This window comes from Nelusetta ayraudi, unplaced genomic scaffold, assembly GCF_046127955.1.
Source record: "Nelusetta ayraudi isolate G7.1 ecotype Tasmania unplaced genomic scaffold, CSIRO-AGI_Nayr_v1 ptg000011l, whole genome shotgun sequence".
Lineage (NCBI taxonomy): Eukaryota > Metazoa > Chordata > Actinopteri > Tetraodontiformes > Monacanthidae > Nelusetta > Nelusetta ayraudi.
The window spans coordinates 5,458,884-5,704,073 of NW_027466061.1; the positions used below are offsets into that span (position 1 = coordinate 5,458,884).

At 43.8% G+C, this 245,190-nt stretch overlaps 9 protein-coding genes across 17 annotated transcripts; 5 read left to right on the top strand and 4 right to left on the bottom strand.

Annotated features, from left to right (window-relative positions):
* The first annotated feature begins 1,974 nt into the window (after nt 1–1,974).
* On the top strand, nt 1,975–49,417 carry gabrb4 (gamma-aminobutyric acid type A receptor subunit beta4). Of its 2 annotated transcripts, XM_076020246.1 has the most exons (10): nt 1,975–2,939; nt 4,881–4,975; nt 28,169–28,236; nt 30,045–30,265; nt 38,316–38,398; nt 40,986–41,123; nt 42,360–42,512; nt 43,849–44,102; nt 44,771–44,860; nt 45,183–49,417. In XM_076020246.1, the coding sequence occupies exons 1-10, from the start codon at nt 2,860–2,862 to the stop codon at nt 45,534–45,536; spliced, it is 1,536 nt and encodes a 511-aa protein (XP_075876361.1). In that variant the 5' UTR covers nt 1,975–2,859; the 3' UTR covers nt 45,537–49,417. The 2 variants fall into 2 exon arrangements, with proteins under 2 accessions (XP_075876361.1, XP_075876362.1); XM_076020247.1 differs by lacking the exon at nt 44,771–44,860.
* Nucleotides 49,418–60,714: 11,297 nt separating this feature from the next.
* On the top strand, nt 60,715–65,882 carry LOC142884558 (V-set and immunoglobulin domain-containing protein 1-like). Of its 3 annotated transcripts, none has more exons than XM_076020277.1 (7): nt 60,715–60,816; nt 62,037–62,134; nt 62,243–62,406; nt 63,374–63,581; nt 65,223–65,378; nt 65,459–65,575; nt 65,672–65,882. In XM_076020277.1, the coding sequence occupies exons 2-7, from the start codon at nt 62,092–62,094 to the stop codon at nt 65,845–65,847; spliced, it is 864 nt and encodes a 287-aa protein (XP_075876392.1). In that variant the 5' UTR covers nt 60,715–60,816; nt 62,037–62,091; the 3' UTR covers nt 65,848–65,882. The 3 variants fall into 3 exon arrangements, with proteins under 3 accessions (XP_075876392.1, XP_075876391.1, XP_075876390.1); XM_076020276.1 differs by having other exon boundaries at nt 60,720–60,816; nt 62,032–62,134; XM_076020275.1 differs by lacking the exon at nt 60,715–60,816 and having other exon boundaries at nt 61,991–62,134.
* Nucleotides 65,883–67,856: 1,974 nt separating this feature from the next.
* tmlhe (trimethyllysine hydroxylase, epsilon) lies at nt 67,857–75,472 on the bottom strand. The gene is made up of 7 exons (XM_076020272.1): nt 74,939–75,472; nt 73,046–73,216; nt 71,601–71,880; nt 71,347–71,466; nt 71,017–71,253; nt 69,677–69,815; nt 67,857–69,512 (listed from the first exon to the last, which is right to left on the bottom strand). Exons 1-7 carry the CDS (start codon nt 75,084–75,086, stop codon nt 69,381–69,383), a joined length of 1,227 nt encoding a protein of 408 aa, XP_075876387.1. The 5' UTR covers nt 75,087–75,472; the 3' UTR covers nt 67,857–69,380.
* A 3,920-nt stretch (nt 75,473–79,392) lies between these two features.
* On the top strand, nt 79,393–88,281 carry mpp1 (MAGUK p55 scaffold protein 1). Its single transcript, XM_076020271.1, has 12 exons — nt 79,393–79,737; nt 83,587–83,715; nt 83,794–83,872; nt 84,152–84,237; nt 84,617–84,685; nt 86,143–86,339; nt 86,441–86,544; nt 86,626–86,706; nt 86,848–86,928; nt 87,014–87,216; nt 87,353–87,427; nt 87,517–88,281. The coding sequence occupies exons 1-12, from the start codon at nt 79,615–79,617 to the stop codon at nt 87,691–87,693; spliced, it is 1,404 nt and encodes a 467-aa protein (XP_075876386.1). The 5' UTR covers nt 79,393–79,614; the 3' UTR covers nt 87,694–88,281.
* Nucleotides 88,282–90,409: 2,128 nt separating this feature from the next.
* On the top strand, nt 90,410–98,328 carry vamp2 (vesicle-associated membrane protein 2). The gene is made up of 5 exons (XM_076020248.1): nt 90,410–90,942; nt 96,021–96,123; nt 96,314–96,472; nt 97,273–97,324; nt 97,430–98,328. Coding segments are annotated over exons 1-5 (333 nt in total). The 5' UTR covers nt 90,410–90,940; the 3' UTR covers nt 97,447–98,328.
* A 7,551-nt stretch (nt 98,329–105,879) lies between these two features.
* Nucleotides 105,880–111,071, top strand: pcolcea (procollagen C-endopeptidase enhancer a). Its single transcript, XM_076020273.1, has 9 exons — nt 105,880–106,131; nt 107,681–107,789; nt 107,867–108,125; nt 108,786–108,910; nt 109,006–109,142; nt 109,220–109,569; nt 109,666–109,743; nt 110,475–110,645; nt 110,729–111,071. The coding sequence occupies exons 1-9, from the start codon at nt 106,043–106,045 to the stop codon at nt 110,857–110,859; spliced, it is 1,449 nt and encodes a 482-aa protein (XP_075876388.1). The 5' UTR covers nt 105,880–106,042; the 3' UTR covers nt 110,860–111,071.
* A 5,243-nt stretch (nt 111,072–116,314) lies between these two features.
* tmem88a (transmembrane protein 88 a) lies at nt 116,315–119,101 on the bottom strand. Of its 2 annotated transcripts, none has more exons than XM_076020250.1 (3): nt 118,600–119,101; nt 117,461–117,783; nt 116,315–116,845 (listed from the first exon to the last, which is right to left on the bottom strand). In XM_076020250.1, the coding sequence occupies exons 2-3, from the start codon at nt 117,767–117,769 to the stop codon at nt 116,558–116,560; spliced, it is 597 nt and encodes a 198-aa protein (XP_075876365.1). In that variant the 5' UTR covers nt 117,770–117,783; nt 118,600–119,101; the 3' UTR covers nt 116,315–116,557. The 2 variants fall into 2 exon arrangements, with proteins under 2 accessions (XP_075876365.1, XP_075876364.1); XM_076020249.1 differs by having other exon boundaries at nt 117,461–117,786; nt 118,600–119,100.
* Nucleotides 119,102–121,918: 2,817 nt separating this feature from the next.
* On the bottom strand, nt 121,919–145,875 carry LOC142884547 (uncharacterized). 3 transcript variants are annotated; one of them, XM_076020252.1, is made up of 22 exons: nt 145,704–145,875; nt 143,274–143,422; nt 140,945–141,002; nt 140,729–140,852; nt 139,421–139,474; nt 138,253–138,457; nt 137,903–138,148; nt 136,647–136,799; nt 136,270–136,563; nt 133,664–136,062; nt 133,447–133,573; nt 130,882–130,987; nt 130,243–130,448; nt 128,836–128,948; nt 128,681–128,749; nt 128,444–128,592; nt 128,243–128,357; nt 127,960–128,147; nt 127,118–127,259; nt 126,899–127,025; nt 125,814–125,984; nt 121,919–124,827 (listed from the first exon to the last, which is right to left on the bottom strand). In XM_076020252.1, exons 4-22 carry the CDS (start codon nt 140,845–140,847, stop codon nt 124,804–124,806), a joined length of 5,007 nt encoding a protein of 1,668 aa, XP_075876367.1. In that variant the 5' UTR covers nt 140,848–140,852; nt 140,945–141,002; nt 143,274–143,422; nt 145,704–145,875; the 3' UTR covers nt 121,919–124,803. The 3 variants fall into 3 exon arrangements, with proteins under 3 accessions (XP_075876367.1, XP_075876366.1, XP_075876369.1); XM_076020251.1 differs by lacking the exon at nt 143,274–143,422; XM_076020254.1 differs by lacking the exons at nt 121,919–124,827; nt 125,814–125,984; nt 126,899–127,025; ... (2 more) ...; nt 128,243–128,357; nt 143,274–143,422 and having other exon boundaries at nt 128,454–128,592; nt 128,836–128,959.
* Nucleotides 145,876–153,145: 7,270 nt separating this feature from the next.
* LOC142884552 (neuroligin-2-like) lies at nt 153,146–216,163 on the bottom strand. Of its 3 annotated transcripts, none has more exons than XM_076020265.1 (9): nt 215,613–216,163; nt 191,296–192,015; nt 180,649–180,702; nt 174,996–175,145; nt 163,171–163,356; nt 159,566–159,831; nt 159,267–159,420; nt 158,358–158,724; nt 153,146–157,977 (listed from the first exon to the last, which is right to left on the bottom strand). In XM_076020265.1, exons 2-9 carry the CDS (start codon nt 191,804–191,806, stop codon nt 157,050–157,052), a joined length of 2,616 nt encoding a protein of 871 aa, XP_075876380.1. In that variant the 5' UTR covers nt 191,807–192,015; nt 215,613–216,163; the 3' UTR covers nt 153,146–157,049. The 3 variants fall into 3 exon arrangements, with proteins under 3 accessions (XP_075876380.1, XP_075876382.1, XP_075876381.1); XM_076020267.1 differs by having other exon boundaries at nt 158,358–158,718; nt 215,613–216,160; XM_076020266.1 differs by lacking the exon at nt 215,613–216,163 and adding an exon at nt 195,298–195,582.
* Between the last annotated feature and the right edge of the window lie 29,027 nt (nt 216,164–245,190).

The following is a 245,190-nucleotide window of genomic DNA, read 5'->3' on the forward strand; positions in this document are numbered from 1 at the left end:
ATACCAAAAACAAACACATGCAGTGGAATGCAGATTGTCCTTTTTGGGAGGTAAAGCTCAAACTCTCTGCAGTCTGGCACTCCAAGAGTGGCCTCCACTTAGGTTCAATAGTTTAGTCTGTTTTATGATCACTTTTTAAACCGTTTTCATTTTTAGATGATAGAACTTTATTATGTCTTTTTTGGCACCAATTTGATTTACTTAAACAAAGTATTTATTTATTTATTTTTACATTGAAACATGATGTCTGTTTTTCTCAAAAGCAATGAAACCCATCAGAACTTTACTTCCTGGGGTGTCATTTCTCAATGTCAGACATTACAGTTAATGGTTTTCAAAGCAAACCATAAGGGTTTCCCATGTCCTCCTCTCTTTCAGTTTTGCGTCGACGTTTCAGCGAGTGTGGCACCCAGTGAAGAAAAACATCAGCAGGAAACAAAACAAAACAAAGGGGAACTGTCTATCTTCCCCCCACCTCTTTGCCAATCCAAATCCTCTTTCCATCCATCCTTTCTTGGTGAGATCTGTGATGCATGGGAGGGATGAAAATGACATCCTTTATTTGTTCATGTCTGGACACGGAGGAGAGAGAATATCATGTCTGTTGTGAATTAACATGTCAAAAACTGAAAAGCAAAGCTTGGGCTGCCGGCCGATTAAACCCGTCTGTATGTAGCCACCCTGACAATGATGGCAACGAGGCAGAGGATGATGATGGAGCAAAAGTGGCATGTCCGTGAACCCATCCCTGACACAACACTTTCCTGTTACATGTGTCATTGTTAATGGCACCTTTCCCCCCCTCCCCCCTCTTACCCCCACTCCGTATCTACCACAAAAGGCTCCATGCTCCATCAGTTGCTGTCTGCTTTTTGTCCCACTGACACCACGGCGCTGCCAGCGCTGGGTCTATTCCTTTAAATGAGCCTTTGCGCATAGCCTTCACCACAACTGCATCAGCGCTGGCTGGGGTTGCTTAGCAACTGGACAGCAGAAGAGATCCCTGAAGAAAACCTCCTCCTCTATAAAACACAAGCCCGTGTTATTCTTCAGCCGCGATGTGCGAGGAGGGTTTATGTTTCAAACCCAACAGACATCCTTGATAAGGAGTTGGAAGCAGAAGAAGGGAAAAGTCGGGTGCGACTCGGAGGGAAGGGGAAGTGGGGAGGTTGCGTGCGGAGACATCGCGCGCGTGCTCGCCGTTTGCCTTAAATTGCGTGTGGGTGGCGGCGTGTCTCCTCCCGTTTGTGCGCGGTGTGGGTTTATTTTCCAGAGGACGTAACAAAAAGAAAAGAAAAAAAAGTGTCACAAACGCGTGCGAAACGCACTACGCGCGCGCACGCGCCCGGGTACACGCGGCATCCCAACGCGTCGCGTGCACGTGAGAAACACGTAGGACAATTCGGCGCAAGAAACAGCGCGGCGTCGCCGAGGAATTCACCTTAACTGCCCCCCCCCTCTCTCTCTCTCTCTCACACACACACACACACACACACACACACACACACACACACACACACACGGCAAAAGATTAGCCTATAATTTATTGTGGGCTGAGAAGTGCACAGCTCAGAAAGACGGAGGGCAGATCTGCTGCTCACTGTGCCACTTTGCACTGTTGATCCTCTGTCAATTGTTGAGCGTTTACAAGGAGGTGACGAGCGCCGCCTTCACATACCCAACACTCCCCCCAAAAAAAAACAAAACAAAAAAACAAAACAAACAAAAACAAAAACAAAAAACAATAAAAAAGAAATTAAATTAAATAAATAAATAAATATTCCCCCAAAAAACAAACCAAACAAGGCATGCATCTTTGATATGAACCCCGGCGTTGTGATACATTGTGATACTGGCGTATTAAAGGGTGGCGGAGGGGGAGGGCAGGAGGGGGGGGGGGGGGGGGGGAGGTGGCATCCATATTTCTCGCCATCTAATTTTTTTCCTCTTTCCTCCACCAGAGGAGTGATATAGCCCGCTCTGACGTCTGCATCAGATATTACCCAGTGCTTTTTCAATGTGCATTTTCCCCTCAGTGACTTTGCGCTGATCTACATCATCATCAGCAACAGCAACAGCAGCAGCAGCAGCAGCAGCAACAGCAACAGCAACGGGGGAGAGAGGAGGAGGAGGAGAAGAAGAACAAGAACGAGAAGAAGAAGCAGCGTGGCGGGGGAGAGAAGAAAAAAGGGGGAATGAAGATTGCATTTTCCTTTTTTACCCCGAGCACGCCACCGCTCCCAGTCCGGCCAACCAGCGCTCCCAGCTCCAGCAAATATCTCTCAAGCGCGTCGCGTCTGCCGGAATAGTGTCTGGCGCCGCGCGGCACCGACCGCTGGAAGTGAACCATGCCTCTCCTGCAGATTTGGACTGGGAAATTTCATCCGCCGATTTGATCGTCTGAGAGAGTCTCGCCGCTTCAGTCATTCATGCCAGTGTTTGTGTTTTTGAGGGGAGGAACACTTGTCATCACTTTTAAAAGTATTGCCTCCGCCGTTTCTCTCATTTTTTCCTTCTTTTGAGCAAGATGTCTGATCTTCTGGTGCTGGTCGAGGGGATCTGTGACCTGCACGGATTTCCATAGCCGGGGAAAAAGAGAGGAAAAAAGCGGGAGCCTGTTTGCTTTTATTTGTTTATTTATTATGTGTGTGTTTTTGTAACCCAGAACCCCTGTTTTGTTTTGTTTTTAAAAACTCTTCGAATGCGTAGATGTAGGCAAGTTCCGTTGACATTTTCGCGTGGCAATTCTCTTTTGATTGCCCCCCCCCTTTTTTTTTTTTTTTTTACTTTGAACATCTTCCGGAGGACCACTGGAGCGGTTGGATTATAGAAACTATATAAAACGGATTTTGCGTGGAGATGTTGGGTCGTCAGGAAGATCAATTATGTGGAATTTTCTCAGCTCTGGCGGCTTTGTCCTTTTTATGCTTCGCTCAAAGGTAAGGCAGGGGATAGAGAAGAGAGAAGGAAGGGAGCGGGGTGGGTAGGGGTTAAAACGCGCGCGCGCGCGCGCGCACACACACACACACACACACACACACACACACACACACACACACACACACACACACACACAGCTTTCACACCAATAGAGATGATTACCGGTCAATAAAAGGCTGAGATGTGGCAAATCGCATTAGCGCCGTACCCGGGCCTCCTTATTAAGGGGCATCGCTGCCAATGTAAGCTATAATAGACGCCGCCGTGGCGCGCGCTTGTGTAAAAACATGCGCGTAACAACGCGTCGAACCCCCCCCCCTCCCCCCCTCCCCCATACGCACATTGTACACCCACCACGAAAAAAAGTGGTGGGGGGGTTGCAGCCCGCATTTCCCCTATCAGATATGGGGGCGTCCAAGAAAAGGAGAGCCCACTACCACTTCCCCTGTCAGTGAGAGAGGGGGGTGACTGTGGGGTGGGGTTGGGGTTGGGGGCGGGGGGCATAGTAGACTCCAGCCGTGATTAAATGATCCGATCAATCAGCCGCTGATCGATTGATTACTCCGCCGTGGCAAGCGGCCAAATGTATGAGTCTAAGTCTTCAGTCAGACACCCGGCCCTGCAGTCCATCCCCATTCTCCATCCTGTGAGTGAGATTCCAGTTTGTACGATCCATAGCATTGGCAGGTTTCATTGAGCGGAAACCCAAAATCAATGGATGATCTCAGCAGGGCCATCATCATCATCATCATCATCATGCTGTTGCTCCAGCAGGGTACATCTGAAGGCACGAAACCCCGGGCACCATCATCACAGTCACAATCTTATGACCACTTGATTGTTTCATGGTCAGAGCGTGTGCAGCTATTTGCCTATTTTCTTTTGGCCTCCTCTCTTTTTATTTATTTATTCATTCATTTATTTATTTATTTATTTTTCCTCCCCCTTCCTATTCTTCCCCTGCGGTTGTAGCCTCACGGCCTCACACACTTGTGAGATTTTAGGAGCTCGCCCAGAAGTGGGCTGCACTCGTCAGGTCCTGCCGTCTGCGTCCGCTCTCGTCTCGGATGTGGGAAGCCACAAGTCCGGAGAGCTTTGACGAACGGCTGCACGACCCACGAGCTAACTGAACGGCGCTGGCTCAGCTTAGCCGAGGGGGCTGGAGCTCCTGCCAGGGGAGCAATTTTAACCCACTTGCTCCCCAGCCCTTCCCTCGATGCTCCCCCTCCCCCTGCCTCCTCCAAAACAAGGAACCTGAAGCACGAGAGCCGTCCTCCTCGACCAGCGTTACAGATGTCAGTCACAGTGGCGGCTCAGCTTTCCCCCGGCTCGTGACAGCACGGCGGGGGAAAGCTTATTTCAACGCATTCCAAATAAATGAGAGCGAACTCCCCTTGATGGGCGAGTCAAATTGTTGCTTTTTTTTTAATGCCACCGTTCCCACTGAAGGACCCACATCAATAAAATGGCTTGACAAGTGTGTCATCAGCACATCCCCTCTGCTGATTAGATGAGTGTTGTGCGTGGAGGGGGGTGGGGGGGGGGGGGTCTTGGGGGGTTGGTGCACACACGCTGCAAAGCTTCTCCATGACAACAAGCGAGCCAGGAGGCTTCTGTATCATTGGAGATGTTAGTTAAGCGTGTTATCCCACCAGACAAACTACGACAACATATTTTTTTTTTATGAAAAAGTTTCTTGCTTTGTTTTCAAATCATCAAATTGGTTATGTGATAAAACCCAAAGGCATCCTCCTCTCCATCAGTCCCTCAACCATTCAGCATCAGGGCTTCCTATTTCTATCTGGAACACGTAATATTCATTTTATGGGAGAAAAAATTGCATTGTTCGACACAATTCACAATCTTTTGTGGTGTAGTTTTGTTTTGGGTTTTTTTTCCCCTTTCCATTCCTTAAATTGTCATGTGGTTTCTTCCTACAGCTCCTCCACTGGAAGCAGCGGAATGTCTGTGGCCAAGACTACCGTGGACAAGTTGCTGAAGGGATATGACATCCGTTTAAGGCCTGATTTTGGAGGTAAGTGTGTCGTGACTAGACAGGACTTTTAGAGGACGCAAGGCTCCCGTGGCCCCCCTAACAATGGCTCAAGGTGTGAACGCACAAGTCTCCAAGTCCATGTTATTTCGATTGTTTTTTGTATTTTTTTCCACCCTGTGACAAAAACTGGATCTTGCTTCAAAAGACTTGTACCCACGTCATTGCCACGCACCTCCTCATATGTCAGAGATGACTTCTGCTCGAGAAGAAAAGCAATTGAATGAAGAAGAAAGGGAAAGTACGTTAAATTTCTGACTCTCTCCTGATGGGGCGTTTCACCGGTCCTATCAACTTCACACTGTTGGCGGCCATTTGGTTTGAGATCAGGGAAATCCCTCCCGTGTTGAATTACATCGTTTTTATTATGTGCATATCTGCATTGTGATTCAAAACAACGTTGCTCTATTAATGTCATCACATGGAGGCATTTTGATATTAGCAAGTTTAATAAAATGAACAGTGTGAGATGACTCTGAGGTTGGAGCCCAAGATTAAAAGATTTTACAATAACTATGGAGTCAGTGTGTATGACAAAGAGTTTATAGAAACATTTCCCTTGTGGTATTTCCAACAGTAGTATTCAAGGCTCAGCCTGTGATGTCATCATCTCTTTGCGCTGATCAAGAGGCATTGGGAAGCTAATATGTTTGGAGGAAACAACAATAACGTACAGACTTCTGCACCTTTAGGTCCATTTGATTAGATTGTCCAGTACTTCTGGTTTGAACAGTTTGTCATATACAGAAGTATTGGACATGACTTTCAGTCTGTTGGAAAAGGTCTTGGCTCGCCAGACAATGGGGCTTGACTTATCTCCAAAAAATCTAAATACACAATTGCAACAAGGATATGTGAGGAGCAAGGTTGACTATGATGCCCAACTGTTTTATTCTATAAAGGGTTTTATAAATTCCATTTTTCATTTTCACTGTTTAACACAACAGGGTGTTTTAATCCAAACACAGTACAGTCTATTTTAAAAGGGAGCAGAAAGCAAATTGTCCATCATGTGACCGCATCTTGCTTTATGCGGAGTGACAAACATACAGCAGGTACACCTTCCCACGAAAGCCTCCTCGGGCTTGATGCTCAGCACAAAACCAATGCTCTGATGGAGGCCAATGTGCCAAATTGTGTTATCCATAGTATAAATATGTTATAGTTGGGGTCATTTCTTTATCCTGCACTTTGGAACGGTGCCAGTCTCTACCGTACTTTAATGGATTCAGTGGAAGTAAAATGAGAGCAACCGGCATCGAAAAGCCTGTTTCACTTTATTTCTGACTATGGTGCTCGTTGGTTGTTAAGGAGTTGTCCAACCTCTTTTCAGTAAATCAACAGGCACATGTAAAAAATGTCTTTATTGTAGCAAAGGTGTTGCTGGCAGTAACTCTATCCTAATGACCTTTCCGAGCTTCAGACTCATCTTTATTACTACTACCACCCCCACCACTGACAGCAGCAGGAGTAATTATTTTTTAACTTTTACCTGCAACAGTAGACATGTCTCATTTCTATATCATAAAAATGTTTGAATTTGACCAAACCGTATCCGGACACTAATTTTTGCCCCATCGGGGGGGAAAAAAAAAGGAAATTCTGCAATTGGTTGTATTCAGTTGGTAAGCAGTGGTTTTAGAAATTTATGACAAACAAATAAATTAGCACTAATCCCGTCATATCATTAAGTGCATTACTGTCTTTCACTTACATTCACTTTGTGGTTGCAAAATTAATGAGCAATTCCGATATCCGGTTGGAGACGGTTTGTATCATTCCCTTTTCCATTTAAATATTTAACAGTTTGAGTTACTCGAAGGCAGTGACAGCATGTCTTCCCTCGGTGTCGGCAGCTCAGATATTTGCCTGCTCCAGCAGTCTGTGAATGCGAGGGAGTGGGTGGCACAAGTTTTGAAATAGCGAGTATCCCAGCCGGAGAGTAGCTCTGCGTTTTACCCTCAGGCCAGGGAGCTGCGGTCCATCATGTCTTGATATTTCCAACATCAGTCAGCCACCACTGTCCTGACACAACTGCTGACGACCTCCAGCCCTGGAGATTCAACAGAGAGGATTTTAATTTGGCTTTTATGCGAGACACCAACTGCGGCTACTGACAGCTGAGCAAACAACAACACCTGAAATGAGAACTGGCTCATTTGAATGGGGACGCGCGTCGTTTGGAGTGGCCATAAAGAGAGTTGCGATCTTGGTAATTGTCTAAAGCATAACCCAACGAACTGTGAGATGTAGCGGAATTCAAGAAGAACTACACATATATCTTAGTAGAACTTCTCATGCAAATTTGTATGGCATATGATTTTGCACTTCTATATGTTGGACTGTTTTTAAATTCAAACTATTCAATTTCTATTTAAAGACATTTTATGACAATAGTTCTGTGATATTATTCTGTAAGACAGCCTTGTTAGTTTGTAAATGCTGTTGATTTCTCTTGTATTCTTTTCACTTTTGCCCCGGGGCGTTTAGCTTAGTTTCCTTTCTCAGTCTTAGTCGCCCTTTCTTTGCTTGCTTACTTGAAGGTTTGCTATAACATAAGCAATTTCCCATGGGAAATAATGTTATAATCGAGTAATTAGTATTCTGATTCTGTTTCATATAATTTTATTTTGCTTTTTCTGTTAGATTTGTTTGTCTTTCTTTTTGGTCTTTACCTTGATTATAGATTATGATCGCAATTTAAACAAATTTCTATTTACCCGCACTACAGACTACAGTGCTGGTAACCAGAATGCAGATTAAGAAAGCACAATGTTTCCTGAGCATTTCAGACCAAGTTGCCAACAAGGGGGAAAATGGCGATGTAGAAACGGCATATGACGTTTCAATTCCACCATCAATTTCACATTTGCTGCCAGTAAACCACCAAAATTTGTCATAAGAAAATCTAGTGCCAGGTGCCGGTGAGACAGTGAATCACTGACCACCCTGCCAGGGTGAAAAATGTCCCCAGATTCAAGCAACTCATACTAGTCCACCCATGTGGCAACATTCACACCTGATTGAGTGTCTTTTTACATGTCTGGCAAATGATGATTACACTATTTCAGCAATTAATCAGTGATTACATTTAGTTGCGAATGTAACCATATCTCCTATAGTTCAGATGGCATTCCCCTGCGTTTCAACTTCTTTGTCTATTTTTCCTTATATGGCTTTTTATTGGCCAACAACTCACGCTTTCAAGTTATATTACCACCTGTTTTTTTCTATCTATTTGACACTGACCCAAAGCCAATTTATGCTTTTGCATATGAAGCAGATTATAGAAAACACAGGAGGTTTCATAGCATCTAGAAAGTCTGCAAATATAATAGGACGTATGGATGCATTCATATTTGCTCCCCTTACATGTGAGACTGGCATTAGTGTATCTTTATCAGCCATCGGTGAAAATTTCCAAGAACTCCAAGACGTTCAGGCTGGCAGACACGTGCAAGCATATCCGCAATTAATTAGAACTCTTGTGTTATTTTGGACTGAAGTGTGGATCCTGGTCTTCTACGCAATTAGTGACTAATGAGTGATTGAACTGGGAAAAAAGTTTTTCTCATATTATAAGAGACATTGAATTTTAAGATATAACGAAGCGTGTGTATAGCTTAGGAAGCCACTTTAGCGAGCTTCATCCGAAAAATTCATCTTCTAGTTATAAAAACGGCCACTGAAATTTAGGTCCACTCATGTTGTTCTAGCTTCTCCAGGTGTGCATGTGTAACAAAGCTGCAGATGTTTTAAAATACTGGTATTTGCCTGAAAATAATTTATGTTCCAGAGACTAACCGCATGCAAATAAAAACCCTTGCACCAGGCCTGTAGCCAGGCGGAGATAAAAATCTGCCTCCAACAGCTCGCCAGCCCTAGCACTACCAGTAAACTATTGGTTATCTGATGCCTTCTCCTCAACCCTGCTGTACTATCCACTGTTCAAAGATGCAAAGTATAAACGGAGCTCTTCCCTGGAAGCTTATGTAGAAGTAATGCCCCTCCAGCCCTGTTTATCTTGATCCAGATGATGAGATAGTCCTGTCCCGTTCAGCCTCCACCTATGGCGTCGAACTAGGTTTCTTAGAGGACGCTACGGGAAACGCAGACTGCTAAGTGTTTCCACAGGCCTTTGCGATACGTCCTGACTGGAAACATGTCATGAGTCAGTTCTGCCGGTCCATTTCAATCCCTGAGATAGAGCATAGGTTCTCACAGGGACCACATACATCTGCTGCATTGCATTGCGTTATTTTCTTGGCCGACAATTTGTTTGAGATTATTTTCATATTTCACACACTGTCAGCCACCCAAAAAAGTATAAAGACTTCAAGAAAAGATTTGGATGAATATTTTTAATAGTCAATCAAACATAATGGATTGAAAGAAATTGTGTTTGGTCTCTACAATTTCAAGAGGTGGAAAAATCACATTTTTGTGAAATTAATTTTTCGCATTTTTCTTTTCTTGGAATTTTTTGTACATTTATTTGTATCATTTTTTTTTTTTTTTTACTTTTAGTAGGAGTCTGTATTTATGGTTCATTCACACAAAGTTGTGCATCACAGCAGATAAGACACAGAACATATACTGTACTTGTCTACATGTGTTGACATCATTAGGGTTTCTAAATCAATACCATTATAGAAATTAATCTGCTTGAGAACCATTAAATCAGTGAAATCACCTTGTCTCCGGCCTTTCAAAGATGGGTTCATAAGGGGAAGAATAAATTGCTTTAAGTCTGGTCCTAAATTTAAGTAGATAATTCTTGGATGTACGACTTGCCTGACATTTTCTTCTTCATTGACTAAAGTGTGATCGGAGTTGACGAACTGAGGATGCTGTCATGATTAACGTCGATTAACGAAATATTTTGATGATGGAGCTCTAACGCAGGGAAAAGTCTGAATATAATGTAAGGCGCCTCGCTCACGTCAACCCCTTGTAGATGTTTCTCATCTTTTCCTGGAATTGAGGTTGTTCTCGGACTAGATTGATGGTCCTCATCACTGCAAGGTGTCTGCAGTCCATGACCTTGTTCGAAAGCACCCTGACAGTCAATGAAACAACACTGACTCGTGACCTTTATTGTGGATTCATGAGACAAAATGACATTTGCGCTAGGGGTGCAGCATACATTTCACACTACTGCTTAGCCAAGAAGAGGATGGTTTACTGAAATAGTGGTGGACTATTCCTGAACTCGCTGCTTTTTCAACCAACATTCCATGACCATTACTGGCATAATAAGGCCAGTTAAATAAGAAAGAAAGAAAAGGCTACACAGGCCAATCAGATTTTTTTCAGTCAGCAGGGCTGGACTGAAAATCAAATACTGTCCAAAGGCACCTGAAAGTAGAGCACATCACCACTAAACCCTAATATCCCAGATGCTGATTGGTCTGGCTGTATTGTCCGTGAAGGTTCTCAGTCATTCAGGGCACCGCAGTACTTGGAGATTTAGTTGAGGCAACTGGACTGATTTTGCTGTCTTGAAGACATTTCATCCGAAAGCCTCCTTCAGTTCTGAACTGAATACTGATACTGAATTGAAGAGGACTTTTTTTTTTTTCACTAAATCTAACTGTCCTTTAAGATTGCAGGAAGGACTCCGGCTGCTGTCAGTTGTGATTTACTTTGTATAATCATATTGAATTGTATGTTGTATGTGTTTAGACATTCAAATGAGAACAATTCAGGACAATTGTGAATGGTATGTGTGTAAATCTTTAATGTAGCTTTATATGCCTTAACATTACTTCACAATCACCTTTCAACCCCTTTTTCACTCTTACCTCAGAAGAAAAAGTGCCAATGGCCCAGATCTCCCTCCTTACCCCAAACATGCCAACTCCCGAGCTTCTGAGTGTGGTAAATGCTGGCAGATAGTGTGTGATAGAAAGGTGGTGTCTATTGGCTCATTTACTACATATAGTATATACTGTATATTTTTCAAGGAAAATATAGGTTTCAATTGTGCACCTTTCCAAAACTAAAAAAAAGTCTAAATTATTCTCTTCAACTAATGTTTATACCACTTCAAACTTAATTACAATTGGCTTGTGGCAATCAAACCTCAGAAACTAACATCAGAAAAAAACAGTCTGGCCTGAAGAGTGTGCCCATGTTTCAGTAAATATTAGCTGAAGAGGTTGAATGCATTCGGTAGGAAAAGTTTGATACTTTAGGTAAGGGGGAATCAGAAAGAAAGACTCCTTTACTTTTTCTATTCCTTAGATGGCACATTTACCTACACTGTGTTTCTAGACAGCTCATATTTGTAGTAGATGTTTGCAAACTCGACTTTTTCACTCTATTCCACTCCCTCGCAGCCGTAGTTGATGATGTCAGCATTCACGTTGCCGCTTTCTCTTCCCCACACAGAACATGGTAAAATAATTGTGATTATCAGCACAAATACTGTTCTCTGATGCTTCCCTAAGCTACTGCGCTTCCTTACTTTGTCCTTGTCTGGTGTAATAAACTGTGATACTGGCCCAGTCTGTATTAAATAGTGTTCTGTCACTTATGCAGAGGCGAGGGAAAATGAATTTTGCCGAGCATATTGAGGATATGCATAAATAGGATGACAAAGAAAGTGGAGTGGCTGTAAATGTCTAACAGAAGGTGCTGTGCTGGGATAATTTATGAAGTGGTGTCAATTGGTGCAGAGAGCCCTGCAGGTTTTTAGAAATCCACGTGACAGCGCAAAAAAATGGCATTGGAGAGTTTGTTCTGTGATTACGGTGGGTAATAAATAGCCTCAGAGAGGCAAAGTGTTTTACATGAGAGATGTTTTTGTGAACGTTCGCCGACCTTTTTGGCTGAAAAGACAAAGTGCAAGTGTTTGAGGACAAGGCAGCAGCATAGATCAGCGACTGTTGAGCTCTTTGTTGTAGACCAGCCAAAATCTCAAGGCACACTGCGGTCCGGATTGTTTCGAATCACTTTGTGAAATTTGCACACAATGTACAGTAGAGGCAACTAGAAAAACTTCCATTTCACTTTCAATAGGTTGTCTGAATATTATGTTCATCACAGAGTCCAATGTCTGCTTTTAAAGTATCAACCACTTCTACCCTAATCTAAATTTCCAGCTGTTCTACACTGCATTTGATTTGTCAAAATAGCAACCATTAAAATACAAGCATTGTCGAGTAGCCCATTTTTTGTGCCGCCATTTTGCATGTTCAGCTGCGAATGGAAGAAAATAAATCTTAGAATTAAGGTCCATTTAGGAGCAGCCAAAAAGCTGAAAAGAAGCAGCTGGAATCTTTTTGACCTAAACAGAAGGAAACTTTACATGTAGTTTAGATTAATGAGAATGAAAAAAAATATTGCAGTTAACAGTAGCTTGAGTCATGAATTCCAGTGTCAAACTACATTCTGCGCTATTGAAGATACTTGGTGCAAAATGGCCACAGTCTTGCTTAGTTACTTACATTTTCAGTGCTTTTATGAAACTTGTAATATACATCTGTCTTTTCTCCTCCACTTTATGCGAATAAATCCCTTTGAAATGTTAGACACTATGACTATTTTCAGACAGAATGGGCCAAAAAAAGGCCTTTGTGATCTTTAAATGTGTATTAGTGGGGGAGGGGTGAGGGATGCTGACTTACACCATGGCAAAGTGAAAACCTGATATCATTAGCATTGGCATCATGTCAGCAATATTTATATGAATCTCTGTAAGCCCCACTGCTGCACACATTGTTAATTACCACTTATTTGCTACTTAGCAGCTAGATGTTACTTGGGCACTGCGAATCAGATTCACACTTTCTCTGAGTACTGTATGTACTGGCTCTCTCGGCTCATGTGCAAATGTATGCCCAGTCTCGCCTCCATAGCGGCTCACAGTGCCAGCATTATCCAGGCTGCATTTTAAGGGCTCTGTCTGCCTGGAACGAGCTGTCATCAAATGTGTCTCGTGTAGGAATCCGACTCAACCTTTAATGCTTTAAACTGAAGGCACATTAGCGTACATTCTGCAGTTTAACGATAACCGGCATAAAAAAGGCATCGATAGGTGCCAGCGTTGTAGGGATGCGGGGATCAAACTCTATCGCTATGGCAGCTTGTGGTCATAAACCTAAGCACCTGCATCCCTCTTCATTTCACCAGTCTGATGCAGCTCGCTGCCAGTTTAGCCTGCAGCCGTGTCATCAAGAGTATGGTCACCTGCCCCAGTCTGCCAGACGCAGGCATGGGTTTTACCGATCTTATTTCCCATTGACCCAAATGGGTCCCAGCTGCAGCTTGATGTTGTTTGTAATGGAAAAGCAGTAAATGTAGCTGTGAAACTGCAGATCAGCTGCAGTGGGGCAGGTGAGCAGAATAGAAACTTAATTGACCGAATATGAAAGGGAGAGTCCAGACACGGGAGTGGAAGCAAGAGGCTGCAGCACTCGGGAGTCCACTACCGTGTGCGTAATGGAAGCAGAACAGATACAGCATGAGGCTTCCCTTTGTGTCTGGGATGCATGTGACTAAACGCCTCAAACCTGCATGCAGCTATTTTCAGACTTCCACTTCCCACACTATGGATTTGCACGGACGTGGCCGCTGATGGATGCTTCGCAGGGCCTCTCTTTTGCAACCTGCTTTCAGGCAACATGCTGCTCTTAGGTGATTTATGGCAGCTGTTCTCCCCAGACCGGTGGACACTTTTGCAATACTGAGGACAATATCTTAGTCTTCAGGCTGCCACATGTCAAATGGTGGCCTGTTTTGCATGGTAGTCGATAGCTTGGCCCGCCGTAACTCTGTCTCCGAGTAATGCCAATTCAGCGCAAAACGGGGGAGCATGTTGTCAGAAGCCCAGAATGGATGTTGGGGCATGTACAAGTGATATCTATCCTGATGAAGAGAGAGCGGCCGGTGATTTATTTCAGAGGAAACACAGGGAAAACGCTCCAGCCAGGCACTTTTCCCCTTTCCCTCCACTTAGATTTTCTATTTGAATTAAATGAGGTGTGCATGTAGGCAGGCAGGGAGGGAGAGAGAGAGGGAGGAGGGAGGAGGGAGGAGTGCTGAGAGATAGCATGCAGGAGAAGAGACATACTTCATCTTCCCATTCAAAGTGTTGTTTTCAGCAACTTTGAAATGAAGGAGAAAAATGCTGATAGAATTGCAGCACAATGTATTGCAGTGGTCTGCAAAGCGCAAAAAAAAAAAAAGAAAGAAGGAAAAAAGGAAAAAGCCTGGGTCAGGTCTGGTGAGGCATCCTGCATCCTGCATGCAGGGCATTTTTATTTCCCCTTCCCACATCTCCTTGTTTGGACCACAGTGGCTTACTTGTTTTTCTTTCTTTTCTTTTTTTTCCCCAACCTGCTGAGATTGATGATAGTCGTACCCTTGACGCAGCCACCCCTGACTTACGAAGGGCACACTGCATCTCTCCGGTTGTTCCACGCAGATAAACAATGAGAGAAATGATGTTTGTTGCAGCATCTGCAGGCAGGTGTCGTCAATTCCGCTCCCTGGAAATACTGTTCAAGATTGATCCCCCAAATAACATACATACATAAAGTTTCCATGCAATATAAGAGAAGTGAGCCATGGTACTGGTGGTGCACCTAAAAACCCGGCACACAAGACCAACTTAAAGGTCAAACATCCTAATAACAATTGATTTTCACCTCCACCTCATTGTTTCAGAAAATCTATCCAGCTTGCTCTTGAAGTCAGAAAGGATGGTGGATCGTGGTGATAGATATGTGTTCATCCAGCAGAACATATTGGAATTTTGGGTGGATGAGTCCCTGATTTAAGAACAATCTAATTCAGGAGTTCCACAATAAATGCCGAACCTTGTTCTTGAAACTAAAATAATACTAATAATGCACAGGAGCAACTTGTAAAATGCTGTGATAAATCCCGCACAGCATTCTATGTTTGTATGCACAGATTAATTATTTTATGATCATTACCGACATTGATGTATAGTGCATGGCTACTGAATTGCAGATCCATCTTGGAAAAAGCCTCTATGTAGATCATTTTCAACTTGACAGAATATGACTTGACCAACGGGAAGAAGGACAGTCTGGTTGTGGTAGTAATTGAAAGCATTTCCTCATTATGTAGAAGCAGACAAGGGCGTTAAAGGGTTTTATCTACTCCTGACTGACTGTCTATTCAGCATCCAATCAGCTAGCCTCGGGGCTGCAATGCCTTTCACAACAGTGGGATGTACACTCAGCACCTGTGTCCACTGGTAATGCAGATACCTCACTGGCTTGTGCTGGATATTGCACACACCTCCAACGACTTTCCAAGGTTTACTTTGTTCTTTATTGTTGGGAGCCTCAACTTTCCTTTTCCACGAAGGACAAGTGATTTTTTTTTTTTTACAAGCACCAAAACCATTTAAAGGTAAGGTGTTAATTATGTCTTTGGGCTCTAATGTTGACGTGGTTTATGATCTATTCCCCTTAACGGCCGCAGCACTACCTGGCTTATGCATAGTAATGCACAACAAGGCTGAAGCAAAATATATGTATATGTTCACATTGAGCTTTGCTATCACAAGAACTCATTTAGCCAGCTGTTTGTCCGCACTGTTTTTCAACTGTGTGTTCTCAGAAGAAGATCCATTGGCATTGAGTGAGCACACTGTGGCTGAGTCACCAGGTGCAATCAAAGATGCAGACCTTCGGGAATAATGTTGCTTCAAGTTTTTTGCAACGCTGCAGTTGGTCCATAATCAGACTGCCTATGATCCTCGCAGCATCACAGTGTGTTGCTTTACTGAAAAGGTGGTTACTCACCAGTGGGTGCATTCAGACTGGTGGCTCTTCTGGAGTTTAATGGACAGTATGAATTCAATCCAATGGATTCCCAAATGGCCATCATGTCACATGCCGGTGTGTTTTCATGTCCCTGTGGCTTTACGGTTAGACTGCATGTCTTCTTAACATCAGTTGGTACTTCATGGAAAGATATTTGGGTATAACATAAGATGACCAGAACGGGCTCTCTGACTCTTTTCAGAAACATTTAAGATCAACATTAGGCAGTGCTACATATTTCACCAGTACGGCCAAGTTTTTAAAAGTTGACTTGACTTTCTTGATGAACTACTTTGCAACTTTGCATAAAGCAGAAGTCTATTTGCAATCCTACAACAACAGTTTGCCACATCCATCTTGCAGCCATGCAGCCAGCTCCCCTGTTTTGTTTGAGAAATGAATTACATTTCAACACAACTTTACACTTATTGTTAAATTTGGTGTGCCTGCTCCATGACACCATGTTTTTAGCCAAATCTCCGGCTCATAGATAAAGGCACCCAAGATCAGCCTGGGGCACCAAAGCAGCCTATATTTACATATGAGCTGCTTTTTTAGAATGGTGCTGAATATCCAGAGTGATTTGGTCAGAAAGTAAAACACCTCCAGACCCTGAATCCACAAGGTGGTGTGAGAAATAACTGCATAAAATCTCATTTTTGAATCAACACCAACAACTCCCCTCTTACCAGACCATCTCCTCTCATTGCTTCCATATGGCGTCTGTTGGTCTCCATTAAAACCATTTGAAACTGACCACCTCCTGTAATGCCCATAAGATCACATGACTCTGCAGCTGAAACACAGACGCACAGATCAAACTTCTGATGTGTGAAGGTGTTTTTCACTCAGCACGCTGTCTCGGTTTCTCTCCATCTTCCTCAGACGGGCCTTTGAAGCGCCTCGATACACATCGGCTCTCTTCCTTTTGATTCCACCTCTTCCTTTGGTCTGCGAGTCTATTTTGTTTCCCTGACTTTACATTCACATTTTTGATATGCTGTTATTCCCCCCTTGTTTTTTTTGAGTCTGTTATTTACGGTGGCGTTATCCACCTCTACTGACTTCAGTTTGTCACTATTTAAAATTATTTCTCTCATTTTGGCTAAGAAGTGTGTTGGTTTCTTTTGCTTAAATTTCCTTCAAAGTTTCTTTTTTTAATCCCGTCTATGCATTGTGTGACTTTCTTGGTCCCCTTTGTGTGCTTTTGTGAACTCTTCACTCTAGATGGCACAAAGGCTGCATTCACTTTGCAAGCAGAAGTGGCCCTAAAAAATAGTTTTTTGCCCATATGTGACCCTTATCAATTTTTTTTCTATTTTATTTCAAATTAGTTATTATAGTATTCATATGTGGTCCTAACAAGGATATATACATATCTGCAAATCAATACAAACTTAGTCTACATGGTCATTCGACTTCTACGTCATTGAAATACAACAATCAACAATTCTGTACCAAAGGAGAAGGGACCAGTCAAAGTCAAAAGATGCTACAGTATGAACAACAGTGGTGGAGCTAGTTGGTGGAACAGGAGTGAAATCTTAATGTTATTATGACTTAGTAATGCTTATATTGTCTGTTGTTAGTCTGATGGCAGTAACATTTAAGTTATAATGTAAATAGACCTTGCAAGATAATTGGCTTTTAATCCCCCCCTCTCCACATACAGAGTCAAATTCACATAGATAGATAGATGGTTTAGAACATGCCATTTATCCTCACTTGCACCTTTTTTTCAAAGCTGCTACCTTGATAGAATTATTTCTCCAGTCCGCAAGCCTTTGGGGCATCTCAGTGTGTCACGTTTATGGTCCATGTTTGTCTTTCTTCTCATTTTTCGCTCCCTGTAAATGTCATAACAACATAGACAAGAGTAAAAACAATCAGAGGTAATTTAAGTCATTTGTCAAAGTGACAGGCAACAACGCGGCCCTCCCCTGTTCCCTCACACATTTACAGGAGTGTGCCTTTAATGGCCACAAATTAATAAAGAAGGAATTCATGAATCTCACTCTCTTGGGAGATGTTAGGCGTGATCTTTGAGGAGGATCCGTAGGTAATTACAACGCGCTAATATAATTATGCAAACGGTCTCCAACATGCGAGTAAAGTGGGATTTTACTGGGCAGGGAAGGTTAAAGCTACGGGCATCATGACAGTCCAGATCAAATTCTTTCAGATCAAGCTGATGGCCCAAGAACAAGACAAAATATTTTGTTTCTCACTTGGTTCCAGAAATAATAATAATAATAATAATAATAATAATAATAATAATAATAATAATAATAATAATAATAATAATAATAATAAACAAATCATCAAACCATAAAAATCTCACTTTTCTCACATGCTTGCAGAACCACTTTTTAAGTTCTCATGCAAGTATCAGTGGCTGCGCTTGAAACAATGTGTAACTCCCTTTACAAATGAGGTCTATGAGTAAATTAATCATAGGTGTGATCATGGAGTACTGTTAAATGAGTAATGCCAGTAAGACTCCAAATTGCTCCAGGGTAAAAGCTGCCGAGAGCCCACTCTGTCCTCAAGTGCCCGGACTGTATGGTCTGATTTTGTATCTGATTGAAATAATATGTGAAAACAGTCTTTGGATCAGAACATACCCATCGTTTCCACTGGAATGGCGTATTAGTATATTGGAATTGTTGCACGTTTGAACTCTGAAGAATCAGAGTTGATCTCCATTCATGCATTGCCACGGATGCATCTTTCTTTTTCTGTTTTCAGATGTTTCTACTCACAAAGGGCATTGAACTTTTTCTACTCATTAAAGTCGTGTCTTTGTGAGTTCTGGTCGGGAAACGAAACCCAACCTTAACCTTCTTGTGATTCGCGCCTCCTCCTTTCGGAGCGTTCCGCACAGGGCCATAATTTATGAGTTAGCGAGGCGGCCAGTAATATGCGCCGTGTTTCATAATTCACTGACGGTGCGGCTGTGTGTAAGTGCGAAGCATTGTTCACATGCAGCTTTGTAGTGCGGGATCTAAGTAGGCTTCATATATCAGGTGCAAGGTTTGTGACAGGATAGGACGATAAGATGAGGCCACCTTTACTTATCCTCTGTCTCTCCGGCTTCCTGTGATGTACTGCCTCTGCTCCCCTGCTCTCCCTCATCATTTTCTTTTTTCGCCATCTCCGCCGTCCTCTCTTACTCCTCTCGAGAGCTGCTTTCATGCCGCCCCTTTATCCGGAAGCCGCGGCTAATGTCACACAGCGCTTTCCTGTTTCCTTGTTTTCCGCGGCGGCACGCTTAATGTTTACCTTTGGTTTGGTGGTGTTTGTGCAACCAACTACCTCTTGGGAGAAATGCCATGCTGCTTATTTTGTTCAGGCAATCCAGCTTTTCATTTGGAAGGAAGGGATGAGGTATTTTCGGGGCATTTCCTGCAAAGGGTTAATTCTGCCTGGCGTTCATGTATTCACTCAGTGGCTCCAGTTTCCTCCCACAGTCCAAAGACATGCAGATTATAGGTCAACTGGAAACTCCACAGCGCCCGTAGGTGTGAATGTGTTTGTCAGTCTACATGCATTTGCTGAGAACTGGCATGAGGCGGGCTCAGGAACGCTATGAACTATTCCATTTTATGTACTTCCATGCAATTCTCGAGAGCATGGCTTCCAAGCTGTCTCATGTTTGCCATTATGTTCTCATCAGAAAATTCCATTTCAATGTCAATTCCTGTTTCCTGATGTCCCACTGGCTGTCGCGTCTTTCTGATGTGAGCCTCGCATGCCAGATTGAAACCAGGAAACCTAAAGCAGATCCACCTTCTGGACTTCTGCAGACATATCAAATTAGTTCAGCAAAATCAGCATTTGGGTCGTGTTGTCTGTATTAAAGCTAATACAGACAATACAGTCTGCAGTCTACATCCACAGCAGTCAGCGTAGATACTGGTAGTACCCGCCCACCATTTTCATAGCGATGACATTCGATGTTTCCATCCTCCGACTTATTGATGTATGCCTGTGATCATGACTCAGTTTGTTATATCTCTTCAAATCACCAGCCATCAATCAGGGCGCAGTTATTTACGATTGTTCTCGAGCCCGTCCCTTGTACACGCCCCTCTAATGTGAATGCCCAAAGGGTGTTAAGTGTTATAAATATCGCGGTCGTCTGCATTGTTCACACGGCATGCAAGACACTTCCCGTTGACAAGGCACTGAAGAGAAATGATTCAAATCTCTAAATCACGAGGGAGAATTCGTCCTGAGAGTCTGCATTAATCATTTCAGTTAAATGTGACCTTGTTCCCTGCTGGCAACAGTTTATCGGCAATTAAAGGCCTACCTTACTGAGTTTTCGTTGCGTCATGAAAGAAAGCTTGTATCAGGCTTCTGCATTAAATCAGTTCTGCGTCATTAACATATCTTTTTTCATTTGATTTTTTAAGGGCTTTCTTGAGAGCAGCATTGCCATTGAAAACAAAAACAAACACAGACAACTGGATAAATCATCACGCTGCTCCTGCAACACTGTGGGGAAAATGCTGCACAGTTGCTATGGAATCCTCTGTTGCTAGGCAATGGGTTGATTATCATAGTTTTTATATAAGGGGCAGAGCAGTCTTTTCTTTGCTGTCTGCAATTCTTTCTGTTTTTTTTTTCCCCTCAGAATCTTTGGATTAACATGACAGAGCTCTCCTCAATTCACATCTAATTTTTCAAATTGAGTTTGTTGGTTGTTATAGTGAAGCTCTTATATTAAATGTAAAGATGTAAAGATGTACACTATGAAAAAACACTCCACAGGAGCTTCTTTATGGAGCTCCCGTCAGATTTCATCATACACTGCTATTGAAATAGAAGAAATGAGATGTATTCTTGACTGCGAGCTCCTCCTCCTTCTTGGCACAGTGTAGAGTCAACCCAGATATGCCAAAACTGTTAACCTGGCCCCTAATCTCACTTGCTTTCAAATGCAAATTTATGTTGCTCCATTTATTATATATCAAAGTATTACTAGTAGTCGTCATTATGTGTGTGGTTTGCTGTGTTAAATGTACCCCAAAAATTGCCATTTGTTGTAGGAAGTCCTCCTTTGTGAAAAAACGTTGATAGATTGTAGATTAAGATAGAACATTTTATATATTAAATATACATATATGACCCAAATAATTCATTAATTCATTCATCTTCTATACCCGCTTATTCCTATTCAGGGTCACGGGGGTCTGCTGGAGCCTATCCCAGCTGTCATAGGGTGAAGGCAGGGTGACACCCTGGACGAGTCACCAGTTCATCGCAGGGCCACATAGAAACAGACAACCATTCACACTCACATGCACACCTACGGACAATTTAGAATGTTCAATTGACCTCACATGCATGTTTTTGGAGTGTGGGAGGATCCATGCATACACAGGGAGAACATGCAAACTCCACACAGAAAGGTCCCAGGTCCGGGCCCCGGAATCAAACCCACGACCTTCTTGCTGTGAGGCAGCAGCGCTAACCACTGCGCCACCGTGTCACCCATAACCCAAATAATACATACAAAATAAATTAAATCCAACAAAAAATGTCTGTTAAATCCTACTTTAAATCAAAGTTACAACTGTGTGCTTCTTTGGGGGAAAAAAATAGGTTTGTCAAACAGTTGAATGATCAATGCAAAGTAGGATTAGGTACAAGATTGGTTTTCGTGTATGTATGTTTCGTGTATGTAACTCTACATATATGCATATGTATACATATGTGTGTGTATGTAGTTACAGTATGTAAGTCTACATATATACATACATACATACATAAATACATGCATACATACATACATGCATACATGCACATATATATATATCTATATATATATATATATATATATATATATATATATATATATATATATATATATATATATATATGTATATATATATATATATATATATATATATACACATATATAAAAATATGCATAATGTATGCAATTATAAGTGGACGGTAAAAAGTTTGGCTGACATTGACAGTCTTTAATGGATGCTGTGATTTTTGTTTATTTGGCAAGTCGCCACCTGCTCACACTCAGACATACAGAGAGATACTCCATAAACTATAAACTTCTACCCATTAAGGCTTTACACTGTACCCATGCAAATGTGGCCTGTAGACTCTATATCCGTTCAATTCTGATCTTGGGCCCAGAATGATTTGTTTGTTCAAACACTGTGGGCCTGGGATTGCCTGTTCATCCCCTCCCGGAATTCCAATGATGTGATCACTACTGTAAATGCAAAACTAAGCAAACCTCACAGTTGTTTGTTTTTGTTTTCTGCATGTCAGTTTGTGTGATGTTGCGGGAAGGGCGCTTCTTGGGATTGGTTTTGGTTGGTGCTTAATGAAAGTCCTGAAAGACTCGAAGACCAATGAACTCTGATCATTTCTCTTCGGAATCAGCATCTCAAAGCAAAACTGTTGCAAGATGATGAGGGATGATGAACCAAATGTTTCTCAAATTTTGGCTTCAAGAATGTTTAAAGATTGTGCATACCGTTATCAAAACGTTCAACAATACCCACAACTTTTACCTGTTTTACAGACCAAACAAGCCTGCAGGGATTTAAGGTATTTATGTGCCCCCAACTTATACCCCCAAGTTAAGAGGCTAAATGTGGAGCTGAACTAAACTTGTCTTATTAAAAGTTGGGGAAACATCTTTTAATCTAATGACCATTCTGTAGAACTGGCATGTCAACTTCTATTGTTTTGATGAGATCCACCACCACTGAGGAGAATGTTATATAGGGCAGCGTCACTGCTCACCACGTCAGCGCTAGTAGCTCGTCTGCCCTGTGGCTAGACAAGACTGTCAGACTGGAAACCAAAAGTGGCAACACATTGTTGGCGTTTCGAAGACAGCCTACATAGATAATGAGCAGAGTCTCAATTTACAAGAGTGTCATTGAGTCCTTAATATAGAATAAACACACTGAAATGCGTAGTGAGTGACTTTCGGTACTCCTGAAGTTACTCAAACAACAACCAACATCATGACCTAATTCTCAAACCACTCTGCCGCCTACGTAGATCTACTGTCCAGCAAACAAACAGTCTAAACATCGCAATGACGGTGCGGTCGCAGGCAATAATTACTGCTTCAAGGTCTAGTTTGTCAACTTTGCTTGCTATTTTGGACAAGTAATTGCACTGCACCTTTCTACCACTGGTGGCCACCATCATGATGCCAATGGACAATGGCGGTGGCCCTGCCCTGTAGCGAAACAGAGGTTTTAGTGCAAGTGTGGATGACCACATTTTTATTTTTTTTTAATCAGAACTGGACAATGATTCCTCAGTCAAAGAAGAACAAAGAACAGTGGCTGTTCCATTCCCCAGCCTGACTTTGGAAAGAGTTTAGTGACAAATGCCACTGTACCCACCAATAGGAAGCGTTGTGTTGTCAGGAAAAAACTCAACCGAAATAACTGAAATATATGATTCCCCTTACTGATTGAAAATGTACTGAATATAGTGAGGGGACATCCAATTGAATGGTGAATAATTGTAATGACAAATGGCAAAAGGTAAGTACTCTACATGGTTTGTCTTGGTAATATAGTGAAAACTGGAGTAAATAATCCATAAACTATGTATGATTGACTCATTTTAAGGTGAGATTCATTATCCATCCATCAACCATCCATCCTCTATTCCCGCTTACTTCTGCACTCAGGATTGCTGGGGTCTGCTGGAAACTATCCCAACTGTCATGGGGCAAAGCCCATGGTAAACCCTGGACAATTCGCCAGTTTGTCACAGGTCCACATCGAAAGACATACAGAAAAAGAAAAAAGACATACAACCATTCACACTCATGCACACCCTTCGACAATCAAGAGTTCGCAATTCGCCTCACATGCATGTTTTTGGAGTGTGGGAGGAAGCCGGAGAACCCGGACAGAATCCACGCAGACACAGGGAGAACATGCAAACTCCGCACAGAAATGACCCAGGCCCAGGATCAAGTCCACAACCTTGTTAAATTGTGAGATCAGCAGAGTGCAAGTCCAAAATTGTTGCAGTTCGATATCTTAAAGTCTCATAGGTTGAAAGATAACTTGTAGGTTTCAGTTTAATGACATAACCTGTTGCCTCTGTAAACTAGGCAAGTGACGTGCTAAAGTTGTTAATCAATTCACTTTACATTTGGATCTGGGGTTGATTCAGACAATGGCCGGCAGAGCGATTCTCAGCCCTGGTGTGGATTGGTGGGTTCCAGTACACACTGTTTCTCTGATATTGTACTGTGTCCAGTAGTCTCTCAGAGGTTGAGAGCTGTTTTATTGGCACATTGGCATGATATCACATTTAAAACCAGAACGGAATCAGAAATAGATTTAAAAGTTTTCCCTTTTTTGTCCCTGGTGATTTTACAATCTTTTCGCCTCACCCCATATCTGTCTATTGTGTGAACTGAGGATAGGCAGATAACAAATGACTCTTGTTATCACCGTTCTCGTCACTTCCTTGTATTTTTAAACCAACTTCCACGCAGGTGGGGAAAAAACATCTTTGACAGCATTTGAAACGCTTGTTGGTGAATAAAGGAGGGGAGATTATTTAAAGATGAAAAGGTGCGTTGCTTTTTTTTTTAAGGAAGAGTTGTTCTATCAACTTGTGAAGTGCAAGCGCAGGTAGCGGTTTTATTTTGAGCGAGCCTCGGTGACAAAGCGAGCTCCTCTTTCCCACTAAGGGAGGGTCAAAGTATGCAAGGAGAGCGGGAAGCTGACGGGGACAGAGATTGAGTCCTTTCTGTTTTTATCTCTGAACCAATGTACTTTGGCATCTCTGGGGGAAACTGTCACCGGTTGCCTTCACGACCGCCATGGAAGAAGCCCTACTTTTGCCTTTTTTAAAGAAACAGTTGAGGTCTGGGGATATGACAAAAATGTAGGGCATTTGGTGAAGTGTGAGGGGTGGGCGGCGGGGGAGAGAAAATAGGATTACGGAATATAAGTGAGAGGATAGATGGACCCTGTTCAGCCATGTGATTTGCTAGTTAATATTTCAGCACCAGTACTGGACATAGGAACATCATCATCGATTAATATCTCCGGGAAAGGGCCCCCAAAGGAAGCATTACCTATTATTTAGAGGAATCAGGGTTCACCTCAGGGGTGGTGACTGATTTGGTCCAGTTCCACACCAAGATTTTATTTCCGTTGTCTTATAAACGTATCCTGGTCAACATCCCCCCCCAGATGGCACATTGGCTGTGTGCTGAGCGAAGTCCGCCGTAACTGTATACCACCACATACGTGCAGAGTGGTATAGTACATAGTGTATATTTTTGTGAGATGTGGCAGCAGTGAAGGCGGACAAAAATGTACAAGCTGCGTGAAACTGAGAACCAGTCTGCAGGAAATCTGCTATATGCTATCGATCTGCATAAACCTACGAAAGATGATCATAGTTTGGACCACAACGTGGCGGAGCCCCACCCTGCTCTGCAAACCTCTCTTTGGCCCAGCCACTGCCTCCATCACAGAGGAACACAAATTCCTCTTGGGATACTCTCCTGTGACCCTGTGCACAAGAGGAAGCGACTATAGATAATGAATGGATGGGTGGGCATTGCCAAGGTTGTTTCGCTCCACACCTGGTGCTACATAGTTCACACCTGGCCCAACTAAAAACAGAAAAGTGAAAACCAATCTTGGGTTCAAATCAGTGCCACTGAACAAGGCAGGTGTGAAAGGACCCTGACGAACACTGACAGCTCCGTTTGAGCCGCGGCATATTTTTAACCATAGCCGATAAAAGAAAGATAGGCGCCGCCTTTTTATACACCCAGACTCTTCATTTTAGGGGTTGTGAAGGTATTTGGACAGATGAGGGTCACATTAGCAATTCAAAACTCCCAACTGGTCTCTGAACTGTGCAAGTCTGCAACCTATAAACAACGTCATATTGCTTTTGCTAGCTGTCAAGATCTAATGACCACTATTGTTTTTGCACTTCAAAGTTTTTCTATTTTGAGATTATTCCAGAAGTCATTGGTTTATTTTGGTCAGACAGAATCTACACTCACAAGTCACCTTATTTAAGATGTGAACATAAACCTGTCCTGCATACTTTCCTTAGCTCCAGCAGTTTTCAGTTCAACATTTGCCTTGTCATAATTTCACTACATTTTTACTATTCAACCAAATGCAGGCAAAAAATCTCAAAAAAAAAATAAATTGAATTAAAGGTTGAGATATGCACGCACAGAGAACAGGCTGCACCGACGTGGCATTTGTGCAGCATCGGCAGCGACAATGAAGCGGAGAATAAAGAAAGTGTAAATGACTGCAAGACAATGACACGCATGATGAGGTTCATGTTGCCGTGCATCTGTGTTTTCGCCTGTGTTTATGATCCTTATGCAAATGCCTGTTCCACTGTACCACCACAGGACATAATCTGAATGTACTGATTCAGCACCGCCACATGAACCAATCACTGAACTGTTTCTGCTTTTCTGTTTTCTATGTCAGCAATTCGTTCGCATCGTCCGTGGGGTGATCATGTTCACTGGCGCAATACATGCGCACGAGCGCGTGTGTGTGTGTGGAAGGGGAGGTCTTGGTTGTGGATTGAAGAAGGAGGGAAGGGACTGGGTTGATGAGGTTGGCAGCAGGACTAGAGTAAGAATTTGTGAAAATAAGTCGGAGAGAATCTCTGACAATCAGATCTATTATCTTTTTTTTTTTTTTAAAAGTGCCGTGTCAGGCAGTGGGCGCCAATCACTTCTTTTTTTTACGAATAAAGTAGGTAGAAAGATAAAGGTAAAGTAATACAAGTGCCTTATATCCAGTCCCAAGCCAAATCTTGCCTGAAGGAGTGATTATCTGAAGCTTGATCTTCTCTGTTAAAATGGTAGTTGTTTGTGTTAAGTAGATATTTAAAAATTAACCAACATGCCAAATGGACGATTTCTTTGGACTGCACATGCAATCAAGTTGAATGTTATTGAAAGAGCTTTGATAAAGTATGCACTGTTTACAGCACTTGAAAAAATGCTTTAGACTGGAGGTTGGCAAGAGGTGTCATCATACTTAATAATACAGAAACAAAATCTGTTGGTCAATTGTGTTTTGATGCAGAGGAATAACAATGAGACCGTGATAATGCTCTGGAATAACATGATCTTAGTTTTCTTACTATTGGAGTGTTTTGTTTTTGGTTTGGTGGTTTTTCTACTGTAAGAAAAACAAGTCAACGCAAGTTGAGTGAGCGCTTGAGTGAGTGTGTGTCCTGAATGTGGACACTTATGGGCACTGGTGATGGATAATCCTTGTAAACTAGAGCACGTGTGAATATTTAAGTGAGCTAAGTGTTTCGTTGTCATGTAAGGGAGTCAATGCACAGAGCTGTTTACATGTCCGAGGTGTATACTGTGTACCGTGATCATGTAAATGAGGCCCACTTTGCTCTTCCTGTTCCTTTACAGGGATCGCCAGTGTGGAAATTAGTATGGATGAGTGCACGACTTTTCTTGTTTTCTTGTTCCGTAAGCCCTTAAGAGCGACTGATCCATACTTTGTGCTGCACACACATTTTCTGAGGACAAACAATAACAGGCTTAAATTTGCTTTGTCACTGGCTTAATGTATGCTGCAGTATAGGATTATGTTTGTTTGTTTTTTTTGTTTTTTAACGCTGTGATTACTTTAAAAATGCCATTTTCGTCTTGTAGCTGAATATAGACGTACAGCACGTACCTTGCAAATCTGACGTCACTGAACCTGGAAGACTATAATCTGATTCTTCATACCTGAACTGAAAATGTACCACTTGCTCCAGTCACTCCTCTTTTTCACCTCCTCCTCCTTTAAGTGAGACGTGATTGAAATGTAAATGTATGCCCCGAGGGCTGTTCATGCTTTAAACTATTCCTATTTTCATATAAATTTTATGTTATTAATGATCATTGATCATGATCATTTTTAATGATCACAACAGAAGTAGATAGTGGCGTCAAGATAACTGTAGCAACAATTCCATACAGTGATTTCCCTGCGAGGAGAATCTCTTTATCATTATAGTTATTATTTCTTTTGGTGAACAATGTGTCTGTTTGTTGTTACTGTATATAAGTAAATGTCACCTATAACAGCCGGTGCTATGGCATCTTTGTTTTTGGAAATGCCCTCTTCACCTACCCATTTTAAGATTTTCAATGGGCTTTTAATTTAATGAAATACACCTTGAAGCTGTTATGCTAGCTATAGCCATCCACATTAGCCTAACACTTCATTTCTGCCATATCTTGAGCACAGGATGTGTGTTTAGCCACGGATTATTTTTGTGGAGATCTCTTTAATCTGTTTTCAATCTGTCTTCTTTTCTGTTCTGTTCTCCTCAGGTCCTCCTGTCATTGTAGGAATGAGCATCAACATAGCAAGCATCGACTCCATTTCAGAAGTAAACATGGTATGTAAAAAAAAAAAAAAAAAAGACAAGAAAAGTGTTTATATCTTCCCTGCCGTTAAAATTGGCCCGTTTCATCACTGCACAACTCGTCGGTGCAAAAGAAGAGCTTCGACCGTGAGCACGTAACGAGGAGCTTCACGCTTATCTACACACCTCCAGGCGAGCGCCCAGCCAACCAGTGCAGCAACACATACATGAGCCTTCGTCGGCTTCCCACCCACAAACTAGGCCAGTTATCATCGCCGGCCTGAGTGATCGAGCCAGACAAGAACTACCGCTACATGTTGAGCGTGCCTGCCTGCCTGTGTGCGTGCGTGTTGTGTTGTGTTGTGTTGTGTTGACGGGCGACAATTTAACACTAACTCCGCAGAAGGAAAGCTGTGGCTTTTCTCGCCGAAGCTCAAAAGTGACGGTTTGTTGATGTTTGTTTGTTTGTTTTTTCTGTCACGGACGACTGCTAATTTCTTTTTCGCGCTCTGTTCGCACGTATTCTTCCGCCGTGGCCACAGTCAGAAGGGCAAGCCGAGCAGTGAACAAGGCAATATGGCCGTTGTCTGAGCGGTGACGTCATCCTGTCTCTCAGCACTTTATTTATCCAGTGCGGCACGACACTGTCACTCGCCGTGCCGCTCTCTCCTCCCGGGCGTCACAGACGGCTCCTCTTTGTTTGCTGCCTCGCTTCATTCGCTGGTTTGTGTTCCGTTTTTTTCCTGTGGATGATTAAATGATTGTTAACCATTAACCAAAAAAAGCTGTTGTTAAATACATGTTGAAATTACTGTTCATACAACAGCATACAAATATACCTACATAGCCATGCTTTTTTACCTCGTAACACAGGGAGGTCTAAATAGTATTGTAAACGGACCAGTGCTTAGAACCAGTGCAGCATTCAATTAATTTCTGTTATTTTGAGATCCAGGCCGCAGAGACGTCAGCCTCTTCTCAACAACATCAACTCTGTATCGTAATGTTATATTATTATCTCATATTGTGGTGTGTGGACCAGCTTTTTGTCTGCTCATTGCATGTAGTTTGTGTATTTGATGAGTTTTGAGGGAGGGAGACCTGCACCGTTCACCTCCATTTCGTTGGCTGAGAAGTCTCCGCTCCCCCGCCCTCCTCCCACCTCCGCCAAACCTCAAAACAACATGCACTGATGAAAGGGAATGTACCTACTCACGTGCCAAAATGTTGAACTATCCATTTAACTGGTGTGAAATCAGGCAACAGCCAAAGAAAGTGTCTACATTCAGAAACACGAGGAGCCATGTAATCTTCCTGAAAAAAGAGAGCATGTTCATTAAGCTCTGCTCTTTCTGCAAAGTGCACGATGCTTAAGACCATGCTATAGTGTCGGCCAAACCAAGCCAATATGTGTATCTCTCATGAATCAGCCTGTACACTGGAGTCCTGTGACCAGAGGGGCAATGATGCATTAGCTGTCAGACCGTATATCTCCACTCGAGCACTCTTTCAGTTACTACAGCAATACTGGAGTACTAGCACAGCTGTATTTATGGGTTTGCTTTCCTCACTGTATTTAACAGTTTTTGCTCATTTCTTGATGCATTTGTCTTTGTCCACAGTGCTTATTCTTATTTTTTTTTTTTTCATTTCAATAGAGTCAGCTGCAACATGTACAAAAGGATCATGTTCAATTCTCTCTTTGCTCACGCTAACGCGATACTATTTGCCCTCCACATTGTAGATTTTGCCATGTCACCATCTGATACATTCTAACAGCAGTGATTTTGTGGTAATTTAATCCCTCATTTCTTGTTTTGTTTTGTTTTTCCTCCCATCAGGACTACACCATCACAATGTATTTCCAGCAGAGCTGGCGGGATAAGCGTCTGGCCTACGGTGAGCTGAAACTCAACCTGACTCTGGACAACCGTGTTGCAGACCAGCTGTGGCTCCCGGACACCTACTTCCTTAACGACAAGAAGTCCTTCCTCCACGGCGTGACGGTGAAGAACCGAATGATCCGGCTCCACCCTGATGGCACCGTCTTATACGGGCTGAGGTAAAAACCTTTGTTTCTCATATGTGCATGTATCTGTTCAGTATATGTCTTAAATATTTGACATGCATTGCATTTTGGTGCTGAGCAGCAAAAAAAAAAAGAATAGCAACGTGGAAGAACACCCAGTAAGGGATTCTAAACGAATGCATATTTTTGGATGCATCATATTAGCCCCGCCCTGTTTACTCTTTTGCGTGCGTGCAGCGAGATTCCGGAAAAAGAAATACAGTATGTTATAGGAAAAGGACGGATGGATTTTTCTTGTTTAATAATTCTACTTTTGGAAAGACTCAATAATGCAAGGAGGTGAAGCCTTTGGTGAAAGAAATAACTCTGAATATAAAGGGGGAAAAAATGTTCCATCCATGCTGCAATAGGATTTACCCGTCCCTGACCCGTAGATAAAATAAGTGCAATGGGTCGCTACTTTTCGCAGCGTAATTCATTAAAGAAACGGTAGTTTGACAGGGGCACAAAAAGCTAGGAACATGTTTTGTTCGGTAATGAAAGGAAATGCCAGCGACAAGAAAGATCACATGCAATAATGAATAATTAATGTAGAAATCAGTATTCAGAAACCCTGAATTCTGAATTGGTGCTGACACAAAGAGAGATAAGATGGCAAAACTCTTTTTCCCCCTCCAAAGACTTTTCATAAGGTGTCGTCTTTATAGAAATGCGGTCTGATTCCTGCTGAGGAATATCACTGCAAACATCTGCTGCCTAAATAAACCGAAAGGCTTGTTTTCACTCCTGTAAATGGACGTCTTGAAGCAGCTTGGTTTGGCACAGCCACGAAGAGGGTCAGGAGATGATTGAAGGAACGCCCTTATAATCTCCATCCAATGTAGCCACGTTGCAGAGATGTCTGAAATCTCTCCCGTCCGCCTCGTCAGTCTCCAGCCTAAAGTGTCTTCAGTCAGTCTTAGCATTGGTTGAGCTAACTAGTGAGCGTCCTTTAAGTTTTGACAGAGTTGGATAGTGAATGCTGCAGGCCGTCCTTAAAATCCACCGGAGAGGACAAAGAAGAAACTGAGCAAGTGACTGCGAGCCGCGCTGCAGCAAATGAGATTAGCGCGGACGCTGCTGTGGCGGCAGTTTTATCACAACTGCTTTGCATTTGTACGTTGAAAGAGGGAGAAATAATGGCACTGCAGGCTTTTCGAAGGGGCACTGTTTTGTTTTTGTTTTTTTGTTTTTGCCAAGATTTTAGTCGTGGCATTAAAACAAATCACAGCTCACCACAGGGCGGTGACGGGCATCCATGAGCCCTGAATGAGTAGTTCAAAACTCAACAGTCGTTTTGTTGATGCGTGAGCCGTGACTCCTCGTCTCAATAGCGTCACCACTGTGCGATTACTATTGTTGCTGTATCTTAATGTTCTGTATTAGTCTTGTGGGAATATGTTAACTCAAGTCACTACAAGGAATCAAGTTTCCCACCATTAACGGCCATCTTATGTCAGCTCTTACAAGAACCAGAAGCCTCAACCTGTAGCTGCCCGGTTCAACTGGCAGTAAAAATTTGAATTGGTCGGTCTTGAATGTGAATCAAAGTTAATTGTTTGCCTTTTACATTTCCTTTTACAAACCTTTTCCACCGACTCTTTTAGAGTCCTATGTAAACGAATCAGGCTTAGGAACCATTCCATTTGGTTTCTCGAGGTACCATCGTCCTCCCGTGGAAGAACAATTGTCTGTGTTGCTTGTGTGTGATTTTATTGGTGTGCATGTGAACCACATGAAGTGGGCTAAGACAAAGGAATTGCACGGCAAAATCCTAGCACCTTCTTCGGCTGATCCAAAGAATAAAGAATGAAATAACTGCACCCCATAAATGATGTGTGAGCCCCACGCCCTCCCCCCCTGCACTAGATTTCTGTAAAAGTGGGCACAAGCATCGTCGAAATGGACCAGTGCCAGGAGAAAATGGCATTACACCTGTATTGGCACCTCCGCCTGCTTTTGTGCCTGCATGAATCAGAAAGCTGTTGCTATAGGAACACAAGCATCAGCCGTTCCGCTAACGTCTCATCTTCAAGCGCACTGCACAGGGCGCGTTTACCGTCGCCATCAGCCACTGCAGAAGGCAGAAGGCAGATGGCGTCAAGCCTTTGCTGCCCACCACCATTTTTTATTTTCTTTTTTTCTTTTTTGTATCGTCCATTTCCGTGCTCATGGTAACCCCCGAGTGGTGCATAAAACCACACGCCGTGGTAATTTAAGGACCTTTGGCGAGCCTGACACACTGACAGAACACCTCATATTTGTGTTTGACTTTCTGCGGATGGCTGCAGAAAGATTTTCTCTTCCTTCTCACAAGATTGGATGTGATGTTCACACTCCTGCTGTATCCCAGCCATTTTAGGGTGAAGGCTTCCCGTATGAATCCATCCCTCACGCTCGAGCGCAGAGAGATGCAAACTATGAACAATGAAATTACACACCTCCCTGGACCTTGCGCTGTGCTGGTGCCTATTTTCTCACTGTGAAATTTGCTGGTACTGATGTTTGTCCTTTTTCACAGCCCTTTATCATAATTTCCATCGTGTCATTTGTGGTGAAACTAAGCATGTCTGAAATGATAAACCAGGTGCAGATGAAGGATCTTTTTGAAGCCAGTGAAATAACATAGATGTATTAAAGTAGAAGCATAAATAACACAACAACACTGTGCTGAGTGCCCCAGCTGTCGGCTAAAGACAACAGATTTTGCGCAGGCTCATAAAAACAGCATTGGAAAAATGCAAGCAAGCATCTGATGCGCTCAGCAGGACCTGTGCAATTAACTTTGTTTTTACTATTTTATTTTTAATTCTTGAGTGCCCCAGGTAATATTGTAAGCAAGGAGCGCTTATTACACGCTTCAATTTTGAGATCCCTAAAACTGAGATGCACCAGAGGAATATATTGTTGCACCTGAGCATTCTCCTTGCAATCTTTTTGAGAACTGGATAGGAACTGACCTGATGAGTCACAATTTCTGCAGCAGCATTTGGACAGAAGGGTCAGAACATGATTTTAAGCAGCATGAAAACATGGCCTTGTATCAGTGGTTCAGATTGGTGACAGCGAGAGTTATTTACCTGAAGCGCTTTGGGCCGCTCAGTGCCAGCTGGGTGTGCACAAATAAATAAATAAAGAGCACAGCCTTTGGGTAATATCACTGAACATTGAAGGGATTCTATAATCAGCTTCTATCCAGGTAAGAGCAAGTTTGGGATGTGACGACACGCTGATGTAAGACCAAACAAATCAGCAGCCACTGCCTGCTGCCATCGTTCCAATGCGGTCCAGAATTACTGGGCTAACTTTATCAGCATCATCTTGAATGTATGCAGCTTTGCAATGTGATTGCAGAGACTTTTCGCAGCAGTTTTTACATCAATACACGTCTACATACAGTTAGCTGTAGCTCGCACCATATGGAAAGGAGGCCATGAACGTGCACGTAAGCTGGCCCACGTGCTGTCACGGGGAGTGACAGATGAAAGACGGAGGAACATAGCGCAGCCCACCTCCCAACTCCCCTTCCAACGGCACGCTGTTTGAGAACCTCGCTCAGTCTGTGATCTGCACCGACGGAAGCTGTAATAGCGCTGGTGATCGCACCTGATGCAAAAGCTATCGAGCAGGGCGGCGTGTGAAGACCGTGCGATTCCACACATTGATAGAGGGAGTCAGCGTCAGTGGAAAAGTGTCTAGCCGTGTGTGTGTCTGTTGCAGTGCGTTTGTCCTGCTTGCCAATGAGTTGAGAGACTGTGTCGCTCTCAGTGAACCCGCGATCCGGTCCGGTGCTGCGGGACGTCCTGAGCAATCACCAGATGGCATTTCCTTTCTTCCCATTCCACTCTCTGCTGTCTCTCTGTGTATTAAACCACTGCGTAGTACTATCATCTTTTCTTTTTTTTTTTCCCAGTCAGCAGGCTCCTTCACAGGAAGGGATTCGGGACCAGACTGTGTAGGTGTTAAAAAAAAAAAATATATATATATATATATATACATATATATATATATCATCTGAAAGCCTCTGCATCCACAGAGAGCAGAGCCTCCACCTCCAGATAGCTTTCAGTGGTCATGTTATGTCGGCACCAAGCAGTGTGTGACCTGCGAAGAGGAGTAGCACGCTCCTTTAATTGTGAATTTACATTTTTTTTTCTTTTTAGTGAGGCTGTATCTCTTACGTTTTTAGTTGATTGCAGTGCACTTACAATTTGTCCAAAACCTTAATTCCACATGAGTCCCAGCAGCATCAGTCATTCAACATGATAGTTGTAACCTGCATTGAATTATTAAATGAGTTTTCTTTTGGACACCATGGGTTCTCAGGCAGGGCATGAGTGATTGGCGTATAACATATTGTGATAATAATAATAATAATAGTCAAAGTCATATCATGTATTTGAACACCTTTTAAGGCAGGTGTGTGTGGCCTCATTAGACTACAGGAGATGGACACTGATACTGCAGTGCTGGCAATTTTATCTGATTCTGGTGCTATCATATTGAAAGGGGAACAAAGAAAAGGCACAGAAGGGTTTTCTCTGCAGAAAAGATGCTTTGAATGTTTTAAAGTTGTTTTTGGTTGACTGGCTTTGGCCAGAATGTGGTGAAACACTGACAGGGTGGCGGCTTTTATGACGTGTCTGAGCCGCAGCACCAATAGGAAGTCTGCAGCTGCTGCTAACAGACTCAGTCTCATTGGTCAGCTTTGAATGTGATGGACACTGTGATCCTGCCATTGATCATTTGACCATAAGGTCACATAGCAAAAAGTTAGAAACCATTTCGTCCAGCCCGTCCTACGCAAATTTTCCTAATTTATTCCTCTGTGTACCTTCCCTTTAAAAAACAACAACAAACAAACAAACAAACAAACAAATCATCAGTGGGCTCTTAATCAGTTGGATGAAATCTGACATGGGAATGAAACCATCTTTAAACTGCAGTAAAGAAGATTACCCAAAGGAATAGGTTTGTTATCTACGTGTAATCTTAATACCAAATATCTCACCTGCACGCACCAGAACCGCCCCATTCTGCTTTTAAGAAAACCTGGGTGTGTGTGTAAAAATAAGTTGTGCTGTAAAAAGAAACAAAAGAGTGAAGTTAGCTGATGGTTTGGTGCCACAGCGGCTGAGCGTAGGGAGTGAGCAGGCTGCTGCGTGTGAGACTGCAGTGCCTGCTGCAGGTCTGGAGCCGCTGCTGACCGTCTCTGATGGGACTCTCAAGTTGCTGACCCACATCTGCTGACAGGTCCCGGCCTGTCATTGTGAAGCCAAGAGCTTGGTGCCCACTACATGATGATTCCCCTCTCATTTAGATTACCTGTCAAGCTACACTTTACACTTGACTACACTCCAAGTGTTGTTGTTTGTTGTTCTTCCTCTTGTTGTTGTTGCTATGGGATAAACATTTGAATTTGTTTAAGGGGGATTTTAATTTTAAAAGAAATCATCCTAGTTAGTTGTCACATACATATTTGTGGAGGAGTCAATACCTGGCAACAGTTTGGGGGCAACAATTTTAGCGTGTTATTATTATAGTAATTTTAGCATACTTTGTATTATATTGCATTGTGTATTATTAGTTTTTTTTTGTTGTTTTTTTTTCAGAAACAGCTTTCGAATAGAATCAAAATAATTTCCCTTTTTGGGTTTTCGTATTTGCTTATCTTGATAACTTTTCATTTATTTAGTTTGTTTAAAAAAGAAATTATATATATATATACATACATATGGAATGTTTTTTAAAGGGTACATATGAAATACATGTTTTGCACTGGATATAATTTCACCCCTCGAAATTCAAATTGTGCTGTATTTCAGCCTTACAGGATGTTTTAACTGAGATGTTCCCAAAGGTAAAGAAGTGAAGTCTTGGCTACTTGACATAAACCCTCCCAGAAACAACAGATAGGTTCCTTACTGGTTTATGGTGTCTGTATCAATAAAGCTTATCTGGTGTCCAACTATTAGCAGACAGTGTGTGCAGCCTCTTTGAGGGAACGTTGGGTCATCATTTAATAACAAGTGGAGGTGAAAGGCGTCCACTTTCTTTGGATAACAAACCTGCGACCAAAAACATGATTAATCAGCCAGCAGCCAACAGCAGGAGATTATGGGAGGGAAAGTCTGATTAAATTGATTCTGATTAAATGCTGTAATAATTGCCCCTCCCCCACTTCAAAGACCCCTTATTAAAGTCAAGAACAAACATATAATGAGTTGAATGTCCCCGAGAATCCCGGCCACCTTTTGCATATGAGACTGATTATTTATTAATACTAGTCCTGACAACTCATCAATCTCCTTTATCCGTCACGTCACCGCTCGGCGCTGCCAGGGAAGTGCACCAATTCATTTGCGGCCAGCTCCTTGCCGAAGCGGGGGGGGGGGGGGGACGTCGAAGAATCATTGCTTGTTTTCCGCATTTTGCCTGGAAATTCATAATTGCCAAGTGACCTTTCCTATTAATGTAATTAGGCGTGATGTTATCTCCTCGCAGTGTGTGCAAGCCTCCCGAACGCTCGGGGCTGAGGAGCGGGGAGGAGGAGGTGCAGCGCAGCGGAGCCAGCCGGGGCGGAATGCAGTTTGAGCGCTTTAGTGCTTGTGCAGCAGAATGCAGCTCGGTGTCATTGTGAATAATAAATACGCACCTCTCAAACATTTTGTTTATGTGTTAACTTTCCCTACCCTTCTGTGCCTGCTGCTGCTGCTGCTGCTGCTGCTGTCGTGAGCCCAGAGGCCTCACGTGCGCGCTTCTGTGCGTGCGTACGGCTCCCTCTTCTTAAGCGGAGCGGCATTTTGTTTTCCAATTACCTGCCGACATAAGTCTGCCCACCCCACCATGACCAATTTGCAAAACTCTGTGCTCAGGCGATGCATTTTCAAAGCGGGCACTTACTTTTGTTTAGCGTCCCGCTCCCCGCCATTTGTGGCGTCCGTGTTCCCGTGCGTGCGTGCGGAGGAGGGGACGGCCACAGCGATGATTTGAACATGACGAAAAGCGGTGAAACCTGCTTTAAAGGTTGAACAGCATTAGGTTCTTTGTGCTTTATAATAAGCACAGAAATGCTGTGTTTAGAACTGGAAGGGGAGAAATTATGATTCTTCTTCTCCCCCCCCCCCCCACCCTTTTGAGATAAGAAAATGACAGCTGGTAGGACAAACACATAACCTGAAGCACCACACGGTCATTTCCCAAATACATTGGTTTTATTCCACATATCCATCGGTTTTTGTTTTTTTTTTAAATTTAAAAAATGTAAAAATGAATCATTTGGAAATGAAAGACCCTTTCAAAGTATTTTTTCTTTGATGATTGTGCAAACTGTCTATCTATCGTGTTGAACATTTCTTTAAAAGTTTTTTTTTTTTCATTGTCAGTTGAACCAACACATTGAGGCTTTTTTGTGTGTGTGTGGAAGGACTGATTAAGAGATGTGCTACATTGCTTTATTACTCTGTTCCTGCAAAAATGTCATCCAGTTCTGATAAAATTGGTGCTAATATGGAGAGCTGTGCTGGCATTCATTATTATTATTATTATTATTATTATTATTATTATTATTATTATTATTATCATTATTATTATTATTATTATTATTATTATTATTATTATTATTACTACTACTACTACTACCATTATTACCATTATTTGTAATTTTGGATCAGGTTTTCAGCCTCCCTGCTTCGTAAACTGTCTCGTGGCTCCCAGGGGGAAGTGAAAGAACAGAAGCCCTCTTCCTTGTTCTGACAGACGTCAACCGTTCCCTCGACGACCTTCTTAAGCTTGAGCATTTGTTCATGCTAATCAAACAAGCAGGACTTGTGTCCCAGCCTAGCCCCCTAGTGGTGAGAGTTGTAGTGGTTCACCCTGAATCTGTGGTCTCACACCGTCATCATCCACTCTGAATCTCTTCCTGCATTTGATAACAGGGGCGGGGGAGGGAAAAAAAAAATCCCCAAATGACTTTTTTCTGCCTTCACTGGTTCTCTTGATGAACGTTGTGTCTTCTCTGTGTCCTTGTCCTGCATCCTCACAGAATAACCACCACCGCTGCATGCATGATGGACTTGAGGAGGTACCCGCTGGATGAACAGAACTGCACCCTGGAAATTGAAAGCTGTAAGTACACCAAAAGATTTAAAAAAAAAAAAAACACCACAAAAAAATCCAATGTTAAAGAGAGAAAAAAAGAAAAACACTCGAACAATAAACATTCATTGCCTGTCAAAATAAAAGTGTGTTATTACTATCTAAAAGAACCATCAGAGGAGGAGCACCGAGGTGAGCGGCTTTTCCGCAGTTTGTCCGGTGTTGCACCTTTGCGGCTGATTGCTGCGATGAAAAATGTGAGCGCTTGCTGATGTGCACCGATTCATATTCGACCAGTGTAACAAATGGACCTGGCTGCCACTGGAAGTGCTGAATGGAAAATAACATTAATATCGGAGACCCCGAGTGGACCCGCGGTGTGGTTCTCCATGTGTCTTGCTTTCACGGAATCAATAAAGTTTAATGTATAGACCTCCGCTGCTTGTTGGCACCCTCCCTCCAGCACAGAAATGCACTTTTACACACACACACACTCTTTCTTTCTCTCTCTCTCTCTCTCTCTCTCTCACACACACACACACACACACACACACACACACACACACACACACACACACACACACAAACGTCCCAGTGGTGGTACATGAGCAGTGACTCTGATGTCACCTTGCACCCTGCATGATGTCAGACCACCGAGATGAACCTGAGCTGCAGGTTGAGGACAGGGGGAGAGCAAGTCCAATCTGTCTTGAAGCTCAATCACTTTTGGATTTGGGGCTTTTGCAAGGTCACATGGTTAATTGAGGCTATCTGTCACATTCCTAATCCTGCTCATCCTGCCATCGTTTGCCTCCCAGGTATAGGGCCTGGATCTGGAGTTTCCAAGCAGATCAAAGCCCTGTTGACTGCATAGTTTGCTATTTACCTTGTGGTCCTGATACTGTCACCAATCTGTAGGTGTGTTTTTACATGAAAGGACTTTGATTTGCATTTTCAAGATTTGCTTAGAGGACTTTATGGAAATGGCGCTAATTTGATTTGACTTCGTCTGACTGGCCTCAGAATTTGTCCACTGGCTTGAGGTGGTTTTAGCTGTTCGATAACCGACTGATGTGCATCTTGGCTAACAGACTTATTGTCCAGAAAGTGATAGTGTGTAACTCCAGGAGCTATTGTGGTTGGAGGAGGCCCAGTATGTTTGATTTTTTTTCTTTGTTATTTGTTTTTTTTTGGAGCAACTGCAACTAGATATCATTCATAGTCATCTTCATGTTTCATTCTCAGACTGAAATGTATCACTTGGAGCTCTGCAGCCTGTTTCTGTGAGTTTAGATGATAACACAAACATTATCGCTTAATTGACATTATCTCATGTTTGTTTTTTTCCTCAATACTTTAATTTGAAGAAGTCAATATCTCGGGGGGAAAGTGCTACTTGTGTAATTTAGAAGAAAAAAATTGCAGTTGCTTGATCATTTTCATTGAGCGCTCCATCAATCAAACCCCATGCTCGATACGGCAGATATTTGTTGCGGTTGTCGTCCGGGATAAAAGTGCAGAGTGTTTACCCTTGGGGACATCAGTAGGCAATGAAATATGGATATGTGGAAAATTAAAAAGAAAAATGCAAGAATATCGGCTGGTTATGCTAAAGAAATGGTGGGAGTCATGCACATTAACCATCAGTTTGATTGATTGGGCCAGCAGTTATTTCAATTTCATGGACAATGTCACATTTCCTTACCCTATAACCTCAGAGGGAGATTTAACGGTAATGAATCCTGGTCCCTTAGTGAGCTGAATGCCGGCCAGTTCTGGACGTGGGGGAGTAGAATGTGAAATGTAGTTACACTTCCCGGACTGAGAAATTGATCCGCAGTGAATGCATACTGGCCCGGTGACGTAAATCTGCTGCTGTGGTCACTTCCAATTGTGCCGCCAGTTGAGAACGTGCAGAGCCATCAGCATACCAAGTGACACATGTTAATAAATATTCATGCAGGTGGTAATGCGGGTCACGCGATTGCTCCACGGGAATCTGGACATTGGCACGTGTCACTGCAAGAGAACATGTTGACAGAGGGAGCGGTTCATTTTAATACCAAAGCTCAACCTTTTTTCACACAGTTGTCACTTTCAAAAAACATGGATGCATTTTATGTGGACTGGACTGGATGGACTCCTCTGCAAAATGGTGCACAGGCGAGTCCAGCCAGTGTGTTGTGACAGCAAGTGTTTTCGTAAATAGAATGAATAATCAAATCATAAACTCAGAATATGAACAATTTCTGAAAACTAAAGCAAAATTATGAAGTTCATTTTAAAAATGTAGAAAATAAAATCTCTAGTGCTGTATTTCCCTTAGCGCCAAATCGAAAAAGATTTTTTTTTTTAATTAAAATTGAAAACCACAAAAAACAGACAACATTGAAACAACATGAAAACCTAATTTTGGTTTTCAAAATGTGTCAAATAGTGTCAAAAACATACGTGTGGTGTGTCAAACTGACCTCCACTCATTGTCCTTCCCCTTTAAAAAAAAAAAGGCTTTATATAGAAACATGGTTAAATTTAATGGCTGGCACTTCATACCACTCAGATGTTTTATGTTGCTGTCTCTCCTCCTCCCCACGATTCTGCCCTGACCTTGACACAGATGGATACACCACAGATGACATCGTATTCTTCTGGCAAGGAGGCGACAGCGCGGTGACGGGCGTGGACAAGCTGGAGTTACCTCAGTTCTCCATCGTAGACATCCGCCTGGTGTCCCGAGAGGTCAGGTTCACCACAGGTACGACTCTTGTTTACCGTGTGCATGCATGTATGAAGGTAAATATCTCATAGCGTTTTCCTTGTACGAAATATCTAAATAAAAAGCAAATCATGTAAAAAAAATAAAAAATTCTGCATATTTCAAGGTAAAATCCAATTTAAAGAACTCAAAGGTGGTTAAAGTTTGTCCAAAAATACAAAAAATCTAACAGAAAGCAAACTATTCAAGAGCAGGTCAAGACAAGACAGGAGGAAGGTAAAATTCAAGCGTTTAAATGCAAAGAAATCTTTTCTCAACATTTGTGTCGGCCACTGTTCCACGGCCTGCTGATCAGCAGTGCTGGGCTATCACTTGATGAAGTATGCATCCTTTGGTATTGATTCATTAAAAGATTTAGAGGAACCTGGAGATGATGAGGTCGTTCATCATTGTGCTATTCCCCCATTGTAAATAACCTCAGAGATTAAAACCGTCACACCGAGCCGCAGCTTTTTCTCCTGTTTGGTAATGAATTGAAAATAAAAGTGGGATTTAACTGTACCACATGTAATTTATATTGTTTCCCAACACATAAATATGAAGCTGTTGGAGAAGTTTCCTTTCTTTTGTATATATATTGCTTTTTTTCCGCGGCCGGATGCTATTGATTCAGATGCGTTCAAAAGCCCAATTAATATCTCTGCGCCAGCAGCGGATTGGTTCCTGGAGAAGTGCACGGGAATTGCAGTACCGTTTTGTTTTTTTTGTTTGGGTTTTTTATTTTGCTTTTTTCTGGCTTCTGTTAGCGCGTAAGAGTACACGTTGCAATTATGCCCCTGTGAAATGCCCTTTTGGTAATGTTTAGAGGACAGAGAGAGTGCAAAAGAAAGAGTGGTGCAGCTCTTTGTGACAATTCTCAGAGGGATGCTGGAGCGGCGTGCTGAGATAGGGGCTTGCAGAAAAAAGTGCAGTGTTTGCGACTTTCTGCCATGTTTAATTGGAATCGAACTTGTCCCTGGAAAGGAATCCATCGCTTTGGGGAAATTAGGTGCTCCATCTGAACAAATGAAGAAATGACTACCCTGCGCATTGTCAAAGTGCAGACTTTAGAACTCTTTAAGTCGTGCCACTGTTTCTCCCTCAGCCCCAACAACCCCCACCACACACACACACACACACACACACACACACACACACACACACACACACACACACATACCTCACCTTTTCTATTTTTTTCTTTCCCGACTGTCACCGCATCCCGTTTCCCCACAGGTTCATATCCGAGGCTTTCGCTGAGTTTCAGGATTAAGAGAAACATTGGATATTTCATCCTGCAAACATACATGCCCTCCATCTTGATCACCATCCTCTCCTGGGTCTCCTTCTGGATCAATTATGATGCCTCCGCTGCTCGGGTGGCCCTGGGTAAGACACTGCTTTTTTTTTTTTTATGTTAAACCTGTCTTCATTAAACAAGCAAACAAAAAAATCTTGTAGAAGCTACCAGCATGTTCACATATCTATCTGCATGAACGCGCACACGATGTGGCAAATCTCATCGGAGTCGGTTCGGATTCTTCATCAAGTCGACCCCGTCATCATTTTTTTTTTCCATTCACACGCTTGCGTCCTACGTGTCGCAGCGTGCAGCTCGCATTTGATGCTGGCAGAGGTCAACGTCAGTGCCGGGGAGACGTCAGAAACGGGCTGATGATGAAAATAGACAGCAATGTTTTTTATATTTTTACACAATGAGTAATCCCAGAAGGTACACTCGCTCCGATGTTAAAGAATCCCTCCCAGTTTATTTCAGGATGGCACGCAGCAGGGCAGGTTAGTCTGCAGGACTCTGCACCGTCAGAGTGTTTGTAACGTTGATCAGTGCACCATGCATCCAGTGTGAAGCGACTTTAAACAAATACACTTGACGTTGACCAGATCCTTTGAAAAGAGACTCTTCTGGATGCACAGTTTTAAATGATAGATTCAGCATCTTCCAGATGCTTTGACTCACTTCTTCACTTGTTTTTAAAGGCCTGATGTGTGACATTTGAAGGGATCAATTCACTAGACATGGCAACAAATTCCTTGTTTCTAGGTCAGTATAGGAGGTGGCAACTGCATATCTACAGTTACCCAGAACTTGGGTCTGCTCAGGGTTTACCCTACTACATCTGCTATGGGAAGTCAAGAGGGACATCAGACACAATGTTAAAATTGTTTGTGACTTGCTTCCTTGTCAGTAGATGGCACTAAAACTCACACAGAAGGCCTTTAAATCTTTGAACATTACAAATCTCCAGTTGTGTCCTTGTGTACTTGAAATAGTCACTGCATTGCGTACTTTCCGCACGGAACGACGGCACATTTGGTTCTTCTCATGCTTAATCAGCTCGCCATGCATGGTGCGTGTCATAAATATGTGGAAGCTACCCCACGTGCATGACTTCATCATTTCTTTGTTATGACTGCGTCTCCAGGGTAAACACGTTGACTTTTTGTTGTTGTTGTTGTTTGACGACTTCACTTGTTCAGAGTCAGACTCAACATCCAAACTGAGAATGTTTTTCAAAGTAACAGTTTATTTTATGTTGTTTTTTTTTTGTTTTTGCTTTACCCGTATCATTATTGCTTTTTTGTGAGTTGTTATTTCTTCCAACATTTCTTAGCAAAGGCTTATTAAACAATGTTTTTTCTCTTTCTTCTTCTTCTGATAGTAACTTCTTTGTTCATGTGTGTGCATGTGTGTCGCCATGCTCAGGTGTGACAACGGTGCTCACCATGACAACAATTAACACCCACCTTAGGGAGACTCTCCCAAAGATCCCGTACGTGAAAGCCATCGACGTCTACCTCATGGGCTGTTTCGTGTTCGTCTTTCTGGCCCTGCTCGAATATGCCTTTGTAAATTACGTGTTCTTTGGCCGGGGCCCAGCGCAGCAGAAGAAGATCAACGAGCGGCTGAAAGTCAACAACGAGCGCACAAGATACGAGGAGAAGCGCCTGAGGGAGCAGGTTTGCATCTTCGTCTGCTTCATGCATCCGTAGTCTTCCTCCCTGTGTCAGTCAGAGTTCACGTTGCGCGAGCCACTGCCCCGCGATCTAAGGACACGAACGTACTTACCAGTGAAGTAATCTTCCAGCGCTAATGCCACGGAGGCCCTAATGTGCATTCACAGGCCATCATCCATTGCCTTTCCCTCGAGCTCCGACTGCTTTTTATCGAGCGAGGCCTTTTCTCATCGAAATAGTGACTCATCTAGCTTAACAGTGGTGTTAACATTCTCATTTCTGATTTAGGTTGTTGTCTATGTTTATGCTGTAGGCTTCATTCACTCTCGCGCGTCGCTGCCTCGTGTCTTCGCCATGAAATATCAACATGCAGAACAAGCTCTGAAGATTTGACAATCGAGCCGCAGCAGACGCTGGAATTCGAGAAAAAAGAAACGAAAAGAAAAGAAAATAATTCAGATTGAATGAAGCCTTGTGTTGTGTGTGTGTGTGTGTGTGTGTGTGTGTGTGTGTGTGTGTGTGTGTGCGTAGTACTATATGCCTACTGAGACTTGCACCTGTTGACGCTATGTCTTAAAATGCATTGTGTGACCTCAGAGAAAAATGTGCTTCTTTGCCTGAAACTTGATAGTCGTTTTAATGTTCTCTTCATTTTTCTTTCACATTGCAAGGACTCCATTTCCGTGCCGTTTCAAACCAACACCTTCAGGTCATTTACACAGCGAAGAAATCTGTATCTCGAGGAACAAAGAAAAGTTGGGGTACATTGATTTAGAAATTATATCAGCTGTAGTGCAGAGTCAAAGCAGTCAGTGTAGAGTCAAATCATTAAGGCTGCTAATTAGTTTTGTCCCACTACTAACAAATTGTCTTTATATGAAACTTCTTGTTAATAACTATTGATGTTGCATGCCAGAAATGATGTTCCATATCATCACTACATTTTGCTATCTAATAGCTTGCAATATATTATCTTGAGGGGAGGGCGGGACTTAGATAGATATCATTTGAAGGGAGGATTTAGAGGGGCAACTCCTCCAGAGGCCAGCCTGCACTGACCCCTCGCTGTGCCTCCCTTCGCAGGTGGACGCTTACGGGAACATCCTCCTCACCACGCTGGAGATGAACAACGAAGTGATGCCTTCAGATGTTGGGAGCAGCGTCAGTGACTCTCGAAATTCAGTCATGTCCTTCGACAGCTCCGGGGTCCAGTTCAGGAAGCCCATGACGCCGCGGGATGGCTTCAGCCACCACTCACTGGACCGCAGCGCCATGCGGAGCCGGGCCAACTGCCGGCTAAGGCGACGCTCGTCCAAGCTCAAGTTGAAAATCCCAAACCTGTCAGATGTTAGCACCATTGACAAGTGGTCCCGGGTTATTTTCCCCATCACCTTTGGATTTTTCAACCTAATCTACTGGTTGTACTATGTGAATTGATGTGCACCCCACTAGGAATCATGGGCCATATTTTGAGAGCACATTAAATTGGCTTTGATACAGTTCCAAAATATGTATACACATATACAAGTTGAACATATGTATATGCATATTTCTATATATTATATTTATATATACACATGTGAAATCCGAAGGACCTTTCTGCTGTACAAAGTATTAATAGGATGACTTGAATGTTTAAGAATAATTGCGAGCAAAGAAATTTCAAGGCTTTGAGTTTCTTTTTTTCCTCCTATGAAGAAACAGACGGACAAACACGCGAACAACAAACACGCAGAGCCCACAAAAGGGGTTTTTGGAACTAAAGACTGCATGATATTTTTGCTATTCTAAGAAAAAAAAAAAAAGAGGGGCTGGAGGAGCAAAAGCAGAAGCTCTTGAGAGAGAAAAGATGTCTCAGAGTCTCATTGACTTTTTCTTGATACGTTTCATGATGAAAAATCCTCCTGCTGCAGCTCACGGCGTCAGCGGCGGCTCGTCTGCTTCAGGCATCAGCTGAGTGAGACCCTTGCCCACTCCCCTCACGCCCTCGTCACCCACCGCCTTCCGAACCACTCCCAATCGCACCCACCCATCCCCACTTAGACACCCACCCCCCAACTCCCCACCATTTCCCACGGATAACATGCACGGAAATCTCCGGTTCTACTATGTACAGCAACCTTGTTTGGATTATGTGTTGTTCCTTGGGTTTTCTGAAGTGATATCGTTCTCTTTATCGGACATCAGCTCCGGCCCCGACGCTCTCCGCTGGAGGACGGGGGAAGCTCGGCCGCCGCATTTCCCTTCCCGGAGTCGACTCCTCAAAACTTGTATTCCTTTCTCTTCTCATGTTCATTTTTCAAAGTCATATCCTGGGGGAGGGTGGGGGAGGGGCTCTCTTTTTGTTCAATACGGTCAAAATCAAGTGCTGATTATTGTAGATATGATTTTGTCTTGGAAAAATATACTGTGATTTCAGAGAGTGTCGGAACATGTTCTAGAGCTTAGGGCATTATGGGATGTGTGAGTCAAAGGTATGCATTACTCATTCTGATTGTGTGGGGATAAGAAAAAAAAACATATTCTATACGTTTTATCATTCAGATGCTCATGAAAGTATACTTGTATTGTTTATTTCCTCCTATTGATTGGTTTGCGCGCTCGTTCGGTGCAGAGTTCATTGACGTTCACACCCTGCTTTGTGTTTGCTTAAAAGGGAGGGAGGGAGGGCAACAGGGGAGGGGCTCGCTTTAGTGATATGTTTTGCAAATGATTCCACAGTAAAGATGTGTCATGTGTTCAAAAAAGAGAAAACGAAAAGTATTACATATCAGCCCACAGTTTGATCAGTTGTCATTTAGTATACAGTATTTCTTTGTTTGTTGCTGATTTTTTTTTCCAGTGTTGGAGTTGCAGTGTGTTTTGTTTGATTGGGTTAGTAACGGGCAGCTCAGGCAGGAAGCTTCCGGAAGGAGGGATTCAACATTTCTCACACAAACTCGCTCTGGACCATCACGTTGAAATGCCGTGAGGTTTAGAAACATGATCCCGATCAGGGGGTGATGAAGGGGTCCTCGGGTAGAAAAAGTGTATGATAAATAGCCATGAATTGAAACCACAACCAAAAGGCCTATAATCCATATGTGTTGTTTGCTTTTGCTCACAAACACACGCACAACACATTGCACACAAACACGGACACTAAACCCGCACTGCTTTTCCTGTACTCAGGTTCATTTGCAAGGGGAAAAAAACAGTAGGACCTTATTATTATATATTTTTTTGTCTTGTTTGAGAATCTTGGTAATTATGGTCAGCTGCTCAACTACATGACACAGGTCAAAGAGTTTGATGACACACAGTTGACAGTGCAGGACAGGGCAGAGCTTTGGAGAAAACATAAAAGATCCATCTCCACCTGTTTGGTATGGACTTGCATCTTGCCTTCACCTCCGGCACTAGCAGACTGTTCTAGGAGCTGCTAGAGTTTAGAACCAGTTCAAGTTGGCAAAAACAGTCGATTGGCCCATTAGAATAAACAATGTGGATCCTGAGAAGCATAAAAAAGAAATGAAGAAGAGAAAAAATAATGTGCAAATTGCCCTGTACACAAACGAGGCAACAGGGGGACGAGGGGGCGGGTGGAGTGGAGGCACTGCAGAATAATCGTTTTTTCATCAGATATCCACTTTCCTCTGGGATGCACAGTGCCGAATGCACATGCCCACCTCAAGTAGGAATAGTGGCCAGAAAGCAATTTGTCTCCGTAATTCAGAGCGAAGTCCGTGGAGTGATTTAGCCCGAGCCGTGATCCAATATTAGTATTTCTTTCTGTTTGATTTTTATGCATCGACGTCATCGTCCCGAAGGAAAAGGGAGAAAAACTGAGAAACGATCACCCTTGAATATTTAGTGATCTGTCGAAAAGAAGGAAAAAAAGAAGGAAGGAAAAACAAATGATACGTGAGGTGGTGAGCCGAGGTTTGTGTCCCTGTCTGCTGCAGAACAATCTGTCGTTTCTGTCTCAGTCAACTGTGAGGTCCAAAGGATAACATGACCAAAACATAGTGATTATTATTCCTAAATGTGAAGTATATATATAAATATATATATTATTTATTTTTTGCTCCATTTTTTTATTTCTTGTGATTTATGAGACAAGTGATCACGCCTCAACAAGTGCCACAATTAACTAAGTAGCAGCCAATATTGTGAGAGCTGAAATTTTACCGCCGCGCTCTGGAGCAGGTTAGGGGAGGGGGTTTTGTGTTATCTAGAGAGTACATATGAACTACTGTCGGTGAGTTGTGAGAGTTGTGACTGAGACAGTGCCATATGTTATCGTGCGCGTGCATATAGGGTTTTTGTTTTGTTTTTTGTTTGTATGTTTGTTTGTTTATTTTAAAAGCTGCCAAACGGATGTATGTCAAGACGGAGATTGGCTGAACTTGAATACAGTAGCATTCATGTTAAAACATGCAGTCTTTTGCACCTTTGGTTGAAGAAAGGCCCGAACTTAAAGCGCACTCCGCTAAATTTAGCATCGCTGGCCTCTGTTGCATCATGGACACAAAATCAAAAACAGCAGCTCAAAGCAAATCTTTACCTTCTTTTGTATTCCACTTCTTATCTTTTTTGTTTTGTTTTGTTTAATCTGGTGCCTACATTACCCACAATGCAACCGAACCACAACTCTTTCCGGGTTTGTCGTGCTTGTAGCGGCTAATGTAGCCTTGAGCTAGCCTCAAGCAATGTGGCGAGGAGAAAGAGGAGAAAGAGGAGGAGGTGGAAGGGGCAGGACTCCGGCTTTTTTTTTAATTTTTTTTTTTTACTTGTATTCTTTAAGCTCATGGGGCCAGTAACTTATGTAACATAAGGGTCAAAAGAGGTATAATTTATACACTTGTGCTCATTTGGAGCAACCTTTCAAAGTTCAGGCGGCTTCTCTGCGGTCATTAAAAGTCAACTCTTTCACAAACGCTGTAGCTTTCCTCCCGACCTTTAAAGAGATGGTGAGTTGGTGGCATTCCCTTATGGTCACAGTACACAGGACACTGATAAGATTCCTCATGCTGCAATTCTGTTTTAGATCTTTCTTCGATGTACGATGTGGACACGGATGTCACAGTCAGGGGGTCATTCAGACTGAAGGCATTATTGATCACCAATGTGCAAATTTATACCATTTATAATTTTATTTTCCTTTATCAATTTGTTTTCTTGCAAATGTGTCCTTTTAAATAATTTGACTGTAAAAAAAAAAATAATAAGAAACTGAAGATGGTGACAGTGGGTACTCATTACACTTTTTTTTTCTTCATTTGTGGATTTATTTTTTTATTATTTCATCACAGTCTGCACTAAATAATTCAAATTGCTCATTATGGTGGACTGTAAGTCGTCGAACTGTGAGGCCTGAAGATACTTTTTGTTCTATGCGAGACGGCACAGTTTGTTTGTAAAGACATTGGAATCAAGGCAACCATACGTGTTTTATCAACAAAATCAATGGAATGCTTGACCAGAACGAAGCCCGGTCTTACAATTTGAAATGAAAATTCTCAGCTAATCAAAATGTTCATTCAGACTCAGTCATTCACCTCCCCCTAAATTCCTCTTCTGATAGCTGATTCATCATCTCAAACGAACCAAAATGACAGTAACATCGAGAGTCCTTGCATGCTCTTCCATCCCGCTCAAAACATGTGTTACATGATTTTTGGACATAAAATGAATACATTCATCCAAAAAAGCTCTGAGGATTTTCTGTTCTGTGCTTTCACTGTAGGATATTTACTTATATTTTAAAAGAGGGGGACAGAAAGAAGGAGAATACTTTGACACGTATGTTCAAGACGAGAGGTGGAGGGGACAAAGTGTTGAACTGATTTCAATGTGAATTTTCTTGCCTCTAGTGTATATGTGTAATTACATGTGAATTGTACTGTAAATATGATATCTTTCACTTAATAGTTCTTAATGCATGAACAAAAACATGGCAGTTCGTAATACCAGCTAGCCTCACTGCTAATGGCATGGACAGCTTCTCTAGCATTGGCATAACTTCTGCAAACAAAACCTAAAAAAAAAAAAATCTGAAAAAAATGGAACACATAAAAATGCACAGTGTGGACAAAATAATGGAGAGATCAATGCAAAAGTCCTCAAACAGTGAAGGAGTTTCTGGTGGCTCTGCACCCTTATCAGTTCACATGTTCCTTTTCTGAGCAAAGCTAATGCTAATTCTGTCAGAGGTTCCTGCAGTATATTTCGATTCCCTGTCTCCACTGGTGGTATCTTTGTTAAAATCATTACTTTTTTCATTCCAATGACCATATCTGGTTTTTAGAGGGGCTAGGGTTTAGCACAGTGTAGCTGCTGTTTACCTCTGTTTACCAACGCTAAGTAGGCACATGGGCACTAGCTATCTTATGAAAGCCAGAGGGGCAGGATAGCCTTATGACGTCGAGGGGGAAGTTCCTTCCTGCTCCTCAAAAGCAAAGTCACATGTGTCCTTGATCAAAGTGCCACCCCCTCAGCCGCTAACCTCGGGGTAGCTCTCAGAAGTAAACATTTTTAGTGAAATTGAAGATATTGATAGAATATTGTCCCCTGGGTAGACATAAAGATAAACAAAAGCCCCCAAAACGTCCCAATGCCTTTTAGAAGTAGATTACACAAAATATTGTGCCGTGATTAAACTGTCTCAGGCGGTGCAATAGCGCTCCACTGGGATCAAATATGTTTAAAATCATGTCTCTCTTTTTTTTTTTTACTTGACTCCTATCCTCTTATTTTAAGGGGAAGAAAATACAGATTGAGCCTGTGAATACGGAACTGTTTTGTGAGCTGCAGCTTATTTACTGAGGCTTCCATGCCGTCCATGCAATGCAGTTTAATTCACCAGGTGCCAGACGTTAGCTAAAAAAGCTCCACACTGTCCGAAGAACTTTTGCTGGTAGGCTCATTATTTTGTGCGTACCTCGTAGGTTTTGTTTTGCATGACCTGAGTCCTGAAAGGTTTTATTTCCATATATTTTTTGACCTCCACGCCATCTAAGTTCATCTCCACAGCCAGGAAAGGAAAGATCCGGTGTTTACATGCTGAAATTGCACTTGTTTTACAGCCAGCTTGATAAAATCCTGTTCATAGAATTAGAGGAGGAAAAAAAACAATGTAAAACATGGGACTTACATGGTGTGATTTGTGCAAATCACTAATGTGTATTTCTATAAAGTGTATTTACTGTAAATCACACAATTTGGAAATAGATGCACCAAGTGCACGCTGTAGTTTTAATCAGGTTCAGCATAAGCATTAACATCGACCGCCCTTCAACTACAGTGGATGTAAAGGATGCTAAGCAGCAGCATCTGAGCATAAGCCATGTGACTGCACACTGAGTGGGTGTTCCCTGTATTTTCTCTTAAATAAGTTGCCTCTGGTTATGGTCTGTTGTCAATTATGTATGATAATACTTGCGAGAAGCTGTGCTGATTCCCTGTTACATATAGGTATACCTCCCTCTTCCGACAGATGGCACCAGGGAGACGATCACATGTTTAACCAGGAGATGACAAAGACACCCCCTCACCCCGCCCCCTTGATTTTACAAGAATTGGCCACCAAGGGAAAGAAAATCAACTATATCAATAGCCCATATATTTATTAATTTTCAGCATTAGCAAATTCTTTTTTTTTTATTCATTTTTGTGTTCATTTCTGATGTATTGTATTTGTTGCATTTGTTATGGATTGTTATTTCTTACTGTTGTTGTTGTTTTATCATAAGAAGGAAATGTAATTTATCTGATATAACTGGCACTGGAAGAAAAAGTACATTTGGTCTTTTGTACTGTAAAAGTTTTGTTCACATTGGGCGCTTATTTGATTCAGTTGTTTAATAAGGTGTTTGATTTCATTTCAAGTATCGGTACTCATGGAATCTACATTTGTGTAGTATGGAGTTGTATTTTTTTTTGTCAGTGCAAATTAATGTTATAGTGTCAATCAGCTTTTTTAGGTGTTTGAACAAATGTGTTTTTTACAAATACAAGGTGTTCAAGTATGTGGTATAAAAAGGGTTATCATTCAAACAACAGACTTTTTACAAATAAAGGCTTATACAGTAAAGAAAGCTAACAATGTCTTTTCATTTGCCCTTTGTGGACTAATATTTTGCTGACTTGTTTTATTTTGGACGGTGCATTTATGTTCACATATTAGTCCCCAAATGGTAAATAGTATCTGATATTTCAAAAACAAGAGGACGAAATCAGGTATTTACCATTGCTGCTCTCAGTTGTGGTCACTTTTTCAGAAGGACTGTGGAATGTGATGGCAGTCTGAAAAAAATAAATAAAACCAGTCGAGCTCCTTTTAATTTGATTACAAAACGTTGCGCGTTTTTGAAAATATACCTCCTTTCATACCCTATTTCCTGAATAAAGACACAAAGTGACTCCTGCTGACAAGTGTAGTATTTCCCCATCTCTCAATTCAGTCAAATCTTAAGATTTATTATGTTTCTTTTTTTGTTTTGTTTGTTTGTTTTTTTAAACCACTGTAAGCCAAACTATTTTCAAAGGATAAAGTGGCTTTGTGGCCCGCTGGTGCGGGGGGGGGAGGATGCTGACCTGAGCTAAGTTGCTAAATCTGCAAAACAGTGGAATTGGTTTTGTCAGAGGACAAGTGCAGTTCGATGTCTTTGCTACAACTTTTTGTCAACTGGGCAAGGACAGGATGTTGTGTGTGGTAGCCCTGTTGTGGTTGTGTTCCTTTTCGGAGCAATTTACTCTTTATCTGTGGCTAATGTGAAGGTGAGGAGAGCGGCCTCTAAATGACTCCACCTGGAGCAACAGTAATGACCCCGTGAGACAGTTGAATTATGACGTTCCTCAAACTCCTCTGGGCTTTAGGAAACAATGCGTTGTGTCAAACCCAGCTCATTGATTGTATGGATTCATAACCCGCTTGGTTTGGGCCCCTCTGGTTGTGATTTCTGCTCACTCTTCCAAAATCCTTCAGATGGAAAATAAAACACAGCAGGGAAATCATCTCTTCAGTACAAAAAGTGGATTCTGTAATCGATAAACATTACAGAGTTATTAACGGTACTCATTAAACCCATTTCCAGATCTTTATTTTTCATGCAAGCTTTCCTCTGTTATTTAATCAAATGTGATAAAGAGAGAAGGGAAAGCAGCACATTTAGCCCTCTGTTCACGGACTCCTGCAAACCTGGGTGGATTTTCGCGTGTTTGTCAGGAGACACACCAGAAGGTTGTTTTTGAGGGCGGAGCAAACCGCTTGTGTTGTTGTTACCATTTCGCTTTATGACGTCACAAAAGGCTAATTTTTTTATTTGTTTTATTTTCTGAACTGCATGTATGAGCACGCTCTCTCTGCAAGGCAAGGCTGAGCAAGCGAAAAAGAGCAGAAGAGTTCATTGCCATGCTAGAGACATGGCTTAAAAAAAAGATATAAAAACCTGAATTTTGCATTATATGGGACCTTTCACGTGCTCGTGTTTTTATCCAGCGGGGGCCTCTCTGTGTGGAGTTAACATCTCCACTCCATGTCTGTGTAAATGTCCAGAGGGGGCTGAAGACACGCAGGTTGGGTCCACTGGAGACCACACTGCCAGCAGCCATGAATGTCAGTGTGAATGTACTTGCTCCATGTGTGTTACTCATGTGACAGACAGTAAACATGTCCACGCATGGCACCCGGTGCATGCTGGGATGCATTCAAACCCCTTCAGAAGCCCCTTAGCACACCAGAAAATGGATGGCAGGTCGGACCAGTGTCAAATTCCATGCGCGTGTGTTGTTGATGGTGCATTGATGGCCTTAAAGAGTAATCGGTTCTAAGCATCATTAATGATTTTTGAGCGATGACATCCCCAGACGTTCATACTTCAACGTCACTGGGAGAGAGCTGTGGCGCACGCAAAGACCTGGTGTGGTTTTGCAAGGATGCAGCATATGCCCAACTGTTGGGGAAGAGGAAAAAATAAAATAAAATTCTGATTGCCATTCATCAAGGATTTGTTATTATTCAGTGTGTGGAAGAACTAATGACAGATTTATTTGGGTAACTATTTTTTAGCCTTTAGCTCGAAAACTATTGACTAAAAAATGATTTATTTTAAATCATGGATTTTTTTTCATCAGTATTCTGATGTTTTGGATTAAGTCGGAGCAATACTAATGTTTTGCCCTGTTTAATCATTCAGAAAACTACAGGAACATTTTCTGTTTCCCGCAACAAATATCTTTCGTTTTTGGGACCTGTCACATGTTTTGGAGAGGACAAAAACAATGCATCAGACATACATGTGGCTAAAGGTGTCCTTGTTAAGAAAGGAGAGGTATTAGTGCTCTTTGTGACATCACACCCGCCCTTCAAAAAAAGGAATTGAGCCCGCACAAGAAGTCAAGGTTACACTTGGAAGAAGTCTAAACTATGACTTGGTTCAATGGCTCTGTGGTGTTTTGAGTTTAACGTTAACATTGTCAAACTGACTATACTGTTTGTTGGCAAGCTCCAGTTTCATTTAGACATGCAAAGATAAGTTAAAATCGGTCATCAAGGCAGCTCCTCAGCGTGATATCCACAACAGCTGGGAATCACACCACCTTTTCTGTTTTTTCTTGCTGTGACAAGTTTCTGTTTAACTACGTAGCATCTGCACAACAACCGTTAAATAACAGCTACCGTCCTTTGCTCTGGTTTATCCACAGTTTCTCCCCCTTTTTATGCTTCATATCAGTTCTTTTTTGAGACATAGCTGTTCAACTATAAATAATGCAAGGGCGCAAGAACAGACATACAAGCGGCACTGTTGAAGGGAAACGGTTCCCCAGTATATAGAATAGCCATGGCACAATGTCCAAAATTTGAAGACCCACGCAGAAAATCTGTAATCTAAGACTTAACTTTAGAATTACATTGATGTTTCAACAAAGGTGGTAAAGAGGTAACGCAAACCACGATCTCTTTGGCTGTTTGAGTTGTCCCATTCCATTTACCAATGAGGAGATTGGATACATTTTTAAGTTCAAAGAAATTTTCACATTTGCCAAAAATGTTGAACAAAAAAAAACCTTAAGAAGCAAATTAAGAATAATATGCTGTATATTGCGTTGGTTTATCGATGTAACATCAAACATGAGCTTTGTGTTGCATTCACTTTTTGATAGTTGCGCCTTATATTGGTCCGGGCAGGTCAAAGGAGTCATGCCCCGATCACAGTCCAAACCAAATTTGCCCGTAGCTGTGTAGTCAATTCCCCTGTGTCCCTTTGGTCGATCTCATACAGGCCGGCTGACCTGCCGGTTCCTCCTGCTTCCTCTACAGACCTTCACCCCAGCTGCTCCCATCTGTGCTGTAACTAATTCAATCAATGTAATTTCTGTTGTCACTGATCCCTGCTCTGCTCCACACCAGAGGGAAGTCTCTGCTGAACGCCCTGCCTTAACCTCAGCATGGAGCCGCACTTTTGCACAGTTGCAGGTGAAACAGCGGAACGCCTCATGTCATTAAATCCAGGCACAATTGAGTTTCACTCTCCTGTGCTTTTGTCGACTGCATGGGGATGTTTTTGTCATGCCTCGAAAAATAGCAGAAAATTTGAGGACTGTTAAATTGGCTTCCAATACATGCTTTTGACTGTTGTGATCAGTAGTAATATTAGTAGTAAGGCAACAGGAAGTGTACGCTGTTGCAAATTGAAATAAAAACAGTCAATTCATTTTATTTCTATAACTTTCCAGGTTTGCCCTGCAACTATCATGCATCATGCAAACGTCTTTTTATTTAAAGTGTGGGAATTCTTCAAATTCTCCGTGGTGTGACTATCGATTCCAAAAGTGTGTTCGCTTGTCTTAAGCTTTGCAGAGCCTAGCTAACACCAGCATTTACACATATTAACGGGACTGATTAAAGGTCATAGGTCAAATATTGATTCAGAGGAATTAGACTCGCCTAATAGATAACAAGGGACCTTCATACTTTGACAGGATCAATATCAGTAATGTGTGAGCAGGTCATTCAAATTTGAGATAAAGCCACTTGTTTTCGGAGAAGAAGAAAAAAGAATGACTTTCATATTGTAGCTTGTGTCATCTAGAAAGAAAATGTAATGTTAATTCTAATTAAAATTACAGATACAAGGCAATATCACGGTTTACATATGCCAATTGTTCTTTTATTTCGCTTAAACATTCGGTGTGTAAGTATAAGTGGCATCTAATGGTAAGAAAATATATTGAAAATACATAGTACTTTATCTTTTCTTATCTTGCATAGTCCATGCCCATGTCCTCACTTCACAGCTTCAGCTATCGAAAACAAACTGCTCCCTTACCAATCTAATGTGTAATGTAAAATGTAAATTCATCAGACCTCAAGCACATTGACCCATGTGCATTTCCTACTGTATTTCACCAAAGCATCAAACTCAGATTTTTCACAAGCCCCGATGTCAAGGTAGGTTTGTCGCAATTCCCTTGCATTGACAGCCTACAAAAAAGATACGTGGCTACTGGCCAAGTCCCTCTGCAATAATCGAGGTTAAAAGATAAGAGAAATTAACGGATTTTGGCTGAAGAGAAAAGAAATGTGTTTTTTATCGGCTGTCACAGTGGCGTCTTAGACTTGAAGCATAAATGAAACGCTTGGGGTTACATTCCTGCGCTTGACAAGCTGCTGAGTTGCGAGGATGACGGAGCCTTTGCAGATGGCTGCAAAGATTAAAAAAAGAGTGCGAGTAAAAGAAAAAAAGATACACTCCCAGAGTAGCCAGCGCATTAGTGTTTTTCACATTCTGGTATCTTGTATTGTGCAGCGCCGCCTATGGGTTTGGAGTGCTGATGTCAGGATATTTTGTGCTTTTGTCAACAAATATCAAGGGGAAATACCCAGTTACAAAATAGCTGTACTGTACATGCGCATGTACATAAATACAATGATGGAGCACTACTGCTATTATACGTACAATCTCATGTATGCGCGCAATCCATTCTGAATGAGATATTCTTGGATCATCACAAACCACTGCAGCAGCTGGTCGAATGTGCCCTCATTATGTCGTGGATACTTGATGGGTTTTGATTGATTTTGATTATCCACAGACACACGATAGCACATGGGTTTGGTATGAACCAAACCCACACACTGATTCATCCATTGTGTCTTCTCTCGTCTTCTCTGTGTTCTTTCCTTGTGGACCTGCTTTCAGTGTGATGTATTTCTTCGTGCCGTGCCTCCCTCTGGAGGTCGGCTCCCATGTAATGATCCCCTCCTGACACGTCAACCCTCAGATTCGGGGCAGATTTAATGCACAGGTTTGTCTCACCTAATTGATTTCTTTTAATTTACTCTTAGTTGCCTTGTGCCAAGCACTTGGACAGTTGATTACGCCACTAACAGAGTTCACCTTGAGAGCATTGTATAATATGTCTGGCGTGCAGGGATGTACGGCAATCATCTTTTATTAAATCAACCACATTACACACATTGTACAACTCATGGCACATCACCATAGCCTAAGAATACCTTTGGAAATGAAAATAATGGCAAACATGAATTATTTTAGTACCCGACTTTTCCACTAAGAAGTAAATTGTACTTTGCATAATTTGCCGTTTGTAATTTTTCAACTATTGTCTCCTTCTATGGTGGAGTGCATTGCTCTGGAGAGAAGCAGGACACAGATCCAGTGAAGTAGCTCAGCAAAAAGTGCCCTCCATTTCTGCGTTCTATTGTCAGCACTCCATATAAAAACATAAAATATTGAAAGGGTCCATTAACATGGGTCAGAAATTGATGGCTGCTTCTCTGTGGGGAGCTAAAGTGGTCAAAAAGCAACGAATGCTTAGGCTTCACAATTTTGCCTGAACTCCTTACCATGTTCATCGTACTAAAAAAAAAAAAAAAATGTTTTTAATTGTCTTAAATGTGTTAATATCGATACAATAATTATTAAGGAATTTGTTTTCAGTGATAATACATTTAAAAATAAAAAAAATAAAAGTCAATTAGGTTTTGGCATTACAGTTAGCATCATGCTATATTAGCGTTATCTCACGTTTATATCAAGGGTCTGTCACCTTAGCAGTTACTTATTGTTGTTACTTGTTCCTTTTTGGATCAGCTTTATGCACAAAGTCCTCTAAAATGATCCACTGTTCAGCGAACAAGCAGGTACATCTGTCGACGGTTTACCCCAAACACGGAGAGCAAAACTCTTAAAACATCTCTGACATGATAAAATGTCAGGCACTGCGCTCATCTGTTCTCCTTTCACAGGATGTTCATCCGTGTTGCCATGGTGTTCTTGTTTGTGGCTCCAAGAAGAAAATGAAGAGATGAAGAAGAGTGAAAACATTACGTGTCTAATAAAATATTAAGACGCATCTCTTTTATGCAGCGTGGCCACGGCAGAGCCACTACGTCTAACCCCCACCAAGAGCAGCGCAGAGGGGAAATCCTCAGGCGCTGGCTGGTGTTGGCAGAGTCAAAGATTTGAAGCTGTATTGTGTATGCATTGTGGAATGTGTCTGATACTGCATGAGCCATTAAATGAATACTAATGTGCCTGTGCTGGTCACATCACCCTACATTTGCATCCCCCCATTTTTTTTCCCCTAATCATCACATATGCTGTTATCGATGGGAACATTCCACAATAGACATTAGAGAAGAACAACTGAGAAGCAAACGTGGACACATCAATCCTGCCAATCATTGGTGAGAGCAGACATAATGGAGCTTCTATGGCTCCACTGGCTGCTTTTTCAATTATTTTGGCACTTTTCCTAGCAAGGGCCTGTGCTGAAGGACAGATTTTACACAAACAGGTCTTCTTCTTCTTCTTCTTCTTCTTCTTCTTCTTCTTCTTCTTCTTCTTCTTCTTCCTCAATCGAACTGGTCAGTGAGGAGCTTGTTCCTGTTCCCAGACTCCATCAAAGAAAGCAGTGGTAGGTAGACCGTTGGCCGATGTAGTGCCTCCTACCCTAACCCTCTTCACCTGCGTCCCGTCTTACACAGTGATTGGTCACCCTGGAGCCATTGCTCCGCCTTTATGTACGTACACAACTGTGTCATTTCTCGTGAAAGCTTGCTGAGTTGTTTAGCTCGCTATGGGAGAGAAAAGTTTCGAGAGTGTGTTTCCAGCTTCCAGCTGAGCTTTGTATAGCGCACTTTTCCCAAGTGATAGTGCGAGGCAGTTGGAAGGACCCGGGTGGGTGAGGTCTGAGAGTGGCGGTCTGTTGCCGGCAGCTGCACGGGGCTCCCTGAGTCCCTGGTCCCAACGAACATAACTATCTAAATGCCTGCCCTGCCATCTGCTGGCCAGGTTTGAAATTGTACCTCGTCTTTTTGAAACGCGTTCTGCGGTCGAGATGGCTGACAAGTCTCCACTGCGTGTTTACCATGCAGTTATAAAAGATAGAAAACATTGCCGCACATGTGATGATATGAATGAAGTGAGAAGTCCAACATGAAGTGATGTTTATATCAGCAATATTTTCAAACAAAAGCCTGAAAGGGCGCAGCCATTTTCGCATGGTAGACGTAGCGTGTTTTACACCGACTTTGGTCAATTATTATCAAATCGCAGGAGTATCCTAGCAACATTGTCATCGCTTTTCACTGGTCAGTGGCGACGGGATTCACGTAGCAGCAACAATGAAGGCGCTTCTCATTGGTTGGAGAAGAAGACGAGCGAGCGGTTGGACGAGAGGTTGGATTTAGCCTGACGTTTATTTTATTTTATTTTATTTTCAGAAAGCGTGTCTTAATCCTGCCTTTTATGTTTCCTTCCGAGCAATAAATACATATTATAATAATTCCAGTTGGTTAAACATTTATTATTATTATTATTATTATTATTATTATTATTATCATTATCATTATCATTATTATTATTATTATTATTATTATTATTATTATTATTATTATTATTATTATTACAACAAATGTCATTTTAAATTAAATCTAAATTACTCCCAACCAAAACGGAATTTCATATTAAAAGAAATTGTGTCTTGCGTCTCCCACCTGTTACCACAAATTGTTTGCTCTTGTTCAAAACTTTACTCTCCTGAGATGTTTGTTTGCGTCTAACTGACTGCTCATGAGTCATGCTGCTCATGTTGTTTACATGAACTGGCCCTTGGTAATGGGCCGTGCAGTTCTGTCCGAGCTGCTCACTCAAAGTCCGAGGAGCTGCTGAGATGCTCTCGCTTTGGACCTATCCTATCACTACCATTTGGACCTATCACGAAAGTGTCCTCTGAATAATGAGCTCTACACGCCTCCTTCCACGGCTCTCATCTTCCACCGCCTCGTTCCCGCACCCCTCCAGTCACCCGTGATCAACATTTATCTCATTGTTAATCACTTATGTCAGCCTGTGGTAATTAGAGACAATTAATCAGGGATGATTCACTGTCCTCCGTCCTCCATGCCGGTATCGTGTGGACTGAAAAACGACAAAGGTGGAACTGAATTTATTAGGTCCGAAGCACCAGGAAGTAAACTCCCCCCAAATGATAGAGGGTGGTGTAAGCCAAAGCGCTTACACCACCCTCAGGTCAGCAATAAAGGCCAGGTGGAGATTAAATTACATTTATTCCTTCACCAGAAGCCCCTGACCCTGACTGACTTACAAGACAAGGAGGATGAAGTGATGAGCGTAGTGAAACTACTGCCAACGCATTGAAAAATGAATTAGCCATCAGTGTCACAACACATCTCGGTCCTGACCTGGTATGTCCGCACACACGCACGCATGCACACACACACACACACACACGCATGCACAAAAACATCTACAGGTTGCTTTCCCTAGCAAGGATCCCAGCGCAACAGAAGGCTGTTTAAATGTTTGACGAGACGCTGAAATTCTGAAGAAAAAATATTAGCGATAGTGAGCTAAAGTTGTTAAATGCAAAATTAGCTAAATACTATGTTTTGTATTGGGCTGTTTTGTTGGTAGGGAAGGGGGAGTGTCCGTGTCGGTTGTACTGAGCTGGTTGCTCAGCCAGGATGAGTAGAATGAAGGGATGCTTGTCAATGGATGTCGAAGGAAGGAGACGAGGGGTCAGGTAGAGTGAGTTGAGAAATACAACAGAGCAGAAAGCAGCAGACAAGTTTTCTCGCCATATAAGTAGTAGTATGAGGCACAGATCTCCCTATCAAGTTAACTAGTTCATTACATTTCATATAAAGCAGTTTTACATCCTACATTAAAATAGTTGTTTCAAAATAATCCTTGTGATTCTTAGACTGTTTGCACAGAAAGTGGCGTCCCTGACATCGACACAGCGCCCCCATCTGGTCAAATGTGTGCTGGTTGCCCTGTATAAATGTGTTTGCCTGCCCAGCCCCTTCTCTTGAGAGCTTTGCTCAATTTTTCCTGCTCAACTCACTTTTTCTTTTTCTTTTTTTTTTAATTCACTTGTTATTGACCTTCTGCATCAACGATACCCGTGTCAACTCACTTTTTCTCTTATTAAAATACGTAACAGGTGAGCTTGGTTTCTACGGCTCTGTCAGAGGTGTTAATGACTGTGCGTGAAGTGTTGCTGTAACGGAAGGCATGCCCATTGTATAATAAGACAACATTTTATGATCCTAACCCAGACCAGCAGGGCGTGTTGAGCCTATGGGAGTGGCGCCCATCTCCCAGTTGCTAGTCAATCATTCATAAAAATTTCAAAACTATCATTTTTAGGGACCTAAAACACACTGTGTTGCTTTCACAACGCAGACTGCATTTTAATTTTTAAGTTATACTAACATCTTAGATCTACTAAGGCACTTGACGCCAGCCAATCAGTTGAAATGGACACTTTCGAAGAATAAGAACACACCCAGTCTGCCAAACATGAATGTGCAAACACTGCATTATCAGCATGCATCAGCCATTCCCGAGCAAACTTTGACCTTACCTATTGTACTGTGACATTTCCTGCCTGCAAGAGCAGAGAGGTTGTGAGAAGAGAGATTCTTGAGAATCTCAGTGACTCGACGGCTGTGAAGATGTGCTCCACGCTGCGCTTGGCGGTTCTCGTGGCCATAGTTGGTGAGTTTGTTTCTTTTTGTCTGTGGCCTCACGGGTTCTGAAGCTATACTGCATAAGAAATGCTCGCCATTGGGTTTCCGTTGCTTGACTGCGCTAATCATTGTGTAGGTTGTGCGGAGCTGATTACGGTCAGGACTCCTAAGAAACATATGGATGTCAAATTGGGCGAAAATGCCCTGCTCGAGTGCACATTTGAGACGAGTGAGGACACCACCAGCAAGCTCAGCTTCAGTTGGGATTTTGCAGCAACAACCTCGATCGCTCCTAATCAGGTACACACACAAACACATACACATCTATACCGACGTATGGTGGTAGCACAAGCATTGCACTTATTGCACTTATTAGTTTTTGATTTATTGATCACTGCAAAGCCGGCCTCCAGTTGGATTTAGACTGAGCGGAAACTGTGCACGTCTGTGTTGTGAATGAAGTTTACTACTTTGCATATTAATAAGATATTATATTCTATTCATGTATTAATTTAGCCACTGGAAGGACCGCATCGTTCTCAGTTCAGATTTCACCATTGGCATTCAAACTGTGGGGAAACGCCTCGCCAAGTCAACGTAGTTTTTGGCGGGCTGAAAACTCACTTCGACCTAACCTGAACTCTCTGAGTCACTGGAGGTAGTAAAAAGTATAGTCACCAGATTGACCTTTGAACAAATTTGATTGATTTATAAATTAACTGCTATAAGTAATAAAGATTACAGACCTCTTCCATTGCATCTAATATGGACTCATTTTAAAGGTACTATGATATATTAGTTTTCAGAGCTTTATTTTTCATCCTTGACTTTATTTTAAAAAAGAAAGTCTTTTTGAAAACAGCATATTTAGCCATCTGATTACAGCTGCCTGCAAAACTGCACAGTTTTCTTTCTTTCTGCTAAAACTGATGCTTTTCTGTATCTTCTACACCTGGTTGGGTGTTTCACAAACTTTAGAGGATTATCAGCCCCCATTGTGACATCAGAGCTGATTTTCAGTACTGTGAAGATTAGCACGTTTTCAGATTTGCTCAAATGCTTCAATTTCACACCTTTTGCCACTCTGCTCTCCACCTAATCCTGATGGAGGCACACAAAGGAAAGGCGTTCCACCCAGTAGAAGCTAATTTCTAGGAGTAAACTGGTCAGATGTCAATTTGGTTGAACCATTGAACCATCCCCTGTACTTCAAAATAACAGTATACAAAAACATCAAAAGCAGAACTGTCAATTTATCTGCTTTCAGATGTTCGTCTACCAGTCAGGGGAGTCCATCATTACAGAGGACTATGAGGGAAGGCTTGAGGCTCCCGTTTCTCCTGGCACAACCAAAAATGTTTCAGTGGTATTGAAGAATGTGCAAGTTACAGATTCTGGACTCTACACTTGTGACGTTAACAACTTTCCAGATGTGGAAGGGACGACTGAGGCCAATATCAAAGTGACTGTTCTCCGTAAGTTGACCATAAAAAAATTTAAAACTACAACGTTTTACACAATGGGTTAAAATCTAACAAACAACACAACGCACTCAAAGGTCAAATATTGTAAATGGTTGAAAAAAGTATCTGCTGAATAGGTGTGTGTGTGTGTGTATGTGTGTGTGTGTGTGTGTGTGTGTGTGTGTGTGTGTATGTGTGTGTGTGTGTGTGTGTGTGTGTGTGTGTGTGCGTCAGCATGTTGGTCTGACTTTTTACCCCATGCCCACACACCTTGATGTGGGAGAGGCATGAAATCTCAGGCTGCTGGCGCCTTCAAAAAGGTCTGTTTAAGTAAAGATGGTCATCAATCTCCCTCTTGTAAAGAAAAGCAAGCCGGTTTTGGTCTTTGTTTGAACTTTTACATGGAGTCTTTTGTTCATTCACGTGAAGGCAGTGCAACATTAGCCATTTTGATTGGACTCTCACACCTGGGCGTGTTGGATCAGCGTGTCGTTCAGTTCAGGTAAAAATTATCCAGAAACACTGCTCAGGGTTCAAGGAGCAGTGTAGTACTGTTAGTGCAACTCTTAAAAAAAAAAAAAAAAAAAGGTCTAATTGTGTGATTAGAAGAATTACATTTGTTTTGAAACCCATCAGTCAGCGAGCTCACATGCAGAGACAGGCATCAACATGGAAACGTCATCTAGTTTCCATGGTTACTGGAACAGTCACCTCGTCGACGGTGGAGAGAATTATAGAGTCCTCAGACTGCATTGCTTGACAGCATGCAGAAAAATGCATGAGCATCGCCTGTATGCTAAGCGCAGTGTTTCCAGGGCAGCAGAAACAGATTGTGTGGAACCTGGGAAAGGGGAATTCCAAAGGTTTTATGAGACTGTAAGGATTCAGACAAAGACAAGGCGCTGGAAGGCCACTCCCTACACAGGCCCTCCCCTCTGTGGGCATACGTTACTGATTGATTAGATGGCCGAGAATTTATGATTGGAACAGTACATAGTGACATTCTCATCTTTAAGTTATAGTTTATTGCATTGTTGCGCTCTCAACAGTTAATGTGTGCGTGGGGGACTCATTCGCATTGATGTGCATGGACTGGTTTATCACTAAGAATTGATTCATTGTTTGAAGGTTGCAGTGTAGTGACTGAACTTCTATGGCGTTTTGTCTGTCCTGTGCAGTGACAATCTGGAATTTTGCACCGATTGCAGAAGGAAATGTTTAGACCTTCACTCATTATTTAAAATTGAAACACCAAACTTCTATTACTGTAATATTATGTAGATGATGCTGCTGCTGCTGCTGCTGCTGCTGATGATGATGATGATGAAGATGGCGACGACGATGATCCAATTAAATGCAGCACACATTTTTTTTTTTTTTTTTTTTCGGTTTTCACAGTTGCTGTGTGCGATTTGGTACCATCTAGTGGTGAGGCAACGTATTGAAAACAAATGAAAACCTGAGTCACATATCACTTCATGATGCCACTTCAGTCAAGGCTAAATAGCCTTATCAGATAGTAGATAGTAGGTCTTTTTTTTTTTCTTTTTTTTTTTGTCTATACACACATGTATGTATAAGAAATATATATAAATGTCACTCTTGTTAAGTGTACCAGGAAATAAAGCCGTCTCTGTGTTCATTTCATTCCAGAGGAGCCATCTAAGCCTTTCTGCTCCATCCACGGCACCTCGCAACCGGGTCACACTGTCATTCTGGCCTGTCACTCTGAGCATGGCAGCCCGTCTCCCACTTATAAGTGGACCCGCGAGGGAGACGTTGAGACTAAGACGACTACAGATGGAAAACGTAAGCTCTCTTTGTGCTTGTGAGATCCTTGGTAGTGTGCACAATCATGTCTTTAAACATGCATTTGACTGTGTCTGCAGCTGTGAACACTGGGACACTGTCAATTGAAAACGTAACTGAGTCAGACTATGGGATGTACCGGTGCACTTCTACCAATGTGGCGGGAACATCTATTTGCGAACTGAAGCTGCATGCTGGTAAACCTTTTGCATTTGAACATTTTCTGGAGATACGAATACATCTCTAAAAAACAGGAATGAAAATGGGGGTGGAAATTCTTCTTTCTGCTGTAGATTCAACAGACGGTGGACCGTTGAACAGCATGGAAGCTGGATACATTGCTGCTATAGTTGTTGGCGTTGTGCTCGGCCTTGTGCTGACCGGCGTGGCCATCTGGCTCATCGTCCGAGCTGTGAATGCGAAGAAATACACAGGGGTCGAACAAAAGGAGGGCACTGAGATGAGGTGAAACATCAATCCTTTGCATCGTTGCCTTGCATTATGTCATCTCGCAATTCAACTAACATGTCAGTTATTTATATGCCCAGGAGTGGGAAGTAGGAGGCAAAGTCCAGCCAGCAAGTCACCCAGCGGCAAAAGGAGGAAACTTCTGCTGTAACCAAAAACAAAAGAAAGAGATCAAGTCAAGTGTGAGGTCTTGCTCATGGTTACATTTAAAATGTTTTCTAATTCAAGGTACTCGGTTACCTGGCCAGCCATCAGCATTCTCTTTCATGTCACAAGTCTTTTCTACAAACATGCATGTAACAATTTTCGGCTAACTTAAAGGCTGGTTGTTTAATATTTTAAGGTAGTTGTTTTGAATAAAAAATACCTATATATATATTTTTTTTTGTTTGTTGGAGGTGGCCTGTACATGTCAAGTATGTACAGTAGCCATGTAACATGATCTGCTCTGTTTTGTTTTTTCTTTTGTGATTTTACTTTGATGCCACAGCTGGCGTATGAAATGTAACATCTACTGGGACAATTAACATAAATGTTGTTTGCAATACAACACCTCCTAGATACTAGATGCAATTAGATTTAAACAATTCAACATTTCAACAAAAACTGGCCTGAATTAGAAGTGGTATTTTTATAAACTGTACTAAAAGCTGATCTCACACATCAATTAAGCCTACTTGCAATTTAAAAGATTTCCACGGAATCGTTTTCGTTCAGAACCAATCAGCTCTCGTGTAATTGTGATAAATGCAGTCAACCAATATTGTCCAGCTGCAGCTACAGCACCTGCATTGTGCCAATTTCTTTCTCTAAAAAAAATGCATGCCAATTCAAATATGTATTGTCATATTATAATAAATGAATGGATGGATAACATTGTTTTACTTTTATATTGTGGAACTGTAATGAATTTTGATGAACTTTTTCATAAAAGTAAAACACTGCATGTCAAAGGTAGCACAATGGTGTTTGTTTCTAAGGAAAGATAAACCTAGAACTTTACTAGTTTGAAATCTGAATTGGTGTCTGATTGGCCATCAGCTTTATAAACAAAAGAAAACATAAACTTCTTCAATATATTGCTTGGCAATGAGATATGACCTTCATCTATTGTAAAAAAAATAATAATAATAATACAAAAATGTGTGCATATAGTTTATTCATAACGTTGACATTCATGACCTGAACTTTAGGTGTAGTTTGTTCCTGTTTCATTTTGAATTTCCCCTCATGTTAAGTAAAGCTTATCTTCATTTCCTGCTGTGTGTGTCCCTCTGCAATTGTCCTCATTCCTGCCTGTTTCATTCCTTATGCCTTTGTCATCCTCCTGTTTGTTTTCCTTTCGTTGCGTGCATCAATAATTAATCAGCCCGTGTGTGTTGTGTCGGGGCAACAGTGTCCACTGATGAAAACTGTTTGGTGATTGATGTCTTGTTCTGAGCTTGATTGAGCATAAATTTCGGTGTTTTCAGTTTGATGAAGTGGTGAGTTTTCTGCATCGCAAATACCAAGGTATATTTCTGATAAATTACTTTTTAAAACATCATTGTGGTTAAAATGTTGAATGCTAGTGAAATGGTACATGCAGATTCACCACACACTTTTTGAGAGCTATGCCATTTGTTCTCATTATTTGTTATGGCATCAAAGTCAACAATGCAAATTTTATTGGTTTAATGGCCAACTTCATTAAGATAGAAAAAGTTCTGCTGCGCAGTTTTTGCATTGATAAAAGCAGCTGCCGAACACCTGCTTCCTTATTTGGCCTCGTAACGCTGATATAAACTTAGCACAGGCATTATGTTGTCATGTAAGTCTTACATTTTGAATGGGTGGGGTGATCATTTTTTATACTAAAAAGACATTTTGCCTTTTAGTTTTAGTTTTTCTGTGGTCTTCACAGTGCCACATCTAGCCTATTACAAGCTATACACAATGACAATTGTCATTTTTTTGTTGGACAAACTTACATTTAAAAATGTTTTGAAAAGCTAAAAATATGATGTGCAGTTAGACACAATAAGCAATATTTTAATGTGCCTTGCTTTAGTTTCTATCCATTTACAGCAGAATGTACAGTATGGAAGAAATAGAAATAGAAAGCAATGTGATTCAACAATGGTTTCAACAGTGACTGTTGAACTTAAAAAATTTAATTAAATTAATTTGTATCTGGCCTGAGTTGTAAAACTCAACACATAAACGACAGGCACATATGTAATAAATACAGATTCTATTGGTTAAGTTAGCTGTCATGTGCTACAGATGTTAATAATTGCGAAACAAGGACATTATTGCTGTGTGTCAATTCAGGTTCTGCACCCTTGAGACCGAGTGTCCTCCGTCTGAAGGAAGCGTTCTTAGAGTTCCCAGCCTAGAAGGACGGACCAAACCCCGCCTCCCCGGTCACCACTCGGGACGGTCTAGCCTTCGGCGTATTTCCTCGTTTCGTCACCGCCGTTCCCTCCGGCTGGCCAACCCCGGAAGTGACGTTTTTATAGTATCAAGCTAACCATTGGTTCGCCATCTAACGATGCCGTTGGATGATAAAATAAGTAAAATCCTACGTTAAAAACTGGATACTTTATGTGAAACTTCAATATTTATATTTATATGTCGTGTCTTAACCAGTACATGCTGCTAATTTCAGCTGACTTCCCAGGATCCCACGATGCTTTGCAGCAGCACGCAAAGCATCATGGGATACCCAAGTGCGCGAAGGATAGTAGCGGTGCATCCTTGGAATCGGCTAAAACTAGTGCGTATTTCCGAGGGCGCATTTTCAGCGTCCTAAGCAACCTCGGGAATTGGGACAAGCCTTCGGGCAGTGCTATGACGCAACTTCCTTTCAAAATGCGCACTTCAAGGGCGCAGAACCTGAATTGAGACACAGCATTAGTTTGTGCACTGCAGACATTACAAAGTGTTTTATACCCACAGCTTTGTCTGTGCGAAATGTAACATGTTTGTGGGCCAACTGGTTTTTTTCACTTAGCAAAATCAACTGGGGAGCACAAGTGTATTTTGGAATTCATCTGCCTCCATAAACTAGGGACAAACAAGTTACGCAAGCTGCCATGCTTGTTTGTGTGTTTTCTTTGCAAATTTCCTGCAGCATAGATAAACACTCAAGTAAAATAATTCAATGACTGTTTTTGTTTTTTTTTAGAAATGTGTAAAAGTTCCTATATCATTTTCACTTCATTCTTCCTGAGTATTTATTAAAAACAAAGTAGGACTGAATTATTTGATATGCAACAAAACAATAAGTAAAAACAGTCTGAGTTCTCCTTGAACACACTGTTGTTAGTCCCTGTGATTTTCTATCCGGGTACCGCATATTGCACAAGAGGGAAATGGGGGTCCTTCATCCAACATAGCTTTGGGAGCGCCAGGCTGAGGAAACGTTGGGGGCAGTGTGCAAAGTGCTTTGATAGGCCTTGATGTAGGCCTATCAAAGCATAGGCCTTGATGTAATTTATTATAAATAAAAACTGATTGGTTGATTGAGTGATGGCTCGGTTGCTGGATTGATCAGGCCTGTAGACCGAAGCAGCGTGCAGTGCTGAGGACATCATCTCTGGTCAGATAGCATCCACACAGCTGCCTCAATCCAGTGAAGGCCTCCCTCCCGTGCAGGACACGCCAGTTGTCTATGAAAATCACCTGTCAATGATGACAAGGGACAAAGTCTTAGACATATCAACTTGCACAAAGGTTAAGTGTCATTTTAATGGCTGAAAAGCTTCATAAAGACTTGCATGCATTGGGTTTGGATATAAATGCAGCCAAAAATGTTACATCATCAGAAGGTCAATCAAAGTTCCTACCTTCCCTGGAGTCAGTTTCAGCCACAACTCATTCTCTGGCCGTCTGAGTTCTGTAGTTAGCTCTCGATGCGCTACATACCAACTCTGGACAAGGTTGTGGGTAACTGTATTAATCACAGCTCGGTCATAGTTGTTGTACCTGTTAAAAAGACCAAAATTCTGCTTAAAATCCATCCTAAAAATCTAGAGAGCCTATTTAAAAATAATAGAAGGGCACCCACTAAGCTGCACTTAAAAAGCAATCTACAACTCTAAAGTTACAAAACAAAGTTACAAAACGGTATCTTGCTGCACTTGGTTTGTGCAAGCGCAACAAGAAACGCGGCAGGAGCTGCACAAGTCACGACTGGTGCATCGCAATGGATGCCAAAACTTGTTTATCTTGCCAAACCCAACCCTGTCAGTTATGGTGTCTGTGGAGTTGTTTAACGATTTGCACCAACCGTCCCTAGAATTAACTTACTGTGAGCGTGGACTTTGCACCGCGGTCAACCATCGCCTGGTGCTTCCAGCCCAGACAGGTGATATCAATAAACCGTTAAAAAGTAAACATTTCTGAGCCGCTAAACTTACGTGTTGTGTGTCCTGATAGTGCTGACAAGACCATAACAATAATTTTATGATGTTCTTGTCACCATAACCCCTGTTTTACACCAGAAGCGTTTGCAGAGCGTCAGCAGAGCGTCCGCGTCGACGCAGTGAAACGCGGCCACTAAAGTCAATGAGCAGGTTCACACCAGGCGCAGAGCGGCCGCGTTGTCAATTGTAGCCGGTGGGATCGTTCAGACAGGAAGTCCATGGTGTAAAAACACGGTGGATCCGGTTGATTTTCATCATAACACACCATGTGCTGGATTTTGTATTTATATGTGCTGTACTTTACTGTGAAACATCAACGTGACGCATCGGCAGATTTCACTTTGAATCTCAAACTATGATGAACAAAATGCATCTATACTTTAAATACCTGCATTTTGCATGATGCCAGCAGTTCGCGTTATTATTTTTTTTCTTTTTTACACACATCGATACTTTGAGACACTGTCCCAACAGTGTCTGGAAGTGTTGATGTTTTGTTTCATTGTTGTTTTCTTTAAAAACATGCGAAAACTACCTGGGTTGTCGCGCAATCTTGCAATCCTCGCGTGAACCGATCGAGACGCTCTGCTCGTAAAACGCGTCCTGTGTGGGAGGGTGCTGGAGCGTGAGCAGAGAGTCAACGCGGTCGCTCTGCTGACGCTCTGCAGACGCTTCTGGTGTAAAACAGGGGTAACACACCTTCAACAGCAGACAGCCTTGCTTAGCTCAACAAGATGGAGGTCAATGAGGAGCTGACATACCTGATCTGGTAAAGCTCGTGGTTCCAAGGGTAAACGCTGAACACAGGGCTGATGCCCACCATGTGGTTATGGTGGGCTCCAGTTTTCTCAAAGTACTCTTGCCTGATGGGTACGCGTGACAGAAGCTCAAAGTTTTCGGGCGACTGCTCTCGGACCATTTCAGCAGCGTAGAAGCCGTCCACAAGTAGAGTCCTGCCTCCTGTCCCATCGTGCTTGAGGCAGTGGAAAACCTGGATCCTGCCAGAGCAACAAGTGACGTGCTTTCAAACAAGTCGTTTGAAAATGTTGCTGTTTCTGAGAAGCAACGCTCCCACTCTTGGTTGAACTTACCCGCACGGCTCGTGGAAGTAGGACGTGTCAGTGTGGCGGTCCAGGCCTATCTGTGAGTAGGCAGTGTCTCCTCTCGACTGATCCGAGGTGAAACACCACATCCTTCCATAAGTAGTCTCCCTTGTCAAAAGACAAGACAAAGAAAATGTGCATTTACTGGGGCCTGGACAATCCCATCACTCTCCCCCACCGTCTCCATATGATATGATCTGTGATGTTTGTACAGAGCGTCAATCACGCAACAAAAATCTTACCTGACAAGGCTGACTCTTTGGGTGACCTCCTCTGTGGCCTCAACTGTGGCTGGGACACCGTCCACAAAGGCAATTCCATAGTGAAGGTAGTTTTGAAGAAATGTTTTGAGTTCATCGTCGCTGCTCATGAACGTGTCCCATTTGGCCGAGGGTATTTTTGCTTTTTTGTAGATGTCGGAATTCCAAAGGATGCGTGGTTGCACAACGCGCTTCTTTGTTGCCTCATAGCTGTTCTCAGCCAGCCATTGGATGCTGTACTTTGACACATGACCTCCAGGCCCTGAGACGTAAGAAGACAGAGAAAGGGTGATGCAGAGAATTGCGTCTCATTTTATGCATAATCCTAATGCTACTGACTCACTATATTTAGTGTATTCATTCATTCAGGCATTGGGCAAACCAGCTCCAGACCCTTTCATGCCCATGACAACTGAGACCATGAATCTCTCACAAGTAATATTCCGACTTTGTATCAAAATGACCAAATACCAAAATTATTTACCATATAGTAGTACATTGGACATGACCCTGTGTTGTGTGCAGGTGCAGAATGCTACTTTAACTGGAGATGGAGAAAAAAGGTAGTTCCAAAGCAACTCGAGGGAAAAGACAAATCAAAAGGTGACCCTCCGCTAAACCTTCAGCAGCTCTTTGAGTACAACACTGTGCTGTGTGTGTTCTGGCTACCTGGCTTGAATGTTTGTTATGTGACCTAATAGACACTAACACTTGTGACCTAACAGCACCATGTCTTTTGCAATCAAATCAAAATGATTTATAGTTAGGTCATTCAATTAATTTCCTGCTCTCGACTTATCTACTGAGACCAGGATGGTAGTGTAATTACATTTTCTATTTGACATTTAATTGCAGCTTGATTCGTCAGTGTTTTTATTGCCTTGTAAAATTACAACATAAATCCTTGGTGTAAACATTGAAAGCTGGTGGGTATGTGTGTGTGTGTGTGTGTGTGTGTGTAAACTGGGTCCTGCAGCAGAGGCAAGGCTCCTGTAAAGGGTGCTCACTAAAGTTTTTCACACATTGTCCTTCTGGTTCTGGCTTTGCAGTCGTTCTTTGGTATGCTCATTCCTAATGTTATCATGTCAATGGGTTTCTACACAGCACAAATAGATCATTCTCATCATTGCAGCTGAAGGAATTTGCAAAAGCAAATACATGTGTCACAACAGCGGGCTCAATTCCAGAGGAAAACAAAAGTTAACACTTCAGTAAATCATGGGGTGAGTTGTCCCGCCATAATTCAACTTGTCAAAGCCTCTTTCAATTTGAATTCTGACTGGGCAGTCAAGTTAACCGGGACTCGTTCTTGTGAGACTCACATGTTCAATGGCATATTATAATGCCTCGTTAGAGAAGTACAGTGACAAAATTTTGATAGATAGATAGATAGATAGATAGATAGATAGATAGATAGATAGACTTACATGTGAGAAGGACATTGCCATCTTTCACACTTGCACTTTCCGGGTAGATAGAGAGGTCTATGGTAGCTGTGTCCACCTCTCTCTGAAAAGTCGATTTGTTATAAGAATTAGGGCAGTGGTCTCTCAGCCATACATAGTTGAAACGCAGTTGCTTCCCTCTACAGGTGACCACTGTGAAGTACAACAAAAGTTCAACGTTTTATTACAAGTCACATATAATATAAAGGTGGACATTTTGACATAAGCAGATGCCCTGCATTTGCCTGGTATGAAAGTGTGGTGTCAGTAAAAAGCATCCAGTTCGCAATGTGCCTTCATACAGTATCGCCATGCATAAATCGGTAATAAAACTTCACTCAGCCTTAGTAATAAAGATCCGCTCAGCCTTTACATTACAGCTCAGTAACAACCATTAGCAAGATAACTACGAAGACATCAGCATACAACAAGCAATCATTTTTACATGGACTTTATACAGAAAAGAACCATAAACCACTGGAACAACAGTAAACTAAGAAAATACAATCCTGAGTAGATTTTATTTAAAACTTTTTAAATAGTCAATGAAAAACTGGAGTTTTTTCATTTTGGAGAGGAGAATCAGCAAGCAGGAGTCTTGATGGAGTTGTTGCGCCCTTATCTCTACTCGTAACACCCTCCTCGAACATGCAATACAGATACAGATACAGACAATATAGACAGGCAAAGCAAAGTGGTTGGAGCAAGGGGCAAATGGGATTGTACTTATGTGTAAGACGTCCCAATTCTTGTAGAGATAACGAGGTAGGGTCACAGAAAATTGCCGGGCTGGTTCAAGATGTCTCAGAACCTCAAGTAACTGTTTGTTCGAACCAGGATATAGAGGAACATGCTACAGCAGCTGGAGGAACAGGAAACAGTGATTACAAGTTGCAGAGATTCTGCCAAATTTGACAATGTCACAACAAATGCCTGGTCTGACAAGTCTTGATTGTCACTGTGAACCAGCTGGTTGAAAACTTGAAAGCTGCATCCAACCCGCCTTACGCTGCTGCTGCAGGTGATGCAGGTCTGTTTAGACGCCAAAGTTTGAGTCCTGCTACTGACCACATCCATCACTTTATGAGCAAAGTGAACCATCTTCAAATGACTACTTCCACAAAGGAAAACTCAACATGCCAAAAAGCTCGAATCATCTGTCTGTTTATCCCCACCACTGTTTATCTCCACTCAAACCGCATGCACAGTAACCAGAGCTCCATCCAAAAGAACACCTTTGACATGTGGTGGAACAGGATATTTGTGTCTTTGATGTGCAGCTGTCAAACATAATGCACCTAATGCGTAGTGTTATCATGTCAACTTGGACCAAAAACTCCTAGGAATGTTTCCACTTTGATTTTATGTCACAAAGAATGCAGCTCTGGACAAAAAGGGGAGTCCATACTAGCCTGACAGTACATGATATGACTGGTGAGTGTTTATCACTGACTCATATGTCACAAACATGTCACTTAAATGATCGTCTCGTTTTTTTTTTTATTTTTTAATATATAGAATTTTCAGAAACACTATGCAAACGTTAAAGTCGTCTATCGAAAACTACGGAACCCCTAAAGGGACACACTGGGGTGGATTTGGGTGAGAGAGAGAAAAGAGAAACGCATCTTTGCGGGACCCCACATAAAAGGTTCTCAAAGTGAAGTGGTGTCCCAAACCCTTTTGGGAACCGCTACCTTTTAACTTGTGTCTTTCCGAGCGCTCCAAACGAAAAACGAAGGTTCTAAAACTAGAACTGGGACTGGGCCTTTGTTTCTCCCAGCCAGGACTTGACAGGGGCGAGCAACAAGCGCGATAAGCCGACGTGCATTCTGAAAAGCCGGTCGCTCGATTTTGGATTGTAGATGAACCCACCGATGTTGTCGTCGTGTAGCTGAACAGTTTCCGAACGAGCAGCGTGCAGCTCAGCTGTGCTGCTCAGCATCCTGTCGCTCCGCGCTGCGTCGCGCACTCTCCCGCAGAGCCAGGACGCTGCTCGGAACCTCCACACGGAAGCCAACATAACGGTGCTGCGTGGGAACCCTCCAGCGTTTGAAGATGAGAGTCCTTGCCGGGATCACTCGGGATATGTCGCGTACGGACTAATGGCGAAACTTTAGTATCACAGTGTTTACGACGTGATCTAACTTCGCCTTCTATCGCTCCGCCCCCTTCTGTTCAGTCCCCTCAAACAGCCTCCCCCATGGCCGGGACACGCGTTAACACGCGTATTACAATTCAACCTTTAATTTCCTCAAACATTTCAGACATAAGGGGCGTGAACAATCGGTGCATTAGCGCAACTGAAAAATGCGCCGCTGTTCTTCACGCTTGCACGTTGAACATAATCATTGTTGTTTGCTATGTAGTGTATATGCAACAGGTCTTGGTATCATTTGCACCATCTTGCTTGGTAACATGAGCCATGCGCAGATGGTTATCTTGTTTAGGGTCTGTCGGAAATGCTGCTATGGAAACCAGGACTAAAATTATACGGCTTTTTATTGCATATTGGTGTGTAGTATAGTAGGATATATATAGTCTTTATAGTCTGTTGCTTTAAAAAAAAAAAAAAAAAAAAAAATGAACGCAGTTTTTTGTCTGAGTGCAAATTCCACGACTCGGGGATGGATTAGACCTGCGCAGGACCCTGATCCGATTATTATTTAGTTTTTGATGTTTGTGTGTTTGTTTTCAGGAAAATATAAGACACGGTCAAACGGGAAATCTTAACTGTCACTCCGAGTGGGGTTCCAGGCAACCAAGGCACAGCTCCCTCTAGTGGCCCCTGGGGCCCGATACTCACTGATTTTCAGAAAGACTCGCGCTTGAGGGCGATGGCGTATAAAACCTGTTAACTGGCTCCCTCTAGAGTCCACCCTGTCGAATGACTACTGACCGACCACTACTATGTCTTTTGTGTTGTGGCAAACCTTATTAAATAAACGTGTAGTGTGCCCAAAAGGTATAAATATACAAATTAGACTAAATATGGAAATACAAATTAAGTTGAAATAATAACGATGAACTAATGTGATTACTATGACATCACAACATAAAAGTGTTGCATGTTTCACAGCTGCATTTCAAAAGTCATAGTGGGAGCCATCCTGATGTAAGAGCAGATTATTTCACAGTTTTGGAGCAACAACTGAAAATTGCGTCTGCAGACCTCGATGGTCTTAAGGGGGAAAACTTTCCTAATGTTGGAGCTATAATAAGGGTGCAGGCCCATTAAATTGTGTAAATTAATCATATTTTTAATAATAAAAATAAAAACAATTACAATCAATTGAAAGAACAGAACCAGAGCAGAGCCAAAAATCACACCATTGCAATTTGGCAGGCTTTTGGATTAAAAAGTAAAGACATAATAATACTTGCATGCATGTGCATTCAATGTGCTTAAAACGTGTGCAATCAAAAGCTTGCATTGTGTAATTTTTTTATTTATTTATTGTCAGATAATTTCTAATCTTAGACTTAGAAAAAGGCTGCCAAAGCAGAGCTGTTTGTCCCATATGAATAATTTGCCCAATGACAGTCAGATTTAATGTGTGTGTGTGTGTGTGTAATTGGCACAGCAATCACAAGTTCCAAAGCAGTGGCTGGTTTCATGGATGGATACGCGGACTGTGTGATTTATTGGTGTTATTCATTGTGCTCCTCACGCAATTAATAAATACATTAAGCAAGAAGGTCCGACTGACTCTCGTTACATTTGTGTAGTATTTAAACTAACCAGCATGTATGTGACTTTTGCACAGCCGTGATGATGGTAAGAGTCGACAGACTGACGAGAAACAAAACAGAATTGCCTTTAAATGTGATTGCGGGCTCTGGTGCAGTTTACAGTGGCCTTTTGTTCTTCAGAGCTTATCAAATACATCTGCCAGTGCTCTCTATCTATCTACGAGTGGTGTGCGTGTTGTTACTCCAAATGTTCAAGAGAGCTCTATGGTCAGCAGTTTTACCGACAGCATGTCAATAAGGCTGACTCTGATGATTAATGAGGCCAGTTATTGTGGCCAAGTATTCCTGGAATGGAATTATGTGGGAATCTCCAATATTGGACCTCCTTTTGTTTTTCCAGCAGGATTTGAATCAAGCATTCTCTGGAGAAAACTAAGGTCTTATAAGAACCTATAGGTTCCACCAGACTAACTGTTTTGAGTGCAAGTATTCTAGATTTATGGTAGTGTTTTATAGTCCCATTATCATGGTGGTGGTGGTGAGCCTTATCATTTGACTGACATCACCTAAAGGAGTAGAGGACAGGGTTTCATCAATGCAGCCTGACTTTGCCAAAGCATATCTATCTACCTTCCTTCCTGCAAGCTGTGATCATTTTTCAAACCGTGACTGGCGTCAAGAAATTCATGAGTCACTGCTGCTGTAAACCTGCTCCAGTAAGATAGGAGTGCACTCTCTCCCACAGTGGATGCACGATCAGGGTGGAATGAGCAGAGGGCTCCCATTTTGGGGGCTGCATTCCACTTCTGTCAGGTGTTCCCGGGTCTCTACCTCCCTGGCTGGTCTCAGCAGGCTTTCTGCACAAGCGTTCAGACTTTCAGTAACTGGCATCTTTCAGTAGGTGGCGTAGTGCAGCACTTGATTGGCTGCTCCTTGGTTTATCTGCCAGTTCTCCCTGCAAGAGTCTAGCGTTTTTGTCAATTTGAGATGAACATCTGAAAATCAAGTAAGAAATGAAGCAGTGCGTGTTTGCTGTAAGTCCCGAGGAAGAATGAAACATACAAAGTGTTCACAGTGAAACAACAGCTGCAACGTGAATTAAGATGGAGAAACGTTCATCTTTTTTTGTTTTTGGAAGACCTACATCACCGGTTTGGAGGATGGGGGTTGTTAATACTAGGTTTGTTTGAAAAATACCAATGTTGCTATGGGATACTACTGTTAAACAGCATGTAAAGGCAAAATGAGGTAAAAGAAGGTCTAAAAATCGGTTATAGGTTCTTTCAATAACAATTTTACATAGACAAACAATCTAATTGAAACTTCTTTTTTTTTATTTTTTTTAAGTTTTTTGACATGGGCAATTTTGCATTTAAATATGTGCCATGTGATCTTACAATGGCCTTGCTGTTTGACATCAAATAAATTCAAAATCTATTGAAACCACCAAGTGCTAACTTAGACAGCAGCAGCAGCCCCACTATTGTCTTTGTGACTACATAGGGATATGCTGATTGCAGTTGTAGTATTTGAGAAAGCAGACATTAAAACACTCAAAGTGTGATACATTGAGGACTCCTAATGTAATAAATTGATGAATTAGATGGGAAGAATTGAGTCCACTGTAAATGAGGACATCCAAGTAAATTATGTATTTTTCTTTTTTATATATTAAAAATGTATCTCTATTGATATTTTATATTGCTGTAAATTAACCCTGACCCAGGCTGAAGCTGTGGTCTCAAGGTTGTGTAACAAATTGTTTGCTAATGCATAACGCAACTTGTGTTATGTGTTAGCAAACAATGTCATATTCACCATCTATGCAGCTTAACTGGCCATAACAGTCAAATATACATTTATTTCCGTCTTTGTGATGAGACAACCTAAAGCCTGGCATGTTCGTCATGTTTTAGGCATCTTTACCTTTGACCCCCTGCTGGCAGTTTCAGTATATGACGCGCATATTTTGCCTCCTTGTCGATGCTCGTTCAATCCTCCTGAAAGCGCTGCGGTAATGCTGCGTTTAATTGCTGTCGGAGTTTCTCATTTAGCGTCAATGACATCGTAAAGGTTGCGCTAAAGAAGACTTAATTGTCTTAATTTCGCCCTGCTATTATTAAGCATAGTATATTTTTAGTGTTTAGAAATAGCCTACAGGCAATGTTTAAGTAAGTCAACAAATTTGCCAAGTGATGGTATAAATTGACTTGACTTACGACTTAGAATAATAATAATAAAAAAAGAAACAAACAATAAAACACAGCGTTTATAAGAAAACGGTGATAAAAGACGACTTGATCAAAGCCCGCACGCTGCCCAAGTGTTGACCCTCGTTATTCGACCAGTACGGTGTTTTAACACTGTATTTGAACCACAAACGAACGAAATTCATATTTTCAAACCCAGACAGCGACTCTCCTCACTATGTGCCTTGTGAGAAAACCACAGACACTCGTTATAAACCGTGTCATTTGGAATCGCTGCCATTTCCGTGTACCCGACGTCTGACAGTCTAACGTAAACAAGTCGGGTAGTGGGATTTGTGGAGCTTCCGGTTAGTCCGTGAAGGCAACACGAGCCTGCCCCTCCGAGCAGCAGCCAGTTACATGTTTACTTGCTTTGTCAGCGGTGTCCCCGCAGCTTATATCTCGCCTTCCTCACCTGCTGCGGCACACACAAAAAAAACCTTGGACTTTAATCGAAGAGATTGTCACAGCGCCAGTGCTCCTTATCAGCTGCTTCCCCCCCCCGCAAGCTTTGCTCCGTGGCCAGCCTCTTGTGGACCCTGAACGGAGGGGCACGTCGGTTGCACAGTTTCTTTTTATTTTTTTCCCCTCCCTTCCCCACAGAGAACGATGACGTTAAAATCCAATAAAAATGAACCTGCCGTCACTCTGGAGTCGGTCAACAGCGTCCGGACAGCCCTCTCCGATCTCTACCTGGAGCAGCTCATTCAAAACAAACCAAAGTCTGACAAGGTACGGTGCCTTTTCCTTCTAGTCATCTTCTTCTTCTGCACATTCTTTTCGTGCCCCTACAGCAATATACTGTGTGCTTGCTTGCTTCCGGGATTCAGCTATGCGCCACTTGACCGTTGTTTATTTCGCGACTAGATGTCTAAAAATAGACTTAGCGTCTGTTTTCATTGGCAAAACTCACTGCAAGTGAACGTGCGAACTGAAGCCTCCTAGAACCAAAGGTCTGACCTGATACACAAGCAGTTCTGTGTCGATAACCTCTGCTCTGCTCAGAAGTGCTCTGTCAGCTTTAGCTGTAGCCCTGGAATAGGCATTTTTCACTTCTGCTATTATCCCACATTGCACCCTAATTCACATGACTGTTGGGAAGCAGAGTCACGTGTCAGGGTTCTGTATATTTCTTGTATTTTGGGCAGAAACATGTTTGCTGTGGAGACGCACATGACATTGGATGAATCCAGCTGAAGTCTTGTTTGTATGTTTCGCAGTAAGTTTATCCCAAAGCCAAGTTTGCAGGCTATGCTACTGTGTAGATGAAGGAAGAGTTTCATATGCAATGGTGATAATGATTTGTTTTTCAGTACTGTGTAATGTTGCCAAGGTCTACTACTACTGCTGCTGCTGCTGCTGCTGCTGGGAAAGTTGTGGCAGCCAGCTGAAACCAGGCGTGTTGTTTACTGTTTTTTCTTCCAGCCTGTTGGACCTTTTTCTCCTCATAAACAGGCTTTAACCTGTAGGATTTTATTAGGAAACACTCTCCTATTGGTATGAAAGCTCGGCAACAACTTGAAGAACAGTGCTGCAGCTTTCACGTCTCTTTTCACTTGGAGCACTCGCCTTTTGGGAACTCTCTGTGCTGAACTTCTTCCCTGAAAGTGAAAAGTCAGCAGAGAGGCACCGAGAGGAAGGGGAGGAAACTCCTCTCCTGACATCAGCAGTTTGCTCGCCGGCAGCCATGAACCATAAACTCCTTCAAATGGAGCTCTTCTCAAAGCTGATAAGTGGAATCGCAGTGCTGAAGTGAGGTTATTATCTCACGTGGCAGATTACTGGGTGTTATGTCACCTCTCACTCACACTTTGCTCTGTGCTCAGTATTTTATTTTTTAATTATTTTTTGCAGATGTTCCCATGTTTGTGTCACACTTCCTGTGCAATCGCCCCATGTATCTGTTCATGCGTGTGAACTCAAGGATGACTGTGTTAGCTCGGCCGCGCATTTCTCTGTCTCTACCCCCCTATCCGAGTCGAGTCAACAGTAAGACGCAGGCAGTTGAGGGCACAAAACAGATTATCGTAGCCGCTACTCTATAATCAATCCAAATACTATATTCAAGGAGCTTGCAGCCACTTATGCTAGTGTTTTTCTCCGTGTGTGTGTGTGTGTGTGTGTGTGTGTGTGTGTGTGTGTGTTGTAAGTAAGCCATATCTGCTCCAAGTGTTGCCCTCCTGCTGCACCTCTGCCACCAGCTGATCAATAACCCCACCGTGTGCTGGCAGGCGATCCACCCAAAAATCCATTTTGGTAGCGCGTCTGTGCATTTTGGGCGACGGTGTTAATAATTAATGGCTTAATTGATGAGTGAATTCATCCTGCGAAAAAAGAGCAGATGGGTCACAAGCTCTGCTGTAACACAATCATTTTAGATTACAGCACTGTGTCAAGGCAATCAGGCAGAATAATAGCGGCATTGTTTGCGATCTGATCCCAACTTAAAAAGAGGAAGCTATCTGACCTGCCGCTTCCAGCCTGCCCTTTGTTTATCCCGTTGCTCCTCCACCGGCGCTCGAGATTCCGAGAAGGCCTTCCTGACCGCCGCAATCTGGTTAACACATGTTGACTGTTTCGCACTGATTGGGACACATTCTGGCGCATGATTACCTTTGTAATCGTGACTTAATCTCCTCACGCTTCAGTGTGAGTGGTGCGAGCTGATAACAAGATACGTTTTGATTAGAGTCTCCTCCCGGTGCCCATCCAATCAAATATTTTAACATTTGATTGTGGCGTGCCCTTCCGAAGAGCGAGAGCCCCGTCCAAAGGATTTAAATAGCTTTCTGTCAGCCTGATAAAACTGAGGCTGTTGACTGAATCACTCCCACCTCTCACTATCACAAGTGCTCAGTTGAGAGGGAGTAAAATCTTAAGGCCAGCGGCCAAAAGGCCCTTTAATGTAATGGTTCCTTTTCATAACTGTCAAGCTGGGGCAGTAGAATTTTTAGGTACTTTCAGCGGATTTCAAAACCGGCTGTTTCCTCCCAAATTAATTTCCATGTTCTCTTTGGAGAGAACACACCCGACTGACTTTGTCTTTGGCAGATGGAAATCAGCGCACGACGGTTGGAGATAAAGTCTGTTGGAGATAAAGTCAGTTAGGTGGAACTTTCATCTGTTGCAAAATGGCTGCAGTCTTCCTCCCTCGCCCAGAGGATGCAATTTCATCCAAGCACTGCCCTCTAATGCTGTCCTCCTGGTGGGCTGCCGGGCCCTGACATATTACAGCCCGGGCCTGGTAAATAACTATCGAGTTGCTCTGAGAAACAACTGCCAGTTCATAGCTCATCCAGTCAGTTTATTAGGGGCTTAGAATAAATTCAATGTGAGAAAAATTGCCTGCCCCAGGTGACTCAAAGGCACAGTCAACATCCAGACTTGTTTCTCAATTAAAAAAAAAACTAAAAAAAAAACCTAAAATACAACACCCTATAAACCGTGAATGACAGACTTGGCCCTAACGCTAAACTCCTATTTGCTTTGAGTCTATTTATTTTATTTCTGGTGCTTGCACATTTGAGCAATTCAACATTGACAACAATTTTAAACCCGCAGTCCTCAAAGTTTTCAGTAAGCATTTTAAAGCTTCAAAATGTTCAGTATGTATTCTAGCTCTATACATGTATATGTTCTGTGATATATAGTTCTGTGATCGATGCAAAATGAGACAAACTTGAATGTTTCTCCAGACACAGGGCCTCGTCCATCCATCTCTCTTCTTTACGGACTTACTCCTGCTCTCAGGGTCACAGGGACAAGGTCTCACATTATCTTACATTTAGTTGGCCACTTTCTTTTTCTCTTAACTGTCACAGAACAACCCTGAAATTAGTAAAGTCTGACACTTTTCAAAAAGTGTGAGCCATGAGACCAAAGAAATCCGCTGTATGTGATGTTGTAAAGAGCAATGATACCTCTCTTGGGTCCATAAGGACCCCCAAGGCCAGGGGAAGGTTCTGCCCCCTGACACTTTATCAAAGCCATTGGTTTTTTGGGGGAAAAGCTCAAATAGCTTCAAACATTAATAATGATCTAAACTGGAGGTTGTTTCTTTTAACCTAGCAGCAGCTTAATAAAAAAAAAGAAATCTAATTTTTTATGTATGTGTTTGCATTGTGATCTGACTTCAGGTTATTGCGTAGTGAAATAAGATCCACAGAGTGACACATCTTCCGTGACATCTCTGGCAAACATTGGTTAAAGGGTTGCGTATTTGCCAGCTCGTCGTCCTCCCATCAATTCCATTCTTTGAACTGATCGCCTGATGGCAGTTGTGGTATCCATGACCACGTGAACCTGATGGACCAGAACACTGCGCGCGGTTAATGGGGTGTTATAATGTTGTTAATCTTTAACCTGGAACATATGTTGAAACTGCAAAACGAAACCTCGAGGCTTTCGGTGCAGTTATTGGAAGTAATAACGCTGAGAGTGTCTCTGATGTGTCTTCAGCAGGCCTGGCTGGGCTCACATACTCTGGTTCCCCGTTACATTTCTGAGTTGTTCTTTTTCTTGTCTCTCGTGAGTTGAATCTTCAACTTCCCCATTTGTTTTGCTTCTTCCTTTGTGAAACAGGCTGCTATGCAAACCTACGAGACTAAAGGAGCTGAGGTCTACACAAATGGTTCCGCGGGACACATTAACGGAGGGGAATATACCAGGATGAGGGAAGTAGCATTTGAAAAGAATCAGTCGGAGCCAATGGTGAGACACACATGCCTGGTTACACACACGCAGCGTATGGCTTGCCATGCTAATTCCTCTCTCTCATGTCGGCTTTAGGGAGTCACTCTCAAACTGAATGACAAGCAGAGATGCACCGTGGCCAGAATACTGCATGGAGGCATGATCCACAGGCAAGGTAATAAAGCACATATTGATTTAATTTCATTCTTGATTACAATAACTGAATGTCTCATATATACACTGGTCACACAGCAGCAAATAGAATATCCCAACTGTAACCTGTTTCATGACCGTAAGTTTTGGTGCAAGTGAATCGTGCAACATGTGTTTTGCGCTAAGGCTACTTCAAATATTTCAATGCTCGTAATATTTTTTTATCAGAATATTCTAGCCTTAGCTGAAGCGGAGAGAGGGCTAGAGAGATTGTAACACTTTCCTCATGTCCTCTGTGCAGGGTCGCTACACGAAGGGGATGAAATAGCCGAGATCAATGGGCAGAGCGTGGCAAACCAAAGTGTGGACCAGCTGCAGAAAATCCTGGTACGCCACCGTAACTGTAATGATGACTTAGAGGCTCCCATGTTGGTTCCATTTATTGTTTTATCTAGGGCTCTGGCTGTGCACCATCATGCACAAAAGAATCATTTTCAGAAAATAGCACATTCAGCTCTCTGTTTTCAACTTCCTGTCAAAACCGCTGATCTGAAATGGCGAAAAATGAACCGGCTGCTATGCAGCGTGAGGTCAACACACACGCTTTGCCCCAAGCCTGTCAGAGGTGTCACATCCCTTTGTGACATCACAGAGGGGTGTGCGGTCTGCAAAAGCAGTCAATGATGAGCTAACTGACAGGCCAGAGACACATTTCAATGCGCTCAAATAAATCAAGTGTTTTGTCTACTGTCGTCTTTGCCTGCAGAAAGAAACCAATGGCGTCGTCACCATGAAGATCATCCCCAAGCCACAGCCTCGATCCCAAACCTGCGAGGTAGCGCCATGCTCTGCCTGTTGCATATTTCAACTCTTTGTGTTTTGTGCTTTACACGTGCCCTTTCGATTAGCATGAGCGAGCCAACTTCTTTGTTTGTTGTCTTCAATTTACCAGTGTCTTGGGTTTGTTCAATCAGCAGAAACAGGTTTGCTTGCCCTGTTTGTCACCTTTCACCCTCTGCGACTTTCTTCCTTGAAATCAATTTTGTTCTTTATCAGGGGAATCTGCTGTTAGCCAGTGAACCTGGCAGGTGACTATACATTTAGTCTCAATCTGAAGGACCTTTGCTGAAGTTTGTTTGTCTGTTGTAGTTGGACTGGAAACACTCCATTCATCCTGCCATCTACTGAACACAGTGTGCCACATGCTCCCCAGCAGCTATTCACGAACCTCCTCCTCCTAAATGGCTGCTGACCACTCAGCAATGTGGATTCGCAAACTGATTTGATTTTATGATAATGTTAATCAAAGTAACAATATTCCAATGATTCCAATTTTTTTTCCCCAGTCTGACACTACAAGGTTTTGTTTTGTTTTAACATTTGCTGTGATCAGTGATGGCAGTGCGCTTTTAACCTCTTACTCTATTGATCTGTAGCTTTTGTTTGTATGCTTTTCATATTCTAATGCTCACAGAACATCATTCTGACCGAGTCCACTCTGCTTCTTCTGGACAATAGCTGTATTCATGTAGCCTTTGAACAGACACCACTTTGAACCGCCTGTCGGAGTATCTTGGAGAGACGTAGATGTTCATGACCTCTGCTGACACATGTAACCATTTACCCTGTGAGGAATTCAAGCACCTTCTGCTGTGATCTTTGACGAGTTACGCACACTCCGTCCCACGAGTATCTCTGAAAAATAAACTCGATAGTTAATATTGGTCTACGAACAGCATTCCAAAAGTTATTCCCATTGGCATTCAGTACAAAGACATCTGTTGTTTGTGAATATGAACTGAGCTGCCCAAGATCATATCAAGAACTTGCACAGTTTTACTACAGGGTAAAAGGGACATGAAGTAATAGCTGTAGTCTCTTAAAACTTCAATCATTATCAACTTAACTTCATGCTTATTTGAAGGAGGCTGTAAGAGGGAGTTTCCCATTAACAAAACATTTCGAAAGCTTTGCAAAACAAGCAGTGTTGCAATGGTTTTCTCCAAACTAACTGAAATACATTGAATTTAAAAAGTGCCTAAAAGCTAATTGAAAAGCTAAACTGGATCTATACAACATAAGTGATATTTAAGTGTTTATATGTTACGATCTTTACTGTAACGTCTATGCTAACAGCGTAACCTGACAAGCTTTATTTATTTATTTATTTATTTAGTTATTTAGTTATTGAGTTATGAACTGGTTACTCAACACACAGGAACAACATAGCAAGTTCCCCAAGTACCAAGCACCTCACACAAATGACACACCATATGTTTTCATGTACAACAGATGTACATGAGAGCCCAGTTTGACTACGACCCAGCCAAAGATGACATCATCCCGTGCAAAGAAGCCGGCCTTAAGTTTCAAACCAGTGACATCATTCAGATCATCAACAAGCAGGATCCCAACTGGTGGCAGGGCAGAGTGGAGAGCAACACTGCCGACTTTGCAGGACTTATCCCCTCCCCAGAGCTGCAGGAGTGGTAAAGCAGCTCCTTCGCCAACAGCTATCGTTTCGTTTCGTCTCGTCTCGTCGCAGCACAGGACGCACACGCGTTGACACTAACTTCCTTTTGCATCGTAGGAGGGTGGCCAGCAAAAGCAAGGCCAGAGCGGGCGGCCAGTCCTGCAGCCCCTTTGGGAAGAAGAAGAAGTGCAAAGACAAGTACCTGGCCAAGCACAGCTCCAGTGAGTGTTTTCGCCCGAATGACTCGTTGGTTTCATCCCACTGAACCGCTTTTAGAAAAACAAGCTCTCTTCTATTTGCAGTTTTTGACCAGCTGGACGTGATATCCTACGAGGAGGTGGTTAAACTGCCTGCTTTTAATAGGAAAACACTGGTGCTTATAGGTGAGCATTATATAAACCATAGAAATTATCGCAGGTTAAGCAAAATGTCTTGTTGAACCTGCTATTCTCTTCCATGTATGTATTATGGTGGGGTTTTCATGTTTGCAGCTATTGTAACGTTTGCTTTGATTACCTTTTTAGGCGCCCCTGGAGTCGGAAGGAGCCATATCAAAAATGCATTGCTGACTAAATATCCAGAGAAGTTTTCCTACCCTGCACCACGTAAGAAGACCCTCTTCCTCTCATTTCAAGAGCCAAGCTCCTCCAGCTGTCATTTTTGCTAAGTCTTTGCTCCGTCTGTACGCAGACACCACCAGACCCCAGCGTAAGGATGAGACCAACGGCGAAGAGTACTATTTCATCTCGAACGAAGACATGACCAAGTGCATCTCCGCAAACGAGCTGCTGGAGTACGGCAGCTTCCAGGGGAATATGTTCGGTACCAAAATTGAGACAATTCAGAAGATCCATGAGCAAGGAAAAGTCTCGTTGTTGGATGTGGAACCACAGGTTAGAAGTCCCATTATGCCTTGTGACATCATATACAAGGAATATCTGTGACTGCAGATTTTCCCTCTTGTCGTAAGTTTGATTAACATTTTTTATAGTTAACTTGTCCATTTGCTTCTGCAACATTTCACTTAAGACCCTGAAAGTCCTGCGCACTGCTGACTTCGCTCCTCTTGTGGTGTTCATCGCACCGACCAACACAGCTGCTAAGGTGCTAAATCTGCACAAACAGACCATTTAAAGCATCAGCCTGCATACAGACACAGTACTAATGTGGCTAATTCCCCCCTTTCTCCCCAGACGGAAAACCTGCAGATGATCCAGAAAGAGTCAGATGCCATTTTATCCACGTACGGACACTTCTTTGACGTGGTTCTTGTCAACAATGATGTGGATGAGAGCGTGAAGGGCGTGGAGGAAGCCATGGAGCGAGCCACCTCCACCCCACAGTGGGTGCCTGTGTCCTGGGTGTACTGACACACGTCTGGCCCCACCATCACTCTGTTCGTTAAAAGGAAGTGCAATATCAGTTTTTAAAATTAAAATAGTTATGCGTGTCCCGGGTGTGTATGGGGTAAATTTCTGGTTTAAGTCACTGAGATATTTTGCACACATGCATCCAAAAAATATAAGCAATATGTATGTTAAGGTTTATTCTAGAAAGTGGAGAACCTCACTTGGGAATGGGTTTTTTTTTGGTTGTTGTGGGTGTTTAGAAAATTGTGCTTCAGAATTCTTTGGTTATACGGGATAGCAGTGCCACACATTTTGTGATTGTCAGATTGTGAGCAAATACAGAATAGGACCACAACTGTGAATACAAAAAAAAAGATTTTTAAAATGAGAGGATTTCATTCTATTAAGCATAATATCCAGTTTCCTTATTTGTTTTTAGATGTGGGTAGATTCTTAAATTGTTTACTCATGCAGGCAATATGACCCATAAAACAACGAAACATTTTAGTTGGTCCTTGAAGGCCTCACGTCTCATCACATTAAAATTGCATACCTCGTTGGGTACTGTAAACGCACTTTTAACAAAATAAACTCCCAGCTCTGGTGTAACAGCTCTCAACTGTGTAAAAATGTGTATTGTGCTTTGCTTTTGTGACACTGAGACAGAAAAGCATCAGTGCCAAAAAACCTGTCACTGAGAAGCACATTGATTATGAGATTGAGATGTTAAAGGCTATATGTTTGATTTTCTTCTTAATATTTAATAATTTGTACTTCATTCATCGCAAGTGTCTGCTCCTGTGTTAAAAAATATATTTTTCCAATTTTCACAACCAATTTTCTACACTTTGAGTCACAGAAAAGAGGAATCCTGGGAACTGGAGGGACTCAGTTATTTTGGAGAGTTTATGGCTTGAGGCGTGGCTTAATTATAGATAAAGGTTGTGTGTGTGTGTGTGTGTGTGTGTGTGTGTGTGTGTGTGTGTGTGTGTGTGTGTGTGTGTGTGTGTGTGTGTGTGTGTGTGTGTGTGTGTACGCGCGCAGAAAGCTTCCCCACACATTACCATGCATCCCTCATCCACAGACCAGCAGAAACAGTTATAGGTTACACATGACAATGAATTTGGTGAGTTTCTTGCATGTGCCTTGCACACTGACATGGCTGCAGCCCGATTTCAGACCTTAAACAAATGTAAATATATCACATAGAAAGTGTCCTAACAATATTTGGTAATAAGCACAGTGAAATTTGAAATATATGAAGGATCAACTAATAAATGTGGATTAAAGCAAGTATTTCAGTAGAATAACAACATTTATTCCTTCGTAAATTTGAATTGACATCTCATTCATTATAACATTGTATCCTGCAGCTCAGAGTATATCAGAAATTTGTAGCAAAAAAGATTAAAATAAAAAAATCTACCAAGAAATTTCATTCAAGAAATGTCAGACTGAAGCCACAAAAGATAGTTCAGACATGAAACTATGAAACTTAATGGCTTACAAAGATATTGCTATTCAACAGCTCTAGTTTCTCCTGGCATATTAAACGCGCCATAGAGGTGGGTAGTAAAGTAACCATATGGCGCCACCATGTGGAATTCAACGAACAGCAAATTCACGTTAGCCCTCCCAAAAGACAGTTTACTTTTCTTTTCTAAAAAAATATAGAATACATCATGTGAGCTGCGCGATCTGCTCTCTTCTTTAACATGCAAAGCAGTATATTTTAGAAAATCTCTTGATATATTCTATGTTCTTAGCCGATATAATATATTACAGTTTTTACAGCCACTGTAACAGGTTATATAGGATCAAAACCTTTATATTGTATGTCCAAAAAATGTATATGTGTATATAACATAAAAGCAATATTGGTCATACAAAACTAGGTGCAAGTATCTGATTGTTAGTGTAAATATATTTGTCATTAGTGAAACACATGTATTCAACAAAGGGAGTCAAAAAAATTCAAAACAGGAAAACACTCTGGAGGTCTGGTAAGCCAGATTGATACATCTATTTTAAATTTTAAAATTACTTTATTCATGAAGTTTTTGTCAATATAATGAAAGGCCATGGAATTATGACCAATAAAATATTATGCTTGAATTACCACGTGAGTTGGTGAGTGGTGATTAAATGAATGACGATAGAAATCACATGAATAACTGAACTCTTTTGTGACCTTTCCAAACAGAGCTATTTCTTGGAAAAAATGGATTTTAGATTAAAGCAAAATTTGCTTGTGCAATTTCTTTTAATGTGGTAGCATTTGATTCCATAACACTTCCTGGTTATTATTATTATTATTATTATTATTATTATTATTATTATTATTATTATTATTACTATTAGTAGTAGTAGTAGTAGTAATACATTTTGCTTCCATCGCATGTTAGGCATTTATGGGATACAGATAGGGTTCTCCTAGGGCCTTGCTGCGTTAGGCTTTAACAGACCTCTAACCTTGCCCGGTTGCTGAGACGCTGGATGAAGTGAGGGGGGAAACGTGCGAGTCCAAAACATAAAATAATTAACAGTGAGTCAATGCTTGTTTGTAAGCATATTTAGGAAGTTCTTGTGTTTGTTTTTTACATTTCCACCCATTTACTACAAATGACGAGCAGGTACCTACACTGGGAGCCTCGCCACACCCCCTTTCGAGGAACGCCATTTTGTTGACACATACACTTGCGGTGAAAATAAGCCCCTTAAATGGGTGCAACGCACAAATGTCACCGTGACATGTAACGTCTGCGTATGAAACGTTCGCAAAGCACGGGCAGAAACGTCGACGATTACTAAAAAAAAAAAAGAAGGGGGAAACGTCGCCGTCCCAAACGAAAACGCCGCCGTTTGAACTGTCCCGGCCACCCATTTCCAACATGAAACTCGCCGCTATTGACGTCACTGAGCCATCTTTGTCCAGCTAATCCGGGCGGCTGTTTATCACACCTTCATTATACCGCACGGACTTCTGACGGGGCGCGAGTAATAGCCTGCAGGTGCCGCATCGCAGTGCAAATAGGACAAGGGGAGAGTGAAGAAGAAATATCAAACAATAAAGGAGAAGGCAGATACCAAGCTAGGGTTTCTTCTGGGCTGTGCAGGCAGGGAAACGCCACAGAAAGCGAGCGGAGGGTGCCAGAGGGTAGAGAGGAGCGCAGAAGGCAATTCTACATCCATCTGCCAGCCACTTAGCACGCGCTAACCTCCCCAGTCCGGATTTCAGCGCAGCTGTCCAGCCACTAAACCAAGAAAAATGTAAGTACAGCGTCATTTTTGAGGTCATTTATGCACCTTGAAAAATATATAATAATAATTAAATAAATAAGCCAGTTCGACGGGTGATGTTGTCAGCCTCTTTGGGGATTTCTACTGCGTTAATGTTCCCTCAATCGCCACTCGGTCGTGTGATATTCCTCCACCGTCTTTTTAGTCAGTATACACCACCGCTATTCCGCCTTTTCCCCACCTCGTTATATTCCAGCGATTCAAGGCCTACATCAAATCGTCATCCTATAATGTGACCCGAGCGTGAATATGTAAGAGGCTAACGCGTCGGCCTAACCTTGGAGCAGGAGAAGTCATCGGCTTTACCTGTCACCGTACACGTAATTAGCCTTTTATTTGACGTTTACACGGTGTATGAGCACAGTGTCGCTCGTCTATTTCTCGTGTGATTCGGTCTCCAGCTGCTATTTATTTATTTTTTCAGTCAGGGCCGGCACGCACGCATTTATACCAGTTCGGACTGGTTTGAGTTTGAAAGGGACACCGTCTGTGCAATTACCCACAGGCTAATTTTAAACCACGGAGGGGTGAAAAAAACACGTATGATAAAGCGTCCCTTTTAATGTCTATATTGACGTTTCCACGCCTTATCAGTCGCGTTTTTTTCACCCGGTGTCACCAAAAGCGCAGGCGACGCTTCGAATAATCGTGAGAAACGACAAGGACACAACGTTTTGTATTCGCAGCGTCGAGTTTATTCGACGGTCACTCACGGACGCGTTCTTGTAGATAATGATATTATTAGCCGTGAAGGAGGCTTAGGCCTAGTTTACGTGATATGTGCAACCTACGGAGGGGGGTGGGGATAGCCTAGCCTCCCACTGTATGTCGTCGATAGTCGTGCGAGGGCGGACGGCTATATGTCTCGGCATATATCGGGCTGTGGACATTTTCGCGTGCACGCCACTCACGGCAAATGTATTCGCCGCGATGTTTAACCGATCACGACTGATTTTGTTGAATATTACCCGATATAAAAGGGGAGAATTTCGCGTTTTCACGACAGTGAGTTAAAACTCTATTCCTGGCGCAGACACGCTACATGTCAGTCGACGGTGGCAACACGTTTCCCGACGGATATGGGCTGCGTTTAACAAACACGAACGTCAAATACGTCTTTCTACATGATTAAGAAAAAAAGAAAAAAAATCTATAGGATTTTCCCCGTACGGAGGGTGGGGAGTCTTGTGTGGTTATATACAGGCCCTTCGTGTTCGTCGTGAAACGTGATGTCTTACAGGGGGCATCGTGTGCATCTGTTGTTCGTCTGTGTGCCATACATGAAGGCAGTGTGTTGGCTTTGCTTCCAGCTCAGAAACATCAAGCAGAATGAAGTAGTGCTGCTGGGATCACGCTGCCTTCAGGTCTGGGCTGCTGTGGCGCTGTCCAGTGCTGAAATGTCGCTCTCCAGTGCTCAGTCACACAATGTGCTCATTTATGACTGCTATCTATCTATCTATCTATCTATCTATCTATCTATCTATCTATCTATCTATCTATCCAGTGATCGTCACATCTAAATTTATCAGAGTAAAATATTGTCTGAAAATATCTCAAATATACGTGCAACAGGGTTGACACAGGTTGTATACCTGTTTGGTTTATCAACCAGCTCTATCAATGTATTATGAAATAGCACGTAACTGCCCCCCTATCTCCAACCCTAATTTTACCATTAATGGTATGCTTTGAGTCTTTTTGTGAAAACTGCATGGATGAGATTGGCACATCTGGAAACTTGCAAATTTACCAGCTGAACACAGTGGGTGTCATTCACAAGGTGCTTGTTAAGGCAGGTGAGAAGTCACAGCTTTCGCAACTCTCACAGCGCTCTTGGGTTGCCAGTTCGGAGCTGATGAAAATGTCAACCTCACACACGTCACATAATTGAAATGAAAACAGTAAGAGCTGCTAATAATATAGGCAGTCAAAGGAAAGAGACGACTATTCCTGTCCGCTTTGGCACAAATTGTCATTGTGTGGTGATACTGTCATTTTGGTAAAAGAAAACATCAGGAGATTTCTACATAATGATAACGAGAAAACCAACAGCACAAAAGTAGCTTTTCTTTCATATTGCCATTTTTCTGGTAAGGCAGGTTTGCAGCAGAACCATCAGGCCAACTATTCCAAAGGATTTGTTGTTAGAGGATTAGTAATGTGTAAGCGTGTAAAGGTGACCTTTATACAGAGTTTTGTCTCTAATACTCACTATGGTGTGCCATAACAGCTTAATTGTCCAGCAATACTGATTATCAGAAGCAGCATTACCTTCATCATTAGTCAGAGTTCTAGAGACATTTATTTTATTTTATTTTTTATCTTAAATGTTGCAATCAAGCAAACTGTACATCAGTAGGACAATGCATTGATTACATGGTACAAAGACCTTCCATTTGAAAAAGGGCACGTCAAACTTTATGTAACTGTTTGCATACATGTTGCTTGCTAGTGATCTATCTGGAAAATAATTGGGCATATTTCTTGTGCTAAAACTCAGCCTTTATATTTTCTATATTTTTCATGCATCTACTCGCAATGACATTGCTTTTCAGAGGAGATATATAAAACGAGATAGAGAGAAGAGATACACATCCAAAGCACCGTTAATTGAAGCTGGCAAATTCAGAAAGTCTCCCTGTTATCTTTCCTTTTGGGTCTATTTGCGCAATTGTTAGACGATATTTACAGTTAGTTTATATTACATGTACAGTTGTGCTCACAAGTTTACATACCCCAGCGGAATTCATGATTTTTTTCACCATTTTTCAGAGAATATGAATGATAACACAAAAACCTTTTTTTCACTCATGGTTAGTGCTTAGGTGAAGCCATTTATTATCAGACAATCATGTTTAATAATGTATCATAATGACAACAGAAATTACACAAATGACCCTGATCAAAAGTTTACATACCATTGAGATTTTGGCCTGATAACATGCATACAAGTTGACACAAATGGTTTTGAATGGCTACGAAATTTAACCATCCACACCTATGATCTGTCTGCTTGTAATCAGTGTGTGTATAAAGGTTCAATGAGTATGTTGGCTGTTTGTTGGTTGACAGACCCTTGCACTGACATCTCTGGACTGACTCATGGAGAAAGCAAAAGAATTGTCAAAAGATCTGCAGGAAAAGGTCATTGAACTGTATAAAACAGAAAAGGGATATAAGAAGATACTCAATGAACTGAGAATGGCAATCAGCAGTGTTCAAACTCTAATGAAGAAGTGGAAAGTGAGAGATTCTGTTGAAACCAAACCACGATCACGTCGACCAACAAACATTTCTGCCACAAAGGCCAGGAAAATTGTTTGAGATGCAAAATAAACCCCACAGATAACTTCAGCTGAAATACAGGACTCTCTGAAAAAAGTTGTGTGGATGTTTTAAGATGCGCAATAAGGAGGCACTTGAAGAAAAATGGGCTGCATGGTCGAGTTGCCAGAAGAAAGCCATTACAACGCCAATGCCACAAAAAAATCCTGCTTACAATATGCCAAACAGCACAGAGACAAGCCTCAAAACCTCTGGAACAAAATCATTTGGAGTGATGAGACCAAAATTGAGCTTTTTGGCCACAACCATAAACGTTACATTTGGAAAGGAGTCAACAAGGCCTATGATGAAAGATACACCATTCCTACTATAAACCATGGAGGTGGATGGCTGATGTTTTGGGGGTTTGTGAGCTACAAAGGCACAGGAAACTTGGTTAAAATTGATGGCAGGATGAATGCAGCAGGTTATCAAAAAATACTAGAGTAAAATTTGCACTCATCAGCCCGGAAGCTGCGCATGGGGTGTACTTGGATATTCCAACATGATAATGATCCGAAACACAAAGCCAAGTCGACCTGTCATTGGCTACAGCAGAATAAAGTGAAGGTTCTGGAGTGGCCATCTCAGTCTCCTGACCTCAATATCATTGAGCCACTCTGGGGAGATCTCAAGCGTGCAGTTCATAGAAGACAGCCCGAGAATTTACAGGAACTGGAGGCCTTTTGCCAAGAAGAATGGGCAGCTTTACCATCAGAGAAAATAAAGTCTCATCCACAACTACCACAAAAGACTCCAAGCTGTCATTGATGTTAAAGGGGGCAATACGTTGTATTAAACACTGGGGTCTGTAAACTTTTGAACAGGGTCATTTGTGTAATTTCAGTTGTCATTATGATTTAAAAAGAGTAAACACGGTTGTTTGATAATAAATGGCTTCACCTAAGCACTGACCATGAGTGAAAGAAAAGTTTTTGTGTTATCATTCATATTCTCTGAAAAATTTGCAAAGAAAAATATAACATATAACAAATATAGCATAACATAAATTCTGCCAGGGTATGTAAACTTATGAGCACAAATGTACATTTGGGCTTTGCTCTGTGTGTTGTAGCTTAAAGCTACAACCAAGCAAGGTTTTATGTTTATGTTTCATTGTTAATCTTTCATATAAGAACTATTAGCAACAATATTGTTTTTGTTATTAGTCAGGTTACATATTTTTTAAAACTAACTGAAGGAAGTGGAGATATTTTGTAGGGGAGGGGACAGTTTTTCAGTTGTAAATGACACTCACCTTAACTGCCAGTCTGTCGGGGGGGGGGGCTTCGTGGACTATGTAGGTCACAACACAGTATAACATGATGAATCAACAATAATTTTGCAAAGCTTACAGTACTTTTTAGTGACATGAGTTGTTTATCTAGATTTTAGAACAAAGGATCTGCCAGTATTTGTTACTGGGGCAAAAAAAAAGGGGGGGGGGGTACGTCTGATCTAAATTTTAGTGTCAATAGCTAGAATAATTTTAGTAGACATATTTTACATGTCTTTTATCTCCATGAATTAATAATAAGGTTTGTCTGGATACCTTAGCCTTTAATACCGAGTCAAGTATTTGGTAAAAGAAAAAAAAAAAGTGTATGTGTGCATTCTCACTCTTCAGTGACCATTCAACTTTCTTTATGGGAACTTTTAACAGTTTTCCAGGGTTATTTGTTTTTCCTCTTTTCCTGAAATAACAAGAGTATCGTTTCTTGTAGGTCTGCCCCTGCAGCTGGAGCCCCAACAGATGGAGCCTCCCAACAGCCTCCCAACCTCACCAGCAACCGTCGCCTGCAGCAGACGCAGGCACAGGTGGATGAGGTGAGTGTCCTCCCAACCCCCATCCTATTCCAGGAATTTACATACAGGTGCACATGATGCCATTGTTAACAGAAACTCTCTGGGCATTTTCACCAGCTTTGCTTGAGCTCAGCTTTATCCTGTCCGACACACGTAGCGACTCTGTCTTGATAACTGGTTGCCTGACATTGTTTTGCATCTCTTCCCACAGGTGGTGGATATCATGCGTGTAAATGTGGATAAGGTTCTGGAGCGTGATCAGAAGCTGTCTGAACTGGACGACAGGGCTGATGCCCTGCAAGCTGGAGCCTCTCAGTTTGAGACCAGTGCTGCAAAACTGAAGAATAAATACTGGTGGAAGAATGCCAAGGTGAGGGGAGGCAGATGCGCTTCGTGGATTACATCCAAACTATCTGAAATGATCTGTTCAAAGAGACGCTCTAAAAAACTGCGGCCACCTGTGTTTTTTATACTTGCTAAGGGTTTTGTTTTTTTTCCTGCAGGCGTCATTCCTGGGTATTAAAAGAGGTGTTATTGATGGAATGTGGGCATTGATATAATAATTAACAACAGATGGAGCAGCCTAAAACCCTCATATTTTTTGTCGTGTGAATTAACATTCTAAGAAATAACAAGTACAAAAAAATATATATCCTATATTGAGACTTTGTAATTTCCAAGAACTGGATGCACTGTGAGATCTGGATGCCATATTGGATGAACTGCTGGAGGGAAGAAAGCGACACACTATACGACACAATGGCCGTGACGCCTGAACAATCACAGCAACTTGATATGCCTGTCCAGGACATACTAATATTTTACTTATTTAGAAGTAAGACCATTTTCATACTGCTGGCGTATACTTTGAAGATAGAACAATTAAAGTAGAGCCATGATTGCTGATTTTTTTTTTAGGCTCGAAAATACAATTTTAAGATCTTTTCTTAAAAGTAAGGTTTCTGACAGATTTTTAATAAAATCTGTTGAATGGGATGCACTTCTGTTTTAAAATACAAAAGGAAGGGTGGAATTTTATGTGGGCAACATGAACTTCATGAACTCCAGATGGTCAAAGACTTTAGACTGATATGTGTAGACTTTTCATAAAAAATGAAGGCACCTGTTGTACTTTACTAACAATTTTCTCTGAAAATTCTCTGCCTGTAGATGATGATTATCCTGGGAGTGATATGTGTGATTGTCCTCATCGTCATCATCGGTAAGACACTGCAAAACACTCAAATACATGTATAGATACACACATGTAGAATTTCACATCTCTTTAATCTGTCCAAATTCTCTCCCGCCCTCTTCTCCTCCACAGTCTACTTCAGCACCTAAGAAGAGTTGCTCCTACCCCAGTCTGATCTCAACTTCCTTGATATACACAAGAAAAGAAAACAAACAAACCCTCAAATTCATTCCAAAATTATTCATGAGAAAATACCAAGTATAGATGTATATCTCCTCCCAATTAGCCTCGATATAACACCCCTAAGCGGGCCCCATGGCTCCCCCACTTCCACCACCTCGCCTCTGGACCCCTGTCTATATTTGTCCTGTGAGTGTGTGGCCCTGTCTCCTTTCTGGGTACTCTCGGCTTTTCTAACCTGCCGTGACTGAGAACCAAACACCCGTGACGACGCGAGAACAGAAAAGGAAACAATGATTGGCGATAATTGTTACATAACTGATGAATATATATATAGTTCTTTGTAGAGTTTTATTCTGATATATACTGTTTTGTAGGTGTGTGTGTGTGTGTGTGCGCGTGTGTGCATTTTGTATTTTTTAAGTTTTTGTATTCATTTTACGTATGCTTTAGCGTTAAATACTGCCTACTTATGGAAGCTCGTATCTTGCATGTTATCATCTGACTGTTCCCCTGCTTGCTCTGTCTCATCAGTGTATCTTTGCACATAGCTGTTGGGCACCATCTAACTAATGAAAGGCCTCCAAATTCACCACCGAAGAGCGATCATCAGTTCACACAAAAACTGGAGGCAATGCTGCCTTTGATGACGCGCCCCTCTCACGTTCAGATTTCTACAACTTAATGCCATCAGAGATTGAGCTCTTAGCTCTTTTGCTGGCTTTCTGAGAGGGTAATTGCTCACTCGTCAAACATAAGAATGCATGAATTATTAAACTAATCCCTGGTCCTTTCCATTTGAGTGTCATTTCATCCGCTCTTCTACACCTTCCATCTGTAATTGTCTTAAACCCCCCACCCCCTTTTCGTCTCCCTGCATGCTTGAACGCCTCAATTCTTTCTGATAATTTCAAAACTGCCATAGTACAGTCGGACCAATGTCTGTAGATGTTTTTGTTTTTTTTCTTTAAATATTAACGTAGTGTCTTATTTCGAAAACATTCCTTCATTGCAGTCTAGTGCAATTGGTCTTACTGTAGCACATGTAAGTGTAGGTATCTTAAAAGTGAAATACATGCGAGGAAACATAAAAGAAAATGTCGCTCATATCCAAACAATAGGAGAAAACACATAATAGCTGTAACAGTTAGGATAGGTTAGGTTAGATTTGACTTTCAATCTGTCCATTGTTTTTCTATTTATGGCATTAATGATCTTATTCCGAGATTAGGCAAACAGTATAACACGGAGACACTATCAAACACTGTCTTGAAGAGTGATTTCTAAGGGTTGTCACATGACTTGGTAACTGATTTACTTCCATTAAGCAGAGGTTAGTTCTCACTGGCCTGTTACCTTCATGGACACGGAAAAGCCTTAGTCTTCTGTCATTTCTATCAGTTACTGTAGAATATTTCCAGTTAAACGCGCCCTTAGGTTCGGAACGAGGCGTGATCGGGGGAGTGTCTAACTGCACTACATAGGAATCTGTTTAAAATGCACAAACTTGTTTTTGATGGCTAGGGGAGACCCTTATGCGCAAACACCTCTCCATATAAAGAGCACATATAGAAAAAGACTAAAGTCAGCCTTATTTTGCAGACCCGCGAGCAAGGGCAGAGGTTAGCCAGGAGAAGTTCACAGTCTTCAGAGAAGCAAACTTGGAAGAAGTCTCAAAAATTCATGTTTAAATGTTAGTGACAAGAGATGTGAGAACTATTCCAAATCTAGAAGCAGCGCAGTGGTTCTCTCTCTGTTTCTCCCTGTAGTAAAGGCCTTTTTCTTTTCTTTTTTTAAAAAAATAGATTCTATTTTTTATTATAGTATATTTTTGTGTGAAGCAGACAGGTAAAGAGGAAGAGTGCAGCCTGTGCTATTTGCTGCCATCAGCGGCGAGCTCCTCTTTACCTCTGTCTGGCCTGTTTTTTGTAATTCAGCTCCATGCGTTACACACTGCCAAGCAACAAGGGAGAGGCTTCTGTTGTTATTTCTTAGAATTTGTCACTGTCGCCCTCACTGGTTCAGTCTGAAACTGCTCTTGCGTTGCTTTTGAATCGACTCCCGTGCTGACTCTCACACGAGCAGCGTGATGCACTGACTGTCCGTCAAACTAAGGCCTTTACACATACACGAGGAAAAAAATCACGAAATATCCTAAAATAGAACACATGAATTATAGTTGGCCTAAATCTGAGCTTCTAAATCAGATTTTGGCATGCAGATTTGCATTAAATGTGTGAGCATATCTGCGTCAGCTGTACTGCTCCAAAGTGTATATATTGCTAAATTAAATTTACAGTCAGCTGCAGATGTGTTCAAAAATGTAAAGTAAAAAACAAAAGTCCACCGTGTCCAAACTATGTGTAAAAAGCCTTAGTAGCCTAGTCTCCCTTCAGTGTGACTTAATAACTTCCTACCAGCTGAGAACCTGGCTTAACTCACTGATTCTCAATCTTGAGGTGTGTGTGTTGTACGTGCGCAGATTTGCGTGCGTGCGTGCGTGTGTGTGTGTGTGTCTGCATTAGAATAGCTCTGTCAAGGGAATAACCCCAGTTTATCCCAACAGATTAGGCCGCTTAACTCTCGTAGTAAGGGCAAGTCGTTTCCTTGACCACTGAAGTACGCGAGCAGAGGTTACAGCTCTGCCGACCACCTCTATCAGACAGGACTCCTCCCCAGCGTGTGTCCCCCACATTATCCCCCAATATACTTCCCTCGAAGAAGGACAATAGTAAACCACGGAAGCTCACCAAAGACCAGATTTCTGTGCTGACGCTGCCAATTGCCATCAAAAACAAGTGGAGAGAAGGAACAGGTTTATTCCAAACTATCCCTGTTTTAAAAAAGCATACAACTAACTTTCTCGCCCCTGGATCTCTGATGTATCACACAGTGTGTGTGATCTGACAGTTAAGCGTTTGAGCGTGCCATTCTAAGATATGCAAATTAAATCAAAACATAGAGACTGCATGCTCTGAATCTCAAATAAAGACTCCATTCATGTGTATCCAGGTCTGAAGAGCTCCTTTTAGACGTGTGATCCTGTTGTAATAGCACAACTCTCCTTTTTTTTCTTTCTCCATAGTGCTGCCAAGTTCTAAAAAAGACAAACTAACTTAAAAAAAAAAAAAAAAAAGAAGAAAAAAATGCATTGTTCGGTGTTGTAAAATGGGGGTGTTTTGGGGAGTAGGGGGTCCTATATCCTCAGGTTTAAGGTAGAAATTGGCCAAGATAAGTGCAACTATTCTATAATTGAAATTGGGTTTTGACAATAGAAAAATAATTGCAGGGTTACTAAATCTTTCAGCCATTCTTACAGGAGTTAACACAGAAATGAAACAACGTAACTGATTGGGGTAGGACATCTGTGTTATCCATAATTCCTGTCGCGAGTGCTCAACCGATTTTATCACAACAGTGAAGACAAAGCGAGTGCTCTCTCTTTTTTCTGTTGCTTTGTTGTTCAAATGAAAAGACGTGTGCATATGTTTTAACACTGTGGCACTTTTTCTGTTGTCATTTGTTCATTTTTTTTGTTTTGTTTTGGTTGTTTGGTGGGATGGAAACTCGGTGGAGAATATTGTCTTTTATCGTCAACCGGGAGAATTGTTCCGTGATCTCAACTTAACGCTGCATTTGGATCAATTGCGGGTTGGTCAGAATCGCCTGAGGCTGGTGGAAAGGAAGAGTGTTCGGCCAACTTTCAGGTTTTGAAATGTAACTAGTTTACTCGTATTTCAAACTAGAAAGAGAAGTTGAAGAAATCAGGAGGATATTTAGAGTGTCAAAATGGAAAATGTGTGTACGCCCCCAAATGGGTTGAATGTAGCGATAGGAGGGAACCTGAGTCTCTGAATGTTCGCTGGATGACTATAAATTGACAATATTCTTCTCAATACATGTAAAGGTGTTTTCATTTTAAACCAAATGTTTTTCTTTTCTTTTGCATCAATTTAGTAATAACTCCAGACGACACTGAGTTGTTTGCGTGTAAGCACTGATGGGTAAAAGGTAAAGAGAAGGGGTCGGGTGGAAAAAGTATTTTTACCTTCAATTGTCCCGAATGCTTAGAATGATTTTACAGTTTACATCAGATTGCTGTTTTTATCTACAAGATCTATTTTTTGTTTTGTTTTGTTTAAATCTTTTTATTTCTGATGACAAGTTTTTGAATTCTCCTTGAGATTGGGGTTCCCCCAGGATGAACGCTCATATTGCCCCTGGTTCTCTGGCCTTACTGGAGGGACAGGACTGTAGGATCACGGGCAATGTGGCGAGTTTTATTTCCTTTTCTTTTCATTTTGCTTTTATTTATTGATAGATTTGATTGTGTTGTTGTTTGGTATGGGTTTAGAAGCGAAGGGAGAGGAGACTGATTGAAAACTGAGATACATAAAATAATTGTAGTGTAAATCTATCAATGTCTTATTATATTGATGAACATCATGAAATATATGTATATTGGAAAAACAGTCCTTGACAACTTGTACTTTTGTGTGTGCTTCATGTGCTCTGTGGGTGTGCAACAATGGGCAGATGCAATTTTGACTGCGATTCTGGGACCTTATCTGACCTGTATGAATAAGCATAAATTTATTATCAACTCAAAGACAAACCTCTCCCTTTGATTTATCATCTTACACGTGTTTGCAAAATGGAGATGTGGAAACATCTCATCCATCACACAGATATTCTGACAGCCTGTCCTCTGTTGGGTCCAACTGAACAGTGACTTTCTATCATACCGGACTGGTATGAACATCTACCAAATGACACAAGGTCGCCGGCATAATACAGCAATGAAATATGAGAACTGTAGGCTGATAATTAGACTATATGACAGAGTCCTCATAGATGCATATAAATGTTCCAGACAAGATGGGAATAAAATAACTGATAAGAGTTAGAGATCATCCATATATTTAATCAGTTGAACAATTTGTTCAAGCCTTACGTCTTAAGTCAAGTGTTATCACAGTTAGATTACTGCTTGGTGATTTGACCCAGTATAATGGGAAATAATTTGAAAAGAAAATAGCCTGCTTATTATCGACCCATTGTTTATTCAGAAGAGACACAGCAAGAAAATCTTGAGGAATTGAACATAATTATTTACTTATTTATTTAGGGGAAACACTGGCACAGCTGTGGTGTCCTTTCTTTACAAGGAAGATGACCAATAAATAAACCAGTGAAGAAGAGTTACAGGCTGATCTATTCCTGCCAAAGAGGTTGGTGCTACAGCTGACAGTTCAGTGGATCAGGCCACTAACTTTGGGGAGCAAAACTGAGGTTTGATTCCCAGGCAGACAGCTCAGTGGGATAGACTGCAGCCTCTGGTGTGGGAGACCATGGTTCTCATCCTGTGTTGGACCAGGGCACCTAAAACTTAGCTTTAGTCATTTATTCCACTGTGTGCGTATTGACAGTTACTTAGATACCTTTATTGTCTTCTGCCGAGCAGGGTCATAGCTCAGTGGGTTAGACTGCTAACTCTGTTGTGGGAGACCATTGTTTGGTATCTGCTTTCCAATGCTTTGGTGATTGAAATTTAACTATGATTTATTCCACAGGCACCTTTATACCTCTACAGTCGACAGGCCCATTAGGTTAGACTGCTGACACTGTCTGAGACTGAGAGTCCTGCTTAGCTTTGGTGATCTTGATTTTAATACAGTTTAATCCACTGTGTGTGTGTATTCACAGGTACAAAGACACCTTAGAAGTATTATGCACAATAGGGAGGATAGCTCAGTGGCTTAGGGCACTGACTCTAGTGGTGGACCAACATTCAAGTCCAGTACACGGCAACTGAAATTTAACTACAATTTTATAGAGCACAACATCATAACTTGTGGTCTAGCTTCTTTCAGTTTCTTCATCAAAATCATGTAATTCAAGTTCTTCTAAGCAATGTAAACAAAGCAGCAACGGCATACATGATGCAGCATAGATAACTACTGCCATCTAGCGACGAGGCTTGAGTGTGAGTGCACACCCATGTCATTTTCAGTGGAGTTCATGTTCAAGTTAAATCTTTTTGAAAGAAAGGAAGTCTTTCACATGAGATTGTTTTTGTGCCTAGATGGAACAGAACGTTGTAGGTGTTGGTGCTATCACGGTGGGTGCAAGCCTTGCACACAGCAATGTTCATACATTAATGGAACAAATAGTTTTTGACAAGAGAACGTACATTCTGAACGTTTATGCTTTGAAATAATGTATCAAGATTTTTGGGGGGACTCTATTGTTGAAATTTTTAGTAACTCAAGTCTAGACTGAGGTTTTTTACAGGCTTGACTAGTTGCTAAATAAGTGTTGTATATAGGGAAAGTCTTAACCCAATACTTATGGCTTTTGGTGGACACCAGGAGTTTTCCAGTACGGAACACGTCTGTTCTGCCAGTAGCGGTGCACTGACCATTGAATATCAGACAATACAACTCGCCTGAGAGCAACTGAAAAGAGAAAGCATGACTTTAGAATTACAATCGGACGTGGAAGCAAAAGAGCTTTGGGCTGTGAAAGTATACACAGGTAAGTAGTATGGATCTACTGATGTACAATTTTTAACCCCGTGTTGTAAAATGAAGGCAAACACTGCTGCTGTAGTAGATTATTCTGGTGTCTGGCTCAGGAGTAAAGTCTCATTTCCAGTGGAGGTTATATCTTCACTTGCATCAAAGTCGAGGTTGCATGAAATATGGCCTACTGTACTCCTGTGCTGGATTGGATAGACTGATGTTTACTCTGAACTGTGAAGCCTGGAGTGGAACCACAGCTGCAGAGAACAGACAGCTCGGCTCCACGATTATTATGAAATCCCTGGTTTTGGTTCATTGGCTTGTCAAATGGAGCCTCTTTTGTCTCCTCAATATATTTAATCTGTTCTTCCGTGCTTGTGTCAAGCTCACAAGTATAAAAAAATGAGATATTATCTCAGGCATGCTGTAATAGCAGAGCAACTTGCAGAGGGAGTGAGAGGAGTGCAGTCATCTTTTGGCATGGTGAGGCGTCAGTGCAAACTCGCTTCAGAACTTATTCAAAACAACTTTTTTTTTTTGTCTGTCAGATCGTTTTAACTTTATTTTCCACCTTCTGATTCTTCCGAGCTCCCCTGTCCTTATGCTCACCTCCCCATTACCCGCCTTTACTCAGGACTCACTCCCCCCCACTGTGCTCCCCCATGACTCCCCGAGAGGAATGCTCGGCCGGCCCGGACTTATTGGAGAAACTTACACCCTTGGCTTGGATCCTAGCAAAGTGTAAAAGGTCAGCCTTGCTCCCACATATAATGACCGTGGCTGCCTCGGCAGAGCTCACTCGGTTCCCGCCCCCCTCCAACCTCCCCACCCCACACACACACAGACTGTGCGCGTCAGTGCATTCCTGCGTCTGCTGCCTTGCTATCAGGACTTGGGGGTTAACACAAACATTACAGAGCGCTCCTTCCTCCTGTGTCCACTCCGAGTATCAACACTCTTCATCTTTGGCTCCCAAACCGCACACACACACACACACACACACACACACACACACACACACACACACACACACACACACACACACATACAGAAACAAAAACTGGATGATGTTCAAAAGTTTGACCTCAGCAGGGAACAGTCAGATTCCACGTGTAACTGGAGACGTCGTCTCTCCCTTTGCACTTTTGCGAGCCGACAGACTTAATAAAGGTGCTGCAGGCCTGTAGTCTGTAAAAGTGGCAGACATTATAGGCTATTGTTACGCTGTTCCGGCAGAAGCCTCAGGCCACAGAGTTGGCTTGTGAGTCCCTGAAGGGAGAGAGGATACTTTCCTCTTAGGAGAGCTGCTGCTGCTAATCTGCTGGATTGTTCCAGCCACAGATTCACTCTGGAGGCGTCCCTGGGGCTTCTGGGAAAATGGCTCCAGGGTATTTGATGAATGATTCTTAGTTCAACTCCTATTTGGTGTCCTTCTGCATGCTAAAGGGATGGTTGAGGTCAGTTCATTAGGACAGGATCCAGCTCTGTAGATGAAAGGTCTCGCATTCTGTGGAATGCATGGATTTATGACCCTACGCTACCACAGCCCAAAGCCTCGGGCTCCAGTTCCACCTGTGGACTCTTGGAAAGGTTGAGCTCTTGACTCTCAGGACAGAGCTAAAAGCCGGCCAGACTTGAATTTTTTTACGGGAAGTATCCACCATGAAACCACAAGCAAAAACGTGCAGAGAAGAGTGCCTGGTCTTTTCTGACTGTCCAAAAGACAAGCCCCCCGCCTCATCCCGCCCCCAGCCCACCTCGTACGCTGCAGAAAAACCAGTGTTATTATGGAGCAACATCTGGCCCCAATTAAACCCTCCCCACACACACGTCATCCCCCACTCACGGCTCTTGTTGCCGCTGCCGGCCTGTCAACATCTCTGTCCGCCTCTGCGATTCCTTCCCACTCATTCATTCTCTCCGCCCATCTCAGGCTTCGGGCCACCCTCCTTCCCCTCCAGTCTTACACCTAGCGCCTCTTTTGCCCCCCATCTCTTTCGGCAGCAGTCGGCTTTTGCTTTGTGTGTGGTGCCGCATCACGATGCACTTCAGCCGCTGCATCTGGGGTCTCTCCCTGGTCCTGTTTCTGGGTTCAGGATGGACGCGGGCGCAGCAGAGCAACGACACCAGGTGAACTTGCAGTAACTTTCAGTCCCATAAATGTTTTGCTTTGCTAAAGACAGTGGAGGAGTACATGGGCAGTGTTTTCATTTTAACAGGAAGGGTACATGGCTTCATTTTAGACCACAGCTTTTACTAAAACTGCAGTTTTCTGACTCTGTACTGTTGTTGTTTTTGACTCATGACGCTGAGTCTGCAGTGGCTAAAACCAGATGTTAATGCTTTGCGGTCTTCCTGGGGGGTCGAGTCAGAGCTGCCTGGCTCCAGGCCTGGATGTCTTTGGCTGTAATCATCCAGCGTCAGCCTTTGCTGGGAACTGTGCTTCAGTTTCAAGGAAACACTTTTTTTTCAAGAGCTAGTTCACGTTATTAATATAGAGGATTACATTTTTGTTTTTTTACAAAACATCCAAATAAAGCTAATCAGACCCAAACACACTTTAAAACAGATCTTCTTAGAATAACAGTCCAAATCTCGTTGAACTGTAAAAATACACAAACTAATCTCAAGCATTCTCTTTCCTGCAGTACAAGCCAGGATTTTTGGCTCTTCTTTTGCATTCTTCTTTTGTTCACTTTTTTGGGCACAACTCTTTATCACACGAGTGGCTCAATAATTATTTGGCTGGAATCATCTGCAAGCTACGGAAATGCTCTGGTCCACTCAGTGTGAAAGTCAGAGTAACAGATATTTTATTTTCTTTCTTGCTTTTCTGCAACTCATCTGTTCTTTATTAGCTCTGTGAAGCAGCCAGTAAATGCTGTCTGAGATCCAATCCGACACAGTTTTGGCTTTAATTTAACTGAACTTTTAATGACATGCATATTTGCGATTTAGCCAATTTACTTTTAAAAAAAAGAAGAAGAAGAAGAAAAAAAGAAACAATCAGCAAAATTTCAGGTCTTCACCTTAAAGTGTCTGAATGTGTGTAGGATGAATCCATAAGAAACCACTCATGGGCCAGACACATACACATATACTGTTTATACTCAGACTGTGTAATATTTTGATTAAGGCTGGCCTGGTCATCTTCAATATAAACCTATTAAAATGGGTGTTTTTTAAGTAGGCTTTGTTGCTAATGAGTTACTTGTCTGACTCACTGTTGTTACTAACACACTCACCCACATTAATAACAAGATATTTTCCCCGGTTCCTCAGCCAACAAACAGTCCAACTTCAACGATGCTCTTCAAACAGACAACACAACTGCTTACTTTTTGCAATAAATACATATGTATTTGAACTCATATGATGTCATATAATGTTGCTGTTGTATAATAGTTTTTATTCCTTATAACTGGTTTAGATAAAAAAGAAAAAAGTTTAAGTGAGATAGTGAGTCAAGACAAAGATTACACTCTTGTAAAGTCCTTGGCCAGCGCGCACACATATTAGAAACATATTAGAATATTTAGAAACCATGGCCTTTTTTTCTTCGTATCTTGTGTCCTTGGTTTTGCATGTCGACGTTAGTTGCCCATACATGCGACTCCATGGGGCTTTTGTGTAGATGTGACGCGCCATCTTCAAAGTTATCTTGGCTCACTCTCAACAGGCCCGTGTTCCTCTGTGGAGGAGACCTGGTGGCAGACTCCGGTTTCATCGGCAGCGAGGGCTTCCCGAGCTTTTACAAACCCAACAGCAGATGCACCTGGCGCATCACAGTGAGTCACTCACCGCACTTCCTTCCCTGCTGCCTTTGCTCAGTCTGTGTCAAACACTGTCTCTGTCTGCTGTCCAGGTCCCAGAGGGGAACGTGGTCATGCTCTCCTTCCGCATTTTTGACTTTGAGGCTGACTCACAGTGCCGCTACGACTATCTGGATGTTTACAATGGCCATTCCAACCTGGTACAGAAACTGGGTCGCTTTTGTGGAACTTTCCGCCCTGGAGCTCTTATTTCAACTACAAACACCATGATGCTGGAGATGGCATCTGATGGGGAGACACAAGGGAGAGGCTTTGTGGCCTATTTCAGTGGTGCCAAACCATACGTAGATGGTATGCGGTCATGTTTAATTTAGTTGTTGTTTTTTTCACAATTTATTTGGTTTCATGCATGCAAATACGCCTTGATCTATAAAATAAAAATGAAAAAAATCTTGGTACTTGGATTAAAAAATCATTGACAGGATAAAGATGGAGGCTATTAGAGCTCCTCAAAAGCATAGCCAAATTATTTTAATCATTCCCTGGTGACAGCTGCAATGTTGGATTCAATCTCGAAAGATACTGTTTACTTGTATGCCAACCAAAGATTGTTTATTTTACATTTCACACAAACAGTTTTTCTGCTTTAAAAATAGAATGCAATTAACTATTTCATGGCTGTGGGTCAGCTCCCCATATATTGGCCTCACTATGTGGAGTAGGTGGAAGTGGGGGTCCTTATTTATTGAGTCTCTATCTGTCAAATCCAATGATATATAGTGATGTCAGCAATTAGTGCCATTCATTGCTTTCTTTTTTTTTTTCTTATTTGCCAAGCAGTGGAACAAACGGAATGAAAATGCTAGAAAAATAAAAGGGGACTGATGTAAGCAGACATCCAGCATCAGTAAACAATGGGCAAAACACAGGGAACAAAACTCATAAAATTCATACTTGCACACTCTTACTCTGATCTCGCTGTGTTAATCAAGTCTGTATGATTTGTTTCAGACCAGCAGTTCTGTGGGGGAAAGATTACAAAAGCCCAGGGAGAGATTAAGACGCCCAACTGGCCAGACAAGAAGTACCCACCAGGAACCAGCTGCTCTTGGCTTATCACAGTGGAGCCCGATATGGTTGGCAGCACTCTTGCTCCGAGCATGGAAAACATTTCATGTTCCAAAGTGTTGTAGAATGTTGTCTTAACGTCCTGCCTCCATCTGGCCACCAGGTAATCAAGGTGAGTTTCGATAAATTCATCGTGGAGGCTGACACCTACTGTCGCTTCGACTATGTGGCCTTCTTTAATGGTGGAGAAAGAGATGATTCGCGGCTGATTGGAAAATACTGTGGCGACCAGGCCCCGGCGTAAGTAAAGGGTGAAATCTCTGCGTTTTAGGGAACTGCAATGTGCTTAACCTCTCCATCTCTTTTCTCTTATCCAGGCCCTTCATCACCAATGGAAACGTGATGCTGGTCCAGTTTGTGTCTGATCTCAGCGTGACATCCGACGGCTTCCTTGCCCACTACACCAGTGTCCCCCGTGGTACTGAGATATCAACAGATGACGTGGGAGCCGTCACAAGGTCCACCCACCTAAAACCTCCAGTTAAACCCGCTGAACCCAGACGACCTGCCGCCACCACCACCACACAGCCGCCCGCCCCCACTGTCAGATATGAGCCCACTCAGAGACCCAGACCTGTCCAGCCATCGAGAGGCCGAGGACGGGAAAACACAGGACAGGACAGGAGGGTGCCAGTCAGCCGACCCAATGCAAATGGAAAGAGGCCTGGTGGGTGGAGCCAATAGTGCTTGTGTGGCTAAAAGACGCAAGATTTAAATCTCTAAAGTTGCCTTTTTTTTGTCTGAACACTGTTTTCCTCTTTAGTACCTCAAAATCCACTGTGTGCCAAAGCCTGCAAAAGAAGTGGAACCATCAAGAGCAGTTTCTGCGCCAGCGAATTTGGTAAGTTTCCTCTCGCAGACAGCCAACAGCTACCTGGCAGAGACACACTTTGTCTCCATTTCTAAATTCTGTCATGTCCATCTTGCAATAGCAAGCGCCTAATTTTATGCTTTCCAATCAGCTTCCTGTTGGTTGTGTCTAAAACAGGAAGCAACTATTGACAGATGACACAGAAGAAAAAATAAAAACCAGGAAGCGACAACAAACATTGTAATGCTAACACCTGCTAAAGGATGATTGGGCTGGATGCCGCAGTGGTGGAAGTTTACTTATAAGTGGATTGCAAGTTCCCATTTAAAAACCAAACAACAAAAACAGGACCAATCAATCTGTCAACTTATTTACTTAATGCTAAATCACAGTTAAGGGCCTCTCAAAGTGCTTAGCGCGATCAAAGAGAAAATCAACTATTCTCTCCAGAGCAAGCGTGAGGCCACAGTGGCTAGGAAAAACTTCTCAGTGGGAAGAGACCTTTGAATCTGGAGTTATCTGCTTTGACCGGTTGGGGTAAAAAAGAAATAGAGAGATAGAAAGATAGATACAAGTACACCAAAACTCGATGCACAGCATGTTTCCCCTTGCAATCGCAAGCTTTGGATGGTCAGTGATGATTTTAAACAAAAGAACATGATAAAAAAATCGAACGGGTTTAAAAAACATTCCATCATCCAAGTGAGTGCCACAAGTTTTCTTTGTTGGCTTGTACTTATCCACTTCCTCTTTTTCCACAGTGCTAACGGGAACAGTGACCTCGCTGGCCAACGGGCCCCGAGGCACTCTTATTGTGACTGTAACTATCATCAGGACATACAAGGCAGGTCGGCTGACAATCACACAAATTGGGGAAACCATGTCAGTGAAGCTGGTGTCACAATGCAGGAAGTGCCCATTGCTTCGCAGAGGTATGCACACCCTTACACCCTGATTAGAAGCATCGGATCTGATGAAATACCAACCAGTCTCCTTATTTTCTATGTAATGACAGGTGCCAACTTCATCATCATGGGTCAGGTGGATGACCAAGGTCGTGGAACCCTGGAGCCTGGCGCATTCACAGCCCCGTATAAAGCCCTACATGACAGGCTATTAACAAATATCAACAACCAACCCTGTTAACCTCCTGCCAGAATACTCAGACGGCATCTTAAAGACGTACACAAAATCCAAACCTTACATGTGGAACACAGATCTATAAAAGCCACGACATAACAAAACAAGTCTCGACATTTTATCCATTGTTTTATGGAGGACAACAAATGTACTCCAACCCACAGCTAAAGAAAATGTTTGTAATTTATGTATGAATAAAGGTTTTATATCACTTTCAAGTCTGTGTGGATGTGATGGCTCTTTGCTGCGCGTGCTCCCTGTACCACTGGGCGTCTGTCTCCATCTACTGGGCAATGGCGGCAATAGCACTTAATAAAACCTTGGCCCGAGAGACGACAAGGTCGTTGAACGACAAGAATGCCATCAGTGTTTGTAATTACGCCAAGTTAATAAGCCCGCAGTTAGTAACTACATTTCTGTATTGTCCATTAAAATACATGTGAGGAAGTTACAGACGCATTTCTGTTGGTTTTTTGATGTTTCATACAGCAAGATGGACGCCGCAATTTGCATAGCATTTTACTGATATTTCGATAACAGTCGTTTCATATGCCTGACTGCTGTTCTCGCTGTTCTCCTGCATGTCCGGAGGAAGAGCAGCACTTCAGCAGCAGTTTTTTTTTATGACCTCTCATCTAAATTCTCGCCGAGATCCAAACATTAACACCAGGAGGCGGGGCCCGACGTAACCTAGCAGGCCTAGCTTATTTAGGGGCCGAGAGTGCCGGGGCTGGACTAAATATTGTTAATTCAAAGTCTTGTTTTGGAAATGATTGACAAATGCAGCATTTTGTGAAATATTCAACAAAATACAAAAACAAAAATAACTCTGTGTTTTTGTTCCACCCAGAGCCGTTTCTAGCTATAGGCGAGCTAGGCAAATATGTAGGGTCCCCAAGCCCCCTGGTGGTCCCAAAGCTGCGTGTTCAGCCTATTCTGAGGAGAATTAAACTGTCCGTGTTTATCTGTAGCTATTTCATGTGTACATCCCTTCCTGCTTAAACATTGGCTATAAATAAAATAAACTGCAATAATAAGATGTGGCTGGTGTTTTTTTTTTTCCGTGGCATTATTAGGTCGTTGGACCGCACTGTCACACAATTTGTGACGTAGCGGGCCGGCGAAGCCGACAGGTATGATGGGAATGATTGACAGCTACCATTCATTCCCGTTAGCAAGAGGATTAAAAAACAAACAAACACCAACATGGCATCAAAAAGGAGTTATCCCAGCAGTGCGGAAAAACTGAAGAAAAAGAAAACTGATGAAGAAAAACCGGCAAAGTTTGTTTATTTGTCCTGCTAACCAGCTAGCTAGCGTCGGATAAATGTTAGCTGGCTTGCTAATATTTGTTCTGAACTCAGTGTTTTTATTTGTTTTATAAAAGTTGGCCATGTCCTGCCAAGTTGGCCTATCCTGCCATGGGAATGACTGATTGACCCCAGCACCCCTTTATTCAGATTCTAACAGGGAGGGAGGGCATGTTTGTTGTAGTCAATGCTCTGTCATTGTTCAGTGGAAGTTGTGTATCACATATTTGACACTTAATGTTATTTTAGCCTTACTTAGGATTAATTTACTAAGTTTAGTGAGTGTTTTGTAGGCCCCTAATTAGAAGTGTGCTACTGTTTTATAATTCAAATAAATATTTTATGGACATATTTTTATTATACATGGTGTGGACTATTTTAGACTATTATGGCAGTGGATCATTTATCTTAGTTTTATTATTTTTACTAGTACAGTGTGTAAACTACTGCAAAAAAAAAAAAAAACTCTTAAAAGTGACAATTTTGTAATTGGGTAAAAGCTTTAAAAGGACACTGCAATCACAATGTTTAATATAAAAACAAATTAATTTTAAGTTTCCTGTATTACTGCAACATAACAGTAATAATAAAATTGGACTGTGTACTCGTGATCTATTTTGAATGATGATCCAATGAGCTTTGTCTTTGCAGGAGCAATTCTAAAATATTTTGGAGATCCAGACATTGAGTCAAAGGGATCTCCCGAACATCCTGACCAGGAAGCTCCAGGACCATCATGTTTCTCAGAACCTCTTTCTGTCCAGGTGAATAATGTGTGATCAGCACAGCGCTCAAGGAACAGCCTCAGAGAGACGCAGGAGGAACAGGGCCGGGTCGCACAACGTAGTGCTCAGAACCCCAACGCTCCAGAGGACCTTGGTGGTGAGACGTAGGAGGAGCCGGGCCAGGAGTCAGCCCACAGCGCCCAGAACCTCCAAGCTCGGAAAGCACAAACGCCAGGCATCCCACAACACCAACGGCGGGTTAAGTGACCTCCAGCCAGCAAAGGGAGAGAGTGGCAGCAATTTGACGATGACGGATGGTATCCTGGAAGCTACCATGAAGGGAGGGGCAGACAGGAAGCTACAAACAATGGCAACTATGGTCATCAGCATTGGCATGGAAAGGTTTGGGTCAGCGGAGAAGCGAGCTGTTACAAACCAGTACTCCAAGAACCGCAGGGCAGAAAAGATCTCACAGCTACGACAGGAGTTCCGAGCATTAAAGAGGCAGTTCAAGGGGGTGAGCGAGGACGAGAAGCCAGGACTGGCAGTACTACGTAGTGTCCTCAGGAAGAAGCTGCTGACCCTCCGACGAGCAGAATGGCATAGGAGGCGGGCTAAAGAGAGACCTAGAAGATGCGCTGCCTTCCTAGCGAACCCTTTCGGGTTTACTAAACAGCTGCTAGGCCAGAAGCACAGCGGCCATCTCACATGCTCAAAAGAGGAGGTAGACACCTATCTTCACAACACCTACAGCGATGCAGCCCGAGAGGAGGATTTAGGCGATTGCAGAGATCTGATCAACCTGAGCCAACCACTGATTTCACCTCCAAAGCACCTAGTTGGAAAGAGATCCAAACTGCTGTCAAGGCTGCCAGAAACAACACTCAATGGAGTACCTTACCTGGTGTACAAATGGTGCCCCAAGCTCTTGCACCGTCTGTGGAAGATCCTAAGGGCGATCTGGAGGAGGGGGAAGGTTGCCCAACAATGGAGATCCGTGGAAGGGGTGTGGGTTCCAAAGGACGAGAAGTCAACCACCATCGAGCAGTTTAGGACCATCTCACTGCTCAACGTCGAGGGGAAGATATTTTTCAGTATCCTTTCCCACCGGCTGTCAGACTATCTCCTAAAGAACCAGTTCATCGACACCTCTGTGCAGAAGGGGGGGATTCCAGGGGTTCCAGGGTGTCTTGAACACAGTGGTGTGGTGACACAACTGATCAGAGAGGCCCGAGAGGGGAAAGGAGACCTGGCCGTGCTATGGCTGGACCTAGCCAACACGTATAGCTCCATACCCCACAAGCAAGTGGAGGTGGCATTGGAGAGGAACCATGTCCCGCACAACATCAATATCCTCATCATGGATTATTACAACAGCTTTAACCTGAGGTTCACCTCTGGCACAGTTACATCAGAGCAGCACCGACTGGAGAAAGGGATCATCACTGGATGCACCATTTCAGTGATATTCTTTGCCCTGGCCATCACCATGCTGGTCAAGTCTGCCGAGCCGCAGTGTAGGGGCCCAAAAACCAAGTCCGGGATCCACCAGCCCCCCATTAGAGCGTTTATGGACGATCTGACAGTTCCAACAGTGTCAGTCCCAGGATGCAGATGGATTCTTCAGGGCTTGGAGAGGCTAACCACTTGGGCCCGGATGCACTTCAATGTCCTGCCCAGCCCATCAAACCTCTGTTGCTGGGGCAAGGTTCAAACGCCAGCATGTCCCTTGTGCCAAGGAATAGGAACCCTAGAACATATCCTCAGCAGCTGTCCTATGGCGCTCGGCAAGGGCCGCTATCGTTGGCGCCATGACCGGGTGCTTAAGGCGATCGCTGAGTCCATCAGCATGGCCGTCAACCAGAGCAAGCACTCACAACCAGCAAGGCGCGAAATCCCATTCGTGCGAGCCAGAGAACAACCACCTCCCCGACTGAAAGCCCAAACAGGCCTCCTGGGAGCAGCGAATGACTGGCAGCTAAGGGCAGACCTGGGGAAACGACTGAGATTCCCTGAAAACATTGTGGAAACCAGCCTCAGGCCAGACATTGTCCTGCTCTCAGAGTCAGCTAAGCAGGTCGTTTTGCTGGAGCTAACAGTGCCCTGGGAGGAGAGGATGGATGAAGCAAGTGAGAGGAAGAAAGAGAAATACGCAGAGCTGGTGGAGGAGTGCCGCAGACGGGGGTGGCGGGCACAATGCTTACCCATTGAGGTTGGGGGAAGGGGCTTTGCAGGGAGGTCACTCTGCAAGGCCTTCAGCCTCCTGGGCATCACAGGGGCTCGCAAGAGGAGAGCCATCAGTACAGCTTCCGAGGCGGCAGAGAGAGCCTCACGATGGCTGTGGATCCAGAGGGACAAACAGTGGGCAAGTGCTTCTTGGACACAGGCCAGGAACTGACCACTCCCGGTCGGGTCGCCTAGGCGAGGGGGTCTGAAGTTGAAAGACCCGAAACCCCCCGTGACCCTAGGTACTATCACTGAGGATCTGTCCAAGAAATTGCATCATTAGATGTATGTCACAATTATGTGTTATTATTAGGTGTTAAGCTGATAAGTGTGAGACTAAGCATTATTTTGCTGTCCAGTCCATTATTTTAAGTGTTGGTTTGTTTTTATTGTTGCACTTGTTGGTTTGTTGGATTTTCTTATTTAAAGTAAACATTTTTATAAATACTTTTTAAAAATCTGTTCTATTTATTGACATATAGATTATTCTTTTCCTTGTGTTATAGTGTTTTTTACCTTGCCTGAGTGGCTCAACTTAAGATGTTTAATTTTACCTGTAGTCTGTTTTGCTCATGAAGTGTAATAGATTGTGGCAGTCAACCATCTAAAGGGATAGGAATCTCTTCATCACAGTTTAACAAACTAGAGGCCCCCAAACAGCATCTTGCCTCGGGCCCCTACGAAGCTAGAAACGGCCGTGGCTCCACTGTTCACTGACCAACCTGAAAAGGTAGCAGCTTTCCCGCTGGAACAATAAATGGCTGACGAGAATCTGATCCAATCTACAAAATCATAAAAGTACATCTAAATATATTGCACTCAGTTAGACGTTCTAGACATTCTAAGTTTTATTTTTTTATTTTTTAGACTACAAAGTGTAGTTCCGTATAGTGACCACTAGATGTAAGCAGAGATCAAGAAAAGTAGAATTTGTTTCTCCTTTTTATTTCTGACGCCATAATAAGCATGCTGCTCTAGAAGGATTTTTCATGACGGCTTGACGGGGACATTTATGTCTGCTGTCCATTTACCTGCAATGTGTACATGTCACAGTAGCAATTTCCTTAACATTTGTTGGCATAAGCCTTTCAGTGGCATGTTTTTGTATTATAGAATGAGAAACAAGCTCAATGATTTGTGCAATCAAGCGCCACTATTAGTTAAGTTGTTCCCACATAAAGATACAAATTCCCAGTTAAGTAGGCTCAGGATGCCACGAGACACTTTATTTTAAAAAGGTATCAAAAACATTCAATTGATTGCATACAAAAAAGCAATAATGACTTCCTAATAATGACTATTAATGATGCAGCAGACATATTTTTACAATGGCTCCGAGACAAAGCAAATCGTTGAAGGGGGAAAGGGAATAAAACAAAGCAGAACATCAGGGATACACATAATATGAACAACAAGGACCACATTCAACTTAACTGCGCTGTCCTAAACCCACACACTACCCTTCCCGTCCCTCTCTGAGGCCCCTTGTCTGCCACAGCAGCCTCCTGAGCCTCCCCCTCGCTGACGCGTGGCGGGTATGTTCTTATAGACGGCCCGGCTGTAGGGGATGAAACACATGCCCAGCTTGAGGTGTCGGGCCAGTCGGCAGTATGCAGCCAGAGCCAGGACCAGGAGGGGGGTGAGCAGCAGGAAGCCCACCACCAGCAGAGCCACACAGCCAGTGTCGTCCAGAAGGTCTGAGCAGTAGAGGGACGTCCCGTGGGGTTGCACCTGGAGAGCAAGGGGAAGGGGGGACGAGAGGGGGACGATTGATTCATTTCCTGGGGACTCCTCAGAAAGTGTTTTTTCCCCTCCTCCTCACACACAAACTACATTGACTATGCTTTGTCTCACACTTAAAAGGCCAACCCATGCCTAATTTCCAATCTAACATGTGAAATGTGCAAAAGCCTTTGCCTTTGCATTTGCCATTGCAGTATAAGACAATAAAACACTGTATATGCAGGGTTTCGTACATGTAGTTTGGCATGTGGTCCCACAATGCAGACAGAAATCTCAGCAGCTTAGTCACAGCTGCAAAAATTTAAAATTAAGCCCCAGTGAAGTCTTGGAAGGAGAGATCAAATCTCTGGGCAAACACTACGCTGGTGTTCCTGAATTCTCCCAGTGATTGACAGTCTACATCCCTTCCTGTCAAAACAAAACCCGGTCTTGATTTTAGTTTTTTCTCATTAGGACCATCTTGGTTTGTTATGACATGCACCGTACGCTACACAGGTGAAGAAATACGACACAGTAGTTGGAGTTCTGTTGGACTTTGTGCGATTCTTATCACACTTCTGTTCTTCAACAAAAGAAGGAAAAACACCTTCAGGGGATTCTTACTGTGGAGTGGCAGAGGAAGCCGAATGTGATCATGGTGAGGGCCGGGGTGAGGATAGTGCCGAACACAACGCTGGCCACCAGGCCGTTGATCAGTGCAATGATCAGATTCTGTGCCGTGACCAACACTGAGCATGCCCAGCAGTCCAGAGAGCCCCTTAACTCCAGTGGTGGGTCGGCGGCTTCGCTGCCACCTGCTGAGTATGGAGGTGGCACCACGACCCCCGACCCCGCTCTGGAGGGGGTGCCCCGCTCAGAGAGGGCATGCTCAGATACCGTCTTCTCCAGTGTGCCGTTCCGTGACAGACTCATCTTTGTGATGCGGTCTGCTGAAGGACAGAAAAAACAACAACCATAAAAATGCTTTTAAATGCTCTGCACGATACTAGGATCCTAACATACTCATGTTTGCAGCTGAGGCCCTTCGTCCTCTTCTCGGCCCATTTAATTAAAAACACGGGGGGCTTGAAAACCTTCATCCACGGAGCAATCAGTCACTGAAACAGTGCAGTGAAAGTCGTGGAAAGTCAACAGAGATAACTGCGCAGGGCTAAGTGCGAGGAAATGGGCTCCAACGACCGCACCTCCATGCCGCAGGATAACCAGCCGGCCGAACAATGAGCCGGGAACAGGCTGAGCGATCCAGCTGATCTGAGCGTCTCAATGGCCTGGTGCTGTTTAATCTAAAGCCTTCCGATTTACGTTAACCGTGAGAAAGATTAATTGTCCCTACACTTCCTTTATAAGCGTGTGATTAGCTTTTGTAAGTGATGATTGCATGTGTTCTTTTACCCGCCTTGCTGGTGCCAGTAACAGTTCCGTTTGTAGCACATTAGCATCTTTAACAATAAGCAGAATCTTGATTATTTTGAGGGAATTTTAGACTTTTTTTGACATTCAGCATGTCGTCTGTTCCATGAGTAGCTCCATGAGCTTTTTGAGCTAACTTCCATTCAATCGCTTGGCAGCTCACACGTTGCCTACTTGCTGATGTCATCAACACAGCCTTCCTGCTTAATGATGGACCCCCAGAAGTGCACTACAGTCTTACCGTTATTTTAAGGATAATCTCTGTCTATTTTTGAAGGTTTGAATTATATATATAACCAAATAATTATAGTGGGAAGTTAGTCTGTACTTACTGTTGGTGAGCTGTGACAAAACCTCCTTCTTGCGGTTCAGTGAGAGCAGTTGATGAAGTCGTGAGTGTTGAGAATTTCAAGAATTTCCTCCTTGGGTGCGTCTTCTCTCTTGGACTCCTGGTACTTCTATGTCCAAAACGTAGGTAGGCTCCAACCTACCAAATCTGTTACCTTAAATGTCTGCCTTTTTCAATCTTCTGGCTGATTCCCAAACGTACAATCAGCTACGTGCTGGTGATCAATATGAATCTCTACCTTAGGCTCCTTATGGAAAGTGGAAAGGAGCTCAGCGTACTTGAGTCGGTCTCTGCTTACCCACTGGCTTCAGCGCTTCCTTCCCTGACATTCTCTTTCCTTACTCTGGAACTAGTGTGCGATATGCCCTGAGTGTGTGCATGTGAGTGTGTGTGTATGTGTGTGTGTACGTGAGCATGTGTATCCTGTGTTGCCACTGGTTTGAATGTGCGCAGAGCAGGCTGGGCCGTGTTAAAGACTCTGGGCAGGGGAGCTGTGAAGGGTTTTGACGATAACCTCTGGATCCAGAGGGAGGGAGAGAGTGTTTGTTTGGATAGACTAGAGGAGTCAGGGTATGCTGCCCAATCCCCACCACTTTACACCCTCACGCAAGACTTTCTCTACTCCACTTTCATGCAGTGATAAGGTGGGTTTTAAAGTCAGAGAAATTCATCAATAAAAAAATAAATAAAAACAAAACTGCTGCATCCTCAAAAAAAAACTGTTTATTTTTTTCCACCATGATATGCCCATTCATCTTGCCAAAGTCCAAATTTTTCCTTTTGCTTCGTGCTGATGACCAGTCTGCCTCCTCTTAGCAGTGACGCAGCAGAAAGCTGTCTTTAGAAACCCCAGGACACGACAAAGGACTGAAAACAGGAAGTGACAACAAGCCTTGCTAAGAAATTAGCCTGGATAGATGCTCAGAAGTGGGTGGGATTTTCTCACTAAAAGTACAACAAAGAAAGCCACTGTAGACTTTTTTTGTTGTAAAACTTGAGTTGACCTTCATTGCAAAAGCCTCTGGCATGAACTCAGCTCAACACTGCGGCACGTTGTGGGATAACACGCTGGGAATGTTGTTCTACACACTGAGCGGAAACCTGGTGGCACTGGAGACCATGCTAATGTAGCAGTAAACATCGGATTATTCTGTTTTTAATGTAAAGACAGAATGTTTGTCTAATCACAGTCAAACATCAAACCCCATTTCTTTTTGTCAGTGGGTTCCACCAGGTCAATGCGTGAGATAAAGCCTGACTGCTACCACACTGTGCTGAAGCACAACTCGACAACTGGGCAGAAAACTCTTGCAGCAAGAAAAAGTTAAAGGGCACAGAGTTGCTTGAGATTTGTCTCCGACACGGGAATGACAGGCGATTGGCCCTTGACCCTGCTGATGAAAAACAGATCTCCGCTTTCAGAAAAACATGAGGAAATGAGGATGGAGGTGGGGGAGGGGCGCTGACTAATTTGGTGGGGAAATGCAGCCATCTTGGGACTGATAAGGAAAACCAGAGGGGCTCAGTTCAAAGAGTAGAATTGGCATTTTGATATGACATCTCAGTTTTTCATGCCATGTTGGGCATTCTTGTTTATTTTTCCCCCCCTCAGATATTTACTTTCCCCAAGGAGAAGAGTCATTTTTCCAGTTGGTATGAGGACAGATGATCAAAGACTCTGGGACATTAGTCTCTCTGCGAACAAAAAATAAATATGCTGGAGAAATGGGAGCTCTGGCCCTTAACAATGCCCAAGTCTTGTTTGCATGAGTATGTCAGTGTCTGAGGGGGTTGGTAGAGGAAGAGCTGACATCCTGGCCTTGGAAGCAGGATATCCGCTGCTGTGTCCACGTCCAACGGTGAGATGTCCCCACGTCTACTTATAGCAATCGCATGTCCTCGAACCCTGGGGATGATGTCAGCTCGTGAAGACAGCAAAACTGCTTTACAAATAGAAGGGTGATAAGACAGTCTGGTGATTCTTTAGTTTTTTGTTTGTTTGTTTGTTTGTTTGTTTTTACCTGAAATGCTTCACCGGCACTGAAAAGCTCAGAATGGAGTCTCACACACACCAAAAGGTGGCCAATTTTATGCTGACACAAATTATTCCCCTGTCACATGTCTAAATTTGGTTTTCAGAGCGTAAATACACACTTTAGGATATGATAATAGTAAAATTAATAAATAAATAAAACATAGCGGATAATAGTATTACGAACAACTAGAGGTTCTCACTGTGTCCCTCTGCGGCCGAATCGCGTGTGTTTCATAGAATATTTTGGAGTTTAAGTGAAATCTCCTTCCTTGTGCTTGATCCAAACAAGGTGGGTCACTAGAGCCACCTAGTGGTCTGTCAGAGTACTGCTGGCTGGTTTTGCCTCGGCAACAGCAGGAACCTATGAAAGCAGCTCCTCGTCACCGTGCGTCTGCACCTACATAAGTCGACAGATTCTATACGATAGCAACAACAGCAAGCAATCAGGGCTCAGCACATGTCACACATCAGAGGTTGACTCAGGAGGAAAAATACACGCAGACATATGCAACACACACACACACACACACACACACACACACACACACACACACACACACACACACACACACACACATAACAAATGGCTGTAAGGAGCATGTGCACAGTGACGTGCATGGGACTGATGCTGAGAAGTTTAGGACGTGACTTGTTTCAAAGTTGGACGTTTCAGCAAGACAATGGTCCTTGACAAACACCCTGGTAAAGTAAAAGCGTTTTTTCCCCCCCTGTTGACAATACAAATAGAAAAATAATGTTTGCGTCTGTCTTATACAGCCACAAAGTCTGTGGTTGCAGCACTATAAACAAACAACACAAACTATACAACAATCACTATAGTGGGAATATTAACATACAATTTCAGTGGTGCCCAGAAACTTAAAGGTAAAAAGTGCAGCTGATGGCAGTTGATTTACAGGAACTCGGGCCAAAACCAAAGTAGATTTTAATCCGATGAGAAGCAATTTGAGCTGAAAGTTAATCAAATATACTGCAGATTGAGTGTATCAGTTTGGCCAAATCAAATCAGCGAGCATCATATGCAGCACTCTGTCCTTAGTCCTTTTAAAGGCCTGCAACTAAACTACATTTTTATGGGTTGTTTTTTCAAGCACAAGTGGTAAATGTCTAAAATGATGTTTATGCTTTAAAAAAAATTATTAAAAAAAATAAATATATCTATATATCTATATATATATATATATGTATATATATATTCTTGCAACATCATCAAAACTCTCAACGGCAACGACTCATTGGTGAATAATTTATCAAAATGTTTTATTTTCTTCAACAACAAAACAATATGTCACAGAAATATCACAGAGGGATTTAAGACAGGTGTGGCTCAGGTCATCTTTCTATGTGAGATCTTTTTTTTTTTTTTTTAAAGAAACGATAAGTGCAGCATAAAATCAAACGAGTCAAGAGGAAAGAGATATTTTTTTTACATCCTTCAAATGAAAATAAAAATGAGGACAAGACGCACACTCCCACACACTTAAAAGAACCCCGCCCCCCAGAAATCTCATCAAAAGTTTACGTGTGGAAAAGTCTTTGCAAAAGTGAAGTCAGGAAGTACGACTACCGTTAATGCTCATCATAAAACCACTAATGCCTCAAGGTTATGAAATTCATACGGCGGAGGGAGGGGACTGTAAAAGATCTTGTGTTCAGATTCTTGGATACAGTACAAAGACATCATTCTATTTCTGCAAACTGTGTGTAGAAATGGTTCAGAGCACCAACCGCTTGGTTTTTTGAGTGACGAGGGGCCGTTGAGGCGAGGAGGAGTCTAGCACCATGGAAATCCAACCGCCCTCTCCGATTGCACTTCCCCCGTTCTCTCATTATGACGACGCACTACTTTGAGATACCTTGTAGCCCCTTGTCAAGTGGAGAACCCTTTGATATGCAATAAATATATAAGAAAACCACCATGTACAAGTATAAATAATGTCACCATTTACAATTCTTCATTTTCTAAGCCCCCCCCTCCCCCGCCCCCCCTCCCCCCGATTAAAAAAAACTCCAGGAAAACTAACAACAATGAAAAAGAGGTATAAAAGTGGGAGCAAATGCCATCCCTTGCAGTAATTTCCGCTTTAAGTTAAGTGTATTTTCATATAGCAACAACAACACAAAAAAAACCTAAAACAAACCAAAAAACAAAACGTAGAGTGACGGAGGTGAACAAGTGACCATATACAAATTCAGCTTCTTTTTTTCTCTTCATTGAGAACAACAAAAACTACATAAGTCTTCTGATAAAACCTGAAACAGATACAATATGTACATAGCGGCGGTGTGCACAGACCGACGGGGGAGGACATTATTATTATGCTTATGTGGCAACAATCATAAACATTCATTTACAGTAAATGCCTTCACCTCCTGTATTCTAAGCAGTGTTTCCTGCTAACAGCTTCCTGCGAGAGGTCGACTTTACTGAGCTGCCGGGCCAACATTCGCTTGATGCACAATTCTTCGTGCAAGTCAGCTGATTAGACAGTAAACGTGAGAGAACAGGCCCTATTTTGTCTGCATGATTGTATCATTATTTCAACCTACGGCACAAATGTTAAAGGTCCCACCGGTTCCACCAATGTTTTTGTTTTTTGTTTTTCCGATGAGAAACGTCCATCTGTCACTTCTTGACAGCAGTTTGTGTTAAAATCACAAAGGGCAACCAACACCTGACCTGGGCGAGCGGCAACACTCGTAACCAGCTGGTCATTCCATACTTCTACAAAAGAAAAGTAAAGGACTGAAAAAAAGGGTAAAATCGATGATTAAAAAAACCCTCTTAGTATCAGCCTGGCTCTGCGCTAAAAGCAGCTGGATGGTGCAAATGAGTTATTGTATTATGGAAATCGGAACGGATCGGCCAGCACGTTGATTCATCTGCTCTCGATGATAAACACGTTGCATAAAACTTTGGTAGAGCACCGCCGGGACAGTTTGTGTCACATTTCAGAGCCAAAGTCTCAAAGTGGCACCGGTGCCCCCCTCCGATCCGTCCGTGCACGCCACTCACAATTTACAGTTATTTACTTTTCTCTGTCGTCTATAAACAAGTACGCCGAAACAAAAGAGGTATAAAACTGGGACTGGTTTCCCCATTTCAAACAACGACAGTAATTTAAAAAAAGAACACGTTAAATCAGTCATTAGATTTTCTTTTTTTTTTGCGAGTGTGTCCAGGAAACCACACCAACGAAGACAGCTGGAAAGGTCTTCCATCTATATTATGCATTTTACTACTAAGAACGAAACCATATTTGTCCTCCAATAAACCCGTATTTTAGAGAAACGGATAAAAGTTTGATTCTCTTTCCCCACCTCTTGTTTTACATAAAACTGCCTGTGTGGGTGTTGAATCCTCTAATTACCTCTCCCCTAAATACAGTTCTCAAGGCCAATGTGGTGTACTTCTAGGCTGGTAAAACTTTTTTTTTCCTCCTCAGTATCTAGCGAGAATAAATACGATTGGAATAGCACCTCAAAGAGTTATACAGACAGGAATTACAAATGTTGGAGACTTTACCTGAATACCGAACAGAACGGGAACCGATACAATGCCTCAATATGACAATCAGCTACTTCTCCAGTGAAGGCTTCCCCTGCTGGTACAACAGAATCACAGCAAATTCATGGACATGTAGAATAACTAGATTGGCGTAAAAAAAAAAGAGAGAAAGAAAAAAAAGTCCTAGTAATTTTGCATAAAAGTACCTGAATCAATACACAGAACCGGCTACTTGACGCTTTTGAATCACAGCAGTGTCCGTTGGATGTATAACCTGATTTTCAGTGCTAGCAGTGCTCACATTGTTGTTATTATAATCATTAACATTTTACAAACGTCTGAAATGCTTTTCATGAGAAGTACCAGTCTAGTCATTCAGATTTCAAAAACACACGTCCAATCAGCAGCTGGCATGGGGAAGACGGTGAGCTCTAGTCGGATTTGCTGAGGATCCATACCTTATTGTGTGATGTAAACAATACTGAGTAAACATGATTGGCTGATTCACAGAGCGTTATTTTGTTGTTGTTTTTTTCTTCGTCAAGAACAGATTGCCTCGAAGACAACAGTTGTGCCGCCGTTTTGAGTTTTGGTTGTGGCTGAAAGAAACCCGGGAGGAGTCCTCACTTTGAAAAGGGTGGCGGAGCCTGGAAGAGGAGAGACAGATGAAGAGAGGGAGGGAGGGGGGATGAGAAGGAGAACTATTTTGATTCCTGCCACAATCAACACTAATGGAACAAGCTACAGACCAGGATATAAGGTAATGTCACTGTTTGGTGGACGTAGTCCAGTGATGACGTAAGTCCAGAAGAATCAAGAGGATCTCCCTCTCGGTATTTCTTCTGTATTGTTTTCTTTTCCCACGGGCTACTTCACAATACACAATGCAATGGGCTGCTTTTAGCAGAACGTGGCTATTAATAGCGTCCAGCATTGTCCGTTCAGTGTTTATCAGCCACGACCTCACATGACATGAGGTACAGTTTTAGAAAGGTCGGGCACGCTTTAGAGATTATTTTTTTTATTTTTTTTGCCGAGTCCACGTATCCGGAAAGGTACAGGAAAGTTATACAGTAAGCATGATATTGGCTTGAAAACTTGCTGAGCAGGACAGTTACATTAGACTAAAATTATTTTAAACCTTTTTCATGCATGCATGTCAAGCTCAGCCAGGATTTCTTTCATTAGTATTTATTTTTAGAAATGAAATAAAAAAACAACAACTTTAAAATGTATTACCAAACTATTCTATACTGTCATTGTTTTATAGTAAACTACTATCCAGCTTAGGAGATACTACTGGATGTGTAAAAAGAAGAAGAACTCGGTGTCTTCTCTTGTAGAGGGGCCGGCAGGACATCCTTGAACAGTTTGATATTTTCCTTTTCCTTGGCCAACTTGGTTGACAAAATAAAGGTGGCGCTCTAAAACGGTTGGCCACTAGGTGGCAGTGTCCGGAGACGGTGTTCGAGTGTGCAACGTGGTGAATGATGCGCAAACCTAGCAACACAGTGATGTGCCCTGACAGAAAATGACGTCCTAATGTCTGTCGACGGAAGAGGCCGCTATGCACTGAAGGGTTAATCGTTGCCTGTAGATGAAAGATGGGAAGAAATAAAAGAGAGCGACTGACCAGCGTGAAGCTGTCGTAGGTCCTCATCAGCTCCTCTATGCGATATTGTTCCAGCACCACCACTCCAGCCAGCGCCGGGCTCTTGGCTCGGGCGCAGTCCTCGCAGTGCACCACGTAGCTCTTCTTGGTGCTGTTCTCGCTGGTGACAAACAGCAGGTTGAACACCTCCACCTGCGCACACAGTAAGTAGCCTGTGGTTCACATCTCCTGCTCCTGTGCAATATGTCACTGTTGATTGACATGTTATCTGTGCAACATTACTTCTAATCAAGCGCGACCCTTAGAGTCACTTGTTGTAGTGCTGTATAATTTAGCACCAAATTTAAAAATATCACTTTTTTCTTGTACGTGCTGCAAGTGTTCCCCACCGGATGCACTCTGTCAATTGACTTGCGCCTCGCCTTAGCTATCACTTGGGCCTGCAGCCAGTTTGTTAAGGCAAATCCTCTTCACAATACAGTTTTCTTTTTATGTTTTGTGTTTGATAACTAAACCGTTTAAAGGGTGCCTATCGTCTCCAAAAATCTGGAGAATCGTACAAAGTGTTTGGAAATGGTGGGCTTATCAGAAAAAAAAACATGGAAAGTGATTGGATGAACCTTTTCGTTTATCAATAATATTGAAAATGGACCAATCAGCCTTTTTGCAGCCAGTTGGGTCACTGCAACAATCTCCTGCGGCTTCCTGTTAGTGATACGGAGGAATAACTCCAGTGTCCACTGCCACCCAGTTGTTGTGCCAACTTGTGACTCTGTGCTTCGCTGAACTCTTGCCAAAGTCACTTTGCGCTGACGGGAAAACATGCTGCTTCTTTTTTTTTTTTTAGCGTGTTCTGATAAAACTACAACAATGACAGCATCTTCGCCAATCCCAGCCCTCCGCCGCCTCCACTCACTTCCTGCCTTTGTCTGAGCTGGAAGGAATCTGATTGGCTATGCAGCACTTAAGATCTGGTAAAAAAAAAAATAAATGCTGATGATGTGTGAGAAATTCAAACTCGAAATCAAGGGGCCATCAGGACCAGATAGCACCTGGTCACGCCGGTCATGTGACATCCCCGGCATGGACGGCAGGGAGGGACTCACATCACACTCATTGCAGTAGTAGGCTGGCTCGTCCTTCACGCGACTCTGATAACAGATCTTCTTCCCGCCGGCCACCAGCTGCTCTCGCAGGATCTGGTTGTGCTTGATGGACTGCATCAGGCAGTGTCTGATGGGGGCAGATAGGGAACAATGTGAGCGCACGCACACGTACACACGCGCATACACACAGGGGCACGGGAGGAAAAGAAGAAATCTCACTTGATCATCTTGAAGGTGTCCTGGTCGGTGATCTTGATGGTGCGAGCCACGTTCCAAGACACGTGGATCATGGGGACGATGGACTTGACCTTCTTCACCTCGTTCCACTCGAAGCGCTCCAACGCAAGCTGGTATTGATAAGCTGAGAGGAATGATAAAGGGGCAAGTCAGTGAACTGGACCCTGAGTGGAAGTGCAGCATTGGGTTAATGACGTGGGAGAGGCAGGTCGCAACCCTCACTTGGAAACTGAGGGGCATGATTATTGCTTTGGGGAAAACTAGTCTGCAAACCATTCTCCTGTCACTCACACTTTACTTTCTAAGACAAAGTTTTTTTTTTCTTTGTCGCAATGACAACGCAGTGGTTAAAAGGTTCAATTGAGGAAAAATAATTGAATTTTTTTCAAGGAATTTGGGACACACAAGTCGCAAGTGTTCTTCTGAAACACCCTGTGATGCAAAAAAAAAAAAAAGTGACTTGATTTCACAGCAACTCAGCCATGTGCGTCCCCATATAGCAATGAATATTTACCGTTCTTCCTTTTTATGACTTGTTGTCTGAGTCTAAGTTGTTGGTCCTGCTCGAGCAAAAGAACCAAATCCAGTGCACATGCTCACATCGATAGTTGCTGGTATTTGCTGTATTGTTAATGACAACCTGGTGGTCTGCTGCACTCCTATACCGTAGCAGTTCTTGTGTTGTTTGTAGGGATACACTTTGTCTAAGGATCTTGAGTGGGCAAAATACACCAGAAGGTGGCGGGGGAACTTTTTCATGAAAACAGAGACATGACCGTCGACCACTGTTTGTCAGTGCTCGCTGTTTGGGCCGTGTCACTCACAGTTCAGTGGTCCCACGTTCCAGGCAATGTTGTTGCACCAGCCCACCGCCTGCACCCAGTGCACAGTCCCGGCGTTGATCCACACCAGGTCCCCCGGCCTCTGGATGAAGCGGTACACAGGAATGTTGGAACTGTAAAGGTCCTCCAGGACCGGCCACCAGGACCCTGTTAGATAGTCCACTCCGTGCCTGATTGGAACAATTCATCACAGTCGCTCAGGGACACTGCAGCTTCTTCCAAAGTTTTGTTTAATTTTTTTTTTTATGAGAGTGTCTTGACTCACTTCTCACAGAACGTGTTGATGGCCCCCCAGTAGTGCTCGTGGACAGCGAACCACTCACAGTCCCCCGGCCCGATGTTGATGTTGACCGAGCAGAAGTTGTTGTTCTCCTGATGGCCTGGGGGAGCGATGCACAAACACCTTGTTGAGTCAAGACGCGGCGCCAGTTTGAAGCCTCCACCGCACCGTCATGTGCGCCCTGACCTGGTGTGCGGCTGCCCGGCACCTTCATGTAGAGCTGCACGCTGTTCATGCCCAGGATGGTGTGACCCACGTGACTCAGCATGTTGTTGTTGGACTCCACACGCATGAACGCCGGCAGCTTCAGCAGCTCCTGCAGCTGGGGCTTCCACCTGGCGAGCAGATGGACAGAACGGATTAAAACCTTCCATCACCAAACCTGGAGACACTTAAGCTACAAAAGAAAAGGAAAAATCTCACCTTTTAGGGTCGGACAGATCTATATTGGTCCCAAATTTAATTATCTTTCCAACTGTTTTCTGCTCGGGGCTGGGGAGAGGGAGCAAAGCCTGGCTTAAGTGCGGTTTGAAAAGAAAGAAACAACGAAGATTTAAAAGAAACATCCTGGTGCCAACCTGAGAGAACCTGAGGCCGGCTTGGTCGAGGCAGGAGCCGCTTTACTGCTGGCCAATGGCTCCGAGGTCTTGGGCTGCTCTCCTTCCTCTTCATTCTCGCTCTCCTTCTCGTCCTGTAACACATCTACATGAGCTTAGCTGACAGCGGGGCCAAAAGCTGGAGATGAGAGACATCGCTGAACTGTTCAACGAGATCTAAACTGTGAAAACAGGATTGCTGTTTTCCTGCAAACACTTTAGACAACTGACAAGGAATTCAAACTTGCCGATGAGCTTCCAGTTGGAATTAGAAGGATTGTTGCAAAGTTTAAGACTTGTTACACACTGTATTCACGCATTTAGATCATTTGCTCCTACTTTACAGCATTAGACTGAAGTAGTGAGCTAAACTGTGTCTGAAACCTCATTAAGAATAAATTGAAAGCTTAATTGCTGTACTAAGTAGTTGAAGAAATCATCTTCAGATTAAATTAAATATGATGATCTAGTTTTGTTTGTTTTTTTCTCTTTGAAGAGCAAATCACCATTTCCGATTATTTAATGATTTTTTAAAAATTAACTAATGGGGGAATGTTGGGTGGCCGTGGGAGCTTTGAGATATTTTAATTTTATGAAATATTTTTCTTGGTCTTGTATAATCACCTAGTAACGAGGCAGAATATACCAGGTTTTTATTTTCATTCAAAGCTTGAATGAAAATAATAATTGAAGAAAAATGAATTGACAAAAAAATCAATAAACTGCCACCGACAAGAAGCTCAGTTTCCTGGACAATTACCGCAGGAGGAGTGGGAACCGTGCCTGAGAGTGTAGAGTGAAACAATTCAAAGCTGCTGCTGCTGCCATGTGCAAGAGGTTTTTTTCCGGTTGACATGCGCCAGAGGGCATTTGCACAGATGAAGACCTTGTTTCAATACCGCCTTGATCACGATTGCATGAAAGTGGACAGTGGCAATCGTGCCAGAGGGAGTCAGGACAATCTGAACAAACGGGAGTCACCTGGCTTAGCTATTTATAAGCTATTTTAAACGTTAACTTGTGTCTTCAGCATGGCACTGTGTAGCGGTGAGAAACTACTTGCACATACGAAGTGGTGTAATCTTGTTTTCAGGCCTTCCATGTCTCAACTAGTTGAGAGTTTTGATTTAAAGGCTACAGCAGTCTCAGACATTTGAGATTTTTTTAAGTATCAAAATACTCAAATAGTATTTAATTCTGGTAAAATTAGTTAATTCTAATGCTAGAAATTCGGACAAAACTGTTAGAAGAACTGTAGTTATTCTTTCCTCTATGTCAATGTCCTTTATGGCAGACCTGGTTTAAGGTAATTTCAGTGAGTGTCTGTCCACAAACCCCCACCAAAACAAAGATGCCTGCCAAGAGTTTGCCTCAAGGGAAAATGTCTACCTGCAGGCTCTCCTGGAAGCTGGATGCCTGGTACTGGGCGTATTTGGCGATGGTGGTGTGCGAGCGGCTGCTTTCACACGGCCACGTCTGCCTGGCGCCGCTGTGGTCCCAGTTCTCATCGGCGGGCTGCTGGACCTGAGTCCTCACCTCCACGGCGTGCTCCGCATTGGCCTCCACCAGACTCTTTGTGGAAAACAGACCAAGGTCTTGCATAGGGAGAAAGAAGGAGAGAATATAGAGGTAAAGCAACAGGTGTTTTCAAACTCTCTTTCCGAGAGGAAATGCGATAAAATGTTTGCATCAATAGATAAATTGCTTGATTTTTTTTTTTTTTTGACTTAAGAAAAAGGATGATGGTCAAAAACACTAGAAAATCAAGGGTCTTCCTTGAGCATGCTGCACTGTTGGAAAGTTGCTTTAACAGAGGCTTCCACAAATCACTCAAGGAGCATAAAGATGAAAACACCATTTACATATTACATATTGTTATACTCAGTTGCTGAGTATCTTTCTTTTCTTGCTGATTTTCGTAAATAAATACATTGATGGTAAAATCAATTCAGACCAATTAGGATTACAATTATTAGAATTAGAGGAACAAGGAGAATATTTTGGTTCAACTTTGGTATATGCACTTACTAAGGCGGAGGGAACCAGCAAGGCCCCTGATGACAGTGACGGCGTTCTTGGGATCAGTGCAGAACTGGAGCAGGACTGGGGAAAATGCATCCCTCTTGCTCTCCAACTGCAGAAAAACAAAAAACAAAAGCAAAACATTAAACGTGGTAGAAACAGGCCACAATTGGTGAGCTCTTATGACCATTAATAAAGAAAAATGAGACTTAAAAGCACGGACAAATGCCAAAACAATTTAAAGTCTTACAGCTAAAAGCCTGTAATTACAGCAAACTATGTGAAGTGACAGGGTTCCTGTAAACACTGTCCGACGGAGCTGCCAGCGGATTTGACAAGTTGGTTTGTCTCCAGCTCTGTAGTTCATATCAGCGTATGTGCAGGACATTTATCAGAGATTGGAATTCACACACTCCACAACTTTAAGCCGCTGAGAGAAACTATACTTTGGATTTCACGGCGATGCCATCAGTGACGTCAGATTTAGTCCACCATAAATGCATACACCCTCATAATACCCTCAATATGAAACCACGGCTCGAGAATCCATAGCTACAGAATCACACTAACACATTTCATATAGGTGACCTAGTCGAGTAACACTCACGTTTTCGGAGCAATTTCAAAAACACACTGAAGAGTACAAAATTAAGGCCACTGATACTGTCAAAACATACGAGAAAAAGGACATTTGAGGAGACACCTTAACAGATTTTTAAGTCCACCTAAAGTACACTATGTGCAGCTTTAACATGTTGTTCAAACTTCCAATAAACTGCGCATTGTCACTGTTTCGTAGGCACCAACGAGACGATAAGAAAACAAACTATTGAACTATTAAGTTAATAAACAATTGAAGATGTTGGTGAAGCTACTGGGCTAATGCGGCACGCTATTTTCATTCTAAATTGCAGATGATTCGGTTACTAAATCTTGATCTTCTACTTGAGCCATTGTGGGTTCATCGTGTTAGCTAACTGATCTCTGGGTTGAGTTCCGTCTTACAGGCTCTCATTGATTATCCAATCACTGGAAACATTCGTGTCAAGTTTAGCGTGAGACCACCTAGCTGGCCTTGGCATTGCAGACTTGAGATCTGATTGGCTATCGCATTGTCTGTGGTCAGTTCACTTACATTGCACAGGAGCCTTCAATGGCCCAAGGCAGATTTCATATAACCTGACTACACAAGCCAGCTGAAATATAACTGGCTAAAAATTGTACCATAATATAAAACAATGGAAATGGACCAAGGGTTAGCAACCAAGTTGATATTATATGACGTGAAATGAACAGACTATGGATAATTATCTTATTGTCATATTTATGGGAAAATGAACTTTTTAAATAAGTTTATGCCAGCAGAGAAGGCCTTGCTGGCCCTCCACCACTGGAGGATGCAAGCCGCCCTTCCCAGCTCCCGAGGTCTGCAAAGCATTATGGGAAAGATTCATAAAAATATAACTTTCCATATTGAAGAGGCAGGAAATGCGCAGCCAACAGATGTTGTGGTCTGCATAGCTGCAAGCCTTTATTTTTCTGGGGAGGTTTGGCACCAGGTACAAAGTGGGGCTCATGCTGTTGAATTCCGCTTGCTGTTCAGCATGAACCGAGAATTAAGCTTTGGGACTGTGTGAGTGATGAGCCGTTACAGTTGGTTGTCAGCGGATCACAAGATATTCTCACTGTGGTGGTTGGCTGACAGAGTGGCCGATAGCCAGGCCACTAACACGGGCGCAAGGTAGGCTGACCAAACCTCCTGGTTTCACACACTGTCCTGGGCATCTGGCTTTCTTTATCAAGTGATAAAATCATGAAAAAACAATTTTTCCTCCCTACGTTAAATATATTGAATTCTTTGGGTAAACTTGAGTACTCGAGTATCATTTGAGTATGGTTTCCAGTCATCAAAAATACAGTCATCGTATTTCAAAGGTATTTTCAGACTTAATGTTAGATGATGGAAAGCTGAAACGATGAATGGATACAAATCGCTTAAAATATTATTCAATGACAATATTCCTGTATCAAAGCTTTGTTTCTTCAATTTCATTGCCGCTGAACAGTGGGACACTTACGTGATACACATTATGACACCAGAATTATTCTGATATCCTTTTAGTTAGTTTAGTTGAGTTTCAGATGGTTCGGAAATAAGGGCGACACGGTGGCGCAGTGTTTAGCGCTGTTGCCTCACAGCAAGAAGGTTGTGGGTTCGATTCCGAACATTTCTGTGTGGAGTTGTTCTCCCTGTGTCTGCATGGGTTCTCTCCGGGTTCTCCGGCTTCCTCCCACAGGGACTGTGAGGTGAACTGGGGGTGGGCATGTGAGTGTGAATGGTTGTTTGTCTCTATGTGGCCCTGTGATGAACTGGTGTCTTGTCCAGGGTGTCACCCTGCCTTCGCCCTGTCACAGCTGGGATAGACTCCAGCAGACCCTCGTGACCCTGATCTCAGGAAGAAGCAGGTATTGAAAATGGATGGATGGATGATTGCCAGTTTCAGGCATGTCTTTTTTTTATGATTTACTGGTATATTATTTTTTTCCCCAACTTTTCCAAGCGGTACCTACATAGATACTTGGCGTGGGCGGATTCAGCTTCTCACGGGGAATGGGCACGTCGGCAGCAATCTTGGGTTTGACAGAGAAGGCGGGAAGCAGGAAGGACTCCTTGAATTTCCCCTTCACCTTCGTCCCCCTGGGGAAGAAAAAGAATCGCAATCAAACACAGAAGCTGGAATCATGACAACTTCACTGAGAAAGAAAAGAAAGCAGGGGCGAGACTCACTTGCACGCGCAGACCACTTCGGAGGCTGTGTTGACGATGCTGATCTTGGACAGTGGGATTCTTTGCTCCTCAAGCTCCGATATGTTGAAAGTTTGCCGCCCGCCGCTCTTCACCTTGACCAGGAGGATCCTGAGCTCCTTGGACACGCCCAGGGAGAGAGCTTTGAGTTTGAGAGGGTCCACTGGAGCAGAGACGGGACCTTTGCCGGCTGGTGCAGAGACGTGCACTTTGGATTGGTTGATTGTTCCAGCGGACGACAGGCTCTGGGACTTCAGGGATGGCGACGAGTTCAGATTTTCTCGCTCTTCGGCCTTCACTTTTAGTTTCCCATCTTCCTCATCCTCCTCCTCCACAACGCCTTTGTTTGATCTCCGACTGTCCTTGCTGTGTGGTGTTTTAATTTCCTGAGGAATTTGGCCCTTTGCGCTTTTCAGAGGACGCGGCGAGTCTCTGGAGATGACGGCCGACTCTCGCCGTCTTGAAATGGCGTTTTCGTTGACTTGGATTTTGGGGCAGAGGACTCTGCTCTCCACGGCTCTGATTTTGATCTTGATCTCCTCCTCGCCGGCCCCACCCCTGGCCTTTTGCTTTCTCTTCCTGTCCGTTTTGTCGCTTTCACCCCCCTCCTTGGCGGTGACGCGGCCGCTGAGGGAAGCTGCTGTGGCTGTCAGCCTCAGCCTCGCACTCAGTGACCCTTCCAGGACGGAGGACTCGACTCTCTCTTTTGCGTCTTCACCCCGCGGCCTGTCTTTCCTCTCTCCCTCTTGCTCTTCCACGCCGCCACGCTCCCTCGGACCCATCACAGCGAGAGAGTCCGAAAGCCCCTCTGAGGTAGAGTGAGTTGGCGACAGACAGCTGGCTTCAGGGTCCGATTTGGGGCGGGAGTCTAGTCGGTCACATGAGTGGATACTCGGTCCGAGAGCAAGGGAAGAGCATGACTTGACTCCTCTGTTGGGACCCCCGAAAGGGCCGCCTCGGCACGTGGCCCTCTGGTCCTCCACGAAGTTGGTCAGGCTCTTCAGGACGTCATCCAGGCCCGTTTGACACTGCCAGCGCCGGTGTTTAGGAGACCTGGAAGCTTCCCCGCCACTTTCCTCCCCGAGAACCTGTTCCACCATGCAAATTGGTCGGCAGAGATCGGACGCTCCATCTCGGAGGCCATCCAGCGCGTCTTCGAAAGCCTCTTTGCTGGAGTATTCGGAGGCGTCACTCTCGGCGGGAGGAGGAGGGGAAAAGCACTGGGTGGGGCTGGGCTGCAGGACCGGTCTGATCATCACCCCCTTTTCCAGCTCTTCCTCGTCCTCCCCCAGGGTCGACACCGGGGAGCCCTGCCAGCTGAGGACAGGCGGGGTGTTGGCCGGGTTGTCCCCCAGCTCCTGTAAGCTTCCCATCACGGCGACGGGCTGCAGGTCTGGGGCGTTCAGAAGACCCCCCGGTCCACCGTCCTTGCCGTGGAGCGGCCGCTCGAGGCTCACAGAGCAGCCGGTGGTAAGAGGAGCCAAGGCCTTGAAGAGGAGAGAAGGGAGAGTGTCGGTACACTTCGACTTTGGCTGGTCCTCGGATCGTGACGGAACGATGCTAGGTGTCCTTTTGGTCGGCGGCGGTCTTGAGTTCGAGTGTTTTAGTTTTTCCTTAGAGGCAGTTTTGGGGAGGACACGGGTTTTCTTGGCCATTTTAGGATTGGCAGATTTCGAGGACAGCTGTGAGATGGTGTCAGTGGACGATCTGTATGTCTTTTCTGCCCGTTCGGGTCGAATTCTGTGCTTGTATTTTGGCGGCCCCTGATGCTGCGACGACGGACCTGCAGCCTTTCTCTGTTTGAAGTCGCTGCGTGGCTCAGTGGAAGAGTCAGGAGTCAACGTTCCCTTCTCGGCCGGCTCGCCTTGTGAGACAACCTTTCTTTCCTTCTTTATGGTTTTGTCCCTCTTCTTCCTCCTCTCTACCAACCTCTTTTCTTCTTTTTTCTTACGCCTTTTCCTGTCTTCGCCCTTTCTTTCCCTTTTTGACGGCTCTTTAATTTTTTTGTGTTCTTTCAGCTCCTTCCCGGGCTTGTTTGGTCTTGATCTGCTGTGGGGAGACTCCTGCGAACAAGGGCCCTCTGATGTCTTTTTGTATTTGACATCTGAAAACTTGGATTTGGGCCCGCCGGCATGAGCTGCGAGGGATGTAATGGACGCCAGGCCAGGTCTCGGGCAGTGACTGGGGCTTCCCTGGAGTTTCTGCCCATTGAGCATGGGACTGTGGCGACGGGTCGGTGGGTCTTTTCTGGGGCTGGAGGGACTGTGAGGACTGCTGGCGGTGGATCCTCCGCGGGAGGAGTAGGGAGGAGGGTCTGCACCAGCAGAGCCGGAGAGCGCCGGATCCCTTGAAGTGCCTCTTTGATGACTCCACTGAGGTTCCTGCAGAGTTGGAATTACATCAGACTTTGTTCAGGGCACCGAAATCCAGACAAACTTTAAAGGCCAACGATTGGTGAGGGATTATTTAGTTATTTTCCCAAATACCATACAATAAAGAATAATTTGGATTCACTGACTGTGTAGCCTTTTTGTCATAGCCAAGAACATTAAAATACTTTAAAAATGCAGATGCGCTTTTGTTCTCACTGTGCTTTGTTTGTGGTGATGGCTGCGCTGGTCCTTTTCCTCTAGGTGGTGCTGTGACGGGTTGTTGTGCTGTTGGCTTTTGGGTTGGCCTGTGTGCCGCTGATAGTGGTGATGATGGTTGTGGTGGCTGTAAGGCACACAAGTGTGGTCTGCTGGTGAAGACGGGGCTTTCCGGTCCACCCTCCCTCTGCTTCCGTGACGTGTGGGCCGGCCGTCAGAGCTCGGGTGGCTCTGCACCACCGCCAGGTTGCCCTTGCTGAAGCCGTGCCCCCCAGCGCGTGCTTTAGAGGTTTCCTGCAGAACGAATCGAAGGTGTCAGACACGCTCCTTGACTTTTTAAGCCGTCACACGCTCCTTTGAAAGAGGGGCGGGCCGACCTGTTGCTGAGTCGTTGAGGTCCTGTGGTCGGAGTGGTGGCACGAAGCTCCTCTGTCGTGGAGAGGCTTCCAGTCGTCCTGGCTGCAGCGGTGGTGGCGAGGGGGCGACGGGACGCGGGGCGCAAGCAGCGGCCTGGATCCAGGGTGAGATGGCTAGAAAACAGAGACGAGACTGTCAGGATGGGGTTGTACTGGGGGGTTGACAAACTAAACTTGCAAACTCCAGCCAGGTGTGGCACTCAACAAACAACTGAAGTTTAGTTTTCAACAACAGCAAAAAGTGACACAAGCTTGATTGCTCAAAGCATTAGCATTGATCCTGCAGTGGTGATGACTTTCGACTACTGGATGACGTATAAAGAGAAACAAACAATGGCACTGAAGGTTTATTTTCAGGAATGTTATATTTTGCTTCACTTCACTCTGTTTCTGGCTAGAGTTTAGACAAATACACACCAGGCACATCGGGACTCATCCCCACCACTGCCACATCCTCAAAGGTATAACTTACTAAACTTTGAAAGCTATAGTGATTTATGTTTTCTTAAATTATTTTTTAAATGTACGCACAACTTAACACCTGAGCCACTCAGTCAATTTGTTGTAGACAAAACAGCAACAGAGTCACCAGAAGCTCCTAAAATTAAAACTGCAAAATCAGATTCTGCAGGACAACTTTCAGACAGTCAACCTTCTCCTGTAAGAGTTGTGAACTGTGGAACTCGCAGTCATCAGAAATAAAATCTATCTTTGAGTTTAAGATGTTTACCACCAGAACTAAAGCCTAGTTTAAGACAAAACAACATTTTACTCATCTTTAAATTGTGTGTATATTGCATAGGAGAGTGAGTGAATGTTTCTTATTATATAAATGCAATATTGGATCATTGACTTATTGAACTGCATGGTATGGTCTGTATAATTGGTGTAAATTTCATTGTACTGCAATGTTGTGGAAAAGCCCCAACCAGGCAGGTACTGTGAATTTGCATTAGTTCTAAACTCTACATGCATCACATCAGCTGCAAGCTTGTATCTATGTTGGAATGCATTGTCCCTCTCAAATACATAAATAAATAAATGAGCGTCTATCGCTACCAATTAAAATCCCCCTTGTTTCACGACTACCTGGCTAACATGAGTCTCGTTTGAATGGGATGGAGAGATGATTCGCCCATTGAGTACCCCAACATTTTCTAAAGGCCACATTTAAGTACGGATTAAAGTTCCGTTGCTGCGTGCAGTGGTGCCGTCACCTGGTCGGGTCCTGAGTTCCTCCTCCTCTTGGCCGGACACTCTTCCCTTGGGGACGAAGAGTGCGGAGGGGGTGGACTGCGGGGATGCACTTGGTCCCGACGCTGGTGGACGGCCGGCCTTTTCCAGGGTGCCGGCCTGCTGTTGATCATTCTGCCCGGAAAGCTCCGGTAGCCCTCCGAGGGGACCCATCTCTCCGCCAGGGATTGGAGGTCCCTGCTGGTGCGATGTGGGCGAGGAACCCCGTGCTGTCAGTCGGGGTCGGAGAGGGGAAAGGTTTTGCTCGTGAGCAGAAGAACAGTGGCACGCTCCGACAGAATGGTCGCGCTCCCCAATTGGGGGAGGGCCTCACCAGAGAGCTGCTGACACCGTGGTCCCAGTTTGCACAGCGATCTCCTGGTCCTGTTACGTAATCGTTGTTGGTGCCGGCCCGGTGATGGAGCGAGCGCGCAGGGTTATGTTGCCAGTTCTGGGCTTCGAACACTCGAGTTTTGTCCTCCCACGGACGGGGAGGATGTCTGTGCCCCTTGTGGACATGGAGGACCGCTCTCTCGCCCCTAAGGAGGGAGATGGGGGGTGGGGGTGGGGTTAGGTCTTAGCTGAGTGACACAGTTTGATACAAGTGTGTTAGGGTTGTTATTTCAATCTCAGTCTATCCTTAACCAACCCCAGTGTAGACACGGCCACACTTTCTCCTGCTCCGTTTTGCTCTGTTGTGAGCAGAAGAGGCAGAGTGCAGCCGCACCAGACCAGACACACGTCCTGCTGATGACTAATGCAATCACTGATCTGAGCAGATCGGAGCAGAGAGAAGCAGTCTGGAGTTTGTTTATCACGGGCAAAATGAAAAATATTGCACTCACTGACATGAAGGCACATGAAAGATGTTTTTGCAGTGCTGGTAAATAATACTGGTCCTGTATTGATCTGGAATCATATCGGTGCCAAGTAGTGTTGTCACGATACTGGATTTCAGACTGCGATACGATATTTGGAATAGTATTGATTTACGATACGATTTTCAATACTAGCAACCGCAGAAGTTTTGTTGAGGGGGTGAAGGACGGGGGGTTGCGATCGAGCTGAAGTCCCGCCAAAGTTTCATTGACGCACTCGGAGTGTTTGTGTGTGTGTGTTGGCGGCACGACACGTCGCCTCGATGTAGTACCGATATATCGATACTACGGAGAAGTCACATTGTATCGTTTTTAATGTTAAGTATCGAAAAAATATCGATAGATCAATATTTTTGACAACACTAGTACCAAGTTATGTGGCTTCAGCTGAGCAACGTACACCAGATTAACAACATGTAATCACAATATATGTGATAAAGTTTGTGTTCATGGTGGTGTCAACTGCCACACTCTTTGCTCCTTGAGAAGAAGGCAATGAAGGTGGGCAGATTTTTTTTCTTTGAAGAGAAGTATTTTAAGCGGCTTTATCCACTAAATATAATTTTACCTATTTACACAGACTAAAGAGAAAAATTGCACACAATGCACTCAATATTTACTCACCGATTGTAGAGATGACTTGAGGGATGATTTGATTGATTACGGCCTTCTTGACATCTGTATGCATTAAGAAAAAACAGAATCCGTGGAATTTTAATCCTGTTCACTGACTCAGAACCCCATCACTGTCCATCACTTCCTGAATGTTTGTTTTACTTGATAAACATTTACATTGTTTGTTGGTTACGATATATCTTGAAGAGTTACACACGTTCTGGCCCATAGTTGCAATAGGCACACCCTACACACATGTTGCTCATAAAGTTAGAACTTTTTTTTTTTTACCTATATTTTATGGCGCCAAACAGATGTTATGCATTAGTTTCACCTGTGTGACTGGGACACATACTGTAAACATTGCATCTTGTCAGAAGTGATTTCAGATGTTTTGAAAGAGGAGTGAATGGAGGCTTGGGTCTGAAGACAAACAGACTCTAACATTAGGGGCCATGGTGTTGACATATGTCAAAGACAAAGACACCTTTTGGGTACATGTTTATACTCCCTAAAGCAGAGTATTATGGTCTTGTGTTTTTCCATCATATGAAGCTTACGCAGCCCAGACATCTGGATTTTATTTGAATCATCTTCTATAATATTTAGTTCTTTATCTGGAGTTGCGCTGCTGGTTTCGATCATTCACTTACAGTTAACTCTGACGTATTTCACTTGTTGCAATTGCTAACACCACCTATATAAAGATAGTCAGCAACAAATACGGCAACCTTAATTCCAGCAACAGTTGGACACCCTACAGTTCAACTGTCACCTCACTGCTTCTGATGAAGTCGCAGGTTTATTCTGCAGAATCCTGCTGCTTTGGATTTTGAATGAGCTCGAGTGCTCCCAGCTATGGCTGGAGTTAAGAACTTTTTTTTTGTTATGAATGCGCTTGTCACTGTTTCAGTTTACGGGCTGGTCCCTCAAGTGACCACAAGACAGCTGAGACTCAAGCGCGACCTGCTGGAGTGCTCGCTGCAACAGTCCAACCTAACAAACCCAACCGTAGTTAGGTAGTTAGTTCCAGTGTATCTTGACAAAAGGCTTACAGTTGAATACCACAAAGAGTTTAAACACTTTTCACTCCTTTCTTAAAGCGTCTTCCTTGTTTCTCAGAGCCTCATTGGAGGTCTCGTTGTTGCTGCTCTAGAATTAACATCCTGTCAATCACAGCACAAGTGTGTTGAAAACATACTGTGGAAGCAGCGCTTCTAAGATAACGTGCACCGCTGTGTGACTGACAACCTTTAAGACGGGAACCTGTGTGTGTGTGTGTGTGTGTGTGTGTGCACGCACGTGAGTGCTGCTGACCTCTGCGTGTGGCTCCAGGGGCGACTGTTTACGGGGGCCCATTGTCCTCGGTTAGGTCCTCCAGCTGGATAGGAGTCCCAGGTGTTACGGCCAGAGTACAGCTCTGCTGGGTGATACATGCAGCCTGAAACACGCACACATACACACACGTTAGCCTGGAACTTACATTTGTAATACATTAAAGAATCTCGTGAAGTACATGCAGACAATCATTACCAGTCTTGGTCTGTGTTTGGGAGGCCCTCCAACTTCACACCTGAGAAGAATAATCGGTCTGTGGATAAGAAGCATGAATGAGGAACAGGGACTTTCCTTTTAGAACTTCAAAAGGCAGAACTTTCACGTTCTAGTGCAAATTTTTATGTTCCCACCTGGCAACTACACGAACAATTGAGGAGTCTTTGCTTTCGAATCGATCACAATGCGAACGATGACAACAAACAACATGCATCTTGCTTTTTGTGAACAACTGAGACCTTGTCAACTCAAACCTGAGGTAACTATTCTTACCCCCACGAGCAGACGACCAAGGATGACCCAACACACCAGACGTGCTGTGCATGTAAACTCAATGAGGAAACCAACTCTAACACAATCATTACTACAAATGCTGTCTGGCTGAATACACCAAATACCCCGCAACGTCACGTGACCCGTCTGCGGCACATTTCACTTCCTATGCCCGTATGTTTTGCTGCACCGTATCTGTAACGTCTAATCACAGCCTCTCAGCGGTGGCCACAGCCAGTGAGCCCACACATCTCCAGAAAGACAAACAAAAAGACAACGAACACAAGGCGAGGACAAAGAGATTTAACAGAACAACAACAAACACGGCAAAAGAGTAGCAACCTGACTCAACAACAAAGAAGAAGAGGGGGAAAAAATCAATTTGATTTTGTGGAACACGCCTCCCAGATCTAACTTTCGGTCGACAAAAAGTCTCCGGAGGCTAGTCAAGCCAGAGGTGCACCGCTCCAGGAGGGTCCAACTGAACACAGCAGGTCACGTGGCTGTAATGTCTTTACTTTAACTCCATATTGAAACACATGCCGCGACACTTTCCCCGGCTTTTCTCTCTGCTCATTTCCAGCATGCAGCGGCTGATTGCATTTGATTCCTGCTGCAAGCGTCGTTTGAGACATCTGCTCTGCACATTCTCAATGCTTTTTTTCCCTCCTCTTGATGGCAACTTTGCGCAGAGCCGGTGCCAAACACGCTACCTCCATGAGACTGAAGCTGCAGGTGGGGTGAAGCCAGTTTCCACACCTGTACCGCTTCATTTCCCACAGCTATTGAAGCGCCTGCGTGTGACGTTTGTAACCACTTCCCTGGTGGAAATAAAAAAAACAAAAAAAAAACTTCTTTCGGGGGGCGGGTTGTGCTACATGGGCTTGTTTTTGCAGCGAGACTTGCTGCAGCTGTGCCGTGTTAACCTTCTCGGCGGGTGCTGAGTGAAGAGCCCCTCGCCGGGTCTGTTTCCAACCAGTTGCTAGAGCAACTGGAGTCAGACGGTTTTTCCTGCGGTAGCTCCGGGCTTTTTCAGACTTTGCTGCATTTAGATATATTCTTAGAGAGAACACAAAGGGTTTCAGCGCGCACTGCTGAGAAAGAATGCGCGCCTCTTTCAGCTTCCATACGCTGCTTTTTTTTTGACTATATCATCCTGCAGGTTGGATCAACACAGTCTACTACAATCTCATACAAATTACTCTATGAAATACTCTATAAATTAGGTTTACCACGCCGGGCTTTGTTGTGAGACAAACAAAAAGTGTCTTCCTGCAAAGTTTCCCTCGACTATCAATCTCAAATTTCCATTGAGCTCCCAGTGGGCTACAATGGTTTCTCAGCAGTGATAAACTCGCTCTCTGCTCCGTCTGTGACACTGTGCCCCACTGTGACTGTGCCAGCGTTTGAGTAAAACCAACCCACTGTGTTGTTTGTGTGTGTGCGTTTGTGTGTGTGTCTGTGTGTCTGTGTGTCTGTGTGTGTGTAGCTGGCTGGAATGCACGTGCGAGGGGGGGGGGGGGGGAAACTTGCTGTGTACGGCAGCTCCGGTATTAAATCTACACAACAAATCAGTCCACGCTTCTAAAATTAAACCCATGTGCGCGGCGGGGTCTGTTCCACACATCTGGAAGTGAGCTGCAGGTCGACATGATGTCATGTGTAACAGGGTTTGAATCGCTGTTTGGGTAAAGTCCTCCAAAGAAACCAACGCAAACCGAAACGGAGGTGCACGCGTGTTAGTCTACGCCGTGACCTTTAAGATGTTGCAAACTGCCTTTCTGGCTCGCATAGAGGTTTTTTTTTCTTTTCCATGATGGGAGTTGAGCCGACACCTTAAACCTGCCGGTCGTGCCTCTTGTCACTGCAGATGGATCCACGTGCATCCATGCGTGTCGCGCTGGAGCTCGCCTTTAGCTCTTTAACCTCTGGCAGCCTCACCGCAACGATCCTCACGCCAAGGGTAAACTGAGACATTCATCTTGAGGTGCACGCGTGCGTGTGAGCGTATGTGTGTTTCCATGCTCACTCTCACCTATAGCGATGAACACGGTTGTGCGACTCGGGGCTGAGGTGAAACTCCGCTCTATATTTGATGGTGATGCCAGCCAGGAATAGCAGAAGACGGCGGAGGCGAGTCTCCGATCCCTTTAAATAGACACGCTCATCTTCCTCTTCTACTCACTGGCAAACACACACACACACACACACACACACACACACACACACACACACACACACACACACACACACACACAGGGTGCAGCCGGTGAGGAAATACCACAGTCAGTTGGTGCACAGATGTACAAGACAGGGAGGTTTCATTGTCTCAGATCGAGGAGCGTACACCTCCCCATCATCACCACCACCACAACCCCGCTGCTCCTTTTGAATTCTTGTCCACAACACATCTGCACTCTCGCAACCCAAAAGGAGGTGGATAGGGATGAAAGAAACAAGGGAGGGGAGGTGAGGGGTGGTGGGAGGAGCCGGAAACTTTCGACAAGGCAGGTGTCCTTCCTTTTTTTCGCCCCCCACCACTACCATCTTCACCACTTGACCCGACAAGGGCTCTATTCTCTCTCTGTCTCCATACCCAATCTCTCCCGTTCTCTCTTCCAGCCTCTGCCCGTGGCCCACCCTCCAACCCCTCCCCCTTCCTCCCTCTCTGCACGCCGTGTCCTTGTATCCCTGGCAACCGATGATATCATTGAGTCCAGAGCAGGGAGCGAGGCCTCACGCGTGGAAGGGGGGGAATGTCTGTGCCTGTGCCTGTGCCTGTGCGTGTGTGAGTGATTTTGACAAGCGCCTGATATCCACTTCCTCGTCTCGCTCGTCTCTCAGGTTCCTGCAGCCTCACCGGCACACGCCCACACCGTCAGCCTGAAGGACTGACACTCAACGCTGGCCAATTTTGCAGTTTAAGGGATGCTTAATAGCACCGGAGTACCTCTTTGCAGAGGCGCATGAGTGCAATGTGCAGGTGTGGTGGTGGGTTGGTGGGTTCTGGACGGCTGCAGGGGCCATGAAAGGAAGAATAGGCTGCCACCAGAGCGGTGGAACCGGGTGGAAGCAGAGACATGATGAGGACAGATGGAAGGGGGAAGCAGGGAGGCAGAGAAGGACGACCTCATGGCGCACGTGCACGCATCCGGAGCCCCTCCCTCCTATGTCTCCCCCTTCCCCTCCCCCTCCCCCACCTCCCAACCCCTCAAAAAACCCACTTCCCCTCCCTCTCCTCGCCCTCCCCCCAAAATAGCGCCACAATCACAGAGAAAGAGTGTACAGTACGAGGCGGATATCAGTCGGGTTTCTAAAAATAACAACCACCCTCCCCCCTTGCAGCCCCCGCTACCACCTCCCCACCCCAACCCCCACTAGCCCTGCACTCCCCTGTCTGAAATGGCAGCTTCTGCCGGCGTACGCTCCGTAAAGCACAGCCCCTCCGAGGGGGCTCTGGAATGTACCAAGGCAAGGTCAAGAACGAGAGGGAGGGGAGGCTTCTGCAAACAATGCCAAAGATGTGCAGCTTTTTATTTTTCTCTCCTTTTTAGCCATGCACACAAAGACACTGAAGGTGCTGCACGTGTTTGTGAATGTGCATGTGTGTGTGTGTGTGTGTGTGTGTGTGTGTGTGTGTGTATTGTGTCCCTATGTGTGTGTGAGCCTGTCTTCTGTTAGGTGTCAGGGGGACCCAGGATTGGAGCGTCTGAAACGTCCAGGTGGTCACCTGAGCTGACGGCCACACAGAGGGGACACATTGTACTGTGTTAGCCACTGTGCCCGTGGGTTCAGTGCTTTTTGATGGATCTCAGCTTCAAACCGAGCGCCGGGGTTGGACATTCAGCTTGCGTGTTTGATGAAAATCCAAGCAGAGTGCGCGCAAAATGTGTTTCACGCGCGGAGCTGAACTTCTAGGGGGGGTGGCGGAGTGCAGTGACACTTTGGATAGCACTGCTGGCGCATGTTAATCATTACACTGTGGCTTGTTACTACTGTATGCATCCCCCCCATACTACGCTACACTACACACGCGCACACACACACACACACACACACACACACACACACACACACACACACACACACACACACACACCATGACATTCAACAGTTACACGCAGAACAAAACCACAACACACAGCTCCTCTTCCTCCCCACCAATCCATCATTCTCCCAGTGCTGCACCATGTCTCTCTCCCTGCATGCGTGCATGTGTGCGTGCGTGTGCTGACTTCATGCATGAACGTGCAAGCACAGTCTGCAGTCACACAACACACAGAGACTGCAGTGTGTCAAGCCGAGACGGATTGTTTTGGAGAGATGGCAAGCGGGACGGACAAATGCACGCGAAAAGACCCGCACACAGCTGCTGCTCCACGGGGAACAATGTGCGCGAGTCAAACCGCCACCGCAGGCACCACAGGACATCAAGCGGCTGCACCAATAATCCCCCTTTTCTTACCTGCGCTCCGTCTCTGCCGTTCGCCCCCTCTCGCTCCCCTGTCACCTCTCTGTTCTCTCCTCTCCTCCTCGTCTCTCCCGGTCCTCTCTCTCCTCTCGGTCTTCCTTTCTTCCCCTCTCTTCCTCCCCCTCTCCTTCCTGCTTCCAGTTGACTCTCTGATGCTCCGGTTCTCGCAGCAGACCGATCCATGCACGCAGAGCCGGCGAGGTGGGCCGGGCGACCTGCCAATCACCGGGCGCCCGCCAATGGGAGCAGAGGATTTCTCTGCCTCTCACGTTTTGCGGCGAGGAAGCGAGGAGGAGGAGGAGGATGTAGCAGCAGACAGACAGAGGCATGGAGAGGCCCTTTAATTCCCTCTTCCTCTGCTTGTGTGTGTGTGTGTGTGTGTGTGTGTGTGTGTGTGTGTGTGTGTGTGTTATAGTGAGAGTTGGAACACTGCCAGTACAGTAGAGGGGATATTTTAAATCTCTCCACTGCTCCACTACGGCTCTCTCTCTCTCTCACACACAGTCAGACAGCGTACAACTGGTCCACGCTCTCCGCTCAGCAAATGGTATATTTTTAAGGTTTACGTGCGAATGTATGCTAAAAGGCGAGCAAATGTGCGCACAGCCAATGCTGCCAATGGGACCGTGTTCTAGAGGTTTTAAACGGAGAACAAAAAACAAACAAACAAACAAACAAAAAACTGGGGGGCAGGGGGAGGGGTCGCGGCGGTTCGACAATTCGGTGTTTCGGCTCTGTCGGTGAACTGCGAGGTGGAAGCGGGAAAAGTAGTGAGCGCGAGGGACGCCGGTGCAACTCGGGCTCAAATGTCACGTAACAGGAAGACCAAGTCGGGGGAGGGGGAGAGACGGGGAAGGTGGGGCTACTACACGGCTCCGGGTCTTCTCGCCTCGTAAACAGTTACAACGAGCGCCGAACGCTGGATAAAAAACAGCAGAGAGCGCGAGTTCCCGGTGAGAAGGCGAGGCCGAGGGCAGAGCCGGAGAGGAGACGCACGGCGTGAGAGTGAAATGGTGGAACAGGATTGTTGACAGGGATCTGAACCCCTCACCGCCCCTCCCTCTACCCCCCTTCAACCCCCCACCCAGCCTCTAACGTGCCTTAGCAACAGCTCCTGATCGGCTGAAACTCCATTGGTCAAAACTCAATGCCATGTGGGCGTCTGGGCCAATCAGCGGGCTCTGGTGCAGAACCAAGCCGAGTTGGTGCTTCGACTTCAGCCTTGGTTTCTGGTAGCTGCGGAATGGGGCCCTCTGGTGGCCAGAGCACGGCATAGGAATGTGGAGTTTTCGGCTCAGGCAACCGGCTCGGACGTTCTGTCTTGGCAGCTGCGAAGGAGGTAAAAGACCTGCGGTGAACGGAACTGAGAACAAATCAAAAATAATTAGTGATACCCCTGTTCTTTGACAAAAACTGGATATTTGAAGTCGACATGCATGCAGCTCGGACAATGTTTATTGCTGACATCGTTTTCAGAAACCTAGTAAGAACATCATTTACGTGCCTTCAGTGCAGCGAGCCTCCTGCACTAAATGTGGAGTAGTAGAATATAAGTGTTTGTCAACATTTAAACGCACGATTGTTGATTTTCAATCTAGCTTTAAATCAAAGAGTGCATAAACATCCGTTCATTTAAACTATTATTACCAAAGAGCAGCGATTGGCAACACGTACTGTATAACGAGGTCATACTACCCCCAGGTGGAGTAACTTTATTATTGCAAGATAAAACACTGGACTAAAAAACAAAACAAAAACAAAGAGTGGACATGCAATTTAATGTTTTTTTTGTCTGTAAAAGATTTACTGAAAAAAAACCTTAAAATCCCACACAGTCTTTACTTTGTCACTTAAACTAACATTAATCTGGTACATCCCCACTTTCTTAAAACTGAGACACCTGCAAACTTTATTCTGATGGACGATGTTTGTAAACCCAAATGAGAACCATGAAGGGTTGAATCATCCCGAGTGTCCTCTTAACTTGTAGCACACAAAGCTCTGTGAGGCAGCGGAAGGCAGCCCTGCCTGCTCTGGGTCTGAAATTCTAATTTTAATTGCCGAAATTGCTGACAGCTGAAAAATGTCTCCTCACGTAACTGCATCATCAGCTACAGCTACATAAGTTATGATTGTCATAACTCAAGATTAGATCAGAGAGGCGAGCTGGTCCCGGCATGACTAACAACCCCCGGCCTCTCAAATTGACTTATTAGGCCAGATTGTTGCTGCAGCTAATCTGACTAACACATACGGTTTTGAATCAGACTGACATGAGAAGAGGGCAGGGTGGCATGTTATTATATTTAGTTGTGATTACATTTTTTGCCATTGGAGCTTAATCGGCTCAGCAAACTTCACTTTTTCCTCCGGGGCTAACTAGATTTTGTTTTGTTTTTTGACAGTGGAGGGTTTTTGAGCACAGACTGACTCATTATGGCTGGACATACTTAGTCCAATGGTGTGGTGATTCACAGTTTTACCTGACTGCCAGGAGGTCTTCTATTTTAATCCCTCGGTGGGAGATTTATTTCCCGGGTGCTTTGGTCTCCCCTGCAAACAAAAATATGTATTTAGCAATTAATATCCAGTTGGTGCCCACAACTAAAATGCACTAATAGAGATTTGGACCTGGCTTCTGGGTACCACACATCCCACATCTCCTCAGGAAAACACGGCCAATTGCCAAGAGATGTTGTACAATACTGTGTGTGTGTGATAAATAAAACATCTTCTCAATCAAAAGCGGGCACAGGTGAAATCTCATGGGGTCTTATTTACCATTGCCGCAGCAGAAAAAATAGAGAGCACAAACAGTTTAAAACACGCTCAGAGATACATTCAACATTAGGATGAAAGGTGTAAAAACACAGGCAATAAACATTCTGTGAAACAGCTGTTCATCAAGCAGGTTGTGCGACCCTTTAGGAGAGAATTCATAAGAGATGAACAGATACACAAACTCAATTGACAGTCAGAAAGATAAGCCACAGCTTACCTGTTAGTTTTTGAGGCTGTAGAATGAAGCTGGAGGACCCAGACATAGGAGACATGCACTGTTGACCTGGACCAGCAACCTCGTTAGTACAGTAAGGTCTGTTAAACTAAAGTTTGAATAAAAGTGTTTTGGATTAAAGTCCACTAAATCAGTCCAAATCATCAGCAAACGACAAAGGCAGTACATAATACCTGTCAATCATTCCCCCCATGAAAAAACAACTTACATGTTCTTGAAATGATTCCATTAAAGGTGCCATGGGCTTTTCTTCTTTAACTGTTTGGTGCTGTTACCGCTCCACTAAAACTTTTAAAAATCATTTCTATGTTACTTAGACAATACCAGAGATCATTACATTCAAGTTGGTGCCTTTGACATTTGTATGTATTTTGTACATTCAGTCAGAAAAACTGAACACAAATGAAACACAAAAAAGCAGGACACAGATACATTTTCTATGATGGTCAATGCCATCACTTGAAGCCACATAGACAATTTTGCCAAGTGACCCTTGTAAACGTCAGTCATTGAATATTGTTTCAGTTAAGTGCTTAATAATTTAAGAGTATTTGCATAATATGTATAAACTATGAAGGACTCCCCCGGACCGCCACCACCACCTCTCCTCAAAAAAAAAAAAAAAAAACTCTGCAAAGTGTTACAGATGGATTAATTACTCTGCACACAGTGAGCTGCCAAATTAGGTCAAGCACCCATTTTGGCAGAACACTGAGCCATTTGCGATGAAATACTCATTCTACTCCACTGAAAATTGAGCTCGTCGGTCTTCATTGTGTGGCAACCTATGTTCCTATTTGTCTTGCTCACATTCATCATTATCATTGCAATTAGTGATATGCAATTCAGACAGAGGACAGACAGCTTAAATAGAACACCTGCATTTCCCTCTTATCATGTAATCAGTTTGACCTGTAAAGCCACAAAGAAGAACTAACTCTAATGACAGGAAACTGTCTGATTGCTTATAAAATTGTATTAGAAAATTTGCCTCTTGTAATGCAGAGCGTGCATTCATTGACACATTTTGACATCTGTGTTATTCTTTCGACTTGTAAATTGTTGCAAAGAGGTGTTCTGTAGTTCATTTTAGCCAATAACCCTGAGTTCACTGGAAATTCTAATTACTAACTAACTAATTACTAAGTGTAGGAATGTTAAATAACTTGAACTGGTGTCATATTAAAGTAGCGCCAATTTAAAGTTTAGTTTCAATATAAAGGCTGACTCATTTGAATTTTGAGTCACTTGTTCTGATGCAGCAAGCTTAAATCTGAACACTGCCACCTAGTGGCAGATAGTCAGTAAAGGGTAACAGGGAAACATTACATATATATGTACTTATGTATATATATAGGTTATATATGCCCAAATTCGTCCCTTAGGACATTACAGTTAATCCAAAACTCTGCGGCACGATTGTTAACCGGAACTAGAAGGAGGCAGCATATTACTCCAATTTTAGCTTCCTTGCATTGGCTGCCAGTCAAATTTAGAATTGAATTTAATATTCTAGTTTTAACTTACAAAGCTCTTCATTCTCAGGCTCCTTCTCTCTCCTTTATCATCCTCCAAGAGCCCTTCGCTCTGAGGATTCAGGTCTTTTAGTTATCCCAAAAATTTCTAGAGTTAGGTCAGGAGGTAGGTGTTTCAGTTTCCTGGCACCTTTATTTTGGAACCACCTTCCAGCCTCGGTGAGGGGGGCAGACACAGTTAGTTTATTTAGGAGTAGACTTAAGACTTTCCTTTTTCTTAAAGCTTATAGTTAGATTCCATCCACTGTCAGTTAAGCTGCTGCAGGCTTACGCCGTGGAGGGAGATCTTTCGCTCCCGTTACAGGGACCGTTGCTCTGTGACGGCGGAACTTCTATCACTCTCCTCTCCCAATCAATCTTTGACTCCATCTACTCTGTCCAAACTAGCTCTCATTATGCTTTGTATAGTATGCTCGATATGCATGATACTGCCGCAGTCTCTGTGTCCCCGGCAGGTGATGACCACTGTGCCAGGAGCTGGATTGTGCTGTCCTGGGGGTCTTGGTGTCATCGCTTCGTCCCACCACCACGCCTAGGACCTGGACTTCTCCTATCGGCAGATTGCTCATCGAGATAGGCTCTTGCCTTCCAAAGCATGGACAATTACAGCCTTCGTGGACAGCAGCCTTGAATTATTTCCTATTCTTTGTGTCTATCCATTTTGTGAATGCCTGGTTGGTGTATCTGTTTTTCACTCTGTCCTGTCTGCCACCCTTGCTCACTCTGCTCCTTTCTCTCTGTCTCTGTCTCTCCTCTATTTTTGTATTTCACCCCAACTAGTCATAGGCAGATGATGGCCCTCTGGAGTCTGGTTCTGCCCTAGGTCTCTTGCCACAGGGGAGTTTTTCCCAGCCACTGTCACATCTTGCTTGCTCCGGGGGCCCGGTTGGTTCCCTCTGATTGTATAAAGCGCTTTGAGACGCCATTGGTTGTGATTTAGCGCTGTACAAATAAAAGTTTATTATTTATTATTATTATTATTATTATTATTATTATTATTATTATTATTATTATTATTATTATCATTATTATTATTATTATTATTATTATTATATATAAGTTATTAGACCCATGGTCATTTGATAATTTGTTCATTCTATTCTTAATGCTACAATAGTTCTAGTCGGTTGGTCTTATTGGATTCCAAAATTGGGAAGTATTTTATTTTCAGTTTAACAAGATACTCATACTGAGTCTTCCTGCAGTCTACTAAAGATGGTACAGAGAAATAAAAACAACCAAATAATAGGATTTGAGTAACAAAAAGTTTGCCGCTGATTCAGTATTTCTATCTGAGACCTATACAATGGAAAAGCTGTGCTCTTGCGTACACACACACACACACACACATTCCACAGCGACATCTGTGTCTCGGGCGTAGTGTAGTATTGATTGTTTTTGAGTACAACAGCTGAATAAACAGAGATTAATGGTTCCCCTCATAACGTGGTGTAGGACAGCTATTTTAGGCTTTGATATTTCAGTCTCTTATGTCATAACATCAACAAGAACAGTCAATGCCTGAGACCAGTGTATATAATAACACAAACTCAATGATTGGCAAAAAAGCAACGCCCAAATGGAATCCTTCTGGAATGGAGGAACAGAATAGCTGTCATTCTAAGCACGAAGCACCGTCATCTTTGCGTTAGCTTCTATTTATCCAAGTGGACACATTTCATTCAATTGAATCACTACCTGCAACACAGTGGTGCAGTGATTGGCATTGTTACCTCACAACAAGATGGTCGTAGGTTCAATCCTGGGCATGGGGCCTTCCTGTGTGGAGTTTGCATGTTCTCCCTGTGTCTGTGCGGGTTCTCTCCGGGTTCTCCAGCTTACTCCCACAGTCCAAAAACATGCATGTGAGGTGAACTGGGAACTCTAAATTGTCCAAAGGTGTGTGTGAGTGTGAATGGTGGTATGTCTTTCTGTGTGGTCCTGCAATGAACTGGCAACTTGTCCAGGGTGTCACCCTGCCTTCGCCCTGTGACAGCTGGGAGAGGCTCCAACAGACCCCCGCAACCCTGAGTGCAGGAAGAAGCGAGGATTGAAAATGTATGGATGGATGAGTCACTAACCCATTTGAGGTACAAGTAACTATAAAAGCAGTGTTGTCACAATTTAATTAACAACAACCTTGTTTCTTGATATTTGACAAAACAATTCAATCATTTTAGAATTTAAAGTCCGTGGCTGCACAAGTAATAAAGAAGATTGATATTTCTGAGGTTTAGACTATATGTCAAAATCCAAGTTGCATTGTCAAGTTACGAAGGCCACATTCAGGTCTTGTTCATTTTGCCCAAATCCAATTTTTAATATATATATATATTTTATTTGACCAAGTAAAATCCTATTGAGATCAGGATCACATTAACAACGGCAACCTGGCCAAGAGGTTGTTCATATTATTTCTATAGCTTGTATGGCCTTGAAGTTGAAGAGTTGACAAAATTCTGACCAAATGATAATACGAGGAAGATTTCTCATTCTTTCTTGCAATTGACAAGCTTCCAGAACAGAACAAATAAAAATAAATAAATGGATTTTTGCTATCCAGATTATCTTTGAAGAAAAAACAAAAAACAAAACACATTATATACTGGTCACGTATTAACTGAAAACAGCCTTAGTTACGTAATGTTCACTAGCATATTAAGAACAACAGTAACCAACCAACGGCACAATTCCTCTTTTTTCAGTAAACTTCAAAAGTATGAAATATTTCTGGGAATACAAACGTTATCGTTAGCTTCATTTATTGTCCGATGAAGGCAAAGCTGACTGGTTGTTTTCGTTTGAATCCACTGCCCCCTCGTGGCAAGACTAATGTATGGCATAGTGTGACACACCAGCTACAATGCGACAAAAGATTTGCAAAGTTTTTGATTAAGAATGTCTTTAATGTTTTTTTTTTCCTGTTCAGATACACAACATACAGTGTGTAATAGCCTCTATTTGAAATAGAAATATTTAATTCTGTCAACCCTCCTGGTCATTTATACTCTCACAGTATCTTAGCTTCAAGCAGGTTACTGAATCAGACTAAATGAAACAGACAAACAGGTGCAAGCCTTCACGTTAACCATTCCAGCAATAAATGTTAAATGTCAATAATAAGAAGATATTTTGAATACTTGCAATGTTCTTTTATTTTTCTTGTTTTTTTCCCCTCTTTATTTTAAGCCAACATTGAAATGTTGTGTAAACATGTAAACTTGGTGACTGTGCTTCCATTGCCAGTTGGCTGTCCAAACGTCTGTGTAAAAAAACAAAAAACAAAAACAAAAACATAACACTAATAATAGTAATAATACTGCTTTAGTAATGCTATTTTTTTTTTTTAATTTTTTTTTTTGAAGCGTGGGCAATTCAAAGTCACATCAGACAGCTGGGTCCCTAACTCTATCAACAGAATGTCAAGACAGAACTGCAAAAATTAGCAAAACAACAACTATGATTAGAGCCAGAAATAAGACTAATAAAGTAACCCTACACAAGGTTTTCACAACCTTCCAGTTCACAGGTTAAACTGAGACAAAGCTCTAGACGACGTGAGACTAACAACGAAATCCAACAGCATCACAAGTAAAAATCCCTTGAATTCGTGGTTTGTTTTGAGCTCAGTTTGAACGCCCCTCCCACCTGTTGTTGTTGTTGTTATTTTGTCTGCCTCACTTACAATCATCTTCACTTTTCCTCCTCCTTCTTCCACTCTTTGGCTTTGAAACCAATGAAGGTACAGGTTGCCCCTCCTGCTGGAGGGCATACAGTGTTTAAAAGGCGTCCAGACTACTTTTGTGACCCCAATATTAAGGCTAACCTGAGCTGTTAAAGCACTTCCACTTGTGTTCACCCCAGTCACCTTGTGATTTTATCGCCACCTACGCCAACAGATATACTCATATGCCTGTACCCAATTGGAATCTACCCCTTTTAGATCGGACGAACAAAGGAGAATCAGAAACATACGCATGATAAACCACAGAAGTCTCCTAAACTTGCACCTGCTGTCACAAAAAAAAAGATCCAGCCAGTCACTCAAAACCAAACGACAAACATAATATTTACAAATTCCACTTGGTTCTCCTATGATTAAAAAAAATGTACAGTGTGTTTCACATGGGCTTTTTTTGTTTTGTTTTTTTTCCTCTGTTGTTATAATTCCTGTCCTTGCAGCTCGCTTCAGTCCAGCATGAGGAAATGGCAGTCTGGCTCCAGGGTGTCCTGATTGGACACGCACACATCAACAAAGGGGCAGATGACTCCTGCTCACTTTGTTTATTTTGTGGTAAATGGCGAGTGAGTAATGTTAGTCATCAGAGATGATGCTTCTCTTTTTTTAATTTTTTTTTTTTTAAAACCAGGTTTCGTTCAAAGTATGGCCACTTTGGGTCTCTGCCATTTGTCCAGAGCTGCCCGAGTTTTTATTTATTTTTTTGTTATTATTTTTTAGTTGTTGTTCAGGATGGTCCAGAGCGCACTCCCGTCTCTGATTCCGCTTGTGTGAAAGGATGTGAAACGCAAGCCTTTCTCTCCTTTTTGAACTGTCATAAATATATCTTATCCTTTTCTCCCCCCCGACCTGGCAGGCAGAGGAGACGGGGGCGGGTGGGGGCGGGTGGGGGCGGGAGGGGAGGTCTTGAGACGCGGAAAAAAGCAGACGAGAACAAAAGCGTGGGGCCAGTCTTCAAACACTTGGAGCACGTGTTAATGTCAGTCGCAGACAAAAGCCGTTATCGAGACGACTTGTTCAAAGCAGATGCTCCCTTTTTTGTTGCCGTTGTTGCTGTGACGCAAAACAGTGATTTCTTTCTTCAGGTGAGATTTGAGATACAGCGACTGCACACTTGACAGCTGCAAAAGATAGAGCGTGTTAAAATAAAAGAGAAAGGTGGGAGAAAGGAAAGCAGGTCTTTTCGTCAGTCTCTCTGTTCGCGGCGTTAGGAAATAAAAAAAATAAAGAGGAAATATCTACTCTCTTTGTTATAATCATAAGTTTTATACAATACTTTTATACTCTAATATCCTTCGAAGTACCACAAAGTGCAGCTGAGATTAAAGAAACATAATTCTCAAAAATTAAAAAATAAAATAAAATCAATCAAAACAAATGAAAAACAAGGCAAATCATGAAAATGACAAACGTCCACACTCTTTATAAAAAAAACATGCAACAATTTCAGACAGCAAAGCATATAATAAGATTTTATATTCTTTTTTCCCCCTAAATGAGGATATGGAATCTGATTTCCCTTTAAAGAGACCGACCACAGTGCAACATTAGGTGTACTTGAAAAAATAAAATCAAAGTCAAAAATAAAAGGGTGTGGATCATAAAGAAAAATGAAGGGGTTGGCACTTTGTATGATGGTGATTCTTTTTTAAAACTCTTTTTGTATGATACAGTCAGGATGGACCTCTGCTGGCGCTCCACTGGACGCCGGCGAGAGAGGAGCTTTTTAAATCACAGTACTTGGCACCAAGAATGCTGGTAAAAACGAGATATCAGAATATCATTTTTTTGTTCATTCATATCCTATTTATTAATAATACATAATTTACATTTTTTTTTTCTGTATAAAAGACTCCAAAAGGAAAACAGAGTCTAGAAGCGATTGTGTGTGTGAGAGAGAGGAGAGGACAGGGGTGACGGAGGGACGAGGGACTACATCAATGTTTTGATTAAAAATATAGAATGAAAGGAACAAAGAAAAAGAAAACAAGCTCGCTGGGGGTAGATGCGGACTCACACGGAGGGAGAGAGAGAGAGGCATTGATGGAACACAGAGAAGTGGTGAAATGAGCTGAGGTGGAAACAGACAGAGATGTAATGAGTGAGAAACAAATACAGTGATGGACGTGATGAGAGTTGGGGCAGCCGCGCCGCCGCCGCTTCTAATAGGCGGCCTGGATTCCAGGTCGCGTCCCACACATGAAGCATAATCCAATCTTTTTTTTTTTTTTAAGCCTGTGTCACCCGACAGCTGAAGCCCCAATCTGGAAATGTTCTAAAAGCAGCATTTGTGGAGTACAAAGACACAATTTTCTTTTTCAAAAAAAAAAGGCAAGAACTGTAAAATGGCCTTAAGGGCCTCGTCACAACTAATGACAGACACATAAACTTGTAAACAGCAGAAATCAAGTTTAAAAGCGACTTTATGCTCCCCAGTATAATGTAATGTAGACGTACGGCAAACAAAAAGTCTCCAGGCTGTGACACGTGAGCACACAACACAACCTGCATAGGCGCACACACACAGCAGTGCTCAGGGGTTCGGGGGCGGGGGGGCTCACTTCCAGATTGGGCCTTAAAAGCTGCAATTTGTACGTTTTCCACGATTCGCCGCTTTATGACAGACAGCTTGTCGCCGCATATGGCGCCTCACGCCGCCGCAGTCGTGTCTGTCCTCCGAAATGCACGAAAGCAAATGCGAGTCTGCTTTGTTAAACGTAGTTGTTGCTTTTTTTTTGTATTTCTTTCTCTTTCGTTTACGCGCTGGAACAACACGTGCAGCAAAAAGGAAGCGAGAAAAGCTGCGCATGAGATGCCTGACGATCCTCACGGTGACGAGGCGATACGGTGGTGTTTGGGTGGCAGTTGGCAGGAGGGGGGGGGTTAGACCCCCCCTCACCCTACCGACACGTCCAAACCGCAGCTCTGTCGGACGGCTTGACGGGGAGAGGAGATAAAGGGGGGCCGAGGAGTTGGGGTTTGGAGGGGGGGGGCTGTCGGATGAAGAGGGCTGAGGGGCTGAGAGTCTGAGAGCGGGCGCCGCCCTGCTCCTATACGCGGGTGGTGGAGTGTTGGTGGGGCAGGGCGTTGTTGCTGTGGCTGGGCACGGGCGTGGTGGAGGGGGTGGGAACGGGCGGGTACGTGTTGAAGGGGTGCAGGGGCTGCATGCTGCTGATGGTGCTGGGGATCATGGTGATGGTGTTGGCCGTCATCAGCGGCACGTCCTCGGGCGCCCGCCGCAGGGCCAGCGTGTAGTCGGGCGGGCAGACGGGTGGCCTCAGGGGATCCAGGTCGCCGTGGATGCCGCGGGACGGCAGCGGCGTGCCGTGCTCCAGCTCGGCCCGCTGCTGCTTCATCTGCAGTGACATCAGCTCCTCCTCCTGGCTCAGCGCCAGGTCGTTGTGCGGCGGCGCCCCCACCACGCCCATGCCCATGCCCATGCCCATGCCCATGCCCACGCCCATGCCCATGCCCAGGGTGGCGCCGCGCTGCGGGGACAGCCGGCGGTGGCGCCGCTGCATCAGTTCGTGGCGCTTGTCCCGCTTGTAGTAGAGCGCGGCGAAGGCCAGCACGTTGAGGAAGAGCAGCGAGGCGCCCACGGCCACCGTCACGCTCAGCTCGGTGGAGTAATCCCGCGTCTCGGCCGGGAAGGGCGGGAAGCGCGGCTTCTCCGAGCTGTCGATGTCAGTTTCGGGCGGGTAGGTGATGATGGGGCGGTGGATGGGCCGGCGGCTGTTGTCCTCGGGCGGCAGGTGGGTGGTGGTGGTGTCAACCCGGCGGAAGCTGTGCAGGTGCGGCACCAGCTCCAGCCAGAAGGCCACCTTGTTGGCCCGGTAGTTGTCCCTGACGCGCGGCTTCAAGCCGATATGCAAGTACTGCTTGTCTTTGGAGCTGAACTTGGTCCAGATGACCTCCTCGAAGCGGTTGGGCTTGGTGTGGATGAAGGTGGTGTCCTGAGGCACTGGCAAGTTGGGATCTCTGCGGGAAGGAAGACACAGAGTCCAAACGTGTTCAAGGTCAAGTGTGTGAAATTTGGCCTGATTTATGATTTTTTTATTGGTACAAGCTTAATACACTGCCCATAAATACATTAATAAAAGTGTTTACTCACAGCACAATAAAAGTCATTTGGTTTTCCGACCCATAAAACAGTTCTTATGTGTGTGTATGTATGTGGGTATATATGTGTATATATATATATATATATGCATATAATTGATGTCGCTGTTTCTTCTTAAAATCTCCAAATATTACACACCTGACCTTTCAGTCAATGATACATTTGACCAAGTCACTGTGAATACACAGTGACTTGGCACACAAGCAAAAGATGGTTCTCAAATGTGTGTTGAACTAACCCTGTTTTGGCAAAGTTGGTCCAGTACGTCATGACCACGGCGCTCAGCATCACGTCGTTCTTGGAGAAGTTGCAGGGGAACAAGTCAGTGGCTCCCACCATGGGAATCCCGAACACGTAGGGGATTTCATCTCCGTGGGCGGCGTCTGCCCAGTCTGGCCTCGCTTCAGTCTGACAGTGGTGGTGGAAGGTGTAGAAAAACACAGGGGACTGGAACTCAGCGTGCAGCTTGGCCGTGGCCACGGCCGGCGCCACCCACTGGTGGTCCGTGAACAGAGCCAGAAGGGTCTTCCTGCGCATGTCGCTGTTGTCCCGGTCAGCCCAGTCTGTGTACATGAACTTGATTGTTTCCCTCAGGATATCTTTACCTTGCAAAAAACAAATGCAATGTTAGCATGTTTGCCAGAAATGGTAATATTTAACAACACAAACTCCTTTCATTTGGTGTTTCACTGCTACACATCATGTTCAGCATTAGGGTATCAACAAGACCATTTTGAGTAACAATGCTATCTTGCCATCCCAAGATTTGGTAGCAAACTACAAATCAAAACAAATAAACAAAACAACACATCATTGAACATGCAGGTGAGTCTCCATGTCCACACTGCCAGCCACTGATAGAGAGCTATTAAACTTGCACTTGATTACATAAGCAATCAGCTTCCTTTGAATCAAGGAAGCAACGGGAAATAGCTATCCTTAAAAGCCCTGAAAGAGAAAGAAGAAATAAGGTAACACGCGCGAGCTTTGCTGCTGCTGAACAGATTCTATTGGACAGAAGATTCCTCCTAAAAATATTTCAAACACAATCAGCTACACAATCAAACACTGTAATTTAATTTAAAATATAAAAATATAAAAACTGCTTTGTACAAGCTCATGTGTTAAGGCAGTGAAGGAATCTGACCATCTGGATATCCATAAAGATTGTCCACAAAGTTGGAGATGGTGCAGTCGAATGAGGCTGCTGATATTCCATCTTCCCCCTCGCTGTCGTCCACAAATTTCAAGCCCTCTCCCTGGTTGACACCCAGCAGTATGTCATAGTTCAGGAACTCGCCCTGGCGTCGTAAAATACACACACACACACAAACATACAGACAAGCGTTGAGGTGACATCACTAAATTCTGCTTTGCACATCGCATTCAAAAAAATAAAAATGCCATAAATAATTGTAAATAAATGCTGAGATGCGGAGGCTCCACCTGCTGCATGAGGATCTCGGGATCGTCGGGCACCACGTCTCCGTCTACCACAGGCCCGAAGGCGATGTGGTAGCGTGTGGGCTGGATGTCCTGGTCAACAAGCTCCCGGAAGCTCTTCCTCCTCAGGCAGTCCACCAGCTCAGCCATGTCCCCCAGAGAGCAGCCAACCTTCTTGGCCAGGATCTTGGTGTACATCACAGGCAGGTAGTTGACAGCCCAGCTGGAGATGGCCGAGCCACTCTGAGCGATGGCCCTCTGGAACAGGCCTGCAGAAAAGGAATGGCAGCCATTAGTCTCCCTCTTGGTAAAACACTCTTTCGCTTCTTTATTTTTTTTAAACTTTTCTTTCTCTCCCCTCTCCCGACACACTTTTTTTTTGCAACTGATGGGGCTTTCAGTGGAAGTTTAATAATGCATGTCGGAGGAGAAAGGCAGCAGGAAGCGGAGGAGGAGGAGCATGCGTTCCATAGGAGGCCGGCTGAAGTGGCTGTGGTGCCGCTTTGATCGACACAGAAAATCTTTAGTAACACTAAAGGGAGGGAATTCAAGTGTTTCTATTGCATGCAACTGCGGCTAGAAACCAAAAACGTGAGGACTGGAGCCTGCAAGCAGGCAGAGGGGGCTCAACAGCCACGCAGGGCGAAGAAACCACCGAAAACCGCTCACGTCGCTGCGCCGCTGGCTGTTATGTAAAGGCTCGCTGTCCCTCTGTTTTATCTGCAGATTCTGTCATTAATAATTAAGCCTCACCTCCCCCAACACCCTCCTCCCTCCATATTCTGCATGTGCCCCACCCCCCGCTCCTCTCCCTGTGAAATCAATTAAGAAGCCTCTAAGATGCAGCTCCAGCTCGACGGCGCGTCTCATCCTGCCTCGGTTTGGGCACGCACGCACGTACACACACACACACGTACACACACATACACACACACACACACACGCACACGCACACGCACACTGATGCAGACAAATAAGAGAGGCACACTCTGTCTCTTTTGAAATGGCTCAACCTTTGAGTTTGTCCGCACACTTTGGAAAAGAGGTGAACTTTTTTTTTTTTTTTGGCCACCACTCAGTACACAGGGACCACAAACGGTTGTATTGTGACCAGAGTTCTATTCCAAAAGACAATTCACTAAACAAATGAAAAAAAACAAACAAACCCAATAATCTCCATTAAAACCTTTGGAAAGTAGCTTCAATGTTGATCTGAGGATATAAGGTTGAAATTGATACAGATTGGTTTGGGACTTTCTTTTGTTTTAATGCAGCACCATCCACACTTAATGATGGAGGAAGTCCGGAGGTTACTTAAATGCATCAGTCTGTGCTTGTGGGAGCGTGCATGTCTCGACAGCATGCAGCACAGTCGGCACTGACTAGAAACTTCCCAACTAACAATGCGGCCGGTACTTCCCAGTGACTGAAAAATATTCCTCATCTTCTCCTGGATGTCTTCCAGCCTGACGAAAAAAAAAAAAAAAAAAAAAAAGCTCGCCTCAGAGCGAGTGCTCGTGCTCCCATGCAGCACGCTCAGAATTCTGATTGTGTCCTTCACGTAGCGCAGAGAAAAAGATTCTTTGTATTTCATCCGTCCGAGCTGGGTTTTGTCGGTGTGAAGGTTAACAGTCCGGTAATAACATAATCTAAATTCTTGGTAAAGTATAAAGCTCTGTTTTCACTCTGAGCACCACCAGCCAAAAAATAAATCAGAAGATTAAACATCAAACATCTGGTGGCGTTTTTTTTTTTTCCCCAACAGATCCGCTGTTCAAAAACAAATGAGGGGGAGGTGCAGGGGCCGTGTGGTACAATAAAGGCGTTTTTGGGGAAATATCACAGCCCTGGTGTGGATTTCTCCATCAAGTCCACTGCTCCCTGAGGATGAAAGCACAGCCGTGTGCAGTGACTGGAGCTGTTGCCTCACGGCAAGAAGGTCACAGGTTCAATTCTCCCCATGCTTCTTCCCGCAGCCCAAAAGACATGCAGACTGGGCTTAATTGACAGCTCTACAGTGCGGATGTGGATGCGAACGCAGATGCTTTTGACGTTCCATTTCTGCAATCGCCTGAACATTTTGCCTAAAACGGCACATTCATACAGCATTTTTGAAGGGCTTGAGACAGTGGGAGTAACAATTCATAATAATCACACTGAGAACCTTGAAATATGCAGATGGCATGAATCATTTCACAACCCCTTTTCTTCAAGCCTGCAGTTGAAGCAGACGGCACAGTCAGAGTCGGCCAGGTTCGGAGCAGTGATCAAAAGAAGCCAAGACAGAGAGGAAAATTTAAAGCACTTTGTCTACAGGAGTTGGCTGATGGGGGAAGTGGGAACTTCCGTAGTCGTCTTGAAGGAAAAATGCAAAATGCTGAAATGGTGCCAAATGACTTCATTCATCCACCGAGTGGAGCATCATTTGTCAAGAAATCTCGACAAGACTGCACTAGCTCCACCAAGTTCTAGAAGGCAATTTAACTGCACCATGCCTTTTAAGATTACAAGAAGAATTAAATTACACAAGCAAGTATAGGCATTCACCAAGATGCATTAATGGTGTGCGCAGCATTCATATCAAGTAAACATGAGTAGCAGTTCAGGGAATGATATCATACAGATCTGTGTGCATTTAAATATTATAAATGATGATGATCCTTTATCATTTCATGGCAAAGTGGGAGATGTAGAAATAATGAGCAATGTACATATTTCATTCATCTGTAACACTTAATCCAGACAGGATTAGTTTTATTGCATGGGTGCAGTCTGGCTGGCGCTCTCCGCTGGGGAGCAATGTGTTTGGGATTATTGCAGGGTGTCGCTCCAAGTTCAGTAACGGTTTTGTAAAAATATTAATAAAAAATATTAATAATAACCTGCTATTTTTATCTGTCTGTCAACAAACAACAAACTTTTCCCCCTTATAAATCATAATCTATTGCGCCTTTATATAGCTTTAAAAATATGTGACAAAGACAAAATATCACCCAAGTATTTCACTCGGGGCGAAGCTAAGCTGGAATATGTTAAAAATAAATAGACAAATAATAAAATAAATTAAATTAAATACAACTTTACTTTACTTTATACCTGAAGTTAATCCGGACAAAGGCACATTCGAAATGTGCTGAATTGTTATTGATGTGAACATTTATGATGTTATTTGTGATGCGACATTGATGCCCTTTCAAGTTTTTAGGAAATGTTTAAGATGAAAATGAAATCATCGATAAAACAGTTCCTAAACAAATGCAGGCATGCGCACATCAACCTGGAAACAGAGGTCATAGATCACAGCCATCATTGTTAAATTCTTGCTAAAACTTAGAAGGACTTGAGAAATAAAATGTCCTTTGAAGTTTTTTAAGTCAAGCATTAGCTTGATGTTGTTTCTGGCCTGCAACCAGCCCATACTGCCACCTACTGGACACTTTATTTACTTAAAACCAATTTTTTTGACAACGCTCCAAATACATGATATCTTTTTTTCCAGAGCATAAAATCCTCTTTTACATTTATTCCCCAACCTGACTCGTCACATGGAAAGTCTCCTCTAAGCCCAGCATTTATTCGACACTGATATGACAGTTAAGGGACTTTACCCTCGGAGTGGTGGGAGAGGATGAGGAGGTTCACACAGGTGGCGCCGGCTCCCGAGCCAAAGATGGTGATTCTGTCAGGGTCTCCTCCAAAGTGGCCAATGTTTTCATTGAGCCAGCGCAGGGCCTGGATCTGGTCCAGCAGGCCATAGTTCCCCTTAGCAGACTGGTCCCCTGTGCTCAGAAACCCTGCGGGGCAAATTAAAGCAAACGTGGAGGGGGAAAAAGAAAAAGAGAACACTTGGGTTTACAGAACAATTGTGTTGACTCTCAAATATAGAACAATATGTTCAAATATAAAACAAACAAAAAAATGACAAGCAGGAAAGGCATTCGGTCAAGTCAGGGACACCTTAATCCCCAACTGGTCTCAAGTCTGCTTGCATACTTTGCCCTGATACCCACGCAGAAAATGCAACAGAGGGACAGACAAACAGAGGTCATGATTCACCCACTTCCTGCTGCTTGCAGAAAGTGAGAAAACAAATATGACTGGAGATCAGCACAATGTGAGAGCTTCTAACAGTGGAACAGAACGGATGACACATAAAGGAGGAATTTCATTGCTTAACTAAGACGTGTTGCATTAACGATCCTTCTTTTGACTGGAATTACCGACAAAACAAACCAAAAAGAAACCCCTGAAGAAAACGGTGCGCAGCTCAGACGTCTGGACCTCCTTTTGACGTCACAAGGAACGACACGCTGCAATTCTTACTTTTCCGTTTGCCTCTGTGCTCAATGACAGAAGTCCGCACCCATCAAACAACAGATAATTCACCTTTAACTATATGTATTGTGGCAGGAAAAAAGAGAATAACCATAACATTTAAGGGAGAAGGAGCAATAAATAAGATGCCTAAGATGCTATTTTGATAGTACTGACTTCTTCTTTCTACGGCGACAGTCGGTGTATTTTAGGATGATGACTAGTTTGGAGCCCTCAGACTGCATGTAGTGCAACCATGCTATAAGTTACCTAAATGACCATAATAATGATACAACAAAGACGTAAGGGAGGGGGGATGCAATAATTTATGTTATACAGTAGCCCCCCTGTTTCCCTGCCATGACCCCTGATCATTGTGTCTGCTGTGTATTAGCTGCCCTGGTGCCGTAATGATGAGTTACTCTAAAGCAGGGGTGGGCAATTATTTTTTGCAACGGGCCACATGACAGACCTGCATCGTTTCGCCGGGCCACAGAAGTTTTGTTGACGGGGGGGCTATCGCGCTACGCTAATGTGCCGGCAAAGTTTTGTTGGAGGGAGGAGGGGGAGAAAGTGGAGGAGCGCACTGTCGCTATTGCCGGCAAATTGTCGGGGGGCTTGTTGGAAATTGCGCTAACGTCCCGGCATTACTTCGTATCATTGATTTTTTCCTTGTTTTGTTGATTTATGACTAGCTTCACGCGGGCCGGATTGAGACACGCAGCGGGCCGGATGTGGCCCGCGGGCCGTACTTTGCCCACGTCTGCTCTAAAGGGAGGGTGAAGGAAAATAAAAAACAACAGGGCCGACAGGACTCAAGAGTCCGGCGGTGAGTGCGCAGACAGTAAAAGCAAGGCCGTCAGCACATTTTCAAGTGCGCTCAACAGGAAATTAAGTTTTATTGTCGATGGGTATAATAGAAGAGACGGCGGTCGCAGCAAGGACAGTAGTGCTGATGGTGGCAGCAGTGGTAACAATAAGCTGCCAAGATGACCCCTCTAGACCAGTCAGTGACATATCACACCACTAATATTGCTGGGAACCTTTTCTGTCCTTTTGGTTAGATTTGTATGACTTTAGTTGTGCATTGTAGGACGGCCCTGGTGAACAGTGTCTGAGTAATTTCAATCTCCGGGAAATTACTTCAAAAAAATGACTTCAGAAAATACTTCAGCCAGTCTTATAAGGGCACGACACACACACACACACACGGAAAACAATCGTGAGAAAACAACAATATCTCTACGTTTCTAAATGATAATGAGATAATCATGAGAAACTGCAGCCTGATTAAATTGTGAGATAGAGATTATGGGATTATCGCATTCATTAGAAACCATGGCGGCTCTGAGCTCCAACAGTGGAAAGTTAAGAATTAGAATGATTACAAAAATCAAAATCTTGTTACTTTTAATAGCATCAGTGTGGCAGCAGAAATCCCATTTAAGGGACAGCAGCACTTTTTTTTTCTAGCCGTGAGAATGTTTTATGTGAATCAGTGAGCTTCAGATCATGTGCACAGACATATAAAGTAGATGTACTGACTGTCATGCTTATGGAGATGTGCGTCTGCAGGTAAATATAATGACGTTCAACTGGGCTGGCAATGTGGCCTATAAGGCCCCAAGTTAACAACAGTTAACAGCATGACTTTGTCTTAAAAGCCTTATTGCAGTTGTAATAAGAGACCAGTTTCATGTTGAGACTGACTGTATTTTCTTCAGAATATTTCTCACAGTTGCGTTGTGGTTTTCAGCAGGGTCGCCTTTTTTTTTTTTTTTGCTAGCCCCCTTTTGGGCCGTTTGTTTGCCTAAATTATCCTCAAATCGCGTCAGTGATTGACTGGCGTTGGGCCTGGTGTGACTCTGACCTGTGATGTGTCAGCGCTGACCCGTGCCGCCTATAAAAAAGAGAAAAAACAACCGGCGAGCGAACTGCCCCGCGGCTGCAAAGCCGATCGCTGAGCTGTCTGCTGCCACAGTTGCCTGGCAACTGTCCAGAGTTTCAGGCAAGGTAACGCGGACGCTCCCGCACGCAGACGTTCCACGTCCACCCGCACGTTAAAGAAGCACACAAACGCACATCACGGCGACCCCCCAAAATAGAGAGAGAGAGACAAACAAAGGGTCAAACGTTGAGAAACTGGCGTTCGACCTTGGGCTTGGCGCCCCCTGCTGCCCTCTCATCTTCCACCGCGTCGGAGAACTGCTGTACGATCCCCTCCTCATCCCTCTTCCTCTTCCTCAAAGTTCCCCCCCCGCCCTCTGACGGCCCCCCTTTCCTCATCTGCTGAGCTGGTCTTCCTACTGACTTTAGCGCTGAGAGCAGCAGTTTATGATGCTGAACTCATGTATATTCAACACTTGCTTTAGGTAATGGCCAAGGAACTGCGAGGAGGAGTCATCAACCTCGGAGCAAAGATACAGAGTGAGACGGCGGAATGGATGGATGGCAGGGAGCGGAGGAGCCACTGACGGAGGAGGGGGGGCTTTCAACAGTGTCACCAAGGGAAACACAACAGATCCCTGGAGACAGTCGGAGGATGACGTCTGGCTCCCGCGCGCAGAGCTTTCTGGAAATAGACTTTATGAAATCTATGACTTTATGGACGCTGGACCTGATGAATGGGAAAATGGTCAAGGCAAATAGTGTTTCTGTACAATGAGATGAGTCACCGAAAAAAAAGCTATTATCTCATATTGATATGGCGCTGCAGGGTGATGTTTCATCCAACCGGGGCTGGACAATAAATCCATGTGGAGAACTTTGGTGGATGAGGAGGATATTTTACTTTTAGGGAAACAGAGCGTGTCATCAGAGCCTTTGCGCATGCTGAGTTTATTCGTGGCGCCACGGTGAAACCACCACTGCAGAAGCCCGCTATGCTAAAGGAGAGAGAGAGAGAGGGAGAGAGAGAGAGAGAGAGAGAGAGGGAAACCACAGTGCAACGCTGGAGCGCAGCCAGTCATGTGACTGAGAGGAGAACATGCATCCGCAGAGTAATGTTTAGGACCGAAGAGATCGACTGCAGTGGGTCACCGAACATTCCAGCGCACACAGAGGAGGAGGGACAGGGGGGATGGGAAGGTTTGAGGGTGAATCAGGCGTGGATATCCACGTGAAAACAGACTTAAACCCGGAATCAGACCCAGTTTTTGCCCTCAAAACTACTGTCGCATCCCAAAAGATTGAGGTGTGAAGGGAAACTACAAAAGGACGTGTTACATAAGCTCAAGTGTGACGTCATGCAGGGGGCGACAGGGCGTGTCAGAGAGCAAGAGAAAGATTTCCTCTTGTTTTTTCTATCACAGAGATAAAATACAGCCATGTTTATGCTAAATTAATTACGGAGAAAGACACATCACTGCAGGGAGAGAAAAAAGATAAAATAAACACGGCAGCTGCCGAATTCCTCACGCGCGCTGAAGACTGAAGAATCAGCTCGGATGATTGGAGCGGAGTGGATGTGATCATTCGTCACCGCGTGGCAACCTTGGGGATTAACGGCAGTGCGCGAATGCAACGGCGGATGAATACGCTTGTATCTCTGCACTGAGCCTGTGCTGATAAATGATCATCTCGCCTTGTTTAGTTTATTTATTTATTTTTTTGAAAGACTTTTGAGAGCCCTTTGGTCCATGAGTGCTCTGTCAACAAACTGAAGGAAGAGCAGAGGGGTTGAAAATTACTGAGAGAATACACAGGGTGCTGAGTGATGGCCTTTTAAGAATCCACATCTAAAACTCCAACCCCCCCCGCCGCCCCCATTGTGCGATATGAAAGAATTGCAACAATCTGATGTAGAAATGACTCCACCTTACGTTCGGATCAGGCAACTTCGTCAACTAAGTCAATATCTTGAGCATCCATCTTGATAGGCTCCACCTAAAACACATTCATTTTGTCCTGTTAGAGCATGGGTAAACTACAGCACAGGGGGCATATGCTGCCAATTAAGCTGTTTAATCTGGCTACCAATCTTGAAGAAATGACATTAATAGTAAGTAAGTACAGAAATAGCTGTATTTCATCAATCTGTTCAGTGTTTTAAGAATCATTCAATGGATTTTCTCAGTAGGAATGATGTTTTCATTGTCCACCTATATGGTTTTGGCAAAAAATAAATGCATGATGTGTGTTCCAATACTCCCACTAATAGAAAGACATTTGCTATGTGGCTAAATTCGTGAAAATATGATTGGTTTACTTTAAATGTAATTGTCTTCATTGTTTCCTCCCCCTGCACTGCATGGCTGTAAACGGATGGATTGATCCAATTTGGGAAGGATTTTCAAGTTGTGTGCGTCATTGTCATTGTTTATAGACTTATCTCTCCCAGTTATGACTCTAGGTTTAAATGGAGCAATGCTGTGCAAAAAAACAACAACAAGGCCTTGTGAAGATTTAATCAAAAAATGAGAACAATGTGAAGGACAAATATTCATTAGAAAGTCAAACAAAATTGAAATAACAATGTTTTCTTATTTTATGTGCCATTACCAATGAGGCAACACTAATCTAGACAAGGTAAAAAAAAAAAAAAAAAAAACATTTCATGTGTGCACCAGAAACTTCCAGGTGCTCACCAGAAGGTTTCAGGTGCGGTTTCCCTTTTGGGCCTCCGTAAGTTGTCCATATTTTGTGTGAAAACCTTGTTTTCCCCCTGTGTGTGACTACAATAACATTGCCATCAAAAAATAAAAAAGATACACATAAAGGGTTCATTGAAACATTTTAGTCAATTTTATGTCTTTTGCAAATCTTAATCATTCATTGAATCTTCATCACTTTCACCCCTCTTCCCTTAATATTCTACAAAAAGAAAATCCAACTTGTAAGTTTAGTGACAATATAAACGCAAACAATATTTTCTAACCAGATTCCTTAGGAAAAAATGGCCTACTTCTAGATGAGGATAGAGACGGTGAGGACGGTGTTGTGCGATGCGAGAGAAGACAGATAACTGCAGACTTGGGGAGACCGTGGCCCTCCGGAGGCGGAGGTAGGTGTGTTTTATTTGTATTTAGGGACAGCTGAGTGACGGGAAGGCGGCAGTCTGGAGGGAACTGACAGCAGAGTCGGCGCCGGCTAAAAATAACGCTCATGTCGCATTTACAGTGTTGCACAACAACAAGCTAAACAAGGCGCACAATTAGAAGTGATGCTCCAAGCTCACTGAGCTAAGTAACATTCGCGCCCATACTGTCTGACTTCACTGCCATTTACAATCATTTTCATGCGCACGGGGCTTGTAAAATCGTTTTCATTAGGTAGAGCTCAGTGAGGTTGGGGTGTCACTTCATTTTTGGGAATATTTTTAAATTGTCGTTCTGCTGAACAAGTGAGCAAAGTGTCACACAGGCAGAAGTGAAAATAATTTCTTGTCATTCCGTAATTTTGATAAGCGCAGCATGACATATTTAATATTGTAAAGTATTTGAGGAGCAATTCTCACATATTTTTCGTAATTACAAAAAAATTCAAATTTCCATTATTTCCATTCAGCGAACCTTAACTAATTAGCTTGCTGGGTGACACAGCAGGAGACATGCCAAATAATTCTCCAGCTCAGTGTTGCGTTTTGAATGAGTGCCAACAGGCATCATGTTTCTGACTCCACATACTGGCTGAGCCAGCTCTGATCCAAGATTATACAAAGCATTATTTCACATGGAGATAACTTCCTGCGTGTTTTGTTTAAGTAGCCAAAAACTATTTCAATATCAGAACTTTGATAAAACTTTAAACTTTGGAATTTGACAGTGACGTCAGCTCATGGATGGGAATAGTAAAGCCTATACATGGAGCACAAAACAGAGTTTAATAAGCATCAATGCAAGGTAACAAGTAATAATTAATTAAAATAAATTATAAATAAAATGTCAGCTTTGGAAAAAGATTCTATTTTGAACTCTCAAAACCCTCTGAGATGGAATGGGTCTTAGTAAATGCATAGTTTGTAATTATTCTCACTCAGGGCGTCGCAATCAAAACAAAATAAAATATGTAAGCAGTGCGGGATCCTGGGAGTTGTGGTCTTCATTATTCAATGACAGCCATTGCCAACACAAAGCTCTCTCTGAGGTGGCAGGAGTGATTACGGATGAGGCACTTTTTTCCCCATCACACCTTACGTTTGATACACAACTACCTTTTTCTGAGATATGCATCATTAGCTGAAATAAAAAGTTACCTCAGTACAGACACTGCTGAAGGTATTTACGGTGCATCCGCGTAAAGGTTTACTGATTCTTGGACATATTCAAAAAAAAAAGGGATGCCTTGAATATATTGAAGCATCACCCTACTCAGTTTTGGCTAAATGAAACCATAAAAGCGTTAAATTTACAGGCACTTTAATGAAGGGTAAAAGCTGTGCTCATTAAACGATGCAAGTATGCGCTATTAAAGGCGGCTGCTTTTACTTACACGTAAAAAAAAAAAAAAAAAAGAAGTCCGCAATTGGGTTGAAAAGCGTCGGCAAACGTTTCCAGGAGAAGCGTTTCATCTCTCTTCCTGAGGTGAAAAATGTTCTCGCTCGCCGAAGCCCGCGATGGTGGGCCTTTCCCCAGAGTTCATTAATTAGTTAATTAGTTAATTAGTCTGAACAGATGGCAGCGCAACACAAATCAGAAGGCTCTCTGGGCCCGGAGCAGGAGGAAGGTAGGGGAAGGTGAAGCCGAGCGGCAGGCAGGGCGGAATCTCCGCCTCGGTCACCGAACGAAGCCTTGAACCCGGCCAGTGGGCAGCAGACGGTCTCTTCCTTCGTGCCTTGGCTCCTCTTAACCATGAACGACGGGGGTGTGTGACAAACGGTGTGACAAAACAACAGCGAGCGAAGCGTTAGCCTGGAAACGACGCGGCTAACGATACGACCTGGCGTGGGCTGGCACGGGGTGCGTGGCCCGACGCGAGCTCCTTGCTGTGCAGGTGCATCCGGCTGCATGAAGACCTTCTATCTGCAGCATTCATTTATTTATTTTTTAAAAAAGAGGAATTTCTGACGCTTTATTTTTAGCCTGTCCCCATTCCCTCCACCCCCACCCCACTTTTCGCATATGCCCCCCCCCCCCCACTGTCTTTGTATGTTCCTCCCTCTCTCATCTGTCTCTATTCACCCCCCGCCCCAACCTCTACCCCCCCCTCCCCCCCCCCCCCAACCTCTATCCCCCCATCCCCCCGGCAATATTTCCTACTCCGTGACACTCTCTCAAAGGTGCAGGCCATGTGTGTATCTGTGTGTGTGGTTGGGGGGTGAGAGCAGGCACGTGCGGGCTCCTGCGACTGCGGGGTGATACTACAGGTAATATTAGAAAACATTTTTTCTTTTTTTTTTGAACAAACACAACAGCCGTGTTTTCTCACTCCGACTCGCCTCAGCCGTGCAGAGGGGCGCCATTAAACATTTAGGCGCGGGGTGCATTATTCATGCATGTATTTTACACACGGCACGCAACCAAGCGGGCGTGCACGGACGCTCTCATGCCGCCCCTTGTGCATGCGTGTGTGTGTGTGTGTGTGTGTGTGTGTGTGTGTGTGTGTGTGTGCGTGTGCATGTGTGTTTACGTGGTGCGCACGTGGGTAAATATACCCGCTGACGATACGTAAACATAAGAAACACACACACGCATGCACACACACACACACACACAGAAGGATTATTGCCTTAGTACAGTAACCCATTTAGAGTGCAGCAGAGACAGAGGGAGCGAGCGTGCACGTTCGCCCACATATTGAAATTTTCAACAGCGTTTTAAGGAATCGAGGACACTGCGTCATTCCTCTTAATCACTTGGCAAGCTACCCCCCCACCCCCCCAACCCCCCGCCCCCGCCTCCTCACCACCACCCCCATCATGTAATCCTCGGCGTATTAACCTTTAATGTATTCTTCACATTGTACTTTCCAATGCACTCAGGTGAGGGTTCGACGCAGCGCTGTGCGCGAGCGTCGTAGCTCACATTCGGGGAAAAAGTCTCTTTGCCAGCGTTGAACTGCGACCGTCTGCACCGCCGCGACTGTCAACAGCAAACTCCGTCCTCTACTTCCTGCGCTCTGTCCGTTCCCTTCGTGATCTCTCCTTCTAAAAGTGTTTTTCTTCGCAGGAGGCTGTGAGCACAGGGCTAAATCAGCTGTATTCTGACAGGCCGTGGAGAGCTGTGATAATATATCCTGCACGGCTGCTCTACGAAAATCCCCCAAAAAAGACTTTAAAAAAACAGGGATAACACAGTGCCTTTAATCCAGGGTGCTGTGTTTAATACAACCGTGCAGCAGTTAATGTAAGTGTGTGTGAGAGTGTGTATGTGTAGTTGTGTGTATATATTTATATATTGGCAGTAAGAAGGCCAGTTTTTTTCTAATGTTGTTATCCTTCCCTTTGTATTGTTGTTTTTGCTGTAAATCACTCTGAGTTGCGTTTTAGCAGCATGAACGGTGCTCTGAAAATACAATTAGATTTGAATGACGCAGACAAGACTGCTAAAGAGCCCATCTGATCTCAAAAAGACGGAACTCTCTCTGCGAATCTCTCTGCTTTTAGCACGATGGTGGTCGCCATTTAGCCGGCAGCTGTGATAAAGGCCCCACACGAGCTCGCATCGAGCAGGGCAGAGAGCCGCGGGCCCAGATTGCTGCCTCTGTTTGTCCTTGTCCCCGTGTCTCTCCATTGGCACTGTCAATAACAGTCTGGATCACGTTACCCGCCGCTAATGCCCACTGCAACTCTTGGACGCCGTCCTAAACTACTCCCGTTCCTCTGTTTATCATCATCGGGATATGTTGAAACAGGCGTGATGCAATAAACAAGATCTGATTACCCAACCTGGCAACCGCAATGACAGCCGCGCGCAGGCCCGCGCGCAAACATCTCCGAAAAGATGAAGGCGAATGCAAATACTTGACTCCGCTCGTATCCAGCAGCGCCAGTGCGCCGCAGAAACACGCCCAGCGCAGGCGAGCACGGCACACATCTTGGACAGAATGGGCAAACAGAATACCCCCTTAATCCAATAATGCACCCCAACCAACAGACGTACATTTCAATTCTGCCTTGGATGATGTTGAACATCTGCCAGAGGCACCTAGTGCTTGGACAGCGGCGTTTCTGAGGTTTTGCCGTCGCATTTTGGATGTTTTTTTTCCCCTTTTGAAGCAAAAACCTGTTTGTGTCTCGCTGGGAAAATATGAATGGGTACGTTTCCATTAGCCTTGAAATGGCCCAAATTGGAGATGTGAGCAGAAAACACACCTCAAGAAAATATGCTTTTTTGAAAATAAAGTTCAGGAGTTTCAAAAAATGATGATTTGCCCAAATGGCAACAGCAATCTTTTCTTGTGTTAAAAGGTCTCATGATAATGTCTAATATTAAGAAAGCGAGACTAGTCAGAGGTTGAGCAGGTGGCAGATTCAGGCTTGAACAGGATGTGCTACTCAAAACACTGAATCATTGGGAGACATGATGGGTTGTCTGGTGACTTTTGGAGGCAAAAATTCATGACAATTAAAAATCCACTTTCCAAATGTCTTCTGCTTGTGCTATTTGTCTCTGGCCTGTCAGCAAACTCTCCAGAAATGCCTTCGAGATCCATCTTTTGCTTCTTTTGCAAACAAGCAGGCAGTTAAATCATTTGCCCCTTTGTGACATCACAGTGGTTGCTGGCACCTGGTTCATTCTGCCCTCTGCGCCCACCCGGTGGGCGTCTTCTTTCTCACCTTTTCACACAAAGTTCAGCTGGAACCTGTAAATCACCCCTTGTGAGGTCACAAAGATCCAGTTTAAAAAGCTGAAGTCAAAAATGAGCCTTTTAAGCCCGGGGCTGTAAACTGAGGGGCCAAAATGTGTTGTTTTACTCAAGCGCGGCTGCTCCATGTTGGTTTAAGAGGAAAAATACAGATGGGAAACTGGGAATAATATGGGACCTTTTAAATTGTCAGAATCAGAATTAGAAAACAGGTGCAAATAAAAGCATCAAATCGTTACACACACAACTTTTGAATGAGGAGACGGTTTGATTGTGATTTTCAGATCTGGTTGTGCTCTTTCTTTTTGTTGGACACCAGAAGAAAAAAATAAATAAATGTCAAAGGTAAGGCTCACAAAAAACAAAAAAACCCTGCATCCACGTAGGACCTCGAAGCAAACGCACATGAATGAAATGAATGAAGGCAGAGACATGATGAATAAAAGACACAATTACAAATTGAAACACTGGGAGGCAACATGTAGCTGAGCAGACGGTCACAGGGAGCGGCTCTCTGGAGACGTTCGCCGTGTGTACGACCTGTCTCCCCCGCAACACGCCGCCGCTTTCTCTCTGCACATGTTCTCTTTGGCGCACAATGACAACGCGGCCGTTATCGTCTGAGATTAGATGCTGTTTTCTGTCAGCGGCCGCGCACTCGTTCCTGACAGTAGATACCATTACAGACATAAACTGACATTCATAGGCGCCGCGATATCAGCTTAGAGTGGCGACAATTTAGAGGGAATCGGCCCGATAAAAGCCTGTTGACGGTTCTTATTTTATTTAGGGCCGTTCTGTGTTCAAATAAGAGGCGCTAGACGTTAGCCCGCGATGCCGGGTGGCACATTCCCCACTTCCGCTGGATTTATCAGAGCTTTTCGTCTGGTAAAGAGCCCACGGGAGGCCAAAGTTGGGAGGTGATTGGCTGAAACGATCCGTTTTAAAAATTCAAGCATACCAATCAGATGTGCCACTGCTGTTGTATCCAGTTTCAAGGCTTCCGGCTGTCCAGTATTTTTATTCTCAAATTCTAACCAGATACGGCTAATCGAAAAGCTAATTGTTGACTCCTTGCTGTCACTTCTCAACTTAATCTTTCTTGTTTCTCCTGCCTCTTCATGCATGAAAGGAGCTGATTTTCATGAAATTTAAGTACATTTTAAGGAATCATTTCAAAACTCTGACCAGAGGGAGGGATTAGTGGCATTTTGGAGTTTAAATTAGACTCCTTTAATGTGTTTGAGGAATATTTCAGTCAGGCCTATACGTGTGTAGTACCACAAATTTTGTAAAAATAAATAAATAAATAATTTGTGGTTTCAGACCTAAAGGGGCCAGTTCAGCCCCGCCGATCGCTGCAGGCGGAACTTACCGAGCACGCCCAGCCGGTAGTTCATGGTGACCACGATGACGTTGCCGTAGGCGGCCAGGACGCTTCCGTCGAACATGTTCCCTGAGCCCTCCATGTAGGAGCCACCGTGGATGAACAGCATCACCGGCTTCTTGCGGCGATCCCGAATATCTGCAGAGGACCAAGTCCAAGTTACCAAGAGTGTTATTTCAACACACACACACACACACACACACACACACACACACACACACACACACACACACACACACACACATATACAGGTACATGCTTGCATTCTTTTTAAGCCTTTATATATTGAGCTGTCACAAACTAGATAGAAACAGTATAATAGTAAAGATGTGCAAGACCCAGGCAATTTGACCCAAAAAATGAAAAACGGCCAGCAACACTCAAACGTCCATCTCAAAAATCTTTATTAGTCTCACTGACAGGCATCAAGGTCCTAGATCCAAGATTCTAGATCCTAGATCTCAAAAATCTTTAACAGTCTTACTGATGAGGCAATTGTGATCTAGGATCTAGGACCTTGATGCCTGTCAGTGAGACTAATAAAGATTTTTGAGATGGACACTTCAGTGTTGTGGGCCGCTTTTCCTTTCTGTTACAAAAAACATACACATTTTATCCCAGCTCTAGAATCTGACCCATTTCTCCTTGTTTCCTCCCTACCACTGAAGAAATTTCGAAAAAGAAGAAGAAGACGACGCAAAGCATGAAATATTTACAGCGGGCGGCCTTAAAGTTCCCAGGATTTCATGTCTCGCCCGCTGGGCCTATTCTCTACAAGTGTGACGTCTGATTCCCGCCGTCCTGCCGAGCGATGGTACCTTCCTGTCATTAACGCTGAGTGGGGGTGGCGAGCAAACGCTGCTGCGACACTCGCGATGTCGTCCCCGCTGCTCCCGCCGTCTCGGTGCCCGTCGCTGTGTTGCCATGGTTCACCCCGCGCGTGCCTCGTTCCGCTCCCCCAAAAATCCCCTCACCCCCTCCTCCTCCTCAACCTCGTCCGCTTCCTCCCCCCTTTGCGCAGGCGCCCTGTGGTACGGTCTGAATGTCTAAGTGTTGGACGAGGGCTGAGGGAGACGGCCGGTTGCAACCCATTTAGACGGAGCGTCTGCACTGTGCAGGGCCTGTGGATAATTTGTAGCAAAGCCAGACCAAGTGGAAACATAAATAACGGCCGTGGCATCTGTTTACCCGGATGAGCTTCGGCACGCCGAGCCAGGGAGACGGGAAGGGAAGACGAGCCGTTGAGGCAGGGGAGGAGGAGGGGGGGGGCGCGGGGGGGGAGAGCCATGAAAATAGGGCAGTGTGAGAGAAGCGATGAGGTGGAGACAAAAAGACGGGAGGGTTAAAGTGAAAGGATGTCGCTTTGAAAACAGCCAAGAAAAACGGATTGGCGTGTGTGTGTGTGTGTGTGTGTGTGAGGGGGGGGGTTGGTGGTGGTGGTCATACATGGCGAGCGACGGCAATGAACGCACAGATTTCACACAGCATTCAGACAGAGACACACAAACAGGCGCACACACACACACACACACGCACGCACGCACGCACAAACTCTTGCATAGGCAGCTGCGATGCTGAGTCGCTATGGAAACTGCCTCTCGCTAATAGAACTGCACCAGCCATCCCATCGCACCGACTCACTGAGTGCCTGTTGCCGTGGTAACAAATTCCACTCACGTATTTGCACACCCGCCTGCATCACCACCTGAATCTCAGGTTACACATGCACTTGGGTGCGTCACTCTCCCGTTCCAACACGCGCACACGCGCACGCACACACACGCGCACAAACGCAAGGCTTTCACACATATAGGTGCGGCACACGACGCGCGGCTAAAAATAATCCGCATGAAAGACGCACTTCCCTTTTTCCCGTCCCCTTCTGTGACGGCGTTCCGAGCCGCGGCTGATTTCCCACCGGATATGTAAACAAGTTGGGTTATTAGGACAGTATGGAGGAGTGACATATCAGCAGGTCGTTTGCAGCCCCCCACCCCCAACCACCAACCCCCCCCCCCCCCACCACCACCGCCTCGCAGGAACCATAAATTAAACCCTGAGAGGGAAAGGCACTTTGGCAATGACATAGCTGCCATCTTAAGGGGCCTAATCAGTGTTTTGTTACTTTCAGATTAGCGGCAGGGTCGGCGCAGGATGAAAACACGGAGGAAGGGATGGATCGCTGATGCACTAGTGTAGCGCTTCTGAAAGACAATCACGGCGAATCAGGACCAACGCTGGGCTAAAACAATCCTGCATTTTTAGTCCACTTTATCCACATGAAAGCCCGGCCCCTGCATTAGCTTCGCTGCAACTTGACTGTTGCCACTGCACGGTTATCAGCAGCAACAGGGAGAGCCGACCTCTGTTAACTCATCATCTTTGAAATATGTATTCATCCTTTGGGAGAAGGACACTGACTTGTTTGGTGCAAGTTACAATTCATGCTATTGTAGCGGCGTTCTGATCATTAATGAGCGATGGCTGTTTACTGCCACTGCACCCAATATTGAGATTTCTCCCATTTGCTACTCAATGCCAACTCGGTGGAGGCTCTGATGACATTTTGTAATCTAAAACCACCATTTCCCAGAGAGAAAGAATCAGCCCAAAGGGAAATACACTGTGTATGGTAGATAAGTGCTAATGGAGACAGGAGAGTCCTCCATGCTGCTCAGGCGGAGTTGTTCAAGAGTTCAAAAAACACGGCAGCTCAAACTGACTTGGTTTAGGACCGAACACAGCTTGGACATGTTGCTGTAATGGAAAGTAAGATGTGAGTGGTTTGCTCATACATCATGGTAGGTACACTGTGGTTGCATCACTGTGAAGCTAAACTCAAGTTAGGACAAGCTAGGATGAAAGTTTTTTTTCCCCCTAACAATGTACATTATCAGAATTAAAAAGCAATTCATTTATTTCTGCCCTGTGATGAACTGGCGACTTGTCCGATGAGAGCTGGGATAGACTCCAGCAGACCCCCGTAACCCTGAGCTCAGGTATTGAAAATGGATGGATGGATGGATTATTTGTTTCTCTCTTCAGGCAACTTCTTACTTCAAATCCTTGAAATTTCAAATATAAATTTGAATAGGCCTACTCCAAAATAAAGAGTAGGGGAATGAGCCCTCCCATAAGACCTTAAATGAAGATTTAAAAAAAGTCCATTCATTCTGGTATGAAAGATAAAAAGCTCATTCATAGGTACAATGCGGCAATTACAGGGATACAGTAAAAATATCCAGCCAGCGTGTAAAGGGAAGAACTTGTTGCTGTTTCATCTGATCGCTTGTAAGCACTTTTTCGCTGATGACATTTAAGACCTGTGATCGTGTTGGCTTACAGGAACATGAGTATAGTCTTAATTGAATCAAATTTGGATAGATAGAGGCATTTATCAGCGCCGCTGGGACATTAAGATTAAAGATAGTGCAGCATTTGAATGGGGCCGAGGTAACTGCTGCATATTAAGAAGAAATGATAGAAATTAGAATAAAATAGCAACCAATTAGCAAAAAATGTCCAAACATCCTTCTTATTCAATCCTCAGCACCAACTGCAGCCACCTGTAGCTCTCTGTGATAGAGCCTCCATGAATTTCTATGAACCATACATTATGCTAAGTGCTATTTTCTACCCTACAGCAGCCCCCCCCCCAAAAAAAAGGGGGGGGGGGTACCCACACACTTAAATGCTAAGTACAGATCTGCTCACACTTTCAGATAACAGCCCTCTAAAGATGCCCAATTTAATTAATGGGCTTTAATTTAGGATAATTAAGGACAGGGGTTTCAGAATGCTCTTTTCGCAGCATTCCTGAAATTAATATATTAAAATGCGTTAATAACACAATTCTGGATTTTGTTTTTCTCATCTGGCAATGTGCCAAAACTGAACGAACGCTCAGTTCTTTTCACCAAAATGTGTTGGAAAAAAAAAAATCCATCAATGCAGTGTTGAGTAACATGCGAATACTGTGCGCTGCTTGCAAACAAAAGAACAACAACAAAAGTCAGTCTCATCTTATCCCATCTTGAATGAGGGACGAGTGTTAAACCAGAGCCGAGTGTCACATGACTGGCAGGAGGTCTGGTTGGCCCAATCACTGGTGTGGTGCAGGGTCGCAGGGTGGAGGGCTTCTCCTCAGCCTGTAACTCCATAGCCAACAAGGGACTCAGTGTCCTCAGGGAGGCATCCACCTACCCCAGTGCCCCCACCTCCGCCTCCCTGACAGTCCCACTGCCACGCACTTCCAGCACATGAGTTAGACATTAATGTTCTATCGCTGCGGCGACCAGCAACCTCTGTGCCGCTGTGGGCTCAAACCTGCTAAATGTTCCACTGTTGGGAAGCCTGCAGCTTCCAGCCGCACCTGCAGCCGAGGTGAGTCCGGGGATCCGGCACAGACCCGAGACCCTCTCGATCCCGTCACCATCCGTCAGCTGTCGGCATAAATGTCAAGCTCCACCCGTCTCCCACTGGTCCACCCGCTCCAACTCCCCCCACCCCCCACCCTCCACATCTCTCTCGCTTTTCAAAGTTCCATAAATGTCATTTCATCATGCGCCTGTCTTCATTATGACACCCCCCCCCCCACCACCACCACCACCACCACCTCCTCCTCTTCGCCTTCCCCCTTCGCTCCCACCACTCTCAGTTTTTCTTTCCTCTTTCATCTCTGTTCTATCTCTCTGCCCCTCTCCCGGGCAATCCTGCGTGAATCCTTCCCTCTGTTTTCGCTGTTAAGAAACCACACAATTGGATTAGCTACATCTGTCTGTTTTTGGGGTTGTTTTTTTTTCTTTCACTCTCCCCAAGACCACGGCAATTAGAGATGCAAGGCGGGAGGGTGAATTCAATACGCAAATAGCACAGAGACTAAAATAAAAAAATAAATAAAAAAAGGGAACAGAAAAGAGTGGGTGGGTTGATGTGTGTGTGTGTGTGTGTGTGTGTGTGTGTGTGTGTGTGTGTGCGTGCGTGTGTGTGTGTGTGTGTGCGTGTGTGGGATGCCCACACACGTTGGAACAAATTAGAGCACATGCGCTCAGGCATAAATCTGCACATGCTGAACCGGAAACCAAACGTCCTCCGCTCGTGCATAACGCTACCTTGCATACGCCACGTCTGCGCACGTGTACGGTGGAGGGGCAGAGGCACGAGCCGTCTGCAAAGATTTTGGCTGCGTCAGTAACGGAGTAATGACAGCATCGCCGCTTGACTGCAGCAAACTTGAAAGTGTACAGCCGGTGTAGAAATGATGATGCTTTTAAAGGTGAAGTTAAAAAAAAAAGAAATAATAATAATAATGGTAAAAAATAGAGATGAATAGAATACAATAGAAGGTTTAGCTGATAATTTCATCACGGCTAAACGTGCAGATGAAAGAGCCGTGAATATTGATTTCATTTGATGTTTTTTTGTTGTTGTTGTTGATTTTGCTTTTAAGTAACAAGGGTGTGAATTTTGGCTTGAAGCGCACTTTTGAGAAAGTGTGCAGAGAAGCGGCGTAATTTGCTCAGAGTGAGTGATGAGCCGGAGATGATTAACACACAAATACAAACACAACCGTCCCTGTGGAGTTTGAAAAATGGAGCAGGGAGGAGGGAAGAAAAAAGAGAAAACATCCAATTAAAAATACCTTCATCCCTTGGCCTGTTCATTGTGGACTCGTCTTGTTTCTTCGTCAGCGGACCTGTGGTGGGCAAGACAACAGAATACAAAAGGAGTGAGTTTAAAAAAATAGGGGGACAAAACGGCAGCAAAGTTAATGGAGAGGTACAGCAAAAGATTCCTCATGTTTGAGTGACCGTGCACGGCAGGAGATAAAATATTTACACGGATTACAAGGTTTCCTGAAACAACAACGCCTCCAAAACTCCTGTTTTAACTCCTGAGGATCCAGCAGCAGGCCGACTTGTAAATGACCCCAGTGGCCACTTCTCATCAACCTCGCCCCCAATCAGCCCTGACGCACTGCTGCTCTGTACAGAATCAATGAGCAGAATCAAGCCTTCAGTGCTTTTGGTCAGAGAGGGTGGAAAAAAGAGTCCTAAGGAGCAAAGCTGATACTCGTGTACTGATAGATAGGACAGCATATGTGTCCGGTATTGGGTCGATTCTCATAATAAAGCATCGATACTACCCCAGGAGGACTGTCACAAATACATGTTTCTTATTTCTACAGGCTGTAGACTTCATGTAGACTTCATAAAGAAAAAAGACTTCATATTTTATGTGCACTGACTGAGAATGAGAGAGTAAATCTGTGATCCATTCTTTACCATACATATCATAAAACCTCAATATCAGTAAGACCTCATTTGGTTGAATTCGATATCTGAATCTGAACAGATACATGTGGCATTGTACATTCAGAAGCTGATGCTTATGCTGGCAACCTTATCGCTCAGCAATCCTTAAAAATCCAAGATGTGGTCCAGTCACGACCTGACTCTGGCAAGTCAACACGGAGCCTGAAAGGTGTCATCATTTAAAATGCAATACCTTTTCTGACCAATAAAGTCTTAAAGTTTGAAGTCAAATGTTTAAAACAAAAGGCAACTTCATGGAAAACTCCTGGCTTGGGATTAGGAGGATCTTTGCTAGTGTTGCAGTTGACACGTTCATGATGCCTGACACGTGTTTGAGAAATGAACATGCAGGTCAGTTGCTCTGGTAACCCTACACATTAGGCATGAAAGCTGACTCACTCACAATGCAATGCTGATAAATGCTTGGAAAAAGAATGCATGGGTCAGTTACCCTGACCTTTAGTAAGGAAGTTGTGCCCACTCACTGATGGCAGGCTGGGCTATTGTCAACACTACAGTGTGTCTTGGGGCACCTATAGATGCAGGGTCTTATTTCGGGGCGACTGTGGCTCAGGAGGTAGAGCGGTTGTCCAATGACCAAAAGGTTGGAGGTTCAAATCCCGCTCCATCCTAGTCCACCGTTGTGTGGGCAAGACACTTCACCCTAAATTGCTCCCAATGGGGCTAGGCAGCATCTTGCATGGCAGCAGCCATGAATGTGTGGGTGAATGAGAGGCCTTTGTTAAGCGCTTTGGGGTACCGTGAAGGTGCTGGAAAAGCGCTATATAAGTGCAGTCCATTTACCATTTTACAATGTGTTTATGTTTGTGCCTCTGACTCAAGGGATCTGCTTATCACAAGTTGCTCCAGACCTTTGACCTTGGCTAGAAATCAGAGTAGGACTGGTCGGTGCAGGTTTCAGCCATCCAGGCCGTCTTTAAGTGCTGTAGACTGCTGGACTTTGTTTTTGGTCACTTTAAGTTGTTTCTCCTCTCATCCAAAAGGCAGTTGAGCCTTTTAAATGAGAGGTGAAGTGTTTTCCAGACAAATTCAGACTTGAGAAGCAATCCGATGCTGCTCTTGTGGAATTTGAACCAAGTGCTGGGCTCCTGCCAAAAATCAAGGCGGCTGCGGACCAATATGCATCCTGCTTGCAAACGATTATTTTTCAAAAAAGGCATCTCAACTCAATTGAAAATATCAGTTTACAATTTTGCGTCGGGCAGCCTCCAACGGAAGTCCCGGAACAGCCGACGTGATGGAGCAGAGCGGGAAGCATCAGCAGCTACGTCTTCTGCACTTTGACAGTTACAGCCAAACTTCTCGGCAGGGTTTCCACCCATTACCCTCCCTCTCCTCATTGGCTGTGAGAGCTGAGCAGCCTTTGCTGGACGGTAGGCGTTTAGTCTCACATTCGGGATGTATTTGCAATGCAGTGTACAGAACCACATGGTTAGAAAACCTTTTAGAATTGGCCTTAAGTCGCATCTCTAACATTTTTAAAACAGTTTCAGAATCAGTAATCTTACCATCCACATTGTGGCCACCTTTAACGGCAAACAAAAATACATAAGCACTGAGCCTAAATTTGCTAATATGAATATATGAATCTCTTTTTTTTTACTTGCTTGTGATTGCCCCCCCCCCCCCCCCCCCTTTTCAAGGTCAAAAGGAACCCTGCACACATGCACCGGTAATGCAAGTTAATTGCTCCATAGAATGCGACTAAAGAACAAGCACTTATCGCGGACCAGCCGCCACCTTGGCACGTCAAGCTCTGTAACGTCTTAGACTGATAAGGATCCCATTAATTTGTTTTGTTTATTTCTCGCTTTCTGCCTGTGGAGCTTTCCATCAGGCTGCACAGGCCTCGCTACGTCACTGTCTTCACTGGCACATCTTGGAGGAAGCCAATAAAAGAGAGAGAAAAAAGCAGATGCATGAGAACCTCCCTGCGCACACGCTTCAAAAAATAAAATAAAAAATTAATAAAAAAAAAAAAGATGCTAACGTCGTCCTTATCAACTGTTGCCGTCCTACTTGTTCCTACCCAGCAGCGCACTCTGCTGCTCCACAATGAACTCCCTGCATGACGTTGCCAGGGGCTTCATCACTCTGCCAGCATGGTGCTGACACGTCTGCTTTCCGCTAAGTACCTCCCCGTGAACTGACAGCACACGCATGAATATTATATATATAAATATGTATACACGGCGCACATACTGAATAAACACAGGCAGGAAACAGAGCGCCACTGGACACCGCCATTATAACGCCGCATTTTCAACCATCTCTCTCCATGAAAATGGTTTCCTGATATGATATGCTTATCTTCCTACTAAATGGAAGAAGATCAATGCAGAATGGATTTGGGTGCATCACCCCAGTGCTATTGTGCATGCGCCCTGATCCAGAGAGCACTTCCTGCCATCCAGGGAGATGGTACAGTAGTTTGGTCCTGGGCTGCAAGAGCAAACAATTAGACAGGCCGGTAATGGAAGAAAAAAAAAGAAAGAGGCACATTAATCCAACGATTTGTCAGCACTTCCTCACTATTTAGCACCACTCTAAAACCACACCTTGTCGCTTAATGGAGAATTAATGATTTCATTCGTTTTCAAATACAGATCTGACCTCCGTGTGAGGACAGGCCGCACTGTAAAAAGTCACTCTGTGCCAGGCCCATCAGATTTCACAGACTGCACTCATGGAAACCGAAGTTTCTACTCTACATTGCCTGTACAAAGCAAGCTTTTAAACTGCAAGAAAAAGTGGATTTGACTGGATTTGAGTCGAGTATAGAATGTAGTCCGCTGCAAAAAGGCCCATCATGCTTGCTGTGACCTTGGGGAGTTATCAATTTCCAAGATGATGTTAGTGGTGTTTGCTTGTATGCTAGAAGCACTAACTAACTTCCTTAAAGCAGCAACTCTATGTCACTATGCAGTTTTTCTACCCAAAAATTTACAGTTTCCAAAATCCTTCTTTCCCCCCAGTTTTTTGTTACATTGGTGAATAGCACTCCAGCAACTGACATGCTGCATAACTTCAGTTGCCTGCCCGGCAACTTCAAGGCTCGTTTAACACTTCACACACTAACACCTGTTGTCCATATATGAGGCATATATGAGGCTATATATGAGGCTAGTAGAGGCACGAGAAACAGTAAGGAAAATGTTCCAGAAGGAAGAGACACAAACCAAACGAGGGACATGGCAGACGGGCTCATACGAGATGGTGCTGGGCAGGCAACCAAAGATTGCAAGATTTCTAAAATTCCTTTCGTCCTCTTGCAGGTCAGTAAAATGTAAGATTAATCAATTCTAACTAGGGACTTGAGTCGAAATTCAGCATTATCTATAATGCCACTATGTTAACGGTTAAGTGTGGAATATTTGGAGATTTTTAGGAGGAAACAGCGACATCAAATGGTTTAGACTGCAGCACTCTATCAGTTATGTCTACCTTCTTCTTCATGGGTTTATTTGAGGATGTGAGCAGTCACCCTAATTTCGAAACGTGCTGGATTGGCCACACCAGGCTTCCTTCGAAATATGGTGGTGTCAGATGGCAGCTAACTGGGAATAAGACACTTTCTCTGTATACAAGAACTGTTCTAAGGATAGGGGGGAAAAAAAGTTACTTTTGTCATACTGTGAGTAAACACTTTTATTTATGTATTTATAGGCTGTATGTTAGGCTTTTACCAATACAAAATCATAAATTAAGCCAAATTTTGAACACCGGAAATTTAAGTACATGGCCCCTAATACACAAAATAAGCACAGATTTGGTCACTAAAACAGGTAGAACAATAACAAGGTTGTTTTAATGATACTAACAGTTCTATTTTAGTATGATAATATTGACTATCTAGCACATTGACATTTGCAAATATTTGAAGTATAATATCTCAAACGAAGCCAATTTCTGAATTGTTGTTTGATCATTAAAGTGTTATGATTTTACCATGGTAACTTGACAAATGAAATATTGGTTCCACTTAAAAAATCAAACTAATTAAAAAAATCAAAGGAGAAACTAAATACTTTTTTCCCCCCACCCATGAACCCACAAGTATTTTTAATGTCATGTGACGCAAAGGCGCACTTGTCAGTGTAATACGCTGGCCTAACACACACAAGAGTTTGGCCTGGGATTATCCCAGCGCTGTTTGACCTCTCTCGCAGCTCCATCTCTTGGTTTCTCTTTCAGTTAAGCAAGCGAGCGGTCTGATTCAAAGCTGTCTCCCGTCCCTCTGCATGTCCTCGGTGCAGTAAACGGGATGAAGCTGCAGCACGTCACGTATACGGTAGCGTGTCAGTTTGACAAGGCGTCAGACACACAGCTTCGGTCCGACCTCCTGCATCCTAGCGGTAGCTCTCAGCACGTGCCGTCCCTAAAACCCAGCACTCTTGCTCCTATTGCCTACGGCTCCATCCTTGCCTCCACTGTCCTGCTTCCTGAAATATGGTTTTTAATAAAGAGCGCAGTAAATGGCTGCTCGAGCCGCAATAAAAATGAACCATCTTATACTCTTGGCTGTGCAGCTTCCAAAGGAAATTAGAAAATGCACCGAGCCAGCGCTCATGCCTGGAGAGCCTGAGCAAAGAATAGAGGCAGAGTTGTGGTCTGTGGTTTTCACAATTTTTTTTTTCTTTCCCTCAAACCTGATTTGTATTTTATTTTGAAGGCGGCACGCTACACAGAGTCCTACTTGGGAAGGACACAGAGCCTCTTTGCATTCAGAGGAGCGATCCCTTCTCTTGCCTTCTGAATAAAGATCGTGAAGAGAGGAGGAAGGGACGATCTTAGAAAGCGGGGTGGGTAAACATGCAAGCAGAAAGGAGACGTTGGATCCAAAGACTATGGACAGCACCTGTCCAATGAGAGCACTGGGGGCTTAGATATCAGATGAAGCCACCGCTGAAGTGGAATTCAAGCCTCTGTAAACTAGAGGTTTTAAGTTTTAAATGTGATCAAATGATACCAAGGAATCGTTAGTTAGGGACAAGTTATGTTTACTATCATGTGACCATTTGTTTCTTATAATTTGGGGACCTGGATGTGAGCATGTGTGACCCTAAAATCCAGTTAATCGATTGATGTGAACACACCTGTTCACCCCTAGCGTTATAGCGCGGTATAGGAATCGTCTTTAAATGAGGAAAGTGGCTGTGTTACACCCGTTTCACAGCCTTAATGGGAAAACAACATCAATAATGTAGAGGGAGCTTTGCCGCGTATGTTCACAGTCCAAGACCAAGTGGGTGTTGGGAAGCACCCACCAGCTTTAAACTGCCAAGGAAGTGGAAACCTCTCTGCGTCATTGGCTAGGCTCCATGTCTTTACGCTCAGTGCCGTTCAGCAGCATCTCGCCAGTCTGTACTGCTTTAACATAAACCATGTAGCACAGAGACCACAATATGGGTGTGCAGCAGTCTACATCCTTGTGTAGACACCGTTGGCGTTCACATTAATCAGATGTAGGAGACTTCGGTGTCGAGATACTCAGATCGAGGGATCAGGGTCAGAGTGGGAAACTGATGAGAATAAGCAGAGGTTTTCAAATACTACCAAAGTGCCACTGTAAAGTGATCAGATAAACACTCAGTATCAGATTTGGGAAAGAAAAGATTAATTTCTTCCTTTCAATTCTGTCAGTGCCAATTAATTGTGACCCGTATAAATCTGTCATCAGTGGGATTGTAGCGGCTTTCTGCCAAACAGAGTAGCACATACACAGCAACATGCTGAAGTAACCCAGTTGCCAAGTCTGGTTGTGTTTGTACACTGTCGCTTGATGCTTCAAATTTATCTGTATCTTTGTTATTTATTCATTGGCTAAAATCCCTTAGTTCTTAATTTGGAAGCTTTTTAGCTGGACTAAGGTGCTGTTGCCTGTAGTTATACACCGGTCTGGCATGAAAGCCAGCAAACAATGCTGACATCCCCAAACGTCTGGCTGATACTGGTGAAAATATTGCTTGTCTTACAGGAAACTGATCAATTCTTTAGCTTTCGCAAATAACCGTCAAACTCTATAGCTCAAGGGAGAAAAAGAAGAAGTTTATTAAGCCCTTTGTTTACAGCCCCTTACAAAATTCTTGTTTTAGCTCCTTGCTAAAACAAGGAGCTTAGCTCTTCTTTTGTGTTTTGAAGGCAACAAAAACAATGTGGTCGCGAGGTGGCCTCAGAGTGGGAACTGGCTGGGGTCATCACTAACCTGGGATAAATTTGACATCAAAATGGGCAGTTTTCCTGGACTGTGTGCTTTAGCATACCCTCTGTGAAAAATTTAGTAAACAAAACAAGTGACACAGTAACTTCTAATTTCTGGAGAGTTTGATGACTGCTCGAGGAGGCATATGCTTGTTTGAATGCAATGGTAAAGCAAATGTTGTGCAATATGGAACCTCATTAAGAGGGTTGGTGACACAAGAGGAATGTTTCAGAAAAATCTGCAATTCAAATGCATCAAAGGGAGCTGAAAGCTTCAGAAGCCTGCAACAGATCTGAAAAATATCAAATAAAATAAAAACTGCATGTCAACCATTATATTGTCATAAAAAATATAACACTGCCACAGAATACAGACTTGGCCGTTGACAGGACTGTGACAACAGCAAAATGTTGTCTGTTAGATTCCAGGGAAGCTTTACTGCACTTTGGTCTCTACTTCTCTCTTTCACACAAGGCGAAAACGTATCCTTGGGGACAGCGTGGGCCTTGTGCAAGCACTGACCCTTGACAATAAGTGACAGATTCTGACAAGCAAACAGGCCAACATGTACAATCAGTCTCACTCATTTGCACACCTTCTCCCGAGGGAGCAGCACAGGACGTTCTACATCATCCTCTCGGCAAGAATATGACACACGTGCTAAACAGCCAGCCAACAGACTGGCTATCTATCTATCTATCTATCTATCTATCTATCTATCTATCTGTCTGTCTGTCTGTCTGTCTGTCTGTCTGTCTATCTATTGTTTTGTGGCATGTGGACCCTTCAATGATTGATCCCAACAATTATTGATCCTCTTTTCAACAGTCAACAACACTGGCAGAATAGCGTTAAGTAAGGTACCAATTTAGCTCTACAGCTAGAACAACAACAGCAGCGGCAGCAATGGCTCAATAAACCGTAGAAGCATTAGCAAAAATGCACAAAACATTTTTCCCCCCCTCGGTTCAGCCCATTACTCATGGCCCTTTTTAACATTTTATCATTAGCCTTGCCCACTATCATCACTTCCACTGGCTTGGCCTCCAAAGGTACTCTACAACCTTGAGTCTTTTCCATTGTACCTTTCCCACAGCAATCTACGCTGGATCGTTAGAGCACCCGACATACCATGCTCATTCATCCTGACACTGTTCTTAAATGCAGTTATTGTAGTATTCATCTTTCAAACTTGGCTGTTATTCTGGTTTCTTCCGTATTTTTCTTGCCACCCATTATACCAGAGTCAGGATCCGCTTCAGCATTCTGCCTTTGAAAAAGCTTGTGTTGTGAACAACTGGTCATAAGAGATTGGTCTGCACTTCCTCAACATGTACATACGCTGAATTGAATCTAAACCATGGACTATATTTAAAGATGGCCATTGGTTTGCGAATACTGAAACCTAGGGACTGGTTTCACATTTGGCATCATTTTGAGCTTCTGGTCCGGTTGGCTATCAAACTTTAGCCTAGCCTACAAATTGATGGCCATTTTTTCCTCAAAATTAGACCAAATCACAAAATGGACTTTACTGTAAAGCCTATTTGCTGAATTTGTTTTTCCAGAAATATGGACCAAATGTAATGGTATGAATTTATGGATCCTTACGGTATTGACAGCTAGCCATTTTTAGTCTTTCTGCAACCAACTTTGGTTGTTCCTGCTGGCCAAACATTAGAAAGCAGGTTTTTGGAACGTCCACGTTGGCTTGCTTTTTGAAACTGGAAGCTCCATCCATCTTTCCATACAAATATTTTGTTACTTGTCTAAATACCATGGAAAGGCCCTGTTGGGTGTAACTACATACAGCATACACCATCCAAAATGGCCATGGGAATATATACACGTTAAAGGTCCCACATTATAGCTATTTTCAGTTCTAAATTTCTCATCCCAGAGTTCAGAGGAGCAGCCTCACCCATTTAATCCATCTCACTACTGAGCAGTATCTTAATTAACAGGATCTTTATAATCTGTCATTAACTGTAGAATTTCAGAGTTGTAAATGTAGGCCATATAATAAAACCACTACATAAAAATTGGAATATCTACTGTGAAGGTCACCATAAATGTTCCAACAGTTGGTTGTTAGAATTACAGTTGTGGTGCAAATACCTCATTGTGCTTGCATTCAAAGTGAGGTTGAGTGGCAGTTATTCCTCTACCAGGCTTGTGCCCTTGTCCCAGTATGCTGGATTGGCAGAAGATGTAATTCATTGATGAACTATACCAAATGCCAAGACATGTGTTGATATCAATCCTTTCAGCATGTCAGTACTGAACTTCAGGCCACAAATTGACAGTGACAATTTTTTGCTGCCAGCTTTGTTTTCTGTGATGCAAAAGTGTTTGATTTCAGGGTCAAAAGTGAGCTTGGGAGCATGTGCACAGCAGCTGGGCCAGTTTAAGTCAAACTGTGGCGAATACAGGGAGAAACATTTTTACTCTGTCTGAGCACAGCTTTGGACAACTCTGTTTAATTTTGGGGTTTTGTTCAACCTAACACGATAAATCTGTTCTGTCGAATATTGTGTAAACGTACTGGCCGTTGAGAATTGAGAATTTAGCAGCTTCGAGCATCAAAATTCAAATCAGTTTTTCATGGACATCAAATTTAACTTATTTTAAGTTCGTCTAGTCCTTACAGCTGAAGCCAGTACTGTACTGCACTGAAAACATGTTCCAATTACTTATGTTCTTCATCCATGAAATAACATTACATGTCGGGGTCAACATGTAAACAGGGACTTTCAGCCACAGGTGTTAAACAGTCATTTAATGAGGTGATGTATAGGGTTTATACACAGTATGAGTAGCTTCTTCCACAGAGACCTTTCTTCAAAATAACGATTTTGATAGATTTTGCCTTTCTTCTAGTTAAAGGTCCTATATCATATCCATATAGTATTACCACATTTTCATTTGCCTCAGCCAATTATTTCTCAAAAATAGTCTTCAGAAATCAGCATATTGAGGGCCCCTGTTTGCTAACTCAAGCTTTAGAAACTGGGTAAAAAGAAAAAAGAAAAAGAAAGAAAGAAAGAAACGTTCAGTATCAGAGACTCATCAGCAACCACGTGTGACTGGATGATCCAGAACACAGTTTTTCTGAAAGGTGGAGCATGTTAAAAAGGAAATGGATGGACTTCATTCTTACTGATGGTGAGTTCACTGAGAGGCTAGAGACGCTGTGTTGGAAAACATTGTTAAATTAATTTTGTTCTTTGTTTTTCATGGGACATGTATGCAAGATATCAATGGACTTTTGATTGATTACAGTGTTGCTAAGAAAGTGCATTGGCAAATCTCATTGAAAAGGTTAATTGTGGCAGGTCAACACTATTACTTTTAATACTGTTAAGTTTAAATGCTCGCTGGTGCTTTGAACCAAGTGGTCCAACAGCTGCAGTTGCACATCACATCAGCAAATGCTGCGCTGTAAATAACAGGAATATGTCGTGAAACGGGAAAAAGAAATCTATTATGAAAAGTAAAAACTGAATGGCAAACATTTCTTCTCTGTTTCTCTTGGTTTATTTAAAAAATATTTTTCCTTCGCCCCCTAGAGAACAGTTCTTACAATGCAGTGGGATGGACACATGTATAATTTAAAACATCTGAATGGAGTACTCGCTGTTCTTACGCTCTGAAAATGTTTCACGCTGACCTTATTCTGACCCTTTTTAAATGCAAAGAATAAAACTGACAGATTAAAAGAAAAAAAATGTTTTTCTTTCTCCTCACTCACCGTCCTCAGTGGGTACGTAGATGTTGAGGTACAGGCAGTCCTCGCTCTGGTTCTGAACGTACGTCGCTGCGGCATCCAGGTTGTCGGTGAACCACACCGGCAGCATGATCTCGGGCAGAACCCCATGCACATTCTGGGGACAGACCGGCGCAAACTGTGTGGCGTTGCGGATCTCTTGCCACGAGCCTGGAGCTTCCGGAGGCTGGAAGCGGCGCTCTCCGATGGGCGCGGTGGCATATGGCACTCCGAGGTACTGTTCCACTGGGGCCAAGATCTCATTGTTGAGCTCTCTTCTGATGCCTCGTATCTTTCCGTAGCCCGTGGACACGATGGGGTGCTTCAGGTCGACCCGCTGGCACGAGGAGAGCACCAGGTTGAGCACGAGTCCCAGGAGCAACAGCAGACAGCGACTGGCCATCCGCTCCGGGCGGCGCCTCCCACTGCCGCCTTGGTGGCCCGCGGCATGAAGAGGGAAAAACAACATGTCCAAAATAAAAGTTCCTCTTGACATATCAGGAAGAGTTCAACAAAAAGGGAGGCGACGCGCTCAGCGGGTCACGGGAGACTGAAAATAAAGGTAAAAGCTACAAGAGGATCGGCGGATGGGGTCAGATTTTCTAGGGTGACATGGTGATCCGGAGAGCCGGGTAACATTCTCAGGCAGGCGCATCCGCCTTCCTCGGTGGAACTCCAGAGCTGAAGTCAGAGAGCAGGTTTTACCTGGAAGACACAGACAGGAGGCCAGTCAGTGACATACGCTCGAGGAGGCAGAAAACACAGGCAGGTTCATTTCCCATCTGGCAAAGTGATAAGTAGTAGAAAATAAAATGAGACACCCGACTAGAGAAGGTTTCTGTCTTAAATGATGGGATCATGCAATTGTTTTGCCATGGCGAAATATTGGAAAGAGCCAGTGATCAAGTCAAGGGCCAACGCAAATAATAATCAAACTCAGAGCAGTGGTTTGTTTTGAAGCAAAGGAAGGAAAAGACAGATCCTAAAATTGAAAATAAAACATTCAGCAAAGCGCAAAACGAAACAAACGGCGTGGCGGTAAATGAATCTGCTGGTAAAAAAAAACCTTCCTCCTGTTATTAGAGGTTTTCACCTGAACAGAAATACTGCACTCTGATTTTTTTTCCTGAGCGAAAACCTGCGGCAGCATTAAGTGCCGTTTGTCTTGTGGTCAGACTCATTAGTGGCCTTCTCGGCAGTGGGAGCCTACATTTTGTAAACTTGGCAGTCAGAGATAAGAAACACAATATTTGTCCACTTTAAAAGCTCCACCGTGTAGCTGTTGTTGTTTTCAATCCTAGCGCTGGCCCGCTACCCCGCCAGCCGCTATGCTGCAGCTGCTTCCTGTCGTCTCTTTTCTGTTCACTTCCTACTTGCTGTTCCAATGAATTCCCTCTCAAGATGTTGGCGCATCCGCACACTTCCGTTCTGATCGGACTTGATCGAGTCTCTGTGAGGACGTTTGCATATTTCCCCTGTGTGACTGGGCTCCCTGAAGCCTTGTCTGCTGTTTGATTAACCAGAGACTCTACTTTAATTCTGCTGTGTGTATACTGCAGCGTGTGACCGGATGTTCACAATTGAGTTCACAACACATCTGCTCAGAAAGGCTTTTGCCACATTTTTGGATGACTAGATGGGTGACTGATTCAGTTTCACTGAACACTGTGCATTAAAGTTGTGTTCACACAGCTTGACAGCTTGGAGGGGCTCCAATCTGATACCCACACCAAATGTTCAAACCCCGGTCCAAAAAAAGAATCTGATCCCGTTAGATCTGGACTTCTTTCTCAATCTGACACGTCTTCGGTCCAAGCAGGAACGCGAGACATGCAGGAATTCTCCTCGGCATTTAGGTCACCTGACTCGAGCCCAAATTGAAGCAAACGTATCAGCCAAAAGCAGCCGTTGAAATCTGGAAATCCTGAAGAAACCTGTTCCGCCGCCACTGTTCCCGTCACAGTGCCATCATCGCAGCGTTCCTGAGGTTCCAGCGCGTTCCTCTTTCCTCCAGCCTTTCCCCTCCATCAGCTCATTTCAACATTCACCTGCTTCCCCCTCTCTGCACGATAGCCTCGAATAAATAAATTGTACACGGTCACATCTGTGGCCTCGGCCTCCTTGTTTACCTCTGTACAGTGAGCGCTGCACGTGACACCTTGACGGTGCGCGAGGGTCAGAATCTGGGCGACGACCCGTTAATGCTGGTCGTAAGTCAAACCTTAAAAGAGAGCGCGAGTTGTTCCCTTCAGGGCCAGACACGGCGAAGCGTCTGCCACCGTCTGACTCTGGCCCCTGCATCCTCGTCTCTCACAACAACTGACTTCACGTCTTTGATAATAGTCTCCTGAGAGAATCTCTCTCCATTGTGCAAAAGCTGTAACATTCTCACCGTGACGCTTTGGCGCAAAAAAAACCCCAAATATTACAATTAAGTGTGACTTGAGCCGCAAAAGGGAACAAATTCCCACAACCCCCACGCAGAAAAGTGTCTTAAAATATTCAACCTGGTTGCAAAAACTCAATTTGAAGTCGGGGGAGAAACTTTCCCCGCCACCGATTATTAATTGGTGACTGCATCTACTTTCAACCTTGCTGATAATTACATTATGTATACACCCCTAAAAAGAACACCACCTTGAAATTCAATGCAATCAATTTAAATCCAAGAAAATTAAACAGAAAAAAAACCCTGTTGGTAAACGACTAAAAAGAGTGCAGCCCACCAGCCCCTCCACCCCCGAGGCCCAACACAGAGTCCCCCTTCTCTCCCCTCTCAACTCACTCCGGTTGCCTCCTGCTTCCACATCATTACAGATGAATGGGCAGCGCTTATCTCTCTCTGGCTTTGGGAGACGGAGCCGTTTAGGTGTGATAAAGGCTTTATGCGGCGCTAACTGTTGGCTGAACGCCGATTCGCAGCAACCTCCCCTCGACCACACACCCCTCACCCCCCCGGTTCCTGCGGTAGCCACGCTGCGCTGCCACAAGGGATCGCCGGGGGAGGGAGGATGGCACGCGTGCAGCATTACTGTGGGAGCCAGAGTGGGGAAGTCAGAGGCTTCAGGGAGGACAAAAACAGGAAGGCAAGCCGTCTGGAATATCAGCAGCCTTCATCAGCGCCCTCGGAGTGACTCCACCTCGGTGTTTTGAGGGGGATGTGTAAAATGAGGGAGGACGCTCGGGATCCCTGTTGAAAGAGCTCGGTACGCACGTGCCTGGGCCGATGATCTGACTCGCATCATTAACGTGAATTATACCCGGTGCTTGACTTTCTCTTGACTCTCTGCGTGCAGCCGAGCTCGAGTGATTCGGAGGAACCGCTGGATTTAATTGGAAAGAGAGATGTGTATTATTTATTTGCTCACTTTACCTAAACTTTGGCACGCAAGCACGTTTAAAACTTCATACAATAGGTCAGTTGATGTGGGTTCACATAACTCTAGGCCTTTCTAGTAGGATTAAGGATTTATTTGAAATGGAGAACTCCCTGGTTACCAAATATTTATAACCTCTGGAACTTCTAGGGTCAGATTCCAAAACTGACACAAATAAAAACAACAACAGGAGATCCCAGGGACAGCATGAGGTCATATTTATTCAACCCATGACAAGCCTTCATTCATTATGCCATCAAATGCTGCACACACACAAACAGGGCAAAACATTGTTAAGGAGCTTTAAATGAAAGCAGCTGCAGATCAGCTTCTGCTTGTCAATTTAAAAAGTCTGAGCTAAAGGTCACCAGGAAATTCTGAAACCACAATAAAACCAGTGGCCTGTACTGCCGTCGTAAAAAAAAAGAGGAGATCATTTTGAGCTGAGTGTACAAACACTGTTCTTGGCATCCTTTGGTTCAGGCCAGAGAGCAGTTGTAAAGAACAGGCTTCATCTTCCGCACGCTCGCATGATAATAAGCAGGGAAACTGCACCGAGTGAACCATCCCCGGCGCATCAACACACATTCATGAAGGATACGACACCCACCACGGCTCACTGACTCACGCTGACCACGTCGACATCGAGAGCCATCTGCGCTCGTATCCTGTCAGTTGACATGAGAGAACGTGCGGCCGGCGTTCCAAGCCAAGGTCAGAGTGCGCTTGTTTCCAGGGATATCACCCGGCGGGTCGGGTCCGCGCTGGCGGTCGTAGCACAGGTGCGGCTGATGTATCTGCGGCTCTTCTTCCCGCGCATGCCATCGGCGGTGCACACACACACACACATGCGTAAAATCCAACGAGGCGTCAGATTGTACTTGCCAGGGACGCCTCTCCGGTAAGCACACAACGAGCCCATTCTCCGCCTCTCACGTGTGACTGGACGCGCGCTAGCATCGCCGACATCTGTCAGCGCCAACCATCCGGAACGGGAAACTGAGCGCCGAGCGCACGGCTATATGCGCATAAAACGGGCGAGAATGAGAATGGCACACAATTTGCTGTTTTTTTTTTTGGTTGTTTGTTTTTTTTTTGGTCTCCTGATGTGTTTTATATAACAGGTGCTCCCGTTAGCTTAAGCCGTTAGCTTGAGGCGGTAATGTCCTCTTACCAGAGGGGCTCTTTTATAGGTTTGTTTAAAATAGGATGGTGTGTCAGTGTGCGTGTGTGCGTGTCTGTGTAAGTGTGTTTTTCTGGGATGGTGGGATTGGTGAAAAAAAAAAGCTTGCCTGGGGATTTCATGCTGCCTTCTTTTTTCCCCCTGCCGTGAGAGTTAAAACCACATGCGCTACATCAGCTGTCAAGCTGCTCCCCTCTGCTAGTCAACATCTGCGGATGACAGGCAATTTAGCAGGCTTGAAACGCAGTGCTGAGGTGTTGACTAAACTCGGGCATCTGCTAGCTGCTGTCGCAGAGCTTCCGAAAAAAAGCAAAAAAATAACGAGGCTCCGCTTTAATTAAAACACTGAGGAAAAAGCCTGCGCTGCGCTTGTCTTGAAACGCCACTTGTTTAGATGGTTGGCTTTCAAAAATCTGTGTACCTTAGTAATCGATTTCCCCGCATCAGCCTATAAACCAAAAAATTGGGAGGGGGGCAAAGACAAAACAGCGAGGCATTCCTCGTTGACGGAACTAAACTACAAATCCATTTGCTCTCTTTTTTTTGGTTTGTTTCTGCATCAATGAAGGAAAAAAACACACAAGATAATCGGACTCAAATAGCAGCCCAATTTCACCGTGCTAGTGTTTGATTTTGAACACAAAACGGATTACGCTGGAGGTACACAGATATTTTTTTTCAAACTGTTTGAGCAAAAGCCACGACAAAGACAGAAATAAAACTCAGTTCTTTGTCATGTCCGTGTGAAACGTTCCCGCAATCGAATTACTTTGAGGCTTGTCTGGTGTCTTTATTGTGAAAATGAAAGAATCTAAAAGACCCAGGAAAACAAAACAAACAAAGGAACAACAACAACAACAAAACCTGTGTGTATATGAAACTCCCAAGGCTCAGCTGGACTGGCCTCCAGGGACGCCAGCCGGATTCATCAAACCATTCGGGAACCACTGATATAAACATTCAGAAAGACAGTAAACCAAACAATAAAACACCAGCGCATATCCATTTTCTCCGGGACAGAAGAACCATACTGTCCACCAACGCATCCAGCAACAACTTTCAGCAGAAGTTAGGTCCGGCTCGACTTTTTCGCTGCCTCATGCTGCGGCTGCCGATCACACGTCCAACGAAACGCAACAAACTGCAGGAGCCGACCATTCCATTCCGTCCTGTTTCGTCAATTATGTAAGAACCCCGCTGCTGCCTCACAACCCAGTCGGCGGCACCGTGAATGCAGCCTTGTTTGTTACAATCGCATCTGGGGCAGTGCCTTCAGCTGTATATGCTGGTTGGCTACTTCATCACGCTCATATTGTGTACCTAATAAAGTGGCCAGTGGGCGAACCAACACAGGACTGCTGCTCAATGGAAGTCAGATGCTGTGTCTCAATTCAGGTTCTGCACCCTTCAGACCGAGTGTCCTCCGTCTGAAGGAAGCGTTCTTCGAGTACCCAGCCGAGAAGGACGGACCAAACCCCGCCTCCCCGGTAACCACTCGGGACGGTCTAGCCTTCAGCGTATTTCCTCGTTGCGTTACCGCCGTTTTTATAGTATCAAGCTAACCAGTGGTTCGCCATCTAACGATGCCGTTTGATGATCAAATAAGTAAAATCCTATGTTAAAAACTGGATATTTTATTTGAAACTTCAATATTTAAATTTATATGTCGTGTCTTTGCCAGTAGATGCCGCTAATATCAGCTGACTTTCCAAGATCTCACGATGCTTTGCAGCAGCACGCAAAGCATCATGGGATACACAAGTACGCGAAGGATAGTAGCCCATTTATTATGCTCATGTTGGACTTCAGAAAGTCGTCCTCACCACTTCTGCGTTGCAGCATCCTACCTAATAAAGTGGACACCTAGTGCACCGGGTGCACTTTAGAATTAAGGTTCAACTCGATAACTAATAAATTAATCTTATTTTTTTCAAGAAAATTCTGAGATTATTTTTCTGAGGCTGAGGGGAGGCGGACAGCCGTTACTGTTTACTGGGGTTGTTGATTTTGATGAAGCTGTCAATAAAATTGTTGTCGTTCGCCATAAATACAGCGTGAGCAGGGAAATTTGTTGAAACAGTTTGTTCAATTATGTCTTAAGTGCTGGCACGTAATGTGCATGATGAGATGAGCAGCCAGGACAGTACAGCGCTGCTGCAGCACATTTTACAAGATAAATAAATAAGTAAGTCAATGTACAGCTTTAGATTTGAAGTTTCAAAGAAGACAGAACACTTTTCTGATTAGCCATGTCAGACGGCACGACCAGGCTCAGCCAAAGGGTCTTATCCTCTTTTAGCAGGAGACGTTGAATCTATCCAGAATCCACCTCCACGCCTTTATGTACCAACGGTGGCGGAGCGCTGGGTGAAGGACTGGGACAGAAGACGAGGCAGAGGTCGATGCTCCCTTAACGCAACAGCAGATAGAAACAGACAAACAGATGTCTGGAGAGTTGGTTCTTTCCTGCCAACAGGCCAAATGCCTGAAATGTTTAGGGATAAACGTTAAAGGGCTAGGAACACTTTTCATTCATTTGCTTTTTAAGCCACACATTTTCTTTTCTTTTCACAGTCAATTCACAGCAAATGTTATAGAATTGATCTGTATGGTTAATTCAACTTTTTTCTAATGTCAGATGTCTTTCACATCTTTCAACAGTTTTTTATTTTATTTATCCTGAGTATTTGAGAACGGTTCACTTGACAAGAGAGAGCAGACTGAATTAACTTTAACTATAGATTCAGCAGATTTAATGCCTGTCGACCTTGACTGAACATGTTTATTCAGTTCCTTTCTCCTATATGCCTTCTCCTCTTTTACACTGAGGCCTAACTTTGACATAAAGCAGAACTGACATATTGCCCTAAATGAACAATGCTTGTTCAACAAAGGTTCATGCAAAATTATGGATTGGAGAACAGAAACGTGCAATGTGTTACCCGCAAGTCATTCTAGGTGCAGTAGAATATCAAACTCAGTGATGCAAAATATCATTGAAAATGCTTCGATTGAACCTAAATCTGACTGATTTCACGTATTCATTTCAAGGAATGACCCACAAGATTTCACACAACAAAACCCGATTTCCTTTCTGAAGGCCGAGTGGAAGAGGAGCAGCAAGAAGCAGAAACCAACGGCCGAAGGGTGGATCGGTTCCAATCCCTGCTCCAACTGTCCACACGTCAAAGTGCCGTTGGGCAAGACACTGATCCATGAATTGCTGCCGCTGAGCCTGGCAGCAGCTGCCCATTGGTGTGTGAGTGTGTGCATGAATGAGAGGTTTTGTAAAGCACTTTGGGTCCCATGAAGGTGATGAAAAAGTGCTGTATAAGTATAGTCTGTTGACCATTCACCAACAACAACAGACAGTGCGCGCATACATTTATTTTAAATAACCATTTTTTTCACGTATATCAAACCTAATGTGAATTTGGTCTTGTCGGACTTGAAAGCCTCCAAAGGGAAAGGGTTTTTCAGCAGCAGGGCTGCACATCATGGGAAGAGTTAGTGACGCCTGCTGCAGTGTGGACGGTGCCATAGGAGCAGCAGTTTCATCAGCGCTGGACAACAGTTCCTCAATAAAATTGGAGCAAAGAAAAGCTGGAAAGGGCTTAAAAAATAAAACAACAACAGCTGTGAGACACTGTGGATCAGCATAAGGAGCCAGTAGCGACTAGCTGAACTGCCAATGAAGGAACCTGCGTGGACGATATAGAATGTGAGAGGCAGACGTGTGAAAATTATCCAACAGACTCGTGAAGATCTCAGATTCTACAAGCAGTGGCCTTCCCGACTCAAAGCCAAGAAGAAGGCGGTGGTGGCGGTGGTGGGCTCACCTGCAGGGTCGGCTCATGAGCGGAGCCCTGTGAGCACATTAAATGTTTACGACAGAGCCGACGCGGGCAGCTACTTTCTCTGCCACTCCCACGTCACTGTCTTGACTGAAATAGCTTTTCTTTTTTTCTTTCCCTGAGTGCCAAAAGTAATGGAATTTCAAACTGGCCCCCTGAGGACAACTTCTAATGATCTTTAGGGAACCCTGACCTTTCATCTAATGGCGCCAGCCCAGTGCACGTGAAGTGAATTTGCGGTGAAGCCACCCGGCTCCTGTTCAAGGTCTGCGTCACACCGTAGCCCAGACGACATTTCCGCTGTTCGGGTGTCAAAGTGCACCTTAAAAATCTTCCACGTAGATGCGATTCCGCCCATCTTGTTCTTCCCTATCACCCATCACCTCCCTCACTATCCAGCCCACCCTCCGCGGTCGTCGTCCCTCCACCAGAAGAGCAACAAATTCCCCCCACGGGGGGCTCTGCTTTGCAACCACACGAGTGTTTAACATGACGATGTTGCTCAGGGGATAAATTCTTCATCCTTAATGATCCAAAAGGCGCTTCGAGCAAGCCGCAAAAAATCTACTCTGTGTTCCTTCGCTCTCAGCTAAATTCCCTGCATTGATTTCCGCGTTATACGGCGTTAGAAACTATTACATGTCTGCATATCGATTATAAATGCAAAAGAAGGAGCTTAAAGTCGAGCGGAGCCATAAATCAAAGTCTCCAAGCATAAAGGTTTTAGTGTGTGAGTAAACGACGTGAGATTCACGTCAGACCCCATAATTGAGGCGTTAAGAGCAACGGTTCTGTTGGGATGATGAAGGCTCGGAGTCTCATCCCCACCGTTTATTCCACTTAGCCCTCCGGAGCCGAAGGAGCAGCTCCATCAGATAGCGCGGCCGGTTTCCCAGCCTTATCGCGACGATGTTGCAAAAAAAAAAAAAAAATTGGGATTCACGCAAAAGCGATACTCCTGATTAACCCGAGGAACAAGTGCACACAACTCAGGGGGCAAAGGAGTCGACGCAACAAAACACAGGTCAGAACACTCGTTGTTGCCGAGTTGAAAATTTTCAACAACTTCACTGCAAATAATCAAGCAGGAGCGACCGGACGGAGGCGTTAACGAGGCACAATCAAGATTATTGAAGGTGCGGCGGCGATCATAAAGCTGCCTGATAGGAGGCGCCGGACAAAAGGTCCTCTGTCACTCGGCTCCACCAGGAAATCAATATGTTGCTGTTGCTCGCCACTGCTCCTGCTTTTTAACACCTGTAGATTGCATGGAAACCTTTTGTTTTACATCCTCGCTGGCGCAAACACACACACAGTCACAGAGAGTCAGTGCGATAGCTTGACATTTAGCACTCTGAGCGTTTGCTACGGATGAACGGCGCAGCCTGTAGGGGGATGGCGACGCCTTTGTTTCCCAGCTCGTTCCAGTGTGTTTTGGGTGTAGCTGCGAGTGGGTGAGTGTGTCACAACATAACGACGGCAGGCAGCACTGCGCCGCGCAATCTGGTGACACACTAATTAGCAATGATCTAGGTGAAGTGCTAGCCGCGTTAGCGCATGTCAAGGTGTCCGTGGGCCGCGGTTTTGAGGGAGCCGTCCGACAGCTGCCTTGCCTGCGGCTCTCGGCTAATTTAGGGATGAACACCGCACACCGCGTTAACAGGGACGGCGGCTTAGCCATGTTAACACAATCGGCAGGTCTCGCCGATGAGACTTGGTGCGTTTAAGGAAGAAAAAAATCGAATAATAATCATGATGCAGCTGATAATCCTTTTCAAATCTTCAATCAAGGAAAAAAAGAAGTGAATTGGGGAGGAAACAGAAAACGGGGATGCAAAGACGAAGACAATACATGAAAGCATGTCTGGAGGGGCGCAATTTGAAAGGAGATTTGCAGGATAACATTGAATTAACTAGCTTATGTTCCTCAGGCAGGCACGTTCGACGCTAAGCCGCCCCTAGCAAAAGTGCAATCAGCTTTATTCTTGACTCCAGACTGAAAGAGAATCAAAAGAGCCTCGAGGATCCGGGGCTGACAAAAAAAAAGAAGTAGAAGGAAAAAAAAAAGAAGCAAAACTCCAAAGTCTGAAGGTAGCCCACGGGCCAGACAAGGCTGCGGCCTAGTTTGAATGTGATCATTGAAAAGTGAAGACACCAAACTGGAGTCGCATATTACCACGCAGGTTTACATCATGCAGTAGCCTTTGAAAGGGAGGGGAAAAAATGTCCAAATTCTGCTGCTGTGGCTGGAAGCTGAAAGTAACTGACGCTTTATTTTTTTGTAGTTTCATAGGAGTTCCCACTCAAATGTGTATCGCATTCTCCGTGTGGATTAATCCTCATCGTATCTCTGTCATACCCAAATCTGATTAGTGCGACGCCATCTGTGACAGCCCACACTCACGAGCAGCGGGGGCGACTGCAGCTCAGTTGGTAGGTCGGGTCAGAGGTTTGAGTCCCGTCCGCGTGGCCGAGGCGCTGAATCCTTAGATTGCACCCAATGGAATCAGCCGCCCATTGGCGTGTGAGTCTCTATAAAAGTGCTGTATAAATGCAGTCCATGCAGAATCTTACATGCTTTTCCAAAAAGGCTGATAAACCAACCAGGGTTTGGATGTTTCAAGTTAAGTGTTGTTGTATGTCAGAATACGGTTGTGAAAGCACACAATAATTGATGGTCATTTTTTTGGACACAAATATATATATTTATATATATATATATATATATATGTATATATATATATATATATATATATATATATATATATATATATATATATATATATATATATATGTATATATATATATATATACGTATATATATATATATATACATATATATATATATATATATATACATATATATATATATATATATATATATATATATGTATATATATATATATATATATATATATATATACATATATATATATACATATAAAAAACAAAAGGGTTGAGTTAAGCTGTTAGCATCAAATCAGCTCTTTCCTTCCATTTGAATTAGCAACCTGGCTGATCTTTACATGTTTGTTTGTTTTTTACCTCCGTGCATGAAAGGCAAGCGCGCGGGTTTTCATTTTTGTTGTAGTTTTATTGGTCTAGTTGAGCTCAAGCACCCGCCGACGACGCCGCAAGAGGCTGGATCACCGCAGGGAGCGGGAGGGTCAACGCAGGGAGGACAAGCAGTGTGCTGCTAAGATTCGAAGAGGGGCACCGCAAAACGAATCCTGGGCCATTTTCTCAACGGTGCGGGTGACTCGGGCGACGCAGCTAAGAGGTGCTTTGGATGTCAAGTCGTAACTCAACTTGCAACCACTCCCCACCTCCTCCCCCGCACCACTCCCCACTCCCCCTCTTAAAGCGGCGCCATGCGGGCCGATCGCTTGCGAAGATTGCCTGACAAGCAGAGGATGCAAACTCCAATAAAATCCATGCGCGGCGTACAATGCGGCGAGCATGACATGACGAATCGAAAGAATGAGCGCAACCTTCACATCTTGTTAGTCTGAGTGCTCCTCACCCCGAGCCCGGTGCTCAGCCCGGTGCTCAGCCTGGTGCTCAGCCCGGTGCTCAGGTGCGCCGAGGACTGACCGCTGTCCAAAAACGCCGCCTCTTCTCGCCGTTTGATCATCGTCTGACAGAACTGGGATGTTGAAAATAAAAACGGGCTGCAGCGAATCTCTGATCCTGGAGTTGAAGCTCGTCACTTTTCTACCTCAAAGGCACTTCGTCTCATTCCAACGTGTTTTCACCAGAACCGTCTTTTGTAGTAAGGAGGCTTTTGACTTGTGCAGAAAACAAGAAGATGCGTGTGTGTGCAGGAGGGAACAATTGTCTGGACAAGTAGCTGAAAATCCTTGGCCGAGCAACACTAACTTTTTTTCAATAAGAATCAAACATACGTACTTAACCTATCTTGCGAGCTTAATTTTCTGGATATCAGCTCCTAATGATGTCATGGAGGGCTTGCTACATCACTGACAGAGCTCCTTGGTTACAGACTACACCTTCAGTCAACTATTCACTCCACCCTTTGAAGCTGAATGGCCTTATTTGTATTCCTTTGGGTTGTTCTCTTCAGGGGGCCACCACAGCGAATCAACGGCCTCCATCCAGCTCCACCCTCTGCATCCTCCAATTAAACAAAGCATCATGTGAATCTGGATCCGATCTTACATGCTGTCAATCAGGCAGGAGTGATTTGCACTTTAAAGCTGGTAATGCATATGTTCAAAGACAGGGATGAAAAGTTGCATCAACGTGTCAAGTGTCAAACAGACAATGAAGCTGATCCACATCAGAACTATCAATCGGCCAAAAACTGGCCTGCATGTCTAACTTTCTTGGAAATGAACTTCCTGAACTTTCCTCTTTCAGGAATCCCCCTGAGTCAAGCATTTTTAAAATTGATATCATCTACATTCATCCACATGGACTGCGTTGTTTCTAATTAATACTTTAATTCACTGCTTAAACCTTAATGCACAACTTAATAGGTCACTTATGCACATTCGTCAGTGAGCCAGGTGAAGTGGAAAAAAAAAGCAGCCTACTTTGTAATGAGGGCTCAGCAAAGCGTTACACAACCAGGCTATTTTCACTCTGCTGATCATTAAGATCATTATTATTTATTTATTTTGGTCAGAGCAGCTGACATGCCAACATGAAAGTGTGCGTTGTTGCAGGCAACACGGTCCTGCACATGAATGAAACTGCTCCAGTGCGTATTTATGTCAAGGTATAAGATGTGAGGATACAGTTGGACGGAGCTTTTTTCCCCTCTACCGTCTTCGTTAATATGTTAATACCACAAAGGAGACATGAGAGGGATCTGAAGTGTTTGATTGCGAGGATGAGACACAGGTGAGTGGCAGCCAGCAAAAAGCCCACATTTTCTAACTGAGCACTTTTCGCTAATGCCGTGAATAATGGGGCTCCAATTGAAAGAAAATATCTCTTCAAATCCAGGGAACAATCACAGAAACATTGGAATAAAATGGTCTATTGCTGCTCTCCGACTCCCTGCTCCCCCCCCCCCCGGCCCCACTTTTATACCTGTGCCCGGTTAAATCAAACACACTCCTGCTGGGCGGAATCACTACAATTTCAAATGTGCGTATGCTTAATTGAACTATTACGGGCAATCTCTGTTGTCACAGGAACACTCCTGCCCTTGTGTTCTTCCCATCACGTTAACAAAACAATTCTGGCCTGTGCTAGATTTACATCCAAATTGGGTTTGTTTTGCCACATCTTGTTACGACGACCACATAAATAGGTCATTAGCGGCCGCTTCGGGTTCGGATGAGGTCGAAGCGCGTCGCAGCCGGGTCATCTTGTCACCCGTTGCACCCACACAAGAGACGCATGACAGGTTTTCCCCGCCTCAGTCTTCCACAGCTGAACAGCATCACAATGTAACATTTTCTTCAAATAAAAAAACCTATCACCTTATTTAAAAAGGAGCACTGATTACTTTGTTTTCAATGACGCAGTTGCCTTCAATTGCGTCCTGGTTGCCTGCCTATACCCCAACCCAAGTTGCTGCCTGCTAAAAGGTTTTGTGCTCACCACGGCTGCCCAAGCTCTTTTCATCATGGAAGAGCGTTGGCACTCTGTACATTAATAATTCATAAATAATAATAAACTTTATGGTCTAGACTGACTTTGCATATTAAGCGAGTTTTGATGCCAGTTGCAAACACAAAGGGGGTTAAAAATAACGCTTCTTCAAGGAAAAACACGCTGTTGGAACCCTATTAGATGGTCTGTGGGGCCGACCACCGCGCCGGCATGAATGCCTATTTCTCAAATGGATGAGCACGGCGAAAGCTTGTTATGGGAAGAATGCTTTGACCTATTTTTATGTTTAAGAAGCTATTTAAAGCAGCCACCCTTCCTTGCTAATCCTGCAAGGCAGCGCGATTGCCGGGATTTCAAGCCTGAATTTGAGCAGTTCCGTTTTGAAAAGATCCCATTTCACTTATTTTCAGACAGCTGGAGTTTGACGCGGCCAACCCACGTCTGTCACAGCGAAAGATGCAGCAATTTTGACGAGGCTTAAACTTGGGCCGAAACAGGTAGCTGGCAGGTAGCTGCTCGGTTGATACCGTTGTGGCAGTTTGATCAGAGCTGTACAGGGGAAAGGAAAAAACAACTGTAACAGCTCAAAGACTTTAGTTGAACACTGTACTGTGGCTCAACGAGCAGACTCACAAACTAAGCACTTGACATCAAGCCAATAGGAAGCCTTGCAATGTTACCGAGGGGCTCCATAAGAAGCAAAGATTTGAAAGAGACATAGAGAAGATGTCCAAATCAAAAATATACAATATTATTTTTTTCAATCAACCCTAGTTAAATCTTAACTACGGTGGGAGTTAGGTAATTCGGCTGCTGTTAATCGCTTCACCTTCTGTATATTTATACTGAAGGTGAAACTATTGACAGCTGTCTAAAACAATAATGCATGCTTGTATGAGCAGCATGCTGCTGCAGTGGCATCAAGGATCAAGGATCGAGTTGAGTGTTGTCCAGGTGGCCTGGTGGGTTCTCTGTCACAGTCCAAAGAGATGCACCCTGCACAAATCACTCGTTTGACTCCCTGTCTGTCTGACTTGTCCGACCCCACCTTCGACTCAGAACAGCTGCATAAGCTCCAGCATTGTCACAACCCTGAGCGCAGGCAGAAATGGGGGGGGGGGGGGGGGGCTGCTGACAGAAATAGCGATAATGATTTCTTGGTCATGGTACCCGGCCCTGTCATGGAGGAAGACTATGAACTTGTGTCACTAATCCATCAAATGAAACGCTTGATTGTCACATAGAAAAGATATAATGAGAGGCTGATAAAGAGGCACAATAGCTGAGCAACACTAGTTTGAGAGATGTGGAAGGAGAAGGGACTTTTTGAACATGATTCATTTTAGCCTTTGGACTGCAGATGCTCTAAGTTATTTTTAATTTTATAATAACAGCGTGTCTCTTTGCCACTTACTGATTCGATGCACATCTTTCTGTAGGTACCCGTTGTGACCCAGCTGCACAAACCGCTCTGGCAAAGCACTTTTATCCGCCCGCATAAAAACAAATTAATAATTAAAATATTTTTAGAACGGCCCGGCTAACCTGCACCGTTTCTCCACTTAGGCTGTGCCCCAACCTCTTTCTCTTAAAATAAACTGGAGGAGCTCGATAGGTACAAATGCTTTGCTCCCGCTGCACTGACAAGAGATCCCGAGAATAACAAATTAACTTTTATGTTCCCTTGTTTTTTGTGTTTTATACCCTTGTTGTGAAAGTGACCTTGCTCCGTTACAGTCTGAATACCATAAACACCAGGCGAGAGGGGGAAAAAAACCCTACACAGACAAGTTTAAATGTCATTAAAACAGGAGAAAACAGAAAAAGAGAAATAATTCAAAAGGAATATCTGTCAAAAGTTAAACCCTATGTTTTGTCAAACCAAGCCTCAATCTAGCTAGTATGTCAAAGACAACCTTGTCTACGTGCAATTTTCTAAACATTGATATCATAAAATTAAGAAAATATGCACGCAGGCTACTATTTACAGATGGCATACCTGTATGTAATTTCTGAATGATCCCTATGTAATAGATAGATGGATAGATGGATGGATGGATGGATGGATGGATAGATAGATAGATAGATAGATAGATAGATAGATAGATAGATAGATAGATAGATGGATAGGTAGGTAGGTAGTTTGTGTTGTGGTAATGGCTCACTTTTGCTGCCAGAAGTTCAGTAACACGTGGCACAACATAAGCCTGCTTTATTGCCTCACTTGGGGTGGGATTCTAACATGGTGGTGATTAATCATTTGAGTAAATACATGCAGTTTACTCTGCAACGTTGTACTGGCAACATCGAGTGGCTGTGGAAATGTAAATGTGGCCTTAAGGAGCCTGTCAGGTTTAAGGGGAAAGCGTCCCTTGACGGGCGGTTGTCCTGAATTTATAATGTTAAGATCAGTTACAGCACCAAGATCCAATGGGTGTGATGCATTCTGCACATTAGCATGTCCTGAAGTGTTAGGATGCCTCCATAATGGTAAGAGATTGCTCTGATGTCCACCGAGCGTGAGATGACCAATCGAAGTTTAGTTTTTACATTTGCACCAACCAACAGATATTACTGTGAGTTAAAGTCTTGTTTTTTAGACAAGTCATCTTGAAAAGTTCTATTCTTTATTTATTTATTTATTTATTTATTTAAGTTTCCTTTGGGGAGAAAGACACAGGACTTATGTCCAGACTTTTGATGTGACGCAAAGTTTCCAGATGATGGAGGTTTCAGCATGGATGCTGTGATAGAGGCAGTTTTACATTAACAATAGTTTGATCAAAGATGGGAGATAAAGATGTTTCCATACTCCTAAACTGTCAGGTGTCTTAACAGTAGAAAGTGATGTTGTGTTACCAATCCACAACCCTGGCAGATTCATCTGCATTGAATGTGACAGAAGGCTGATCTAAGTCATTTTATTTTGTTTTTAATTTTCCTGATGGCCTTCCCTGTCTAAATATTTTCTATGGGCACTTTCCCTGATGGGTAAGTTAATAAATACGGTACATTTAGGACACAATCCATCCGGCTTGTCAGGTTAAAATGGCCTAATTGACAGGATAAATAATCATGCTGGGTCTAAAATTGACTGAATTTACACAACAACATTTTAATCATTATACTCTGACACTGGAACGCCAGAATAAAACACCATTCCAGCTCATTTTCACTGACCACCAGACGTTGCTTAAAGAGCCAACAAAGACACAACAACCCAATTTGACCACATTTAGGGTGGCAATTCAACATAAAATGAGTAGACACGCGAGGGATGAAGTGCTCTGTGGGTTCAGGTGTTCAGGCTGCGGCTTCCTCGGAGCCATCAGCCGATCTGTATCAGATGACTCCTGCGATCAGATTAAAAGAAGGTAATTAGGTTGTCTTGATAATCTGACAAACTCACAGTCACGCTCTGTGATAATTCATGTCACTGCGTCTTTTACTGTTTGTATGCCACACACACACACACACATACTCTCTGCTTGGAGTGTCTTCAAATGCACACCATTTGCCACAGAAGGGCATTTCGACATTGATTTGCAAAGCAGCGAATTGCAGAGAATCCTTTGATGTCGGTGCCTGACAATTTGAGCAGCGTAGCGGTCTCACAGTCCAAAAGCAAATGCCAAAATTACATGGGTAAGGTATGTGAGATTTAACTCTGACTGACCTTTTACTGGTCACTACTATCAAAAAAAGTCGACAAAGATTGCGGGCAATTGCAGTGGCATGGGTTTGACCTTACACGGTCAGATCTCAACTCCAAAATCTCACTCATTCAACTTGCAAACCATTGACATGCAGTTTTTCCTGCCAGTCTTTCCATTTCAGTGCATTCAATCAATCACATTCCTTGACATGCAAAGTGGAAGAAAGTACAAGAGTGAAAATTGTGCAAGTCCTAGTTCACCCTTATGAGTCATTTTATTGACAAGTGAGTCCTAGTTTCTCATCTCTACTAATCACTGACTCATCCCTGCTACAGCTAGGTAGCAAAATAAGAGACCAGACAACATGCAACTATGGTGCGACTTTTATTCTAATTGTATTTGTATAAATATGTCTATTTAATGGCTGCATTAGCCCTTGGAAAAGCAAAGACTTTTTGTTGTTTCATGTGAGCTCTCGCTTGTCAAAATATCCTGTCGGCAAAACACATTAATTCATTGCAGCTAACCATGGCAAATATCATCCAATGCATCAATAGGAAGACTTTAGCTTGTCAAACTTGCAGTGACTTATCTGCTTGTTCGCCTTACAAACATGTCATATATGCTTGGTTAAAAGAAAAAAAAGTTTGAGTCGCGAACTGAGGAGCCTAACAACAAGAATGGATGGGTCATCAGAGTGCAAAAGGGGAAGAAGTCCAGTCTAGAAACCATCATTCTGCAGTGTTCCTTTGCATACGAACTAAAACAACTCTAGATGGGAGTCAAGTCAGCAGCCAAGGACCAACTCAGAACACGATTAAATAACATGACTGCACATTAATAAAAATCAGGAGGTTAAATGTGCTTGCAGTTGATCACTTTTAAAGAGTCTTCTGTTATTTGTGCATTTCTTGCACCAACCAATAACTAATTACCAAGCTAATTGACAGTCAACTACAGAGCAAAGTTTGTTCAGAATACCAAACGTATTTTTACAACAGAAGAAAATCTGAGATTAATAACGAATGTTGTTGTATGGGACTCAATGCTTTTTGAGCTTGCTACATAGTGATTTACTGAACCCAGCTATTGTTGCTGTTGTTGATCCCACTGCAAGATATTCTGCTCATGCGGCATGTGCCGGCCATTCAGAGGCCTGCTTAGATGATGATAAGAGGAACATAAAGACAGAAAAAAAGTCTTTTCAGCTTGAAAAGAAAGAAGAAGAGCAATGCTCCATTAATAACTGTTGTTGTGGAGTGGATATTTGTATCTTGAAATAATTATTATACTTTGTGAATGTAAAATGTGAAATATAGATATTTGCACCTTCCTGGTGATATGACATGAACCGTCTACAATAATTGACCTCAAAGATAGAACAGTGGCTATTTTCAGAAACAGGTAGCATCTGAGGAGCCTTTTCAGGTTCCGTTACTATTCAGCCTGTCACGTGTCACAGTTTGCCACGGTTCATAGCCGTGCTGTCAAATGTCTGCAGACTGCATTGCCTTTGCAAAGCTCACTTGCAGTCGCCTTTCAATTTATCTCAATAATGATCAGCACGGCAGCTGTCAAAGCCACATGCATCGAGTCCTTTTGTTTTGCATCAGTGTCTGTCAGTCTCCGCTCATTTACTCAGTCGCATCGCCAAAATGACTTCACACAAGGCACTGAGAGCACTGACGAGGAGAGCTGATAGCTCACGTAAAATACAGCAGGACTGGGGCGAGGGTGGCGAAAAATTTTCTGATCTCAGTTTTATATCCCAAAACAAGGCGAATTAAAAAGAACACTCCAAACCCTGCTGCAGCGTCAGTGCCGATAAATCTCGGACAGATGCAAAATGCTCATTACATTCCCGTCTAAAATCTTCAGACTGTGACATTTAACTGATAATAAATGGGCTGTTAAGAAATCATGCATTCCTCCTTCTCCAGCAGCCTCCCACCAATTAATGTTAACACTGCCCACACTTTGCCAGGGAGCACCAGCAGCCCAGTGTGTCACACTGTAAAGGACTTCTGCCGGCAGGAGAAAGAATCATCCATTTGACTGGCAGAGGGTCACCTTGCAGGCTCCTGCTGCATCTGATAAGGAGCCAAGAGTGAAACTTTGTAACTCAAAAATCAGGATACAAATCGTGCATTAAAGGTCTCGCATTATACTACATTTATTTCACCAATGTTTTCCTGACAACACTTTTTCTCCAGCCCGTCAATGAACTCCACGGAAACAAGAAAAGCTCATCCTTTACTGCTTTTGCTTGCTCCGGTTTTCAAGAAATGATCCGCTGCCCACTGTGACATCACATGGGACAGTGATAACCCACTGATAACCCGCCCGCATTAACCTCTTCAACCCCCCCCCCCCCCCCCCCCCCACACACACACACAGGTGTTCCGTCCACCCTTCTTTTTAGTGCTCTTCCTAACACGGTGAACAATGCGACACAGCTTCAGCTTTCGCAGGAGAATGCAAACAGAGAGCTAATTATGACTGATTGCTCCACTCAAGCTTGAAAGAAAATAAAACATAAATCTGAAAGTGCTTACAGTAAGGGACCTCTAATGGGATTGTGCCTGTGTCAGTTACAAAAGGCACATGAACTACAAGTTTAAGGTTTTAATGGGGTTTTGGGGTGTAAAAGACTTCTGAGACTTTACATGACACTAAGACCGGCTGATCTCATGGGTGACTCTTTTTTTTTGCGAAAGCTCCAGCAAAGAGGTTACACAAGATGGTTACCATGGTATTTGCACCGGCCTTCCTCCAGCCGCACCTTGCTCTGCTCACGGATAATGGGTCAGGTCAATCTCCGGCTTTTCTCCTCCTTGGCAGTGACGTAGCTCGCAGCCGACGTCGTTGTAACCTCACCCACCAACGCCTCTTAATTTATAGGGAAATTAATGTCTCGGAGCCTCCGTGGCGGCTACCGCGCCATTAACACTGACTACAGTAAATGTTTCATGCTGAGACGCTTCAGTTTGGAGAGAAACGAGGCTGGTCAGATGGTGGGAGAATGTATGGATAGTAACAGCTGCCAAGCCCCCGAGCCACTCCAACGTAAGGCAATATGGGCTGGATATTCACGCTCGTCAGCTTGGCTTCCCTTGTTCTACATAATTGTTAAGGCTTGAAGTATGCACACACAAACATGGGCACGGTGGAACAGAAGGCTGTGTCAAACCTAAATGTCTCAGCTCTCAGGAATGACAGAATCTGCAAGACGTCGTCATTACAGAATTGATCTGCTACTCCAAAATATTGGCGAGCACATGGAGGTTCTCTGTGAAGTTTGTGAGGAATTGAAATAGGCTTTTTATAAATGACCCATCTTCTTATTGTGTAGCTGGGAAAGTCTCCATTTTGCTGTGTCGCTGTCTCAAATGTGTCTCAATGTCTTGATACAGAGTGAGTTCAGACAACATGTTAGGAACAACAAGTAAGGAAGCAGCATTTAGTCTGCAGTGAAGCAGAGTGGAGGGAGGCGGAACCACCACAGTTACCATCGATGCGTGCCCATCGCCCTTTGCGCTCGAGCTGCTAACACAGATCCATTAGGTTCCCTTGTTACGCCCCTCATTTGACGCAGGTAGCTAATCAGCTAATGACATGGCATCAACTACTGATACTTTTATAGGTAAGCCGACCCATCGAAGTTCAAAGCGAGCATCAGAATGGAGAAGAAAGGGGATTTAAGTGACTTGTTGGTGTCAATTCTGCCTGTCTGACTACTTCAGGAACTATTGGGAAAGAACTAAAATATCAAGTTTGTAAAGAAAAAAAAGAAAAAAAGGTTTTAAATCTAAAATGCTACAGCAGAAAAATCGATGAGAGGACAGAGACAACAGGGGAAAAAAAGCGTAGCTGCGCCAATGACTAAGGCAAACACACCTACAGCACTTTTTGCTCCAAGTGTTATATTAAAGGTCAACTGAAGTTTAATCACACACAACAAACACTCACTGTTTCCATGTCTGTTTTATTACCATTACTGTTATTTTTCGCCACAGTAATTATCCTATGGTGGACTTGGTAGCAAGTTCTTATTGCACCATGACTAATGTTTCTTTCCAGGGGGTCAAAAACAGTCAAACAATCAAACTACTTCATGGGGCCTTGCTTCAAAAGCACCTCTGCCCTGCACCTGATGCCACGGAGAGCCATTACCTCTTCAGTTTCTCTGTGCAGCGCTTCATATTCATGTTTGGCCTAAAGGCAGAACACATTTGGTTGCAACTACTAGGATGGACCGTAACCCAAATACTTTTCTCAATGGAATCAGTGTACATCTGAACTTCATTTAGCGTGATTCGCTAGCGTTTCCAGTGAAAACATTCTGGGCGATGCGACAAAAAGGAGCTCACCCACTCAAATTTGATAAGCTCATCCTTGGTTATTCATATAAAAATATGTATCCCTGAATAAAGTCCCATGTGGTGGGAGTGGCCAAAAGGAGAAGGCAGCTTGGGCAGGACAAGCTCCTATCAGCTTTCCCCATCTAACTGTGCAGCCTGCCTGGCTCTGTGTTTTAAATATGGGAAATCTGTATTCATCCACAGAGCAGTGCAACATCAAAGAACAGACTACAGGGCCATTTCATCATCAGCCGCATCCAAGTTTTTAGCCCTGCATTGTTTACTCTTCGCCATCTCCCAGCCTTGCATGTCAACTGAGCAGAAAAAAATTGTTATAGGTGGAAAAATAACATGGAGGTATTTGAACTTGTCGTTAGGTCGGCTTGTTTTCATTGTCTTAAGGAGGCTCAACGACAGTAGGTACTAATGGAGGCTCGGCTAAAAGTTACCGTGATGCAATAACTTGACGGTAAATGTGCCCCTTAAAATGCGCTGGGCTTGACAATATTAAAAATTATTATGTGGAACACCCTCTGACACTTCACCTCACTCACTTGAGAATCGCCCCAACATACATCATTAAACATTAGGACGAAACACAAACCGTTCTGGGCTGTAAACCCACCACTTTAAGTCGTCTTCCGCCCCATTAAGTTGCCATTCGCTCTTATTCCATCTCCTTTCCACTTCCTCTCGGGAAATCAAATGATGTTGCACTCAACGCAATATTAGCGTCATTGGCCCTGAACTGTAGTTTACTGGAAGCAGTAAGCTGGAAACAATAGGGGTCACAGTCTCTTTTCCCAGATTGAAATAAAACCCTGGCAGTGTCAAGAGGAAAATAATCCTTCCATTACTGTTATGTAACTTTTATTTTGGTTGACTATTGTAGGTGTAAACCGTCATGGAGCTTCATCCTTTGCTAAAATGTTGCACCACATATCACAGGTCTATTACAAGTGGGGAAAAAAAGCCTTCAAAGCAGCACGTTTTCTGTTTTTGTTTTTACAAAGAGATGATAACAACTTCGTGATCCATTTAAAGCAAGCATGCAAACGCAGAAAATTCTTAAGCTACAGCTCTGCTTTCGGATAAATGACAAAATGCAACCAAGTACATTCCAGAGGGGCAGAATAAAACACACACATATCTTTCCTAACGGTTCAATGCCAAAATCTACAAAATAGCTTTATTGGCTCGCTGATGGATTGCAAATGTCACTCTATCACGGCAATGCACACGCGGTCAGGGGAGGAAGAACAACAAAACGCATTCATTCCCCTTCGGAACGACCACATGCCATTCCTCATCCATGACCTGTCAGAACAGAGGTCCTGTTGTCTGCCATTAACCGAGCACTGGCCCGGCCGCTGCTGAATATTAATGGATCCTCCCCTGGATGATCACAGAACGTGTGCATTTAATTCACAATCACTATCTGCATCTTCGGAGGCGCACGGCCGCTCTGTGTGTGCGCGCCCGGGCGCCGACGTCTTTACATGCAAGCGCGCGCGTTTGCTTCATCACAGAGGACATCTTTTAAGTTCAAGGCCTGTCACGCGCGCGCGCGCGCATGCACACACACTTTAAGACGACTTATACGTTGCAGTGCGCGGCCGTCGGCGTGTGCGTCTGATTAAGCCACATAGAAGCCCAGAAGATCAGTCAATACACCTAATAACGGCATTAGGAATGACAGAAAAACAAATACATGAATGAATAAATGAATGAAAGCATCGCTCGTGTCCTAATTGAAGCACCCCCCCCCCCCCCCCCCCCCCCCCACGGACTTTGACTGGCAGTCTCCGGCGAAGAGCCGATTCCACATGAACCACACAAATATCATCTTGTTAGTGGGCTGGCGAAGGGAACGACAGAACACAGATGCCGAGACCGACGCGCCGAGTTGGACTGACGATGCCGGGATGTGACAGCTTATCAACAGGCAAGGCCGAGCGGAGGCTCCCCGGTGTGGGGATGAGGCGGCAAAAATGAATAATAATAATAATAATAATAATAATAATAATAATAATAATAATAATAATATAGCAATCAAGTGAGATTTACATCTAACACCCCCCAGCCACCCTCCCACCTCCCCCCATCCCCAAAATTGTGACAGTGCGTCAAAGATGGACAACGTGCGCAATGTGCGGAGTCACCAAAAAGCCAGCGGACCCGCGCTCGCGTCCGAGAGCAGCTGGTGCGCGGTGAGAGGGAGGAGAGAGAGGGGGGGAGAGAGATCTCCGGTCACGTTGAGGAGGTGATGCGAGCATATGGCTTACCTAAAAATACCGAGCGCCGGATTTATGACGACAGCGGCGGCGGCAGCAGCAGCAGCGACGGCCCGTCCATCGAAACGCGAGTCAGTCCTCTCCTCGTCCTCCTCCTCGGTCCTCAGCCGGCGTGTCGACGGGGCTCCAAACTAGGCCATCCCCCCCTCCGATCGCGGTGATTTCTCAGGAGGGCAGCGGCGCGTCGCAGCCTCCCGCACATCGGCGCACCTCCTCGGCGTCTGTCTTTCTCCGGCTCCTCCAAAAAAAGCACACCTCATACTGCGCCCTCCTTCACCGCCGCCTCCTCCTCCTCCTCCTCCTCTTCTCATCCCCTTCTCCGACAAAACACAACACCCCTCTTTCCCGTCCCCCCTTTCTCTCTCTCTCTCTCTCTCTCTCTCTCTCTCTCTCTCTCTCTCTCTCGCCCGGGTCCCTTTAATGCGCAGATTATTTCACTTTAATGATGTGGAGACGCGGCGGCTGAGTTGCTGTAATTCAAACGGGAGACGAGCAGAGGAGAAGAGGGAGGAGGGAGGGAAGTGGGGAGGGCAAAGAACAGTGGATTGGGGGGTGGCGGGGGGGGTAAATGCGTAACGCTATAGCGTCAGGAGTGTGCGCGCCGCTTCAAAAGTGAACGCAGCTTTTCTCTCTCTCCTCCCTACCCGGCGTGTCCGCGGCGGTGCTGGTGAGAAATCCACAGTGTGGTCCTTCCATCCTGGTTTGCTTTTTTTTTAATGATAGATGTGGACTGTTTGATAGAAATGTGATCTAAAGTACCAAAGACGATCCCCGCCTCCTGCTCCTCCACCTCCAACACCATCCCCGCCGTGCCAAAATTAATTAAATAAATAAATAAATCAGGTGTCCGAATCTTTTATCTCGCTGCCTCTCTCCTGTCGTCACTTGGTGGCTGATGCTCCAGACACCAAGTGGAGTCCAGACACCAAGTGGAGACCGGCACTGAGAGAATCACCGGCAGATTGAAGAAGGTTGAAAAGAGAAACGGAGGAAGAAGAAGAAGCTGGAATAAAGAAGAGGCAGGGTGCGCACACTGAGGGGATCCCACCGCCTCATATACAGCATCTGTCCCACTCTCTCTCTCTCCCTCTCTCTCGCTCTCTCTCACACACACACACACACACACACACACACACACACACTAGCAGGGCGCCACTCGCGTCCATCTCGCAGCTTGTCGTCACGACGACGTGGTGCCGCGCACCGGTTTCCGCTCGCCGCGCTGCAGACCGTCATGTGTAAATCTGTGCATGGAACACAGGGAGGGGGATTAGCTCTGGTTGTTGCTGCTGCTGCTGCTGCTGCTGCTGCTGTTGTTTTTAGGATCTGCATCGGGCTGACGTCAGACTCTCTTTCTCTTTGGTGCCGGGCATCTGTGCAGTTTTTTTTTCCTTCTTTATGCCGTTCTCTCTTCTTCTTCGCCATTAAAGTCTAGAGATAAGAATCCAAAATTAAGTTATGTTTAATTGCCAGCAGACTGGGAGGAGAAAAGCTGTTATGTTTCGAATAATATAATGTATAATGTTTTTGATCTATCAATCAATCAATCAATCTATCTATCTATCTATCTATCTATCTATCTATCCATCACAAACATATACTCAAACCTTTATCTTTTAAGCTCCCATGTTGTGCTTTAGAAAAAAAAAATCTTGCTTGTGTCTAGAAATGAATATTGCTGTAAAGAAAACGCCCTCTAAGACATAGAGTTCTGGTAACCAAGCACCAACGACCCCCAGCACCCAACAAAGCCTCACTTTTTTTTGCAGGGAGCTACAGACCTATCGGCGAGCCAAACGCGCTGCTCCATTGTAGTCTGGGATGAGAAATCAAGTTCTAGGAACAATAGGCTAAAACATGGACCTTCAAACTAACGGGCTGGTTATTCATTCGTTTAGGCTTTGATCGAGTTTCGTCATCATTTTGCACGCTGGCCGTTTTCAAACTGACAATTGCAAAAGCACAAACTTTGAGTGGGTTTGACTTCATGATTCTCAAAGCCTTTAAAACTCTTGGTTGGATGCCCTTGTTTGCATTCGCCAGATGGTTGCAGAGTGAGCAGGCTGTTGGCTGGCAGTGGAATCTTTTGGGCACCTTATGCTCAATAAACGTGCATAATGGCGTTTGGAGCGGGTTTACGCGACTTGACGCTGAGCCTTAGTCACATCAGACGTGCAGGATGCCGTGCCAATGCCCGCTGTTTAAGGATGTTGCTTTTAATCCGGTTCTCAAAATGGTGCCATAAAAAATTGCAAAGGGGATTCAGACCTGTGTGTGAGTTTCCTGGAGGACTCCAGTCGTCTCCCAGCTCTTTTTGCCATGCAGGGCAGATTTGCCAGATTTCCTTGGAAGTTAATTGTCAGGTATTAAAAATTGTTGGAGGGCGCACTTTGTCTGAAGTTGACCATCGTCACAATGGTTTCGCGGATGCTGAAAAGCCAAAATGCTCTCTGATTGTCAGCTTGTGATATTCATTTTTATGCAAGATCCTCAATGTCCTCTTGAGGATTCAGATGATAGTGGCTGTCGCACTGAGGTGGGTCTTTCCCTCATTGGTGTGATTCATGTTGGCAGAAGTTAACAGTCAGTAAATGCCCAGCGAGGAGACAAAAAACAACAGAGCAGTCCATAAACAGAAAATAAATTCAGTGTCAAAGTAAAAGCACGCTTTCATCAAATTTTAAACGATACATGCAGTTTCAAATCATTTGAAATATAGCCATATTTTGTATAGATGAAACACTTCATTGAAATATCTAATTTTCCTAGAAAAAAGAAAAGTCTTCTCAAAAACACAGAAACCTTAAATTATTCCCTATGAATGCAGAGCAGCTTGGATCCCGTTGTGGAATGAATGGCTGCTCACCAGGAACATTGGATGAAATTGTCACGCCGGAAGCACCAAGATTTAACAGAGTTCAGTTAGTGCACATGATTTACAGACCCAGTGACTCAGAGCTGCCACTGCTGAGTAATGATGTCAGTGCTATTACCAAACAGAAGGCTATCCGCCTTGGACCCATGAGATTCTAAAACCAAAAAGTGAAATAATGTAAAGTAAAGTAAAGTTTGGTGTAGTAAAGTTAAGTGGAGTTAAGTGAAGTAGTGTAAAGCAAAGTGAATTAATTCAAAGTATGGTGAAGTAAAGCAAAGCAGAGTAAAGTAAAGCAAAAAAAAAAAAGCATAGTAAACTAAAGTAGATTGTAGTAAAGTATAGTAAAGTACAGTAAAGTAATGTAAATCCAATTTACATAAAGTACAGTTACGTGGAGTGACGTGAGGTATAGTAAAGTAAAGTACAGTGCGGTAACGTTATGTAAAGTGCAGTATGGTAAAGTATCCCTTCACGTGCACTGGGTAATGGACACGTTTGATGGACACAAAAAATATCAAGTGTCCATCAGTCCGTAAATTAGGACGATAAATTGCCAAAAGCAATAGTATGAATTGCTTTCAATTCCCACTGGAGCTATGGTATGACATCCACGGTCATCTGTTGGAAACTTACTGTTGGTGGATATCAATCCATCCCCGCGTCCAGCAGAGAGGGAGCGGCACCTGGTTGCAGACCCAGCGAAGCATATGAACTGTTTATTCATGTCCATACGGGTGCCAGGTTACGTCACTGGTCGCACTTCTAAAAAGGGCCTGTGACGAGCGTCACTGCGCAATCTGTCATGAGACATGAAGCAGAATAAAGAGAAGGCCTGCTCATTGCTGTCATGACGTCACTCTGCTCAGGCAGTAATCAGAGGCTGTGGAGGCCAGTTTCCTCAACAATATTCTTGGATTAATCGCCACGGGGATGCAGTCGTATGCACGTCTTTAGTGTCTATGAGTGAATTTTAAAGAGTGCAAGGCCGCACTGGTTCTGTTGATGGCAACAACTGATGGATGACTGGAGCAGCATCATTAAATATTTTTCATTTTGCTCCTCAGCGTAAAGCTTCTGGTCCTAGTAATTCTTCCCACACAATTTTTCATTCACTTACTCGTTCCTGTATTTTATGCTGCCCCTTATGGAAATGCTGCCCTCTCTTGTAACTCTTTCCAAGCTCTAAGCCAACCTACATCAGCGGAATGGCTTCTGAAATTCAATATTGTCACGTTTGCGGTTCAATTGATGAAACAAAAGCAATTTGTCAATTTTATTTTTGAAATGAAATTGTTTGGTTGCAACGTACCATGCAACAATTTAGCTCCGCATGTGCTGCAATTTTGGAATCAATTGCAGATTGAATGCTGATAAATGCTCGACTCACCATAAAATGACAAAACTATACAAAAATAACAATAGCAATCGGCAATTTTCTCATCACTGGAAAGCATTCAACCCGCACCATTGTTCGTAACTCTGAATTGCAATGTCTAATATCAATGTTGGGCACAGTGAGAAAAAAAACTGGGGCATTAAAGATTTGATGGCATACACCCAATTAATGGGGCCCATTTTCTTATTTTCTACTTCCATTCCTGCTCAGTATGGCAAGGACTATCATCTGCCCAGTGCTAAGAGAGAACTTCTTGACAAGACTGGCCCTAGAGTTGTTATTATTTCCTCCCCCTCTGCAACGAGCGAGGATTTTTTTTTCCCCCCGTCCGCCTTTGTTGCATCACAAAATCAAACTTTTCATCATCTGTCTTTGGGAGAGAATACCAAAAGTTTGCATGGCTGATTAAAAATGCAAGCTGGTTTGACTTGCATGAGGAGCTGGGTACACCGAAAGCTAACAAGCTCCTAAATTAGCGTTGTGTGCACAGTTTCGGATTCTTTTGGGGTTGCAACTGGTGAACAAAGGGTACAAAGGCTGGCCTGTGTGCACATGGGAGCACTGGATACGTTCAATTTACTTGTCTGTGTCACTGCAAACCTTTAGTGACGTAGGCAGGGCCGCCTCAATCGAGACAAAAAACCATAAGACCAGAGACCAAAACAACGAGGCCACGGCTGCATCTGCACCACAGCTCCTTTCGGAGGGTTGATTCAGACTTTATTGGCTTATTCATTTCTTTCTTTTGTAGAAGTGGTTACAAAGTTCAAATGATCTCATGCTGACACATGCCACAGCACAGGTGTCACATCATGTTGCCATGGCAACTAACGTCAAATTTATGTAACTTTTCTGTTATCTTCACCTCTCATTTCCTGAAGTTTCATAAACATGGAAGATTCACACATGCTTATGTGCAGTGTGCAACAATTCCTGTCATGAGGAGAAGAGAGACTGGGGGCGAGGGGAGAAGGCAGGGAAAACACTGTAACATGTATTTTTTTAAATAGATGCTAGATATTGGATGCATTTCAAGGGCAGGTAATAATAATGAAGAAAGACTTTTTTTCTTTTTTTTTACAACTAGATGGTCTCTGGTAATGAGGCTGCACCAGCTGCCTATTTTTTGAAATCCCCTTGAGAAAGTCACGCCCGAGACCGAGACAAGACCAAGACCAGAGGTTGTCAGGGGGCCTAAGATGAGACCAGTGGCCCACAGACCTGTCAGCATTCTTCTTCTGGTCCTTATTTCCACACTGGCGATCAGAGAATTATGCTTAGAGGGTCACGAGAAAAAAGTGGGCCTACTGTAATGAGAAAAACTTGACTTTTGCTTTGCTTTATTCTTTAACTTAACTCTAATTTCAGCTAACAATAAACATGAAACATGTACATGTACAATGAACGGATACATGTAGTTCTCTCACTCTATTCCTACCAAATTGTTAGGGGGAAAGTAAACTGTCGCCCCTTTATTGCAATTTACTTAATTGCAAACCTGACCGACTTAAGGCAAGAGGACCTTGATTTATTTATAAGGAGGCGCTTCATTTGCATTATTCAGCTGTGGGAGAACAGCTCCCTCTGTTGATGGAACGTTGAAACGACGTGTGCATTTTCAACAGCTCAGAGGGTTTTGATGATGAGTCAAGAACCTTTACCTTTACATTTATGGACCCGTGGTATTTCTTGCATGAATAGTGAATGGTAGAGCAGTTTTTCTCGCTGCTCGTCCAGCCTGATCGATGCTTCTGACACCAGCAAGCCGCCAAAAAGGGTGCCGTCCAGAAAATCTGGAACAGCTACAATCTGAAGAGCAACATCTACCGGTATAGTAGCAGGCAATGCACGTTTATTCTGTTCAAGCTGCAATAAACGCGGCATAAAGTCCATGGAAACTGATGCCATTTTGACCAAGGTTGACTATTAATGAGCTAATCAGGTAAGAGAAGCCAGTGGGACTCCCGGAGTGATGAGTGGCGATGAAAGATAATTCTGCACAATCGGAACTCATCTGCCAACAGATTTTCATTCATCCTCATCAACATAATCTCTATCAGTTGCTTTTGTGTTTGATTTTCATCCTGATACCCCGTTGCCTGAAACTAGACCTCTGTGAATAATTACTTGAGGCTGATCAAGGGAGGGGGGGTGTTAAAATTTGCAAAGAGTAAAACTATTATCATAAAGTGCATTAGCAAAGGGTTAGGATTTTGTTGAAATATCAGCTATTAAAAAGATAAAGCCAATTAAAATTACGACAACAAAACAAAAAAACTAAACTAAACTGAAAAAAAGCTTTTAGAAATGATCAGATCTGATGCTTGCCAGGAATTGCATGCACATCGGTTCAGTTGTGATTACAGTAACATTGCGTTGGAACTGTAGCACGACCTCTTAGAAAGATTACGTACATTTCTACACAGTAAGGGATTGTTTTTTTAGTAAGATTAATGAAATTGGTGCTCATCTGTAGATAGTAGCTAGATGTACTCTATTCTTGGCCACTAGTAGGAGCTGCACTCCAAGCAGCGTTCCCATTCCTACGCTAATGAGCATCCATCCGCCATGTGTCGACACACGCACCCTGCTATCAGTGTTGCAGGGAATCCAGGGCCCATTCCAGCCGTCACAGGAGCCTGGACACGCCTGCGCTCCACCACAGGGCTCACACACAACGCAGAGACAAGCACGCAATCACACTGAGACAATCAAGAGCTGCCGGCCCACTCACTAGCATGCCTTCAGACTGCAGAGGGGAGCCAGAGCAGCTCAATAAACCCCACAGAGATACATGGAAGAACATGCAGAGACCAAACAGAATCAAAATCGAAGCCGTGACCTTCTCGGTGCGAGGCGACGACGCTCGCCGCAGCACCACTGAGCAAGCATCAAAGGATAAGTGAGTTCTTAGATTCAGTTTGACTCTGATTCTCTGACACTCAGTGCACGTCAAAGCTGTGGCTGTTATTAAATTGTTTATACTAAACAATTACACGGACATCCCTTCTCGGCAATCATTCGGTTTCCTTTTTCAGACAGCTGGGTCATTGTTGTGTGGCACCCCTGCCTCTACCAGACACACTTATTGTTTTATTTTGCGTTTTCTTCTATTTACTTCCCGCTCCTGTTTTTCCCACCTTTATTGTCCCATGGTTTTTACCTGCGTCTCATTGTCGCTCCTGCCCCTGATTGTTCTCACCTGTGTTTCCCTGCCATCTTGTATATATAGTCCCTATCTCTCTCTGTCGGTGTCTGCTCATTGTCTTATCTATGTTTCACCTCGGGCTGAATGTCTGTCAGCCTCACACTCGGCTGTTTTGGATTTGACACCTTTCAGCAACACCTGTCCATGACATTTTGTTTCCATTACTTTTACATTTCCAGACAGCAGATGTATTATTTATTTATTTTACTTGTGTATGTGTAAGTAACGTACAGAAGTTGTTATCCACACAAGTACTTATACGATTGGCGCTTGGTCCAAGCCAGCGACTTAATTCTCTGAGTCCCGAGCAAAAACCACACCCAGACTCTAACCAACGCAGCGGGGATGAATGTGAAGAGAAGCTCGGAGCTCACAAATCAAAGAGGGTCATCCCGCCCACATCCACGGGACACGATGACGAGTGGGAACATTTGGGGAGGCTGATTGCAGAGACAGATAAGGGAACAGAAAGAGGATTCCCAACCATTTACTCTCTCCTCTTCCTCCTCCTTCTCCTCCGTCCATTCCCTCCTCTCTCCTCCTCACTCGGGCCTCTCTTGCGTCCACACGTAACACTTTGCCGCCTGCCGATCCACAGCTATGTCTTTAATAGGATGAGGGAAATCACGTTAAAGGATTTAAAACCTCTGCAGTGGAACTCGGCATCGTTGCCAAGCCCGCTTTCTTGTTGTTGCGCTCCTCATTCTCAGTCTTCCCTCCTAAACGCTCTCCTCTCCCTGAATTACTTGTGAGTGCTGGCTCACATTATTTACCTGCACACACATTTACCACTAAATAACACGAGTCCTTGGAGAAGCCACTGCGCCGGGCACATTAATGCGAGGCTGTAGGTGCCTCTGCTTGGCAGACAGCTCTCGTGACATTTCTAAGAACCCGAACGTGGCAAGCAGCGGCAGCCGGATCGAGCGCTGGATCTCGGACGGCATTAAACATCGGAGACAATGAGAAGGCAGACGGCCGCCGTGTCCCAGTTTCGTCATTGTGTTCACATTTGCTAAAGACCCTTTTAAATCGTCTGAGATTCTAACAGGATTTGGTGTGGATGGTTAAATCACATGACCGCGTGCTGTTTTTCAGCGGAGCAACACACCTTGAGCTGTGCCAAACACGCTGGTCATGTACGCACATGATGATTTTCTGCCATAGATGAGACATATTAACGCTTCTATTGCTTGTTGCACACTGGCGTTGTCCACGTGCTGCTGTTCAAGGTAAACATTTCATTTTTTTTTTTGACAGATTGAGGTCGAAAAGCTTTACTGTTACATAAAGTATAAATCTCCACCGAGCACAAGGTATTGAAATGTGTTCACAACAAATCCATATTATTCAAACAATGTGGAAGCTGATGTGAGAAATGCTGGAATGCTGACATAGAAACTCCTCCTTTGGTACACAACTAAACACATACACTCATACACTCACCGGCCACTTTGTCAGGTCCACCCTGCAGGTACTGGATACCCAATCATCTGGCCAGTGAGTGTCCATAGCTATACACAGCTTCCTGCTGACCTTGTAACCAGTGATTAGTGTCGATCCTGTTGTCTGTCCATTGTCTTTGACCTGTCTGCCCATTCTGCCCTCTGAGCCCTGACATCAACAAGGCCCTTTCCTCCACACAACTACCGCTCACTGGATATTATTTTCTTTTTGGAGGGAAAAACTCTTAAATCGCGAGAGGTGGTGGTGAAAAGTTTGTGAGACACTTTGAACGTGCATCCTCGTTCTTTCTTTCCCACTCTGATGCTCGCTTTGAACTTTGAACAGCAAGTCGTATTCACGGCCTAAATTCTGAGATGCTGCCACCTGATTGGCTGATTTGCTGTTTGTGTGGACAAGCAATTCCACATTCTAATGAATGAAGCCAATTCTTTCAGCTGTAAACCTCAATTCATGTCCGTTAAAATGATGTTATTAATCCAGTTGATGGTTGATGTTTTGACATAGCACACAAGAGAATCAAACAGACATGTGGGGAAAAAAGATCAACAGTTTATGCATAGTCTTAACAGCAATAAATATGGCCCGATAAGGGGAACTAAAAGGGGGAACAGACAGGAAAATTCCTTGAAGGATGTATTAAAAAATGAAAAGTTTGAAAGTGTGCAGTGTGCAGAGAGAAAGATTTGGAGAAGTGAGTTTTCTTACAAGCAGGTTGGACACAGAGAAGCCCTGAAGGCAGCGGAGAACCCACCTGCAGGAAGATGACCCGAGGGGCCCGAGACTCTCCGGCCTGCATTCCAGAGAGAACTTAAGTCTCTTTGTTTCACTGCAGCCATCAGGCATCACCACACAACTCGGCTGTGCCGCTTCAGTGCCATCGCTGATCAAGAGTGAATGGGTTAAAAGTGTTCTCCCGCAACAGAGACGCATCTTTCCCTGCCTACGATCAATCACTGTACGTAAAGAGGTGAAGACGTCACAATGAAACTGATAAACGCAAACTGTGGCCGTGCCTCTCAAACGGAGGAGGAGGCAGCGGAGGGCGACCCAGCGAGTCAGTTGCGTGGCCTGTACAGCAGGAGGTGCTGGGTGACTGCGCTGGGCCGCCGTCGCCTTCCCCTCTAATCCTGTGGCGTCTCTGTCAGCGGCAGATAGTCACGGTCCGTGAGTAAGACGGTAAAGGAGGAGAGGGAAACCGGGATTGAAGGGGAAGATGGAGGGGGGGGTACACGTGAAGCGGCGAGGCGAGCGCTGCTTTAGTGAGGTGTTGAGATGATAAGTGAGGAGGTGCGCGTCAAGAAGTTGCGTGGAGAGGCGAGCAGGGCGATCCTGGAGGACACGCTTCGATTTTTTTTTTTTTTTCTATTTTTTTCTTTCTGGAGCCGCTTCTATTCTGAGCGGCTGCCTCTTGTCTTCCCCAGCTGGCTTCACACCAAACCGTCTTCTCGTGTTACATCCCCTCCTTTCCCCGAGAAACGTCCATCTCAGCCCTCCCTCCCTGCCTGCCTGCATGCTCGCCCTCCTTCCCCCCCCCAGGCCTTTGTCTCCTGGAGTGTGCAGGTGAAATTAGAGGATATAATTTCCCACCAATCAGCAGAATCTGCTGCTCCCCTTCTCGCACCTCCCTCCTTTCCCCAATACTCCCCTTCCTTCCACCCACTCAACCACGCACATTCTCCACCATGGCCCCAGGAGTTGGAGGAGGTGGGGGTAGGGGGGGGGGGGGGGGGGTGACGGCGTTCTCGGTGAGAAAAGCCCTCCCTTCGTTTCTGGCTCCTGCATCGGTGCGGGGGGAGGGGGGCTGCTAGGTCACTTTCATCTTCAGAACGGTCGGGGTAGAGAACGAAGGGAAACGCGGAGGGAGATGAGCGCTAATGAGGACGAAGGGCAGATCGCAATCCTGCATAAAATAGCATGAGGGTGGAGGAGGTCGGGGTCAAACGGGCGGGCGGGAAAGAGCGCCGGCGGGGAGCCGGAGGTGGTCGGGGCAGCGGAAGGTGACGAGGTGACGCCCCCGGTGCACAAACATGTAACACGCCTGCTGCATGTGCATGCGTGCACAGGCCGGGAACGCAAGGGGGCGCTGCAACTGGTGAAAAGATTATACCTGCTGGAATGTTTTCTGCCCTAGCCCCTCGACCGTCCACAGACCACCTCGCTCTCGCTGCCACGGTGCGGTCTCAGCCCTCGCATCACCCGACTTTTTATTTGTATACCCCCCCCCTCCCATGGCTGAAGTTATATAAGCCTTCGTCCTCGGCCGAGCACCGGCCATTCTGGGCCACATCACTCAAAACGAGCATCCAGCGGAGCATTCTTTCAGTCGATTAGTCTCAAAGCGCAGCGCCGCCATTCAGGGCTGTCGGAGAAGCTGCGGCCGGCTCCAACAACTCGCCTTTGTTTTGTATGAACAATGTGTGTAACTTCTCATCCTTCCCTTTAATTTCACATGGAACAAAGAGACTCTGTGTTTTCACCCTGCCCATCGTGGACAGCCGGGGGAAGCATTCAGGACCCTCAGCCTCCAGCACAGAGGAGGGACAATAATCATTTGGCGAACACCTGGCTCAGATGAAATCAATCCATCTTTCAATAAGTCCTCGTTTCCTCACACTTGCAGCTCGGCGAGCAGCCGCAGCCTTTTAGTCCGACACTCATGATGCTTAATCTCTTGCTCCAGCACGTCTGTTTGTTGTCTGCGCCCATTCATCTCCATTAGCACTCATGATGTGCTGGGAGAAAGCGCGAAGATGGAGCTGCTGGACTTTGTTCAGTGTGGATATTGTAACAGTCAGGGGTTGTTTTCTCTTGTTTGTCCTCGGTTTCGTGTGAGACCTCTCTTTTTCAGTTCTTTACTTTTCCAAAGCGGTATCGTATCCATTTGTTCAAGAGCCTGCAGAAAACATTTTGAAATGGGAAAGACCAATTTAATAAAATGGTCCCGTTCCTGAAAAGTCTCACACTGGGCGCATTTCATTAGCGCTGCTGAGAAGATATCGTCGCAGGTTTGCATTGTTGCTGGAGAACTGAGATTTCACACTGGAGCTACTTATGACGTGACAATGACCATGAAAAATCAGCCCCAACTCCAGGTCGCCTGGCTTTTCGCATCGATACCTTCGTGCAGAAGGTCCGTGTTTAACTGGGTCCGTCATTTCGCCCAAGATAGTTGAGTAAATGTAGTAATGCAATATATCCCACTGTGAACAACAGTGTGTTAAAAGGACTGATGTGTATTGGCTGTGGCAAAATAGTAAAATGTGTGGCTGTAAAGAATAAATGTGTTTTCCACCAAGACAAGCTTTTTGTGCTGTTCTTGGTTCTTCTTTCAATGTAACAGTGCCATTCTGATAAAAGTGCTGCCACTACAGCATAGGTAAATCTCTCCAGCAGGACAGAGGTCTGGACTAAACAATGTTCCCATTGCGAGTGCTTTCTCACAAGACCAAGTGTGTCTAGCCTGTCAGCGAAGACCTCAGGAATGAGAAGAGCCTATACACACCGCAAGACCTCATAGCAGCTGCCTGGTTTGTCTCTTACAAACACCGGCTTTAGCCTCCAGCTAAAGTTTTAGCAGGAGTCTGAGCAAGGCTAAATTTGCTATCTTCTGAAGATCTGAAGAAATGTACAGATCTGAAAAGGGGTAAACGGTTGCATGCTTTAGAAACGCCATGTTTTTTAGGCAATTTAAAACAAAAGCAGCACTGGATCTTATTTAACGTCGTTGTGTGAAGAGCTAAACGCTATCCTTCAGCTCACAATTAATTCAACTATGATAATTAGGAGCCACTCGAGTATCAAGGAATCAGGATATGGTTCAACTTTTAATCTCGCCCCTTTGAAGACGTCTGTTCTGCTCTTCACCATCCCTCCCTTCCTTCCCTCTGTTGTCCGTATCATTGCTATCTGAGCAGCCAGGAGACGATCACAGTCTATGATACAACATTTTCTCGCCGCTACATTATTAACTAGAGTGCACCACGAGAACCAGACAAATTTAGACCCCTTTTGCGAGCAGCGCTGCAATTTCTGATCATGCAGGTGGGTTATACTGCACACAACAGCTTTAAAGATTAATAATCAGATTAAGAATGAAGTAAAGAAAATTACACAATCATTTCTAAATAAGAGGCACCCAGGATTTATAAATCCAACACAACAGAAAATTTGAGACAGGCACACGGAGACAGACAGATGGAGAAAAGAAATAGGCTGGAAGCTGGAGAGAAATGAAAGCGGACTCCTACTGAAGTGTGACAAATTATTCCTTAAGCCATGACGCACTGGATGGGCTGCAGTCCGAAAACAAAGTAATTAGACGAGGAAGCGCTCGCAGCCATGCTCCCGCACAATCCCAGGAAAGAGACGTAAATGTGAATCATAAGAAGCCATTCATGATTCTGAAAAATGGGGCGAGTAACGGCACAGCATGTTTTTGCTCATGTCACACGAGCCACGTCAGAGTTGCTGTGCTTAAACCCTTCAGCAAAGCAGGTCATGATAACAACACAATTCTGTATTCAATTTTGAATGACGCAGTTGGTTTTTGTCCCTGGTGAACTCCGTCATTCTCTGCGGAGGTTCAATCCCATTTCCTGTCCTTTCATTTGAACGTGCCCATCCACGTGTTTTCTTAGTGGCAAAGACATTTTCACTCTACCAAGATCTTGCAAGGTAGTTCTTCACCTCTCGCCGCTGATGACATTCCTCCCGGCAATAGGAAGCTTTTAGCTGTCAATACCTCCATCAAGTAGCAGTAAAAAGTTCTGACATATCCCCTTTAGATGTGATGCTTGGATGACAGACTGTTTTCCCAATCACTTTGCAAAGTTTGCCTCCCCTTTCAAAACAAGAGCCCTTCACCAGATGGATGATCGAAATAAATCCAAACGATTTGATAAATGTCCCATCTGGCCTGTCGGGTTACTTGCTCATTAAGGTTCCCAAATAACAACCCCAATCTAATTCATGAGCATATGAGAATGCCTGAATGAATGTTACACAGCAGACAGAAATGTGCTCAAATGTCGGTCTGTCAAACCAAGTGCAGCAATACATCACAGGCTTCAGTGCAACGACTGCATGCGGACGTCACCGATTGCGAAAGGTGATTCGCTCAAACCGTAAAAGACGACAAAAGTGCAGAATTCGCACAGAGAACTGACAAACCCTCTTTTAGGTCTGCACGTGCGTGTAATGCATGCACGCGCATGGTGGCACATCTGCATTCTGCACCCGCTTAGCAAACATCAGGCGCTGGTGGTGTGAGAGAGGAGCAGCTGCGGGGATATTTCTGCATATCTAATAGCGAGTGGGAAAGGTATCATATTAATATTTTAATTGCAAGCAGTGCCAGGGCTTCTGTTGAGAGACGAGCTTAATGTGGTGACAGACGAGGGTTAAGGGTAAACAAGGATTTGGCTGTCCTCCACAGGAGTCGAGAGGACAGAGTTGGTGGATTAAACTGCTGTTTTGGCTGAAAGGCATCTATAGCCCGTGGCGGCACAGCTACAAATCCAAAGGCTGATTAACGGGGCAGAGGTATTAGACACCACACACCAGTTCGCCACATGGCCTCCGATATCCCGTGGCAATTTTTTTTTCTTTTGGAGAAAAGCATGCCGTATGTGCGCAGAAACCGGAGGAGACACATTTTGGCGGGAGAAAGGCCTGCTTCACAAGCAGCAGGGTGCACAGAGCACAGGTGTTAATGAGGATGTATTATCTGGAACGTGACAGTGGGTCAGCTGCAGATCAGCTGTTTCACAGCACGAAGGTGTTGTTTCCCCTAAGAGGTGAAAATGTATCTGGGATTTTGCTAATCTGTGCGCTCTGACCTCATCAGTGCATGCTGGGATAAGTGGTTGCCCTTGGTGAGGTGAAGGTAGTGCCATTGTCACACACAGTCAGCGTGTACGTTTTCCACCCAGTACAGGTCACAAAACTTTATCTAAAGACAATACAAAACAGATGACTGATTTGAGAGAAGTGTTCATCATTATGTTCATCTAAACTGTAAAATATGATCTGGGCATTCCTGTGGATTCCATCTGACACACTCCATCCACTCAATTACATCATTGCACCTTGGCGACTTTGTGTCAATTTTCTTAAAATAATAAATTGAATCATTATCTTTTTGAGGACATTAAATTTATCACTTACGTTTGGGTAGAAGAAATTAGATTCTCTTTGCTGATCCGAGTGTATGAGTCACTCACCAAAGAGAATCAACTATGAGAATCATTTAAGATCAGGGTCAGGGTCAGAGTCAGGGTCACGGTGTGTGAGAGATCACATACGCGAGCATAAGCTCCACCCAGTCCCTGAGCCAGTCTGTGATTCATTCAGTTTGTGAGTTGGGTAGAGCTATTGTGAGAAACTGAGCGATTCACTCTTTCACAGCTCAGCCTCAGAGCAGAGGGAAAGAGAGAAAGCGGGAGCTGATTTGAAACAATCATTCAGAACTGTGGCATTTCCCACAGGGCTGATGCAGCCATTAGCTTGATATATTTATACAAATGCAGTCACACAACAGTGACATTTTGTCTGGTCTCTTGTTGCTACGTCGGGGAACATAGATGAGAATTCACAAAAAAATGATTCAGCAAGAGGATTCCTGAGTTTTGAAAGATCTGTTCAGGACTCACATGTTATGAACGTCATATAAAGTTTTATGACTACAGTGTACACTGTATGGTCATCAGTAGTTTAGTCAGGATGAACCACTGTGACACGCAGAGCTGTCGGGTTTTCTGCTCTTTCCCAAGCGGTTTGGTGAAGTTATAATTTCTCTCTTCACAATCTGCGAGGCTTGTGCCTTTTTTTCTTTATTTACTTATTTTCAGAATGTATTGTGTTCTCAAAGCAGTACTTTTGCCTTTGCTGTCATCTGTAATGAGGCTCCGGGGCTCAGCAGTGCACCCTGCTCCTGCCTTTAATAAACAGTTCGATAAATCTGTTCTGACAACTACTAAAGCACAACTCCATCATGTTATTGTAGGGCAGATATGAACATTCAGGGCAATTTTAGCCAACCAGGCTAAACAAAATGGAAATGAGTGTATCCATGCAGGCCAAGATGATTGCAATCAACATAAAACATCCCTCTAGTTTGGTAAATTTCTCTCCAAATGGGTTGTTTAAATGTTAGCCGTCATTTGTCCCAAAGAGTTTGAGTTGCAGACCTCTCAAAAACACCTCAAATCCAAATCAACTACATGGGCTCGACTAGGAGCGATTAGCCGCTGATGACTGTTTGGTTTAACGAAAAAAAGAAAAAAAGAAAAAAAGAAAAAAAGAAAAAAAGAAAAAAGAAATTTGGTTGGGAATCCCACTCAAACAGTAGACTTTGCCTAAGATTGAAGGTGTGGACTAGCTACTCTAACAAATCTGTTTAAATCTGATCATTAGCCGTAATACTCAGTAACATCCAGTCTTACATGAGCTCTTTTGAGCACTAATGCATGACAAAGATTGGCACAAACATACACGTGTTCGCACAAATACACAGTCTGGGCCACGTTCAATTTGCCACACCACGTTTGCAGAATTCCAGTTGGCTCACAGGAGTTCAGCAGCCTGTGCTGGACATTACATTCAACCGGTCCTCACACTACACAGTGTAACAGCCAATTCCAATTCCTCCCTTAACTCCTCAATCTCAACCCTTGCCCTTAACCCTCAATCTTTGGCCCTCAATAATAAGTGTAAGGGCTTAGAAATGGGACACCCCTTAAGTGCAGTTACGTCTTCAGACTGTGGGGGGCGGTCCGGTTGACAAACCTCGTAAAGTAAAAAAAAAAAAATTGTTACGCAACAACGATCAAGACAATAAAATGGTTTCGTAATATTTATATCTTTATTAACTAAGAAAATACTTCCATTTGTAGCTCGCTTTTACATCGCGACCTTTTTCGAAGATGTGTTGGTGAAAATACGCAATGCCTTCTGGGTAGCCCTTACTGCCAAGGGTGGTGCCGGAGAATCTCAATATTGAGGGCGATACAGCCCTTAAACTCGTCCCTCAACTTGACGTTCTTAGAATCGGGGCAGCACTTGCACCTCGTGGGAGCGCGCATTTTTGAGATTGAGGGTTGAGATTTGAGGGTTAAGGGAGGAATTGGAATTCACCCTAAATCTCTTCGGAAAACACTTGGCCTCGGGCAATGGATGGAGCACACTGGCAATTTTCACCTATTTAAAATGCAATGGTAATTTTGCACTTGAAAGTATTCCCAGGTAATCTAAGTGCATGTGGGCTCAGCACCCATAAGGAAAAGTCCTCACCTCAACAAAGAGACATGAACAACACAATGTTCCATTCAACGTTTCAGCTGTGGCTTTCGCAATGTGAACAGACAATTATTCCATTTCCTCCTGCATGTCGCTGACTTTGCGCTTCACAGATGGCATGGCGCCTGTTCAGAAGCCAGCCGAGTGGAGTGGACGGTGGACAGGAAACTATATCACCACTGTCTGTCCTCCACGTGAGTGTGACAGCACGCCTCTGCATGTCACAACAGGTAATGAAGTGCAACATCTCACGCGACTCCTGTGTTTGACCATAACCTCGCATGACAGCTGGATCACTCAGATTTCATCTCTTATCCACCCTGTCAACCTCAGTGGATTTTGCATTCATGTTCTCACATGTAAAGAGGCAGGAGGTAGTGTTTAATATAAGGCACCTGCTACAAAAACCAGAATGAATAAGCTGGTGTGGGGTGTTTGACGGCCGCTAAAGAGGCTGTCATGGATGCTGCAGTGGCAGCAATTTCCATCAAGGCGATGGTGACAAAGGGATGCACATCGCCAGAAACAGTACACAGGTATGTTGTGGCATTTACAAGATACTTAATTGGTACTAAGGGGCCTTAAATGTGCCGAGAAAATACCGCCTCATGCCATTACAGCACAGTAGCAGCAGCATGGGCCTCAATTGTTGCCACGTCTGTGTTTTTTCACAGTGTTTGCAGAAAATTCTGACCCTATCTTTTATTATTTTATTCCTTGACTACGTCTCCCAGTTACTACTGTCTTTGTGTCAACTTAAACCGGTTGTCCTCTGGAGTTAACCACAAGTCAGCTCACTGGATTGTTGTCTTTGCAGACTGATTTCATAAAACTCTGGAGATGGTTAAAGAGAAATTGTAGGCACAGTCATCAATGTGCTCCTAACAATTCTGGACCGCTGTTTTAGTTGTTGTTACAACATACACGAACTACGGCAATACACACTCAGCTCGGAGCCTGATGACGTGAATCACTGACTTCCTGTTTCTGGCTTTCTGCACAAGCCCTGTCATAAAAAGAAAAATATATACATACATAACATGCACTCTTTTACGTCTTAAAAACAAACACCAAGAGCCCACAGCGTGGCCTCTAAGTGGACAATGCACAGGAGGGGGCTTGTGGCAAGTGGATGGCAACAAAGATGTACGCGGTCGGCTCACAATAGCAGGAGCGAGCCCCCAGCAAGAGACTCCACTGCAATATCCATTAATCCACTGCGGTTTTCCTCTGGTTCAAAGGCTGTCTCGCAGCGCTGCTCCACAACATCAAAGAGCACTCTCTTATGAAGGGTAGCAGTGAAACGTGGAGCTCTCGGCTCAGCTATCTGCCACGCTGCAGAGGACTTCTCTTGGAATTCACCAAAAGATGCAATTAAGGCCGGATTGATTGGAATGGCCTCTGCGCTGATTGGCCCACTTGAGGTGAAGAGAAACAGAGAGGCGCATCTGCCGGCAGCCCCTCTCCTTATATTAGCAGTCAACTGTTTGGCGCTAACTATGATGTATGGTTGGCGGTCCACTCTATCGTATTATTCCCCCAGCGCCTGTGTGTGTGCCATTCTGGACATAACACCCGCTAACACTCAAAATGAAATCGGGCTTTTGTTACCAACGCGACCGGCATTCTTCTTCGGATTTTGTTAGTGATTTTCAGCTTCCGGGATTCATGACGGACAGTGAGTGAAACGGGGAACCCAGGTGATTGGTCTCATAATCGCTTTTTCTCTGTAACAATGCTTTTCTTGTCGCTATCACACTCCAATCAGAGAGAAGTAATACATTCTGCTTTCTGCAGACACAAACCAATCAAAGCTGGTAGGACCATTTGGTGTTGAGATAAAAAAAATAACAACCGAATGGAAAATGTTGCAAATTGTGCAAACGTCCCTTTGCACCAAGGTTTTCGAACAGTAATATGTGTTTATAGTTAGTGAACTCTCAAGAAGTCCAGTTTGTACACATGTTGCTCGAGCTACTTTTCATAGACATATGCACTGCAATATACAGTTCCTGAAACGGGCCTCCTTGTGAAGTCACAGAGGGCACTGATACCTCAATTATAACTCTACTGGGTTAGTGACAAACTTAGCTCCCAGCTGTTTGTGCTGTTTTTTAAAATCATCTTACAGCCGTTTTGATATCGCCCCCTTTCAAACGTGAAACAGAACATTTTCATAAGAGGCTGAAAAAGGGCTATATTTACAGTTCCCTTCTCTCTCTCTCTCTCTCTCTCTCTCTCTCTCTCTCTCTCTCTCTCTCTTTTTCTTTTGGATTGTAAAATGTTTTAAAAAATCATGTCATTTATTTGCATCCTGGACTCCTGCTTAACTTATAGTCATAATAAGGGTCATAATATGGGAAATGTAAAGAAGAATAAATCAGTATTTAAGCACACACAACACAAATAGACCATATGTAAATATTGGATTAAAAGCTACTACTTTTACAATCTTGGCAACTGGTAGTTCAGTCATGCCAAAAAGCAAAAGAATGGCTAAGACGCTGGTGCCAACCCTGATACAGATAATTTCACCGCTAATTCTAAATACGTTGCTACATCGGTGACAGCTCCTTGCGATATATCAAAGCACAAGGGGATAAATCGTGTTTTAAGCAAACCTGGACACGGTTAAAACATCAAAAACCTTGAGGAGGAAGATCATTGAAGATGCCAACCGCTCCTGCCCAAACTCTCTGAAGGTGATTGTTGCTGAATTGGCCTTATGGCAGCGCGATGTTTCAAGGAAGGTTGTTGCGCGTGATTTCCATCCCAGTGGGCACTGGGGGCATCGCCCAAGGATAATGCCATTACTGACACAGCAGCGCATCAAAGGCAAGCTTAAGTTTGCCCCTGGCTGTTTGAAACATGATGATCGGCGTTAGATGTCTGTCCTTTGGTCTGAGGAGGCTAAACTGGAGCACTTTGAGCACACTAGTGTTGCCTTTATTTTCCAAAGGAAAGCTTTGGTTTATGACCGATAAAAACATCATCTCCAGTGGCAACTTAATGCCACTGTCTCTGTTTTCTGTCTGTTTAACCCATGGGAGCCTTGCTTATGCTGTCGGGTCATGAAGAACGACAATGTTAAATTTAGAAGAATGCCACTAAGTCTGCCACCAGTTTGGCTCCAGGTTGCCGGTGGGTTTTCCGAGCAAACAATGAGCTGGAGGACAGATTCTTCTTGCTCTGAACGTGACAGGCATTAAGATGTTCACTGAAAGACCACATCTAAATATTACAGTGGAATATAGAGGAAGATTTTGGTTGCTGCTCTGGTGCAAGTTACATGGGGGAGCGGAAAGAATTTGGCAGTCGAAAAATGGTGTAGGGTTGCTGGAGAAATGTGTGGAAAACTAGATAGACACAAAAAGGTTCAGAGCCAAACTGATGACACGACCGGAAACTAATTGAGCAAGTACTATCATTTTTCACTCTGAAGTGGGATTCCCCCCCACCCCCCTTTTTTTTTCTTCTTACAGAATGGAATGGAGCCATACGTTCTGGCAAATGATTGTAAAAAGAAACATAAAAAAGCAAGAGTCAAAATTAATTTCTTGGCATACACCCAACAATTTCAATAATTGACATCCGGAATAATTGCCACTGACAAGAATGAAGTGGTATATAAGACCTCAAAGGTGTCCTCCCAGAGGACCAAAAGATGTGGGATACAAGCAGTTCTGGAAAATGCATGTATCATTTAAACCAGGGGTTCCCTAACTTTTCACACCATGGCCCCACAAACAGCATTTGCATCTTGCCTAGGGTTAGGTAATCCCCCAACAACCTAAGGTTAGGTAACCCCCTCTCAGACCTTAGTGTTGTGGTTAGGGTTGGCTTTGGGGTTTGGTTTAAGTTTTAAATGTAGGGTTAGGGTTGGGGCTAAGGTTAGAATGAGGGTTCATGTTCGGTTTGGGCCTGGGATGAGGGTTGGGATTAGGGTTAGGGTTGGAGTAGCTAGGATTAGTGTTGCGATTAGGGTTAAGTTTAGGGTTAGGGTTGGAGTTGGGGTTAGGGTTAGGGCTGCGGTTGGGTTTGGGGTTGGAACAAAGGTGTTGTGCCTGGTCCATCTGTGCGTCGCAGCTCCCATCCCAGTGCCAGTGGTCTGGCGGCGGTCTGGAGGCTGGTGTTGCCCCTGGCCCAGATGGCGGCTCCGGTGAGTGAGACAGCCACTCATTCCGGTCAAGTGTAGCCGTCTAACTCCACCGGAAGAGGGGAAGGACCTAGTCTACCACATCGACAAATGATGTATTACTATTGATTATATTTAATAATAATGATTCAACAATAATTCAACATATCCAACCCCACAGTCCATCCAGATATTCAATACGTCAACCAGGTCTCAGTAATTCATACAATAAGAGTGCAAAGTTAACCTATTACAAAAAACTTTTAAATATTTCCTCTCCAACCCACGATGTTTTGACCGCAGGGCAACAGGAGGTCAGGTTTATTTAAAAACCCAGGAATCACTTTAATAAACTCTTCATGGTGTTCATCCGGCAGATGATTATCTGGTCGTCAAAGGTCAGCCTGCTGCCATCAGTCTTATCCGGCCCTCTCATAGCCTCATCACATCTGTAAAGGTCATGTTTGTTTCACGGAAGTTCACAAGCTTTACGGCACTCATAATCCCACATGTGATGTCTCACTGTGAACACATTATATTGCCAACTGTAATCTGACTGAAAATGCCCCATGCACTAAGCCGTATATCCACTAATGCTTTTACATAAAGCTCTTGGTATACTGTATATTTAATTGAAAGGGAATATTGGATGTCAGCACTGCAGTTATTGAGGTGTGTGAAGTGACTTAAGAGGGGTGCAATTTAAATTGGAAATTTAAAACGCAGTATCAACTCTTTGCTGTGTACTTTAGACCTGTTAGCTTAGGGTTGTCACACTTCTTAAAAATGTAGAACATAAAAAATGTTTTATATCAACCAGTTAACAATTTTTAACTCATGTTGTCCCAATCCAATGCGTCCCACAGCATTTCTAGAACTACAAATGAAGAATTTCCAGAAGGAACACTGTCTTTATGCGACTGCCAGTGGAACAGCAATTGGTTTCCTGTTAATGTATTTTCATCACTCATTTTCCTTTTCATCCTATCAAAATCTACCTCTTTACACCCAATCATTTGTTAGCCACCAATATCTCTTGTCAGTCAGCCGTAACCCCCCAGTGCTGGACACGCCTCTGACTCAATTAGGATGCTGGCCATCTACAAACCATTCCTCCAAACAAGTTCCCCTCCATGAGGCATCTCACACAAGGCACCATTCCATTCACCGCTGTTAGTCTGGCTCTGGAAGGAAGCTTCTTCATGGGAAGAGCCACTGAGTACACTGGAAACTCAGTTTAAACTTTAGTATTTTAGTCTGCCTCTTATGAAGGGATAACTGGCAGGATGTTTCAAACAGGAAGGTGTAAACCCAGTAAAACTGCTAAAATACAGCATTGACCTCTGGAGGGCAGCTACAGGTTTGAAACTAAATAATGGCTCGAGAGTGCTGTGATCCCTGCCTTCCCGCTTCAGAGGCATCAAAAGTGCCAATGGAGATATCAACCACCGTCTAGAGGGCTTTAGGTGGATTTGTTCAAATGCTGCTGTGACCACCAGATATGTGTGACAGATGAAAAAAAAACAGCAGGAAATAGGCTCTGCAGCGAGCAAAGGTAGGAGGCCACAGCAGTGGTGTTGCTGACACAGATGAGCTGTGCACTGTGCACCAAGGAAAGGAGCGGAGGACAAACCAGGAAATATGCAACAGAATGTCAGGTTCATGATTTAAAATGGGGTAGTAGAGCTAGCTCTCCCCCTGTCTTGATGTAGCGAAACCTGCATGCAAATCTCTACTGCACTTATTTGGTTGCAAATTAAACAAAATGTCCTCATTCAATGACATGATTCTTTATAACAAATTTACACATATTATGCACGGCAGTACAGTACATTTCAAAATTATTTGGCCGTTGCTGAAAACATGCTGTTGCAAAATATGTGTGATTGTGGTGGAATGATTTGTCTTTGTGTTAGCATCCATTCGCTAGCTAACATACTCCTACACCTAGTTGGTAGATTTTAGGTTTGATTTGTATATGATGGACTTTCATCTTTTCCGCTTGACCTTTTGCAATTTGTTCTGGGAAAAAAAAAAATAATGTACAACTGGAAGAAGAATTAAAGGTGGTTAAAGGACCGTGCAAAACAGCAGTGTGCTATGAGGAATAGGACCACACAGTAACTGTACTGCATTGAAGAATAAAAATAAGCGCATGACTTGTGAATCAGTGAGCTCCATCTGATCTTAACTGTGATAAAACATAGGCAGTTAATGCAACTACATGTGCCTGCTTGCTGTTTCACCAAGTCACTAAGCCACAACATTTTCCTCATGGACTCAGGGGGTAGGTCATGATAGCCTTTGGTTAAAAAGACATTAATAGAACATCAAAACACACAAGGCATTACACCCTGGCATTTTGCTGGGAATCTGAACACGAATTCAGCTGCATACTGTTGTGTTGCCCTGGGATTGGCCAACAAATGTGTGACGATAAAAAAGGGCAAAAAAAACAAAATTGCAAAGAAGTTGCACAGTGCTGAGAGCAGGTGGGTGTTGCTTTGGTGCAAGGAGTTCGTTTAGAAGTTCCTATAGGTCTTATGATCCTAATTCAGCAGAACATCTGTGATGGGAGGTGCATATCTGATCACCCCAAGGACGTCCCAGCTTCTCCCCTGCACTTCTTGCCTCCAACATCCAAGCTCCATTTTGACATCACAAGGTTGGAGCAATGCAGTGGCATTCAGTAATTTAATGTTTTAAAAACTTTACAAAATAAATTGACATTCCTAAGACATCTTACCTAATGAAAGACGCTCAAGAAAGCCTGTGAATATAACGTTCCAAATGCTACAAGCTCCAGTGAACGTGTTATAATCAGAAGTACATGTCACATACTGAAGTGCCAGAAAAGACACTTGAGAGACCCCCAGACACTCTATATCAATATTTATAGTGAATACACAGCCAATCTCACCGAACCCACTTATGTGACCTCATTTTACTGGCACAAAACTATCTTGTTTCTGCATTCCTGCAAAGCTTTGATTCTCTGCGGCTCCCCGCCGCAGCTTTTGTATGTGCAGGAATACATGAGGCTGAAAAAATAATAATAATAAAAACAACAACTGTGTGTTTACCATATATTTTTGCACAAACGTGAGCACACTTTTATTCCTCTCTCCATCTCTGCGCACTCTTTGTGTTGGAAGGGATTCTGCTCTGGCTAGATTAGTTCATAAATCAGGAATCGTTACTTCAACCCAAACATTTCATTTCCATGGCTAATCCATGGGATGTAAGGTCACCCTAATCTGACTGAAGCCTATTTTTATGTTCATTCATTTCATAGAAATGAGGGAAGATCGTGGAGTAGGAGAGGGCAGAATAAAAAAAACAGAAAAGAGATCAAGGATTGGAAGGTAGCGGAGATCATCCCTGGCTTGAATTAATCAGACTGAACATTGGAGTTGCATCTGCCTCTGCGCTGAAACTTGTATCCGACAGGATCTATCTATCTATCTATCTATCTATCTATCTATCTATCTATCTGATTTTGATATATCCAATGTATTCAAGGGAACAGGCTATAGCTGAGTTGAAACAAGAAACCAGAGCTGTTAGTACTACTACTCAGAACGACTCAGCAAAGATGAGAAATTGTGACTAAAGAGTCGGTAAAATGACTCTCAAGAGTTTCGCACAATTTGTCTTAAGGGACTCGCATGTCACTAAATCGTACAGTGGAAAGTGAAGGGAGTGCTTGTAAAGGTGGGATTTAAGTGCCAACACAGAACTCTTTGGTTGGGAATCTGTATTCATCAGCTAACCTTTAGCCACTCTAAAGGTGGCAGGTATTATCCTAAAGATTTACCTGCAAAGCTTTTTTCCTCAGGCCTTTTTTTTTTTGGGGGGGGGGGGGGGGGGGGCTGATAAGAACAGATACGACTGTTCAAACAATCTGAATGTGAAAGAGCTGAGTTAATTTCTCAGTTTACTTAAGGGGAACAGCTTCGACATAATTTTCAGGTCAATGTATGGAAAACCCCAACGGGCTCCAACAATTTCAGTGGCTAATGATGTTGTGATGTGTTAATCAAGGAAATAACCAACCAGTGCAGCGCCTGCATCCATTTATAAAAACATGAATACCATCACGATGGCAGTCATAGTCACGAGCGCGCCAATTTGCTTTCACAGCGATGCATAAAATATGATGCCAAAACTTATTAGGAAGGGTAAGTAGCAATTAAAGCCCGAGGCCTTGTCTACCCGCACGTTGATGTTTTTGCAAACAGGCGTTTCTCCCTCCATTTACCCCATCAGCACGGGAGCATTTGTCAAAATATCACCTGACACAACAGCAAACGCTCAAAGACGAGCCCCTGGATGAAGATGAAGAATATGCTGGATTCGGTGAGGAGGTTGGGAAGGAGCGGGGGTCAGAAAATGAAGCAATTTGTGCGTGTGGACAGACGACAAGCTGTGTCAATTGAAAAAAAGGCAAAACACTGGCTGGCGTGAAGCAGTTAAGCTGCGGCATCACATTCGCGGGGGGAGACTTAATATTTAAAGCAGGGGTTTCTGGCTGTTGGCGTGTGGATAAAATGAGTTTTTAAAAAGCTCTGCGTATGTGTAACTGCCACCTAAAATACTTCAGGCCAATACAAGTGAATGCTTATTTGTTGTTTATTATTGTCGTTATTAATTCTTTTCACTGTGCATCCACCTCAACTCTAGAGTCAGCCGTCATTGGTGCTGCCTCTGTGCGAACTTGTTTACTTTTCTCTCCAGGCAGGCATGAATAATCAATAACGACCAAACAGGCACGATTACGGCAGTGTTTGGGGTAAAAATGGGGACAATAAAAAAAAAAACAGAAAGAAAGGGGTGTTGATAATTGTTTCCATTCTAAAAGGCGGCAAAACACATAATTTAAAATGCATTTATTGAGAGCCGGCATCATTACATTGCTGACAAATGCAGCAGTTTAAGGCTCGAGCTGGGGTCGGGTGGGGTGGGGTCGGGTGGGGTGGGGTGGGGTGTGTGTGTGTGTGGGGTGGGGGGGGGTTTGACTGACAGTAAGGAAGAACTCAGAGGAGAGAAAAATGAGTTTGTATTTTTAGTTAGCGTGCCGTAACTCCTGTGTGCAGCAGCTGAAGGCCTGTCTCAGGAGAGGAGCAGGACTGACAATGATACGGGCTGCTTAAAGTTAATGAGCGCCGCAACCCCAGGGGTCAGCGCTGGAAATGTGATTTGTGTATGCGAGAGACTGGGCTACGCACGGTGGGGAGTGGGGCGTGGGGTGGGGGGATTAACGAAGAATACCTACTGCCATCTTTTCGTCACGACGGTGACGCCGGGCCGGGGAGGGGGATGAAGGGGGGATAGATAGAGGAGAGAAAAAGACAGAACTAGGCCGATTGTTTCTCATTTTTTTGTATGTAAATGTTCTGCCGTGTTTGTGTATAAATAAATGTACGTGCGGCTCAGTGATACGCCTGCTCTCAATTCATGTCTTGTCTTGCAAACAGACGCGGGAGTACGAGGAATTTGGGTTTCGGCTTTGCTTGGATGTACGAATATACCTCCTTCGGCAGTTTGAAGGAAGTATGGTGGGTAAGCAGGGAAAGGAAAAATCCATCAACTCTGTCGCCGTTTCTCCTGCAGTCTGGTAGGCAGTGGTGTTAGTCCGTTGGAGACGCTGTTTCAGTCGCTCATTCAGAGACAAACTTTAGACGGTGACAGGAAGTCTGAGTCCGGGGATACTCTGACTCAGAGAGAACAAACTCCAAAAAAAATAAAAAAAAACACTCATATGAAGTAAAGTAAGGTGAGCTTGGGGACAGTTGTGGCTTGATATCATTTACAAGACAAACAACACCGGTGCTCATTTTTACTCACTTCACTCCAGTCAGCGAGAGAGAAGTGTTTCTCCTGGGTGAAATAAAATGCAACTAAACCTGCCAACATGGGAGGCATTCCAGCGTACATCAGTTGATAACCTCTGCTTCCTTACAACATGCTGCCCTATCATTCCTGAAAAACACAAAAAAATCCCCATCACTTTCAAATAAAAAGTCTTTCATTTTAACATCAATTTAAAATGAAAAAAAATGCATTAAAACACTGAATGAAGTAAATTAGCTCAAATTATAGTTAGGGACAGAAATAACTCGACTTCAACTTCCACCACTGGAATAATGAGCAACACTGTCCCTCATTTTAGAAAAAAGCCCATGAGTTTTATACCCGAATCATTTATTCATCCCTCTAAATTAGAGACCAGAGTCTCTGTTGGGTAACATGAAATGCACCTAAGCCCTGGAACATTCACCATAAAGCACACTCAGACAGGATATGCCTCTAATACCCTCGGCTTCCGTGTACATTTCTACGCATGCAGGGGTTTTAATGTGGATTGTATTTTTTTTTAATTCAGCAAAACATCTGCATTTAATCTCTTTTGTGTTTCTCAGAAGGGGACTCATAAAGTATCCAAGCGAGTTTCCCCCCCCCCGGCCATTATAAATCCCTCCGCTTTAATTCAGGCAAATGTTTTGTTATTTCACAGCATTATGCCACAGGACATTTCCTGGTGACCCTGAGGCCAATGTAGCCCAAAGCAAAATAACACCAGCAGACAAAAAGAATCATGTTGGTGCCATTATAAACAGGATATAACTAACGGTAAACCAAAGCAGATTGGACATAATGGCTATTTAGGTGTTGGTTGAGGTGTGTTAATACGGCTAATCGCTCTTGGGGGTGACATGAATAGTGGTTGAAATCTTAATGAGTCTACTTAGGATTTGGCATTATATTTCAGTGGAAGGATGGAAGCACTCCTTCACCTTGAGACTGTCTAATGTCCCAAGAACCCTCCCCCTTCACACACACGCACGCACGCACACGCTTAGCTTTCTTTTGGTGTAACTTGGCATTCGCGTTGGAGAAGGAAAAAGAGAAAAAAGACAGCAACCTCTGGCAGTGCGTGCGATGTGTCGTCCATTAGGAGATTGATTTGCAAAGCGCGGAAGACAAGGGGGGGGGGGGGGGGCACGGCAGCCTGCGGGACGCTCGAGGATCACGGATCATTAGAAAAGGAGAAAAATATCTCCTCTGTTTCCTCGTCGATGCAAACCGCATTATCTCATCAGCCGGTCGCTGTTCCCCCCCCACCCCCGCAGCGGCCACCAACCATCCACTGTCACCTGTCAATCAAGGCCTGACAGCCGGTGACCTTGCGCGGCATTGTTAGAAACGATTTGAATCGACCTCGCATTTTTAATTTGCTCCCGCCGCTGGTTTCCCTGGCAATTGGCTTGTGAAAGAGGTGCCATGCCAAATAAAATTGGATTGATTGGCGCTCGGATAAGTTGATTTTATGGAGTTGAAGCCTGAGGAGCGGGGAGCAGAAATGTTCAGGTTTTTTTTCTATTGAGTTAAGTCTGTCGTTGAGGCTTTGTCTCGCTGCGCAATGTTTTTTGACAGTTATTGACCTTGTCAAATAATGGGTCTGATCCAAGGCAGCCACACACAACATAATATAAAGCCCAATTCTGAACCTTATTTGCCTCACTGTGCCATCAGGGGAGGAGACCATTGACCGATATGTCAATTTGTCCCAATATTTCAGTCTGCGGTGTCAATACCGTATTACAATTTTACAGCTTTCCAATTCAGAATCATAGATTCTCTCCAGGTACTTCAGCTTCCTCCCACAGTTGGTAGACGCTGCACATTAGGCTAACTGAGAAATCGCAATTGTCTGTCAGTGCGAGAGCAAATGATTGTTTGTCTTTCTGGCCCCGTGTGACCCCCCATTCCACGGGGATAGACTCCCGCAAAAGCTAAAGGATGGACGGATTCTTTGCAACGGCCAGGCTACAAAAAAAGTTCCCACTTTAACCAATAGAAAGAGTGGACGAGGAAGAACCAGAGACCAGAGAACAGGACAAGCTGTTACAGCATACGTACGTCCACTATGAAACAATTTCACCATTTCTTTGTTGTGTCTCTGTGCTCAACATAAGACAAACCCGACATCAAGGGACCACCAAGGACGCGTTATGAAGAAGTTTGTGATGCAATATGGGTTTTCACGAGTGTGTGAAGTAGTCGTCGTTCCGCACCCATTTCTGATTTGATGGCTTCACACAATGCCAATTTTACAGACTTAATTTCAAAGGAAAAAAAAAAAAAGAAGAAGGAATAACGAAGAATTAACAATTAATAGTTAAATATAGT

Excerpts from the sequence above, each read along its gene's own strand:
- LOC142884558 (XM_076020277.1), top strand. The coding sequence starts at position 62,092 with ATGTGCTCCACGCTGCGCTTGGCGGTTCTCGTGGCCATAGTTG. Across the intron at positions 62,135-62,242 it reads GGTTCTCGTGGCCATAGTTG|GTTGTGCGGAGCTGATTACG; the intron begins GTGAGTTTGTTT and ends ATCATTGTGTAG. Across the intron at positions 65,379-65,458 it reads GACGACTACAGATGGAAAAC|CTGTGAACACTGGGACACTG; the intron begins GTAAGCTCTCTT and ends CTGTGTCTGCAG.
- gabrb4 (XM_076020246.1), top strand. The coding sequence starts at position 2,860 with ATGTTGGGTCGTCAGGAAGATCAATTATGTGGAATTTTCTCAGCTCTG. Across the intron at positions 30,266-38,315 it reads ACCGTCTTATACGGGCTGAG|AATAACCACCACCGCTGCAT; the intron begins GTAAAAACCTTT and ends GCATCCTCACAG. Across the intron at positions 44,861-45,182 it reads AGGAACAAAGAAAAGTTGGG|GTGGACGCTTACGGGAACAT; the intron begins GTACATTGATTT and ends CTCCCTTCGCAG.
- LOC142884552 (XM_076020265.1), bottom strand. The coding sequence starts at position 191,806 with ATGTCAAGAGGAACTTTTATTTTGGACATGTTGTTTTTCCCTCTTCAT. Across the intron at positions 175,146-180,648 it reads GAACAGGCCAAGGGATGAAG|ATATTCGGGATCGCCGCAAG; the intron begins GTATTTTTAATT and ends GGTCCTCTGCAG. Across the intron at positions 158,725-159,266 it reads TCTTTATGGATATCCAGATG|GTAAAGATATCCTGAGGGAA; the intron begins GTCAGATTCCTT and ends GTTTTTTGCAAG.
- tmem88a (XM_076020250.1), bottom strand. The coding sequence starts at position 117,769 with ATGAGTCTGTCACGGAACGGCACACTGGAGAAGACGGTATCTGAGCAT. Across the intron at positions 116,846-117,460 it reads GCTTCCTCTGCCACTCCACA|GTGCAACCCCACGGGACGTC; the intron begins GTAAGAATCCCC and ends CTTGCTCTCCAG.
- pcolcea (XM_076020273.1), top strand. The coding sequence starts at position 106,043 with ATGCACTTCAGCCGCTGCATCTGGGGTCTCTCCCTGGTCCTGTTTCTG. Across the intron at positions 109,143-109,219 it reads TGTGGCGACCAGGCCCCGGC|GCCCTTCATCACCAATGGAA; the intron begins GTAAGTAAAGGG and ends TCTCTTATCCAG. Across the intron at positions 109,744-110,474 it reads TTTCTGCGCCAGCGAATTTG|TGCTAACGGGAACAGTGACC; the intron begins GTAAGTTTCCTC and ends CTTTTTCCACAG.
- vamp2 (XM_076020248.1), top strand. Across the intron at positions 96,124-96,313 it reads CGCAGGCACAGGTGGATGAG|GTGGTGGATATCATGCGTGT; the intron begins GTGAGTGTCCTC and ends CTCTTCCCACAG. Across the intron at positions 96,473-97,272 it reads ACTGGTGGAAGAATGCCAAG|ATGATGATTATCCTGGGAGT; the intron begins GTGAGGGGAGGC and ends CTCTGCCTGTAG.
- LOC142884547 (XM_076020251.1), bottom strand. The coding sequence starts at position 140,847 with ATGTATCACCCAGCAGAGCTGTACTCTGGCCGTAACACCTGGGACTCC. Across the intron at positions 127,260-127,959 it reads GAACGTGGGACCACTGAACT|CTTATCAATACCAGCTTGCG; the intron begins GTGAGTGACACG and ends CATTCCTCTCAG. Across the intron at positions 124,828-125,813 it reads CCTACGACAGCTTCACGCTG|GCTCCGCCACCCTTTTCAAA; the intron begins GTCAGTCGCTCT and ends CTCCTCTTCCAG.
- tmlhe (XM_076020272.1), bottom strand. The coding sequence starts at position 75,086 with ATGTTGGCTTCCGTGTGGAGGTTCCGAGCAGCGTCCTGGCTCTGCGGG. Across the intron at positions 71,467-71,600 it reads CAAAGAGTCAGCCTTGTCAG|GGAGACTACTTATGGAAGGA; the intron begins GTAAGATTTTTG and ends TCTTTTGACAAG. Across the intron at positions 69,816-71,016 it reads CACGAGCTTTACCAGATCAG|GTACAACAACTATGACCGAG; the intron begins GTATGTCAGCTC and ends TCTTTTTAACAG.
- mpp1 (XM_076020271.1), top strand. The coding sequence starts at position 79,615 with ATGACGTTAAAATCCAATAAAAATGAACCTGCCGTCACTCTGGAGTCG. Across the intron at positions 84,238-84,616 it reads ACCAGCTGCAGAAAATCCTG|AAAGAAACCAATGGCGTCGT; the intron begins GTACGCCACCGT and ends CTTTGCCTGCAG. Across the intron at positions 87,428-87,516 it reads CGACCAACACAGCTGCTAAG|ACGGAAAACCTGCAGATGAT; the intron begins GTGCTAAATCTG and ends CTTTCTCCCCAG.